The sequence below is a fragment of the Phascolarctos cinereus genome, unplaced genomic scaffold, assembly GCF_003287225.1.
Source record: "Phascolarctos cinereus isolate Bilbo 61053 unplaced genomic scaffold, phaCin_HiC Scaffold_5;HRSCAF=322, whole genome shotgun sequence".
Classification (NCBI taxonomy): Eukaryota; Metazoa; Chordata; class Mammalia; order Diprotodontia; family Phascolarctidae; genus Phascolarctos; species Phascolarctos cinereus.
This window is the reverse complement of record NW_027555958.1, coordinates 404,152,172-404,374,279: the sequence shown is the minus strand read 5'-3', so window position 1 is coordinate 404,374,279 and position 222,108 is coordinate 404,152,172. Positions and strand designations below refer to the sequence as shown.

The 222,108-nt window shown below is 40.5% G+C and overlaps 1 protein-coding gene across 3 annotated transcripts; it reads right to left on the bottom strand.

The window, feature by feature from the left end:
- Positions 1–5,469: 5,469 nt before the first annotated feature.
- On the bottom strand, positions 5,470–205,197 carry NMNAT2 (nicotinamide nucleotide adenylyltransferase 2). Of its 3 annotated transcripts, none has more exons than XM_020984374.2 (11): positions 204,987–205,197; positions 55,849–55,937; positions 54,516–54,583; positions 51,413–51,491; positions 41,627–41,753; positions 39,347–39,427; positions 38,160–38,204; positions 33,374–33,450; positions 9,802–9,903; positions 9,440–9,507; positions 5,470–6,654 (listed from the first exon to the last, which is right to left on the bottom strand). In XM_020984374.2, exons 1-11 carry the CDS (start codon positions 205,069–205,071, stop codon positions 6,552–6,554), a joined length of 924 nt encoding a protein of 307 aa, XP_020840033.1. In that variant the 5' UTR covers positions 205,072–205,197; the 3' UTR covers positions 5,470–6,551. The 3 variants fall into 3 exon arrangements, with proteins under 3 accessions (XP_020840033.1, XP_078012583.1, XP_020840034.1); XM_078156457.1 differs by lacking the exon at positions 204,987–205,197 and adding an exon at positions 204,309–204,426; XM_020984375.2 differs by lacking the exon at positions 204,987–205,197 and adding an exon at positions 133,848–134,566.
- Positions 205,198–222,108: the final 16,911 nt, after the last annotated feature.

Here is a 222,108-nt window from a genome sequence, read left to right as displayed (position 1 = left end):
ATGATACTTTTGACCATTGTACTTCATCTGGGGTGAAAGCAAATTTGGAAATCTCATTTTACAATAAATATTATAGAGCACTCTAAAGTTTACAAAGAACTTTATGTACTTTATCTCATTTGAGCCTAACAATAACCTTGTGAGGTAGGTATGACAAATGGAATTCCCATTCTATAGTTGACGAAACTGAGGGTCAGAGAGGTTAAGTGATTTGTCCATGGCTATCCTGCTGGTAAGTGTCAGAGGAAGGAAGTGAACTCAGATTTTCCTGACTCCAAGTCCAACATTCTGAATTTGCTGTGCCAAACGACCTCTAATGTTTATTTTAGATTATATAAAAGGCACGTTCTTTTACGTTCACTTGGATTATTATGTAATGATCGGAGGCTTGGCACTGAGCCAGCACACCCAAAGTGTGGTTCCAGATTTGTTCCCTTTTTGGTTCTAATACATCTCTGTGAGATGTGGAATATCTTGTAGTTGTTGTTTGTCCTTCATTCTTGAAGAGGACCATTAATATCTAGTTGATATTCCATTGTAGGTCATCTTTTTTTATTTATAAACTTTCTAGTGAGAGAGGAAGAAATAGAAAAGTCAACAACTCACGACTTTTCTTGAACAGACATGCTACTTAAATCCCAGGATGTGGTTTCTTTTCATTTCTCTTAGAAGATGGGAAGAAAGGATAAAAAGAAGTCGAATGAGACAATCTAGTCTCATGTTTGCACAAGTGTCAAATAGCATGAATGTGCTTCCTATGCCTTTTGCTAATTCTTGATAAAGTACTGGAAATGGTATGGCATTCTCTGTGACTCTGTTTTCTCACCTGTAAAGCAGAGAATATTTCTCTAAAGGTTAGGCTCATGCTTTCCTCCTAGTTAGCAGGTGGTTATATAGCTTCTCAATAAGCAACTCAACTCTTCAAGCTAGTTATAAAAGTAGAAATGACTACATACCATAGTTAATATCCACCAATTGGCTAAGATTCTATCAAGAATCAGCAAATTAGTAGATTGTCTCAAAGATGATTTAACACTCTTTCCTCATTAGATGCTCAAAAATCAACATTTAACTTTGGGAACAAAAGAGTAAATAGTATGATTTATAGATTTGAAGGCTTATCAAACTCAATTTTGACGTGCCAATAGCCCCTACTGAAGATGGAGGCTATTGGCTAAATAAACAAACCATTAGTTTGAGAACAGGAGCATCACAAAAATCAATGACTCGCTATATTATTCATCATTGATGGACATTACCTATCATGGACACACTAATATAACACATGTTAAAATGAGCTAATCATGATGTTAATTAAAGTGGCCTACTTACAAATCAAAACAGTAACATAAGAATGGTTGTTCTGAACCTAATTGAATAATGCTAACACTGGTCAAGTGGCCGAGGTCGTTGGCATCTGGCTAGAAGAACTGCCAACTTCTGATCCAAAATCTGGCCTTTAGTTAGCCTATATATGATATAAAGTCAAAATATGAATTAACATCCACAGTGGAGAAGATTAATTACTAAACAGAATCATTTTGCTTATTTCTGTCCCAAAAGTATTAAAACAAAATATAAAGCCTTGATTGTGGTGGTTATTGTATTTTAGTAAAGCTTAAAAGTTTTTGATTATCCTAAGTCTTACATCTCACACAATGGAGGCAAGCTTAGCCAGCACTCTCCTACTTGGATAGCTTTAATCACATATCTCATCACAGATAATGAGCATTGTAAATGGAAATGTAAACAGATCCAACTCATACATTTGCCAGTTATCTCTCCCTCATGTGGACTTTCCTCCTCAGCACGTTGCCAGGCATATGTGTTTGTTGATTGATGGGTGTTAACAGTGGGCAAAGCACTATAAACACTGCCCATGATAGACATGTGTTATATACTTGTATGTAGACGAATACAAATGTGTATGTGCAAGCAACTGGATTGGGCCAGGAAAATTGCTTTAGGCATATTTTATATCTGTTAGTCCCTATAAAGTAAAAACTCAAGGAAAAACAACCACTTCTTTTCCTCAGTGGTCTCAAACTTAGACAGTGAATGTTTAAGTTTATTGTTCTAATCTACAGCTACTGCCTAAAACTTTGTTTCCCTATACACAGATTTCTTTTGATATAATATTCCTTTAAATAAAATGCAAAGAGGGCCCTTCAAGCAGCCCAATGCAGTCTCCTAAGGCATCGTCTAAATTGTGGTCCAACTCCTTGACTTGAGCAGAAGTGAAACAAGAAACCAATAGCATCATCTTGTTTATTATAGAATTGAAACATTTTGCTGATAAAACTTTAGTCCGTGACCATCTTTAGCAACAATATTTTACTCAAAATATTTCACTGTGAAATGATCTCGCAACTTGAATGCCGTTTTTTTTTTAAATGAATTGGTTTCAGGAAAACAAATCTTACTGTTAACATGGCAGCTTCAGTGATCAACATGTAAATTGAAGAGATCCCTTCCCTCCCTGTACCAAAACTAGAGACTTTTAAAACTTAACTACATTGTGGGCTCTGTGATTGAGGCTGAAGAATGAGGAAGGACTGAACCACAGCTCATTTCTAACCAACCAGAAAATATTCATAGGCCCCTCTAAACTTATGCTAAAAGAAACTACGTGGTGGAGTTTTACTATGCAGCTATATGAAGATGTCAATAAGATGAGTCATGGTGTATTCATAATCATTACCACAATGCTATGGTCCTAAGGCATGCTATCCTAAATTAGATGAACTACAAAGCTGATCATTATTCCCATACTTCCAAATACAGCCAAGTGGTCTACCCAATTATTTTCCTATTACTCTCTTATTAGAGAAAATCAAATACTGGGTTCTATTTTCTTAGTCTCATGAAAATGTGTGTGTGTTTGTGTGTGTGTGTGTGTGTGTGTGTGTGTGTGTACATGCACACGCACATGTGTATGTGCATGTGTGAAGGGTCAAGGGTTAAGTTCAGGTTGTTAGAATAAGTAGATTTTCCATTGTATTCTCCACCTTTTGCTGCCATTTAGGAATTGAGAAGTACAATTGATTCCCTATTTATTCCTACCAGGAATATCTCTGCTATTTCTTTGAAATAGCTCAAGGATGAGACCAGAGCACAATGGTGAATGGTTGAAAATGCACACAGCAGTATATGCTGCTTGTCTAGAAGAGATTAGCTTGGAATTATCAGGCACTGTACAAATAGAGAAATTCCTTTTCCATGTCCCTACTGGACTCCCATGAACAATGTGAGCAATGAGATCTCAGAGGTTACCTGAGGAGCACTGAGGTACCAATTAGCAGCACAAATTCCCTAAGGAGATCTCTTGTGAGGAGGGACGTGTGGTTTTGTCCTCATCCGCTCTATCAGCGACTTTCATTTTTTGGAGGAAAAGAAGAGAGAAGGTGACCTTATCTGATGGCCATTTCCTGCTTGTTGGCAAGATATGAGGCTGTAGACCCTCGTGACATTGCCATTTGAACTCCCACCTTTCTCATAAAGTCACCAGGTCCCATCGCAGAAGTCATGTTCCCCAGGCAAGCTGAGGAACGGAAGATTACTGGTAGCATGGACCAGGTTCATGCAGCCTGGTGGAGCTTCTCTTGACTGTCAGGCCTTACCAAGGACTCTGAAACCTCTCCTTAGCATTGACTGTGACTGGCTCCTATCAACAAAGTCCCATTGTGAGACAAGAGTAATGTTGTTATCATTCTTAGTGAATAAGGAGCTTGATATTGGGAACTAGGAAAGGGATAGGGAGGAGAAGGTTGTGGTTCTGGGCTAACAGGAGCTTCACATTTTTCTTTGATAAACTTCTTCTGGTGATGGCGAGTTCTTTTCAACTTGCTGTCTCCTCCTTCCACCCCACAGTCAGGTATGACTTGACCCTTTCTTTTCTAGAACTCCACTTGGTCTATTTCTTCCATCTCTAACATGCCTTCATGTTTCCTCCACACCAACCAGCCCAGAACCATCATAGCTCCTTCATGAGAGGAAAGAATAGCAAATGGGGTTTGGGCTCTGCCTGAGACCTGCAGCATAGTACAGCAGAAAAAACACTATCTATAAAGTCATGTTGAACCTAGGTTCAAATTCCACTGCTCATACTTCTTTCTCTCATGATGCTGGGCAAATTACTTAAATTTCCTGGGCCTCAGTTTCCTCATCTGAAAGATGAAGAAATTTGGCTATATGGCCATTGAGGTCCTTTCTGGCTCTATACCTATAATCCTAGAAGCTGAAAAGATAGAAAAGGTACCTATTCCAACATGGAACTGCCCCATATAGCCCATAGCTAAGCCTTAAGTGGTTTTGTTCCCAGTGATGGGCCCTCACCATCTTCCCTTAGTCTATTCATAATCAAGAGATCCTTGCTGGTTAGACTCTCCACATTCCCCCGGTATCCAGCCTCATTTCTATGGTGGCTCTACGTTATTTCTGGATGCAGTATCTTGCCACATCTGTTTCTACTCTCTCTTCTGAGTATTTACTGACTGTTGTCTTTCTCTTTTCCCAAACTAGAACTTAATCAGGGTTAACTTGCACTAGATAATCTTTAAGGTTCTTTCTGCCTTCACAATTCTGCCATATGCCCCAATGTACTTATGGGATAGAGGATGAAACTTTCTCACTTTCTGTAGCTTTTCGTCTTTGTCCAACTGAGTTTGTGGCCCCTACTCCCAACCCCATGTTCCGTAAGAAAACCGGCCTGAAATCTTCTTAATTATAGTCACGAATGTGAAAGTTTGTACCCAAGAAGACATATTCATGGGCAGACTAATTGTTCTTGGATTTCACTCTCTCCCAGACTCACAAGAGCCATCACTGCCATGGAATTTTGATAAAAGCTCCATTGTTCTAAGACTCTTCTTCAAAGTCAATCAGAATTGCCCAAGATAGGAAATCAAGTGAGAGGCATGGACAGTCACTGGGAACCACCCATCCTGGCTCCCTAGGCAGACTACATGACTTTGGAAGCCAGCACTGGGTCCCTGGAGCCCCTTCAAGGGTGAACAGTAGAAAGGAAACGGAAGAGGCAACTTGAATCCATGCATCTAAATAGGTTTCCTGAAGGCTCAGTGCTCCCATGGAGAGCCCTATTATGTGAATACACGTTCCTATTAAGGCATTTTTAATCAGATGACAAGTGACGTTTTTTAATTTCCCTAGAAGTCTTTATCCTAGTCTTACAGAAACACTGGGATACTGCTTCTACCCCACAAAAAAGTTTAACCCTGGATATCCCAACCAGGGTAAGTTAGTACATTGGGATCACTGTGATCAGGATTCTTTGCTGTTTTTTTTTTTCAAGATCATGAGATGATATGAATGGGTTATGATCCTGCATTAGTGAAGGGGGTGCCCACATTACTGAGCTTACAGATTCATTATCTGAGTATCTTACACAAAAAGGGATGGATTATAGGATTAGCAGACGTGGGCCATAGAAAAACCATATTCTCAAGGATATCCAAGGCTGGATGACCACTTAGCTCATTTATTTTAGAAATTGCTGCTTTATTAGGATTTCACCTGGCGTAAGTTGTCCAGGTGTATGCCTAAGTTTGGTGTAGAAGGGCTTAGTACAATAAGTGAAGGAGGTGGGTAGTCTACAAACACTTTTTAACTGACAGTCCCCACCCTTCCCACTAGTTCTAGTTCAATTATAAGCCAAATGCTTTATGGTTGGGCCTTCCAAAATGTGTAAGGACTGGCTTTGTCTAAACTAGAGGTTAAGCCATTATTCAGTTTTGGAGCAGGAAAATCATCTCCTAAAACCAAAACCTGAAGAAATAGGTTCAAAATCCTGGGGAAAACTCATACCCAGACTTAACGATTGTAGAAATTTTCTGTCTCCTGGGATTTCAAAACCCAAGTGGTTCACTCTTGGCCAAAAAAAGAGTGTTCCACCTCATTGCTTGAGGTTCATATTTGGGGGTGTCCTTCAAGGGCTGGGTTCTCCCAATAATGAGAGCCAAGGCTGAATGCAGTAACACATCAAAACAGAAAGAATGCTAAAGGAATGCATGTGGAGATTAACTAAAAAGAACCATAGACACCCATTTCATCCAAGGTCTATGAGAAGTGGGAAAAAAAAAAGGCCAGCCCTTTGTGACAAAGGGCATGCTAGGAGGGCGAGTGCCAGAGCCACCACCCTAGAGCATGCTGGGAAGGTGGGCACCAGAGCCGCCTCCCTAGAGCATGCTGGGAAACGGACATCAATATACCTCTATGGGCTGCACTTTCCCCTCCCCAACCCAGGGAAACAAGTAGAAAGGCTGTCCAAAGACAACTGTAGCAAGGGGTTCCATGTACCAAGTACCATGGTTCTTGGGACAGCCCTATCCTGTGGGGTATTACAATCAGCAAGTGAAGATGTGGGAGACAGTGAGAGAAAGACAAAAAGGGAGGAGAGAGAAATAGATGGAGAGACAGACAGACCAGGAGAAGAGTGATGGAGAAGAGAAGCAGAGTAAAGCACAAGGACTGAATTGCTGCAGAGTGACAGGGTTGAGGGGCACAAAAGGGGGTGGGGGCAAGAACAATGGTGCCTATCCAGAGGCGTTGATATACAGCTGGCTCTTGAGGATGTAGTCAATGACGGGCTGGGTTAGATAATCCACAACGTGTCCATCCCCATGCTGCAGGGCCAGTCTGTGGGAAATAAGAAAACAGACTGAGTCAGAACCTCTTAAAGTAGTCTGGGTGATGGAGGTGGGGAGAGTGGAGAAGGATGGGGAGAAGGTAAGGTCACAGGGGGAGAGAAGACAAAGAGCCCAGGAGGGTCAGCATAGCAGCTGGCCTCCAGCTGGCCTCCCAAACAGTTGGGCAGAGTAACCGGTTGTCTGAGTCATAAGATTTCAGCTCTGCCTCCAAACAGCTCTTTCACCCAAGTGCAACCAGGGCTTAAAATTGAAATTCCAGCTTTAGAAACTCATTCCTTTGTGTTCCTCTCCCTGTCTGATCTTTTTTGGAAAGGAAATACTCCTGGGAGAAGCAACAAATTAAACTAATTCACTATGAATTATTAAATCTTATTAGATCTCTTTTCTTCCGACTTGAGTGATAGAGTAGCAATAAGAACACTGAGTTCCTATGGAGGGCAGGGAGAGTACTGAGGGAGAAGCCCATAGAAAGGAGCTGAGGGAACTGGAGGGCAAATGTCACACTTCACATTATTTTACAATTTTGTTTAGCTGACACTAGTTGGTTTCACTTTGAATTTCCCCACCTGATGGTCTGTAGGGATTAAGGACCCAAATGGGAATCAGAGAATCATTGAATTCTAGAGCTGGAAGAGATTTCAACTACTCCAATTCATTCTCACATTTTTTCTCTCTGTCTCTGTCTGTCTCTTCCTCTCTCTGCCTCCCTCCTTCTCTCTCTCTGTCTTTCTGTTTCTCTTTCCCCCTATTCCTCCCTCTCTGTCTCTGTCTTCTTTTCTCTCTTCCCCTCTCCTTTCCCTCTGTGTCCTCTCTCTCTCTCTTTCTCCTCTCTTTCCCTCTCCTCTCTCTTCTCTCACTCTCTGCCTTTTCTCTCCCCTCCTACCTCTCTTCTCTTCTTTCCTCTCCCTTTCTCTGTCTCTGTCTCTCTCCTCTCTGTCTTCACCCTCCTCTTCTCCCTCTCTCTCAATGACTTGGGAATCTAAGATATAGCAAATTCTCACTGCAGGTCGTCATTTACACCCCCAGTGTGAGTGCTCTGCAGTGCAAATCAGAGAAGTGTCAGGCTAACCAGTTCAGGTACATGGGCACTAGAAAGACTTACTGGAGCTTATCATCACAGACCCTCTCCTACAGCAACCTTCTCATGCTTCAACTGGTCCTCACGTCCTCCCCCATAGCAACAAATCAATACAGACTCTACCAAGTGACTTGCCTCCGTGTGTACATACACAAACTGGACAGACTGTCCTGAGACTGACCTGAGTGACTAGGACCCCAGGAATGCACACAACTCATACAAATGGAAAAGCAGGAAGGGAACCCTAGACAACCCTGGGTCAAGAAGGCTCCCATGATCCCAGCTTGAAGTAAATATAACACCTCTCAGACGTACTTCAAAGCCCATGGCAGCATGCCAGAATGAGTGGCCTGGACACTCCACACATCATTGGTAAAGGTTTGCATCTTCAGCTGGTTTTTTTTTTCCACTGGTTGATGATTAGTTTGCATGGGAGAGAAATGGTCAATGGGTTTTTGCCCTTCCTGCATTTGTTGGGGCGATGGTCAGAGTTTGGTTTTACTTTGCAGTACAGAAATCATTTGGAGCCATTTTAAGAAAAAAATCATGGATTTCCCTCCTGTGTTTAAGGCTTGCTCGTCACAACAATTTTGTGAAGTAGTTAGTGCAAGCATGAACATCCTTGTACTGATGAGGAAATGAGCTTTGAGCAGTTCAGAGATATTATTGTTCAGTCATTTAAGTGATGCCTGACTCTTTGTGACCCCAGTTTTTGGGTTTTCTTGGCAAAGATACTAGAGTGGTTTGCCACTTCCTTCTCTAGCTCATTGTATAGATGAGAAAACTCAGGCAATCAGGGTTAAGTGACTTGCCCAGAATCACACAGCAAAGAAGTATCTGAAGCCAGATTTGAACTCGTGAAGATGAGTCTTCCTGACTCCAGACCAGGCTTTCTATGACCATACAACTACTCAATGCCTGAGGCAGAATTGGTACCCACATTTCTGGGCCCCAAGTCCATCATTCTATCCATTATGAAACACTGTCTCCTGATAGAATGCAGGGTCAGGTGGAGGCAAGGGTCCTATCAGAGAATCAACCCTAAATGGTTCAGGATTCCAGGGGTTCTTTCAGAGTTCTGCCTGAGGAAGAGCCTATGCTTTACTGTGGCAGGCAGGGGAAGGAGAGAGGAAACACTGGTGTTAATCTAAACCACCAGGCCTCCATGATCTGAATGGATGTAGCATGAGCTAGTACTGTTAACACTGGCACTTCTTTATGCTGGAAACTAGATCAAAGCTAGCAAGGCTTTTGAGAGGTCATGCGGTCTATTCCTTACCTTCTGAGCAGAGTCTGTTGAAATTACCCCAAGTCTACTAATGGATAATTTGTTTGGGAAGCATAAACTATGAGGTCAAATGAATGATGACAAGATAGGAGGTTGGACATAAGGATTCTACCTGCCTGAGACAGGCCATCCTTTCCTGTCTTAGATGAGGGGCATGCAGAGTGAGCTAAGGCCACCTAGCTGCGGAGAGGTTTCTTCAGTCACTGGGATTGGAGCTATAGGGTACCTTAAAGGTCATTTAGTTCAATCTAGTTATTTTACAGATGAAGAAACTGAGGCCCAGAGAGATGATCAGGTGACTTGTTCAAGGTCACACAGGTATTAAGTAGCAGAGCCAGAATTTGAACCCAGATCCTTCTAGACTCCAAATTCAGCAATCTCATCATTGTACCAAACAGTCATACTTACCTGCTCTTAGTGGAACTGACAATGGACATGGGGTGGTTGATGTCATCCTTCACCACCAGGATGTTGTTCTAGGAATAGAGCAGAGAAAGTGGGTTGCTGACCACTTGGCCCAGGTACCTTCAGCTTCCCTACCCTTCCTGAGCTCCAGGATACTGGGGATTTTTTTTTTGTTTTTTGTTTTTGTTTGTTTTTTTAGGCAATTGGGGTTAAGTGACTTGCCCAGGGTCACACAGCCAGATTTGAACTCAGGTCTTCCTGATTTCAGGACTGGTGCTCTATCTACTGCGTCATCTAGCTGTCCCACTCCAGGAAATTGGGGAGATGAACATTTGCATTGGTCTGTCCCCACTGAGAAGACTCACCTTGTACTTGCGGAGTATTGAGGAATGGTTCATGATTTGGTCTGTATCTGCAGCATCCCGAGGTACCACCACAATTCCAAAGTCACCAACAATCACCTCCATCTGAAGCAATACAAGGAAGGAGGAAGGGAGGGAAGGAAGAAAAGAAGGAGAAAATGAAGGAAGGAAGAAGGAAATGAAGGAAAGAAGAAGGAAATGAAGGAAGGAAGGAGGAAATGAAGGAAAGAAGAAATGGAAGGAAGAGAAGGAGGGAAGGAAGAAAGAAAGAAAGGAGGAGGGGAAGGAAGAAAATTTTTTCTATTTTTATTTTTTAATTCATTTTTATTTTATTTTCAGTTCTAAATTCTTTCCTGTTCCCTCCTCTCTCTCATTAAGAATGCAAGAAAGACAAAACCCATTACAAATATGTGTAGTTAGGCCAAACAAATTTCCTCATTAGCCATGTCCAAATAAATAAATAAAAATAAGCAAGCAAATAAATAAAGAGCCAGATGAAAAAATGCTTTAATCTGTATCCTAAGTCTATTAGCTCTCTCTCAGATGGACAGCATGAAACAAGCATTCAAGAAGTGCCTACTATGTGCCAGGCACTGTGCTTCACAAAAGTTATTTTCCTCATTTTATAGTTAAGGAAAACGAGCGCTCTGGAGAGGAACAATGCCTCATCATTCCCATGCCATCCCCAGGAGGGGTAATACTCTCATTGGACCACAGGAGCATAAAGTTAGCACTAGAAAGGACTTTAACGGCCATCTAGTAGTCCAACTCATTCATTTTAGAGCAAAGGAAGCTGATGATTATGGAAGTTGTGACTAGCTCAGGGGCACATAGGAAAGGAGTGGCAGAGCCAGGATGTGAACCCAGCTTTTGGAGTAAAAGCAGTGACTTGCTTGAACTCTCCCCCAAATCCTTCCAAATACCTGTAAAAAATGGCTCTAAACAAATTCTAGGGCAGCAGAACCCACAAAAAAACAGAGTGAAACAAATTTCCAGCCCAAGACAACCTGGATGGTTGATAGGAAAGGTTTATTGCACCAGGCTGGGAGAGGAGCGCAGTTCAGCATGGGCTGCACAAACAAAGATAGGGCCTCAGTGAACCTGGAGCAGGCCTCAAGGTACTGAATCAAGGGGAGCAGTAGTGGTTTCTAGATTTCGCAACCCACAAACACCAAAGACAACTTAGAAGGTCAGTAGGAAAGGTCTGTGACCACGGTGAGAGAGGAGCCCAGTCCTGCCCCAGACCTAGCATGGTCCCAGGGTGGTGGCTGCTTCTGGAGCTCTGGGCCCACAGATGGAGGGGGGATCGAGTGGCTGATCAGAGAGGGATTGCAGGGATCTCTTTGCTGGTGCTGAGGCAGGATTCTCTTACTTTGCCTGTGCTTGGATCTGGGTGGTAGTTCTAGGTGGCGGTCCTGGGGTGAGGAGGAATGCTGGAGTGGTGGAGCTTATGGGTAGTGGTAAAGAGGAAATGCTCCTCACAATTCCAAGGTAGAAAAGAGTGCTTGTGGTCACTCATAGACCAGAGCACAGGCCAGGAAAGGAGTAAACACCTTGCTCCTTATCATACCATCTTGGAAGAACTGAAAATTTACAGGTCCCTAGAAGTATTTCTGAAAACAGCTGCACAAAATCCCTGAAGCCTGGGGCAGTACATTCTCCACACTGGAAGCAGACCTCCTACCTTAACAGAGAGTTTAAAAGTCAAATAATTGGATGGGATCATGAGCAAACAGTGCAAAAAAAGTCAGACCATAGAATCTTGCTTTGGTGACAAAGAAGATCAAACATACAACCAGAAGAAGACAACAAAGTCAAAACTCCTACATCCAAAGCCTCCAAGAAAAATAGAAATCAATCCCAGGCCATGGAAGAGCTCAAAGAGGATTTTGAGAAGCAAGTAAGAGAAGTAGAGGAAAAACTGGGAAGAGAAATGAGAGTAATGAAAGAAAATCATGAACCCATCTCTTTTGACTGCAAGGATGATGAAGAACCTTGAGATCATCCCACACATAAGACTGGTGGAAGCATCTGGGGATGTTTAGCCAAAAGAAGAGAAGATTTCTCTATGTAAATAGCTGTCTTCTCACCCAGGCTGAGATCAGGGCACTGGTCCTAAGAAGACTAATCTAACTAATTTGAGTCTTCCATAAAATGGAGTAATAGGGTTGAGCAGAGTATGAGCAAGGGATCACTCACATCCCAAGATCTCTGACTCCCACGACTAAGGAGGCAATGTGAGACAGAAGGAAAAAAAACCCCAGGCTCTAGAGTTAGAAGATGTAGGTTTATATTTTGGCCCTGTTTGACCTTGGACTTAAACTCCATGTGCCTCAGTTTCCTCATCTGTAAAATGAGTAAAAAGGAAGATGAAGAAGAGGACTAGGTAATCCCTGAGTTCTCTTATATCTCTAGGTCTCTGGTTTTTTGATTCTCCTGGACAGGTCCACGAGGAGCACAGACACTCATTTGAAAGTCAGCTGTAGTAGGGAAACAGAGCCAAGTTCCCTCAACAAGTAGAGATCACTACTTATATGCACAGGGGGTTGAAAGGCTATCTACCCTGGGTTGGGGATCCTCACAACAACCCTAGGAGGTGCGTGCTATTAGTATCCTTATTTTACAGTTGAGGAAACTGAGGCAAACAGAGGGTTAAGTGACTTGCCCAGGGTCACACAGCTACTGAGTGTCTGAGGCTGAACTCAGGTCTTCCTGACTCCAAGCCCAGAACTCTGTTCCTTGCGTCATCTAGCTTCCTACTTAGTGCCAGGACACGTATCAGACAAAAATGAATCATTTCCTGTCCTCAAGGAACTTGCATGCTACTGGAGGGGACAAAACATGTACAAAGAGACAAAGCAGATTCAATGTATTGCAAGCTAATTTTAAGAGGGAGACACCCCCAAGGAGTGGGGGTTGGGAGCAGGTAAGGCTTCATGTAGGAGGAAGTTAGGGACTTTCACTGGTGGGTGGTATTCCAGATGTGTAAGGGGGTGCTAGTAATATGGAGATCATATCCATGCATCATCTACTCCAGCAATTGGCTAGTCCCCTCTGCAAATGGCGTCCCCTTATCTGCAAAGGAAACTCAAAGGTCACACAAAGGAGACAACAGAAGGGAAAGAGGATCAGTCTCTAAAATGAGTGATTTTAAAATCATTCATAAAATAGATAGATAGATAGACATAGATAGATAGATAGATAGATAGATAGATAGATAGATAGATAGATAGAAAGAAAGATAAAATGAGGGGCTGGTACAAAGGGGCCAAAAGAGACTTTGCAGGACCTCAACCATGACTGTTGAGGGAGCTCTCTCCATGAAGGACCTCCAGAGACCTACTGCTAAGCCCTTCAATGGCCCTACATGCTCTGTGTGATTGTCTGCCCACACATGACCATGTGCATAGGTGGGAATATGTGAGTGGGTGAAGGAAGGCTGTTGTTGGGGATCTCTATAAACCTTTACCTTTCATCTCATAGCTTTAGCAACCAAAGTGGGTAAGGAAAGTGCCACCTAGCTGTCCCAATTGTATCTCAATACCTTTTCTCGATGTATAGACTTTTAAAAAGGCTTTTATTGATGTGTGACAGGCACTATGCTAAGCTCTTTGATGGATGAAATTGAACTGGAAAAGTCTGAGGATAAAGAAGACATACTTTGGTTATAAAGCATACTGCCAGCAGCGGTCATAGTAGGATCTGCGCGAAGCTGAGCTGTTTTTTTGGAACCATAAGGAGTAATTTTGGAGTGGGGAGTGAATGTAGGGGATTGTAGAGAGGACTGGGGACACATCTACCTCTTCTCATTGTTCTGAATTTCAAATGAAGAATAAATAAATGCCAATGAACTTGAGAATGTGGAAAACATACATAAGTATATAATATGTGTCTACATAATGTAGTACACACACACACACACACACACACACACAAAACTCCATGAATGTCTTCAGTAGGGATCTTCAGGGGGAAACTCCTCTATTGTTTATCAATTGCTGTCCAGTTATTTCATTTGTGTCTGACTCTTCATGATCCCGTTTAGGATTTTCTTGACAAAAATACTGGACTGGTTTGTCATTTTCCTCTCCAGCTCATTGACAGATGAGGAAACAGAGGCAAATGGAGTTAAGTGATTTGCCCAGGATTATGTAGCTAGTAAGTGTCTGAGAGCTAGATCTGAACTCAGGGAAATGAATTTTTCTGATTCCAGGACTGTCGCTCTATTCATTGTGCCACCTAGCTGTCCCAATTACATAGCAATATTTTTTCTTGACTTACAGACTTTTTAAAAAATAGTACTTTATTGATATTTTAAATTTTTGGATCACCTGGATTGCCCCCTAGATACCTTCTCCTCCCATTCCCAGAGAGCCATCTCTTATAAAAAGGAAGACTAGAAAAAAAAATTCCATAAAGCTGATCAACACATCAAATAAATAAATAAATGAAATGAACAGACCCTGACCTTTGCAAAGGTGCAGGGGAGGTTCAACTCATAGTCTTATCTAGCTGCTTCAGGCAACTCATAAAACCATAAACAAAGTTCGTGCAAGTGAGTTTACACATACAGACAATGTGGTAAAATGGACAGAGTGCTGAGCTTGGAATAAATTCTTCCTCTGACACTTTCTAGATATGTGATTCTGGGCAAGTCAGTTGCCAACTGTGTGCCTCCAGCTTGCTCCTTAGGACTTATCTACCAAGTCATAGGGGAGTTGCAATCTGCTTTACGGATGGAGTTTCCCACTGCAGACAACATCCCAGGTCTTTCTTGAACTGGAGTGTTGTTTGTTTTTCAGTTGTTTCAGTCATGTCCGACTCTTCGTGATCCCATTTGGGGTTTTCTGGGCAAAGATACTGGAGTAGTTTGCCATCTCCTTCTCTAGCTCATTTTACAGAGGAGGAAACTGAAGAAAACAAGGTTAAGTGATTTGCCCAGGGTCACCCAGCTAGTAAGTGTCTGAGGCCAGATTTGAAGTCAGGGAGCTGAATCTTCCTGACACCAGACCCAGCACTCTGTGCACTATGGTGCCACCGAGCTGCACTGATTGGAGGGTAGGTGAACACATTTACTTGTACAATGCATTCTTACATCCAAGCCATTTGAGGAGAAACCCTTATACAGCCTCAGTATTGAGACCTTTTGAGATAGAGAGAGACTTACTGTGCAGGATTAGCCCGTGACTTCATTACAAGTCTATATAGATGATGGATTGATGGAACTAATTATGACTGTAATTGCTTGTCCCTCAGTTTTGAAGAAGACCAATGACAGGCATCACAAGGATGATGTCTTGACTTGCAGTGAGTGAGATTTAAGTGAGGCAGAGCTGCACAAAGTCAATGATGCCTCACCCTCTCTTCTAGAGTCATCCAAATCCAGTGGGTTGATGGGGCTTATTAGGGCACTATTTAAAATTCAAGCTCCTTGGTGGAAACAAAGAATAGAACCAAATGTCAGTCCAGACTCAAAGGGAGGACTGCCCGGTGATGGGATGATTTTAATTGTTGCTTCCCATTGAGACTAATGATTCAAGGGACTTACTAACAACATATGTTGGAGCTTTCCTTGGCTCAGCAGCAGATGAAGATGGTACAGTGGGTAAGAGTCCTGGAAGGAAGGCTGTTGTTGGGGATCTCTGTCAACCGTTACCCTTCATCTCATAGCTCTAGCAACCAAAATGGGGACGGGAAGTGCCACCTAGCTCTCCCAATTGTATCTCAATACCTTTTCTGAAGTAGTCAGGAAGATTTGATTTCAAATCCTTCCTTAAACACTAACTTTGTGACCCTGGGCAAGTCACTTAACTGCTCAGCCTCAGCTTCTTCATCTATAAAATGAGGATAATCATGGGACCTTAGGGGTTACTAGTCCAATACTCTCATTTTACAGATGAGGAAACTGAGGTTTAGAGACGCTGTGACTTTCTCAAGGCCATAAAATAATGATAATGATAATAATAATAATAGCAAAATGTATAAAGTGCTTTAAGATTTTAAAGCATTTAACATGTTATCTGCTTCATTCATAGGAACTGAGCTGGGATTCTAACCCATGTCCTTGGACCCCAAATCCAGTGTTCTTTTCACTGCATGGTGCTACCTCCCATACAGTGACCTATGACTGGGATGTAAGGTGATCTCTGTGCTACTGAGGCAAGGTCCGCACTATGCAAGGCATGAGTTAGACCTACAGAGGAAGCCTGGTCTGACCCCAACACACCAGTGAGGTCTCTGAAGCCTACAGGTTGGGAGGTCCCAGCACACTTAACTAAATCAAGCTCATGCCTCCATTTGTGGATTAACTTGAACAATCAGTCCACAGGTATTTGTTGCAGACCCACAAGGTGCATAGTTCCATGGGAGGGATTCATGTTGAGAGCATTAGAGGCTCCAGCACCTGGATACAGAGCACAGCTGGGCAAGGTTTATCCCAAAGATGACCTCATCCTTAGCTAGAGGGTAAAGTGCACATAATAATAGCTAGCATTTATATAGCTCTTTAAGGTTTGCAAAATGCTTCACCAGCATGCTCCTCCCTGGGCTAATCTCTGGGAGAGAACTGTTGGAGTCTCTGCACCTGAGAGCTCAGTTATTTCTGTTTCTGAGCCTGTGGCCAATCACCTGCAAGGCTGGTTCAACCCACTGAGGAAAAACTTGGTTCTTGTACAAGAATAGGCATTAGCTGGGCCATTCCATATGAAGACTGCACTAAGGCCATGGAGTTACCCAAAACTAGGCACCCTTGAGTTTACCAAGACCAATCCATGCATTCCTCTTTTCCTCAGCTATCTCCTCTTCCCCTGTACTCCTCAAACAGAGCCTTACGATTTCCTGTGTGACTGGTTGCCATTGACTGTTACTAATCTAGATGTTTGTTCTTTGCAAGGGTGAGGACTGGGAAACAGGCAAAGACTTCTTAGTGCTCTCCCCATCCCCTTTTTGCATCCTTCTTTCCTGTCCTGGTGCCCCAGTCCCTGCTCAGTTACCTAGCTTACTTCTTATTCCTACAGGACTTTGCCCTCAACTGTTTATTTAGATGCAATTCCTAGCTCCACTACCATGGCAAATCGCTTCATTCGGCCCAACCTCATTTTCCTCACCTCTAAAATGAGTTAGCATATGTAAAAACACTTTACAAGCCTTAAAGAGCCAGATAAGTGCTATCTAGCTATTATTTTCATAAAATGGGGCTGCTAACATATTGCTTATTTCACAGTATTGTTGTAAGAGAAGCTCATTGTAAGCTGTAATGTGCCATAAAATGGCAGCTATTATTATCGGTATTATCTATTAGGGATGGGGGTTATTTGCAAAGCAATAAACCTCTCCCGGTGGAAGTAGGGGAGTATTTGAGGGGCACGAGTTCTTATCATTGGCCCTTCACATCATGCCTGCATTTATGTATTTATCCTGCCTGCTCTCTAGCTCGGGAGTAAGGGATAACAAGTTGGGGTGGGAGGGTGGGAAAAGGCAGATAATAATAACAAACACATATACGTAGAGAGAGGGGGTGGAAGGGAAGGGGAGAAAGGGAGGGGAAGGTGGAGAAAGGGGGAATGGGGCAAAGGAAGAGGTAGGGAGAAGAAAAGGAGAAGGAGGAGAGAAAGGCAAAGAGATAGAAATTCAAAGAGATAGAGGGAGGAAGGGAAGGAGGGGGAAGAGAGAAACTTCAAGTTTGCAAAGTGCTTTCTATTCATTATCTCATTTGATTATCACAACCACTCTCCTAAGTGAGCACCACAGATGTGATTATGATGATTTTACACATAGGGAGACTGATGGTCAGAGAGCTATGACTTCCCCAGAGTCAGAGAACTAATAAGTACTGTCAGGAGCAGGACTCAGAACCAGGTTCCTTTGTTACTCCAGGTCTTCCCACTTTCCACTACTGCCACCCAGCCTTGCTGTAGCACGGGAGAAACTCTTGCCCATCCTGAAAGACGGGAGGACATCCCTTCTGTACCTAAGTGAATGGGGGCAGTCATGGAGGTAATGGTGGTTAGTGGTGCTTTGGTTGGACTGCAAACTGAAGGGAGCTTCAATCTTCCTCTCTCCACCCACCTGATGCTGACTCAATGACTGTGGAGGTGCACACCTGGAGTGAATCAGGCCTCCCTTCCCTCCCTCCCCACTCAGTGAGAGGCCTCTGTAGAAGAAACAGGCCATAGGCCCTGCTCAAGAGTGGAGGCAGACATTTTAAGAAGGCCCAATGAAATCATAAGACTGGTACTTATCTCCAGTGTCTGGTATGGTATCTGGCGTGTTTTAGTAAGTGCTTAATAAATGCTTATTCAATCGAGCATGGTAGAGAAGAAAGAATGCTAATTCTGAAGTCAAAGGACATGCCACTTCGTAGGGGTCTGAGCTAGGGAAAGTCACTTAACTTTGTGGAGGTCAGTTTCCTCATCTGTAAAATGATGGGGTTAGACTAGAAGGGATGAGGAACCTACAGCCTTGAGGCCACTTGTGAATCCTGGATTCAGTCAGAAGGCCTCACTTGAGGACATAGAGGGCCTAGATGCTGCCTGAGGTCCACAGGTTCTCTACATTTATGCTCTTATTCTATTCTCTCCTTAACTCAATTCACAGCAACCAGAGGCCTCCACAGAGTGCTGGCTGGGTATGCAAACATACCCTGGGGAAGCATCAACTTTGGTCCTTCCTCTGAAAGTAGATTTCACTGGACTGGTTTGACAATGAGTAGCTAGTCTCATTTGGATCCTAGCACCCCACCCTCTATCTTACTGTTGCCTACTCTTCTAGGAACCCTTCCCTACACTCCCCCCAAAAAGAATCCTTCCTATGAATCATCCATCATATGTTCTACTTTCGTCACTTTCCCAGGGGCAAGGGAAAAGCCAATAATGATGTTTGCCCCAGGAGGGGCCATCCGGGCACGTTGTTGTTGTTGTTTGTCCTTCATTCTTGAAGACTACCATGCCATTAGGAAGGTGATACCATGACTTACAAGTGAATTGGATTTAAGTGAAGGAGGGCTGTGCAAAGTCACCAGCCTCATTTTTTCCTCCTGAGCCATCTGGGTCCAGTGGTGAGATGTAGATCAGGACAACTGGAGATGACCCTCCCTGCAGTGGGAAACCATGGCCTTTTTAAGCTAAGGTCTTTAAACAGGTCTCAATTTGACTGAAGCAACACCCATTCAGTGATTAAGGCTAGGTAAAAAATGAGGCAAAGAATGGCCTCTTTTACCTAATTAAAAATAAAAAAATCAATCTGGGAGGGGAAGACCCTCAGGGTTTCTGGCCCAAACAGAAACAATTGCCATTTACAGTCACTCTGAGCCATCAGGACCCAAACGATAATCAAATGAGGCTTGGACTGGGACTTATTGTTGGCCAATCAATGAGAGCCAGAGTGATTTTGGTTTAAGAAAGAAATCTGTAGTTTGTAAACCCCAAGATACCTTGCAAGGTTTCAGCAATGAAAATGTATATTCTTTTGTTCAGGCACCTTTGGGAGCTACTTGATGCACACCTATGTTTACAACTTAGCATCTTTTTTCTCCCCTTGTCTGAAGTGGAGGTGGGGAATGTGGGGGGAGGGGAGGGTGGCTCTCACACACCTGTGGTGGGAATGAGAGAGAAGAACCAGATCTACGGTATAATCCAGGAAGGAAGAAGCAATCCTACCATCCACTAAGTGGCACAGGAGATAGAGTGCCAGGCCTGGAGTTAGGAATTGAGTTCAAATCTGACCGTAGATACTTACTAGCTTACTAGCTGTGTGACTCTGGGCAAATCATTTAACCTATTTCCTAATCTATAAAATGGTGATAATAATAGCAACTACCTTCCAGGGTTGTTGTGAGGACCTAGAGATATAATAATTGTAAAGCACTTAGCATATAGTAAGTGCTATATAAATGTGTTATCTATTGTCATATTCTTATTTTTTATTATTATCATCCCTTTGGGGAGGCAGATAGGTTTCATCTTGGTGGAATTTGAGGAAGCTTCATATCCCATAGTGATGCACTCTTAGCTTCCTTGACTTACATACAACCACACCCAACACTGTCTGCCTGGAGTCAGACTTTTATGGTTCTTATTAGGTTGTCCATTCCTACAAAGCCCCATTGCCACTGGCATGAGGAAGGAGAGAGAGAGAGAGAGAGAGAGAGAGAGAGAGAGTATGCGTGTTTGTGCTCAATCTCTTAAAACACCAAATAATGGCAGATGCTGTTAAGATGGCAGCAACTAGACTGTAAAATCCCTGAGAGCAGGGATTCTTTTTTTCCTCTCTACTTCCCGTGGCTAAAGTTTGTGTTGATGATTATTCTGTTGTGTTTCAATAGAGAAGCATATAGCTTTAGGTGAATAGTGAGGAATTAAGGGCTATTCCTGTCAGCCCATGAAGGCCACGTGATGAAATAAAAAAAAACACAACAACAACCCACAACTAAAACACCAAAACAGCAGAAGACCTCTGGAACTCCAAGGACTTTCAGAATGGCACATCCATGTCTACACAGTATCCCTCCTCCCTTCCCCCTCCCCCCCTCCCCCCACCAGCCAGCCAAACCATCTCTCTGAGTCACCTAGAAGGAAAAGAGTACAACAAGAGCAGAGGCAGCTGGGAACAAAATCTCCCCACCTCTTGACCTCTGCATTTGTCTGCATGCACATAAATGAATGGTCTTTTGAGTGAAGAATCCCAAAGGAAATCCTTTCCATTCCCATCAATAGCTGGAGCCCGGGGAAGAACAGGGGGATTCCAGGTTCATGTCACAAGCCTGATTTTTTTTTAAAACCCTGCTCTTTCACATGAGGAATGGAGTTCCCAGGCAGCTGGAAGCTGAGCCTCCCTCCCAGGAACTAGTAAGTTCACATGAGACCTTATCAGCTCAGCAGGCTTATCCTGGGGGTGGAAGTGTCCAGCAGGTTTCCTGGCCTGAGTTAAATTGTCTGCTACAAACCGCAAGCCTAAATAGCTGAATCTTTGCCTTTACTCATTCTGTCCTGGGGTCCTGGAATTTTTGTTGGAGTGGATGGTGCCTCTGGGCTCTTTCTGTGTTTATTTCCTTTGGGTCGTTTCTTGTTCTGACTTAGCTAAAGATGCAACAATAACAGGAGCAGCAGTAATAATAATAATAGATATGCATATAATGCTGTAGATTTCAAAGCACTTTTCATGCATTATCTTATCTGAACCTCCTAACAACTCAGTACAGATGTTATTGAGTCTATTTTATTGATGAGCAGCCTGAAGACTAGAGAGGTTAAGTGAATGGCCCAGGGCCCCCAAATGGTAAGAGTCATAGGAGTTCTATCTACTATGGCCCATTGCCTCTAGATGTTATCTTCTCTTAATGGGGTAGCCCTTAGCCTGTCATGGGTTGAGAGATTTAGTGTAAAGTCAAGTCAGAGAGGCAGGATGCAATCAGCTTATAAAGAGCTTTAGGTGACTGTTACTTAGGCCAGAACATTGGGTGTAATTGAATAAGATGAAATAGAATAGGAAAAATGCAAAATATGACACTTGGATTCAAAAATATCAACTAGGGGAGGAATGGTAAATAGCAGTTTGTCTGAAAAAGATCTAGGGGGAACATAGCAGCCAAGAAAGTTAATGCAAAGTTAGTCTGGATGGAGATGCAAGGCTTCCAGGAATAAGACAGCAACAGTCCCACTGTGCTCTGCCTTGGGAAGACTAAGATAATAGTTGTAAAGCACTTAGCACAGTGCCTGGCACATAGTAGGCACTTAGTAAATGCTTGCTTGCTCCCTCCTTCCTGTCCCTGCACCCGGAATGTTGTGATCCACTCTGGCCACCAATGTTTAGGAAGCATTATTATTATGCCAAACATCGTCCAAAGCAGAGAATCCAGGGTGGTGAAAGGGCCTTGGATTCTTGGCAAATTCAAGGAGAAACTAAGATAAGAATGTTTAGCCTAGAGGAAGAGAAGATTCAGTGATATCTCTCTTCAAGTACTTGGAACAGGGATTAGATTTATACTTCTTGCCGCACCCCCCCCCCAAAAAAGGGCAGAACTAGGAGAATGATTGAAATTTAAGCTTAATGTAAGGAAAATTTTCTTAGCCCTTAGAACTGCCCAAGAGTACAGCCACCTTAGGAGGTAAGGTCTTCCTTCTCTTTGGAGGTCTTCCCACAAGGGCTGGATGACCACTTGTCCAGTTTGCTATGAAGAAGATGTGGGTTGGACTAGAGGACCTCTAAGATTCCACCCAACTCGGTGATTCTGGGGATCACATGTTACTCTGTCACAGGATTCATGATCACTACAGTCTTATAAGAAATTGGGGTTTTGTCCCACACCCTGTTGAATTGGGCTGGGACTTAATTCAGTGACAAAGCTTTGGGACTTCACCATTCTGTTTGGTCAGGGAGCCCCGTCTTCTGTAATCCCTGGTTAATGTCTGCCAGGCCTTGATTTTATGCTAGACATCAAATAGCAAAGAACAAACCCCATGACCAGGATGTTCTGCCCTCACCTCCAATCTCTAGCTTCCTTGACTTCCTTTAAGACTCAGCCCAAGTCTCATCTTCTGCAGGAGGCTGTTCCCAGTCCACCCAAGCTACTAGTGCCTCTGCCTCTAAGATTACCTTCTGTCTACCCTATGCATACTCCATCTTACCTAGTTCTTTACATGTGTTCTCCCCCATTAGAATGGCTGATCCTTGAGAGCAGAAATTGCTTTTGCCTTTCTATCTCCAGTGCTTTCACAGTGACTTACACACAATTGGTGGTTAATAAGTGCTTGTTAATTGACTGATTGACAAAGAAATGGGGCTGACATATTAAGTGATTCTAGAATGAGGTCATTTGTTGATTTGGGGTAAGGGAGGTCAGGGAAGGAGGGAGAAATAGAAAACCTATTGTCCAGTCCCAGACTGTCCCTTGATTGTAACTTTGGATGTGCTGGACAACTCATTTCCTTTCTCTGGGCCTCAGTTCCATCATTTTTTTTTTCTGGAGTCATTTGGGGTTAAGTGAGTTGCCCAGGGTCACACAGCTAGCAAGTGTCTGAGACAGAATTAAACTCAGGTCCTCCTGATTCCAGGGCCACCTAGCTGCCCCAGTTCCATCACTTGTAAAAATGTATTTAATGAGCTTTGACGTTCCTTCCCATTCTACATTAATCTCTGATCTAAGACTTAAATTGTTTTACTTCTCCGGCCTTCATTTTCCCCATCTGGGGTAAAAATTCCACCTACTAGATAATCATGCACAAAATTACTGGTTAAAAACCATTACATAAACACATGGTATATTGCATCGTCTCCTCAGAGGCACGTTGCTGTTGTGACCCCATTTGGGTGTTTCTTGGTTGAGGTACTGGAGTGGTTTGACGTTTCCTTCTCCAGCCCATTTTACAGATGAGGAGACTGATGTTCAGGATCACACAGCCGGTAAGCGTCTGAGGATAGATTTGAACTCAAGTCTTCCTGCCTCCAGGCCTTGAGCTCTACTCACTCCCAGAGGTGCATAAAAGAAGCGAATTTAGACAGACACAGCCACAGAATCCTATCTATCTCCGACTCCTATGAAAGAGGCTCTTCCCAATTTCAGATGCGTGCCAGACTATGCCTGACTTTCCTCTCCTTTTCTATGTGAAATTCTAAGATGGAGTGGGTTCTTGCCTTGCGAGGTTCCTATCATTTCTACTTCTATATCCAGTTCTTCCTTTTTGGTACGAATCAGGTTCAGAGGAGTAACTCCCCTCATTCTTTTCTCTATCTTTTTTTTATTGAAAGTTGGAATTTATTGTTCTTTGATTTTTAAAAAAACTTTATTTTTAATTTATGGAACAAAACAAGCACTTCCATCATGTAATACAATAAAAAAAAAACTTATTGTCCATGAAACTGCAAATCTACTATGTACAACTTGCTATTCCTTTCAAATATACAACAAAATTATCATGTACATTTCTCTTTTTTCCCTCTATCTTTTCAAGGTTGAAACTCCAAGGCAATAAATTGTTGACAGCTCTGTTTTTTGGCCAAGAAAGAGGTCCAGCAGGTGTCCAGCTAATTGGTGTTCCCCTTCACTATTTTGCCTCTAGGCAAGGCACGTGAACTGCTTCCCAAACTTCTATCTACTCTTTCTGAGTTCTGTATTATATTTTGATGACATGCTTTCCTAATCCCCTGCTTGTTGGATCTCCTCCCATGAGTCTGTTTATTTATCTATCTGTCTGTCTATCTATCTATCTATCTATCTATCTATCATCTATCTATCTATCTATCCAGAATACCTATCTAGATTATCTATATATCCAGATTATCTATCCATCTATGTGTTAATAATTATATAGCTACTTTCAAAAGAACCAGATCTGTGATTTAATCAGGGTAGGGAATCCCTGGTGAGGAGCTACCTCTACCAGTACAGACTGGCACCTGTCTTGAAACTTAGGGTCTTAGAGAGATGCCTAGAACAGAGGTGTCAAACTTAATCAGAAAGGAGGCCACTTAACCATACCATGCATATTGATTTAGAAAACCACATATTAACATTATCTATGTTCTATTGTGTGTCCATTTATTTAGTGAAATATTTCCTAACTGCATTTTAATCTGCTGTACCTGAGAGTGTGCAGCAAGGGCCCCGGGTTTGACACCTCTGGCCTAGAGTACTGAGGTTAAGCAAGTCACATAGTCAATATGTGACAGAGTCAGAATTTGAACCCAGACCGTCCTGACTCTAAGGCCCACTCTCTAAACATTCCACCATGTTGCCTCCCTCCTCCCTCGTTGAACCAGATGGCTTCTGAGGTCCCCCTTCCAGCTCTAGGACTATAAAGCTATAATTATGTTGTGTAAGGTAGGAGCCTTTCAGGGAACCTGAGGCCAGAGCCACAGAGGTTCAGTGGACTGTTTGTTGCTGGGCTGAAGCAAGACCTGGTATTTTTATTATTGAGAAGACTCTGTCTTGTCTTGTTTTCAGTCTGGGTTCAGGGCAGGCCACCCCACTCTCCACTTTACCCATTCATTACAGAAGGGTGGAGAGGCTGCTGCTTCTCCCCAGACCTGTTTGGACTAGTAGCTTCTCTCCTAACTGTTTCAGAGGACCTCGGAGAGGATGTGGGAGGCCTGCAGGAGACAGAACCTTGGAGAGTTTCCAAGAAGCAACTCTTCCTCTGGTTCTAATCACCTAGAGTTTGTGAGTTTTCTGATATCTAGGGCAAGGGTTTAGATTTGCATGCCTTCTCTTTGGGGCAATGGGTGATAATGGCCAGTCCTCTCTAATGATCTCATTACATTTCTGCTGCCTTTCCTTTTTCCCAGCATAGGCCCTGTCTTAATTTGATAAGCTCACCAGAAGGCAGCTGTGAAAATGGGAGAAACCCTCATTTAGGGTAGAGGGTAAAGTAGATGCTTTGAATTAGAAACTTCTAGGAGGCCTCAAATAACTAGATAATCTCAAAGGCAACCGGGTGGCTCAGTGGATAGAGCTCTGGGCCTGGAGTCAGAAAGTTGTTGTTTAGTCATTTTTCCGTCATGTCCAACTCTTCATGACACCATTTGGGGTCTTCTTGGCAAGGATGCTGGAATAGTTTTTCATTTCCTTCTCCAGTTCATTTTACAAATGAGGAAACTGAGGTAAATGGGGTTAAATGACTTGCCCAAGGTCATACAGCTGGTAAGTATTTGAATTCAGATCTTTCTGACCCCAGTACAATCAGGAGGCACAATAAATAAAGTGCCAGACCTAGAGTCAGGAAGACTCATCACCCTGAGTTCAAATCTGGCCTCAAACACTTCCTTGCTGTGTGATCCTGGGCAAGTCACTTAACCTCTATCTTCTTCCATTTCATCAACTGTAAAATGGAGATAATACCACCAACTCCCAGTGTTGTTGTAACAGACCAAATGGGATAATATTTGTAAGGCATTTAGCATAGTGCCTGGTACATACTAAGTATAAATAAATGTGTATTTCTTTCCTTCTTAGGTATGCTCTCTATGAAGTGTGTCCAAAGTGATGAACACATATTTGTTAGACACCTGATATATGTAATCTCCACTCTGGTCTCACGGTGGTCCTTCATTTCAGTGTGGAGGTGACCCTACGCTCTTGAAGTGTATTCCAGTGGAGAACAGTCTCCACCAGATTTTTACCATGCACATTATTCTCAAATTTATATATCCCCCCTAAACTTTCTGCTAAACTCCAGTCCTCCACATCATCAACTATTTTCTAGATATTTCTTCCTAGATTTCCTCCAGTTATCTCAAACTCAACATGTCCAAAATGGAATTATCTTCTTCCCTGTTCCTGCCATTTCTCCAAACTTCTCTATTTTTGTTGGGACCAAGACTATCCTTCCTGTCATCCAGATTGATGATAATTGGAATCATATTCGAGTCTTTGCTCGCTTTCATCCCTCAGTTACTAAGCCTTACCAATTCTACTTCTACAACATCCCTCAAATCCATCCTTCTCTACACTCCCATCGCCACCAGCCTCCTTCAGACCCTTAGTACCCCTTTTGTGGACTGCTATAATTGCCTCCTAATTGGTTTCCCTGTTTCCAGTCTCTCCCCCTCCTCAGTCTCTCCTCCACAAAGCTACCAAAATCATCTGCCTAAGTGACCATGTCCTTTGAAACCCTCACAGGTTCCCCATTGCCTCTATGATAAAATACAAATTCTTTGCCCAACAGTTAAGGCAACGCTTTGGCTCTTACCTACCTTTCCAGCCTTATTTTGTACAATTCCCATTCACAAACTCTACATTCTCATCAAACCATGGTATGGACCCTTTCTTAAACATGGTACTCCAGTTTCTGCCTATGTGCACTCAAGCAAGCCTTGGTTTGAGTGCTCCGTGCCCTCTTCCTCTCCACCTCCCAGAATCCTCATCTTCTTAATCCTAGCTAACATTTATGTAGCATTTTAAGGTCTGCAAATCACTTTACATACTGCATGTCCCAAAAGTCTTAGTTCAGTTCTGAGCTATTAAAGCTTACGTATTAGACCAACACCCCATATGTTATCTCATTTGATCAATTTTAGGGCCATTCCTTCCCTGGTCCTTGTCTCCAGAACTCTGTCCCCCAATTTCTTCCCCGTGCTCTTTCCCTTGGGCATTCTGATTTTATAGCTGTGGCATGTCCCCGATAGAGTATACGCATCTGAGAATAGGCCAATGTTTGTCTTTGTATTCCCTGTACCTAGCACAGTGCTTTGGATGTAGAAGGTGCTTAATAAATGAGCCAGTCATGTGGCATGGCAGATAGACAGCTGCCTGTGAAGGCTTGGGTTCAAGTTCTTCCTCTGATATATACTGGCTCTAATTAAGCCACTTGGCTTCTCAGTGCCTCATGCAAAACTTTCCAAGACTGAGCTGCAGAGAAGCTACCAAACTGCGCGTGTTGAGAGAAATTCTTCACCTGGGAGTTCCCTATACTGATGAAATCACAGCGCCAGTCCCAGGCCCTGTTCTTACTAAATGTTCACAGAAATAAGTTTCATTGAACATTATAGAACCTCTCAAATGAGATCCATAGCCATGCAAAAGAATTCAGCTTTGCTCTCCACACAAGGAAAACCAGGCAGAATGACATTTGTCCAGAAAGCGATTTACGTTTGATTGGACATCCCATAGCGCTAGTCCATCAGTCCTGGACAGAAACACGAGAGGGACAATGAACTTGGCCAAGAACTGTTTTCAAGGAGGAGTTGGAGGGAGGCAGGGTTGCATTTAGGAAAGTATGTAGGTCTCTCACTGACCTCAATATTCTGCCTGAAAAAAAAAGTCCATTTAAAAAAATATAATCTTCTGCTGATGGCACATGGCTATAAATCATGGAAAGTCAGCATTCAAAGAATTAAAACTGTAAGTCAGCCAAGAAAAATGGAGAGATGTAAGGAGGATATAAATAGGCTGCCACATATTACTGATGAAGAATTATGTGCCAGAAGAGTCACAGGAGGTACCCTCCAAGAGATGAAATTGGAAGAGCAGGTGAACTGCTCCAGTAGGGACAGCAAGACATAACAGTTTCAGTCAGTCAACTACCATTTCAAGGGCTTACAATAAGGGAGGCACAGAGCTAAGCAGTGAGGAAACAAAGAAAGGCAAAAACGTCCCCCTCCCTCAAGAAGCTCTCATTCTAATGGTTATGACAATATGTAAACAACCAGGTACATACAAGATATCAACAAAGCAGACAAAAGTAGTCTCAGTGGGGAAAGCATTCAAAAGGGAGATCCCTACCTCCCCCTCCCAAAGTAGGTTGAGTGGACTATCTGTGGGATATTCTGTTAACAGAACAGAGAGACCACCCCATGCACATACAAAAGGGGTATGAAAACCCCCTAGAATTTTAGGGCTCAGATTCTGAAACTGTGTCCTATTTATCAAGCTGTATGATTTGTACAATTCCTATTTTAAAAATACTTTTAATTGGGCTCAAGAAGACTGTTATTAGGGCAGCTAGGTGACTCAGTGGATAGAGTGCTGATCCTGAAGTCACAAAGACTCATCTTCCTGAGTTCAAATCTGGCCTCGGACACTTAGTAGCTGTGTGACCCTAGGCAAGTTACTTAACCCTGTTTGCCTCAGTTTCCTCATCTGTAAAACGGGTTGGAGAAGGAAATGGCAAACCACTCCAATATCTTTGCCAAGAAAACCCCAAATGGGGTCATGAAGAGTCAGACATGACTGAAACAACTGAACAACAACAAAGGACTGTTATCTTCTTGGCAGGACATGGACATGATGATTTAGGATGATAAATAGGATGATAAGCATAGCTGTGCTGTAATCTATAACAAGAACTGTCCAATGAATGAACTGGTCACCATTTATTAAGTGCCAGGCACTGTGCTAGGTACTTGGCATACAAAGACAAGAATGAAACATTCCTTGCCCTTGAGTAGTTTACATTCTATAGGTGGCAAACAAGATGCACATATATAAGTAAACGTGTGCATACATATACATACATGTACACACAGTACTTGCAAGGTGCTTTATGGTAGGGGATGCTAGCTGCTGAGGCAATCAGATAAAACCTTATGTAGACTATAGCACTTGATCTGATCTCTGAGGGAAGCTAGGCATTTAAGGAGGGAGAGAGAGAACAGTTTTGGGGGGACGGTGGATGCTGGATTTACTTTGTACCCATGTAGAAGAAGATCACAGGTCCACCAAATTATTGAAGAGCAATGTGGAAGGCATTTACTAGATACTGGCAATATGAAAACAAAGCCAAAACATTTCCTGCTCTTAAGAAGTCTATATCCCTTTGGGGTTGGGAGTCCAGTATAAACACAGATAAGCATAACTCTGGGGAGTTAGGAGAGGTCACCTAAAGAGCTTGAATTAATATCTGAAGGATTTATCTGCTCAAGGTAGGGGGAGGGGTGGGGTTGTGGGGTGCTCCAACTATATGAAGGACTGAAGAAAAGACAGTCTCACTTCTTCAGCTGCTGGTTTTCCCCAAAGATTAAGAGGAGTTTAGGGCCTGGTGAATAAACTTTTACTGACTGATGTGGAAGATACAGAAGATGGTTGAGATAAAGAGTGAGCCAACTGAAAACTTTTTTTTCACTAAAAATTGTATGAATCAGACAAAAGTTGGTAAATTAAAAAAAAGTTTCAGAATCTGAGCCTTGAAATTCTGTTTTTTCACACCTATTGTTGTTCCATTATTTCAGTTGTATCAGACTCTTTGTGGCCCCATTTAGGGTTTTCTTGGCAAAGATACTTGAGTGGTTTCTTCACCTCATTTTACAGGTAAAAGAACTGAGGTAAACAGGGTGAAGTGGCTTGCCCAGGGTCACACAGCTAGTAAGTGTCTGAGGCCAAATTTGAGTTCAGGAAGATGAATTCCTAACTCCAGGCCCAGCATTCTATCCACTGAGCCACTTAGCTGCCCACAGGGGCTCTCAATTCTGTTAAAAGAAGGTTGCTGAGGTGTGCAAAATATTGGCATAATTTAAAAAGCTTGGCCAAAATAACTGATTAGAATGATTACTAGCAGCCTTTTCAGTATGTTGACCAGTAACTTTCGGTTGAATTCGACACTCATCTATGGCTTCGAATGTAATTTTCAAGGGAGAGGAAACTCCCTCCCAAGGCAGTCTTTTCCACTTTAAGACAGCTTTCCAAAGCTGTATAAATATCAGTTATTATTTTTATTATTCCCCCCATAGATACCCCAGAGCAAGGAGGCTGGGATGACAGCTGCAGCCTCCTCCAATCACTCTTGGCAAACATTACTTTTTACCTTCGAAGGATCCTTTAAAGCTGGAGGAAGGAGGGACAGTTAATTAAAACACTAAACCCAGAACTAAAGGGGGTGGGGGAGTTAAGTGTTTTTCTTTTAATAAAAACATTGTTTAGGGGGGTCGGGGTGGAGAGGGGTGTGGTGGAGAACCCAAACAGGGTAATTTCTTCAGGGCTGGGCTTCCTCACCTCCACCTAACAAGGACAAATCCCTGACTTGAAATGTTTAGAACTAGACATTAAAAGTTCCTTGTCCTTAATCTTCCTCTCAAATCATAGCCTTCTCTTCTCAATTCCACCCACAGTCCCCTCTTACTCCCAGGAATTCCTTGAGCACTAATTGTATTGGCACAAGCTGCATAATATTATATTATTAGTTCAGCACTCTTTGTTTGTCTAGACTGTGAGCTCCCTGAGGGTAAAGATTATGTCTTCTACTTCTTTGTATCGATTCAATTAGCCCAGCCAACATGTAAGCATCGATGTGTGCAAGGTACTCAGGCAAATGCTGGGCATGGTCCCATATTCCAATGGATTTGGGAGCTTATTTTCTCCAGTGATGTGGGTTCCATGTTTGTCCATCCTGTGTGACTCTAGTCTCGTCAAAGTGCTGGGAGCCTTCCTCATGTTCTATTGACATCACAAGGATACCAACAGAGGAGTCAGGGCTATCCGTCAGTTAGTTATTTATCCCTGACTCTCACTATATGACTAGATAATTAAAAAAAAATTCAATCCTGTATTGCTTTAATTCGAGAGGTAGAACTAATTGATAAAGAATTGGCCTCCATGGCAAGAAGATCTGGATTCATGACCTTCTTCAGACATATACCGGCTGTGTAACCCTGGGAAAGTCTTAATCTCTAAGACTTTAAATATAAGAATGGGTGTTGATCTGTTCTGGCCAAGAGAGTTTCCTTATCAGGAGCTCTCTATGCCATATCCGGTCTAAAAAATGAAAATGCCTTTGATGACATCAGTTCAACTCTTTCTCCTTCCAGTGTCATTTTTCATCTTGGTATGTATGCCTTTGATGACATCAGTTCAATTATTTCTCCTTCCAGTGTCATTTTTCATCTTGGTATGTATGCCCAGTTCAATGAACTGGACCCAAGGGTTCCCAGCCCCAATATATAAAACTAGGGATAAAAAGATGTTAAAAGATACTACTTGCCCTCAAGGAATTTACAATCAAAATCTCTTACAGTAGTGGTTATGGGGATGGTACCTGGCCCCCTAAAAGCCCTTGAAACTTTCCCACACAACCCAGACCCTGAACCCAGATCTCTGGAGTTTGCCTGAGGCACCTGGTCTTTCCTAGTCATCAATCCTTTTAACTGCCCTTTCACTGTGGCCCTCATTGTCTGTACCTGGCCAATCCCAGGCGACTTTCCACTCTTAGATCACATCCAGATCTTCCCACAATCTTTCTGTATAAAAGTGCCCATCTCGCCCCCCCCATTAAATTGCTCAGATTCTTAAAATCTGGCCCTCCTGTATGCATGTCATAAACAGCACAGATTTTTAAAATCCTGCCCACTTCTATAGGCGACACAATAGACCTTGTCTCTGACTGAAAGAAGGCTTGGGTGGTCAAATTCTTTTGAGGCAGACCCGTGCCCTTTGTCTTTGAATTTTGAGCTTCCCAGCACCCCTAGCCCACAACAGTGGCATCAAACTCAAGTAGAGCTCTCTTTCCTCTTGGCCGCTATGGCGGCTGCATGGGTAAGTGCCTTGGTCTTCGTACTGCTAGAAAGCTCCGAAGCACAGGAGAGACCGAAAGTGGCATGACAAACGATATAAGAAAGCTCATTTGGGCACTGCCTTGAAGGCCAACCCATTTGGAAGAGCATCTCACACAAAAGGGATTGTCTTGGAAAAAGCTGGTGTGGAAGCCAAGCAGCCCAGTTCTTACATCAGGAGGTGTGTGAGTCCAGCTGATTAAGAACAGCAAAAAAATCACTGCCTTTGTTCCCAATGATGGCTGCTTGGACTTTATTGAGGAAAATGATGAAGTTTTGGCTGCTGGATTTGGTCAAAAAGGTCATGCTGTGGGTGATATTCCTGGAGTCCGATTCAAGGTTGTAAAAGTTGCAAATGTTTCTCTTCTGGCCTTGTACAAAGGCAAGAAAGACCAGGATCATAAAAATTGTATGATGGCTTTGTCACAGTAAAAAATGTTCAGGTTAAAAAAAAAACCTCAAATAGAAATGGACTACTAAATGGGCAATTAAATCATCCATAAGGATTCCATCTATAAGGATCAGGCTGTGTATTGACTTGTAAAATTACGTTGGGCCATGCTTGACTCCTCTGTCTTACGGCATCTACTGCTTAGTACACACTGGATAAGTATAACAAAGACTTGCAGAATGAACATCTGAATACATTAGTACAGTCAGGCTGGGTCTGGCAAAAACATTTTCTGGTGGGGGAGGGGAGCTTAACCTTCTTACTTATTTAAAGTAGGCAGAGTTGACCCCAGTGGAGACAGGAACAAGCACTTATTAAGCACCTATAGGGTGCCAGGCAATGTGCCAAGCACTTTACAAATATTATCTCATTTACAAATATGATCTCATTTGAATCTCCCAAAGTCCAAAGCAGAAAAATCCCACTTGGAATAAGAAAGATTGGAGTTCAAATCCATCTCAGAGACTTACTAGCTGTGTGATCCTGAGCAAGTCATAACCTCTGTCTGCCTGAGTTTCCTCATCTGTAAAATGGGGATAATAATAGTACTTCCCTCCCAGGACTGTTGTGAAGAACAAATAATATAATATGTGTACAATGCTTTGCAAGCCTTAAAGCATTACATAAAAGCTAACTATTATCATTACTAAAGAACAGAAGAGGGGAGTAGAGAAGAAAGTTGTGTCCTGGTGTGGGGGCTTTGGACCTCTCTGGTTTGCATGGGGTTGTTTTTGTTCTGGAAGCTTCAAATGAGAAGTTTCAAAGGCAGATCATGACTTTCCCAGGACCTCTACGGTAGTGTGAGTGAGGAGGAAGAAGAAGAGGAGGATCACAGGATTGTAGATTTAGAGCTGTCAGGGACCTCCAAGGTCACCACAACCAACCCCCTCACTTGTCAGATGAGGAAACTGAGAAGGAGGAGGATGCGTACAAATTAAACAGGAGAGGAAGCTGGGGCGGTGATTTTTCTCTTCCGTGTGAACGGTGGGTCCAAGGTCCTGGGAACATGGTGTCAAAGGAAAGGTCAGGGAAGGTGAGAGCAGCCCAAGTGAAGCACAGAGGGAGGAGGGGAAGGGGAGCGAAAGAGGAAGAGCCCCCCCCTCCGCCTGTAGACCTCTACCCCCCCAGCTGGGGCGGCAGCCTCTTACTCACATCAGCCTCATTCCAGAGCCCAGGGATGCAGAAGGATTCCAGCAGGTCACTGCCACACAGCAGCAAGATGCGGAGTTCTGCGGAGAGGAAACAAGAGTTTGGAAAGGGAACAGAGAGCCCAAGAAACACAGGAATCCTTTCAACTCGGGGGCGACTTCATCTGAGGATCATTCAATCCCCTTTTCTCCCCCACCCCCAAAGGCCGGCCCCTCTGGCTAGCCCTGGAACTCTGGAGTCAAGGGAACCTTTGTAGAGATGGCCCCAGATGAGTGGAAGCACCCCAGAGTAAAATAATGATACAAACAACACAAATCCATTCAACCCTTGGTTTTCAAGGCATTCCATTTACACTTTCTCCTTTAATCCTAGGACTGGAGGATTATAGCTTTAGAGCTGGGAAGGACTGCAAAGGCCACCTAGTCTAACTTCCTCCTTTTACAGATGAGGAAACTGAGGCTTCAGGAAGGTGATATTATTTGTCCAATATCACATAGGTAGTCAGGAATCAGATCTGGGATTTTAACAAAAATCTGACTAACTCCAGAGCCAACATTCTTCAACCTCTGCAGTATGGCAGAAGTTGTTACTCTTCCCATTTTCTAGATAGAGAAAATGAGTTTGAGGGCAGTTTAATAAGTGATTTGCCCAGAGTCACACAGTTAGTGAATGTCTGGGGTCAAATTTGAACTCAGGTCTTCTTGATTCCAGGCCCAATGCTCTATCCTCTGTGCCACCTATCTGCCTCTTAAAAAATTAATTGTAAAAAAAATAAAAATTTATTTAGACTAGATTGTTTCTAAAATCCCTTGGAGACCTAAAATTCCTAGAAGCTAAAATTCCATCCTCAGAGCTCTCAACCTGCCTCGAGGTTGGAACCTGGGTTAAGAGAATTGACCTGGTGCTTAGAGGTCAAGTCTAATCCTGTATTTTGCAGATGAGGTAAATAAAGCCCAGGTAAAGTGACTTCCCCAAGGTTACATAGGTATTAAGTGGTAGAATTGAGACTAGACCTTGCGACAGACTGGGCTACCCACTGCAACATGTTAACTGCCTTGTCTGGTCCCCCATTTTGGAATTCAACTGGGAACGTCTAATGATGGAGACATCATGGAGGTTTCCGGAGATGTCTGAAGTTGCTCATTTCAAACTGTCTGAGTAAGAGGAAGCACCAGCAAAAGTCTTTCCCCTAGACAGCTGCCATGGCCTTAAGCCAAGGGAAGAGAATCCGAGTTTGACGTCTCAGGTGGGGCCCAGTTGGCTTCTTTCTACAGTCCCCATAATGCTTTTTTTGTCCCATTCAGACATGCAGGGTTAACTACCTGCAGAGCTCTTCAGGGGGTCTGATTCTAAAAGCTAAATCTGGAAGCCTCCCCAGGGAAATCACTCTCCCTGGCTTCCTCTCTACCCATGAATATTATTCTCTCTCCTGTACCAAGCCAGTGACTCACTCTCTCACCCTGGCATAATGTGAGAGATTTTAAAGGAGGACCGAAAATAAAAGTGAGAGCTTCCAGCCTCTTCTCAATGCTAAAACAGTGTTGTGTTGGCTTTTTCAGGGAAAATGAGAGCTTAGCAGAGCACCGGCTATCTGTGCACAATACCTCTTGTGGTCACTGGAGGGCAACAGTGGTTCCACCCAATAGAATAATGATTGTGAAGCCTTCCAGCTAGAGACAAAGGTGAGCAATCCTCTGGAGAGGTACAATGAAACTGGGGCCACAAATGCTAATTGAGAGAAGATTATAAACCCATGCAGTATGGAAAAAAAGGCAAATACTGGGACGGAAGCATCAACATAGTGACTTTAAGGAAGCAAGGCTCCTTTTTCTATCTTCTTACTGGACAGTCTGAAGACAGAAGGGTGAGACCGGGCAGGACCGGCGTAGAGATCTGGGTTCTAGTTCCAGCTCTACCAAGGGTCGCTATGTGACTTTGGGAAATCACTTTCCCTGTTAGGGTCATTGTTTCTTCTTTTGAAGTAAAATGAAAGGGTTGTTGGCACTAAATGATTCCTCAGGGCTCTTTTAGGTCTAAAATCCAGGGTTCTGTGTAGTGCTAGGTTGCTGTGGTTTGTCCTTCATTCTGGAAGAGGACCATGACATGAGGAAGGTGATGCCTGGACTTAAAAATGAGTTGGACTTAAGTGAGGGAGGGTTGTGCAAGGTCACCAGCTTCAGTTTCTCCTTTGGAGCCGTCTGAGTACAGTGGCAAGATATAGATCAGGACGACTGGAGATGGCCCTGCTCTATATAGTGCACTCTCTTCCTTGACACTCCTCTCCCCAAAATGCTCAGTCCTTGGACTGACAATTCCAGTTTCCCCTTTCACGAATGAATGAATGAATGAATGAGCAATTAATACACACTTTCTATGTAAGAGATAAGGGGTTAACCTTAAAGTAAGAAATACCTGGGTCTGGGTAGATAGCTTTTGTTAACTGTATTTCTCTCCTAGGCATATGTCTCCTGACTGAATCTTAACTAAAGGAGAGGGCTGAGTAGTAAATTAAAAGATGGCACGCTGCAGGAAAGCAAGGAATGATAGATTTCACTGCACAGCTTCACCACTAACACACCTTGGTCAAGTCACCTAGTTTTTCTAGTGCTGCAGCTGTCCAGCCTGGAGGGCAGTAGGACTGCTCTCTTGTGCAATCTACTTGCAAACTTGCCTTTAGTGCAAGGAAGAACAAGGCCTTCTCTGTACAGAGCTCTGAATTCTGGGGGCAAATGCTGGGAAGGGACCATTTCTTCAGTAAGGGGCTCTGATGAGCAGGAAATTGGCAAAGAGCTCTTTCTATCTTATCCTCTTGTCTTCCATCCACTCTTATACCTTCTGAGTGTCCCAAAGGACCATGGGGGGTGGGAGGCTGTGGTTAGAGAGCCAAGAATGTAAGCAGCTCATCTATTAGACACTCTGCTCCTAGAGGGCAGGTACTAGCTACTACTCTTGTGTTTGCATCCCTAGTGTCTAGCACAGTGCCTGGGATACAGATGGCACTTGACAAATGCTCGTTGATTGACTGATTGAAGAAGAGGAAAGAATGAGCAAGTGAGCCCTCATTTATTGTGTCCAACTCAGGTTGGAGAAAGAAAATATCCATTACTGCAAAAGCAGGAACCGGATTGCTTCTGAGACCTGGAATGGCCTCTTTAAAATGGATCCGATGCCTGATTCCAACCCAGCACAGAATCACAGAAAGTTCGAGCTAGAAGGGGCCTTAGAGATACAATCCAACCCTCTCATTCCACAGATGGTCAAACTGAGGCACAGGGAGTACGAAGTGTTTTGTCCAAGGCCACAAAGCATGCTTCCTCTCCAATGTGAACCTGTTTTACAAAAGCAAATGGTGCTTGGGGTTGGGGATAGGGAGTAGGAGGTGGGGCTCTGATCACTACTAGAAGAGACTGTTTATATGTGTGTATGAGGGGAGCAGGGGGCATTTGGTGCATCCTTTCAGTTGAAAAGTGAGGACGTGGGATGGCTTTTCAGTTCCCATGTATTTAACAGACAAATTTATCCAAAGGTGGGAGGATAGTTCCAGGTCCCCCATCATCCTCACTTCAAATATTGCTTACTCTTGATGTAGCATGTGGAGGATATGTTTTCCTAGGCTCATTTGCATGCTTTCCAAAGACCCTGGAGGTAGGAAAGTTCATTTTGTACTCACACTGAAACCTGACTTATACCTGTTCTTATACCTGAGGGAGAGACACTGAAGTGAAAATTGTCTATTAATATGGGTACTTCAATGGGCAGCTAGGTGGCACAGTGGATAGAGCACCGGCCCTGAAGTCAGGAGGACCTGAGTTCAAATCCGGCCTCAGACCAAACAATTGACACTTATTAGCTGTGTGACCCTGGGCAAGTCACTTAACCCCAATTGCCTAAAAAAAAAAAAATGAGGACTTCAGCACATCTTGGAATCTGGTCTAACTCCAGGACTCTGGGGTGTGTTTGGGCAGATAACTTGGGAATGTGACCTTGGGAAAGAAAGGTGTCCATTGGCTCTGGAGAAAAAAATGACTTTTCTGAATTTGTTGTTGCTGCAAACACAGCTCTGCCCCATCTCCCTCTGTGTTTTTGTTGTTCAGTGATGTCCAACTCATTGTGACCCCATCAACCATAGCACACCAAGTCTATGGGGCTTTCTTGGCAAAGATACTGAAATGGTTTGCTATCTCCTTCTCCAGTGGCTTAAGGCAAACAGGGTTAAGTGACTTGTCCAGGGTCGCACAGCTAGTAAGTGTCTGAGGCCAAATTTGAACTCAGGTTTCCCTGACTCCAGATCCAGCACTCTATCCATCGAGCCATCTAGCTGCCTCAAAATCAAAACCAAAATCAAAACTAAAAAGGAAACGGGAGATGTGCGCCGTGCTGGAATTCACTCCCTTCCCATCTCTACCTGCTGGCTTCCCCCGCTTCCTTTAAGTCCCAGATAAAACCCCACCTTTCGTAGGAAGCCTCTCCCAGCCCCTCTCAATCTTAGCACCTTCCCTCTTTTGATCATTTCCACTTTATCTGTACCATAGCTTGGGTGCATGTTATCTCCCTCGTCAGATTATGATTAAGGACGATCTTTTACCTTTCTTTGTATCCTCAGCACTGAGCACAGTGCCTGGCACATAGTAGGCTCTTACTAAATGTTCAGTGACAGACTCACTGGCTGAAGAAACAACTGACTTCTGGGATTAAATGTTGGCCATTGGGCGTCCCCACTCAGCCCTATGTTTGAGCTGGTTCTAGGTTCAACCTCCCGAAACCCTCCTTCCTTCCCCATCTTACTCACCGATCTCTTCATACCGCATCACTGTGCCAAGGTTGGCATTCTCATCTGGGGAAAGAAAGGAGAACAGAAGGAAGCTCCAGGGAGTGGCTCATCTTCAGGTCTGTCTGTGGCACCTGATATGCCTGTCTGAATAATCATAGGGGGCTTCGGAGAGACTCTGACTTTAGAGACTGATCAAGGCTTAGAATAACTGAGTACCTCAGACCTAGCACATTCCAAACTACTGAACCTGATGCCAGGCAAACAGAGAATTTTTAGATGACATCTCAAAAGGGTTTCTTTTCCCTTTCCCCCACCTACCTACAGGAGTAACGCCCATGGCATGGAGGGGACAACCCACAAAGAGTAATAAGGAGGCATCATTTTCTTCTTAGGATAGCTAAAGAGATGGTAGGCAGATGACAGCTCTGGGGGTATTCGGGCTAAGGCTTGCCTTTCCACCTGCTTCTGGCAGGAGACCATAAGGACACTTAGAAAGCCTTAGACATCCCTTTGTCTTCCTCAGGTAAATTCACCCTTGTACACACACACACACACACACACACACACACACACACACCTTGTCACCTGCCATCGTCCTTAACTATCGAATTCTATTTAACCCCAACCCAAGAGGTCTAAGGTTGGAAATCTGAGAAAGAATAGAGAATGCTCCCAAAAAGCCAAAGGCATTAGTGCCCCAAGAGGGAAAATTTGATTTATTCTGTCCACTGTGAGACTTGCTCTGCCCACTGAGTTAAATGTTGGGTTCCCAGAAAACAAGACTCACACCTGTCTTGGCTCTCTCCACCTGTTCTCAGTCCTTGGTTAACCAAAGTTCTCCCAGTAAGCCCATAGTCTAGTAACTAGACTGTAGAATTAGACCCTAGTTCTATTGGTTCTGTAAGGGGAAAGCAAGCCCTTTTCTTTCAGCCCAACAGTGGCAACATTTGATCTTAGATGGCTGTCTCAGCATCAAAAACTGCAATACTGTCTTGGTATCAAGAGTTTTGAGAGGCAGAATTCCTGTGCCTTTATGGGGAGGCTTTCAGATGCATGTAGGATCTATGGAGAGAAAACAGGTGGCCTTCAAATGATGGGGACTAGAAGGAGAGAAAAGGAACAGCATGGGAGGAGAGGAAAAGACCATCGGGGGAAAAGGACAACACAGAAAAGGAGGTGGGAAGAAAAGGTTCTTTGCCACTTACCCACAAAAGTGAAACGCTCCACTGGTGGACGGACACAACAAATTCGGCTCAGGCTTTCTCCTACCTTCCCCAAGATCTTTGCTGTGGAAGAAAGAAAGATAGAGACTTACTCAATGGAAACATCTAAGATTGGATTACGGGAGAAAGAAAGAGAGAGAAAAGAGAAATATGACAAGTTCCCTTCCTTCCACTCCATTAGCACAGTGGATAAAGCACTGGACCTAGAGTCAGGAAGATCTGAATTTAAATCAGATCTCACACACTTACTAGCTGTATGACCCTGGGTAAATCGCTTTACTCTGTTTGCCTCAGTCTCCTCGTCTATAAAATAAGATAATTATATCACCCTGTCTCACAGACCTATTGTTAGGATCAAATGAGATATTTGTAAAGAGCATAGTAGGTGCCATATAAATGCTTATTCTCTTCCCAGATACAGGGATGTGGAACTCAGAAGCACAGTTGTACGCATTATTTCTCAAGCATTGCACACCATCTAATACAGTGGTATCTAACTCACCTTATGGCTAAGGACATGTTCATCTCATCTTCTGCCAAGCCCTAAATACTCCTTCCACAAAAACTTTATCAACCAAGGTGACCGTACACCCTGGTTTGATTGAAACACTCCTATATAAATCCAATATAAATCTTGACAACTTGTATTGGATTTACAAGTATACTTTTAGAACGTTCCTGACCCCAGGTAAGGATAGGCAGCTTGGCTTAGTAGACAAAACAGTGGCTTAGGAGTCAGGAAAATTGGTTCCACTCCAAGTTCTCCCACTAAATAATTACTAGAGTGACCTTGGTCAATTATTCACCTCTCTGGCTCTCAAGTTTCCTTGAGTAAATGAAGAGATTGAACAAGATATATTCTTCATGACTGTGAAGGTTCTAGGATTGTCTAATCAAGGACAAACTAGATCATAGTTATACTTATAAATGACCGTATCTAAACTAAGCTATCAATAATATATTTCATAAGGTAATTTGTTGGTTTTTTGGGTTTGATATCCAAAAGCCTTGAATCCATTTCAGGGAGCTATCCTGCAAAAGTCACCCTCCAAGCCCTGGGGATTCCAGAGACAACAACAGGTCCATCCTTCTCTCTTCTCCTCCCCAACCAGGACTGAGATTTCCAAGAGCCTCTTCCTCAAAAGCAGAATTTGGGGCCTCTGGCTTGGAGCGATGCATAAAGGAGAGGGCCTGAGTCTTCCTATCTTCTACCCCATCACCCTGGTATTTATTCAGTATTAGCTGGTTGAAAATATGGTCACCAGGGGGCAGCTAGGTGGCAAAGTAGATAGAGCTATGGCCTTGGAGTCAGGAAGACCTAAGTTCAAATCCGACCTCAGATATTAGTTGTGTGACCCTGGGCAAGTCACTTAACCCTGATTGCCTCACCAAAAAAAAAAAAGAAAAGAAAAGAAAAGAAAGAAAAGGAAAGAAAAGAAAAGAAAAGAAAGAAAAGAAAAAAAAAAGAAAAGAAAAAAAAAAAAGAAAAGAAAAGAAAAGAAAAGAAAAGAAAAGAAAAGAAAAGAAAAGAAAAGAAAAGAAAAGAAAAGAAAAGAAAAGAAAATATGGTCACCATATCCTGGAGACTCTAGAGAAGGTCCAGTAGGCAAATGCTTTCTTTCACTGTGAATCAGTAAACTCTGAACAAGACTTGAAACCCCCATCAGAAAACTCAAGGGACGGTCCACATAATCCCAAATAAATGCTCATGTTTACCCACCCCCACACAAATCTTTCCCAACCACTTTTTGATTAAAACATACTCTTAAACAAATGAGACTCTCTTTCACAGGGTCTTTAAATGAAGTTCCCATAAGTGAAGAAAACCGTGGTCAGGATTCATGTTTTGGACAAGGATTGAGTTAGATAGTCTTCCACCTCTTTATTCTATGAGTCTCCAATTCTGAGATTCACCAGCATGGTAATCACTGTCAACAGTGTGAAGCAAGGGGAACATGGTTGGAGAGACCTAGAGAAACCTTTTTATTTTAAAGATATCTAAGCTCACAGTATCTAGTTACCAGAAGAGAATCCGCTCTAATATCTAACTTATAGAAATACCTGCAAATGATGATTTGAATGATCCAGCACCAACAGTGTTGGTGCTCCGAAGAGAAATCATTCCCTCTTCTATTCCAGATGCAGATAAGCTTTTCCGCTTTTCCTCCATTCTCTGTCCTTTCCAAATTTGAGATCATTTTCTTGGTGTACTTTTTAATTTCAACATTCTTTCAAGGCCTCCCCCTCTGAGACAGGACATACCTGCAGTGGGCTTAGTGGGCACGTTGTTGTTCTGATAAATGGGCTGGGATGTTTCATGTTGTGGCTGTCCAATCACTGGGGTCATGGAAGGTGTGTTGACATTGGAAAGGATGCAGCCGGTCACTCTCTAGAAAACAGGAAAAAAAACCTCAGAGTCAAAAACATCACTAAAGAATTTGTTAATGAAAGAGAAGGCATGGTACAGTGGAAGTGAGAGCACTAGCTATGGATTCAGAGAACCTGAGTTCAAATTTCACTGATATCACTTACTACCTATGCAGTCTTAGATAAGTCACAATCTACTTGGGCCTCAATGTCTTATCTGTAAAATCTGGGGGTTGGAATAAATAGCTTTTAAGGTCCCTTTCAGCTTTAAATCTATGATCTTATAATCTATGAAGGAAACTTCTCATTTATCCATGATATGTATGTATATATATTTATGTGTGGATACATACATATGCATATGCATATGTATATATATTTATGTGTGGATACATACATATGCATATGCATACATACATACATACATATATATGTTTTGTGAACCAGCTGTGACCCCTCTCCCCCAAGCCAGTTTCCAAACTACTACAACTAATGTTTCATCTTTATATAGTGCTTTACAACCATTTAACAAGCATGTATTAAGTACTAAGGGCTGGGTACTACGCTATGGCTTGGGGACAAAAAGAAAAAGCAAAAACATTCCCTGCCCTCAAGGAGCTTACATTCTAAATGGGAGACAACACATGCATAAATTGGTATGTTTAACATATAGGCCAAGTAGATACTAGGCAACCTTAGAAGGAATGTCGCTAACAACTGGGTGGACCAAGGAAGGCTTCCTGAAGAAGGTGACATTTGAACTGAGTGTTGAAGGACAACCAGGTGGAGGTTGGACAACCTCTAAGAGGTGGAGGTGGGGGAAGAAGGCATTCCAAGTATGGTGAAGAAATAGGACAAAGGGATTGAAATGCTTGATGAGACAGTTTATAAGGATCATAAAGTGCTTTTTTAAAAAAGATAACACCATAACATAGGTAGTACATGAATTATTATATTTTATAGATGTGGTAACCAGGCTTCAAAGAAATGAAAGGATTTGCCTGAGGTTGCCAACCTAGTAAATGATAAAACTTGAACCCAGGACCTCTCATTAAAAGTCTAGTGCTGCTTTTATTACACTGTATTGCCTCTCAAGTCAGATAGGAGTTAGAACCTGGCGCAGAGGATGGCAATAATTTGCCCGAGCACACTCATGGATGTATGTGGGTGTGTATTCCAAAGCCAAATGCAAATAATTTTTACATTATTGACTGTTTTATATTATGGCATCTGGGTGGCATAGTGAATAGAGTGCTAGGGCTGAAGTCAGGAAGACTCAAGTTCAAACCTGACCTCAGACACTTATTAGCTGTGATATCTAGGGCAAGTCACTAATCTCTGTTTGCCTCAGTTTCCTCATCTGAAAGTGGAGATAATAATAACACCTACCTCCCATGGTTGTTGTGAGGATCAAATGAGATAATAATTGTAAAGTGTGTAGTGCAATGCTTAGCACATAGCAGGCTCTACAGAAATGCCAGCTATACTACTACTACTACTAATAATTTATTATGTATAAGTTCATATTATATTATAATTTTTATTATAATAACCTTTATTATATTTATAATTACATGTTAATTATATAGTAACAATTACTATTATCTGTGCTGTTTCTCAATTTCAGTAAATATTTATTAAACATCAACTAGGTACAAGGCACTATGGATATAAAAGCAAAAAATGGAGAGACCCCATTGTCAAAGAGCTTCCATTTAGTTGAGAGGGTGCAACATGCACATAGATAAATAAAATAGAAAGTAATTTGAAGAGGGACAGAGAGCAGTAGCTCTCTCTAGGGATATGAGGGGAAGACTTCATGAGTCGATGGCTCCTGAAGTAAGCTTTGAAGGCCTCTGAGAGGCAGAGTTGAAGAGGAAGTGTGTTCTAGGCACAAGGACGAATTGGGGTGGTGAGGCAGAAGAATGTCAAGTTCAAGGATTAGTTAGTGATTCCATTTGGCTGAAACTTGTCCTTCTCCAAGAGGACCAATGACTTCAGGAAGATGATGTCTTGACTTGCAAGTGAATTGGATTTAAGTGAGGCAGGGCTGTGCAGAGTCACCAACCTCACTCTCTCCTCTGGAGCCATCTGGGTCCAGTCAGGATGACTGTATGTGCCACTGGAGGCAGTGGGCAACCTTGCTCTTTTTAAGTTAAAATCTTTCCTAGGTCTCGCTTTGTCTGAGGCAATGCCCATTCAGTGATTAAAGTCCTTTTTTACCTAGTTAAAAAAAAACTAACCTGGGAAGGGAAGACCCTCAGGGTTTCTGGCTAAAACAGAAACAATTGTTATTTACACTCACTCAGAGCCTTCTGGGCCCAAACAATATCCCCGGTGAGGCTTGGACTGGGATCTATTGCTGACCATTCAGTGAGATCCAGAGTGATGAGGATTTAAGGCAGGGTCAAACAGCTCCAATTGAATCCCAATGGGCTTTATCAAAGCCTGGGATTCCAACGCTGTATTTCAAGAAATCATAAATGAAACTATGTGGAGAAAAAGAGTGAATTATCCCAGTTTTTTTAATGATAGAATAAATAAGTATGGAAGAGAAAAAAAGAAATCCAGCCCATAAACCGTAAGATATCTTGTGAGGGGCTGAAACTTGGTGTGTGTCACAAAGAGTTATGTTAAGTAAAGCTAGAAAGACAGACTGGTGTGAGATTATGGAAAGCTGAGAAGCTTTTTTGTTTTGTTTTGTATTTATTCTAGAGACACTAGGGAGCCACTGGGGCTTATTGAGCAAGGGAGTGACATGGTGAGATATGTCTTGGGAAGATTATTTTGGCAGTGGTATGATGGAGAAACTGGAGACAGGTATGTTTGTTGAGATGTTGTTTCAACGTCTTATTACTTCTGTTATAGTAGCTGGAGAGCTGGCCTCAAAGTCATGAGAACCTTTGTTCAAATTCTCTCTCTAACAGTCTAGGCAAGTCATTTAAGCATTTAGTGTTCTAGGAAACACTAGTCTAAACCTGTACATTGCAGAGGAGGTGTGGTCCTGCAGCAGTAGAGGGAGCTTCATCATCTAGTAGCCCCCTATACCCAAGAAATCACCTATCTGGTCTCTCCCTAGCTTATAACCCATCCAGGTGAGGGATTATTATATGTATGAAGATATGAGCTATGGTGGTGAATCTATGAGTAGAGAGAAGGGGATGTATGGGAGAGATGCTGTGCAGGTAGAATTACCAAGACATAGCAACTAATTCGATATGAAGGGTAGGGGATATGGAAGCTTCAAAGATGGTGGTACCCAGAAATAAGGAAGTCTGAAAGAAATTAAGATTTCAGAAGGAAGGTGATTAGTTCTACTTTGGACATGCCAAATTTAAATTGCCTTTGGAACTGAGCAAAGTCAATATAAAGAAGATAAGCAGGGAAACTATCAACTGGGGGGACAAACTTTGCATCAAATATCTCTGATAGGGGACTGATATGCAAGATACATAGGGAGCTAACATAAATATACAGGATCAAGAGCCCTTCCTCCAATGGATAAGAGAGCATAGGATAAGAGCAAATAAATCTCAAAAGAACTACAAACTATTAACACCACATATAATACTGTTTCACATCACCAATAATAAGAGATACAAATCAAAACAACTCTCAGACTAGCAGCAAATTGACAAAGATGACAAAAGATGGAGATAGAGATGCCACTGGGGCGGAGGTAGAGATTTCTAACAGGCAGTAAAGATGTGACTAGAATTCAGGAGAGAGATTAATGTTTGAAAGATTTGGGTGTCATCTGCATAGAGATGATAATTGCACCCATAGGAACAGATGAGATCACCAGTGAATAGAGTGTAGGATAGAAGAGAAGTTAAGACAGATCCTGGGGGATGACCCACAATTTGGGGGTAGGATGGGAATTGGATGATAACCCAACAAAGGAGAACTAAGAAAGAGCAGTAAGACAGGTAGAAACATGGCTTTCTAGAAGTCCAGACAACTGAGAGTTGATAACACTATCTTTTTTTGCTGACCTGGAACAAATTATCATTTATCTTCTGAATGCAAGAGTAATTATTGATGAGATGGAAACTGCAGGACAACTTCATTCTCTTTATCCCACTTCCTTGAAGGCTTTTATCATGAGGGTACTAGCATGGTACAGTAAAGTCCTTCTCTAGGGGAAGGCCAGATCCTTTTTGTCTGGATGTCCAGGTTCTACCACCAGAAGATCCTAAGCAGCCCAGGGACTGGGAGTGACCTTCAGGGGGCATATCCTCCACATGCATCCCTGAAAGCAGGATAGCTGTTGAATCCTCCTGAACAGATGAAAAAGTGACCATTTGTCCAGTGGCTTCCGGCTGTTAGCTACCATTGGTGTGATCTTTGGGCCAGGGGTGTGATTCAACTCCAAACAGATCATGGAAGCATAGATTTAAAATTGGGAGGGACTTCAGGTCCTACATTTTACAGAAACTGAGGAAACTGAAGCCCAGAGAAGCAAAGGCCCAAGGTCACAAAGAATGTACTTGAGATCTTGAGAGAGGTTTTGTGGTTCCAGATTTTCTTCAGGAAGAGTTCTCTGAAGGGAGAAAGAGACTCTGGGAAGAAGTCAATATGTAGAAATCAGCATCTCAAACATGTCGCTATGCCCAGTTTACTACCCTAGAGATTTCAGGGAATTTCCCCTTGGAGTGAGATCTGGGACTCTCTCAGCTGAGTTGAAATATCTCATTCCTAGTGGGAAAGGGAGCTCATTTACTCTGTGTAATTGTCTGGTCTATTCTCATCAGTGTACTTTCTCTGATTTCTAGATACTATGAGCTTGGATAAGTGGGATCATTTACTCTTCATTACAGGTGGTCTTTGTGGAGCGGATATTTGGTGGGAAATGAGTCAAGCCTTTGATATATAACTTGGGCCACTCTTTCCCTGCTAAGGGAAAGCAATCAGGAGCACAGCTTGAACCTAAAAATTATTTTCCCTAGACTAACTATATTTAGAGGGGGACAGATATATATAATTCTGATCTGCTACTCTTTCTTTGAAGAGAGAATCAAGTCAGCCTCTGGTGCCAATCTCCTGCTCACTCTCCTGGCATGAATCAAAGTCTCCCTAGAGATATATCATATTCATGTCTCTGTGAAGAACATCTCAACAGATCCACGTGGATGCACATAACCTACCTACATGGTCAACATACATATACATACCCCTACAGGGTAGTAATTTTCCAGGTGAGAGGAGGAAGCAGCAGGGTCATACCACCCCTGATATTCTCCCTAATGACCTAAAACTATGGGAATTTATCTGCAGAAGTCACCTGACCCTGGGAATAAGTGTCTTTTTTTTTCTTTTTAAAAAAATAATCAGTCTAATATTTAGGGAAATTTGTCTTTTTCTCTAGCTCACTCCTTCCTGTTGCAATATTAGTCCCTTCTAGCTTCTTCTTCCCAGGGAAGATCAATCAGGCACTGTCTTGGACAGTAGGTGGAAAAAGAAATAGTTTCCAGCTCTCTATCCCTGATCTCACCACCCAGGTCTACCCCCATTCTTGTCAAGCTCTTTATACAGATTCCATTTTTCACCAGTCCTGCAGGTGTGAAGCTACAGAGCCCAGCCCCCTGGGCTCCTCTCCAAATGCAGGTGTGAACTATTAAGATCAGTTGTTATCTATCTCTCAGGTGGAACCCTGTGGTGAGCCAGGAGCTCTGGCTACATGCTATTAGCTGCGGAGAATAAGGAGATGTGAGGAGACAGCTCACTGTTCTCCTGTCTAGGCAGGGGGTTGTCAGTGACCTACATTCTCCCGCCTACCTGTCACTGCTGCAGCTGAGGCATTTGGACATTTCCTTAAGACTCCAGCAGGGATTAATTCAGCCTGGACTGATACACCTGAAGTGGGGGTGGGGTGGGAGGAAGAAATGGTGTTGGGGGAACCCATGAAGGAGGGCTGTTTGGTTTATGCTCAAATGAGCATCTTTGAGATTTTCAACAGCTTTGCTGTTTGGTCATTTTTTAGGGGTGTCTGACTCTTTGTGACTCCACTTGGTGTTTTCTTGGCAGAGATACTGGAGCGGTTTGTCATCTCCTTTTTTAGCTCATTTGACAGATGAGGAAACTGAGGCAAACAAAGTTAAGTGACTTGCCCAGAGTCACACAGCTAGTAAGTGTCAGATGTGAACTCCAAGCACAGTGCTCTATCCACTGTGCCACCTAGCTGTGCTACAACAACAGTCTACCTGAAACGAGGCTATGTGGAGTGTGGGCAGGTCAGAAAGGGAGTCCTACTCACAGTCTGTTGCAGCTGTTGTTGTTGTAGGTGTTATTATTATCTCCATTTTACAATTGAGGAAACTGAGGCAAACAGAAGTTAAGTGACCTGCTCAAGGTCACACTGGAGTGAGTGATCTCAGAATCTGGATTTGAACTCAGGTCTTCCAGATTCTAGGACCAGTGTTCTATCCACTGCCACCAGCTGATTTTATCACTGACTCCTTCCAATAGCCCAGTCCAGCCCAAAACAGATACCAAGCTAATCTGCAAAGATGCAAAAACTGAGTTGAAATCTGGCCTCTGATACTTATTAGCTCTAGTGTGACCCTGGGCAAGTCACTTAACTTCTGTTTGCCTCAGTTTCCTCAACTGTAAAACGGGAATAATAATAGCATCTACCTTCCAGGATTGTTGTGAGGATCAAACAAGATATGTGTAAAAGTACTTAGCATGGTACCTGGCACATAGTAGGCCCTATATAAATGCTTATTCCTCCTTCCCACCCCAACCATTGCAGGGTCCAATGGTGTCTCCCAGCAAACCAGGTTTCTGCCAGGTAGCTCTAGTTCTCACTGTTGCCATGGATCCTTGCCTCCTCCCTTCCTTCCTGGTCAATCCCCTCCCTCCCTGAGTTTGCCTTGTTGAACCAGAAAGCCCACTTCAGGCTGGTCATATATATGGACAATCTATAGTTAAGAGTTCTTAACCTGGGGGTCCATGAACTTTTTAATTTATTTTTTAATAGTTTGATAGCTGTTTCAAAATAATTTATTTCTTTTGTAATCTTACGTATTTTAATTTACACATTTAAAAACATTCTGAGAAGGGGTCCTTCCTGATCTGAGCTCCCCTGCCCTCCACTCCTCATGGCTCTCTGCCTAACAGCACCGAGCATACTCTATGCTCCCTCAATGAAGTTAACAAATATTTATTGATCGGTTGATTTTCCCTTGCCCTGTCCTCTGTCCCATCTTTGGGCCTGGGTGTGCCTCCACTCCAAATAGATCATGGGAGCATAGTGTTAGAGTTGGAAAAAACTTGAGAGGTCATTTTGTTGGACTCTCTCTTTTTACAGAGGAGGAAACTGAGGCATAGAGAGGAAAAGGTAATAACTCAAATATAATAAAAGGCAGGGACTGGAGCTGAACCCAGGTCCTCTGGCTCCAAATGAAGCATTCTTCCTTTGCCTCTTTGACCCTGTGGCAAATTTAGAAATATCCAAGAGTGTTGTAGAATAATAAAAGCCAAATAATCCAACCATTGAGATGGGGGGAGGGAGAGCTTGATTAGTACAGTTCCCTGATTTATGGCCTATGGCAGCTAGAGGCCAAAATGAGAGGCTGGCAGAGAAGACGGTGTGTGTGTGTGTGTGTGTGTGTGTGTGTGTGTGTGCTGGAACATAGCTAGCTCAGGGAAGGCGTCCTTCCCAACACAGTTATGATTGTACAGAACTGTGGAATTTTAGAATTGAAAGAGCTCTCACTAGATCATAGATTTAGAGCAAGAGGGGACCTTAGAGGGCATTTAATCCAAGTCCCTCATTTTATGGATGAGGCAGAGATACTAGGTGACTTGCCTGAGGCCATAGGAGATAATAAGTGACAGGGGCAGGATTTGAACCCAGATCACTCTAGAGACTATGTTCTTTCCACCATAACATACTGCCTTTCAGAAGTCTTCTAGTCTGACTAAGGAGATCAAGGAAGGCTTCACAAGGAAATGAGTCTTGAAGGATTCTGAGTAGAAGTGAGGAGAGAGCATTTCAGGTAATAGGGGTATCTGGTAGATATGCACGAAGGGAAGATCATAGAATTTTAAGTTCAGGGAATAATTGGATGCTTCATTTTGGCCAGGACACAGAGGCTGTGACTGGAAGGAAGGTGAAAGAAGGCTAGAAAGGTAGCTTGGAACCAAATCACATCGGGCTGAGGAGTCTGTATTTCACCATAATGGCGATAGGGAGCCACGAAAGGTTCTGCGGAGAGGCCTCTCCCCGCAGCTCCTTCTCTGTCTGCCTTTTCTTCCTGTTCTCCAAACACCAGACGTGGCAACAAGTCAGAAGTGGAGGGCAGCTTCTGATTAAAGGTATGAGTGTGACGAAAGATGCTGAGTAGTCTGGATAAGCCAAATCACGTCTCTCTGGGCATGAGGTCTAGGACAGAAACATTATCTGAGCTTACCACAGCCAATTCCTTTCAAAGGGGAAAGAACCCTCAGTGAACCACTAAGATGGGGCAGAATACAGGAATAGAGCTGCTGTTCTCCTCTGTCTTCACTAAAGAAAATTGCTGTTGAATCATCCAACATTCTCAGGCTGTCTGTGACCTGTGAACTGTGACTCCTACTGCATGAATCAAAACTCCCATTATAGGGTTAGGTAATGTTGAGGTAAAGTGACTGGTTGTCCCTGAATAGGCAAGACAGTCCTGGATTTTGCTTGCCTGCTCTCCCTGGCAAGTCACATTCCAAAAAAATAGCCTGTATTAACACAATTTATGCTCATTGGACTCCGTTTTTCTTTTCCCTTCTGACTTTCCCAAATTTTCTCTCTCTTCCCCCTCCCATCCCTAATAGGGTCCTGCAAGTATGGTACCCATCTGACCCCAGATCAGAGCTGCATTGCAGCTGGAAAGGAAGGGTCTTACTCAAAGTCTCTGCAGAAACCAAGGCCCAGAAGGTGGTATACCTTCAGGTCCCAGTCCTAGCCTCCTTTCTTTCTCTGGTCCTCAGCTCTCCCCATATCCCAATGCATGGGATTTGCTTTGAAAAACTGAACAAAATAAAAAAAGATTTGTTTTCATGCCTGGTGCTAAAATTAAATCACTTCATGACAGTGGCATCCTCCAGCCCCCTCCCCTCACCAGCTCAGGGGTCAGAGGACTTGGTTTCAAACTCAACCTCTGGCTGCATAGTGGCACATGCCTGTAATCTCTGCTCCTGGGGAGGCTGAGGTGGATAGATCCCTTGAGTTAAAAGAATTCTGAGCCAAAGCTGGGCTCAAGCTGATCAAATCTATGCAATGAATTCAGCACTAATATGGTGAGTACCCCTACCCCTACCCAAGGTGGGCTGCCCCGCCATCTAAGGAGGGGCCAACCAGTCCAGGTTGGAAAAATGGAGCAGGTAAAAGTTTCTATGCCAATCAGTATTGGGATTGGTCCACAAATGGCGGTTGCACTTCCAACAATGGCAAGTTAGGGAGACACAATCTTAAAAAAAATATGTACAACCCCTTCCTCTGATGCTTACTGCCCCTATCACTTTGGGCAGGTCACTTAAACTCCCTGGGTCTCAATTTCCTCAGAAGAAAAATGAGGAGAATTAGAATAGATGGCCTCTGAGGACCCTTCCTGCTCCAGATGGCGGCTTCTATCATCCTATAGTCTCATCTTACCTGCTGAGACCTTATAATGCTGTGGAAGCCTGACCACTGCTCTCGCTCACCTTCATCAGGTCCCGGTGGTGTTCTAGCACACTGCAGGTTGTCTGCCACGTGTCCTGATAGCACTCCCAGGGGTCCACCCTGCAAGAAATCAGAAGGAGACTTTCTTTCATTTCCACCCCCAAAGCTTCTCAGCATTTTCCTGGTATCTACTTATAGTCCTTAAAGCCAGCATTTCCATAATGACTGTATTATATATATTCTATGTTATTATATATTCTATATTAGCAACTGACTTAGAGAGAGGAATGGTGAGATAGATAGCCGATAGAAGGGGGAAGGAGAGAGATGGGGAGAGAGAAGGGAAGGGGAGAGAGAGAGAGAGAGAGAGAGAGAGAGAGTGAGAGAGAGAAGGGGAAGAGATAAAAAGAGAGAAGGAAAGATAGAGACAGAGTAGGGGAGAGAAAGGGAGGGGGAGAGAGGGGAAAAGGAAGACTGAGGGAGGAGAGACAGAGACAGAGAAACAGAAGAGAGAGGAAGAGATAGACAGTAGGGGAGAAAAAGAAGGATGGGAAAAGAGGAGGGAGAGAGAGAGAGAGAGAGAGAGAGAGAGAGAAGAGAGAGAGAGAGAGAGAGAGAGAGGGAGAGAGTAACAAGAGGGCTTGTAAGAAGGGAAAATATATTAGGATGAAATTCCTAGGAGTTTCATCATTCATATGAAAGCAGATTAGCCAGGCTGGGTTTGTTTTGTTTTATTTTGCTTTGGCTTTGGGTTCTGTTGTTGTTGTTTTTCCAGTGGGCTCCCTCATTGCAATTCTCACCAAAGGAAGTTGTCCCTAGAGGAAAGCACCTGACATCTGTCTTTCTGTACCTTTCTAAGGACGTTGGCTTCTTGCCCTAGGCATGAGCCTTTAGGCTACAGCTTTTCGGCCCTCTCCCCATAGACACTGATGAGTCTGGGACCCAGAGGGAGCTGAGGCCTTCAGAAGGACCGCAGAGCTCCCCAGCATTTCCCCTTGCTCTGCTTGCCAGGTTGTGAAGTGAGAGGGATCATCCAGGTGACCTGGCCTGACAAGGCACTCTGACTTAATTGCAAACCTAATGAGCTGCTAAATTGGGATGTTTCTCAAACCTTTCCTTAGTGGCTGAGGATTTTACCCCTCCCCACCTGAGGTTTGCAGAGATGCAATCTCGCTAATTAAAAACGCTTAGAGAGGTTGCACATACCAAAGGTCCCCCTTCACACATACCCAAGGGGGCACACACACACACACACACACACACACACACACACACACACACACACACACACACCTGCCAGCTCTTCTAGGCATATGCACAGAGATGTGGACATGTGCAGACATCAAAGCCACAGCAAGGCAGACTCCCCCACTGAGCCGCCTCCCGACAGATTCCCTACTGGAGCCGGAGACTGGACTCCATTTCCCTGGCAAGTTGGGGCTGGACATCTGTCTCTATGGCTCTGATCCACCCTATTGATCTCAGTGCCTCCAAATCTATCAGAAGCAGGCAACTATTTCACAAGCCTGAGTCTAGTTCTTTTTGTTTGTTTTTTTCCCCCTACTAAACTACAAACCATTAATGTGCCTTTTCCCCATTGGGTGGGGCTCCTGGGCAGAGTACTAGGAGTTAGTACGGCGGATTTCTCTCTGTGGCTCACTCATGGATGTTTTTCTTGACAGACATTGATTGAGTCAAGGCTTCTCTGAGGCTGCATCCTCATCTGCATCCTGTCTGTCTGACCTGGATCTTAGGAGCTTAAATAAGAAAGTCTGAAAGCACCTGAGTTTTTCAGATGAAAAGGGTTCTTATGGGAGGAGAAGTAAGGGAGTAAGGAAGGCCTGCACTCAAATTCTACTCCAGAAAAAGACTAGCTGTGTGACCCTGGGCCAGTCAGTTAACCTCTCTGTGGTCCCAGGCAATTCATTAAGACTCCAAGTTACAGGAGTTGCCAGTCTCTGTCAGTGGAAGGGTTTTCCACCCTGGAATCTGGTTCTCCATACTGACAAAATCACAGGTCTAAACCCCAAGAAGTAAAATAAAAAGACAAGGTATTGATCTATATTAGTGAAAAAAGTTCTTCCCACGGAGTACTGATGAAATAACAGGTCAGCTCCAGAGATAGAAAAGACAGACAGACAGACAGATACATATGTAAATACCAAAACATACATACATACATACCCACCAATACATATCACATATGTATGCAGATATCTATATATAATGTATGTATGTATATGCGTACATATACATAAATACATATACACACACCTATGTGATCATTATTTTTTGTCTTTTTCTTTTCTCTTCCCCAGTCTCATCCCAATGGACTCCCTCTTCTTACTTTCTTCTCATTGAGTTCAATTTCCCTTCACTCTCCCTTTCTTTCCGAGAAACTTATAGGTACAACTTATTTTTACTTTCATTGGGAGCAGAACTGTGAAATAAATAGCCTACCATTGTGAGAAGGCCTGTCTTCTCATGCAAATTATAACTATGGAAACTTTTTTTGGTGCACAATTAGCATAATTAGTGGAAGCTTTCTGTAATTATATACTGCCAGCTTAACAGATAATAGTGTCTCTCCTCTTAGCCAGAGATCTATGCATTGTGATTGTCTGATGAAGGAGAAGGGGGTAAGGTCAATTTCTCCCCAAACCTTGTGCCTCCAGTCCGGAAAGGCCAGTTCTCAACCCCTGGGGGTCCATAACCAATTCTTCAGAAAAATACCACACCACAATCCCCAACGATGAATGGGAGCCAACCCTGGCCCAGAGAGACCTCCCTGAAGATCACCTGGTATCCCTGATCCAGAGCCCTAGGGTGGCCTTGACAATTCTATAAAGAAGTCAGCTTAGGGTCTTGGAGTCACAATTTGCAGGGAATACCTGACAACCTTAAATAATTTTCAGGGACCCAGACCATGGGGAAATGACAGGTTATATGGGTACTGAGGAGACAGCCAATGTTTGGAATCAATGGATTTGATTACTTTTCTCCTTTGAGGTCCCTGAACAGCCTAAATGGAAGAATTCAGTGTCTATCTCTGTCTTGTCTTCTCTCTCTTTCTCCCTCTCTGACTTCTTTTGCTACCTGCCACATTCCATCCCTGCTGAAGGACATCAGTCAGACCCACCCTACCTGATCCAATCAGAAGACTGGACAGCCAGCTGGCACATGATCAGACGATGTCGGCTAGACACCAGGCCCTGGGAAAGGAACAAAGCAATCATTAAAAAGCTGCCCTATTAATCAATCAACCAAATGCTTCACTTAGCCACAGTGCTAAATGCTACGAATACAAAGAAGAGGTTAAAAAAAAAAGTCCCTGTTCTCAAGGGGCTTACATTCTGATGGGGAAGAAGCATGTACTTAAGTTGGTACCTGCAAGATACATAGAGAATAGGAAGGTAACCTGAGAGGGGAAGGCATTAGCATCTACCAGAGACTTGGAAAAGGCATCCTGCAGAGAGGGGCATCTGAGCTGAGTCTTGAAGGAAGCCAGGTATTCAAGGTAAGGAAAGAGCATTCTGGGCATAGGGGACATGTCCTACCCTTGTGCTATTTCCTCCAGAGCTCTCCTACTCGCCTTTCCCAAAATATAAGGCCTCACAGATTATTATATTTGCTCCCAAATCATGTCAATCAAGAGGACAATCTTCCTGGACTAAGGATTTTGTTGAACTTCCACTATCAGCAACATCCATTCATTTGTACACCCTCATCGAGCCTAGAATAGGAGTGAAATTAGAAAAAAGCAAAGAAAATCCAGAAGATTACCTATCCCTTGGACAAAAGCCCCAGAATTCCACCCCTTTAGTCAATATTTATTCAGCAAATATACTCTGTACCCAACACAAAGATGATGTCCTACCAACAAACACTGCTTTGTCCCCCAGTTCAATCTGGGCCATTGTCTGCCTCTGCATCAGACCGATCAGATGGTGACAATGGAATTGGAAGGGAGAAGGGAACCAGAGAGGAGGAGCATCACGAGAGCTCAAAGGACTCTCAGTTTTACTCCTTAAAAAAAAACACCCTGAAATTTTTCTTGGGACATACAGCAGGGAAGAACAGAAATATGCCTCCTAAAGTGGGTTTTAGGAAAGCAGGGGCCCAACCCCCAGAGCTTTCACATCTGCAGAGAGGAAGCTAACCCTTATACTGCTGGCTCTCCCCCAAAACTGTTGTGTTTGCCTCAGGTTTGGAAGCCACCCCAACTTCTGCTCACCAGGTGCACTGGGCCCTCATCTAATTAGGACTGACTCAGTTTGGCACCGTGAAGCCGACACCTCATCTCCAAGAGGGGTTGGCATCTGCTTTCTCCCAGCTGGCCCCATTACCCTTTCAATCAGGTTCTACTGCAGTTCAGAGATGAGGACTGTTTTTACTCTTCACAAAACCTTAATTATTGTGCCAGCTTTTTCTGTTAGAGGCAGAGCAAGAGAAACAGGCCAAAGGAGATAGAACTCACCTGTTTTCCATAGGAGTCATGGACAGGAGAAACAATTCCACCAATCACAATAAACCTTCCAGTCTTGTGCAAATAATCCCTGGCTCTTTCTAAAGAAGAGAAAAGGTGATTGCAATGGAAAGAAATACTTTTGGCTCCTAGAGTCCAAGAATCATTATATTTTCCTCTTTTAAAACATAATATTCCAATATGTTGAATACAATTTTTACGATTTCAGCACTTATCACAGTGCCTGGCACATAGAAGGTGCTTAATAAATGTTTATTGATTATTATTAGTTATTGATGATTCAAAAAGGTTAGAGATCAGGGTTTCTAGTCCCCCAAGCAAAGGAATTTGGAACCAACAGTGATTAAAGGTATCTTTAAGGTATTCTATTAGGGGAATGCGCAGCTAAGTGGCACAGCAGATAGAGCACCAGACCTGGAGTCAAGAAGACCTGAGTTCAAATCTGGTCTCAGACACTTACTAGCTGTGTGATCCTGGGTAAGTCACTTAAGCCTATTTGCCTCAGTTTTCTCATCTGTAAAATAAACTGGAGAAGGAAATGGAAAACCACTCCAGTATCTCTGCCAAGAAAATCCCAAATGGGGTCATGATGATTTGGATATGACTGAACAACAAAATTATGGGAACATGTTGCAGCTCAGAGGAAATTTAATAGAGGTATCTATTTAAAAATTGTTAGTCTGTGCTATTGAAAGTTATCTTGTTATTGCTTAAAATCTTGTTTAACAGAGTGACCAAAAAACCCCATCTTAAGCATGAAAGAGACATTGATTGCTCAACATGGAATTACATAGATGAGAAAACTCACCAAAAACAAATTTTAAAGGGCTTTCTATGTAATTCTATGTAACTGTGTAATAGTTAATAGTCAAAAAGGAAAACCACTATTTTTGCAGTTTGGTAAATAAAATTAAAAAGAATCTTGCAATATCCCAAAGGAAATCTAGTTTACTCTTCCACTTTCCCTTCAACTCCATACCAATTCATCATCTATCTGCAATGCCTATCCATATACTGGTAGATGGAGTCTATTGTTATCCAAGGTCTGACACTCTATCCACAGCTCTACCTAGGTGAATTATTAAATTCAGAATTTTAAAAAATAAAATAAAAAACAAAAAGGAAATAAAGGACACTTCTCAGGTTCACTTCAGGCTCCAAATGGTAAAAGTTGAAGTACTTCCTAGAAATATGACAAACTTAGATGAAATATTTTGTCCCAGAGCTCTGACAGCCAATGAGGGCATACTTCCTCCTTGAATATTATGCTTCCATGTTTTCTATCTGTCAACCATCTTCCCTTTGTGTCCAAAGGCATGAGACAGATCCCCAAAGCCACAATCCCCTTTTCCCCACCAGCTTGAGGGGTTGGGACGTCTAGAGGGTGGGCTGCTCCTGCCCAGTGCTGATGCTTCCAAAATGCCAGTCCTATTGTCTCCTTTCTGTCAATAGAGAGAATTCCCCCAAATGAATTTGCTCCAGGCACAGTTTTGACTGGTTTAGGGCTCTGGTCCTTCCCAAGCCTTTTATGACAAGGACCCTTTGTGACATGGGGAAACTTCACAGACCTCAAAGAATAATAGAAATTCAGAAACGGATCTAATAGATCATCAAATCCACCTTGCACCTGAACAGGAATCTCTTCCACAATCTCCTCACAGAGTGGCTATTCAGTCTTTTCTCCATAACCTTTAGTGATGGGGAACTCACTCCCTCTAGAGGTCTACAAATACTTCAGAATTATATCAAAGCATATCCAGAAAGTTTCCCCTTTCCTTGCAACAGATCTATTTCTTCCCCAAGGAGAAAAGCTAAAAGAGGAAGATAGTAAATTTCCAATTTCCTAAAAGAGGAAGATGCAGATTCTATTTCTTGACCTCTATGAACAAAACATGGTTTCCCAAGGACAAGGTCCAGTGTGCCAGAATCACAGAATACATGGAAAAGAATAAGATGAGAATTGGCTGAAAAGTTAGGCAAACTCCAAAAAATACATACAAATAAACACTACACATATGTTAACATAAAGTAGAGGTCTTAATATGGCTTTGGTCTTTAAGGAGATAGTAAGGCAGAGTGAAAGTGACACAGAGTAGTAGTAAAAATTTTAGAAAAAATGCTGGAAGAGGTATAACAAATACCAAAAAAGATCCTGACAGACTAGAAAATTGGGCTGAATCAAATAATACCAAATATTGTTGTTGTTTTGTTATGTCCAATTTCTTGTGACCCCAAGGACTATGGAGTTTTCTTGGCAAAGATACTGGAGTGGTTTGCTGTTTCCTTCTCTAGCAGATTAAGGCAAATAGGGTTAAATGACTTTCCCAAGGTCACACAGCTGAGTGTTTGAAGATGGATATGAATTCAGGTCTTCCTGACTTCAGACCTAGTGCTCTATCCAGAACCATCTAGCTGCCTCAAACATGAAATATAATGGGGATAAACATAGAAATCAGTTTCATAAGTGAAAGAAGGGAGAGGAATAGCTAGATAGCAGTTGATCTGAAAAAAGATTTGGAAGTTTCACTGGACTCAATGAGTCAATAGTGTGACAGGGCAGTGGGAAAAACTAATTTAATCTTGGGATGTATCAAAAGATGGAGGTGATAGCCTTACTGTATTCTGCCCTAGTCAGACCACATCTGGAGTATTGTGTTCAGGGCCATGTACCATATGTTCCAAAGGGCATTGAGAGGCTGGAAGCATCCAGAAATGAGAAACCAGGATGGTGAAAGCCCTTGGGCTGATACCACATGAGAATCAGTTGAAGGAAGTGGTTATGTCTAGACTAGAGAAGAGAAGATATAAGTAGGGCATCAAAGCTATATGCAAGGATTTGAAGGCATATCACATGACAGAAATTCCATTTGGCCCCAGAAAGCAGAACTAAAAACAGTAGGTAGAAGATGCAAAGGGGCAAATTTAACCTTTTGTTTTTCAGGAGTTTATCCCTAAGTGGATGGACTGCCTTGGGAGGTAGTGTGCTATCCCTTACTGGGGATCTTTAGGCAGTGGATGAACTTGTGGTCTATGATGTAGAACAGACTCTTCTATAGCATGAAGACCAGACGACCACTAAAGTCTCTTCTGATTCTGAAATTCTGTGATTCTGGGTATCAGAATCAGCCTGGCTGAACAAATTGTGACATGTTAATGCAATAGAATATTGTTGCTCTGGAAGAAAAGATAAATAGGAGGAATTCAGAGAAACAGAGGAAGACTCATATGCAGAACAAAATAACCAGAATTATATATAATTAACAATATTATATTATAATATTTATATATAACATATTATGTATATATTGTATATTATTAACAATATCATATAATAATAACATTAACAATAATAATGTAAATGAAAACAGCACTAAACTGTAGCCAACTCAGATCAAATGGAATGACCTTTCTCGGTCTGGAAGAATAGATGATGAAATGCATTTTTCTTTGTTCTTTCTGAGAGATTTCAGATTACAAGTGTGGAATGTTGTATATGATGGCAGGCAATTGTTTTGTTGGATAGCTTAGTTTAATTATTTTTCTTTGCTGCCAGGGAAGGTTCAGTGGTGACAAGAGGGGTGTGGGGGGGGGGTCAGGGATGGAGGTGGGGGAATCCCAGAGAAATGACTTAGAAAGCATGAATAACTTTTTAAATAGCACAATGCTTGACCAAAAGTAGAAAAGGCTGTGTCTTTTATTGTTTATTTGCTTCATTTCCTCTTAAAAGAAATTCTGAATGCACAAAACATAAAGATAGGGGAGAAATTACTTTTTTATATATATTATACAAAGTGGGGTCAATGGTTTGTTTGCCAGCTAAGAAGGATCTTGGAATTATTCCTCCCTACTGTCACAACTGACTGAGTTCCTGTTTTTTGTTTTGTGATCTTTGTTTGGGAGTAGCCCCTGCAGGGTGTGGGGTATCCCTAAAGTAGGGGCTTCCCAGGACATTTCCATAAGTCTTTTTGAAAGTTATGGAATGGCAGAGGTTGCCTCTGGTTCTGCATGGGAGTGGGGAGTAGCATTGATTAAAATTAAACAGAATGCTGGCTTCCAAGTCTGTGTCTTCTTCATGCTTGTCAATTCTAGAGTGGGGAAGAAGCCAACTTCATTCTTTTTTTTAATGTTCAAGTCTGAGTCACTTCCTGGGTGGTCGAACTACTTTATTCTTCTCGTCTAAATGAAGAGGACCCCAAGGCCTTCAGCTGAGCTGCACTGATTTGCCCAAGCTCTTCTCCAGGCAGAAATTCAAACTCACAGTTTAGGAAGGACTGTGGATCCAAGGAAATGTAGCTTCCTGTCAAACTGTGCTAGGATATGATCAGTACAGCCTGCCTAAGGATGAGAGAACACCAAGGGGCTGTCCATTTATAAAAATGAGTAAGACAGACATGTCCTGTCTGCCTCCTGGCAACACGGTGAGCTTGGCTGCCACTTGGAATCAACTCTTTCCTTCTAGAGAGTTATTGGAGGCAGCACTGTAGCTGACACATAAGAACTAACTCAATTTTTTCTTTTCAGTGGGAATTAAGAATGACCCCTTCCGAGTCCATTCACTGCTGGAGTTCAATTCTCTCTTTGATTTTCATTATTTGTGGAAAATGGTCAGGTTTAGATCTGCAAACATTCTAAGTTACAGGGAAATTAAGCCCCAGAAAATTAAAGGAAACAGCACAGTAGCCAAAGAGACTAAATGAGTCTGGGCAAGGTTAGCTCAGCCAATGGGGGTTAGAGTGGAGAAATCCCTATGGTTTTCTTGCCAGGCTGAGCACTCATTTATTCATTCACTCGTTTTACAACAAATTTTATTGTAGCTACCATGTCCAAAGTTCTCTGCTAGACATTATGGGGAATAATGATAATAGGGAGAGGAACAAAATCCATGATTTCTATGATACGTAGGGAATTCTGGAATGAGGAAACTCCTTCTATCAATGCCAATTGGTACCTTCTCCAAGACTCAAATGCTTTAAGAGTTGACTGAAGTACTGAGAAGTGACCTACCCAGAGTCACAAGGCCTCACATAAGATGTCTCAAAGGGAGGATTTGAACCCTGACTCTGAAGGCAGCTCAGGATCCATTGTACCACTGCCACTTCTCCATGATGCTAATCATGGCTCCCATTTCTATAGTACCTCAAGGTCTCCAAAGCACTTTGCACCCAACATTTACCCTTAAACTTGGCCTACTATCTTAGAAGAGTATGTTGTTGATTCCTGATCTGTTCTACAGTGCCTCATAATTACCAACACTAACTGTCACCAAGCATACTTTGGAGTCCATGAACACACTTTATTTTCCTAAATTATTCAAACAGGAAATAACGAGGAGGAGGAAGTGGGAAGATCACTGAGCAAGACATAACTATGATATAAAAACAAAAGGGATTTTTTTTTTTGTGAGGCAGTTGGGGTTAAGTGACTTGCCCAGAGTCACATAGCTAAAAAGTGTTATGTGTCTAATTCACTTGCAAGGCCAGATTTGAACTCAGGTCCTCCTGATTCCAGGGCCAGTGCTCTATACACTGTGCCACCTAGCTACCCAACAAAAGGAATTTTTAAAACTTAAAAGAATAAAAACAAAGATGGGGAAAGGAAAAAACAGCTCAACACTTGCAACATTTCTTCTCCAGATAAAAAAATTCACAGCTCTTGCAAATCCCACATACCATATAAATTTTTACAAACACATTCCCACACAGTACATAATGTAACATGTACAATATTTATGTAAAGTAAATTCACATATTCTTCATCACTTGATGGTGATCCTCCCCAGGATGCTACCCCGTCCCAGAAGCTGCCTACCTTCCACATAGGTGACATCCATTATCAAAGGTGTATCATATGCTATCTTATTCACTGGCCAAATAGCCAGGCACTTCTGCAGTAACTTTCTCCCACCTCTGAATGTTCTGTCTCTTATCATTTATGGCAGAGAAGCTGTTTTTTAAACACATTCACTAGTAGCCTAAGTTTTGTGCCTGTGGCTGCCTGAGGGCTATTGGAGTCAGGAGGTAGGGATGTGTAGACTGAGGAAGTGAAGACTTAGGGAAGATGGCTTTCTTCAGATAGTTGTAGGGCTGTCATATAGAACAGGGATTAGATTTACTCTGAGTGGACCAAGAACGCAGACACAGGTAGGATCTGTAGATTTTAAAAGCACTGGACCTGCTGCTTGCTAGTTGAGTGATATGCAAATCATTTCCATTTTCTGGGGAACCATTTCCTTTTTTTGTCAAATGAAAAGGGTTGGATTAATCATCTCTAAAGGTTCCTTCTGGCCAAAAATCAGCGCTCAAATCTGACCTTCTGCAAGAAGTCTTTTCTGGTCCCGCTTCTAATCCACTCCTGGAGCCTTCCCTTTGAGATTATCTTTCATCCAAGGGCCATCTCCAGTCGTCCTGATCTATGTCTTGCCACTGGACCCAGATGGCTCCAGAGGAGAAAGTGAGGCTGGTGACTTTACACAGCCCTCCCTCACTTAAATCTAATTCACTTGCAAGTCATGGCATCAACTTCCTGATGTTATGGTCCTTTTCAAGAATGAAAGACGAACAGCAAGCAAGCAATCTTTCATCTACTTTGAAAGTATCTTGATTGTAAAAATTTTTGCATGAAATCTCCCCAATTAGAATGTAAGCTCCTTGAGGGCAGGGGTCATGCTTTGGTCTTTCTTTGTACCCCTAGAACTCAACACAGTACCTGGCACAGGGTAAACATTTAATAAATACTTGTTGACCATCTCGTGATGGCCAGACTAGACCAGGTGTAGTGGGTGTAGTGAGCTCAGCACAAATCTAGCTCTTTAGACAATGGACTGGTTAACTCATCCTTATGGATGCAAGACTGTCTTCATTGATATTATCTTTGCTTCCCATCAGTCATGCACATGAGTTGACATGAGGACAGCCAGTTTGTACCTTCCTTCACATGGCCCTCTTCCTGGCATAGGGCTGACTTAAATTCGGGTTTACTTTGTGAGAGTTTGCAAAATAGTCTCTTGAGGGTGAGAGTGAGGGATAGATAGGGCATGACTGCAGAACTGGCCTTCTGAGTCAGAAGACTGTCAGAACACTGACTGGCTTGGGTAGGGATTATGTGAAACCTCCCATTTACTATGCCCGTGTTCTAACCAGCTGAGCTATCCCAGCCTCGAGACCACATCCCACCCAACTCTCTGTACTTTCAGTGCATCCACTCGCTATAACATCACCCTCTTTATGTTAGATTTTCTGAATTTCCCAGAAAGAGAAAGAAATGCCTCCTGGATTTCCTCCCAATTGTCCCCCTGCTGCTGTTAGTAACACCAAACAGATAATTAGGGAGAAAACAGAGTGGCACATTAATTTTCTCATTACTGCAGATCACATGGGCCATCACCTGTCCCTAGCTTGAGAGAATTTGGCTCTCTTTGTCTTAGCAGCTGGGGGATGATTTATGACCTTCAGTTGCACAACTGTCACTTTTGACAGACCTCTCAGAGGATGGGAAGTGAGGAAAATCAATCAGAGTAGCTCTCTCCAGGAAAAAATGTCACCCCCTCCCCTCCAAACCTTTCCCAATGGGCCTTAGCCCTCCACAGAGCTCATCCATTGTGACAAGAAGATTTGCTATTTGGAGTTCCAGAATACTGAAATGGGAAAGAAAGAAAGAAAGAAAGAAAGAAAGAAAGAAAGAAAGAAAGAAAGAAAGAAAGAAAGAAAGAAAGAAAGAAAGAAAGAAAGAAAGAAAGAAAGAAGAAAGAAAGAAAGAAAGAAAGAAAAAAAGAAAGAAAGAAAGAAGAAAGAAAGAAAGAAAGAAAGAAAGAAAGAAAGAAAAGAAAGAAAGAAAGAAAAAGAAAGAAAGAAAGAAAGAAAGAAAGAAAGAAAGAAAGAAAGAAAGAAAGAATGTGTTTTTCCTCATAGACTTGTTAAATATTTGAGTTGATCATTTTAGAAGCCAACAAACTGTAACCAAGTTTGAATAAGTAGGTGGGTTTGTGGATGGATGGTTGGGTGCAGAATGGGGTAGAGGAAGGGACAGAATGATAAGAAAATCTTCTGTAGCTTCCTTGCATCACAGAATGTGTGCCAGTCTCTGGTGGTGGCTTTATCTCGATTTTAAATGCCTTATTTAGAAGCTCATTATTAAAAAAAAAAAAAAAACTAACCTCCTTTTGAGCTAAAGTTCATCACAACATATCTACCCCCAAAGAGATTAAAGACAGAGAAGCTCCCACTTTTACCAAAATCTTTATAGCACCATTTTTTCTGGCAGCAAAAACCAGGAAGCAAAGTGAATATCCATTGGTTGGGAATGGCCAAAAATCTATGATACATGAATGTAAATAGAAACAACAAATGTGAGGAATTCAGAGAAACATGGGAAGACCTGAACGAATTGATATGGAACAGAGAGAATGAAATCCACAATGCCTACAACGATGTAAATGAAAAGAAGCTGTTAAGTCAACAAACATTTATTCAGTGCTTACTACATGCTCCAGCATTTATAATGATCGGTCTTGGTCCTAGAGAACAAACGATGAAATACGATTCTCTCTCTTTAATAGAGGTATGGCCTATGAGTGCAGAATGTTCCATATGCTGTCAGAAAAGGTTACTCTATGATTGTTTGCTTAATTGTCTTTCTTTGTTATAAGGAAGGCTCACTGAGTTTTTGGTGGGGAGGGAATCAGAAATCAGGAAATGGCTGTCTTGTAAACAAAAGGCATCAATAAAGCTTATTTAAACAAAATTCACCACGTCAGAGATTTCTTCCTAAGAGAGGAATTGAGATTTCTTAATATGATACATATGGGAAATGGGTAATATCCCCATGTGTGCGTATGAGTAAATGCCTACAGGAATATGAGAAACCCAATTTTTGTTTACAGAAATGGAGCAGTAATCCAATGGCCATAACGCTAGCTTTGTTTCTGGTGGATATTTTCCTTTTAAAGGCTGTCACAGACAAGTCTGCTTGCACTAGTTCTTCGTTCTCTAGACATTTTTTTTTCTCTTCTGAGAATCCATGGAAATATCGTAATGGAACCCCACAGGGTCCCCCAGAGTAAGATGGTTCCATTATGTTTCCCTAGATAATCTGAGTGCAAGCAGGGAGCAGGGAATTAGATTGCCAAAAGAATTCCAATCTGACTCATTTCAGGCTTCGATATAAATATTGGAAAGGTGATTTAAAAAACAATCTTATTTCCACCTCACTAACCTTTCTTTAAGGACTCATAACTAAATAACAACAAACTTTTCAAGGGCATTGTAGAAACTGTGGACATATCGCTGTAGGTTGCAAAAATTTAGTACCTATCAAATATCCAGAAAGACATGATTGTAGGACCAAATAATAAACCAGGAGCTTGCTATCTTTCATAAACTAAGAAGCAATGAATCCCCATTCCAGACCTCAATATCTCCTTGGGAATTCACTATTTAAGCTATCATAAAACTAGAGCATTATCACAGATAAAATTATTATCCATGATCACTCCACAAAAGAATACTGTCCTATAAAATGTATGAATATTTTAATAGATGTTATTACGCAGAATACTCATATCCTCCAAACCACATGGGAAGAAAAACTTTCAAAACATAGAGACCTACTGGAAGAAACAATACCACGTGGGAATAGGAAGAAGTACATATCATCCCTGTCACACTGTTGTCCCCCAAGATGCTTTCAGCGAGTCTAGAGAAAATGGGCCTGCATTCCAATATTTTATTCAGTCACAAAAATCAATCATTGTGTCTGCCTGCGCAGTAGTTTACATAACACTAAGCATAGAAGAAGAAGATAGTGTCTTGAACCCAGACCATTTCTATCTGAAGTGCGTAAAACAGAAAGATGAGAATAATGACATGATGATGATAATGATATCTATTAATACTCCAACATTCACAAAGTACTTTGTATACATATTATCTCATCAAATAGGTACTACAGGTATTATTATCCCCAAACTGCAGATGAGGAAACTGAGGCTTAGAAAGCTTAAATGATTTTCCCATTACCACATAGCTAATAAGTGGCAGGGGGTAGGATTGGAACCCAGGACTTCTTGACTCCAAGTTCTGTTTCCATTCCTCTGCACTGTATTGTCTTTCTGAAACTAAACCAGCAACACACAACACCCTTAGAAAATAACATAGTAGACACTGTTCAGGTTAAGGCACTTATCCTGTTCTAGGCAAGCACACAACCTTTCGGAGGGGGGAGGGAGGCTGATGATTTAGATGGGGAAGAGATCTACAGTTTGCCAAGCAAAGTGGGAGTATCCAGAGGAAGAAATTCAATTTTGTTAGCACTTTATGGTCACCCATCGTCATTCTTCAAGCCTTAATTATCCTACCCTCCCTGGAAAAGAGCCAGCCATACTCACATGATTCTTGCCCATCTCTTTGTGGGTGAGCCCATTTCTAGAGACTAAGATTCTACAGTAATAATTCATTCTCAAGCTCCCTGTCTCTTCAACAAGAGGCTGGTGAGAAGTTCTGATTAACTTTAGGAAAGTCAAGATGAAGAAGGACAGATAGGTGACTGCCAACCTGTTTTAAAACTACAGCTGAGTTGCAGAGGGTGTATATGATGAATGGGAAAGCGCTTCAAATGCAGGAGATGTCATCTTTGTCCCCTGCTTTCCGGTGTTGATGGAGCTAGAGATTGAACACATTTGTGATGTGGTAAATAGAGCTGTTTCAAGTAATTTCATTTATCTTCAGGAATCCACCAGAGTGTATGGTGACATATCTAGGCTATGAACACCTGTCTGTCTTATTGTGAAGCCTTCTTTTACTGAATTGACGTAATGTAATAATCAGAGAGGTCATCAGTATCTCACGGATGCCTTTGAGGACCCAGGCACAAAACACTCAGAGATTACACATGTACATTTATACCGGAGCTGTAAATAGGGTGGAGACACAGGGCTTTGCCCCAAAGTGGAAAAATTAGAGGAGACCAGCAACACCTTCCCATAGCTTGATTCTTCCCCTACTCACCTAACTCATGGTGGTCTTATTCAGGGAATATTTCCTTTTGCTTTAGCAGTGAAGAAATCTCTGACTGCCCTGGGGTAGGCTCCCTTTTTGGGGGGTCTCTATTCCCACCCCACCCTGCAAACAGCAAATAAGTATAGTGGTTTATAGGCTGACTGGCCCTCCTTTCCATCTTGTTATTAAGAACAAAATTTTCTGATTATGGCTCCAGTGTTCACATATAGTCTACTTTCTTTTAACTATTTTAACAGAGGGAGATAATACAAAGATGAGACAATGTTGGAAAGATGGTATTGGGAAAAGTCAGTCTGGAGGAGGGCATGTGAGTTTGTTGAAAACATTCCTAGACGTTGTACACAATAACAGCCACGTTGTGCAATGACTAATATTGATAAACTTAACCCTTCCCAGAAATACAAGGATCCAAGACATCTCCAAAGGCCTCGTGATAAAAAATGCTATCTGCATCCAAAGAAAGAACTATGGAGTTTGAATGCAGATCGAAGCATACTATTTACTATTTTTTTTCTTCTGTTGAATTTTGTTTCCTCTTTCTGGTGGTTCCTCTTATTGGTTCTAATTCATACTTACAACATCACTAATGTGAAAATACATTTAATAGGAATGTATATGTATAGCCTATATCAGATTGTGCACCATCTTGGGGAGGGTGGTGGGGAAGGGTAGAAAAATTTTAAACTCAAAAGCATATGGAAGTGATTGTTAATAAATCCAAATGAATTAATTTGAAAAAAATAAAACATTTGTAGGAGTAACTAGAAAATAATAAATCACATCTATGAAGCTGAATCAAAGACTTGATAAGGGAAACCCCAATTCAAGCTTGATGAAATGGAAGAATGTAAGGGACAGGTAACATAGACAAAGAGATGTAAGAGCTCACCTCTTTCAGATTTTGGCTTTGAAGTTCACGTGTAAGGGGCAGGATAGACCAAGACAAGGAGCCAGCCCCAGTTCTCTTTTTTTCATCTACTCACAGACCAGGGGCAAATGGGAGAGACAGAGAGCTTAAAATCTGAGTAGCCAATCTTGCTGAGAATTGAACTGTAGAATTAGTTGAAAAAAGAACCCATCTTTTAGGGATGTGCTTCTTCGAAAGTACATAAAGTGGAAGAACGGATTTATCTCTCTCCTCTCTCTCCCCCATCAGCAATACGGTTTTGTAGCAGAAGCACATGGTGTTATCCCATGGAGCCACGTCCAGCTGCACAGTCCAGCTGGCAAGAGAAGTCAAGAGACCAGTGCCTGTCCCTGGTCCTAAGACATAGCTTCTGGTACTTTCCCCAAAGCACATAGCAGTACCCCGAGGTGTGTGTGTTGTGGGGGGGATTTTAAAGGGTCTATGTGGCCTTGGATAAGTCTCTTTACTTTATTTCCCTGTTCTGTAAAGTAGGACTGATAATACTTGCCTATAGGTCAGGGGTCTTACCCTAGGTCTGTAAATTTAAAAAAATATATTTATCATTATATTTCAATATAATTGGTTTCCTTTGCAATCCTATGCATTTTATTTCATAAGGATATCTAGCATTTATATGGTGCTTCAAGATTTGCAAAGGACTTTACAAATGTTACCTTATTCCTCACAACAACCCTGGAAGGTAGGTGCTCTTATTATCCCAATTTACAGATGAGGAAACTGAGACTGGCCGAAAGTAATTGACTTGTCTAGGGTCACATAGCTAGTAAGCATCTGAAGCTGGATTTATACTCAAGGCTCCAGGGCCAGTTCTCTATCTACTCTGCCTCCTAGCTGCTTCTGAAAGGCATTTAAAAACATTGTTCTGAGCAGGGGCCATTAGCTTCACTGGACTGCCAAAGGGAGATTCATAACAGACAAAAAACATACAAATGCTCATTGACTGATGGCCGAGGGCAGGAGTGGGTAACCTTTGGCCTCAAGGCTACATGTGACTCTCTAGGTCCTCAAGTGCAGCCCTTTGACTGAATCCAAACTTCTGCTCCTGGACTAGGGGATTTTAAAATCAAATAAAGAGAAGAAAAATTGCTCTGAAAAAGAAAACAATACTATTTGAAAATATGGTATTTCAATAAAATATGGTTACAAAAGATAATCAGAGAATTTTAGAAGAATCACAGAGGTCAAGTTCAACCGCAACTCAAATCCTGATTCCCATCAACAGCCTCCCTAAGGGGACAGCCGGCTAGACAGCCAACGATTACATTCACTTTTTTAGCCCCTATGTCACATTTTCTTTTTATGTTAATTATGCTGTTTTTATGGTACAGGGAATTGTATATTACATAACAGAATTAATCCACTCAATCTTCAATAATTTCTTCTATTTGTTTATTACAGTACATTTTGTATATATTCTGACAATATTTATATATGCACATATTGTCTGCACCTTTAGTATGTAAGTTCCTTGAGGGAAAGGACTGTTTTTACCTTTGTCTTTGCATCCCCAGCACTTAGCATAGTGCCTGGCCCATAGCATGCTCTTAATAAATGCTTTTTGATTAATCGATGGTAACATTTTTGATGACTTATCAGGTTTTAAAAACTGGAAAACCAAGTTCATTTTCCTCAATTTTTTAAAAGTGCCCTTTGAACCTGGAAAGACTTACATGAACTGATGCAGAGTGAAATGAGCAGAACCAGAAGAACATTGTACACAGTAACAGTCACATTGTGGGATGACTGACTTTGATAGACTTGCCTCTTCACAGCAATGCAGGAATCTAAGGCAGCTCCAAAAGACTCAGGATGAAAATCGCAATCCACATCCAGAGAAAGAACTATGGGGTCCAAATGCAGATGGAAGCATACTATCTGCTCTCCTTTTCCTTTGTTGTTTTGTTTTATTGCTTCATTCTCATTCTCAGGGTTCCTCCCATTAGCTCTAATTGTTCTTTACAGCATGACTAACGGTAAAATATGCTTAATATGAATGTATAAGTAGAGCCTATATCAGATTGCACACCGTTGGGAGTGGGGAGGAGAAGGGAGTGGGAGGGAGAGAAAATTAAAAACTCTAAATCTTATGGACTAAACTAAAAATAAATAAATTTATTATCAAGAAAAAAAACCAAAAAAGTGCCCTTTGACATTCTTGACAATTTACTTTTCTTTGTAAATTTTGCAATCTTTAAATCCAATTTTTATAAAGAAACCAGATAACATTTTTATTGATACTGCATTAAACCTATAAATTTAATTTGGGAATTGTCTTTTTTATTATCTTGATCTCACCCATTCATAAACTTGAATGTCCTTCAAGTTAGTTAGCTTTCTCATGTCTGTCATGGCATTTTTATAGATGTCTTTAAAAGGGGCGTGTGTCTAGGCAAATTCATTCCTAAATATTTAATTTCTTTGTGAATAGGTATTTCTTTAAATGTAGTATTTTCTTGGCATGCATTGATAAATTATTAGCATGTCAGTGATTGTTGTGGATCTATGTTGTATCTATATGCTAGCTGAGCTCTTTATCTCAATTTTTGGTTAAGCTGAAATTTTTAGGTATACTATCATTTCATCTTCAAATGTGGTATTTTGATTTTTCCATTTCCCGCTTTAATCTCGCAAATACAGGAATTCTCAATCTGGAGTCTATGAACTTTAAAAAAAAAAGAAATTTAGGTAACTATTTCAATATAATTGTCTCTCTTTGTAATTCTATATATTTTATTTTATGCATCTAAAAACATCATTCTGAGAAGGCAATTTACCAAATTGCCAAAGGGGTCCATAACAGGAAAAAAAAAGCTTAAAAGCCTCTACTCTAATATAGAATATAAGAGCCTTTGCTCTAATATGATAAAGGCAGCTAGTGTACTGGGCCTCGAGTCAGGAAGACTTGAATTCAAGTTTGACCTCAGACACCAGCTATGTAACCCAGAAAGTCACTTGAATCTCTCTTTGCCTCAGTTTTCTCAATTGTAAAATGAAGACAACAATAGTACCTACCTGTCAGGATTGTTGTGAGGATCAAATGAGCTAATAATTATACAGCATTTTGTAAATTTTAAAGCACTATATAAATATTAGCTATAGTTATAATTAATATCTTTTTCTATAAATTACTAACATTTCTAACATTATGAAAATAAACAAGGGCATCTTTGTTTCAAAGAAGCCTGAGTAGATACTTTTATCATGTTGTGGAAAAACTAATTTATTTCTTTCCTCTTTGCCCATATTTTAAAAATTGTAGATGAATTTTGGATTGTATCAAAAGACTTTCCCACACCTATTAATGTGATCATATGAAGTTTTTAAAAATCCTACCATAACATATTATTTTCGTGGCTTTTCTAATATTGAACCAGACCAAGACAATTGTTACAGATCCTTCTTGGTCATGACAGACAATTTAAAAAACATATTGCTGTATTCTATTAGCTAGTATTTGGCTTAGTAGTTTTATATCCATCTTGATCAGGGAAATCAACTTATAGTTTTATTTTCTAGTGTTATCTTTGTAAAATTTCAAAATCAGTACCAAATTTTATCTTCGTTAAAAGTATAGGATAGTCCTCTGCTTTTTCTTGGAATTATATATGTAACACGAGCATTATTTATCCTCTGAAAACTTGACAAAATTTAGTTATTAACCAGTCTGGGCCAGTGTTTTTAGAAGGCTAATTTATAGAATTGCTTTATTTTCTACTCTAAGATCAGTCTATTTACATTACCATTATCTTCTTGTGCAAATATTTGATATTTATATTTTTGTGAATAACCATTAATTTTATTTAAGTACTCTAATTAGCATATAATTATAAATGTTTCCTGATGATATCCTTAATTTCTTTGTGATTATAGCTCTATATTTTCATTTCTAATTTTGGTGATTTGTGTTGTCTCTTTTTTCTTTTGTCCTTTGTTAATGGTTTATAAGGTTTATTGGTCTTTCTCAAAAATCAGTTGTAGGCTTTATTTATTAATTTAATTTATTTTAAAGTTTTCAACTCTATATAATTTGCTCAACTTTATTAGCTTTCTTTTTTTAAACTTCGGTTTGGTTTTTCCTTTGTTTCCTCAGCAGTATCTTTAGCTGCAAATTAATTGAAGTAGTTTCTATTTTTCTCTTATTGCTGTCAGCACTAATTTGTTTGCTCTAAGAATGGTTTTGGCTTCAGCCTATAGATTGTGATATGTTCTATTGGTATTATTGTTAACTTTTTAACATTCTTGTGGGTTTTTGCTTTCTTTTTTAAGTCAATTATTTTATACACACACACACACACACACACATGTTTTTTTTAAAGCTTCCATGTGGGTGTGATCAGGCTTCAACACATTACAAACGAGAAATTACTCAGAAATGTCATAAAGAATATCCTCAAAGAAATGTAAGACTGGGGGAAAAACAGATGGGCTGATCCTATTCCAAGAAAAGGCGATAACTGGCCAACCTGACTATCCCATTAGGTTTGATGCAACATTAGGGAAATTTAAGAAAGGCACTCAGCATATTGGGTGGAAACCCTGTTGCAAAATTGTGGAAGGCCATGAAAGGGAATAGTAAAGGATTAATAAGCTTGAATGGGTTGAATTCAGCAACATTGGAGGAAATACCCACATCAATGACATCATGGATCCATTGGAGCAGCCTAATATCTTTTATTTGTGTTATTTATTTCAAATTTATTGCATCATGATCTAAAAATATACTAGGTTTAAAACCTGCCTTTTTGATATTAAGAACAGCTTCTTTGATAGCATTGATGCACTCAGTTTTGTGGATTGTTCCACTTCTGCTTGGTTAGAATGCACATTTCTTCTTTCTTCCACTTTGTTCTCTTCATGTAGTTGCCATTTCTAGCTTATTAAATAAGCGATTCAGATTTGGAATTTCTTTACTGTTGATCTTTTTACTGGTTGTCATACTCTAAAAACAAAGTATTGAGGTCCTCTTCTATTATTTTTGTAATATTGTTAATATTTCTCAATACTGTTAAACTGTTGAATTATTTGGTGCATATAAATTAAAAAATTTAAGTATTTGTTATGTATTGTTTCTTCAGTGGTCACATAATACCCTTGCCTGCATCTTTTGATGTTTTCTGCTTTGAATTCAACTTTATTTTGATATTCCTATTGCTTTGAAATTATAGTCGTATGACATTTTAAAACAGCCCCTTAATTTTAACATTCAGATTCTTTTGTGTTGAGTTTCCCATAACCAACATTTGATGGATTTTTAAATCCATTCTGCTTTTTTTTATTTTAATAGGGGAGTTCAGACAATTCATAATTACAGTTATAAATGTAAAACTTAGTTTGTCTTTGGGTATTTTTTCTTCCTATTTTTATTCTTAATAGTGATAGCTGACATTTATGTCCGGCTTTATATACATTATTACATTTGGTTCTCACACAAACTCTGTGAGGTGAAGATATCAGTATTATCACCCTCGGTTTATGTATGTGGAAACTAAAGCTCAGTGGTCACACTGTTGGTAAGTATCAAAAGTAGGATTTCTTGAAAAACCATCTGAGGACTTCATTTGAGGAGGCTGGGCCAACCTCTCTGGATGGCAATAGCAGCCCTGGTTAGGCAGTACAGGTGACAGTAGGAGCAAGTGTACTAGGAATTAGTAGTGAATGAAGAGAAATGAACCTAATAGGTATGGCACAGTCTCCTCTATCAGAGGCAGCTAGGGGATGCAGTGAGTCTGGAGTCAGGAAGATCTGAGCTCAAATCTGGCTCTCACACACTTAATAGTCATGTTTGCCGTGTTCGAATCAAAATCATCTTCTAAATCCACTGTCCAATACTATTTTTAGTATGATCCTTATTCTACTATAACTGATCTATATTGGTAGAAGGAATTTCCTCACTGGGAATTCTCTATACCAATTAAATTACAAGTCCAGATCAAAAATATATATGCATAAAAATATATACACTCATACATGCATATATGTGTGTATATAAACTTTGTATATTTGTTAATCATACTATATGTTTGTGTCTCAAATTTATATTTGTATCTCAAATTTGTTTTCATTCAATTACAAACTTTTATATCCCTTAATGCATGACCTTAGCTATAGAGAGTAGCAGACTTAAAGTAAGAATATGTTTGGAGTTTCTGCCTGACTGGGATATTTTCCTATATAGGTTTTTATTGATAAATTCTCTGAGGTCTTGCTGACTTTTTAATGATTATCTTTTGCCTTTGAATGATTATCCTTCGAGATAACGTGCTCTAATGTGCAATTTGAAAAATTCTTACACCTAACTTTGGGCCTTTAAAACTTGCCTATTTTTTCCTCCATATTATTGCTAATGAATATGAGTTATTTTGATAGACACTTCCTTTTCTCTTTTAAAACTGTAAGGATCTCCATTTGTCTTGATAATTTTAAAATGTAATAATAATATATCTAAGAGACTTATATTTCAATTTTTCTGTGTCCTCTGACTTCTTTCACACTTGGCCACTTGGGAAAATTTTCTCTTATTAACTATTCACATGAAGTATAAGTTCCCCTCTTCTCCTCAGGAATCCCAATTATTATGTTTTGAACATCTTGGTCTATGTTCCAAATTTATTACTTTGTACTATAACTCCATTAATTGCTTTAAAAAATTATCACTACCTTTTATTTTCACATTGTCCTTATTTCCCAATACTTTGCTAAAACTGCTATCTAGTTAGTTTATTTGCCCACTATTTAGGATTTTAAAAGTAAATCATTATCTCATTAGCAAATAAGAATGGTTTTCTCTTTACTTGGCCTATCTTTATGCCTTTAAATTCTCTTTCTCTTCTTATTGACATTGCTAGAATTCCTGGAACTATATCACATAATAGCAGGGAACATGGCTTTACTTTACTCCTCTATTTACTGGGAAAGCATCTAATTCGTCCCTGTCGCTTACGATGCTTGCTTTTGACTGTTTATTGCTTTTTAAGATACATTACTCTGGGTATGCTCTTCCACTTTGCTTCCATTATCCATTCATCTTTATTTACCTCCATTTATTTTGCCTTTTGCTACTCCTCTGATGATTTTAGATTTTCTGTGTAGTTTTGTATTTTTTCTAATTATTACTTTATCTCATCCCCTACTTTTTTTCTTGCTAAAGAAGATTCTTGTTTTAATTTTTAAATATATGTATTATCCAGTTTGTTTTATCCTTTGGCATTTCTTCCCTCACTGCCAGAAGTGCTTCAGTATACATTTCTATAAAAACTTTATTCCCTCAATCTTCTATTTTATATAATTTACTGGTTGTGTTAGCCTTTGCTTTGTCTTTGTTCATTAGCTGATAGATTCTTTTCTTGTCCTAGTTTATGGGATTTCTTCATTATTTCTCTTTGTTCTATTTCCTTTCCCCAAATCTGTTCAGGTATAGTAGTATTTCAAGGAGTGGTTGAGGCAGGGCCAGCTGGTAGGGCCTCTGGGTGGCAAGAATCTACAGTTATCAAAATCAAAACTTAAAAAAAAAACCTTGCCATCTGCCTCGTGGGATAAAAATACCAGCCTAACCATTCAAATTCTGGCATTTGGCAAACATACTGAGGTTTCCTAGTTGGGAGTAGGGCCTTAGCAATAGGGATTTCAAGGTGTCAGTGGCTGGGAGTGGGGCCTAAGCTTTAGGAACTAGGAGAGGAACTCAGGGGAATGTCATGGCGAGCATGGCAAGGTCCTTCTGTCTGGGAGCTTGGCTTCAGCTTCATGGATCTCTTGGGAAGTAGTCTGTTCTCAATGGCAGAGGCAATGGGGGACAGGGAACTTCACTGGAGAAGAGGGCTTGGGGCAACCTCTCTGGATGGCAATAACAGCCCTGGTTAGGCAGTAGAAGTGACAGTAGGAACAAGTATACTAGGAATTAGTAGTGAATGAAGAGAAATGAACCTAATAGGTATGGCGGAGTCTCCTCTATCAGAGGCAGCTAGGGGATGCAGTGGGTCTGGAGTTAGGAAGATCTGAGCTCAGATCTGGCCCTCAGACATTTACTAGTCATGTGGCCTTGGACAAGTCATTAAACCGCTGTCTGCCTCAGTTTCTTCAACTGTAAAATGGGGGTGATAATAGTAGTACCTCCCTCCCAAGGTTGAGATAATATTTGTGAAGCATCTGGCATATAGTAGACGTTTAATAAATGTTTGTCTCCTCCCTTTCTCCCAACCCTCTTCTGTTGTTCCTCTGAGAATTTATGATTTCGTTTATTTTCACTTTGCCCAGCCTTTTGGTTTTTGGAGGGTATTACTGAGGGGATCTCATTAAGCTGGTTCCTTGGCTTCTATTTATTGTAACATCTTACTGAAAGTCTTCATCTTTGTTTTTAACTGATGCTACCATGTCTTGCCTCTGACAGTTACTAGCTGTGTGACCATGGGCAAGTCAATCAACCTCTTTGAGGCTCACGCAAATCTCTAAAAGTGTAAGTTATAGATGGGTAGTCATCTATTGGTGAAGGTAGCTCCCACACCTTGGTAGGTAGAAAGTGCTTAAAAATAAAAAGTCTTTTCTTTCATTTGTTCACTCTTGCAAAATTAATATGCCCCTAAAGGAACAGATTCACCTTCGTCACATTCCTAAAACAACAGTCTGGATGTTCCGTGAACTGTCAACATTCACCCCAGGTAGGCTCAAAGCACTGTACATAGGATATCAAAGAAATGGACAGAGGGTTTGGGGGCCTTCCCCACCCTAAAGGAGGAGAAAAGTGAAAAGGCAGCTCAAATTAGGTAAGAATGAAAGGCTCTAATTAAGGCCTTCAGTGCTTACCAAGTGAGTTCCCAAGCATTCATAACTTACTACCTTTCCTCTAAGCTGCAGGGGCTTAACCACAGCCTCTGAGACTTCTGTGACCTCTTAGTCAGCTTCCTTTACTACCCTCAAGTCTTAAGCTGCCCTTGAAATCTTCTTACAAGCTGCAGCTGGTGCAGAATATGACCCAGTCCATCTGCTTAAAGGCTTGCACCTGCAGCAGCCAGCCCAGGCCTTCCCTCCGGACCCTAACAGGAGTCTGCCTTCAGCATTATGCTTTTAGTAGACCCTTCATCTCAATTAAGCCCATACCTTTTTTCAAATGCTCCCAAATAACCTGCCTTGGGGCCATTTTGGTCATTCGGTCTCCCTTGCTGACTTTCTAAGAAGACTAGTACGTGATTAGATTTAATAAAACCTCAGAAAGTACAATAGTCTCTTTCTGATTTTTCTCTGCTAATTGTTAAATTTTCTTTTAATTTTACTAATGCCACCTGCTTTTATATCACATTCATTTCTGATTCTCTTCCCCTCTCCCCCCCCCACCCCAGGTTTCCCTTCTAACAAAGATTATAAAAGAAAAAAATTTAGTAAAACCATAGGTACATCACCAGAGTCTCACTGAATATGCAATAGTCCACATCATTTTACAGATGATAAAAGAGAGCTGAATGAGGTTAAGATATTTGCTCAAAGATGTAAGAAATCTATGTCACATGGAAGATTCTACATCACAAGCCTTCTGGTTCAAGAGACAATATGCTTTCCACTGTGCCAGGCTCGGGCATTATAACTAGATAACAGGGAGTTTCATTGTATTCTTTTTGTTGACATCATTGTAGTCGCTATGTATAGTCTTCTGTTTTTCACCCTTTTTTAGGGGGGGAGGCAATCAGGGTTAAGTGACTTGCCCAGGGTCACACTGCTAGTAAGTGTCTGAGGCTAGATTTGAACTTAGGAAAATAAGTCTTCCTATCTTCAGGTCTGGCATTCCATCCACTTCACCACCTAGCTGTCTTGGTTATGTCAGTGAATTAAACTGTACATCATGCCTCCCAACTTGAGTGTTCAGGCATCGAGAAGACCCACACTGGTTGGGGGAGTGCTGCCCACCAAGCCTTCTGGAAGACTCTTGCTCTCACTCTTCCCCTGTGCAGGCCCCTTCTGATCAAGGGTCACATATGACATTCCCCCCACCTGCCGCTTCACATTTTTCCCTTTTAACTCCCAAATCAGAACCTGATTCAGGGCCCACCTATTCCTATTTAGAGACATCTACTTCCCACGACATAATGCTACCACTTGTGGGGAAAAATCCAATTAAAGTTCATTGAAGAGAAATAGGAAGGTGGAGCCAGCCATAAATGCTGACACATGTTACTAATTGTTTCAGACCCTTGGTTAAACTTGGTTTTATTCAGGGGTTTGTTGGAACCAGCTCTGACTTGAGAGCCTGTAAGAGGTCAAATGCCTCGCATTTCCAGTGTGAGCATTTATATCTCAGAAACAGGCAATTGCTTACAGACTCTTCCTGATCATATCTGATCATATCTCAGACAATAGCTGTGTGACCCTGGACAAGTCACTTCACCCTGTTTGCCTCAGTTTCCTCATACGTAAAATGAGCTGGAGAAGGAAATGGCAAACCACTCTAGTATCTCTGCCAAGAAAACCCCAAATGCGGTCACAAAGAGTCAGACACGACTTGAATATGGCCGAACAACAACAGAATAGAGGGGAGGATGGAACGCTAAGAATTGGGCAAATCAGGAGAGGCCTCTTAAAGGAGATGTCACCTGAGCAGAGACTTGAAGGGCAGAGAGTGCTCCAGCACACCTGTGTAAAGGGATGAAGACTGGGTAAGGACCACCACCGCTGGGGAGCCAGTAGGCATTGGGCTTGGGCACAAAGTATGTTAGTGGAAGCAGTGTATGATCAGCCTGGGAAGCTAGGCTGGAGCCAGACTAGGGAGGGCTTTAAATGCCAAACAGGTATTTGTATTTCATCCTAGATGTAGCAGGGACCCAGTAACGGCCCTTAAGTAAGGATGTGTGCTTTAGGAAGCACAGCTATGCAGAGGATGCAATGGAGAAGGGAGAGACTGAACGCAGGGAGATCGATGGAGAGGCCACAGCAGTATTTCAGGGGAGGAGTAATAGGGTTCTGAGCTAGAATGTGTAAGCAGAGAGAAGGGGACAGATGCAAGAGATTGGGGAGAGAGAGAATTAACATGATTTGGCAGCTAATTAGATATGGGTGCTGGGTGAAGTTGAAAGGTTGAAGATAATTGACTCCTAGGTTGTCAACTGGGTGACTGAAAGAATAGAAGTAGGGGAATTTAGAAGGAAGGGTGCTTCGAGGGGGAGAGGGATGAGAATAAGCATTTATATAGCATCTACTATATGCCAGGCACTGTGCTAAGCACTTTTCACAAATAGTTCTTGTTTAATCCTAACAACAATTCTGTAAGGTAGGTGCTATTATTATTTCTATTGTACAGTTGTGTAAACTGAGGCAAAAGACTGGTTTTTGGTTTTGCTTTTTTTTTTGAAGGAAATAGTTGTGACAAAACATGTTGAGTTCAGCGTGTCCATGCAGCATTCAGGAGAAGATATCCAACATACAGTTAGACATGTGGGACTAGAACTCAGGACAGGGATGAAGTCTGGATATATAGATTTGAGAGTTATTGGCATAATCTATCAGTCAATAAGCATTTATTAAGTACCTACTTATGCCAGGCACTGTGCTAATCACTAGGGAGACAAAGAAAGGCCAGTGACAGTCCTTGATCTTGAGAAGCTGGAAATCTAATGGGGGAAACAACATGCAAACAGATAAGATATATACAGGATCAATTGGAGATTCCAGGCAGAAGGCCCTAGAAGCTGGGATTTTAACTGGGACTTGAAGGATTCTGTAGAAGCTGATGAATAAATGTTTATATACCTACCATCCAAAGGACCATTGGCTTTCTCAGCAATACCCTACCATAGCAATCACTGTTGTAAGTTGTGTCGATGTGAAACCCGGTGGGCTTGACATATAGCATAAGCAAAGGGCATGTCCATTTTCGGTCCATTTATGGTCAAATCATTTTGTCAGTAAATGTTTATTGAACATCCACCGTGTGCTCAGCATTCTACTATTCTACAGTACCATCCTTATGTTCAATATTCAAACATTCTCCAATTCTGATTCCCAGTTTAAAATGTGACTTTTTCACATGTATAAATATGGCCATTTTAAACCCTCAATTTTATATTTCCTGGTTTCTCTAAGTTTAAGTCTGTAATATCCTTTGGGGATTTTATAATTTCATTAATTTATTCATTCTTTCAACAAATATCTACTGAGCACAACGTCCTATAATATAGCAAAGGATGGGGATGGCTGCAGATGATATAAAGATTAATAAGACATAGTCTCCACCCTCAAGGAGCTTACAATCTAGTTTATTTTGATAGACACAAGATGCCTCCCTTGACCTTTCCAGTCTTCTTATACCTTATAAATTCTGCCCCTTACCCACCTCTCCATAATCTGTGATCCATGCACTAGCTTCCTTTCTGTTCCTTGAACAAGATGCTCTTATCTCCTGACTCCATGCATTTTCACGGGCTGTCGCCGGTGCCTGAAATTCACTTCTTGCACATCTCTGCCTTCTGACTTCTCTGGCTTTCTTCAAATCCTAGCTATAATCCCATCTTTGACAAAAGGTCTTTCCCAACTTCCCATACCTTCCCTCTGGGACTACCCTCAATTAATCCTATATAAAATACATAGCTTTTTCTTTTCTTTTCTTTTCAAGTTGTCTCTTCCATTAGACTCTCAGCTCCTTGAGATCAGGGACTGTCTTTTGCCTTTCTTTGTATCCCCAGTGCCTGGCAAACAGTAGGTGTTTAATAAATGTTTATTAACGGACTGGTAATAGATTTTTTAAAAAAAAGCATCAACAGTTCACATTGATTTTGCCCAATTACCATCCCAGGCAATGCTATTCTCTACTTATAATTTGGGCCCACATCTTGGTTCATTGGAGTTTCAGAAGGATGAAATAAAGCCAGATTTTTCAGCAGAGTCTCAGTAATAGTGTCTAGAACTACCACTGAAACCCCATGAGCAGATAGTTATTTCTTAATTTGAGGGTTAGCTTTAGGGAATTTCCCCCAAGTACTTCTCCTGGGTCCTGAAGAGCCACCTTCCTTTGAGCAGAGTAAGGGGAAAACAGAGGGCGAAAAGGGGAGTGCATGTGTAGGAAAAATTGTTCCTATTTAATCGAAATAAAACAGATTACAGTCACACTGACCAAATGATATTCTAGTTACCAAGTGAATTAAGCAATCAGGTGGAATTCTAAGTACCCAAGAGCTTCAGCCCTTGATTCAGAAAGAAAGCATTTGTGTTTTCAACAGCCACCTGGAGTGGGCTGGAGAAGAGGGATCAGTCTGTGTTTTTGTGCTTTTGGTCAGTGTATGTTGCCCCCTCAAGGCGGTCTGTTTATTGCAAGGATTTTGTAATGCTACCCGCCCCAGTCACCAGAAGCTGGGGAGGATTGTGACATCAGAGGCCCATAATCCCCTGACCCAATGGCCTCTGTGTGCCCACATGCTCCAGTTCCCAGGGACATTCCTCCCCAGAATCTGGAATTCATTTCAAGAGAGGTCACAGGCAGGCATGTGAACAATGAGGCAACTTTGTAGTTGGGGCAGGGAGGGCCTGTCTGAACTGGTGTCTTCCTTACTCCCACTATAACTCTGGAGTCACTGATCATTTTAGAGCTGGGAGAAGAGAGGAGTAGGGGTCTGCAAGGACTTCCAGAAGGAGAATGGAGACTGAGTCCTCACTTTCCCACTGGGTCTTGGGGCTGAAAGAAAACCATCCTCTCCCACACACTCTCCTCCTCGGCTGTTTTTCCTTTCCTATCCATAGAGATCATCTGTCAAGCCAAACTTTGCTTCTAATTTACCTTCACAGTCACAGGCAGACTTGTTTCCCAATCCTAATACCACTCTGGTCCACAGAGCTGCTAGTCCCTGAGCTAGGGGGATCACTGACCCCAAATATACTCTGCTGTTTCAATTTAGAAATAGGAAGCCTGAGCCAATGGACTTTTACTTGAGTATAGAGCTGACCGTAGGGAAAACTGGACAGTGACTACTCATGTTTATAAGACTTTTTACCATTCAAAAAATGCTTTCTTCAAAAAACCCAAGTGAGGGGGCAGCTAGGTGGCACAGTGGATAAAGCACTGGCCCTGAAGTCAGGAGGACCCGAGCTCAAATGCAGCCTCAGACCAAATACTTGATGCTTACTAGCTATGTGACCCTGGGCAAGTCACTTAACCCCAATTGCTTAAAAAACAAAAAAACAAAACCCAAGTGAGATGGCGAGTGTATTATCATCCCCATTTTACAGATGAGCAAACTGAGGGTTGGAGGGATTAAGTCACTTGCTTGCTAGTTGTGTAGCAACTGTAACACACTGCCTCCTGAGGCCATGCTTTGCTACAACATGGACCATTTCTACTATTGGTTCTTCCCTTCCTGTTTTTCAGAACCACCTCACCTTGATGGGTCAGGATATTCTAACCATCCACAACTTCCCTCTTTGACGTCAAAACCCAACCCTGCCTCCCTTTACAGTATCTCATGAAGAGGACCTGGATTCAAATCCCACCTAACCTCCATGGACCTCAGTCTCCTCATCTGTAAAGTAAAAGTGTTGAATTAAGTGACCTCTGAGTTCTCTCCGTGCTCTGGGTCTAGTGGTCCTGTCTATGATCTTATGATATACCGTCTTCCCCTAGTCAAATATTACCTAGTCAGTGTCCCATGCCTTTTGAATGCTGATCACTAAGCTATTTGTTTATTAGATATCTGAAGAGGAGGGCTGGCTGGTGCCAGCACTTGTTAAACTTGCAGCATAAGCATTTATGCCTCAGAAATTGGAAAAAGCTATGAATCAAGGCTTGATTTATTGTTTTGCTGACTTCTAGATTTAATGGAGAAAATGTTAACGATGCTAGTTATTAAATTATTATAATAATTAGATTATGAGCTTCTTAATGGCAGAAATTGTCTTTTTGTCTCCTTTTATGTCCCTAGCACATAGCACAGTGCTGGCACATGGCAGGCACTTAATCAATGTTGGTTAATTGATCGACTGTAGATTAAATTTAAAAGTATATCTTGATAGGGCTGCTAGGTAGCACAGTGGATACAGAACCACCCCTAGAGTCAGGAGGACCTGAATTCAAATCTGGCCTCAGACACCTACTAGCTCTGTGACCCTGGGCAAGTCACTTAACCCCAATTGCCTCAAAAAAAAATTTATCTTGGGTACATTTGTTCCTTCAGAGAGAGCCAGTTATTAAGTATTTGCTAGCACACCCCTGGATATCAGGTAATACTCATCCAAATTCGTGTATGTTATTACTCCTTCTACGTCACAAATTTGTACTGTAATAAAGGACTTCGATGCCTTAATTTAAAAGGGTGACTCGAAAATGGAAATTTCTAGAGCTGTTTGGCAGAGTTTGGACAAGGAATTTGTGTGTCCTGGGCAAAGTTTGATAACTGAGTCCTTCTGCTTTTAAAAATTATGTCCCTCGAGGCAGCTAAAGCAGCGGTAGAGTACCAGCTCTGGCTTCAGGAGGAACTGAGTTCAAATTCAGCCTCAGACACATAACACTTACCAGCTGTGTGACGCTGGGTAAGTCACTTAACCCCATTGCCTAGCCAAAAAAAAAAATTGTGTCTCCTGTGGGTTATTGCATAATGGAAGCTTTAAGCCTTCACCATAGCACATCAAGTCACTTCCTGATCACCCATCATGATGAAGAACTCCCAATGTAAGAAACCCTTCACCAGTGCAGACTGCTGGAGAGCTGCATAGTACTTAGTAGACATAAGTCCCAGGAGATACCTAAGACACAAAAAGTAGGCTCGTGATAGTTGCTAATTGTTTTTTAAATCATAGGATTTAGAGCTGAGAGGGACCTTGGAGATCATCGAGTCCAACCAATCTCTTGTTTAACAGATTAGGAAACTGAGGCCCAAAGAGGTTTGAATTTTTTTTCTCCTGAAGACACACAGATAGGAAGCACCAAACCAGGATCTGAACTCAGACCCTCTGACATCAAATCCATTGATCTTGACAGCATACCCCACTCCTGGCCTTTGAGGTTTGCAGACAATGGCTTTGTCTCAGCCCTGCCTAGTCAAGGTGAAAGCCTTGGCAGCAGCTAAGAAACAAGCTATCTTTGCAGCCTGGTATCTGATCTGTAAGATTCCAGGAGGGCCAGTAACAGTGAAGATCATAGGGTTTTGTAGTTGGAAGGACCTTAGGGATCATCCAATATAATCATCTTCCTGACAGATGAAGAAACTGAGGTCCAGAGAGAAGAATGACTTTCCCAAGGTCAGTGGGAAGAGTTCCTCATAAAAAAGGGGGAATTAAATTGCTTTAGATCTTTAGAAACCAGGCCAGCTCTGGGAGAGTCATCCCTGACAAGTTCTGGTAGGTGGAAGCCAGAGACATCAACTCCCACTCTCTGAGAAAGGAAATCCCCTACAGTGGCGGGGGAGGCAGTCAGAATCCATCAGGCCATGATGCAGAGCCTTGGGAAAGCATCTCTGTGAGTTGGGAAGGAAGAGTCAGAGGAGAGGATTAAAAACACTATTGCCCAACAGTTTCCTTCCCTCTCTTCTCTCCCCAACCCCCTATCCTCAGAAACTAATAAACTATCCCTCCCTCAGGGTGAACCTGAGGCCACTGCCTTCATCTGCTGAAACTTGTAGGAACACAGCCTTCACAAGTTCTGAGATGTTCTTTGCTTCTTCCCGGAGTTCACCTTTGCCGCATCTTCTAAAACCTGATTGAGATAGAACTGGACTATCATGAACTGCCTTGAGGAGAGACCTCGTGATCAGGGCTGCGATCTGAGCAAGGGCCTGCCCTGTACCTAGAAGCTGATACCTGGGGAAGGCCAAGGAATCTTCCACATGCTCAAAAATATGTTCTAGTTACACCCATACATGTGTGAATAGACCCAGATTCCCACATACACAATCTTGGATTTGCATAATGGACAAGGCCAAAGGCCTGTGAATCAGGAGGTTCTTTAGGATCTAGCCCTGGTTCAGCCACCTTGGTCACCTTATCTTTGCTGTGCCTCAGTGTCCTCATTTGTAAAAATATGAATAATAATACATGCACTACATTTCTCCAGGGCTGTTGTGTCAGGGAGGGAGTAGGAGAGGGAAGGAGGGTTAGAATTTGGAACTCGAAATCTAAAAAAAAACCAACTAAATGTTAAAAAATTGTTTTAACATGTGATTTAATTGGGGGATATGTATATACTCAAATGAGATTGCAAGAGCACCAAGTTAGGATTAGGAATCCCACTTCAAGTCTCAGCTCTCCTACTGACTAGCTCTGTGACCTTAAGCAAGTCTCATCATCTTCCTCGGTCTCAGTTATTTCATCTGTAAAATGAGTAAGTCGGACTAGTTGATTTCTAAGTTCTCTCTAAGACAGTCTGCAATTTGTAGGTCCCAGAACTTCCCGAGGCATAAATAAAATGACTAATGTCCATTCTCTTTGATCCAGAGATTCCATTACTAGGCATGTGCCAGGGAGGTCATTGATTTAAAAAAAAAAGTCTCCATATACACCAACATATACACCAGCACTTTTTGTGGTAGCAAAGAACTGGAAACAAAGTAGGTGGCCATCGATTCGGGAACAGCTAAACAGATTGTGGTATGTGGAAACATGACAATTATAATGAATAGCAATCATTAGCATTTATATAGAGCTATAAGGTTGACAAGGTGCTTTTCAAATATTATCCCATTTGATTCTCACAACAACTCTGGGAGATATTATCCTCATTTTACAGATGAGGAAACTGAGGCAAGTAGAGATTAAGTGGGTTGCCTAGGATCACATGGCAGGTCAATTTTCTGAGTCTAGATTTGAACTCAGATCCTGAATGCAGAGAAGCCTGGAAATACTGTATAAACTGATACAAACTGAAATAAGCAGAGCCAAGAAAACCATACGACTATAACAATGTAAAAGAATAACCACAAAACAATCGTTAAGTGTTGCAAAATTTCAGTGCAAACATGCCTTCAAGGAAGGGATGTATGAAAACATATTCCCCAACTCCTTTGCAGAGGTGGATGTGGTCCATGGATGTGGAATGTTGCATATATTTCCAGATTTTTTTCTATGTATTGATAGGTTTTGCTGATTTTCCCCTCTCTTTTTTCTTTAAGAAATATTCTTTATTCCACAGAAAGGCTCTCTGGGAGGGAAAGGGAGAGAGGAAAGAAGGAGAAAACTGGGAGAAGTTTAGGTGATGGAGAAAAAATTGATTTAAAGAAAGAGAAGAAAAAAGAGTCAGGATTCTTCCTCTCTCCCCAGCCTGAGATAATAAGGACATAGAGTGAAGTAGGGCTATACAACGCCTTCTTACACTGCCCATTCAATTGGTGGCCCATTCCTCTTCCCAGCATTCCTTTGGAACCCTCTACTCCTTTGATCTCACATAGCCCTTTGCTTAGACCTCACTTGTACACGTATAAGGTATTATTTGCATGGTGGTTCAACACCTACTATCTGTATAACCACAGAGAGTCAGTCAGCCTAAGGCCTCATTTTTTTTTTTACATTTTGTCAGAATTTCAAGGCACAGAGTCAGAGCCTCATATTCAGTTTGTCTAAATATGGGGTATGTTGATATTATAGACAAAGGATAAAAAGGATGCATGTGCTCTGAATGCTCACCAACACCTGAGGTCTTGATATCAGAACTACTTCCCAGAGATGTGAGCTCATGCTAGAGTCTAGGTAATCAATTGTGCCCAGAACTCTTGTGGGCGAGAGTGGCTCAGGGCCTGTGGGGTTTTATACTGAGGAAGACAAAGGGTGCTAGGCCTTTTACAAACACACCATTGATCTAGAGAAAGCAGAGCTCAGCCACTGAATATATTGGTCATGAGTAGGCCAGGAAAGGATAAGTGTGGGGAATGGGAGAATTGCTTTGCTGTCAGGGGCTACACTTAATGGGCTCATCAGTCATTCTAACTATTTCTATCTCCATGTCTCCTCTCTTTCCTCTGAGGGAAGGGGTCCAGTCCGACCAGACTCCAGGACTTTCATTACCTACCTCTTAGGGTAGATGTGATGAGAGTACTTTGTAAACCTTAGATGCTATATAAATATCTGCTCTAATTATTAATTAGTTATCAACCAAACTCAAGGCAGAGACAACATATTAGCAGAGGCAGTGTGGTAGAACGGACAGAGCTGGACTAGGAATTAGAAAAATATGGATTTGAAGCCTGCCTCAGATACTTATTGGCTGAGTTACCCTGGGCAAGTCATTTCACCTCTATGAGCCTCAGTTACCCCATCTGTAGAATAAGAATAATCACTGCCTCACAGGGTTGTTGTAAGATTGGAATATATAAGCACCGGCCCTGAAGTCAGGAGGACCTGAGTTCAAATCTGGCCTCAGACCAAACACTTGACACTAGCTGTGTGACCCTGGGCAAGTCACTTAACCCCAAATGCCTAAAAAAAAAGATTAGAATGTATAATATGTTTTAAGTGTCTCTAAAGCTTTATAAATGTTAGCTTTTAGTATCTAATCTTTGCATCTCCCCTAGTGCCATACCATGCCCATAGGCACTCAATAAATATTTATTCACTAAGTGACATCTACCAACCCCCAGATTAGGCTGTTTCAGGCTCTGGAACTGAGGGTGTACCTTTGATGTATACCTTACCTCTTCCCATGCTATTCATTCCAAAAAAGGCAATAGAGCAAAGAGTAAACACTGGTCATATCTTTCTCTGCTATCCAAGACTTGAGAGAGGAAAGGAAAGTGTCACATAGAAGGCCTTCTTCCCCCTACCTTCCTCCTCCCCAGCACATTTAAAGCTGGCTAGGACTCGAGGTAGATACTGTAACACGGTGCGTTTAAGAGTAACAACTCCACTCTGGAGTCTACATGGATACCAGGATCCATGTAGTGATATGGATCACTTCAAATCCCAGTCTGGCATCAAGCAGTGACTGGCACCTGAATCAGCCCTGTCAAGAACTTTTAGGATGTTTTGGTTTGTTTGTTTTACGTATACTTTAACTACTCGGCCATTAGCAAGGCATTACTGTCACCTTTCCTGCCAACCCCCAAATATCTGCATATTGACAGTAAACTGAGTTTGTCTAGTGGTAGTCACACCCCCTTGTTTGAGAGCACACCCAGGTGGGAGCTAAAGCCACCCATCAGAGAAAATGCAAATGCATAGGCACAAAGTGAACAGAAGTTGAGTCCATTAACCAACAGATTCCTCTCTCTTGCCGGGGAAGTAACCTTCAAAATGACTAGTAAGCGCTTTGGGCTTTGACTCCTTCCTGCTTGGCTGCATTGTGATGAGAAAAGAAAGACAAGGCTATGAGGGGGGAGTTTTCTGGCCCTCCCCAATCCAAGGCTGACGTGAGCCCTGGTGAATATAGAACTTGTTCTTTTACTTTGGGTTGAGGAGATGAAAGATGTCAGCAACCTTGGGAGATTTGAGAGGTCAAGAGAATGTGCTACCCAAGATTTGGGAGTAGGATCCATGCTGGTATTTATAAGCAGCCAGTCCAACATTGACACCTCTCCCTCTTCCCACTAGGAATCACCAAGAAACAACCTTCAGGGCCTGATACCATAACAATGTTGAGTTACAGTTTGAATTTGGTGAGACTGATGCTATGAAGAAATTATGTTATGTCTGAGTAAACTGCCCCAGAGACTAAGTGGTATAAGAGAAAATGCGCCCAGTAGATGTTTAGGGGAAAATGTTTGTACTTTTCTTCTTGCTGTATGTTCAAAGTAAGTGTTCATCTGTAAAGCCAATTATTGTTAATTGGTTAAATGGAACTAGAGTATCAATCATTGGCAGCTAATATTGGGGTGAACACACCAGAATGGGGGCTCAATTGGATAGCATTAAAGCCTTGGTTCTTGAAGTGTGGTCTGAAGATACTTGAGACATTTTTAGGTGGTCCAAAAGGTCAAAAGTATTTTCATAAGCTATTATTTGCCTATTAAAATATGCCTCCTTTTCCAACTACATATCTGTGTCAACCCTGATTATCTTCACATACTTCCACTAAAACAACATATTGCAACAAATCAAATACAGAAGCTGATAGGGAAATCCACCTGTCTTTTATAATTAATGAGATTTTTAAAAATATGTAAAACAATACCACTTCACTATTTTTTTTTGTTTTGGAAAATATATACTTATTTTCACAAAACATTTATGTTACTATATAATATTTTTATTTTAATGGATTAGTAAATACTTTAAAATTCTATTACTTTTAATTTCTAATGTAGTAAATATCAGTAGATATAACCCACATAGACAAAAGCTCTTTGGGATCTTCAATAACTTTTAAGAGTGTAAAGGGTCAAAAGAAGTTTGAGAACTGCTACATTAGAGGAAAACTCCAACCCCTCAGGGGTACTCCTAGAACTATTTTTTTTAATCTTTTTTTTTTTTTGGTGAGGCAATCAGGGTTAAATGACTTGCCCAGAGTCATACAACTAGTGAGTATTATGTGTCTGAGGCCAGATTTGAACTCAGGTCCACTTGCCTCCAGGGCCAGTGCTCTATCTGCTGTACCACCTACCTGCCACTTTTCCCAGAACTATTAGCAGGAGAGTAGCCAACTTCACTGTGAGAATGTGAGGTCAGAATAATCACATATAGGAGCTCACCCAGGATAAAACTGGGCCCTTCACAAATATGAGATTGTAGAGGTTTGGGGGTGCTGCGATCCCAGAATGCCAAAGCAGAATTGCCTGGAATGAATTCACACACTCAAGCCATCTCTTAGCCAAGTGGCCAAAAGTTTATTGTAACGCTTTAGCAAAAGTAGGCAAAGGTCCTTAGGGAACCTACAAGCTAGTGAGAATGGTGCTGGGGCTTATATGGAAAAGGGACAAGGGAAAGGATGCCAAGAATTCTCATTAGGTAATCTAGGGGTCCGAGTGTCTTTGGGAGCTATGGATGGGAAAACGTAGGGAGTTTTGCAGAATCACTTTATTGATACCAGACATTGAGGGAGTTATCAGATGCATAGACCTTGGAGATCTGGCTTGAGGGAGAGTCCTTAGGCCAGTCAGGGACAAAAAATCCTGGGCCAGGCACCCCTGTGTCTGTTCTGATCAGAGAAGTACTCTGCAACAAGGGAAAATTTTCTCACAAGACAAAGGCCTACTGAGATATTGGGAGGCTTCCATAGACATGATCTTAGGGCTTTTGGGGGTCTAAGTCCTACCAACTATCATTCCCCCTCAAACAAATGGGACCCAAAATCTTTTGGGACAAGGGGCAAAGGTCTCAGTTTCTGAAACTGCTTTCTATTGGCAAGGGGCATAGAACTGTCCCTGCCTTGTAGGAGTCCCATTCAAGGTACCAGACTTCAGAACCTTGCCCACCCTAGGTCCAGTGGGTTGGAGGCCTTTGATTCGGCCAATAAACTGCCTCTTGACTAAAAGATGGCTCAAGTGTGTGAATTCATTCCAGGCAACTCTGCCTTGGCATTCTTGGGGTCCCAGTACCCCCAAACCTCTTAAAGATCTCCTGGATAGATTCTCCATGTAGGGTTTTCATTATTGCAATCCAATAGAGAAAAAATGGCAATTTTCTTCTCCTTTTATTTTTGGTTGAAATTATGGTCATTTTCTCCCCAGGGTGTGTGTTTCCCTTACAAATCATTTTCATTTGAAATTATTTTTGCAAACTATTACATTTATAGATTTCTTTGAATATTTAAGTGTGATTATTTGCCTTTTTATCATATCATGTACAATAACTGATATTAAGGCAAATATGAGAAGTATGGATTTTGTATCACTAAAATGCTGGTACCTAGCTGAGAAATGTTCCTTTTTTTATTTTTAAAGACCTAGGCTACTTATATTATTGTGAGATATTTATGTCTTATAAGTCCATAAGGTAAGTTTGCTTACTAAGAAGACTCAAGAAATTAACCCTTAGATGTTTAATCCTTTTTTCTTGCTAGCTTCACCCTTATTTAGAGTTTATTTGACCTTGTTTGCTATTTTCTCTGAGTCTACTTGTACTGCTATTGGATAAGTTTGGAATTCAAGTAAGAGTGCCCTTGAAGGGACAGGGATCCATCTGGAGAAATTTCAGATTCTCTTTGTAATAAGGACTCAGAGGAAATTTGCCAAGATCTCTAAGGGGATGCCTATGGTATGGGGATCCCTAGAGAAATTTTGGTGTGGCCTCTGTAGAAAGAGACACTTGGAAACTTTGTCCAGACCCTGTTGGATGACCTTATGGTGTGAGGTAATCATGGAGGAGTTTTTCACCTGGGAGAGTTTGGTTTCTTACTTACCCAGGAAGAGATAAATTCCAGGTGACCAAAGGTCCTCAATTACTTAGGGGAGAGCTCCACAAAGTCTAGGAAGCTCTCTTGGGACCAAGTTTTCTTCTGACATAGAAAACCAATTTTATTTTATTTTATTTATTAGTTTTAAGACTTTTTTTGAGATATATTGGACTTTACAACAGGAATGCTCAAAATAATATATGAACTAGGGACTTCTTCCCCTGCAATATCATTTGCGCTTATTGCTCACTTATGTGAGTTAGTGTATCTTCTTCAGAACCTACTCATCCAATTTAAGAGTCAACATGGTATACTAGATTTGGAACCAAGTGACCTTAATTCAAATTCTGGCTCTTTCAGATATATAAATATATAGATATATGTATGTACGTATGTACGTATACCACTTGGGGCAAGTCATTTAACCTTTCAACCTTAGTTTCTTCATCTATATGTGATATGGGCTTAAAGCCTGGAAAGATTTTACCAGCTATATATACTTAATAAAGGCAACAATGTGGCCAAGAAAGAGGGGATAATGACCTTGCTACCTAGGCTTAGCATTTATTTCTGGGTAATGCCTTTTTCCTTTCTTATTCATTTGCATGAAGAATTTTTGGAGCCCTGTACCCAGAGAGCACATAGTAGTTTTCTGGCAAAGTCCTCTCTAAACTGATGTTGACTGAAAGCAGAGTAGCAATTGAAAATCAAGTAAAAATCTAGAAGGAATTTCTAGTCCTGAGTCAGAGGTAGGTCTCTGATGGAGATTCAGGATTAGAAATCGTGACTTCCAGAGTAAGCAATAAATATGGGTTACAAGTAGAGTTAAGATTATATGCTCTAGTTTGCTGAGGCAAACCGTGTTCCAAAGAACTTGATATCTGTGGTGAAGAATCTTCTGGAAAGGAAATGTCCATTCCAGCCAAAGCTTGAAGAAAACAGATAAACCCCTTCTAAGGGGAGGAAAACCTCTAGAGGCTCTCTCCTAGTCCAGTGCATAGGTGTATTAAGGTTTTGCTTTTCTAAGAGAGACATGCCAAAAAATTCACTGGGCTTTAGGGATAAAAGAACAAAGACAGAAGTCTACTTCTCTTTTTGTGAAAAATAGATGAGATCTTGGCTGAGGACTCCAGCTGAAGCCAGAGGCAAAGAGGAGCTTCATAACTTCACGCCCCGGGGGAGTCGTGTCTGACAGTGACCACCAGTAAGACTGACAAAGCAACGTCAAGCAACAGCCAGGTGAGAACATGACAGACTAACATAAACATTTATTAATTACCTACGAAGGGTAAAGAACTTTCTATTAAGGAATTTACATTCTATAAACTAAGTTGAGAGAGAAGAGGAGGGTGGGGGAGGAAAAGAGAGGGAGAGAGAGAGAGGGAGAGAGAGAGAAAGAGAGAGAGAGAAGAGAGAAGAAGGAGGGAGGGAGAACAACTGAAAATATTGGTTTCACACAAGATATGGCACTGAAATTGTGTCTTGAAGGAAGTTAAGGATTCCTGGAAACAAAGGTGAGAGACTTTATTCCAGGGATAAAGGACAGTGAGAGCCAATATACAAAGGTACAGAGGTAGGAAGAGAAAGAAAAGGAACAAGCATTTATTAACACCTACTATGTGCCATGTATTTTGCTAAGCACTTCAAAAATATTGTTTAATCTGATTATAAGATCAAACATTGGTTTGGGAGGAAAAAAGCTAGTAGGTCAGTTTGCCTGGAGTGTTGAATTTATGAAGAGAAGTAATATAGAATGTCTCTGGAAAGCTAAGTTGGAGCTAAAAGTGGAGGACTTTAAATGCAAGGCTGAGAAGTTTATATTTTATCATAGAGATAACAGGGAAGCACTGAAGGTTTATGAGGAGGGAAAGTGATAGGGTCAGACCTGAGTCTTAGGAATATCAATTTGGCAACTGTGCAGAAGACAGATTATCAAGGGAGAAAGAAAAGCAGAGAGCCCAACTAGGAGGCTATTTCCATAGTCCAGGTCAGAGATGATGGGCATGGGAATGGAGAGAAGAGACATATATGATAGATGGGTGTGGAGTCAACAAAACTTGGCAATTGCTTTGATACAGGGGGATGGAGGGAGTGAGGGATAAGAGAGAGGGTGAAGAGGCCAACCATTGTTAAGTCATTATACTTAATATTTCTATTGTTGGCCATGTGGCCAATGCTTTTGCTTTTTGAGATTCATCTTGCTTTTAATACCTCAACATATTTAAACAGGGTATGCTATAAAGTCCTGTGTTGGCATGATTTGCTCTCTCTTTTACTTGTTTCTAGACTATGAGGTCCCAAGGTGAATGCATAATGAGGGCATGAATGCAGGAGAGGAAGGAACAGTAGCCTTGCCAGCCTTAGCATCTTCCCACTCCCTGGTTGCTCCCCTCCTAATGTTTCCCCAGGTGGAGAACTAAAAGGATATGTGACAGCTGTAGGAAGTGAAAACACAAGAAGGGGCTTATTTCTTGGGAAGGTACTGATCAACATAGCCCCAGAGAGCAGCAGGAGAAAAGCAAGCTGATTAGAGCTGACTTGAAGTCAGGAGCCTCTCTCCCAACATTCCCATCATTACTTGGGTGCTCAAAAGAGTTTGTGAAGTGTGGGAGGTGGTGCTCAGAGTAGGGAGGAAGGAACAGAGTGGCCATGAATTTAAGATGCCTTTGACATGGCCCTGCACAAAGGAATCCTAGGCTTAGAATGGTAGAGTAACAAGGTGCCTTAGAGATAAAGTTAACAAGGACTGTGCAACTATTTCTAAGAAGTAGCTATTTTTCACTACCCCCAGAGTCAGGAGCTCACTTTGAGAGGCAGGGTAATATAACAAAAGAGATCCAAAGACCTGAGTTCAAAGCTCTGTTCTGCCATTTACTAGACAGCTGAGTCAAGTAGTAGATAGAGTAGTAGACCTAGAGTCAGGAAGACTTGAATTCAAATCTAGCCTCAGATATTTACTGTCTGTGTGATGGTGGGTAAATCATTTAACCACTATCTGCCTCAGTTCCTGGTTTATACAATGGAGATAATAATAGCATTTACCTCCAAGGGCTGTTGCAAGGGTAAAATAATATTTGTAAAACATTTAACACATCTTAAAACACCATATAGATGCTAGCTGTTATTATTATCCCTTCTAGCTATGTGACCCTGGACAAGTCATTTGTTCTTGTTCCACTTGCCTCCTGGGGGCCATCCACTTGTCCTGGTCTACATCTTGCCACTGGACCCAGAGGGCTCTGGAGGAGAAAGTGAGGCTAGGGGGCAGCTAGGTAGCGCAGTGGATAGAGCACCGGCCCTGAAGTCAGAAGGACCTAAGTTCAAATCTGGCCTCAGACCAAACACTTGACACTTACTAGCTGTGTGACCCTGGGCAAGTCACTTAACCCTAATTGCCTAAAAAAAAATAGAGGTCCACTGAATATTGAAATCATACTATAGTGAAAATCAGGAAAGAACCTCATCAGGTACCTTTCATATCTCTAGCTAAGGGTAGAATTCTTAACCAAACAAGAGCTAGAATCAACCACAAAAAGTAAAAAAAAATAAAAAATTGGGGAAAGCTGGGTGGTGCAGTGAATAGAGCTCTGGCCTTAGAGTCAGGAAGACCTGAGTTCAAATCCAGCCTCAGACACTTAACACTTATTAGCTGTGTAACCCTAGGCAAGTCACTTAACCCCTATAGCCTCACCAAAAAAAGCAAAAAGAAAAAAAAAAAGAAAGTGAGGCTGGTGACTTTGCACCGCCCTCCCTCACCTAAATCCAATTCATTCGCAAATCATGGCATCACCCTTCTGATGTCATGGTCCTCTTTGAGAATGAAGGACAAACGACAACCTACGTCCTAAAGGTTGTCATGTGGAATGGTCCTTGTAACTGTAAGATACTAGATAAAACAAATGGTTAATGTGGTTATTGTTACCTAGTGTGGGAATTAGGGAAGGAGGCAAGAAGGAGGCTGATGGTGAAGCTCCTAGGAAGGAATTCTGGCAGGGTAGGGGACGTTGTGCTGGCTTGTGGAGCAGGAGAGAGGATGCCACTGCTGAGAGCAGTCTTCTTCTATAATATGCCAGACAAGTATCTGGCTCGCCTCTGCTCAAAGACCTCCAATGAAGGGGAAGCCCTAGATAGCCCATTCTACTTTCAGATGACTCCAATTGTTCATTCCTCCCTCCCCCCAACATTAAACCTTCATTGGCCACTTTGCAACTTCTGCTCATTACTTCTGGGTTTTATACTTCTAGAATTAGAGTTTGGGTTTCCATACCATCACAGAGTCTCAGCACTAGAAGGGACCCTAAAAGCTGAATAATCTAGCCCTTACTTGAGTCAAAATCCCTCTATGATATCTCTACCAAGTCTTCCTACAATCTCCCCTGGACTGTGAGAATCATCCTGGACTGCTAGACAAAGAGCTCACCACCTCCTAAGGCAGCCCATTCCTTGCTCCCTCTTCTCTCCTCCATTGTAAGCAAAGCACTGTCAACTAACAAATGCAGACTAGCATCCTTGAGCACTTGGGGCAGACACCTGTTCTCATCCTTTACCAAGATGAAAAACGGGGAAAAAAAAAGGCACCTTGTAAGCTCTTCTTCAGGCTGCTTTAATGCTGAGATGATTGAATAAATGGGCTCTGAAAATCTCCAAGGAAGTCTTCCAAAAAAATTATATATAGGCTGGAGCCTCAAAATAAAATCATATTTCATCTCCTATTATCCCCTCCGAGGAGTTTACTCATACCCAACTTGTCTGCCAGATAATTGGGCCCACTGTTGTCATTTAAAAAAAAATAAAATGGAATTGAATTTTGAATTGCCCTGGGTCTGAAAAGCACTAAAAAATTAAACTAAAATTAAATCATATGTTGTGTCCTCCATCACTTCTGTAGTCGAGATCATTTTGACAGTCATTGTTTTTTTGCAGCATCAATTAGTGCCTCACTTGGTACCTAGGACCACTTAGTCATGACTGGTTTCCATTTCACACAGGCTCCTAGGATGCAATCATAGGATCTTAGAGCTAGAAAAGACCCGAGAACTCACCTAGCCCAAACTTTTCAACTTATGGAGAAGGAAACTGAGGCCCAGAGATTTGGGCTGAGTTAAGAACAGGCCCAACGACCCGACTCTCAGTCCACTGTGCCATATTGGTCTCTTGGACAGGCCCCTTCTCTCCTACCTCCATGCCTTTGTAATGGCTTTTCCCCATGCTTGGAATATATTTCCTCCTTACCTCTTTCCTTTAGAATATAAGCTCAGCTAAGGAATCAAGGCTTAGCTTGAGCAGCTCCTTCCATAGGGGGCCTTTCTTGGACACCCTAGTTAGTTTTCTCTCTCCCTCAAATTATCCTGCATTTCACTTATCTGAGTAAATGTTGCTTCCTCTCCTTCCCTAGTAAAATGTAAGGTCTCTAAGGACAGGGATTTTCTGCTTTTATATTTGTATCACCAACCCAGGAGAACGTCTTGGACTTTTTTTTTCTTTTGTTCTATATCTATGACTTCATTGGTTCCAGGAACTCTCCCCTGAGGAATATCTTCTACCAAATGAAAATCTGAGCCTGCTCTGAAATTTCCAGTCTCAGAAGGTTGCCTGGAGCCTGAATAGATTAAGTGACCTACTCCAGGTCACATGACCAGTATGTGTCAGAGGGAGGACTTGAACCCAGGTCCTCACTCTGAGGCCTGGCTCTCTGTTCATTATTCTAGGCTACCTTGGCCTTGCAAAAAAGTGTTGTTGAGTTGTTTTCAGTTGTGTCTGACTCTCCATTTGGAGTTTTCTTGGCAAAGATACTGGAGTGGTTTGCCATTCCCTTCTCCAGGTAATTTGATGGATGAGGAAACTGAGGCAAACAGGATTAAGTGACTTGTCTGATGTCACACAGCTAGTAAATATCTGAGGCTGGATTTCAACTCAGGTTCTCCTGACTCCAGGGTGGAGTTCTATCCACTGTGCCACCTAGCTGCCCATTTGTAAGAAGTAGGTGTATAATGAATGTGATTTGGAGTGAATCCCAGTTAGCCTTCTTTACTCTCTGGCCTTTCAACCTCTCCCGAGATGTCTCTGCCTGCCTGTAGCTTTATAGAAGGAACCTTGTCTAACTGCATAGAGGTCAGGGTGATCGAACATCCTTCCTGTGGCAAAAATCAGATTTGTCCAGAGTTGCCATCATACTGGGGCATTTCCCACTTTGGAGCTAGCCAAGGTTCCTCTCCCCGACTCACATCCCCAGTTACTTAAAAGGTGGCCTGACCAACACTGAAGCAACAGCACGGAGATTTGATGGAATATTTCCAGAGCAACAGGAGCTTCTTTGAATATTGGAACTCCTGCCAGGAACCTAATATGAATCAATGGAGAGAAGAAGAAGGAAGAGTAGCATGCATGTGGTGTCCTCACGCACCCCTGTGCTCCCCATCATTGCCTGGCTACGTTGTCAATCAGCATCAGAGTAGCTAGTGACGGCATAGTCACCAGTGGCTACATGAACATAGCTCATAGCTCAGCCACTCCGTCTGCCAGTGATATTGGTGGAAAGGGTGAGTGGGAGTGTTTCTCTCCTAACTACATTTTTATATGTCCTATAACTATTTCTGGGCTTCCATTAGGACCAAATTCCTGTAGGTGGGCCTGCCTGTCGAACACCACAGTTTTTTTCTGTATAGACCCATTAGTGGGTTTCCTGATGTGACAGAGACATTTAAAAAGCATTTGGGCAGCTCTCTGGGGAAGGACACCCAAGGAACTGGAACTAAAAATAATCCTTTCAGTATTCATTTTCTCTTATTTCACTGTGCATTTCACTGTTGATTTTCTTCCTTTCTTTTCATCTTACTCCCACCCTGCACTTTCCTCTGGGCTTCCAAGAGACTGGCATTGAACAGTTGGGTTTTGTTTTGTTGTGACGTCAACTCAGACATCTTTTCTGCCAAGGCCTCGTGGTTGGTCCTTCAACAGTGTCAGCTCCTTTTGGGACAGTGAGGGCAAGCAGTCACTCCTACAGATAGGAAGCTAGGAGGCCAGCCCACTGAGGCCAGACAACATAAGCAACAGGTCCTATCTAGGGGCAGTGGTGGGTGTGGAGGTGCTCAGAGTGAAAGACCATGCAGTGTTCAGCCTGAGAGTCTGGTTACGAAACAGCACTGGACCTTATGAGTTCCTGGAAAGAATGAATCACTAGATCACATAGACCTCTCCAAGGAAACACCATGTCCTGGCCCTACCACAAGAACCAGGGATGAGCTTTGCTCCTTTTGGCTGAGGCCTGAAGCTGAGATACTCATCAGACTCTGGAGTCCCAAGCACAAGTTTCAGAAAGGGCCCTTTTGTGTTTTTTGTTCAGTTGTGCCTGATTCTTCATGATCCCAATTGGGATTTTCTTGGCAAAGATAGTAGAGTGGTTTGCCATTGCCTTCTCCGGTTCATTTGACAGATGAGGAAACTGAGGCAAACAGAGTTAAGTAATTTTCCCGGGGTCACACAGCTAGTCAGTTTCTGTGGCCAGATTTGAGCTGAGGAAGATGAGTCTTTCTGACTCCAGGCCTGGCGCTGTATGCACAGCACTACCTACCTGCCCCATCCTTTATTAATTTCAAATATTAACACATCTCCCACAAGAGAGGCCAGGAGCGCTGGATTTGGAGTCAGAGGACTTGAGTTCAAATCCTGGCTTTGCCACTTGCTAGTTGTGTGACTTTAAACAAGTCATTCAATTTTTCCAGGCCTCTGTTGCTTCATCTGTAAAATGAGTGAATTGAACTAGACAGCCTCTAAGGTCCCTTCCAGCTCTGAATCAGTGATTCTATGATCATAGAATCATAGAAAATGAGAGCAGTGAGGGTCCTGGGCAGCCATTTAGTCCAAGCCATGAACAAAGGAATTACTATTATAATATACCCAGCATGTGCCCACCCAGGTTCTGCTTGAAGATATTCATGAAAAGAGAAGCCACCATCTTTCAGGGCAGCACATTCCACTTTGGAACACCTCTAACCCTTAGGAACTTTTTTCCCATCAAGCCTAAAATGGTGTCTTTCATCCATTTGTCCTGGTTCTGCCCTCTGGCACCAGACAGAACAAATATAGTCCTTTCTCCACGAGGCAGCCCTTCAAAAGCTTGAGCACAGCTATCATGTCCCCTCAAGTCTTCTCTTCTCCAGACCAAACATCCCCAGTTTCCGATGTTCACATGTCACGAACTTAAGGCCCTTCACCATCCTGGTTGCCCTCTTCTGCACACCCTTTAACTTGTCAAGTCCTTCTTAAACCATGGTGCTCAGAACAGGCACAATACTCCTGATAAAGACTGACAAGGGTAGAGTATAGTGGGATGATAATCTCCCTGTTCCTGGAAGCATTGTCAATCCTGATATAGCCCAAGATTGTGTTAGTGTTTTTTTGGCTGCCACATCACACTGCTGACTCATTGAGTTTTCAGTTCACCAAATACCTCAAATCTTTGTTCAGAACACCTGCCATTCTTGCCACACTTCTCCTATCTCACAATTGTGGAGCTGATTTTTTTTTTTGGTACCCAAGTGCAAGACTAGGGTTGTTCCAAATCCTCTCCCAACCCCACCTCTTTGGATTCCTGCAACAGGGATTGTACCTGTTGCAAATTCCTTGAAATGACTAGGCACTTTTCTGAATGTGAAAGAGATCATTCCCAGCCATTGACCAGCACCCAGGCAGGCTGGGGCAAGCCTAATGTCAACTGAGATCTTTCTAGTGGGCACTGTCTCTATTATCTATTACTCCAGCAATACTTCAACCAGCATTTTTTTCCCATATCCTCCAGGGCAGAGGTTCATAACTTTTTGTGTCATGGACTCATTCAAAATCTGGTGAAGCCTATAGACTCCTCAGAATAATGTTTTTAAATAATTGAAAGAAAAAATAATTTCAATTAGAGGTTAGTGAAAGTAAAGATGTAATTTGTTTTCCCATCCAACTTTACAGACCTCCTGATATGTATCCATGGACTCCTTGGAAGATTGTGAACCCCATGGTAAAAACTCGTGCTCTAGGACAACTGGGATTATATTCTGCTACCCTAATTCCAATCCACCAGAACAACTTTTACCCTAGACCAGCAATGATATAATTTCAGAGTTTCTTTTGTAAATCCTGATCACTTATTCAGATGAATTAATCCACATAACTGAATACTTCAATCTAATCAAAATGAAAAGTCACCAGAAGGCTATTAAGAAACGGTTGGAGTGGTGAGAATTTGCAGATATTAAGGCAGTTCACGAAGCTTTGGGGAAGGCAACCTTGGACTCTTAATTCATACCATGCAGGCATCTGCCTGTTTGGCTGACAAAGGCTTTTAAAAAAAAACAAAACACTTTCTATTAAGTCATCACTTTCCTTTGCAAACTCAGAGCAGTATAAAATCAGAGCATAGTCGACCACCATCTTATCCAAGGAGCTGTCTTTTGGGAAGAACTGAATTCTTCTCTTCTCTCCCTTCTTCCCTTCATTAACAGTCACAAGGTTGGTAGAAATATAGTCCCAAAGGCAGTTGTCATCCTGGAATTGAGGGATAGCCCAGTTAACTTAAAGGCATCTTGAGAATTCTTGATGAATACCACGGAGTCTTTGAATTGAAGTGGACCTCAGAGACTGCCTAGTTCAATTTGCTTACTTTAGAGAGGAAGAAACTTAGGCCTTGGATTGGATTTGGCTTGGGTCTTACAGCTAGTACGTGCCAAAGCCCAGACTTGAACTGGGACTTCCAGGTGTCCTCATCAGGGCTCTTTCCATTAGACAATTTCTCACTCAAGATAATGACGTCAAGAGACCAAAGATTTTTGATGAGAAAGAGGGCAGAGGCCTAGTAATCTTTAGCATCTTTTATAAGGCCGTAGATTTAGAAATGAAAAGGATCTCAGAGACCGTAGAATCCAACCCCTTCATTTCACAGCTGAAGAAATAAAGGGCCAGACAGATTTAGTGATTTGCCCAGCAAATATCTGAGGCAGGATTTGAAACCAGATCTTCCTGAATTCAAGTCCATCTCTCTATTTTCCACACCTGCTACATCTCAATATAGAGGTCCAGCCATGTTGTCATAATAGTTGGGAAAAGAGGGGCCCATGGCTCAGGATTAAGGCTGCTACCAGAGCCTGAGGCTCATGCCCTACCAAGGAGAAGCAAATGAGACTTCCTCTTTTTCCCTTCCCTACATACAGATCCCTCAGTCTGCAAGGTGAAAAGGGTATATAAGGTTTGTAGTCATCAGCTACAATCTAGTTTTTAACCATAATTCTGCTACCTATTATTTTCAGCAATTCAGTTAACCTCTCTGGTTCTCTGTTTCTTCATCTGTAAAATGGGGGCAGAGAGGAGGCAAGGAGAAGTTGACTAGATGACCTCTAAGGTCCTTTCTGTCTTGACTTTCTTTCCCCTTCCAGACTGAACCTAGTTAATTTTAACTAGATTTCTCCTATTGTACAAATGTTAATGGGCCGAATGGATGAATTGTGTGATCGTCTAAATGCAAATCAATGATCCCACGCTCTTACCTGAAACCCCTGGTGCATACATCTGGGAGCAGCCATGGACCCTCACACCCCCACTGGGCCTGACCCTGGTTGAATTTCAGAATCTCTAGTGACTGTATGTTCTGAGGATTTCAGGAGGCTCTGGGGCAGCCCACGAGAGGCACAAGAGATGTTAATGGTCAATGTGTGAAGAAAAAGAGGTCTCCTAGAGGGGGGAGACAGTTTATTGCTGACAAGCCTGATACAAAACCAAAAAAAAATCCGCTCAACCAAAACACACACATACATTTTATTTTGTGCTTTACATCGAAGATTCTTGACCTGAAGTTTGTGGATAGATTTCAGGGGAACTGTAAACTTGGATGGGAAAAAAATTACATTTTTTAATTTTCACTAAGCTCTGACTGAAATTTAGCATTTCCTTCAATTACTCAATTTTCAAAAAATTTAAAAGCACCATTACTCTGAGAGGTGGTCCATCCATGATAGACCAGTAAACTTCCAGAGAGAACCAGGACACCCCAAAAGGTTAAAAATTCTTGCTTTAAGAGTTCATCTTTGACAGCAAGGGTTGGTAGAGGTGAAGACTGTGGACTGACAGTTTCCCTCCTCCTGACATCTCTCCAAGTCTCTAGAGTCAAGAATGCAGGGGAAGGGTCATCCCTCCTTCCAGGGTCCTCGAGCTTTAAGCCCATGGCTCAATAATCCCTTCAACTCACCCAGGTCTTCATTCAGCCTAACAGTTTGACCCAAGACTTCCCTCTTCTCACTTTCCATCTCTCCCCTGAGGTTCATTCAGGGCACAGCCCTGACTCTGAGACCGAAGCCAAAAATCCAAAGTCTCAGCTAGGATCCTCCCTGGAACATTTTCCAGCCCCAGTCTCTCATGCATCTTCTCGCCCCATTGCTGATGCTGGGTCCAACAGAACATGCTGAATTGGGGTGGGAGGAAGGGAGAGGATGGGGTGTGTCTCTGTCTGAGAAGAGAAAGATAGTTCCAAGGAGGACAGATATCCATTGCAGCTGTGGTCATGAAAAATGTATCAGAGAAAAGAAGAGGGGTCACTATGGAGTTGTACCAAAGCCTGGCTTCTAATTCATGGGGGGCAAGGGAAGGCAGGGACCAGAAGCGATGGGACAAGAGAAAGAAGGAGAAAGGCTGAAAAAGAATGGAGACAGCTCAGGAATCAGAGCAGGATGAAGGCAAAGGAGATAGAGATGGTTGAGGAGGCAGAGTGACCCACAGAGGCTCACTGGGAGGTTGGATCTCTGAGGGGTGGGTCAAAGGGAAAGAAGAAGGCTGGAATGTAAGCAGAAAGCCCAAAGGACTCTCTTTTCGGACCCTCCCTTCCTTTCTGGAGGGTGCTCTGGTCTGTTCTGTTTGGGGGATGACTCAGATGTCCCCAGTGCATCAGGCTCATGATTTAACCTTCCCAAGAGGCAGGATCCACAATCCGGCTTTAATGACATCTTCCTTTCCCCTGTAACTGTATCTATTCCACCAGGTCATTATGTTCCTTTGATTCCTGCCCTACCCCTCCCACCCAAACTAAGCTTCTGGCTCTTTTATCTCTGGAGGATCATGAGATCATAAATTTAGAGCTGGCCTTACAAGCTCTCTATTCCAGCTCTCATTCTACAGCTGAGTAAATTGAGGCCCAGAGAGGTTAAGACTTCCCCAAGATCATTCAAAACTAAAAGTGGCAGAGATGAGACTTCAACCCAGGTCCTTTGATTCTAAACCCGCCATCTTTTTTTTAAGGGTCCAGTTGAACTTGGATCCTCAAACACAGTAGGTTCTCCCTCACCTCCCCAAGCCCAGCCTATGTCTCTCTCCTCTAGGCAAAAATACCTTTTAAAGAGTTCACAACAGAAGAGAGGCCCCTTCTCTGTTGTATTGTTTATTTTTCAATTAACAAAGAATCAGCAGACTGACAATTTCTAAAGGATACCCAAAACTGTTATACTTAGGAATGTTTCCTGCCCTATCTCATGGCATTGATTTTTTTATTGGCCAGGATAAATACAGTTTTATCTTGTCTAGCTGTCTCTTTTACCTTACTATAACCCAGGATGCACTGCGGGGTTAAATGAGAAAGGCCGTGATATTAATCATGAAAAATTTGCGTGTTAAAAAACACTCAATGCTGGAAAAATGGAAGAAAGCCCTCACTCATGTAGATAGCAAAGTCAGGGAGAAGCAGAGGTCAAGTACAAAGGAAAACAAGAGAGGCTTAAAATGAGACTAAGGATCTCTACAAAAGTGGCTGAGACAAGATGGGAACGCTCTCTCTACAGGGCCACCCAGCAGCCACCTCACCCTGGGTAGACTGTGCCTGTGTGACCTGTGGAGATGAGCCTGAGCCTGAACCCAAATGCACATAACAGCAGTAGACCACCTGTGTTGAAAGAGGTGCGTCTACAAGGGTGTCTAGCCACCTCCCCGCCCGCAGGAGCTAACCTGAAACGATTCAGACAATCCCAGAGAAAACATCCCAGAGAATCCATCCAATTCTCAAGGACCACCACTGAAGCAGATTTCCTTTTGATGCCTAACCCATTCCCGAGGTTGGGAATCTTCACTGTTGGAGAACTCTTAGCACTACGCTACATCTCCCCGCCTCACCACAGGCCTGTTCCCTCTTGTTCTGTCTGTAGCAGATACGGAAAGTAGGCTACCCCAGACCCCCAATGAAACACTCTACTTGAAACATGCAATTATCCTAAGTCATCCCTCAGCCAAATAGATGCACCGTGGGTGGGACTGTATACATGTTTATGGATGTGAGAGTCTGTGTGCCCTTAGTGGAGGGGCTAGGGCAGAGAGAAAGACAGACAGAGACAGGAAAGGGAAAGGAGGAAGGATAGAAGGAGAGGAAGAGAGGGGGAAGGAAAGAGAGAGAAGGGGAGGCAAAATGGGGGAGGGAGAGAGGATGGGGAAATGGGAGGAAGAGAGAGGGGAGGAAAGATGGGGGAGGAAGAGAGGGAGAGGAGGAAAGGAGAAGTATGAGGAGGGGGATGGAGAGAGAGGGGGAAAGGAGAGGAAAGGGAAGGAAGATACAGACAGAGAGACAGAGACAGAGACAGGGATAGAGAGAGCCTGAACTGAGAGAGAATGACTGAGAAATTGAAAGAAAACCAAGAGAAAGCATTGTAGCTAGCCCTAAATCAGCCATCCAGGCAGCACTGACTCAGGATGAAAGAGGGGTCCCACCAGTTCTCAGGGGTGCCAGCCAGTTCACAGCAATATGCCCTGGGGATTCCTAGGCAGACAGTATTCCAAAAGGACAGTGGGAAAAGGCCTCTCCTACCCTTGGTATTCTGGTTCTGCCCCTAACCACAAAAGGACGAGGCTGGTGGTGGGATGCCTAGCAGGGGTGAAGCTCTTGGCTTTCCCATGAGGCATTTCGAGGGCAGCTTGGCACTCGGGGCTTCTCTTGACTGTTTTGATAAATGTGCCACTGCTCACTTATTAATGCTGCCATTATCCTTGCTGTTTCCGGCCATAGATTCCTTGCATAACAGCCCTGCACATTCTGGGGCTTTGCAATATAGTTTTATTGTTCTTCTCGAGTGGTAAGGGGAGGGAGGTGGGTGTGGGAAGGGAGGAGTGAGGGATGGAAGCATCTAGGAGGGTGGAGTCAGGGGTGAGAGATATTTGCTTGCTCTTTTTCAAACTGGGGGAAGGGGAAACAGGGATTGATTCCTTTCAAGTAAGCTACCCAGCAAGCTCAGTGCTTCTCCACCTGGACACATGGACTCTGAGGGAAACAGTTGTCACTTACTAGGTCTTTGAAAATGGTCTGTCTATAATCTTATGATCCTCTTTTTCCCCTTTCAACACAGGTCCCTCAGGCTGTATTCTTTTTTGAGTGTGTGATTTGTTCTCCCCTTCAAGACTGCCCTAAGCTTTCATTTCCACTAGATTTCACCTGTATACAAACGTTGGAGGGCTTAGGGACACGTAAGCCTGCTTTACCTGAGCTCCAGCCTCCTGCTGGTGGTTCTGGGCTCCATATCTCCCCAAGGGTGAGGGGTTTCAGAGTCACTTAGGAGAGCAGTACACTCTGAAGATTTCATCAAGCTTGAGTCAGCTGGTCACAAGATACAGGAAATAGTGAAGTCCAATACATGGAGAGAAAGAGGAGCCCCAGAGCAGATGAATGGAAGGATCATGGGATCCTAGAACCCACCTTGGAAACCATATAGTTGAATCCCTTCAGTTTACAGATGAGGACAGCTAGGCTTCACGCAAAGAGCACGTATGTGTTTGTGTGTGGGGGGGTAAGACAGTTTCTCTACTTTAAAGTTTATAGTCTTTTTTGCACCAGCTGAAGCAAAAATTCTACTCCAACAAAATTAACTACAAAGGACCTACAAAGGAAGATGCTATCTGCATCCAGAGAAAGAAGCTATAAATAGAAGTATTTATAGAATGCTTTTACACATATACTTGGGTATATGTGTATATTATACATATAAAATATGTATGTCTAGTGGTAGCCATCTCTAAGGAAAGGAGAGAGGGAAGAAAAAAAGAAAATTACACGGTAACTTCATTACATATTTAAAAGGAATAGCAAGTTGTACATAATAGATTTGCAGTTTCATTTGCAACCATCTTTTTAAAAATTCTATGTAATAGGAATGCTTGTTTTATTTCATAAAATAAATAATTTCTTTTAAAAAGGTTTATAGTATAATAGTAAGTAGCAGGATTGTATAAGGAAGGCAGAGGATTTTGTGGAACTGGATTATGGGTCTGGCATGGCGTCCTTGCCATTCACTCCTGTGAATTTCCATCCTTCACCACCAGCTGTCTATTAGACATCTTCTAGACAGCACACAGGCATCTCAGACCCAACATATCCAAAATAGAACTCATTATTTTTCCCCTCAAAATCTGCCCTTCTTCCAAACGTCCCTATTTCTGAGGAGGGCTTCCTTCCAGTCATGACCTTGGAATCATCTGTCAACTCCTCCCTCTCCCTCACCCCACCCTACCTATCAAATCAGCTGCCAAGTATTACCATTTCCAGCTCCTTGTCTGGCAGACTCCCTGACATCTGTCTCCTTCTCTCTACTCACCAGCCATCAACATGATTCAGGCTCTTCTCACCTCTCGCCCAGACTATTGCACAGCCTCCTCATTGGCCTCTGCTTCAAGTTTCTTCTCCAATTCACCCTCCACTCAAGCCACCAACTTAATGTTATTGAAACAAAGATTCGACCATGTACTCTCCTGATCAAGAAACACCAGTGACTCCTAATTAACCTCTAGGATCAAATACAAATTACTCTGGTTGTCATTTAAAGCCTTTTGCAATCTGGCTCCAACCTACCTTTCCAGCCTTTTTACATTACCTTGCTTCATGCACACTATGATCCAGTCAGAGTAGTCTGCTAGATCTTCTTACACATGACATTACTTCCCACCTCTATGGATAGGTCATCCCCCATGCCCGAATACAATACCTATTCACCTGTTGTTCAGTTATTTCAGTTGTGTCTTGACTCTTCATGACCTCATTTTGAAGTTTTCTTGGCAAAGATACTGGGAGTGGTTTGCCATTTCCTTCTCCAGCTCATTTTACAGATGAGGAAACTGAGGCAAACAGGGTTAAGTCACTTAATAGCTAGTAAGTGTCTGAGGTCAGATTTGAACTCAGGAAGTTAAGTCTTCCTGGCTTTAGACCTGGCATTTTATCCACTTCATCACCTAGCTGCTCACACATGAAGATTATCTATGTTCTATTGTGTTTTTATTTAGTTTATTAAATATTTCCCAATTATATTTTAATCTAGTTCAGGCAGCATTCAGAAGTGCTGGGGCAAGTCAGCTTTCAGGTGGAACATTTGTCACCTCTCCTATAGTACAGTTCTTTCATTTCACAGAGGAGGAAAATGAAGCCTAGAAAGGAAACAAGAACAAAGTAGTTTCAAACTATGGAATGACAAAAGCATGGATGGAGGATGACTGGGTTTCATGTGAGTCCTGATCAACCAAGTCACTTTCCTTTTTGTTAATTTCATCACCCATCCCTCAACTCCCAAATCTCTGCTTATGCTTTGGCTCTCACCAAGAATATCCTTCCCATCTTCCTGCCCAAATCCCATTGGATTTTGGATTGGATTGGATTGGATTCCCATCTCCCATCCTCAATGAAGCCTTTCCAAATCCCTCCAGCCCACTTCTGAGAACTCCTAACTCCTTACAGACTGTACCAAACGTCCTAATGTTTAGTCATATACTGTCTTGCAACATTTTCTAATTGCTTTACATATTTGTATCTTGTCACTCCAATAATAAAGTAATACCTGATTTTTATACAGTACTGTAAGTGCAGTTTTACCTACATTATGTTATTTAAACCTCACAACAACCCTTTGAAGTAGGTTTTACTGGTATTATTATCCTCATTTACTAGGTGAAGAAACTGAGTCTCAGAGGGCTTAAGTGATTTGCCTGTGCTCATTCAATTACGCAGAGTCAGAGGTAGGGCTTAAACCCTGGTCTCTCTTGATTCCAAATCCAGCAATCTATCCACTACCACCAACAAAATTATAAACTCCTCAAAAGCAGGGTTGTCATATATGTATATATGGAACAGCACCTTAAACAATACTTAAAGGTGCATACAGGCAGCTAGGTGGCACAGTGGATATGATGCCAATGCTGGAGTCAAAAGCATCTGAGTTCAAATCCAGCCTTGGACACTTAATAGGGACACTAAATGTGTTGACCCTGGGCAAGTCACTTGACCCTGTTTGCCTCAGTTCCTTGATCTGCAAAATGAGCTGGAGAAGGAAACGGCAAATCACTCCAGCATTTTTGCCAAGAAAACTCCAAATGAGCCACAGAGAGTCTGAAAGATCTCAACAGCAACAGCACTTACATCAAGTTGATAATTCTTACAGAATTGCCTCTTTCTGCTGACCCCATTCTTACTGAATAAAATTTATTACATAAGCTACAGCTGGAATCAATCAACATTTATTAAGTCCATAAAAACCAATAAACATTTATTAAGTACCCACCATGTACCAGGCACTGTGCTAGGTGCCATGGGGTAAAAATGCAAAAATTAGATAGAGATTACTTTCAAGGGGCTTCCATTCTACCATAGATAAGAAAACTGTGCCTCAGAGGGTTAAATGACTTGCCCAATGCCCAATGGCAAAGACGGGATTTAACTTGAAATCAAGTGTTCTTTCTTCTAGACCCTTCTGACGTAAAGGCTGGGATTTGGTATTAATAAGCTTTGATGGATCACACATGGTACATTAGGAGGAGTTTTACACCTCTGTGAGTGGTGGATAAGTAGGGCTCAAGAGCTGTTGCCAACCCAAAAATGTTAAGGTAGTTAGGACAGAAGATGAAATTTCTCCATTAGGTAGAGTCAGCTAATGGAATGTGCAATGGATGCTGAAGAGCTCTATCAATGTAAGGACCAATCACAATTCCAAAGGACTCTTGATGAATCATGCTACCCACATCCCAACAGAGTAGCAATGTTCTCAGGGTGCAGATTGAGAAGGGTTTTTTTTTGGACATGGAAAGCAGGAATTTTGCATGATTATATATATTTGGGAATTTTTCCCAATAAGAGGATAAAGAGGGGAAAATAGATTTTTTTGTTCATTAAAAAAGTTCAATTTAATTTTTAAAAACCCCCCGATGTGCTTAAAATCAGAAGACCTGGGTTCAAGGTCCAATTCTGACATTCAGATGCTATGTGACTGATCAAGTTACTCCCTTTCTCAAATGAGATAATATTTGTAAAGTGCTTAGCCTAGTGCCTGGCACGTAGTAGGCACTTAGTAAATTCTTTTTCCCTTCCATTTTCTCCTTTCTCTGAGCCTCAATTTCTTGTCTGAAAAATGGAAAGAATTTTGCACTACCAGCTTCATCAGATTGGGATGAAAAATAGACTCTGTAAACATGAGCTGTTATTATAATGTACGGAATAGTCAGACTCAATTGGTTTTCAGCAAGAATCCCCTATTCAGAAGCTGAGAATTGAGTCAAAGTCTGGGTTAGAGGTGATAATCTAGCAGCTAAGAAAATAGCGGCTTTAAAGAGGAGCGGGAAAGTACATAAATGCCCTAAATTTGCGAGATTTTATGTATGATCCCACATATTGGGTAAAATGCATGGGAGCTGCTGTAGGTGTCCGCATCTGTGCTGCGCCCCCTGGTGGTAGTGTTAGGGGCTGCTCCCTCAACGTCTGGGAACCTTTGCACTAAACCTGTTGACATCATATCTCGGGGTTAATGCTAGGTTGGGAGCCAGACAGCTGATGTGCTGGTTTGCATCTTTGCTCCATTCCTTTGCTGGTGGACAGGATTGCCTCCTGACTGGGGCTTTGTAGGAACATTTGGGAAGAAAGCAAATGCAGTGTTGTATAAAGAGGCATATCTGAGTGCTACCTTGTCCTGGGTATCCTGGAGAATGACAGAGAACAGTGACTCTCTGCCTGGGAAGAACTCACAGCCTAAAGTCTTCGTCCTTTTGCTCTTGGGGAAATTACAACACACCCTGAAATCACCACTTCAGCTTGAAAGGTGACTTCCTCTCCTATAATAAACTTTGTTCCCTGGTAACAGACTTCACAAAATTTAGAGGATCAGTTCAGGTGACTCTCATTTGTGGTTTTTTCTTTGTTTGACCAGCTCCAAAGATGTAGCATAATTAGAAGAGTAGATGTAATTAGATCTCATCAGAACTCAATAAATAGGTATCCAGCCATCTCCAGCCATCTCCAGCCTAAGTTCCTTTGCCCAGACTGTGTCCCCAGACCTAGGAAGCTCTCTCTTCTCAGCTTCACCTTAAGGAGTTCCTAGCTCTCTTCTCTTCCGAGAAGAGCTTAGAAGAGAACCCTTAGTTGTTTGGTTCTTTTTTCCATCTCTTCTAAAATCCCTTTATATGTCTTTGGGATTGTGTGCCATCTCTCAAGGCAAAGACAGTTTCATTATGTCTCATCACTCAGCTTAGTCAATCCTAGTATATAGTAGGCATTTAATAAATGCTTGTTGAACTGAATTGTTGACATCAGGAAAGAGGAAGATAAGCATTTTAATAAGCATTATGTCCAGTGCTGCATTTTAAAAGGAATGTTGACAAGTTAGTGGGGTGGATAGAGGTTGACCAGGTTAGTGAAGGAACTTAAAACCATAGCCTGTGAGGAATGCATAAAGAAACTAAGTGATGCTTATTTTGAGTAAGAAAATACAGCTCCTGGACTTTGAGTCAGAGAAAATGCATTGAAGTGTGACTCTGCTACTTAGTAGCTGTGCAGGTTTATACAAATTATTTAAGCTCTCTGTGCCTCAGTTTCCCACTCTGCAAAATGAAAGGGTTTGAAAGGAAGGAAACAAGTATTTATCAAGTGCCTACTGTGTGCACTTAACACTACTATGCATTTATCAAGTGCCTACTATGTACATTGTGCTAAGAGCTTTATAAATATTATTCCGTTTGATTCTTGCAACAACCTTGAGAGGTAAGTGCTATTATTATTCCCATTTTACAGTTGAGGAAACTAAGGCAGGGAGAGGTTAAGTGACTTGCCCAGAGTCACACAACTAGTAAATATCAAAGAATGGATTTGAACTCAGGCCTTCATAAGTCCAGGTCCAGCATGCTATCCACTAGTTAGACTAAGTGATCCTAGCTCAAACTAGATGATCCTTAAAGTTCCTCCTAATTCTTACTCTGGGATCCTTGCCATGAGAACTGTCTACAAGTATCTGCAGGGCTTGCATGTGAAAGAGAGATTAACTTTATCTGTGTAGCATGTCAGGACTTACACAGGGGAGTTCTAAGAATATAGATATAGATATTAGTAGAAGTTGGACCAGTGGCAAAGAGGCAGATTTCCACTGAACACGAAGAACTTGTGTGTGCTTTGAACTGTCCAAAGCAAAAATGGGATGCCTTATCAGGCAACCAATCAACCAGCTTTGAATATGCACCTGCTAGATGCCAGGTACTATGGATATAAAGACAAAATGAAGTACCCTCTGCCCTCAGTGAGCTTACATTCTACCATGAGAGACAATATGTGCACTTATAATAAGTGTATGTAAAATTATTAATACAAGGTAATGTGATTGTGAGGATGCACTAGGAGCCCTATGGAGGAGGTATCATTTGAACTAAGCTTTGAAGGGAGCTAAGATTCTGAGAAGCATAAGAGAGGAAAGCGTGCATTCCAATCATGGGGACAGCTTGTGCAAAGATGGATGGTCATATGTGAAAAACAGCAAGGCCAGGCTGGCTGGACCGAAGTGTATGTAAAGGAGAGCAATATATAGTAAGGCTGGAAAAGTAGGGTGAAGCTGGGCTGTGAAGGGCTTTAAATGCCAACCAGAGGCATTTGTGTTTGATCCTAGAGGCAATTGGATTATTGACTTTTATTGCTTTATTTATTGATCAAGAGGGTGACATGGTCAGATTTGTGCTTCAGCAATATCATTTTGGCCTCTGTGTGGAGGGGAGATTGGACCAGGGAGGGATCTAAGGCAGGAAAACCAAGTGGAAGTAGCTAGGTGACTCAGTGGATAGAGTGCTGGGCCTGGAGTCAGGAAAATGTGACTTTACATCTGCTCTCAGACACTTACTAGTTGGCAAGTCACCTAATCTCTGTCTGCCTCAGTTTCCTCACCTGTAAAATGGGGGTCATAATAATATCTACTTCTCAGGGTTGTGAGGATCAAATGAAATAGATGATACATGTAAAGCACTTAGCAGAGTGCCTGGCATATAGGAGGTACTTAATAAATGCTTGTTCCTTCTCCTATTAGAATAGTTCAGAGGAATTGTTTAGAGAGGAATAGTTCAGACGAGAGGTGATGAGGACATGAACTAGAGTGGTAGCTAAATAACCAGAAAGAAGGGGACATATAAGAACTATGTCACAAGCTAGTGAGTTTCCCATCACCAAAAGTATGCAAACAGAGCTCTGCTGCATACCTGCTTGTCAGAAGTGCAGCATAGGAATTCCTTTGTTGAGTGGGAAATTGGTCTGGCTTTTAACTCTAGAGTTTGTTCTGGCTGGAAGTCTCTTTTCTTCCTCAGCACACACAGCTAGTAGAATGGGGGACCACCATTTGAAAATTGCCATCAATTTTCTGTTTATTGAAATTATATTTCTAGGTGTAGTAGAGCAAAAATGTACCCAAGCTATGTCTCTGCTGACAGTGAGTACTCATTTCTGCCTTTGCTTTTAAATTGTTAATAGCTTAGGAACCACGCACAATAAATGCTCACAATTCACTTGCACTAATACTGTGATGGAAAACCATTTTAGCATCTTGGCATGGGGAATGGGGAGGGGGAGGGAGGACATTTTCTGAAGGTTTGAATTATCAAGCACAATGATTTAAGAGATACTGGTGATGCCAGCACGGTTACAGAGACCTGTGCTGTCCTCACATATTTATCTGCCTGAAGAGTGTAGGTGTGTGGGTGTTTTGAGTGCATTGTAAAAAGATGTTTTTAGATTTGTCAGAGGGGCCCAAAGAATAAACACGTAATTCCCTTATTACTGATTTCAGCAAACAGGTTGACCCTCTTGCAGAAAACCAAGTATAAAAAAACCTATCAAAATGGAAATGCTATTGCAAGATGCAGAAGCAATCTGGAAAAAGCATAATCCTGAATGGAGGTATTCTACTCCAAAACTGCCAGTACCGCCTCTGAAGACATGATGGAGTCCTTCAGGTGTGTGTGTGTGTGTGTGTGTGTGTGTGTGTGTGTGTGTGTGTGTGTGTGTATGTGTGTGTGTGTGTGTGTAACCTGAACCAGAATGAAGCCCTAGTCTAAGGTTAGACTCTCTCAGAGGGCCAGTCAGCATAACAGCCTATGGAACAACCAAGATTTTTGACCCCAAAGTGGAGAGGGAGCAACAGTGACCTCCCAATGGGGACATGGAATTATGATTAAGGGAAGTTTCACATGTAATCTCATTTGATCTTCACAATAACCCTGGAAGGTAGGTACTGTTATCATGCCCTTTTTATAGATAAGGAAATTGAGGCTGCTGGGTCAAGGGACTTGCCTAGCTAGTTAGTATCTGAGGCACAATTCAAATTCTGACCTTCCTGACACCCAAGCCTAGCCCTCTGTCTGCCTTACCACTTAGTTAATTACCTCAGTAACTAGTTTACAAGGAAAACTTCCTAAATATGAGAGCTGTCCATGACTGGAATGGACTGCTTCAAGAAATAAGGGGTTCTTTTTCACAGATGTCTTCAGGAAAAGACTGGACAACCACTTCTGATGTCTACTCTTGAGAAGATTACTGTATAAGTATGTCTTGAACTAGATGGTCTCTGAAGGCCCTCTCAGCTCTTAAGATTTTGTGAAATGCCGTGCCCCTAAAAAGGGTAATACAGTAATCAGTCAATAAGCAGGTATTAAGCACTGACTACATGTCAGACACTATGGTACTAAGGAAGGGGGATATACAAAGAAAGACAAAAAAAAAGTAAATAAAAATGAAGAAACCACCATCCCTGCTCTCAAGAAACCCACATTCTAATGGAGAAGACAGCTTGTAAACAACTGTGTACACAAGATATGAACAGAGAGCATGGAAAGTAATCTCAGAGGTTTCATCATTTCCATCCCATATGTAAGAATAGGTTTATTTCTACTAATTTTAGTCATATAGAAAAGAATGTGAATCCTGCACATCTGAGGGTAAGACTTTTGAGGGCAGAGACCATTTTGTTTTCTTTGTGTTCTAGCATTTAGCATTGTGTCTATACCACAGTAAGAGCTGATTGAGGAAGCAATAAAGGGTAATCTCAGGCTAGGTTAAAGGCACAGAAGAGGAGGCTGGAGATACGGAAGGCAAAGTGTACCTTGTTTTCTGGTATTGCCGAATTCTTGCTCCCATGATGCCAAGCCCACCATCAGGGACTAAAGCAAATCTCTAAGGGCTACTCTTTCAAACCCCATCCCTTAAAAAATGCCAAAATTACATTATTCTTCAGGCCACAAGGCAAGAAAGTGATTGCCCTCTGGGATAGTCTGATCCCACTTTGGTTTATGAGGTCATTTGTTTTAGCTTAAACTAAGCTAGGCAAAGGGACGAGTGCCCAAGACTCCACCTCTGGGGGTCTTTGGTTCAGTCAATTCTAATGTAGAGATTGTTTGATGTTAAAAAGCACCTGCTTGGCTAAATCTGCCTTCTCTTCCCCTGTAGATTTTGAAGGCAGGGACACTATCTCTTAAATTTTTAAAAAATGTTTTATTGATGTTTTCTTTTAACTTTGATGTCATTTCCCAGTGACTCCTACCCATGCAACAGAATCTTTTCTGGTAACAAAGAAGTACAATTAAGCAAAACAAATCAAGATATTGGCCATGACTGATGACAAACACCTTATTCCATGCCTGTAGTCCACTACCTGTCAGCCAAGAGGCAAAAGGCATGCTTTGCCATCACTACATCAATCGAGTTCTTCAGTCTTTCAGAATTCTTTTCTTTTACTTGGGGCGGGCAGCAAATTACAGTGAACGGAGTACAAATATTAGAATTAAAGAATCTGTAGTCTGCCTCTGATGCTTACCATCTGTGAGACTATAGGTCACAACCTCCCAGGGCTCCAGCTCAGCTTCCTCAGTTGTAAAATGAAGCAACTGGAATAGATGGCTTCTGAGGTCCTTTCCAGCCCTAGACTTATGATCTTATGACAGTATGTGGTGATTGTGTAAATTATTCTACTGGTTCTGCATCAGTTTCTCCTACCTTCTTCCCGCTTCTGCTACAACCCTCAAGCAGCTAACAAGATACCATGACTACAAATAAAATAGACGTTAAAGTGAGAGGCTCAGTCTTTGTCTTTCTGAGCGGCCAATGAATAAGCTACTGAGCTGATGTTTGTCTACCTTGCAGAGATGGCGATAGCATTCATCAATATCTAGAACAAGGTAAGATTCACAAGTGAAAGGTGATGCTAAGGCAAAGCACTTTTAGCAATTAAGCTGCTGAAAGTAAAAGCATTCAAAAGAGGAGCTATGCTTTCAGGAAGCAGAGAATTATCAGCAGACTGGGTGAGGTTAAATTACAGAGTAGAACAGACCAGTCCTTGCTACCATTATACCCCAAAGAGATCAAAGAAAGAGGGGGAAAGGCCCATATGTGCATAAACATTTACAACAGCTCTTTTTTTTAAAGTAATGGTTAAGAAATGAAAATTAAGGAGTGCCCATCTATTAGGGAATGATTGAACAAATGATGGTATGTGAATAAAACACTATTATGCTATAGGATACGATGAAAAGGATGGTTTCTGAGAAACCTGGTAAGACTTGTATGAACTGATAAAGAAAGTGAGCAGAACCAAGAAAACCATTTACATAATAGCAACATTGTAAATGATGGAGATGGGATCCAAACCCCCAAAAGGGAAAAACCATGTCTTTCGGATATGGACCCCCAAAAGGAAAAACCCTAGACTTTCCCACCTGGTCAAATTTCTGGCTTTCACCTGAGGCTAAAATCCTATCAACTGGCCTTTCATTGTGGCTATGCCCAATCTCCCAATTCCCCCTGGCCACTCCCACCCTTAATCCTATCTAGACTCCTTTCCCCCTTGGCCAAGTGGTCCAGGTGTCTGGCATTCTGTTACCTCACAGTCACCCTAACTTACTGGCTACTCCCATCCATATCCTCCTTAGACCCCTCCTCCAGTTACCCCAAACTACTTGGCTACTCCTAGATCCCTCCCACAGTCTTTCTGTATATAAGGTCCATCTTGTCTCCATTGAGGTGCTCATATTCTTAAAATCTAGGCATGGGCTCAGATTCTTAAGATCTGGCCGGCTTGCATTAGCGATATAAATGCTTAGATTCTTTAAGAGTCTGGTCAATATGGCAGATGTTCTAATAAACCTTGTCTTTGGCTGAAAGAAGGCATGGATCGAATTCATTTGGGCAGGACCTGCGTGTCATGATTTTGAGTTCCTAGCACGCCTAAGACTCTAACCCTCAACATAAAGAGAAGCAATTTTGAGTACTTCAGAACTCTGATCAATGCAGTGACCACCTGTTTCCAGAGGTTCAAAGATGAAACACACTAATAGGGGATGGACTTGAGATGCAGAGTAAGGAACACATTTTTAGATATGGCCAATGTAGGAATTTGTTTTGTTTGACTATGAATATTTACTACAGAGGCATTGTTTTCTTTTTAATGGAGTGAGGGTGAGAAGGAGAAAAAATAAATGCTGGTTAGTTGAAAATTTTAATTAGATTGCTTTTTTTTTTTAAGAGAAGGCCTGGTCATATTCACTCTCTCATCCTGAAATCCTAGCCTGGAGTCCCTGAAAACCCCTCCAAATCCTAACAGTTGTGCTAGCAAGTCTCTGTTGTGGGGGTTGCATTTCAGTAGCAACCTCAGCAACACAAGTTGGTTCTTCTGGCAGATATACCCACATAAAGCCAGAAATGAACGTTGGAGGTGATTGGGAATATCTCTGCAGTTAGAGATGGCCCCAGCCTCTGCCGGGCAGGAAGGTTTTCTCAAACACCTGCTTGGCCCAAATCTTCTAACTGCAAGAGAACTCTCCGTTCAAACATGTTGAAAGGTATTTACTCAACCCAGGCCAAGAGCCAGTCTGTGCAATGATAAACTGGGCCATGGAAACACTGCCTGAGGAGAAGAGGCTTAGTACTCCTTATATAGCAAATGATCTAGTGCCCAGGGAACCAGAACAATTATGCCCAACAGATCTCCTTCCTGATCCCAATCAGACCACACCCCACTTTATAAGCAGGGGAGGGTTGCTCAGCACTTGATGAGATCAGATGTTGGGCTGGGAACCAGGAGACTAGAATTGCTGTCAATTCTTCCAACTTCACTGACAATTCTGGAAAAGTCACTTCCCCAGAATGTGCCTCAGCCTTTCTGTCCATAAAATAAAGACCAGTGGACTCTAAGTTTCTTGAGAGTAGGGCCTGGCACTTAGGAAGCACTCAATCTATGCTTATTGAAGAACTGAGATTGAATACATTCACACTGAAATAGAATCCTATCTCCTGAGGATGCTCTCCGTGTTCTTGGGCTTGAGACACTTCCATTTATAGGCACTGGTTTTATTTTCATGGGGAACACTTAGAGAAAATGTTCAGAACCACACTAAGAGGCTGTAACATTTAAATACTTGATTTCCCCTCACCCCTACAAAGTACTCTTTGCCTGGATATACTGTGACCAAATCAGGTAATTATTTAAAAGTTGTATTTCTTTACTATGATACTCAGTCCCACCCCTCCACCCAGAAAAGAATTTAAATTAGCCAGTATCCCTGTTTCAAATTCATTAGAGGGCAGCTAGGTGGCACAGTGGATAGAATACTGGCCCTGGAGTCAGGAGGACCTGAGTTCAAATCCAGCCTCAGACACAACACTTACTAGCTATGTGACCCTGGGCAGGTCACTTAACCCCAACTGCCTCACCTAAAAAAATTTAGAAACAAAAACAAAAAAACAAGCAAATTCACTGGGTCCCTCTAATGGAGTTCAGGGAAGCTGGGAGCAGATAGATCACATACAAATGTTTGCTTTGGCAACCTAATTCATTCCCAACGACTTTATTTATCGATATCTCTCAACTCAACTAGCGTGTATTAGTCACTTACTATGTGATAGGAGCCATGCTAAGCACAGGGAATACAAATTCAAGTAGAAAGAAAAACAGTCCCTGACCTCAAGGAGCTTACATTCTAATGGGGAAGAGATATACAAAAGGAAGATGGAGGTGGGGGTTACAGAAAATGAAAACTGCTGGCCTGGAAGCCTTCCTTAAAATGAAGGTTCTAGGAGGAGCCATCTAATCAGAGGGAGAGGCTGCAAGGGCAGAGAGTGTTTCCAGTATGAGAATTGCAGGGATGGAAGGAGCTTCTTGATGAAGAGTTTTCTAGGATGTTTTCTTCCCTCTTTGAGGCAAACTGGAAACTGCCACCCCAAAACCTTTTGACTTCGTAGGCCAGAAAAGAGGTATCTTTTGTTGTTGTGAAGAGAGCCTAGGAAAGTCTTTTGACCTGGCATGAATTGGAATGGGTAGGTGGGGGTCTGGGAAAACAGAACTCAAGGAACTCAGTGGTGGTGACTCTGACCTGCCCCAGCCTGAATTCTGGTGTCTGAAACTTTGACAAGCCTTAGGAGCTAAGAAAAAAAGTGTCATTGATCCTTTTGTCAAAACACCCGAGTCACATTTGGGGTGTGACTTCCTCTTCTGGGCATTATTGTTCCTAGATGACAGAAACTCATCCTTCTTCCATGTGAGACTGCATCACAGAAGGCCTTTGAGGGACTAGATTGCCTCTTATCCATGATGGCTCTGGGTCCAGGTCCTTTCCCTTCTTGTATATTTCAAACTGATTTAGCAGTTCTTAACTCACGGGGCTATGAACTTGGTTTTTAAACACATATGTATGTTTTTATCTGTATTTCAATATAATTGGTTTGCCTTGTAATACTATGTGCTTCATTTTACACATTTAAAAGCATTATTTTGAGAAGGGGTCCATAGGTCTTACCAGACTGCCAAAAGGGCCCATGGCTTCCCAAAAGGTTAAGAACACCTACTGTAGTGGGAGCCCATCTTCTGAGGGAAACACTAAGTCCATAAAAAGGCTTAAGGTTTAGGAAGAGACCCTCTCTGGTCATTTGACTAGTAATTAATAAAGCTAAGTTTGCTTTACTTCTTACAAGAATACCAGCATACACAAGCCATGAATTTTGAGTTTCTTCCAGTAGGGGCATGAACAGCTTTTCACCAACCTTGTCCACGCTCTCTAATCCCTGTGATTGAGGATTTGGGAAGACAAACTGCCCAGGTTAAGGAGTGGGGTCAGTGACAGTAGACTAGAGTTAAGTTGTAGCTGCCCAACACATGGGGCCCAGATCCGTGACCTCGTAGTCATTAGTGTCATATATTCACCCAGTGAGCTAACTTTTCTGGTTCTTCAGCTGGTAGCACTTCCCCCACCTAAAAATTACCTTGTATTTACTTTGTACCTACTTTTGTATAAATTGTATAAAACCTGTGAGGATATGTGGGAAAGAAAGGAAAGGAAAGGAACAGAAAAGGAAAAGACAAAGGAAAGGGAAAGGAAAGAAAAGAAAAGAAAAAGAGGAAGAAATAAAGAGGAGGGAGGAAGAAAGAAAAGAAGGAAGGAATGAAAGAAAGAGGGAGGGAAGGAAGGGAAGAAAGAAAAGGAGGAAAGGAGGGAAGGAAGAAGGGAAAGGGGGAGGGAGGGAGAAAGAGCATTTAGTAAGTGTTTACTGTGTTGGGCACGGTGCTTGGGGTCAGAGGGCCTGAGTTCAAATCCCAGCTCTGCCACTTAGTAGTTAACATGACTTCAGTTATGTCACTTAATTTCTCTGGGCCTCAGTTTCCCCATCTGTAAAATGAGGGGTTTGGACTAGATGATCTCTAAGGTCCCTTCCATATCAAGTTCTATGATCCTTTGTTTTGCTCAATAAAAGTTGAGCTCCTTGAAAGCATGGACCTTTGTTTCCCCAGTACAGTGCCCAGCACATAATGGCAGATACTTAATCCTTGTTAGTCAACTGACTGAACCAGCAGTAATGGATTAGGTAAAAGCAAAAATGCCTTAATAGAAAACTGGGAGAGCCCTTTGAAGGCAGGCAGCCTGGAACCTAAAGGAAGCCCCCAAATATAGCAGAAAGCCACAGAAAGCAGCATTGTTCAGTGGAAAGAACTCTGTATTTAGAGTCAGAGCATTTACTTTCAAGCTCTTTTTATATAACTTTCAGCAAGTCTCTTAACCTCTTGGGGCCTCAGTTTCCTCATCTATAAAATGAAGAGGATGTGGTGTCATGCTGTAATAGCTAGAATTAGACTTGGAGTCAGGAATACCTGAGTTCAAATCTTGCCTTAGACAACTTACTGGCTGATAGTGATGATAGGGCAACCTCTCTGTGTCTTCCTTTCAGCCCAGAGCAGGCTTCTCCGGGAATAGGCTGTCTGCTACCAGTTGTACCTCTATGATCCTATGAGTAAATGATGTCTAAAGCCCTTCTCAAGTCAAAATACTGTTGAATGGGATGTCCCAGTGAAGACTTCTCAGTGTGATTAAGGTAATGAGTTCAGAAGGTAGTGTGAGAAATGAACTCTCAGAAGTGAAGGCTCCTCAAAGGCTCAAGTAATTCTTGTTTATTACTTTCAAAATCCTCCCCCACTCAGATCCTGTTTTTAAGCACTTAACAGAAAGCATAAGCCCTGCCTCACCCCCAACCTGAGCTTCCAGCCTCTTTCCTTGTCTTTGAATTTCAAGCTTAGAATGTAAGCCCACCCCCAGGTAAGGGGGTAAGGGATAGTGGTGTGGTGGGTGGAAACTTGTTTGCGTGGAGGGTGGAGGCTTGTGTGGTGGGCGGAGATTTGCTTTCATAAGGCGGCCCCTGTTACTCCGTCTGTCTCTCTCTCCACGGTATCGAAGGAGCAGACAGCCATCTCGCGAGATTGTAATAAAGGTAACTTTTACTTTCCACGATGAGGTCTCTGAGTTTAATTTGGGTTGGGGTCGCTGTCCCACACACTGTGATCCTAAGAAAGGCTCTTATGAGCGCATTGGACCTTAGAAGTCCCGGGACTGGAGCTATGGCCCTGGGGTGAAGCGGAACAGAAGTACGGGCTTCTTTACAGAAGTCATCTTGACTTCCTTTCAACTAAAAAGTGCTAAGTAGACCTGCAGAACTGTATTAGCAGGTCATAAAGGAAAAGACATCCTGGAGAAGAGAACAGGGCATCATCCTGGGAGTAAGTAAGCCTGGGTTCTCATCCAGACTCTAACCCTGTTAGACTCTTACTTTGAACATGGACTGTGGTGTTGTGGAAAGACTACTGGGTCTGGAATCAGATGACGGGGTTTTGAATTCCTTCATTTACTCGGTGTGTGACCTTAGGCAAGTCATCTCGCCAACTGAACCTCAGAGTCTGGTCAAAGTTTCTTTCCAGCTCTAATCTTTATGGTTCTATGTGATCTCCTCTTCCAGCCTCTCTTTTCTCACCTGGAAAATGACATCCAACGTCAACATCCGGTGATTCTAACTAATTGTTAGATCTCAATTTCTTAGCTATGTGTGCAGAAGATTAAAAAAAAAAAAAGAAAGAACAGGAAAAACACAGCAACAAACGAAAGTCAGACATGCCTGAGGGATGTCCCAAAGGATTTGAAAGGCTTTTAATGATTTTTGTCTTGGTAAATCTGGAAAGCTTTCTCAAGTCATTTGTCCTACTCAGCGTTCAGATTGTAGCCAAGAGGCTTAGGCATCTATAATGCAGTAATAATGCCTTTCTATTGGAGGGAAATCATTTCTCCAAATGTATTAAAGTATTAATTCTCTAATCCTCCCAACACCTCAGTGAAGAGGACCAACATCAAGGCTGGTTATTATGCATTATTCTAGAGGTGCTGATTTTCCTTAAGCCACCCCAGGAGGGGTCTGGCTAAGACAGCAATCTCCCTCCATAGTCAGACCTCCCTTTGGAGAAGGAAAAAATGCTAGTAAGCTCAGGTTCTCATTGCCAAAGACTATGTGCACTACTTGTAGACAAAGACAGTTCATCAGAGATCTGTTCAAACCGGAGAGACAAGAGCTAGTATATAAATGGAATAATAGCCCTGTGGACTCATTTTATTTACAGTTTGAAGATAATGTAGCGGGCAAGTCCTCCTGTTCCCCTCCCAATCCCAACCCACGCCTTCTTTAGGAGGTAACCTCACCTCACCTCACCTCGCCTCACCATGGTAGGTTTCCCTGAGAAATAAGTTCTTCTTCAGAATTGTTCTGTATCCTCATTCGTTCATCTTGCCTTCCCATTTCACATACCTTGTATGTCTGTTCCATTAGATTTTGAGCGCCTTGGAAGCAGGGACTGTTTTTGCCTTGGCACACAGTAAGCACTTAATAAATATTTGTTGACTGATGGATCTTCCCCAGCACAAATTCATAGACTTCCTCCTTTTCTAGGCTAACCCATTACCCTGTGCTTTTCCCATTCCTTCCAGAAAGGAGTAGGCTTTTTGTTACTCCCTTGGGACCTCTATCTATCACAGAGGTTCGAACTTGAGGTATCAAAAAGTTGTCAAGGGGGTATGTGGAATATTTTATAAATAACTTTATTATCTTGCTGAAATATTCCAAAAGAAATAGCATTAATGAAAATTTGGGTGTTGGAGAGATAAAATTAAAGAGGTAGGGAACAGTTCTGGGTCACAGTTCCAGGGCAGAGAGGAGTGCTGGTGGTCAGTGACAAGGGAGGAAGGACCCTGGTTACAGTTCCAAGGCTTGTGGCTACAGGGGATCAGGGGCCCTTACTAGGTAAAGACCAGACTGAAGATCAGGAGAGCAGTGACCACACCTGTTCCAGGATCACACCACCTTGGAAAAACCAAAAACTTGCATACCCCCAGAACTAGCTCCGAAAACAGCAGCATGAATAAGCTTCAAGCTTGGGATGGTGCCTCCCAGGTAAGCAGAGCCCAACTTTAACATAAAGTTCAAAGTCAAGAAATAGGCTGGAAAGAAATGAGCAAACAACAACACCACCACCAAAAGAATTTGACCATAAAAATCTACCACAGTTGCAGGGAAGAGCAAAACATAAACTCAGAAGAAGATGACAACGTGAAAACAGCTACAAGCAAACCCTCAAAGAAAAACATTAATTGGATCCAAGCCAAACAAGAATTCCTGGAAGAGTTCAAAAAAGAGATGAGACTGGTAAAAGAAAAATTGGGAAAAGAACCGAGAATGATGCAAGAAAATTATGTAAAAAGAATCAACAGCTTGGTAAAAGAGTCACAAAATATACTGAAGAAAATGATAACTTTAAAAAAAGAGAGAGAGAATTGGACAAATAGTAAAAAGAGGCGCAAAAATTCACTGAAGAAAAGAACTCCTTAAAAAAGACAATTAGCCAAATTGGGGGGGGTGGAGGTTCAAAATCTCACTGAAGAAAATAATTCCTTAAAAATTAGAATTGGGCAAGTGGAAACTGGAAAATAGATCAAAGAGAAGTAATTAAGAATTATTGGAATATCTGAAAGCCACGATCAAAGGAAGAGCCTAGACATCATATTTTAAGAAATCACCAAGGAAAACTGCCCTGATATCTAAGGTCCAGAATGTAAAATGGAAGATTAAAGAAACCACCAATCATCTCCTGAAAGAGATCCCAAAATGAAAACTCCCTAGTCAAATACCAGAGTTCCCAGGGCAAAAAGAAAATATTACAAATAGCCAGAAAGAAACAATTCAAATATTGTGGAGCCACAGACAGGTTCACACAAGATTTAGAGGCTTCTGCATTAAAGAAGCAGAGGGCTTGGAATATGACCTTCCAGAAGGCCAAAGAGCTAGGATTACAATCAAGAATTACCTATCCAGCAAAACTGAGTGTAATCATTCAAGGGGGAAAACGGAGATTTAATGAAATAGAGAGCTTCCAACCATTCCTGATGAAAAGACCAGAGCTGAATAGAAAATGTGACACTCAAACAAAAGACTCAAGAGAAGCATAGAAAGGTAAAAAGGAAGGAGAAATCATAGGGGACTCAATAAAATTAAAATGTTTATCTTCCTATATAGGAAGATGATAATTGTAACTCCTAAGAACTTTATCATTATTAGGGCAATCAAAAGGAGTTTACAGAAGTAGAGCATGTGTATGAGTTGATTGTGTTGGAATGATCTCCCCAAAAAAATGAAGGACTGAGAAAGAGGGTTACACTGGGAGAAGGGGGAAGGGAGTGGTAGAATAAACAAATTTTTCTCACATAAAAGAGTTGCACAAGGAAGAACTTTTATAATAGAGTGGAGGGATTGCAGGCAATGCTTGAACCTCACTCTCATCAGAATTGGTTCAAAGAGGGAAGAATATGTAAACACACTCAACTGTGTGTAGAAATGTAACTTACCCCCATTGTCTAACCAAAAAAAAAGAAAGAAAAGGAAAGAAAAGAAAAGAAAAGAAAAGAAAAGAAAAGAAAAGAAAAGAAAAGAAAAGAAAAGAAAAGAAAAGAAAGGAAAAGAAAAGAAAAGAAAGAAAAGAAAAAAGAAATGTCACTTATTGGAGAGGATTTTGGGAAGATGGTGGAGTAGGACAGAAAATTTCAAGCTCTCAAGATTTTCCTCCACAAAAGAGATAAAATAGGGCCTCTGGGCAAACACAGAGCTGTGAAAACAAATAAGAGTAGGGGCAGAAGAGAGGTCCTCTTGCTACAATTGGAGAAGATCTGAAGAAAAATCCTGGATGAGATTTCCTCTCTGCAAAGAGTAAACACCTACAGGCTAGGGTCCACTTTAACAACAAGCTATAAGCCCTGGGTTAGCTGGTTTGGGAGGCTGCCTCTGCCCCAGCCAAAGGAATTTTTACCCCCAGGATCATGAGAGGAGTTGGGCATCCGACTTGAGGAAGATCAAGGAAACCTCTGCTGACAAGGATCACCAGACCCAGCTGTGCTGTGGAGATTCAGTGGGGGCCGGAAGGAACCAGAATACTACTGGTGAGTACAGAAGCAGTGGAGTGGGGACACCTCTGCTGTGGGCACTTACAGGCAGCTGAAGGTCTTGGTTTGAGTTCAAGGTCAGAAGGGAGAATTGAAGAGGATTAGAGGCAACATCCCCCATACCCCAGGACTGGAGGTGATTATAAAAACTAAATTATTACCACAACAACAAAATGCACAGGCAAAGGAGAAAGAATCCAACCATAAAGAGCTACTGTGGGAATAGTTAAGATTGGGGTTCATCTGCAAGCAAGGATACTGAAGCAAAGAAACCTCTTATACCCCAAAGAGTAATGTCAAATGGTCACCTGCCCAAAAAGAATTCACTGAAGAACTTAAAAAAGACTTTAAAAATCAAATGAGAGAGATTGAGGAAAAACTAAAAAAAAAATAAGAATAATATAAGAAAAACAAGAAGATTATTAAAAAGAAAATCAGGGCAGATAGGTGGCACAATGGATACAGCACAGGCTTTGGAATCAGGAGGACCTGAGTTCAGATCTGACCTCAGACACTTGACACTTACTTAGCTGTGTGACCCTGGATGCACCACTTAACCCCAACTGCCTCACCAAAACCAAACCAAACCAAAACAACAACAAAAAACAACAACAACAACAAAAGAAAGTCAACCAATTAGAAAATGAGATCCAGAATCTTAAGGAAGAAAATGACTCCTTGAAAATCAGAATTGGGCAAGAGGAAGCCAGTGAAGTTATAAGGGATGAAAAATTTAACGATAGATAGATAGATAGATAGATAGATAGATAGATAGATAGATAGATAGATATAGATAGATAGATAAAGAATGAAAAAATAGAAGAGAAAGTGAAACATTTCATAAGAAAAACAATGGATCTAGAGAACAGACCAAAAGGAGAAAATGTGAGAATAATTGGACTACCTGAAAGTTCTGATCAAAAAAAGAATCTTGATACAATAATACAAGAAGTAATTATAGAAAATTGTCCTGAAGCATTTGAAGAAGAGGGGAAAATAGAAATAGAAAAGACACACACAGAGTTAAAATAAAGGGCTAGAAAAGAATCTAATATGCTTTAGCTGAAGTTAAAAAAGGCAGAGGTAGCAATCACTTCAGACAAAGCAAAGACAAAAATAGACCTTATAATTAAAAGAGATAGTCAGGGAAACTTCATTTTCCTAAAAGGTACCATAGAAAATGAAGTAATACAAAAAAATTTACAGCAAGTTTATCTGATAAAGGCCTCATTTCTCAAATGTATACTGAGTATAGAACTGAGTCAAATTTATAAAAATAAAAGCCATTCCCCAATTGATAAATGGTCAAAGGATATAAATAGGCAATTTTCAGAAGAAAACAAAGGTATCTATAATCACATGAAAAAATGCTCTAAATCATTATGGATTAGAGAAATGCAAATTAAAACAACTCTGAGGTACCATCCCACACCTATCAGAAATGACAAATGCTGGAGGGGATGAGGGGAAAGTAGGCACACTAATGAACTGCTGGGAGTTGGGAAATGGTCCAACCATTCTGGAACTATGCCCAAAGGGCTATAAAACTGCATACCATTTCCCTCAGCAGTACCTCTACAAAGAGATTAAAGAAAAAGGAAAAGGACTTATATGTACAAAACTATTTATAGCAGTTCTTTTTATGATAGCCAAGAATTAGAAATTGAGGGGATGCTTATCAGTTGGGGAATGGCTGAACAAGTTGTGGTATACGATTGTGATGGAGTACTATTGTGTTATAGAAAATGATTCGGGGGGTGGTTTCAGAAAAAATGTGGCAAGATTTATATGAACTGATGCCAAGTGAAGTGAGAAGAACAGGGAGCTCATTGTGCAGAGTAACAGCAATGTTATAATGATAAACAACTTTCAAAGACATAGTTATTCTGATCAATACAATGATCCAAGACAAGTCCAAAGGACTCATGATGAAAAAGTTCTATCTCCAGAGAGAGAGCCGATGAACTCAGACTGCAAATTGGAATATGATTTTCTCATTTTCTTTATTTTTCTTGCTTTTAAAAAAATATGGCTAATATAGAAAAATATATTTTGCATGATTTCACATGTATAATTGATATCACATTACTAGACTTCTCAGTAGGTGGAAGAGGGAGGGAGAGAGTTCGGAACTCAAAATTTAAAAAGAAAAGAATGTTTAAAATAAATAAAAATTTAAAAACAAATAAAAAGGAGGGGAAAAACCCGTTTCCCTCTAGACCTGATTGCAGGGACTTGAGAGGATGGTATGCCCACAGTAAGAAAATGGAAAAAAACCTCAATTAATGGAGACAATCAGACTTGGAATTGAGGACTGACTAGAGGAGGAAACTTCAAGCTAGCATATTGGCCTAGATGGGGTGCTGCTTTCCCCAGAAACAATGGAAGACAACAAGTAAATAAGTAAATGCTAAATTATGTGCTGCTGTGTCAGTGCTGGGGAGGAGGGGCAGGTAGAGAACGGTAGCAAGGGGTCCTCAAGCCAAGATAAAGGGCATTTCAGGGGAAGTCTGTGCAAAGAAGCCCCATTCTACCTTAAAAATAAAACAAAAACACATTCATTTGACTCTGCTGCCCTTTCCAACTCCAACGATTTATCTCTCTCTTGGGAAACGAATTGTTCTTAAGCCAAGTTTTCTGTATAGCTAAGAATATACTCCTTTAAGCTCAGAATCATTTTTTAAAAAGTAAGCCTTTGGGAATGGAAAGGGCAGACTATAAGGACTTACAGCTCTCTGTAAGAATAACATGGGCTAGTTTGTGAGGTGAGCTCCATCACAGGAGGTGTGTGAGCAGAGACTGATGGCCACTTATAGGGGATGCCATGTTAGGGAACATTGTGATGACTCAGTCCAAGGTACCTTTCAGCTCTAAGTTGTGGCCCTAATGCCTACTAGATCAAGTCCTGGCACCCAAAGGCCTTAATTATGTGCTTAGCACTATATCAGGCACTGAGAGACTGCTATGTTTGAAGAAGTACCTACTACCCTCAAGTAGCTTACAATCCAGTTGTGGAGGCAAGCCTAACACCATGAACCATTACTGAACAATAAAGGACAAGAAATAATGAAATGTTAAATGTGTGGCAGAGACAGTATCAGTAGAGAGGAGGGTAAGGGTGGAGGGTAATAGAGGAATTTAGTTGAGAGTTCCAGAGAAGTCAGGCAAAATTTCATAAGGGAGGTAATATTTGAACTGGACTTTTAAGGATGAGTAGAATTTGGATAGGTAGAAAAGAAAGGTAGGTGTTCTGGGTGATGGAAAAAACATGAGCCATTCATTCCCACACTGAAATAGGAATGCATGAAGAGTGCAGAAGGCATAGTGTGTTTATGACACGGGGAGAAGGCTGACGTGACTAAGGCAGAGGGCTCATGTGGGCTGGTAGTGGGAAATAAAGTTGAATAAGTAAGGTGGGGTCAGATTAGTTGTAATAAGTGATGCAAAGGTTTGCAAAGCACTTCATATACATTATCTGATCTGAGCCTCACAATAATCCTATGAGATGGGGATTCCATGCATAGCTTTAATTGAGACTCAGAGAAATCAAGGAACTTGCCCATGGTTAAGCCCATATCAAATAGGACTGAATCCAAGTCTCCCTGACTTCAAATCTAGTGTTCCATCCACTACTGCCACATGTCCTCTCTTTCGGGTTGACTTTATAGGAGACTGAAAATTTAAAGATTTAAAAGGAGTTTAAATATAAAGGACTGAATTGAGAGGGAGGAAGGGGGAGAGGGAGACACAGAGGTTATCTAGGAGGCCTCTACATTAGGACAAACCCTCACAAAGTGATAAGGGTCTGGGCTAAGGTAGTGGCAATAGGGATGATAAAGAAGGGGCTGATACAAGAGATATTTCCAAGTCCAAGACCACCTAGAGTGAAGAACTGATTGGGTAGAGGGGAATTAAGGCAAGGAATGTATCAAAGATGGTTGTGAAAGCAGAGGCCTGTGCAACTGGTACTTTCAGATGTCATCGGGAGATAGGACTGGTTTGGTGGAGTACATGATGAGCTATGTTCTGGGTCCTGTTGATTTTGAGGTAATGATGAAACATCCAGGTAGAAATGTCTAATAATAGACAATTAGACAAGTGCTACTTGAAGTCATGAGAATGGCTGAGTCCTCCAAAGGAGAGAATGAAGAGCAGGGGTCCAAAGATAGAGACTGAGGAAATGCCAAATTCCAATAATTTTCTTCTGTATGCATTATTAAAAAGAGTTTGAAACCATCTCTGTGTCAAAAATAAGGATTCTGAATGAGGATGTAACACAATTAGGTTACAGTTTTGTGAAATGGAAGTGATAGCAATGTGATTACCATGAAAATTCCAATAGAATATACACTCCTTGAGAGCAGGTACTGCTTTTCATTGTTCCCATGTATCCCTGGCCCCTCTCATAATGACCTTGAATGTGGTAGGTGCTTAATTAATGTTTGTTGTATCAGATTGGGTAAAACATAGCCTTGGAAGTCAGGAACCATGAGTTTTACTCTCATTTTGGACACTGACTTGTAATATGACCTCAGACAAGTCACTTCACCCTCTAATGCCTCAGTTTCCTCATCTGTAAAATGAGAGGCTTAGACTAAGGATTTCATAGGTCCCTTCTCAATTTGACAGCACTTGACCCCAATTTCTCTTTCTAATCTTACCTCCCATTACTCTCAAAAAAAAAATCCAACATTTTGTTTCATTGAACCAGTCTCCTACTTGTCTGCTCTACCCATCATGTCCATTCCTACCTCCTTGACTTTGCACTTAGTGTTTTCCTTTCTTGGAATGTTCTCTCCCTATTTTATTTCACAGAGTTGTAGTGAGAAAAGCACTTGATAAAACTTAAAGTCAGATACAGACATCAGCTAATGTAGGATCACAGACATAGATCTGGAAAGGACCTTAAACTTCATTTAGCTCAGCAACCTCATTTTGCAGATGAGGGAACTGAGGCCCAGAAAGGTCAAATGTCTCATCAAAAGTCACACAGGATAATGAAACCATGACTTAAAACCAAAACCTTTGATTCCAAATCTAATACCTTTTTCATTGTACTAAGCTGTGGTAAAAGCAATATCTTAACCCCTTCCCCCAGGTAAGTCAGGCTAGTTTTTCCTTAAAAGGTATTGAAAACATTCTCAACACTTGATTGGCTCAGGAGAATAAAAGCTCAGACTGTTGATATGCCTTCCTTGTCTCCTGAATGCAAAGTGGTCCAAAGAGTTCCAGGGTGCTCTGATGTGTGCCTAGGGGATCATGATGGGCAACTCTGTGGGGAGATTCATTTAGCTAAATCAACTCAAAGTGTTCTTGTTGAATATCTTTCTCCTTCTATGGTTAAATCTCCTTTTGTTAACTGTTGAATGACCTATGAGTATCTCCTTTTTTTCCAATAGCAAACATATTCATTTTGTTTTAATACCAAAACCTGGGCCGAGTCAGGCCCAGCCCAGAACATATGCTCTCTCCCATCTGGAAACCCAAATCTTCCTCATCCTTCAAAACCAATTTCAAGTCTCACCTCCTCTATGGAGCCTTCCCTAACAAATTGATAATGATCTCTTCCTCTATAAACACCTTTCATAGTTCAAGTCTATACTGTACAATCTAGCACTTGACTATATATGAAATTGCCTTATATTACTCTATTGTTGTTCAATGTACATACATACCATCTCTCCAAATAGATTTCCAGTTGCTCAAGAGCAGAAAACCATATCTTTTCCTTCTATGTGTTCCCCTAGAGCCTGGAACAGTGGTAGGCCACTTAGCATCTGGTAATTTGATTTGACTTGGCAAAGTTTTGCTTGGAGCCTGGAGTTTCTACTTTTTAATCCACAAAATGGAAATTATATTTGCATTTGCTATCTCTTTAGGATTTTTGTGAGGAAAGAACTTTGTAAACCTCGAAGTGCTCTAGAAATGTGACCAGTGTCTTGGGGTGAATGAGGTGTTCAGGGAGGACTAGAACCTCTGGTGTGTGGGCTTGCTGAACCCTTCTCAGAGGCTGTTTTTGCTTTTCTCTGTAAACCCACACTTGCACAGTGCCTGGAACATAGTAAGCGCTTAATAAATGCTTCTTGACTTGACTGTAAGAAAAACCTGAACATAATGAATAAAGAAATTACATTAACTGATGCATAGTGAAGGAAGTAAAACCAAGAAAACAATATGTAACAATGGAACCATAAAGAACCACCACCGCAAAACAATAAAAATGGAATTTTCCAAAATTATTAAGAACAAGCTTTGCCCCAAAGAGAAGCCACTGTCCCTTCTCCTTTACAGAGGTGACAATTCACAGAGGTGGAACACAATATCTAGCATCAGTTTTGTTAATGGCCCCATTGGTTTCAATGGATATTCTTCTTTTCTTACTTGTTGAAAAAAAAATCATCCCAAATGGCTCTCTGGGAAGAGGTAGGAGGAAGAATACAAGGAGAAATGTAAATGATATAAAACAAGAGATATCAATAAAAATCTACTTTTGAAAAAAATCTGGGTTCAAATTCCAGCAAGTAACAGCTTCTCTGAACCTCAGTTTTGTCACACGCAAATATGAAGATAATACCACTCACCTTATGGAACCATTATGGGCTCCATTGAGCTAATGTGGGCAAAGTACTTTGAAAATACGGTATCAATGCCAGTTCTTCTCACTTTATTGAATTTTTGACATGAACTGTTTCAGTCTTTACTCTTTCATCTACTTAGACCAGAGCAAAGTCTCATATTTCAGGTCAGGAATGGGCATCTTGATCTCAGGCTAGAGCTTTGTGAAAAGGAAATAACGCAAACACTGAATCAAATGTGGGCTCCCTGTATCCAATCTTCCCACAGAATAGTCTTTGTGTATTATTCAATCCAGCCCCAGGTGGGTAAGGTTGTTCCCTGAAGGAGGTCCCTGTGATAGTCAGTACATATTTATTAAGGTCCTACTATATACAAGGCACTTGCTGGGGGATAATGCTGGGGATACAAAGAAAGGTAAAAGATACTCTCTGCTCTCAAGGAACTCACAATCTAATGGGAGGTGGGGAACAACATGCAAACAACTATATACAAATAAGCTATATTCAAGACAAATTGGAAATAATCCACAGAAGGGGATTAAGGGGTATTGAGAAAAGTTTCCTGTAGAAGGTAGAATATTACCTAGGACTTGAAGGAAGGCAGGAGATGGTGAAAAGGAGGGAGAGAGTTCTAGGCATGGAGGACAGAACATAACAATGCTCAGAGTCAGAAGAGTTTCGTACAAGGAACAGCAAGGAAGCCAGCGTCACTGGATCACAGAATGTGTGCGGGAATGTGGGGGTTGGGGAATAAGGGGAAAGAAAGCTAGGAAGATGGGGAGTTGGGCGGAGATTATGAAGGGCTTTGAAAGCAAAACAAAGAATTTTATATTTGATCCCAGAGGTGACAGAGCCACTGGAGTTGATTTGGTGAGAAGGTGACTTGGTCAGACCTGTGCTTTAGGAAGAATACTTTGACAGTTGAGTGGAGAATAAACTAGAATAGAGAGAGACCTGAGGCAGGAAGACCCAGCAGCAGGTTGCAACAATAGTCTAAGTGGGAGGTGATGAAGACCTGCGCCAAGGTGGTAGCAGCGTCAGAGGAGAGAAGTGGATGTGTGTGTGTGTGTGTGTGTGTGCGATCTATCTGTACGTATGTATGATATATTACAAAGGTAAAATCTACAGACCTTGACAACAAATTGAAAAGAGAGGAGAAGAAAGAATTAGGAGTTGAAGGTGACACCTAGATTGCAAACCCGGGTGATTGGGAGTTTGGTGGTGCCCTCAACAGTAATAGGAAAGTTAGGAGGGACACAAGTCCTGATTGGCTGAGAGACCTCTGAACCAGCAACATTGCATAAGCATGGAGAGACTGAGAAAAGAGAAAAGTAGAACTCAGGAGATCGGGTCAAGGGAGACAGCATGAATTTTTGCATGGCTGATGGGAGGCTCCAGAGCCACTAACATATAGGGAAAGCCAGCCCTTGCCCCATGTATCTCTTGACGTTCAGCACCTGCAACCTTAGAGACTATTAAGAGCAAACTACCCTGGTAAAATCATTCTCTCTTTTGTTGAGCTGAGATTGTATCTCACCTATGAAGAACTCATTTACTCTTGTCTATCCTATTTTCCATCTTAAAATATATAACTTCTTAGATTTTAAAATATTTTCAGGCTTGGAGGCCCTTTGGATCTTTTTGCATTTTCACCATCCAAATATTTTTTTGCTGGCTCCAGAGATGAAAGCTGTTCCTTGCTGAGATAGTATGTAATAAGTGTATTGGGCTAGTTTGCAAAGTGCTTTGCAAACCCTAAAGTACAATAAAAATGCTAGCTATTTTCTTACTCTTATTCTAGTCACATGGACTATACCACACAATGTCAAACATAATGTCACAGCAAGGTCACACATGGTATCTCACATACCACCATATATTGTCTTAGAGTATTCTCTCCCTCTCTCTCTCTCTCTCTCTCTCTCTCTCTCTCTCTCTCTCTTTTCTGTTCCCTCCCCTCTACTCCACCCCTGCCCCACACCCTTAGGATTAAGATTATTTATTGGCAATGTGATATACAGGTTCATGTTTTGGGTAGGGCTTGGATTGGATGACCACTGAAATCATAGATTTAGAGCCAAAGGGGACCTCAGAAGTCACAAAATACCAGAATTGGAAGACATCTTAGAAGTCATCTAATCCAACCCCCTCCTTTTACAGGTAAGGAAAGAGAGGCCCAGAGAGGTTCAATGACTTACCCAAGGCTCTGTGAGCAGCTATTAGAAGAGTCAGCATTTGAATCCAGAGCTCTTTCCATCACACCTTGCTGGCCTCTTTATCTGTGCTTTTTGGCTTCTAAATTACACTCTTAGCCCAAGATGAAATACATCTAAAACTTTACTCATCTTACCCACTTGGAAGAAAAAGTCAACTAACTGCACAGTCTAATAATTTTATACAGAATTCTACACTCTTTACCAATAGTAATGAGAGGATGAATGGGGTAGTGGATAGAAAGTTAGTCTTGAAAGCCAGGAGAACCCGGGTTCAAATATCACCTCAGACTTTTATTGTATAACACTGGACAAATCACTTAACCTTTCAGTATTTTAGGCTACTCTCTTAAGACTGTAAGGTCTTATAGCAAAGGTCTAATTTACCTGCACTGGTAGGAGTTTTCTCATCTAGGAATATATAGTCACAATTCCAGCCCTTATCTTTATCCTTGTACATAATAATGATAAATTCTTAGGTAGTGAAGAGACCAGAGCCAAATAAGTAACTTCTGCTACCTAGAATTGCTCCCATATGGAGCCACTTCCAGAGATTACATGATTTCCCCAAAGGAATGAGAGTTCTGCTGTTCTTAAACTTAATCATACATTTGAAACCGTGCCACAGACGGTGGTCTTCTTATATTACTGATCAGCAGTGTTCGGTCGTGAGTGCCCCATATGCCTGCTTGCTGTCTGCTGGGTGCCTGGGAGAAGTAAGTAAGGGAAAGCCAAATCCAGCTCCCATCTAAGAGCTCAGCCCTTTTGTCTGCCTACAGAGGGACCGGTCAGGCAACCTTAAATGGTCATACCAACAGGGAAGAGGAAGGGCATGTCTCTGTCAGCCTGGATGCTGAAGGCAAAAAACAAAGAAAAAGACTTTTAAACTGCTTTCGTTGCATGCCCCCGCTGAGATTTTTAAATGCCTTCTCTGGTGTATTTGATGCCTGCACATTATTGCCTGTTTAACTTACCCAGTGAGGCTCTGGGGCAAACAAGGGCTGTGTCTTTGCATGTTTTCACAGAGTGCTGTTGGCACTGAAGCAGCAGCAAAAAAATAACAATGCAATCCAAAGAAGGCTGGGAAACCAGGGCCAGTCTGGGAAGCAAGACTTGTCCATATATGGGGAGTTAAGGGCAGAGATTAGATGCATCTTTTATATCTGAATTTAAAGGGGGCTAGATATTAGAAAGAGAAAGAATATGTTTGACTTGGACTTTCTGCAAAAGAACTTTATCAGCTGGATGTGTAAGAGACAGCCAAGACAACAGGAAGGTATATTTCCTAGGGGAAGTCATAGCAATCATACTGCTCCTGCGGAGCTTCACCCACAGGGCGTATCCCAAAGAAGCTGCCACTGCCAAAATGCTGGTCTGTAAAGTCTGTGCTTTGCATGGAGTAGCAGAAGAATTACTGAGTCTGGAAGTAGAGGACCTGGGGTGGACACTTGTCTCTGCACCCTGCTACTAAGTCATGTCTCATCTGTGGAACTCAATTTCCTCATCTGCAAAATGAAGCGCTCACTCTAGTTGCTGCATTTTCAAGTTAAAAGAAACCCTGGGATTCCTCTAATCCTCTGCCTACTTGAAAGAGAATCTTTTCTTCAATAAACCTGATAAGGGCTTATCTAGTCTTTGCTTGAAGGCCTCCAAGGAGGGAGAGTCCAGGCATAGGAAATAGTATAAGTGTGTGGAGGCTGGATTGGTGAGTGGGTTTAAGCATGAGCATATCCCTAAAAGGCAGTGAGTAGCAGTACATAAAGAGGAAGGGAATACAGTAAGAGAAGGCTCAGATAGGGTCAAGGGCAGGTGACAAATGGGATCTACCACTGCCTCCTGGGACAGCACCCCATTCTACCTTGTGTTAGCACTCATTATTAGGAAGTTTTTCCCTTATAGCAAACCTAAATCTGTCTCTTGGCACCTTCTCCCGTAGATGCTGGTTCTGCCCTCTGGGGCCAAGGAGAACAAGTCTGATCCTTTTTTCTGTGGGACAGGTCCTTTTTTTTTTAGCTCTAAATCAGATGATTGACTGAGTTAACTGCAAAGCTAGGTATGTCAGGTTTTTCACAGGATTCAATGTCACTAGAGGAGCAAGGAAGACATAATGTTTCAGTTCTATGGGTAGTAAAAGGGTTCATGACTGAACCTTTGTTAGAGAGGAGCACAGAAGAGAAAACAGGCAGTTTTGATTACATGAAATTAAGAAAGCTTTTGCACAAACAAAAACAATGCAACCAAAATTAGAAGGGAGAATGCTCATGAAACCATGAATTGGTCTAGCCATTTTGGAAAGTAATCTGGAAATATGGCACAAAAGTTACTAAACTGAATGTAGCCTTTGACCCCCAAAATACCACTACTACACTCCCAAGAAATCAAAGAAAGAGCTAAAGGACCAACAGATACAAAAATATTTATAGTAGTTCTTTTCATAGTGGCAAAGAACAAGAAACTAAAGAGGTAACTACCAACTGGAGGGTGGTTGAACAAATTACAGTATATGAATACAATGAAATTCAATTGTGCTATAAGAAATTATGAAATTTTTGAAAATGGTATGCTAGACACTGTGCTAAACACTTTTCAAATGTTATCTCATTTAATCCTCACAACAATCCTGGGAGATAGCTGTTAATATTCTTCTTCTTTTACAGATGAAGGGACTGAGGTAGACAGAGGTTATGTGACTTGCTGAAAGTCGCACAGTAAATGTCTGAGATCAGATTTGAACCCAGGTCTTTCTGACTTCAAGTCCAGGGCCCTATCCAAGATGATGAAAGGGGTGGTTTCATAGACACTTGAGAACAACACACTCACATCCTTACCTCTCCCAGCCCACCCCTCCAGAACACACACACCTCAACACACGAACAATTTACTAGTATTTAGAGGACCAGGGAATTTTCATGAAGATTCCCCATTTTCTCTCTCTGCTATTTTAGATCTCTGGTAGATGTCCTCCTTCATTCTCTGCGCAAGGTCAGTTTGGATTTGGAAGCTGAGAAAAATCAGCCAGAATATTATTGAGCTGTAGCCTTGCTTCCTGTAGGCTGAGGCAATGAATAGGAGAGGAGCACCATCTTTGAAGAAGTCATTTCAGAAAACTAAAACTGAGCCTTCAAGGTTGACATTCAGGTCAAACTCAACGATGGACTCACCAGGCTCCGTCTGTCAGTCTTCCATTCAGTCATTAGGTCATTAGGCCATGCCGCAGCTGAGATCTAGAGTGGGAGGGGGCACTCCCAAATGGACTACCTTACAGCCAAAATTAGGCCACTTAAAAAAATAGGATCAGGTAGGTTCCTGACAACTTGAAGAAGGAGTAAACCAAACTTTTTTCATTTTTGGAGAATGAGAGGAAGAAGCAATAATGATCTGGCACCCTTGGGATTTTCCCCATTTGTTCTGTGTAGGTTACCAACGCTGCTACAGCTCTCCAGTTTATTCTTGTGATTAATTGGTGATACGATGGATGGTGATAATATATGATATCTCTGTAGCATTTTAAAGTTTACAAAAAGCACTTTATGGACCCCAACAACTTTGTGAAGTAAATACTACATGTATTGTTATCCAACAGATGAGGAAACTGAGGCAGAGAGTTCATTGATTTGCTTATAGTGATAGAATAATAGAGCTTACAGCACATGTAGTCTAATCACTTCATTTGACAGATGAGTAAGGCCCAGAGATTAAGTAATTTACCCAAAAGTCACCCAGATCCTAAGTGTCAAAGGCAAAATTCAAACTTGTCTTCCTGACTCCAGGTTCATTGTTCTATCCTATATCCCACTGTTAGTACCAATGCAGCCACACCAGGGGGACTATTGAACTCTCTTGCTCCCTGTTGCAAAAGAAAGAAAAACAATTGCTTTGTAACAAATATGCATAATCAAGCAATACAAACCTCCACATAAGTCTAAAAAAATTAGTATTTCAATCTGCACCCTGGGGCCATCACCCTTCTGTCAAGAGAAGGAGGTACCATGTTTCATCATGAACCCTCTGGAATCATGATTGGTTATTGTGTTGACTAGAGTTACTAAGTCTTTCAAAGTTGTTTGTCTTTACAATGTTGTTGTTGTTGTTGTATAAATTATTCTCCTGGTTTTACTCATTTCACTTTGCATCAGTTCATATAAATCTTCCCAAGTTTTTTTGAAATAATTTTTACAATACAATAGTATTTCATTACATTCATATACCATAACTTGTTCAGCCATTCTCCCCATATAGCTTTATCTGTGGAAATTCTACTCACAGTTTAAAGCCTAGCCCAAATGCTGCATCTTTTAAACGCTATTTTCTGATACCCACACCAATAACAGTCAATAGCAATCATTCCCTCCCAACCTCTCACTGAATATGGATAGCACCTTTCATCATGTATCATTTAGCATTATGTTCATTTTTGTCATATCATCCAATTAGATGGTAAAATCCATGAGAGGAGGGGCAATGTCTTATTTGTTACCCACTCCCAACAGAGTTGTATGTATAGTGGATGCTTAATAGATGTGGACTTTTTTTTTAAAAGCTGAACTTCCCTGCAGGTAGGAAACACAACTATAAGAGGCAACGTAGATGTTTTGCTAACTCTTTCAGTCAAAAACTTTCTAATCAGATCAACCCATCAGCTTCTTTCCCCTTAGGCTCAGGGAATAGAATCTCCTCTGTAAATTCCCAGTCTTTTCAGACTGTTATCCTTGTGGGTTTCTCACTTTGTTCTCTATCCCCTGAATGGTTCCACACTATTTCTGGTCATTGAAGTGTCCTTTTCTTAATAGAATTCCAAGCTATCTCAAAAGTATAAAATACTAAAAGAGAGCTCACCATCCTTCCAATGTAAAGAAATACCTCTCCCCACCAGGAGGTTGACAAAAACTCTACCATTTGACCCAAAGTCATTGCCCCAAAGAGTGTTTCTCCTGATGTCATCAATCTAACCTGAATTCTGAAAATCCCTCAGTCCATCTTTCTGCCAGGACAGGGTGCCATCAAACCTTCCATTGAAATAGAAAATCAGGATCAAAAAGCTTACTAAGGGACTAATAAAATCCAATAAAATTCAAACTATGAGAAGCAGAAATGCCTCCCATTATATAAAGATAGAGACCAACTACTTGGGAAAGTTTTAGCAGGGATTCTGGTTCAGGTGTACATTGGATTAGATGGCTTCTGAAGTCCCTTCAGAGTGTGAGTTTCTATGAGCATATAATCCAAACTGACCCCATCACCTGTCTCTCATGGCCCCTGGGTAGAAGTCTCCTCCTCCTTTAGCACAATTATGCTGACAGATTTTAGGTTTATGGGGAGCTTCTCCTGCTCCTCTCTGAAGATTTCTTTCTTGTCAAAGCAGTCCTGGGCAAAATTACTGAGTAGATGAGTAGACCAAATTTATCTTGGCCCATAAAAAATTATTAAAGGGATAATTTCAGTGAAATCTGGGAGGACTTTTATAAGCCAGTCAGTCAGTAACTAGGGCCTGGATAGATGCTCCCCTGAGTGGAGGGGGATGGTCATTCCAGATTCCAGTTTGGGTGTAGGATGAGTGACTCAAGGGGTGGAGATGAAAGGAAAACTGTGGGGCTTTTAAAGGATGAGAGTATAGAAGGCTAAGATTAAAAATTTAGATGAGTTCTTTGAGATTGGAAACAAAAAGCAAAAATGAGTGAGGCTATTTGAAGGGACACAGGCTGGATGCAGGCCGAGAGATCAGAACAGAGAAGAAACTAATTCAGGAAATTTCTATGGGCGTAATCCAGAAGGATCCAATTGAGTGGAGATTTAGGTGGCCAGGAAGAGAAGTAGTTTCCACCTATAGCAAAGGGCTGTATGACCATTTGTCAGATATGTTGTGGAGGGGATTTTTTTTAAGGGAAAGGTTGGACTAGATGGGCTCTGGATCCTTTTCAGCCCTAATTCTGTGGCTCTAGAACATATGCAGGGTCCAGACAGAAAAGGAACATGTTTCTCTCATGACCAATGAGTCATAAGAGAAATTATTGTCCCTTGAACTTGGGGATTTAGGAGAATGTGAAAATAAAAGGAGTGCCAGAATCAAAAGACACAAGAGTAGAAAGAACGAACCAGAAAATTTGGGAAGTGAAACAAGAAAGAAAATGAGTAATGCTTTAAGTTGAGTCAAGATAATTAATGAGAGAAATATAACTGCATGGTCTGTCATGGGACGAAGCGGGGAAAGGAGAAACTCTAGCTTTCACATCGTGTGTCATGTATCCACCCCTATAATGTGGTATCTTGTGATGTTCTCCTGGAGGCGGGGGGAGACATTACTGTTCCTTTTGTTGTTCAGTTGTTTTTCAGTTGTGTCCAACTCTTCATGACCCCCTTTGGGGTTTTTTGGCAAAGATACTGAAGTGGTTTGCCATTTCTTTCTCCAGAACATTTGAGAGATGAGGAAACTGAGGCAAATGGGGTTAAGTGACTTGCCCAGGGTCACACAACTAGTAAGTGTCAGAGGCCATATTTGAACTCATGAAGATGACTCTTCTTGACTCCAAGCCTGACACTCTATCCACTGAACCACCTAGCCCCTTACTGCTCCTTAGACTGTGGCTAAGGCTAATAATACACTGGTATGAACAGAGGAAAAATGAGAATCACCAACCAAGAGGCTTTTGGCTAAAAGTGAATCTGAGATTGCAGCTCCAACCTGGAAAGAACAACCACAAAGGGGAGAGGGGGGAAGAGACTATTCTAGAAAGACAGGCACCGTTTTCCTTTTGATCTAAATAGGATCTGGACAGTCTTGAAGTCCAGGGTGATAATGAGCCACATTGGTTGGAGAAAATGTTAACTAAATTTTGTATGGTTTAGGAAGATTGGATTGTGACGCCTGATTGCTAAGTAACATTTTTTTTGTGGTAAGGCATGTGGGGTTAAGTGACTTGCCCAGGGTCACACAGCTAGTAAGTGTCAGGTCCTCCTGACTCCAAGACTGGAGCTCTATCCACTGTGCCACCTAGCTGCCCCAGAGTAGCATTTTTAAATGGCTTTGCGATTACCTGAATTTTTTTTTTGTGATGTTTTTGTCTTATAGACAAATGACTCAGGTTAAATGACAAGTATAGTTAAGAATAATCAAATTCATTGTTAGTGGGGCTGTGGGAAAACAGGTATACTTTGCTGGTAGAGCTATCAGCTGATACACTTTTGGAAGGCAATTTGTATAATATGAGCTAAAAAACTGTTTGTGCCTTTTGACTCAATGATGCCACTACAAGAGCAAAGTCCAAACTATTTAATTGACAGTTAAAAAAAAAAAGACATGTCCCTAGGAGCATTATTCATAGTGACAAAACATTCATTAAAGATTGTGCTATTATATGTAACATGGAAACAACTCACATATTCCCCAATGAATGGTTAAACAAATTATATTGGTGTGGCAACACAATATTACTGTGCCATAAGAAATAGCAAGAAATACAAAGAAATGCAGAAAGACTTATAGGAAGTGATGCAGAGAAAAGAAAGCAGAGAAACAAGGCAATTTACACTAACGGCGACTTTTCACTCACTCTCCCTCGAGCCTGGAATGTTCCCCCTCCTGACCACTAACTCTTACTTTCTTTGGCTTCTTTCAAGACAAAGTTCAAATCCCACCCTCTGCAGGAGGCCTTTACCAGTCCCCCAACTCTGAGTGACTTTCCCCCCTAAGATTACCCCTCTTCTTACTTTGAGGGAAGAAAATGGTGCAGTGAATAAACACTGGGGCTGGAGTCAAGGAGGCCTAAGTTTAAATCCAGCCTCAGACACTTACTGGCTGTGTGATCTTGGGCAAATTCTTTAACCTCCATTTGCCTTAGTTTCCTCGTCTATAAAATAGGGATGATAATAATGGCACCTACCAATAATTGTAAAGCACTTAGCACAGTGCCTGGCACGTAGTAGGTACTATATAAATGTTAGCTATTATTATTGTTTTGTATGTAACACGTAAGTACCTAATTATTTACACGTTATCTCCCTCATTAGAATTGAGAGCTGGGGCTGTTTTTTGCTTTTCTATCCCCAGTGCTTAGCATGGTGCCTAACACATAATAAGGACCTAATACATGTTTTTTGATTGATTGACATAAGTAAGCTGGAAAACAAAAAGAAAAATTTTAGAAAGTACAAAATAAAAGAATAATTCTGATATTTATTAAGATAACATAAACTTTAAAAAAAAGTTCAGTTTCACATACAATCACTTCTGTTGTTTGTTTGGGTCTGTTTAAGTTAATTTTGCTTTGTTTTGTTTTTCTAGAAAACAAACAAATGCCCTGAAAAGACTCTTTGGTCTGGAATGTGTGGTAGAGGGCAGAGAAAGTAAAGGGGACAGCAGGTGCCTGTAGGGTTAACATGAAGGAAGCCTGGGCCAAGGTCTAAAGTTTAAGTTTAAGGTTTAAGTTGCCTGGAAAGCTGCCATTTTATTTTGAAGGCCTACAGTCTAGGGTGGCATGCCTCATGTTATTCATTGTGGGTGTAGTTTAGACTTCCATAACATGTCTTTGCATTGTAGTAACACCAAAAATGAAAACGTTTTTTAAAAGCGGGTACAGCCTGAGATGGCGGCTTCCATGTCTTGTACTAGATGGGATGAGAAAGGATACCTGAGGAGAAAAGCTAAGCAAAGGCCCAACCCCATGCCATCTCTCACCCCTGAAGGAAAGTCCTTGGAGAGAAAAATCTTCCAGTTACCCAGAAAGTAACTACAGAAAACTGCTTAGGGGAGAAACACCCAAATGTGCTAGGAAGGAGCTTGCCAGAGAGCCTTCTATGAAGGCTCTGTTTCTTTTTCATCGTCATGACAAATCTCTTCTCCCAGTGTTCACATGGTCTCTCCTTCAAACAGTGCCTCTTGTCCTGTCCTCAGTCACTAGACATTAAAAAAAATACATGTATTTCTCACTTTACTTTAGGCCTCTGCTCTCTGTTAAGGTGATCATGGGTTAATATACAGATCTTCAGTTTAACCTATTTGCTTTTTAACTCCTGACTTCTTGAGTCCAGGTCTTAACTAAAAAGAGTTCCCAAAGGTGTAGCAGGCCTTTATAGGGACTGTCAAAACACCAGATTTACTGTCAGAGGACTTGTTTAAATCTAAGCTCTCTTACTACCTGTGTGACTTTAGGCAAATTGCTTAATGTCTCTGAGCCTGTTTCTTCCTCTATAAAATAAGAAAGTTGCATCAGATATTTAAGGTCCCTCTGAGCCCTAAATTCTATGATCCTATGTATATTCATCATATGGGTGAGTCCTCTGCCTGTATGTGTACATGGCCCATTAGAAGATCATCCAATCGATGGATTAATTATGAGTGCCATGATGATGAGTATGCCACTAGCTCAGAAAGAAACAGTCTGGATTATAATTCAAGGGACAGGGGAAGGGATCTTCTGTTTTGAGACATAGCACCTGCCTGCTTATAATACAATGGAAATGTTGGCTATCTGGCAGCAGAAATTTGGATTCACTGACCTTAAGAACCCCTATGTAAACAGCCACCAAATCTTATTATTATTCTCCTGAAATAGATACTAAGTTCAATCTTTTGCACTGTTAAATTAAATCATCAGTGATTTATTAAGGTCCTACAATGTGCAAGATACTGCCCTAGATGTTATATACTTAGCTAAGTGTTTTACATTTTCTTTGCTCTCCCCCTATTACAAGCCTAATTATCATCCAAGCCTAGTGCAATAATCTCCTACCTGATTTTATACCTTGCTTTAGTCCATCATTCAAACTTTTCTCTGATTAATTTTATTAGATTACCACATTTATCATCTTATTCCCTTCCTTAACATAAAATAGATCCCTATTGTTAAGGCTCACCAAGGCTCAGATTCTTCTTTACATTCAAGTTAATTACAATCAACTTTTACTTGGTCTTCAAGAACCTTTGGAATGGAAGTTCTTAACCTTTTTTGAGTCATGGACCCCACTGGCTTTTTGGTGAAACCTTTGAACCTCTTCTCAGAATACTGTTTTTAAATGCATAAGATAAAATACATAGGATTACTGAGGAAAGCAATTATATTGAAATAGAGTCATCAAAATACTTTTTTTAAAAAGGCTCATGCACCCCAGGTTAAAAACCTAACTCTAGATTATGTACTTATCCAACCTTATTTTTCCAAATGAACCCTCTGCTCTAGAAGATGAATGTCCTGCTATTGAACTATGCCTACCACTACAGCCAAACTAATTACTACCTCTGTCCAGGATGTTTTCCTAGACTGAAATACTCTGTCATGTTTTTCTTAACCTGTTTAAATTCTACCTATCCTTCATGGCTTGATTTAAGTCATTCATTTAGAAAACCATACCGTGTAAGAGCTAGAAAGAACCTTAGAAATCATTGTCTGTACCTTTTTTTTTTTTGCCATTTTTTACATGTGTGTTGAAGTCAATTAAATATGATATCACAGAGAGAATTCAAGATCCTTGAAATCACAAATTTCCAAATTCAAATCAACTGATCTCATATTCAACTGTGCATCAAACTCATTGTCCATCTGCATTGCCTGTCCAAGCTATAGAGGATAGAAAGAAAAAAAGAAGGAAGGAAATAAAAAATGAAGGAAAAAAGGAAAGACTAATATAGCTGCTTGGTATAGAGGTAATATTTATTTTTCATCAACTTTATTTTTTCTTTTTTCTTTTTGCAAGGTGATTGGGGTTAAGTGACTTGCCCAGAGTCACATAGTTAATATGTGTTATGTGTCTGAGGCTGGATTTGAACTCAGGTCTTCCTGACTCCAGAGCTGGTGCTCTATCCACTACACCACCTAGTTGCCCCTTTTCATCCACTTCATTTTTCATGTTTGAATGGTTAAACTGACCTCTCTAGAATAACAGATTTTACTGAAGGTGCTTTATAGTGTTTAGGTTCTGTATACAATTAATACCATGTCCTTTGCAAATAAGAATATTTGTAGGATCTTGCTATGGATAGGGAATTTTTCTTCTATTTGGATTTGGCATAGGACATCCTTTATAACAGGTAAGGATTCCTCCTTGTTTGACACCTTGTTTAATATTAATACTCTGTACATACTTTGACAAAGTTTCTTCTATGGTTGCATCTGTCATAGAATCTTACATTACTTTAACAATTGTGTGAGACACCTCTTTCAAGAAGAGCTTTTAAAGTGGCATCTTATTCTACTAAATGCTTTTTCCTGGTAATCATCAATAGACACAGCGGGAATTTCTATTCTCTACACTACTCTGTAATTTGTGTAACTAAAAAGATGTGGTTTGCTATAGAAAATCATCTACAAAAGCCTGAGTATTTCCTTTTCATGCTATTATCAAGGATAGCTGCAACACAGGTCAATAGTGGCTGAGATCTTCACAGCTATCTTTTCTTTTCCTTTATCTTCTTTTCTTTTGATAAGAACCACCTACGATCCATTCTTTTGGAATCCTTGCTTCTTTGCGACCTTGAAAATTTATCCCCAGGTGCCTTTAAAATATTACTACATATCTACACTGATGTTTGTGTGTGTGTGTATAGACAGATATAGATATAGATATAGATATAGATACAGATATAGATATAGACATAGATATAGATATAGACATAGATATAGATATAGACATAGATATAGATATAGATATAGACATAGATAGATAGAGATAGAGATAGAGATAGAGATAGAGATAGAGATAGAGATAGAGATAGACATAGATATAGACATAGACATAGACATAGGTATAGACATAGGTATAGACATAGACATAGACATAGACATAGACATAGATATAGATATAGATATAGATATAGACATAGATAGATATAGATATAGACATAGATAGATAGAGATAGAGATAGAGATAGAGATAGAGATAGAGATAGAGATAGAGATAGACATAGATAGATATAGATATAGATATAGATATAGATATAGATATAGATATAGATATAGATATAGATATAGATATAGATATAGATATAGATATAGACATAGACATAGACATAGACATAGACATAGATAGATATATATAGATATAGATATAGATATAGATATAGATATAGATATAGATATAGATATAGATATAGATATAGATATAGACATAGATAGATATAGATATATATATAGATATAGGTATAGATATAGATATAGATATAGACATAGACATAGATATAGACATAGACATAGACATAGACATAGACATAGACATAGACATAGACATAGACATAGATATAGATATAGATATAGACATAGATAGATATAGATATAGACATAGATAGATATAGATATAGATAGAGATAGAGATAGAGATAGAGATAGAGATAGAGATAGAGATAGAGATAGAGATAGAGATAGAGATAGAGATAGAGATAGACATAGATAGATATAGATAGATATAGATATAGATATAGATATAGATATAGATATAGATATAGATATAGATATAGATATAGATATAGATATAGATATAGATATAGATATAGATATAGATATAGATATAGATATAGATATAGATATATACACACATGTACACATATGTGTGCATATATGCATGTGGTGTATACTGTATATGTGTATGCATATGTATATACACACACCAAATTTTACATATAGAGTCAGGTCTAGAAGGTTTTCTTGACTTCATCTTGTGGAATCTCAGGCCTGGGAGCTAGGTTCTCAAATATATCTAGGCCAATCTCATTATTTTGCAGTCATAGGAGAGCGAGAGCTGAAAGATGTCATTCGATCTAACCTCTTTATTTTGTAGATGAGGAAATAGAAGCCCAGAGCCAAAGTGATTTGCCCAGTATCATAGGGCTACAATAATTGGCAGAGATGGGAATCCACCCCAGGTCTTCTGAAGGGCTCTGTTCTCCCTACAGAACTAGAGTTCCAAGCAAGAACTAGAATGGTCTGAATCAACCTAAAATGTACCATTCTCTGCTTTGTCAAGATCTGGCTTATGGGTGAAGGTTGGAAAATGGTGGTGAAAGGCAGAGGGAAAGAAGGGAGAATATTGGAGAGGTCCAGAATTGAGATGGTCAAGAAGCTGGTTTGCAAATAGGGGAAAATATACGAAGATTTTGATACATTTTACAAAAGACTTTCTTCACAAGAATCCTGTGAGGGAGTATAAGGATTGTTGTCTCCATTTCAGAGACAAAAGCAATAGTACTCTGAAAGCTGAAGTCACTCACCAGGGTCACATGCCTGGTAAGTGGGAGAACCAGGATACACTGGACCTCTGGACTTCTGATTCTAAGTCCGTTCTAAGTCTTTCCACTAAGTCACACTGCCTCTCATTATGCCATTCAGCCTCTTAGTGGCAATTCTGAAACCCTGATTCTAGCATCAAAAATTACTAGTTTTGCCTGTGAGAGAAAGTCCTATACAGCAGGCTTGTTTCTTTTGCTTATGGCATTTAAGAGTTCTTATTCTCTTTGTCACCACTTCCCTCCAAAGCACAGTTAAGATTTAGAGTGCAATATTAAGATTTCAGTGGTCTCAGATGCAGAATTTTTGGAACACACACACACACACACACACACACACACACACACACACACGTACCAGAAGCCTAGGAGCTAGAATCCATGCCAAGATTTGCCAAAAGCTTACTGGTGAGAAGTGAAGTCCCAGGCAACCGGCTTGAGCCCGCATAGAACTAAGGCAGCCAAGAGGGAGCTACAGCAATTTATCACTGATTATGCCAAATTTGGCAATGAACTTGGTGGAGTGCTATCCATGTAGAAATTGCTTTATGTTTGAGCCTGCTCTCCCCTGGAGGCATGGGGAGGCTCTAGGGAAGGGTGTGCTGCTACATGTTGGGGGTAAATACGTTGTAACTTTGTTCTTGCTTTATCTAGGTAGTAAATGAAGCTAATGGGTGTTAATTGGTTAAATGAAACTGAGGCATTAAACACTGGTAATTAACATTGAGGAGAACACACCAGAATAAGGGCTCAAGCCTATAGCTTTTACCCCAACCTCCTCAGGGATACTCCTAGGACCTTGAGGAGGAGATATGACCTTGCTTGGAGACCTTACATCTGTTTGAGAATGTTAGTTGGGATGAGGATCTCCCGAGCTTTATACGGGCTACAAATATATTCATACACAAATACACAAACACACCCTCTCTCTCCCTCTCTCTGTTTGTCATTTTCTCTGGCTCTCTCTTTCTCAACTAGTAGACTATTTAAACAGTGAAGGTATGCCACTTCACGTATTCTTGGGTTCTTACAAAGGCATAATGACTACTCATTCCATGCTACTCCATCCTTCTTTAAATCCTTTCTTCTTGCCAGCATTTTCCCTCAGAGGCCAGCAAAATACTTCCCAAGATTCAGCTGATTTTGCTTTCCCCAAATCCCTGGGGCAGAGAGAAATTTAAATCCATTTCACGGTTGAGTCAACCAAGCAACAAAACCAAAAAAAGAAAAGAAGCATTCTATAATTCAAACTGAAAATAAAGAGATTAATGAGACAAGGACAGTTACAACCCATAGCATCTCAAAATGAAGTGAGAATTGAAGTCTGTTTTTTGGAGAAGAATATCAGTTTATTTCCTCCTCTTAACCCCTTTCTTTCCTCAACAACCCAGGACTTAGCTTTTGCATCCACAAGCTGCCCACTCTATCCCAGAGGAAGGGCTTGGTTGCGGACTCCTGTAAATATCACTCCTTTTGGGATTACTGAGCAGAGAAACCTGAGAGGAGTTCTGTCAGGGTTGAGGTCTAGAAATATCTGCCTTGCCATTTATCAAGATCATGTTACAGCAAATTTGCCCATAATGGAAACCAAACTGAAGAAGCCAGTGGACTTAAATCTGTAAAAGTGTCATCAAGCTACTGATCCATGGGACCAACTCGTTTGGTTTTCACTAGAAATTAGGGATAATGGCAACGCTGGCTTTGGTAGACCTTAGTTCCCTCCTCATGCTCACACATTGCCATCATTTCAATTCTAATATCTAGAAGCTAGCCCAGGAGAATGTCATACCATGTATGAGAAGACCCCTAAGGGGACTGAGTAATAGTGATGCCTTCTCAGTAGAACATTCAAAGGCAACTACAAAATCATACAAAGACTCAGGAGGTGACTTAGTGCATTTCTTTCTTGTTGAAAGCACAATAATCCAATAGGGCAGCATCTATGTCTTCTTTACTTTTTATATAACAACAAACTCATGTTTAGAACACTACAAGTCCTAAACAAATGACTGTCTTTCTCAGACTTCCTCTTTGGAGTACTGAGGCACTCCATATAGTCAGCATACAAGAATGACCAACTTCAATATTCCGTCCCCATTTGGGAAGGCAACTAAGAAACCAAGAGAAATAGGGCTTTCCCCAAATTCTCTGAGATGGGATTAACCACAGGAACACAATGGCCCCTGGCCATTTCCTGCCCCTGGTGTCTTCCCTCTTTTTCTGTGTGTATACTGCATGCCAGGAAAGGATGTGGTTTGAAATGACCTTCCCTTTCTTTCCTCTGGCAGACTTTCCAACCAAGCCTGTATTCTATACAGACTACCCAGAATCTCAAAAGTTGGAAGAGACTTCAAAGGCAATTTGTTAAATCAGTACCTGAACACAGATTGCCGGGACAAGTGGTCATCTAGCCTTGGCCTGAAGAACTCTAAAGAAGGAGAACCCGTTATCTCCACAATCAACCAATTAAGTTTTTGCACTGTGCTAAGTGGTCCCTTCCCCTCTTCAAGACCTTTAATTGTGAGGGATTATTATCTTTTTTTTTTAATCTCTGTGTCCTCCTTTCTGTAGCTTTCATCCATTGCTCCTGGTTCTACTCTCAGGATCCAAACGGAACGTTATCCCTATCTCATGTGATAGTTCCTGGTTATGCTATGAAAAAGAAATAGCTGTGCTTTTAACAGCTGAGGTGGAGATCCTAGCCAGACCATTCATTCATTCATTCAATAAATAATTATTAAGCAACATTATGCACAAAGTGAGACATAAAGCATGGTGAATAAAGGACCAGCCTTAAAGTCAAGAAGACTTGGGTTCAAGTCAAGTCTCTGACACATATTAGCTGTGTGACCCTAGCCAAGTCACCTAACCTCAACCAAATGCCTCAGCCAAAAACTACTAAGCCTGCATGTTTCAGAAGAATGTCTGATCTACAGTGAGAGAGATGGTTTCTATGATGGATGTTCCCTACACCAACAAGTCTGGATTTTCCCCCAGCCCTCAAATGGTCTAAGCACTGCTCTTGGTGCTAGAAAAAGTACAGAGATAAATAGGACATGGTCCTTGTCATCTAGAATCTTACAAGCTCATTATTAATCATCTGAATTTTACAGACAAGAAAACTGAAGTTCAGAGAAGTCAATTGATTTGCCTAAGGTTATACAGAGCTGTGTAAGACCATATAGCTAAAACTAGTATCTGTTCTCTGACTCCCTGACTCTCCATCTGGTACCCCAGATTGAATACAGTCTGCTTTCCATAGCATGGAGTTCTTCGAACTGGTCAATGAGAATTCTTTTATAAAGTACCCCACTCCCAAAAGACCTCAGTTTATAAGGGTGACCCAAACTCTTTGATATCCTTTCTAGCAAATACAGACTGTCCTCATGATATTCGGAACAGAGAGAGAGAGAGACAGAGAGAATTTTAAAAGAATGATTTCTTCCAAGTCCATCAATTTTGCACTACTCTCTGCATTTTTGAATAACAAGACATCAAGGCTGGGCCTGAGGTGGGGGGTGAAATTGGGTAACATGACATCCAGATTTGAACTTTCCATGATGGCAACAGAAGGCTCTTGCTTATTAATAGTCTGGTAATGCACCAGATGACTTGCCATCTTTCACTAATGAGTGGATAGATTGTTTAATTTACTAATGGCCAACCCTGCAGTTATACTTTCCTGCCTCCAAGCCTTAGTCTGAGTTGGTCCATCTGCCTAAAAACAGTTTTCTTATTCTTGCCCACCAGGAGAGACACTTTTTTCCATCAAATCATAACTCAAAATTAGCTTTCTTCAAAAACTCTTCCCACCATGGCAATGGATGGGTGCTGGACTTGGAATCAGGAAGACCTGGATTCAAATCCCCCTCTCAGAAGGTATGATCCTGGACAAGTCATAACCTCCCTTAACCTCAGTTTCTCATTTGTAAAATTAGGGGGTTTGGACTAGATAGCCTCTATGTCCCTTCCAGTTCTAAATCTATGATCCTGTGATGATCCTTCAACCCTCCAATATCATCACTTACTAATTCGACATCTCTTTATCACATTTCAATTTATTTTTGTAATGATTATTGCAAAATGATTTTTACAATGGAGGCAAGTAGGTATGAATTACAGTACTTAGTGTCCCTGAATTCTCCTCTAGGCTGCACCTTCAAGTTCATAAGGTGTGTCACTAACCTGCTCAAAAACCTTTAAGTAAGTTCCTTACTGCCCCTAGGATAATCAATCAGCAAGTGCTTATTAGCACCTACTACATGCCAGAAATTACTGTGAGACAATCCTTGCCCCCAAGGAGCTTACAAATAAAATACAAACTAGCTTTTCAGACTAGCATTTAAGATCATCCACAGTCTAACTTCATCTTCCTTTCTGGACTTATATTATTTCCCTTCATATACTCTGCATAGACTTTAAAGTTTCTTCCCTAACTTAGCAATCCTATCTCCCACTTCTGTACCTTTACACTGGGCATCAATTTCCTATGCCTGGAATGTTTTTCCTCCTCATTCAAGGTTCCCCCCCAATCCTTTTCTTCCTTTAAGGCTCCACTCAGATGCTAATTCCTCCCTGAATCCTTCCCAGATCTATCAAATTATTAGTGCATGCTACATCTTCAAATTGTCTTAATAATAAGTTAATAATAACTGGCATTCATATAGTGCTTTAAGGTTTACAAAACACTTCACAAATATTTTCTCACTTGATCCTCACAACAACCCTGGGAGGAAGGTACTATTATCATCCCCACTTTTACTATTGAGGAAACTGAGGCAAACAGAAGTTAAGTGACTTGTCTAGAATCACACAGCTAGTAAGCTAACTGAGCCTGGATTTAAACCTTGTATTTTGCTCTGTACATGTTGTATCTGATCAGGAAGAAAGTAAACTCCTTGAGGTAGAGACAACATTATTTCTGTTTTTATATTTTCGGTGCCTGGTACATCATAGATTTCTAATAAATATTTCTTTGTCAAAAGTTCCTACTAGTTCTACTGCATACAGCGGAGTCAAAGGACCTTGGTTTAAATCATTCTCATGTCATTTACTACTCATGTGACTTTAGGCAAGTCATTTAACCTCTCTAGGCTTCAGTTTCCTCATCTGTAAAATGAGAGGGTTGTGCTAGGTGATCCCTGAGGTTATTTCCAGGCCTAAATCTATGACCCTATGCTCCAGTCCCTTTCTACTCACTCACCTTTTGGGACACGAGAGGGAGGAAATCTGATTTTTGTTCTAAAGTTCTATCTAGAGTAAAGAAACCAGCAGCGAGGAAATGGAAGAGTTCTTTTTAATGGGTTGTTGTGGTTGTTTTTCTAAATGGAGAAAAATAGGCAGAAATGGGAAGGGGATGTTATTGTTAATTGTTTTTATTGCTGTTGTTCTTATCTTAATTGAGTAGACTTAGGGAAGAGATCTCAGCTGCCAGTTGGGGGGGGGAAGATTTATTCTCTTCTCCCACCTCCCTAAAGAAATGGGGAGGAATCCAAATCAAGAATAGCAGGATTGATTTGTCATTATTATTTTAAGTGTGAAGAGAGGGGGAAAATATGAGCAGTGGAAATAGAGATCTCTGTTTGCCTTGGGCTGATCCTTTACTGAAAGAAATCACCATTATTCAAAGCACCAGCTCCTTTCCAAGACTTAGACCCACACACCTCTCTCCCTTTGTTTGAACCCCAAAAGTGAAATCACATTTTCCATCTGGTCCTCAGAGTGAACCTGGAATCTCAGGGATTCTAGCCTTGATGTTATTAGTTGTTCTTTGATCCCTGCAATGGGTATTGAACTTAAACCTTACCTGACCCATTCCAACAAGACTTGGTGATCCTTTCTCCCCAGTTAATCACCCTCTAATCCCTCCCCAACCCTGTAAGGGCTAGGATAAGTCACCAAGCCCTTCTTAAATTTACCAACTAGCTACTGATCATAGACTATCTATCAAGAGTGGATATGATAGGGTATGGGCCCAAGCAGAGACCTTTGCCCCTTACCCCAAAAAAGAATTTGGGTCCCATTTGTCTTCAGGCCCTAGGGCTTGGACTCTCCTTGAACTCTCCCACTTGGTCAAGGAAGTCTCTAACATTTGCCTGAGGCTACAATTCTATCAACTGGCCTTTCACTATGGCCTATATCCAATCTCCCAATTCTCTGTTACCCTAAACCTAGCCCAGCCCTCCATTGTCTACTACCTCCCAATGGCCCCCAGCTACTTCCCACCCTAGATCCTTTCTAGACCCCTCCTCCAGTCACCCCAAACTACTTGGTCGTTCCTAGATCCCTCCCACAGTCTTTCTGTATATAAGACCCATCTTGGTGGCCATTAAGGTGCTGAGATTTACTCTAGCCCGATTGTCAATATGAGTGTCACAAATTTTTAAATTCCTTAAGAGTCTGGCCAATATGGTGGACCTTGTCTTTGGCTGAAAGAAGGCTTGGGTCAAATTCATTCAGGCAGGACCCACGTGTTGCTATTTTGGGGTCCTAGAATCCCTAAACCTCAACATATGGTTCCCTGAACCTCAACATAAACACTCTCCTCCAATAAGTTTTCCATGTTGGTAAGATGGAACTCTTAATCAATCAACAGACATTTATTAAGTGCCTGTTATATACAGGCACTGTGCTATAGGCTGGGGATGTTGTTGTTGTTCATCTTTCATTTTCGAAGAAGCCCAGTGACACCATAGGATGGTGATTGCTTAGCACAGTGCCTGCCATGTAGTTGGTGCTGTATGATTGCTTATACCCTCCCCTTCCTCTTTCTCCCTTATATCATAGAGAATATTCCTAAAGTCCAAAGAGTCCTGAAGATGCCCATCCTCGTGGATAATATTGTCCTCATTACATTCATCCCTGAAGTCCTAGAGAGCTTCCTCATTTAGAAAAGATAAAGTAGCTAGCAATCCACACAGGAGAAAGTGGACAAAAAATGGCTTTTACTCACACTGTGCCATAAGATTGGGTAGAAAACACTTTCTTGCCCATTGTTATTTTCTGTGACAGCTACAGAAGGACAAGTTGGACCTAGAATTGAATACAATTTGAAAAGAGAGCTGGATTGCATTTGAGAAGGTATGTAGTGCTTTTAACGATCTCAAATGCAAAACTCCATCTTTTAAACATGCATGTTTAATGTTAGATGCTACAGCTGAGAATCATGGGATACCATTATCTCAGAAGATTCAAAATCACAGGTGACCTAAAGGACATTGGAAAAATGGATGCGAGGCGTAAGAGGGCTTATTATTGCACATTTCTAATGATGACTGTATAATATATACTTTTATAACATATGATAATTATAATAAAATATAATATATGAGAAGAGGCATAAAATATATATTCAAAGATATCATGACTTATGAATGAAGACAGCATTTCCTTTCCAATTTAGCTCCTGATTTTCTGATTTTAAAACAGCCTCTGCTGCTGTTTCATCCTGGAAATTCCCTCAGTGCTTCAGGCCACCTCACCTTAGATCAGCCTATACCACTCCAATGATCTGCTCATCCTGGAATATTCCTCCACAGAACCCACTCCCTTCTCCCATTAGAAGATTCCTCTTGGAGACTCCATTTTGTGGAGGGGCCCAGCACAGTCTGCTTTCATTCCCCTCCAGAACCTTTTCTTGACTTTTTGGACTTCAAAATCATGCCTCTGAGTAGGGTATTTTCATATCCACCCCACCTCAACCCTCCTCAGCTCCCTTTTGTATATTGTCTTCCCCTATTAGAATGTAAGTTCCTGGAGGGCAGGAATTGACTTTCTTTTTGTTTTTATCTGAATCGACAGCACTTAGCAAAGTGCCTGACACATATTAAGCGCTTAAAAAATGTTTCCTTCCTTCCCTCTCTCCCTGCCTTCTTTTCAGGAGAAGGAGAAGAAGGCAGTGCTACTCATCTAACATGAGTGAGAGAAAATTGTTGCACAGCCTGAATATTGCCCTGGTATCTGTGAAATACTAAAAAGACAAAAGAAAGCTGCCAGCACCATGGACAGATCCCCTATGGTAGGAAAGAGACAAGAATTGCTTGGGATGAGGTGTGCATAGAGCTGTACCGGTGGAGGTACTGCCCAGATGGATGGGTCGTGCTGAAGAGTAGTGTAGACCATAAATCCTAATGGTGCAGAGGATAGAACACTAATCTTGGAGACAGGAATTCAAATCCACTTAACAGGACTTAACTTGGAGACAGTAGTTCAAACCCCACTTAACCACTGTGTCAGTTTCTTCATCTGTAAAACAGGGATAATAACAGCACCTATCTCACAGGGTTGTTGTTAAGATCAAATAAATACTTTGTAAACCTTAAAATACTATATAAATACTTGCTATTAGCTATAATTAATTATGAGAAAGAGATCACTTATGAATAAGAGTAAAAGAGTAAGGACTTTACCTAAGCCTAAATGATTAATACAATTCAGCTAGATGGAGAAGAGTGAGGCAGAATATTTTAGGAAAGGCTTGTTTGAACCTAGGAAGGAACTATATCTTTTTAGCTGACAGAACTTGGTTAACCTATATTATACAAGGGAACCTTGTCCCTAGAGGCTAGTATTATTATTATTTTTTTTTTTAGGCAATTGGGGTTAAGTGACTTGCCCGAGGTCACACAGCTAGTAAGTGTTAAGTGTTTGAGGCCCCATTTGAACTCAGGTCCTCCTGACTTCAGGGCTGGTGCTCTATCCACTGCGCCACCTAGCTGCCCTCTAGAGCCTAGTATTATTGAGGGCAGTATGCTATAGTGGACAGGAATCAGGTCTCAGTATAGGGAGACCTGAGTTAGCTTCAACTCTGACATTTACTAACAGGATGACACTGGGTAAGTTGCTTTTAATTGTTAAGTGCCTCAGTTTCTTCACGTGTAAAAAGAAGGTAATAACATTCATACTACCTTTTTTATATGGCCACTGTAGGGAAAGTGCCTTGTACATTGCAAAACGCTAATAGAAATATGGGCTATTTATTTATAAAGGGAAGTTCACTGGATTAGTGTGTCTTTTCTCTCCCCATTAGATCAAAAGCTCCTTGAAGTCAGGGGACCTTCCTATTCTATTAGGTATTTAATATCTAGGTATTTAATCTCACATATCACTCTGTTCTCTGCAAACAGGGACTTTCATCAGTATAGGGAACGTTAAGGTAAGGAAACTCTCTTTACGAATGCCAATAAGCATCTTCTCTGCACTCATGCTTTTGTAAAGTTTCCTAGAGGAAAAGCAAACTGTGTATTACAGATTCACAATTTCATGTACAATCTTCTTTTCCCCCCCTTCTATTCTACAGTGTAGGTAGAAGTACTCACTTTATTCAACATAGTAAACAAATAATTTTAGATTCTGAGAGCTCAGGTGATTTGTCAAGGGTCACAGAGTCAGTACGGGTCAGAAGTGGGACTTGAACCCAAGTCTTCATGGCCCGTTCTTCATCCATTATACCATACTGACTCTGTTCCTTGTTCATACTCCAAAAATAGTTTTAACGAGACCAATCCAAACCATGTGACTACCTTTTCATTTCCCTTGTACACTACAGCTATGCCATTAATTGGATATTTCAACCTAAGAATCCTTTTGTTCTAACTCAATTACCAAATCCAGCCTTACAGGAAGCCTGAGGTTCACCAAGATAGCTTCTGCATAATGGAGAGAATGAGCTGTGTTCCATCTCCCAGTAGAGCCCTTTCTGAGGCAAAAGAGCTTCTATTAAAATGTGTTGCTGCTGTTTGTCCTTCATTCTTGAAGAGGACCATGACATCAGGGAAGTGATGCCATGACATGCAAGTGAATTGGATTTAAGTGAGGGAGGGCTGTGCAAAGTCACCAGTCTCACTTTCTTCTCCGGAGTCATCTGGGTGCAGTGGCCAGATATGAATCAGGACAATTGGAGATGGCCCAGGATGCAATGGGAAGTGACCTATCTTCCTACTAGGTCTAACCAATCAGGGAAAGTAGCTGGTTCTAAAGGTTTGCCAGAAGATAATAAGGGTGACTCACCATCATATAGTCCTTTAAGATGTACATAGCATTTTCCTTATAACAGCCCTATGAAGTAGCTAGTAAAAGTATTGTTATCCCCATTTTATTGATGACAAAACTGAGGTGGGGAAAAGGAAAGTGACTTGCTTTTAGCCATGTCGCTAGTAAATGTCTGAGCTGGGATTTATACCAAAACCTTCTGACTTGGGTTCAATACTATAATGTGCTTTTTCCTTGCTGCTTCATTGAGCCGAATGGATGCTGGGGTGAGTTGAGAAACAGCTTCCCATTCTTTGGGAAGTGCATATGATTTCAAATTTTAGCTAGTTAGCTTTTCCAGAAGGAATGGGAGCAAAAGATGATTTATTTGAAGCTGGAAAGGATTTTAGAGCTCATATAATCCATTTCCCCATTTTACAGGTGAGGAAACAGAGGCCTAGAGAGATTAAGTGGGCTTTCCCAGAATGGCACAAATCACAAGCGGCAGAGCCAGGATTCAAACCCATAATCCACTACCCCATACTGAATGAAGAGCATGTCAGGTTCCTTCCCTCTTAATAGAGTTTACAGAGAGAGAGAAAGAAAGGGGAAGAAGGGAAGAGAGAGAGAGAGACAGAGAGAGAGACAGAGACAAAGAGAGATAAAGAGAGACAGAGAGAGAGAGGGTGGGGGGGAATTCAGAAATCTCCCTTCCAGGAGGTTTTTAATAAGCTAGATTTGTCCTGGATGATTTTTAGGAGTCATCTTATCTGAAGAAAGGACATGAGTCAGAAGGTTCCAGACCTAGATTCTATTTTTTTAAGTTGTATTGATGTGCTTTGTTTTTTATATTACAAACATTTACCTATTTACTCCCTCCCCTAGTAAAAGATCTCTTGTAACAAAGTAAAACAATTAAGGAAAACTAATAATACAGTGACCTCATCCAAAAATGCTTGCCACATTCCACATCTGTATCAACTCCCCCCCCACATACACCTCTGTACTTTGAATTAGTTTAATTAAAAGCAATCTATTTTTCCTCATTCCCATCCCTAACTGTACTGAAAAAAAAGAAAAAAGAAGAGTAAGTGCCTTGTAAAAGATATGCATAGCCAAGCAAAACAAATTTCCTCATTGGCTGTATATATATGTATATATACATATATATGTATATGTATATATATATGTGTGTGTATATATATGTATATATATATATATACACACACAAGTATACATATTTACATATACATATATACGTGTATATATGCGCACTATATTATATATATATATATATATATGTATACATATACACACACACACACACACGCATATATATATGTATATAGTTCTCAGTCCACACCCTAAGTTTCTTACCTCTCTGTCAGGATGCAGATAATATGTTTCATCATCAATCCTTCGGAATCATGAATAATCATTGTGCTATACATACATAGCTCTCATGGCCTTCAAAGGTGTTTGTCTTTACAGTGTTGTTGTTATTGCATAAATTGTTCTGGTTTTTATGAGATTTTCTCAGGACTGGAGTGGCAAGAGAAGTTGAAGAAAAACTAGAATGGTTCTTCTCTGTGGGAAAAAATACTCTGATCACTATTTCCCCTGCCAGTTTACTGCTTTGGGTGGGGAGGGAATGTGGAGAGGAAGAACAAGGAGAAGAAAAAGGATAAAAATGACAAATGTAAGGTTAGAGTTTTTTGGACCCAGTCAAAATGGAAAAAATGGGAAACAAAGTCACTAACATGTCAAGTGTAGTACTGCTGTTCCTAATCCATCTAAGTATTTGTAGCCAGCTTACAGAAAGACAGAAAGAAGCTCACAGTTGGAAGTGACCTAAGAGGGTCGACTAGTCTAACCGGTATCTGAACAGAAATCCCCTCTCAACATATTGCCAAGTACCCATCCAACCTCCCTCAGAAGACCTCCATTAGAAGCCAAAGTCTCTGGCCCATTAGATTTCCAAACCTGCAAATTTATCAGAGGCAGGCAGTAGTCAAAGTCCAACCCTTCCCCACCCCCAATTAGGAAGCAATCTCCTTCTTGTTTGTTTGTTTGTTTTTGACTAGGCAACGGGGTTACGTGACTTGCCCAGGGTCACACAGCTAGTAAGTGTTATGTGTCTGAGGCCAGATTTGAACGCAAGTACTCCTCACTTCAAGGCCATTGCTCTATCCACTGTGCCACCTAGCTGTTCCTGCAATCTCATTCTTTATGTTTGTTTAAACTGAATTTTTGAATAGAATGGAATTGCATTTTCTCTCTACTTGATTGGCACCCTTGGCTAATCTTGCCAAATATGCAAACACACACAGACCACCAAAGTTGATGATCTTTAAGGCTGCATACAAATCTAAATCCTATTAACCCAAACCCTCTTCTTGGAATCCAATTCCATGAGTGAAAAGGAGCAGTGGGGGGAAGGGGAGGGGGGTGGGAAGGGAGTAGGAAAGTTCTTGGGTAAGAAAAACTCTACTAAAACCTCCAAAGCTCACATGCCCAGGGAAGAGAAAATCAGAAGTGTGGGAACTAGAATTTGAATAGAGGCAAATTTAGGCTTCCTACGAAAAAGAAAAAAAAAACCTTCCTAATAATTCGAGCTGTCCATAAGGGGAATGTGATGCCTTGGGAGGTAGTGGATTCCATGTGGTGCATTGGGGAGAATAGCATGGAACACTGGAAGGTATGCTCAATTTGGCATCAGAGGACCTGGATTTGAATCCTGCCTCAGCTATTCACTACCAGTGTTATTCTTGGCAAGTCACTTCAACTCTCTGGCTCCCGGTTCCCTATGTGTAAAATAAGGGGGTGGGGTAAAATAGATGAGCTCTAACGTCTCTTCTAAATCAATTATCTGGTCATCTCTCATCTTTCATTGGAAGGCTTCAAACAAGGCTGGATCACTGCTTGTGTGGTATAGTGTAAAGCAGATGTACTTCACCTTTTTTTTTGTCATGGTTCCCTTTGACAGTCCAGTGAAGCCCATGGACCCCTTCTCAGAATGTTTTTGAATACATTAAATAAAAAATATTGGATGACAAAGGAAAACAATTCTATTGAAATAGGTATAAATTTTCTGATCCAAGTTCCAACACCTCCTGAAGTCTGTCCACAGACCCCAGGTGAAGAACCCCTAGTAGAGAATTCTTTTTCATGTTTAGATTGGAATAGATGAACTCTGAAATTGTGATTCTGTGGGTATGTGTTTCTATTTTCCCCATCCCTCCCCCCCAAAAAAAATAAGATAATTTCTAGATATTATCAGGAAGGTGTTAAATAAGATAAGCTTATACAGTTACATGTCTAAGATGACTGGCAAAGTCTGAACCCTCAGTTGAGTTGGCTTTGGTAGATGTGTGAGGAGAGAAGGCCAAGTTAATAAGATTTGGTGTGCCTATGGCATACCCAGAATGCTCTTGGAGATGAGCATTGGTGCACTGAGGGGGAAGGGGAGGACCTGGTTGATGAGATATGAGGTAACTGTGGCCTCTACTTCATCAGGGTTGGTGGCTCTGGGAGAGGGAGAGGACCAGAGGAAAGATGTAATTCTTTCCAAATGACTACTCTTCTATGGAGAAGAAGTAATCTGTGAACAGTCCAGATGTGGGTAAGTATTCTTAAAATATTCTTGGGGATGCTCCCCAACCCAGGGCAGCCATGAAGAGAGTGGGGGCAAATAAAAAATAGATTTTAGTCAACAAAGAACCTCCCAGAAAGAAAAAAAACAAAGATATAAAGAAAGTTTCCCCTCACCTCATAAGTAGGGGAACCTCAGAGAAGCCAAGAAGTTTAGTATTCTTCTCCCTACCCCCTTTTTTTTTAAGACTAAAGACATTTTCATGACTTATAGCAGTGGGGAAGATAAGATTACAATGGCAGTCAACTTCCCTGCTTCAGTAGGGGACAGGGAAAAGCTTTCTCTCTTTCAATGGCCTTGCACATTGAGGCCCACCAAGACACATCTCTACCTGGATCTTATCAGGCACCACAAGTATCTTCTGTTGCAGCAAACAAGGGGAAGAGTGTGAAGGAGATCTAATACAGCACTGGATGGGGGAGGAGACAGTGTCTCCCATGGAACTGAGCAGATGGACATCAGTTAGTGAAAGTAAAGGAAAAGGGTAGGAGAGAAAGAGTAGGAGGAAAAAAGAGAGGATTAATAACAGGAGGAAAAGAGAAGAGGAAGAATAGGAAGAAGAAAAAATGAGGAAGATAAAAATAAGAGAGGGTGAAGAAGAAAAAGAGGGAGGAGAAGAAAAAGAAAAAGAAGAGGGATAGAGGAAGAAGAGAGGAGGAAGGAGAGGAGAAGAAAGAAGAAAGAAGGGAGAGAAGAAAATAGAGAGGAGAGGGTGAAAAAGAATGAGTTAGAGAATGGGGAGAAAGAAAAGAAGGAAGTGGAGGAGATAAAAAAGGAGAACAAGAAAAGGGGGGAGAGAGGGAAAAGGACTGGGAGGAAAGGAAAAGAGAGGAAGAGAAAAGAGTGAGAGAGGAAGAAAGGAGAGAAATAGATGAAGAAAGAGAAAGAAAAAGAGAAGGAAATGAGGAGAGGGAGCTAAGGAAAGAATATGAGAAAAAAGGAAGAGAGAGTGAAAAGGGAAGGAAGAAAAGAAGCACAAGGAGCTTTTGTAGATGGATCTTTGCAGGCAGAAGGTGGCATGTCCAAAAGCTCAAAAAGGAAAGAAAAGCACAAAAGTCAGACAGGATGAGATCATGGTAAGGCAGCAAATTAGGGAAAGCAACAGACAGAACAAGCCGCTGCCCTTCAACTACAGGAACTAGAGCTTCTAATTCAGAGGCATATTTGACTTCCTAGATTTCCCTAAGACTTCATGGGATGAATATGTCTCTGGATGGGTATACTTTATTTTTTAAAAGCCAGGATAGGTCAAGGGGAAGGGATGGTGTCAATACTGTATATCTTAAGAATGAAAATTCATATGAGAAAACTAAAGAGCCACAGAGGGAACACATAACAGAGAATATTTGAATGAATGCCAATGGAGGGAGAAACAGAAGTAATTTTATCATTGGAATATACGCCAAGCCACCTGGACAAAAAGAACTAGATGAGAAATTTGGGAAATAGATCACAAACCTGGCACTGAGGCAAAATATAGCAATGGGGGATTTCAACTATCCAGACATCTGCTAGAGCATTCTCCCTGCCAAAAGCAGATAATAACTTCTTGACTTTTCTTAATAATAATTTCATCCTTCCAAAGGTGGAACCAAAAGAGGGAAATTCTATTCTGAATCTGATTCTCACTAATAGGAACTGATTTCTGGGGTAAAAATGGGCAGAGGATGGGAAACTAGGGGGAAGGGATCACTCACTCCTAGAGTTTGTGATAGAAGAGAGGATATCTAGCCATAGTTTGAAATGCAACATAAAGCTAGGGAAAGTAGACATCAAAGGGTTCAAAAGAAAGATAAAGTGGGAGCCAGTGGATTAAATTGCTATGGGGGAATAGGTCAAAAAAGGATGGAAAATACTGAAAAATGAAAATCTGAAGACACAAAGGGAAAAAATTCCAATGAGGAGGAAAAATGACATCTGGCCAATAAAACTGACATGGATGAACAGGAAATTCACCGACTAACAGGCAAGCAAGGCCAATGAAAAGAAGATGAATATAAGAGCATAGAACAATCCTGTAAAACCATGTCAGGATTGCTAATGCTCAGAATGAGTTGAAGCTGGAAAGGGAAGCTAAGGACAACCAAAAGGATTTGGCAGGCTATGTTGAGGGAAAAGAAGACAATTGCTTGGTGTGGTTGAAATGAAGGTAACTGACATAAATGAGAGAAGGCTGAGGTGCTCATTCATATTTTGCTTCTGTTTTTTCTGCCAAAGTGAATTATCTTAATACTGGAGATGACAGAACAAAAAATGACCAAGAGGTAAGGAAATAGTAAATGAAAACCTAACTCCCCTGCAGAATTGAAATTTCCTTACTCAAATGAATTACATCCTTGGATACCAAAAGAACTAGTGGATATAATAAACACTCTTAGTGATCACTGAAAACAGTGATCATGGATAATGGGAAAGTTGCTACAAGACCAGAGACAGATAGATGTGCCAGTGTTGAAAAAGGGGAAGAGAGTCTGCAAGCTCTAGACCAGTGAGCTTTGACTTTGATTCCTAAGGAAATTATGGAATAGGTAATTAAAGAGATGACTGGCCAACATCTAGAAAAGGAAGCAGTGATTGCAAAGAGCCAACACAGCTTCCTCAAGAACGAGTCATGCCAGCCTAACCTCATTTCCTTTCTCAGCAGGATGACTAAACTAGAGAATGAAGGGAATGCTATAAATATAGTTTACCTAGATTTTATCAGGGCTTTTGACAAAGTATCTCCTACTATTCTTGTGAAGAAATATGGATAACTGAGTGTCCTTCCAAAGTACATGGGTCTGCCCTCTTATTTTCCCTTCTCATTCAGAAAGGAGTAGAGTTGAAATCCTCCCAGACTCAGCCTACTGAGCTAACTCATAGAGGCAGTTTTCTCTTCTAGTTTCTGCCTAGCTCCCCTCCCTTTGGGTAAAAGGGTTGGAGTTTAGTCTCCAGGACCTATACTCCCATTGTTCTAATGACTCATTCTGCTGAGGGAAACCTAAATGAGTCCTAATTTCAACTTACAAGGTTCTCCTCAGGAAAGTAATAAGATCGTTCAAAACATAGCTCCTAGAGAAGTCTTTTAGTCTCTCATGGAGGGTCATAGTACATGCAATTTATGAAATACAAAACCCCTCAGGGCCACCCCTCCAAACACACTCATCTCCAATAATAACATGCCACAGACAAGAGGAGCAAATGAATTTATTTTAAAAAAAGAAAGAAAGAAAAGAAAAGAATCAGGCTTGCAAAATATCACCAGCAGTGGTAGATTAAAAAAAAAGACATTGTTGGGTCTTTTTCAGCTCTGCCTAAAATGATAATGGAAGGAAAGAGGGGAGGAGAAAAAAGATGCTTTCCAATCACTGTGATTCTCAGCTGACAGGAGTGAGATCACTGCCAATCAGGTCTTTTCAGTCCCACCTGCCTGCCATGATCAAAGACGTTAGCCACCCTAGGGTGTATGGAGTTGTTTTTCACCCCATTAAACAGTCTCTGTCATTTGGAAGAGAAATTAGACTTGTTCTGTTGGCCCTAGAGGGTAGAACCAGGAGCAGTGAATAGAAATTGCACGCACACACACACAATTTATGCTTAATGCCAAGAAAAACTTCCTAACAATTAGAGCTGCCTGAAAGTGGAATGAGTTACCTTGAGGGGGAGGTGGTGGGTTTCTCCTCCTCAGAGGTCTTCAAGCAGAGGCTGGATGACAATTTGGCAGGTATGTTACAGTGGGTTTTCCTTTGGGTTAAGGATTAGACTAGATGCCAACTTTTAAATTCTGTGATTCTGTCATAACATGAATTTAAAAAGTACAATCTCAGTGGAGCCATCTTTGCTAAATGGTACAGGTAGGGACTTTTTCTAACCATTAGGAGTCATAAATTAATTATAACAATAAATTTCAAATCCTATTGGAGTACAGTATTACAGCCCAAGTATCTCCCTGAATGCTTCTGGGAAATGGCCAAAAATTGTTTTAGTTTTAGTCATTTGGGTTTCTTTTCTTTTCTTTTTAAAGTTAGGGCTGGATGATCTTCAAGGAGATTTGGGAGGGCAGCAGCTGCCTCCGTCTAATCTGAAAGTCTGACACTGGCAAATGACCCTGAGGTACTGTGGGCCTTAGAAGGATATCATTTCAAGGATAAAACCCAACACACTGTAAACTCTTTGTTGACATCAGAAAGAACTTAGCCATGAAGCCATCTGAGCAGCTCAGCCTGAGAACCTATCCTTAGTGAACACCAGATGTGAACCTTACAAGACTGCTTTAGGACTCCCCATTCTTCCTGGGACCCAATGGTCCAAGTTTCTCTCACTTTTCCAAGGTCTACATGTTCATATTTGTCCCTGATTGTTCTAGTCTGGGATCAAAATAAAATAAAAAAATCAGAGGCCCCTTCAGGGCTAGTATTTCTCAGTGAGAAGCTCAGATCCCTGGTATTATATCCATATATCTGAGATTAAGAAGCGAGCCTTTACCTCTGGCCCTAATGCCACCCCTCCCCCACCCCATGAGCTGGCTCCAGCACAGCTCATACCAGTTTCCCATTGCTAAATGTTCAATGTGAGCATTTGGGAATCTGCAAATGCTACAAATCAGGCTTGATTCATTGTTTTGTTGAGTGTCTACATTTAAGAACGTGATGGAGAAAAAATTAATAGTACAGATAAAACATAAAAGTGTATCATAGATACTTTTTTTTCCCAGAGAGCCAGTTGTTAAACATTTACTGGCAAACTCCTGTTTAAATCAGTGTTTATCAACCCAAATGATATTGTAGATAAGTAAACTACCTTAAATTCCCTACTTCATATAGCTCTGTTCTTTTAGTCTTTAGTGTGGCTAGGTGGCACCATAGTGCACAGAGCGCCAGGCCTGGAGTCAGGAAGACTCTTCTTCCTGAGTTCAAATCCAACCTCAAACAGTTACTAGCCATATGACCTTGGGCAAGTCACTTTACTCTGTTTGTCTCAGTTTCCTCATCTGTAAAATGTGCTGGAGAAGGAAATGACAAACTTCTTCAGTATCTCTGCCAAGAAAACCCCAAATGGGGTTACAAAGAGTTGGACCTGACTGAAAAACAACTGCAATTCCAAGGAGCACTGTTAGGGAAAAGGAAAGAGTCAGGGTATGAAAGGAACTAAAACACTAGAAGAAGAAAATACCAGTTGTTTAAGTTTATAGGTTTTAATAAGTAGGGTTCTAATACATGCAATGATTACAATACTGTAAATGAAAAGAACTCTAATATGAAGCACTAGGTAATTCTCATGGCATGTGTTGGTCTTGGGGAAGAAATGAGAATATGTTAACATCAGTGTTCATTTCAGGAGATAAACAGGGGGCTATGGGAATGAAATGTAGTATATACCATCAGACATAGCCATTGCATGGGTTGATTTCCTTTAACTTTTTTTTTCTTTGTTATGGGGGAGTATATTTAGAAATGATGGTGATTTTTTTTAATGTATCAATAAAAGTAATTATTTTTAAAAGAAAATACATAACTGGAAGGATCTTAAGATCATATATTAGAGCTGGAAAGGACATCAGGAGCCATCTATCCATACCTTCTCATTTTACATATGAGGAAACTGAGCTCTAAGGAGATTAAGTGACTCACCCAAGATCTCACAGGCAGAACTCAGAATTGAATCTAGATTCTGTGCCTCCAAATACAGTGTTCTCTTTCCACTGAACCATAAACTATATTTCCCCATCCTCAGGGTATTTTTTTAAGTCTTTAAATCAAGATAGACAGACAAATAGAGGGGTAGGTGGATGGATACATAGATAATGATGTAGACATGGTTTCTCCCACTCAAGTGTATATATATATATATGATTCTTTAAAGATACAACAGAGATAATCTCAATAAACAATCCCCTAGTTATTTATATTAAGTGAGAGATATATCTGCTTTCCAAAAGTGTTCATTCTTGTTATAGTGGAGAGCCAGTGTAGAATCCAAATTGAAAATGGATGCCCTATGGTTCAGGGGTTCTTAAGCTGGGATCTGTGAACATTTATGTGTGTGTGTGTGTATATGTGTGTGTGTATATGTATATATATGTATGTATGTATACATACACACACACACACATATATATATATATATACATATATATATATATATATATTCACATACACAGGATACCTCGATTAATTATGCTTCAATTTATTGCACTTTGTAGATATTGTAGGGTTTAGGTTTTTTTTACAGGCAACCTTGTGTCAAAGCAAGTCAGAGCAATTTTCCCAACAGTATGTGCTCATATCATGTCTCTGTGTCACATTTTGGTAATTCTCACAATATTTCAAACTTTTTCATTATTATTGTATCTTTTATGGTAATCTGTGATCAATGATCTCTGATGCTGCTATCGTAATTGTTTTGGGGCACCGCAAACCTTTCCCATATAAGATGGGGAACTTAATAGATAAATGTTATATGGGTTCTGACTGCTCTACCAATTGGCCATTGCCCCATGTCTCTCCCTCTCCATGGGCCTCCCTATTCCCTGAGACACAACAATATTGGAATTAGGCCATTGAATAAATCTACAGTGGCCTCTAAGTGTTCAAGTGAAAGGAAGAAGCAATCAATGTAGCAAACTTCATTGCTGTCTTATTTTAAGAAATTGCCACAGCTACCTCAGCCTTAGGCAATCACCACCCCTATCAGTTAGCAGCCATAAACATGGAGACTAAACCCTCCACCAGCAAAAAATTGCAACTCACTGCAGGCTCAGATGATGGTTAGCATTTTTTAGCAATAAAATATCTTTTAAATTAAGGTATATACATTGGTCCTTTTAAGACAATACTATTGCACACTAAATAGACTACAGTATGGTGTAAACACAACTTTCATATGCACTAGGAAACCAAAATACTCATGTGACTTTCCTTATTGAGGTATTCACTTTATTGCAGTGGTCTGGGACCAAACCAGAAATATCTTCAAGGTATGCCTGTACAGATAAATACACACAAATACATATATACACACACACACAAACTATATTCCAGTATAATTTGTAATCTTGTGTATTTTATTTTATTCACTTAAAATCATTATTCTGAGGAGTTGGTAGGCTGCCAAAGGGATCAATGACACAAAAAAGGTTAAGAACCCATGTTCTAAATGTACATCATCAAGCCCCAGAATACCATAAGGTCTCCTAAATGGAACCTATAATCAGACAGATGAAGAATGCCTATTGTCTAAGCTATTTTTTGCAAATAGTCAATCAGTGTACATTTGCATATATGTGTGTACATATATGTTTATGTGTATATACATATATACACATGTACATGTATGTGTAAATATGCAAATATATATGGAAAACATTACAAACGGACAAAGAACTGGGCCCAAAATTGAACAGGAAGCAGAGAATAGACCCAATCATCTTTGAGAGACTTCAAAATTATTGATTGCCCCAACCTGAAATGAAACACTGGTCTATCTTTTGAATATCAGTCTTTCCCCCCATGCTATCATATAGCCATGAGGCATGGAATGTAATCTCTAAAGAATCAAGGTTGAAGGTCGCCCAAAGAGCAATGAAAAGATGTATTCTGGACAAAAGTTATATCTCCCCCATTAGCTTATGAGCTCCTTGAAAGTAGGGCCTGCATCCCTGACTCTCTTAGGATAGTTCCTGGCACATGGTGGGTGCTTAATAAATGCATATTGACTCAACTTGACCATGTAAATGCACACACAGTTTGAAAAGAAAATGGAAGTAATGGAATTATAGGAACATAAGATAGAATGAGGCCTGCAGAGGATGTCTTGTTCAGGCAGACTTCACCTGCACTAATCTCAGAGAGATGACCACTTGTCCTATTCTTAAAATGCTTTCTGGCAAAGAGAATGCTTTGATCCTCTTCCTATTCTCAGCTCCTCACACAGGGAAAAGCCTCTCTCCCTCCTCCCTCTTTCTATATAATCACCTGCTTAAACTAGGACAGAATCATTTGTCCCAGAAGGGGCTGTGTGAGTCACATCTAAGCTGTGGGAAACAGTGTTACTGTGATTCCAAAATAACTCAAGAAAGAAACAATTCAACAAATGCTGGGATGCTGACAGCTTTCTTCAGGCTTCAATTTGCATTAATTTTGTTTCCAAAGTATTTGACTTGTTTTCATTTTCAATCTGTTGTCTTACCCCCGCAAGGAGAATCGATGTGTTTATTCTGGAGCTCCGTGCTTTCATTGTTTACTGTTGCAGAGCCAACTTGATCTGGAGTGTTATGGAAGGGGCAAGAGGTATTCTTAGATCTACCTTTCTGGATTGCTTTGGATGATAAAAAAGGAAAGAAGAAGGACTGACATCCCCCAGAACTCTGAGGGGGACAAAGATTCCTTTTGTGGCTTGTGAAGAATTCTGAAGTTACCATCAGTCTCTGAGACTGGTACAGTTGTGAGATCTTGGACTCCTCTTCCCTTGGAGTATGCTTCAGCATTCCCAATGGGAGCCTTAGCACCATTTATGTTTAGTTGAAATGCTGACACAAGCATTAGAGCATTTTTCAAACTGGGATTATCACAGGGTTATAGATTTGATGATCCTAGGACTGGAAAGAACCTTCAGAGAACCACAGAATCTGTTTTATAAAGGTTTCAAAGATCACCTGGTCCTGCTCATACCTGAAGAATTCCCTTTAGAAACATCCCCAACAAATAGTAATCCAAGTTCCACTTGTAGAACCTAGAATTATAAAGTACCTACTACCTCTGGAGGTAGTCTATTTCATTTTTAGATAGCTCTGTTACCAGATTTTTCCTTATATCACATATCTCTTCACTTTCCACCCATTGATTCCAGTTTTAACTCATAGGGTAAATCAGAACAAATCAAATCCTTCTTACAAATGAACAGCCCTTCAGTCACCACCCCCAACCTTCTTTCCAACAAGTCTTCTCTTCCCCACTTGAAACATTCTGGCGACCCTCTTCTATAGATGCTCCATCTTATCAATGACCTTCTTAAATGAGATACCCAGAACTAAACACAGTACGCCATTTGTGTCCAACCAGGATAGAGTACAGTGGAACTTTCCTTGCTCTGCACATGTGTTCTCTTTTAATACAGCCTTTTTTAAAAAGTTATGTCATGGGGCAGCTAGGTGGTACAGTGGATAGAGCACTGGCTTTGGAGTCAGGAGGACCTAAGTTCAAAACCAGCCTCAGACACCTAACACTTACTAGTTGTGTGACTCTGGGCAAGTCACTTAACCCCAATTGCCTCACAACAACAACAACAACAACTAAAATCAGCAAAGAAACAGTATATATCAGAATTAAAAGTCTAGCTAATAAAACTTTTAAAAAAAAGTTATATCATACTGTTAGCTGTGTTGAGCTTGCAGTCTGATAAACCTCACTCTCTAGACCTAGCTCTGCCATTCCCATCCTGTACTTATGAAGCTGATTTACTTAATTTATGTACATAACTTCACTTGATCCCTACTAAATTTCATCTTGTTAGACATGGCCCATTAGGAAATAACATTTGATCTGGGCCTTGAGGGATAAGTATCATTTCAAAAGGTGGAAAGAAGTATGTGTATGGGGATGAAAAGAGGAGACTAATGTCAGGGAGGGCAATTCAGGATAGGGATTGGCATGCATAAAAGCATGGAGATGTGAAATTGTGGGATATGTTTGGAAAATGATAATTAGTACAATTTGCCTAGAGCATAGAATATGTAAAGGAGAACAATATGAAATAGAACTCTGATAAGGGCTTGATGATATCCACTATATTTGTGGAATTGCTAAAAATATGTAAGAACAAGAACCATTTACCAAATGCTAAGCAGTCCAAGGATATAAGTGAGCAGTTTTCAAAAAAAAAAAAGGAAGGAAGGAAGAAACAGAAGCAATCAACAGCTCTATGAAATAATTTAAATCAATAGTAAGAGTAATACTAGTAAAACAGCTTCGGGGTTTTACCTCATATTCATGCATATTGGATGAACTATTGGACTTGGATTCAGGAAGACCTAGGTTCAAATCCCATCTCTGAGACTAGCTGTGTGACCCTGGTCCAGTCATAGCCTCTCTGAGTTTTGTTTCTTTATCTATAAAATGAAAGGTTTTGCAAGATGTGGCCTAAGGATATGAATAAACATTTCTAAAAAAAAATTGCAAATTATTTAAAACTGTCTGTAAAGAATGCTGCTCCAAAACACTAAAAATAATGATTTCTCTTGTAAGAGACACATAAATCAAAACAACTCTGAAGTTTCACCTCACACCTGGCAAATTGGCAAAGATGACAAAAGATGGGTATAGTCAATGTTGAGGTGGGCCATGGAAAGACAGGAACAACCATTCTGGAAAGCAATCTGTAATCATATGAATAAAGTGACAAAAATATTTTTACCTGTTGAACCAGAAGCTCTCAAGAAGACATTTGTATTTAAAGAACTTTGCAAATTCCCCAAAAGATAATCCTATGAGATAAGACTGCAAAGCTGGTTTGGATGAGAAATGTAGAAAGCTTAAAATGCCAAGCTAAGGAATTTAGACTTTTTTCAGTAGGCAATGGAGAACCATTTAAGTTTTTTTCAGCAACAGGAGTGATGTGATTAGAGCTGTATTTTAGGTAAATCACTCTAGGGCTGATGCCCCAAAGGAGTTGGAGATGCAGAGTGAAGAGAGTTGAAAGATACTAGTTAGCTATTAGTGAAAGACATAATGATCATTTAATCAATTAATGAGTAAACATTTATTAAGCACCTACTATGTGCCAGGCACTGTTCTAAGTGCTAAACTAGTATTTAAGCCAGAATAGTATGGTGATGGATAGGGAATGGAAAGGTAGGAATGGACAGATAGGTATCACAGAGGTAGAATTGATAGGTCTGAACAAGGGCCTGAGAAGTATCCCCCTAGCTGCTAATACCTCCTTAATCACATTACCTTGAACAGACTTTGTATATGCTTTTATGTGTTCTTGGTATTTCTTTTGGTAGAAATGTAAGCTCCTTCAGGTACTAGTTTCATTTTTCTCTTCCAAGCACCTAGGACAGCGCCTGGTACACTGTAGGCATTTCTTGATTGAATTCTGGGTTCTGAGCCCAGGCAGCTAAGAGAATGAAGGCATTTATTAATCACAGAAGTACAGAAATGAGAAGTGGGAGCAGTTTTCCATTTCTTACTTGTTAGCACAGAATCTCAGAGTTGGAAGGGACTGCAACCAGTACCTGAATAAGAAACTTTTCTCTAAAATCTCAACCTCTGGTTATCCAGTCTCTGCTTGAAGTCTTCCAGTAATAGAAAGCTTACTACCTCACCTCCTTAGGTAGCCCATTCCACCTTTAGATAGCTCTGGTTATTAGTACATTTTTCTTAGGTGGAGCCAGTGAGCACCAGATTATTAGATTCTTAGAGGTCCTAGACAATTATGCATCAATTAATTACGTGTTCCTCACACCCCTATGCTATAAGCAGGTAGGAGAATATTCTTATCCTATAAATGGAAAAATTTGAGTTATGAAAGAGTAAACACCAAGATTTCCCAATGATTCAGTGTCTAGGTCATACTAGAACCCAAGCATCCAGACTCTTTTGTTAGTCCTGAATTTTATATATGTGTGTGTATGTATATGTATGTATATGTGTGTGTGTATATGTATAAACATATGTACATATACACATACATTTATTTCCAGGTAGGTCCCCTAAATGCTTAATTGATTGATTAATTCTAAAGGTAGAAATTATTTGCCAAGTCTAAATTAGACTAACTGGATTATCATTTAACCATTTTATTTTTTTCAATCAGAAGGGACACTGAATGTACATTATATGCAATAAATCTTTTAGGGACAAATGTTTAAATAAAGCATTCAGATACATGTAGCAGTAGATAACAAGAGGAGAAAGCCCTCTCAGAGAAATCTAAATTCAGGAAACAAAGAAAATTGATTCAGGTAATGTACAAATTAATCCAGTCCAATCTGAAACTATATCTAAAGGTGACATTTTCTCTTTGAGTCATTTTTTTGAGTCATTTAATATCTTAAACCTTCCCAGAACTTCCCACACCTAGACTCATTGGGATGGATGCATTTGAGAAAGCACTTCCCTCAAAACAAAAATCTAATAATCCACCACATTTGACAAAAGAACCCTCAGAAGAAACTGGAGCAACTGATATTTTGTCATATGGAATGACTCCAAAGGTTAATCAAATGAATGAAAGTCTTTTAATAAAAAAATAAAATCATGTCCATTATTATTCATGTCTTATCTGGCTACAAGTAAGTAAATTTATCTTGGATAGCAAGAAACTTTTCAAAGCTAGCAGGAACCATATAGATCATCAATTCATAGGCTCATAGATGTAGAGCTAAAAGGGATATTAGAGGTCATCTAGTCCAACCCCTTATTTTACAGATAAGGAAACTAAGTGATTTGCTCAAGTTCATACAAGAACTGATTCAAACTCAAGTCCTCTGACTCTCAATCCAACACTCTTTCCACTGCCCATGCTGCTTTTGCTTCTCTTCCTCTCTTATTTGGTGGGGACGGAGTGGGGAAATGGAAAAGCGAGAATGGAGGGAAGGGGACAAGCATTTATTAAGTGCCTACTATATGCCAGGCACTGTGATAAGCACTTTACAAATATTATCTCATTTGACCCTCCCTATAATTCTGGGAGGAAGGTAATTTTATTAGCCATCTTTTTTTTTCCAGTTGAGGAAACTCAGACTGACAGCGGTTAAGTGACTTGCCAGTCACACAGCTAGTAAGAGTCTAAGGCCGGATTTGAATCCTGGTCTTCCTGACTACATGGCCAGAGCTGTATTCACTGCACCACCTAGCAACCTAATAGGCAACCATATCTCTGACTTCTTTGGTACTGGGAGCTCCCAGGGAGGACACTGCCTCTATCGAAGTGCATCAGCATCTGCTTTCTGATGTATAGAGTTGCCAGCTCTAACACTCTAACACTCCGTTTTGCAAATGAAATAACTGAGCCCCAAAGAAATGAAGGGACTTACCCAAGATTTAACAGTAAGTTGTAGAGTTGGGACTATAACCCAGTTCTTCTTTCTAGTCAGTTTCCTCTAGGTACCAAATAGTTCCCAGGTACTTTGAAAGTTTCATTCATTTCATCTTTATCCTCAAGTTATTCTCTACCTAGGTATACTTAGGAAGAATTCCAAAGGCTGAATAATGACCCCTGAATTACCCAGATTGTTTTGGGGCAAGGAGAAAAAAAGGAGGGAGGTTGGAGCAGAATCTGGTACCAGCACTGTCTATTTCGGCAATCAAAGCAGGCTTAATTCCCCACTTAGCTTGCTTGTAGACCAATGTAATAGAGTTATTAGCTTCCTGTGGGATCCCTCCTGGGCAGTGAAATATTCAACCAGGTCACCCTCATCAGTGGTGAGAATAATTTTTTCTCTAGCCTTTGAAATTGGAAAGACTCTTCTAGCTACTTTGCTGTTCTAATTTAGGCTAATCCTAGTTGAGTAATAAGAAAATATGAAATATTCCGAAACTGATTACAATAGGTTAATCTTTGCCTGTGGATATGTGGGCACATATCCACTGATTTCCAGAGAAATTGAGTGCTCTGAACCAAAGACAAGCTTCATCCTAAGTAGCTCTAATAGGCTAATAGTGTAGATTAATTAAGGAAATAAGGTGATCACAAAGCTTCTCTGTCTCAGTCCTCTTTTAAGCAATTCCTTCCAAGTTCTATCACAAGTGTACTTGGAAATAGGAGGTAGGCTTCAACATCCTTATTTTATAGGTGGAAAAAACGAGGCACAGAGACTCACAGGATAGAGGCAACATCACATGTAGCACCTAGAATGAAGACCTGCTGTTTTAATCTTTCCCAACTCAACTAGGCTCATGAAATATCTACTATTAATTTAATTAGGTTGGAGACTGGCAGCTGATGGTTCAAAATCACTCTCTGACACACACACACAGGATTTATTTCCTAGTGCTACCAGCCACCAATCAGACTCAATAGGGAAGTTCTTTTTTATCTCTATTGTACTGCATGAGCTTGTGAAGAAATGAATGAATGAATGAATGAAAAAGCATTTTTTAAATGCCAGACACTGTGCTACCTTTGAGTCACTCCACTCTCCAGAAGAATATAAGCTCGTTGAGGGAGGTTCATTTTTGTATTTGCATACCTAGCACCTTGCATATTGCCTAGCACTGATAGATACTTAATAAAATTTTGTTAAATTGAATCAAATCTAATTCTATATAAAAATTCAGACAAGAAGTTGTAAAAATGTTCCCAAAAGGAACAGCCCCAGCTTTATTATTTTTCTAAAACTTTAACAGATATCAGTTTAAGACATCTGTTTTAGACAGGCTCAGCTCATTCTTTATAATTTATCTAGAGCTACAAGTTTACAAGTTCTTTCCTTACCACAATCTGTGAGACAGGTTTTATTCTCATTTTATAGATTATATGAGAGGAAAGGAGAGAGAAGGAAAGACACACAGAGAGAGAAGAGAGAGACAAGGAGACAGACAGACAGAGAGAGAGAAAGGGAGAGAGACAGAGAGACAGAGAGAGAGACAGTCAGAGAGAAAAAAAAGAGTAAGGAGAAAGGGAGAATAAGAGAGACAGAGAGCCATCATGGAGAGTGAGAGAAAGAAAGAGGGAGAGAAAGAGGTGTTGAGAGAGAAAAAAAAGAGGAAAGAGGGGGAGAGACACAGAGAGAGATAATGAGAGAAAGACAGAGACAGAGAAACATGTTTTGGCACTGGGCTGAGAACTGGGAGACCTAGATTCTGATGGTGACTCTACCACTAACTAGTGAGTTAACCTCAGGCAAAATGGTGTCTGTAAAATCAGGAAAATAATGTTTGTACTGTTGTGCGACTCAAGTGAGATTATTACTATGGAAAAGTGCTTTGTGACTATAAAATGCCACATAAATCTAAGTTATTATTAAGAGAGGTGGTGTGGATTAATGCAAAGACAAAGTCAGCAGAGATCTGAATTGAAAGCCTGCTTCTTATATTTGTTATCTGCCTTAACTTCTCTGAACCTAATTGTCTTCATCTATAATATGGAGACAAAAATGCCTGTACCTCACGCTGTTGTTATGAGGATCAAATGGGATAATGAATATAAAGCTCTTTTTCAACTTTTAAGGTGAGATATATATGTGTGTGAGTTATCTACAACACATAAATTGTCCATCACTAATCCCAACTCTCTAAAATGTCCATAAGAAAATAATTTTACACCACAATGCAAAGCTCTTATTTCTTTCTCTCCACCTCAGAATAAGAAATAGAAAGTTTTTTCCCTGAATCTATAAGCCGGCATGCCATCCAAGTTTCCTCAGACCAGAGACAAACCCATTCCTGTCCCCATTCGTCCAAACTCCCTGTGCTTCTCAGTATTTATCTCTTCTCTGCCTTCTCTTACATAAGTCCAGGTACTTTCTCACCTTGGGTCTACTTTTTTTCTTTGTATTTAAAAAAACATTTTATTGACACTTTTTTTTTTACATCTATCACTTCTCAGTGACTCTTCTCCTACGCCATATACAATAGAACCTCTCCTAATGAAGAGGGATAGAGAAGTAAAGCAAATCATTCTGCACCTGGAGTCTATCACCTCTCTCAAGAAAGGTGCCTTCAATTTACTCTGAAGAGCTAATTCAGGCCAGTCCCAAGGTCCTGAGCTGGCTGATGCTCTTTCCCTCTGAGTTTTCTCTTCCACTGCTGGTACTCTTCCTCTATGCTGTTTTCCAGTAGTTTCTACTCATCCTTCAAAGCCCAGCCCAAATCTAACTTTTCCATGAAGCCTTCCTCAAATGTTCAATTCACTCTGTAATTTCTCACCCCTTCTGATCTCCTTAATGTCTCTCATTTTGGTCCTTATTCAAATTTGATATTGTTATGGCCTCATGCTATATGTTTCATGGGTTGCCAAGAAATAAAAGTTGAACAACTTAGTACGTTAGTACCGCTGAGATACTAAAAGATACTCAAAAGAAAAAAAAACTTGGATTGGTTATTCAGTTGCTTCTTGACAGAAGTAATGAAGGGCATGATTGAATAGAGAGGGGATCAAGAAGACATTTTGGAAAAGAGGAACCCACAAAAACTTTCAGGAGCTCTGAGCCTGACTCAGTTGAACCTGGGAAGCAGGGGAGAGACTGTTGGTTTGGAGCCAGAAGCCTTAGGTTCAAATCCCAGCTTTGTTACTTATTACCGATGTGACTGGGCAAGTCACAACTTCAGGGGCTCTGTTTCTTCATCTATGATATGAGGAGTTTGGATTAGATGATGTCTAAGGTCCCTTCTAGCTCTAAATCTATGAAGATCTTCAACAATTTGGGAGCTGGTGGAGAAACATGATCTATGGAAGATTTATAGAAAAACATGGACAAGCATTGCACGAGATAAGACTTGGAGAGGTTGCCAGCTATCAATGGAGACAGTATCCACATTGATGGAGATATTGAACTACCAAGTTTTGGTTGTCAATCATGTATCCCCAGTGAGACTATAAGGACCCTGTGGGTAGGTATTTCGTCTTCTTTTTTGGTCTCTGATAATTATATAGGGCAGCACTGACACAAGAAGTATTTGTTTAGATTTGAATTAGAGACTGCCTGATTGATCACCTAGGGAGAGGTATTCCTCTTCAATGTCTGAATATCTGTTAAGTACATTATCTTTATCCCTTGCTTTCTACAATCCTTGATCGGAGATGCTCTAGGCATATAGTAAATTGGCTTGCCAGGCCTTCGGGGCTATTTCAGTTTAATGGAAGCTCTCTAAGCCCCCAACACTTTAATCCCAAGTGCTTACCAATTTCTGTGGTAGCTTTGTAAAGTTCGGGGGCGGGGGGAGGAGAAGAAATCAACCGGCAACTTCGTAGCACAATGGGTAAAGCACTGGATTTGGATTCAGAAAGACCTGAATTCAAATGTGACCTTAGACATTTATTAACTGTATGACCCTGGGCAAGTCACTTAGAACTTCTGCCTGAAGCAGTTTCCTCATCTGTAAAATAGGGATGAGATAATATTTGGTAAGCGCTTTGCAAACCTTAAAAGTGCTATATAAATGCTAGCTATTATTATTGCAAAAAGGGCACAGTTTGTAGACAATGACAAAAAGCTAGCCCAGAATAGCAGCTCTTTCCCTCACTGCCACAAGATAATTGACCAGAAGACACCACTTGGCCTCCCTGGCACAGCTCCCAGTTTTGTTTTGTTTTTTTCCAACAGCTGCATATTGTGACTCTTCCAAAGGGAAATTAACAAGAGCGTTCTATCTCAATCATCAAGCATTGCCAAGGGGTCTAAACCCACAGAAACCTAATTTTCAGATCTGAGCTATTTTTGGACTTAAGCCCTAGAAAGGCTTGCTGTTTTCCTAAGATGGAAAGATGTGTTTGCTCTAAAATTACTGTCTAGAAATCTGATTTAGGGCCTTCTTCCAGTCCCCTGACTTGATGTCTGCCTTTTGTCCAGAGGGCATAGGAAGAGAAGGCTTTCTGCCAGTCATTTGTATTAACATTGGCACTTAAGTCACCTCTGATTACAATTAGGAAAAAAGTAAATTGTTCCAGACTTAAGCCTACCTTCCAGAGACTTTTCTCAGTTCATTAACAATCTCCACACATTCACAAGAAGTCTCTGAGGCCTCAAGGAAGAGCCTGATACCAAGTCTGGAGAGCATTTACCCCAAACCCCTTGCCTTTCAGCCATTCTTTAAAAACAAATAAAAGCAAAAATAAAACCTGATGAGCGCAACCACCTTGTCTAAGCATCTCAGCAGAGGATGATATGGATCAGACAGCTGGGAAATCCAGAAAATAAACGCAGGAAAAAAAAAAGTCGGAAAATAGGTAATCAGCCCCCTACTTAAATATATACAATGGTTCCTTATTGCCCCTAGGATAAAGTATAAAATTCTCAGCCTGTCATTTAAAGTCCTCCACAATCTGGCTCCCACCAAACTTTCCAATTTTATTTCAAATGAGTCTTCTTGGCTGTCTCTGTTCCACTCAAACTAGTCTACTAGCTATCCCCAGTATAAAGGGGGAGGATCAGGCAGTTTTTGATCAAATTAGGTAGTTTTCCTTATGAAGATGATAAGAGAGTATACAAAAGTTTCCTAAATAACATGATAACATTATAAGGTATTGGACATTAAGTGAAAGCAACTGCTGTGACACAGGGAACTTTACCTGGCAGGCTAAGGATGTCACACCTCTCCAAGCCGGCCCCTCTCTGAAGACAGTTAAATCTTAGAAGGCACCCTTAAGAAAGCCTTGAGCTTTTTAGAAGACCTTATTCTCTCCTACTCCATTAGCAATAGCACCCTGCAGTGGAAACACAGGGCTATGGGAGGCACATGCATGTTGAGAGAAGAATTAGAGGCCATTGCTTCCTGAATCCAAACTTTCTATGTCGAGAGTTGAGAAGAGAGTTTGGGATCTAGAGGTGGGACCCTGCTGCTCGGGAGATAATAAGTCTCAGAGTCAGGACTACAGAAGACACTATCTAGGGAGTTTCTACTTATTTGTGAAAGAGCTTGGCAGTACCCTAGCCAAGGGCTTCAGCAAAGCCACAAACTGGAGACGACAGAGACCACAGGACAACAGATTGTGCATCCGCCCTCTTCCATCGATAGTGTGCATGTTCGTGAAGGATTATTTCTTGAGATTATGAGAATGTTCTATTGTAAATCTTCCACCTAGACTATGCTATTTCAGTAAAAGAATTTGCATTAAAATAATTGTATCTTATGGCTATTGAAAAGTAAACACATTAATGAAGGCTAATGAGCTACAGTTATTGGAGGATAGTTCTACAAATTGTCTTGAACCTGTATTTTGTTTTTACTTAATTGTATAGATGAATCCTACCAATAGACTGCAAGCCCCTTGTGGACAGAAACTGAATTGTTTTTCATCTCTTCATCTCCAACACATAGGACAATGTCTTACACATTGGGTTTTTTTGCCTTCAGACCAATGATTTCATTGACAGTAAGGAAACTCCCTCTATAAATTCAGATGACAACTGTTCAGGAATTTGCAGTTTTAAATAAAAGATGCACGGGGCACTGAGAAAAGTCTCTTGCCCAGAGTCAAACAGCCTGGCCAGTGTAGGAGCCCAGATTTGAATCCAAGTGCTGAATGGCTCTCTATTCAGAAAATAAATGTTTTTGGAATTGAATCGGTGAACCTTAGGAAAAGTCAATCCTGTCCAGCATTTAAATCCAATGGAATCTCAGGTCTATCTTTAGATCTCTGATTTCTAATCCATTAGATTATTCATAGGATTTAGAGCTGGGACTTTTGAGGTCATTGTAGTCCAATGGCCTCATTTTACGGATGAGGAAACAGAAGCCCAGAAAGGGTAAATGATTTGCCTATATTCACATAAGTAGTAAATGGCAGAGCTAGGATTTGAACTCAGGTCTTTTGATTCTAAATCCAAAATCATTCACTCTTCCATTTATCAGAGATCCCATTAAATTTCTTCTGTGCTTTCATCCCATGTTACCCAGCTTTTAATGCTCAATAGTTGTTGACCATTGGGATCATAAGGGTTCTTAAGATCATTTAAAACAGTGGTCTTCAAAATGGGAAGCAGGACTCACTTAAGAACCATGGCATGACCCCAAGAGTATGTGATCAACAGAATCAAGCGATGGCGATATAGGGTGTATCCATAGCCAGTCATGGGCCTTGTCTCTAATCAACCACACCAGCCTTTACGTATTTCAGCATAACATTCCCCCATTCCACTTCTTCCCATTGTGCAAGCTCCCAGCTTCCCCACTTCCAAAATAGATGCTGGATCCTCAGGGCAGTTACAGTCTAATCCTGACTTGGGCAACACAAGTACCATTAGGAAATTCACTTCATCCTCCCCACCACTCCCACCAGGATATCTGTTCTTTTCTTCCCCCTGATAGCAGTGTTAGATAAAAAAAAAAAAATGAAAGCCATGGATCTAGTTGAATCTTCTTACTTTACAGACAGGGAAAATGAGGCCCAGTAGGCTTAGGCGATTTGCCCAGGATCAGACAGGAAGTTAGAGACTAGAACCCAGATCTCCATATTCTCAGTCTTTTATTCTTTCCACTCCAAGGTGATGTTCCCCAGAGGCTACTACTAGGTTACTCACTGTTTCTTGCCCTCTGGGTCAGTTTGAGATGGGCCAAGGAAAGACAGCTGAGAAAGGAGCCCTTGTCTGCCTAGATAAGGAATCCAGTGCTTTTTTTCCCTTGTTAAAGCTTGTGACCTAACCCCAAATCCAAGCCTCACAATAGAATGATTCTTTAAAGACAAAGTCATCCTTTATCCCCACTACCCTCCCCATCCCACCCCCAGCCTTTTTATGGCAGCAGAAACATATTGTTTCTGAAGTCTTTAAAGAGAATGGTTTTTTTTTAATCACTGCAAACTGAAATAACAAACCAATTTGCAAGTAAAAGAAGGTGGTGGTGGGGGAAGGGGAATAGAAACTACCTCATTGGAAAGGAGGAGGCGTTACATTTAACCTAGAGCCCTTAAATCCGGAAACGGAACTTTATGTCTTTAGGGCTGAGGCTATAGAACTGGACTGCACAGAGAAAAGCATTATCTAGTTCACTTCAACCTCTTCCCATCCCCCACCCCCAATCTCCCAGGTGATCTGAAAAGACCGAAAATCCATGCTTAATCCACTGTGCAGAGACCATCACCAAAGCCAAATCTTCCTTAAGGATTTCTATTTTTTCAAATGTGTCATTAGATAAATCAACTAATGAATATCTAAAGCCATAAGATTCTTTCTGGGGTCAGCCAGACTAGGTATGCCTTAAATTTCAGAATGTGTTTAGCTGTGGTTTCCTATGGAGTTTGTTGGAAATGAAAGAGCTTACTTTTAAAAGTCCAAGGAAAGATTGTCAAGGACCTGCAGGGAAATTCTTTTCCAGGTGATAAAATCAGGCCACACAGATACCAAGCTTCAGAGTTCTGGCACTATCAGTTAAATCTGACATTTGCTGCTTTGAAATTGCACTTCAGGAAGTGAGGAGAGAAAAAGGCTATGCAGATGGGGGTGGGGAGAAGAGCTGAATTTTCTATGTGAGTGGAAGAAAGACCCATTGTGTCCAACAGGAGAGCCACAGTGGGGAGAGAGACTTAGGCGCCCTGCAAGGGCATTGGGAGTGTGGCAAGGGGAACTGAATCAGGAATATATAAATCACATAATTTTCAAACCAAGGCAAATGAGAAGATGATTTTTTAAAAAACTAACTAGCTGTTTACAGAGGTAAGGTAAGTTGAAAAATAGCAAAAGATACTTGTGCCTATTCAAAAAAGCTAGATATTGGGATGGCCACACTATTTGATTCTATGTGAGATAGTTTCAAGAAGAAGGGCCATAACTGGCATCTATTATTCATTTATTTATTCATTCATTCAGTTCATGGTAAGACGATGCACGTATCCACAGCTTAATGGATAAAGGTTGTTGGCCTTAAGGTCAGCACGATTTCCCAAAGGATTGGGCATGGATGTGGAGGAAGACTGGAAAGAAGAAAGGAAACAAGCATTTATGAAGTGCCTACTATGTGCCACGTGCTTTACAAATATTATCTCATTTGATCCTCACAACAGCTCAAGAGGCAGCTACTATTAACCCCATTTTACAATTGGGGACACAGACTGGATCTGAACTCAAGTCTTCCTGATTCCAGACCCAGGACTCTATCTACTGTGTCATCTGGCTGCCTCTGAATTAAAGAGTATTCTAAAGTAATAGCTGACATTTCTCTAGGGCTTTACTATTCACCATGCACTTCCACAGATATCTCAATTTTAGCTTTACTACAACCCCAGGAGGCAGATATTACAGGGGTTGGGGGTTTTTTTCCATTTTACCAATGAGGAAATGAGAGCCGCAGGGAGATGAAGTAATTTAGTAAAGGTCTTAATGACTAAGTAGCTGCACCTAGTCCTCAAACTTAGTTTTTCTAACTCTAAATAAGATGCTCTTTCCATTATATCACAGTCCCAGAGAAGAACAGCAAGAAAAGAGGTTTACTAGCTCACAGACCACTGTCCTGTTCTTAATGGCAAGACATGTAAAGTAAATTTATTCTCACTGTAGTTGACAGTATCCAACACATTTTGTGTTCATCAGTGTCTAGGGCCATGTTGAAGGTATAACCATTGAGGCAAGACCTATAGGTTAAAGAGGTTGGGGCAGAGTGAGGGGTTGGAAGCAGAACAAATGGCGATGAGAATGTGGGCAACAGTTGATTTGGAGTCCTTACCTTACAGCATTTAACAAGAATGTCAGTCCTGGTCTTCTGCACATGATCTGAAGGTGAAACCATCAATTGGCAGGGTCTGAGCATTCTCTGATGTAGTTGGAAGCCTCCTCAAGTTAAGTGAGAAAAAGCCCTCACTAGGAGGTCCCAAGAAAGAAGGCTTTGGAAGCATCATATGATAAATCAAAGTCAGCAACTGTACATGTAGGTACCAATCTGAGAAGCTAGGAGCAGAGACTGGTGTTTGGATTAGAAGCCATTTCCAGACTCAAAAACAATAATGGAGTGGGGGCAAGAAGGGGATGGTGGTACAAATGGAGATAAATGAAAATTTATCTTCTGGAAAAGATTTCCCATGGTTTTCTGTACTTTGCTTTCTTCAAATGTGCCAGGCCACACAAAGCTGGCTCCCTCCTCAAGTTCCTGCTAAATTTGCTGTAGCACCAGCTACTCTCTAGCAATAGCCAGGAGTGGCAACATACACCACAGTAAACTGACCAAAGGATTTGGTAGCTTAGGAATGTCATTCTTCCACTTAGTTCCTAAATAAAGTGTTGCTTTCTGACCTTGGAAGATGTTCTTCATAAGATCACACATATTCTGAGGAATTCAGAAAAGTTTAGGAAGGCTTATATGAAGTTATAGGGACTGAAGCAAGTAGAACCAGGAAAATAACATACACAGTGATTATTACAATGGAAATGGAAAGTATAAAAGCAGAGCTAAAACTGAAAGCTGTGTTATTATAACAACTGAGCTTGGCTCCAGAGAAGAATTAAGAAAATGCATTTCTCCCTACTTTGTAAGTATAAGGGACTATGAGTGTGGGATATTGCATTTGCTGTCATATTTGGCTGATATATTAGTTAATTTTGCTGAATGATTTTTCTCCACTTTTCTTTTTTTAATCTTTGTTTTAAAAAAAAAGGCAGAATGCAGGGCTGGTTCAATATAAGGAAAAATATCAGCATAATTGACCATATCAACCACCAAAACTAACAGAAACCACATGATTTTCTCAATAGATGCAGAAAAAGCTTTTGACAAAATACAACACTCATTCCTATTAAAAACACTAGAGAGCATAGGAATAAATGGAGTCTTCCTTAAAATAAGTAGCTTCTACCTAAAACCTCCAGTAAACATCATATGTAATGGGAATAAGCTAGAAGCATTTCCAATAAGATTGAGGGTGAAACAAGGATACCCATTATCATCACTGTTGTTCAGTATGGTGCTAGAAACGTTAGCTTTAGCAATAAGAGAAGAAAAAAGAAATTGAAGGTATTAGAATCGGAAAAGAAGAAACAGAGCTATCACTCTTTGCAGATGATATGATGATATACTTAGAAAATCCTAGAGAATCAAGTAAAAAACTACTTGAAATAATAAATAACTTCAGCAATGTTGCAGGTTATAAAATAAACCCACATAAATCATTGGCATTCCTATGTATTACCAACAAAGCCCAACAGCAAGAGATAGAAAAAGAAATTCCATTTAAAGTTGCTGTAGACATTATAAAATATTTAGGAGTCTACCTACCGAAACAAACCCAGGAACTATATGAACACAATTACAAAACACTTTTCACACAAATAAAGTCAGATCTAAATAATTGGAAAAACATCAGTTGCTCATGGGAAGGACCAGCTAATAAACTACCAAAAAATTATTTTATAGAGCTAGAAAAAATAATAAGATTCATTTGGAAGAGCAAAAGGTCCAGAATATCAATGGAACTAATGAAAAGAAATACTAGGCAAGATGGCCTGGTTGTTCCAGATCTTAAATTGTACTATAAAACAGCAATCATCAAAACTACTTGGTACTGACTAAGAAATAGAGTGGTGGGTCAGTGGAATAGGTTAGGTATGCAACACACACTACTCAATGACTATAGCAAACTACTTTTTGGTAAACCTAAAGATCCCAGCTTCTGAGATAAAAAATCACTATTTGACAAAAACTGCTGGGAAAACTGGAAAAGAATATGGCAGAAACTAGGCATAGACCAAAATCTCACACCATATACCAAAATAAAGTCACAATTTAGAATTTCCCCAAAGAGCTTCTTTTATGTGAATTATTTTCATCAATGTTTACTATATTAGAAATAAAAATATTTTAGTATCAATATGAAAAGTTTTAACCTCCAAGACCCCCTGAAAGGCTCTCAAGTTCCTCAGAACCCACACTTTGAGAATCACTGTCCTAGAATAACCCTATTTAAGACACAACTACTTTGTGTTATAATTGTTTATATATTTATTATCTTATCTCTCCAACTAAAGCATAAACTCCATTAAGGCAGGATCATGTCTTACTGATTCTCATATCCCCTGCACATGGTAGGAACTTAGTATTTCTTAAAACTAATGAAGGAATATTTTAACTCCCTATTATTTCATCTCTCCAGGCCTCAGTTTGCTTATTTGTAAAATGGAATGGTGGGGGTAGGGTTAGTACAGACAACCTCTTGGGTTCCTTCTAGTTCTAAATTTCTGATGTTAGATTATAACCTCCTTTCAACAAAGTCCATTCAACAAACATTAAATGTTTACTCATGTAGAGTACTATGCTAGGTACTTGTGGGGCAGGGAATGAATAAAACAATAGGATATATGTTATTTTTCATCATTTTATCTACAGTGCCCAAGGAACAGGAGTATGCTGAGCCATCTCCAGTGGGCTAGCCAGCACAGACTGTTAAATTTTCAACGTGAGCATTGACACCTCAGAAAACTGAACCTACTATAACATTTAAAAAGTTCAAGAGACATAATTTCTGGGTAATTGATCATCTTATTAATTTTGCTAGCAATAATTAATAAAAGGATGGGCATTTGGCCATCTCTCTTAGACCAAAGACAAATCATGGAATCCACTCAATGCTTGGAAGAGTGGGTGTTCCTCAGGCTGGAAATCAATTCTGATTGGTTAACAATTATTGAGAGAATGATTATTATAATGAGAGACAGACCTATTTTAATGAGGGTCTTGGGGTATAAGACACTGATCACACAGTCTTGGTCAGAGACTTATATATATATATATATATATATGTATATATATATATATATATATAATATATATGTATATATATATATATATATGTATGTATGTATGTATGTATGTATGTATGTATGTATGTATATCAAAGAGGGAATCCACTTCTACCCCAGACCTATCTGACTAAACACAATCAGCATGAATCTACCAATTCAGCTAGACTTAGAATTTCTTTACTACTCTCTTTGATTAGATCTTAGCCTTCCTGGTTGGGTAAGTCTTGCCCAAGATTTCCCACAGTGGTTGATTTCTGGATGGGGAAGTAGAAAACTTTTTAGTCCTAATTCAACAAGAGAAAGAAATAATCATTTCTCTCACTACAAATCAGGGCTAATATATTATTTTGTTGATTGTCTAGACTTAAGACGGTGATGAATAAAAAGCTAATAATGATTAAACTTAAAAGTATGTCCCATGCACACACCCCAATCCCAGCAAAGTACCATGCATGCAGAAGACACTTAATGAACATTTGTTAAATTGAATGAACTTACAATCAGAAAACAGGTACTAAAGGTCAAAGTAGGTAGTGGGTCAGAAACAAGGTGTGTGATAAGAAGGCAGTAAAGAGAGAAGCATCAGAGTGCAAAGAAAGCAATTGGTCAGGAACCAGAGAATATTCAGAGATAAAAAGTAAAAGAAAGGATTAGCAATTTAGATATTCAGGACAAGAAACTCAGCCTTCAGGAAACCTTGGAATTGAGTTCCTGTCTCTTAGGTATTTCCTGCTCCAGAGAGCCAATCCTTGGGCAGGTCCAGCCTAGGATCTTCAGGTGGAACCACATGAGTCCTATAGGTCATCTGGATGGAAGAGGATGAAAGTGACTGATTTAAGTGACAGAAAACAATTCAAAAACCTGTGACCTTCCTGTAGCAAAGGTAGTAAAGGGGTAGACAATAATGTAACAATGAAGTATAAGTAGGCATCGAGAACAAAGAGCAGTTTTTGTTTTATACATGTTTACATTTCGAAAGAATTGTATCTACATGCCCCAAGTGAAAAGAAGCCTCTTCAATGATGCAGTTTATTTTGGACAAACAACATAATTCAGGTTTTCAAATAGCCTGAGGAATCCAATTTGTATTCTTGAAAGAATCATAAATATTTGTCTTCATTTGAGGGTGGCTTTCCTTACAACTGAGCAACCAAATGAAAAACACTGCTCAACTCACCCATGAGAACCAATTAGACCATTTGGATACATTAGAATGTTCGATCTGGAAATGACCTCCTCACTTTCAGGTGAAGAAACTGAAGCCCAGAGATGGGAAATAACTTGTCCTAGGTCACACAGCATGTTATTGGTAGAACCACAACTTACACCATGCTGCCTAACTGAGCAAGAAATCCAACAGTTATCCGACCAAATCAGACATTCAGTTGGTCAAGACGGCAGAGCTAGTGCGTATAACCATTGTACCTAAGTAGATAAAACATACAGTTATCCCTTCCACATTATGACTTTCCCCATTGAAGTTTTGATATACTGTGGTTTGCCATAAGAAATTAAATGGGAATTTTGGGGGAGTTTTGCGGATGCCACAGATGACACACAAAAACAAACCGATGACACAGAAAAAGTTTAGAAATTCAAACATGCATAAAATACATGTATAGTATTGTATACTATCAACATATCTTATCTTTTAATACTGTAATAATTCAGACTTCTTCTCTGGTACAAAGAGAGGGCCAAAAAACTTTACACAGATTTTCCAGATCATGGGAGCACTGTTCCCCTAACCCCTGAGATGTGGAAGGGATAACTATATGGGTTAGTTAGAAACAAGAACAGTGATTATAACTGATAGCCAGTAATGCGCTAATAATGTCCAGTATTAATCTTATGGGTTGGTTAATGATCACTGTAAATTAAAGCACTTGGAAATGAGTAAAGAGAAAATGCACTTTCAGCTCCCCATTATGATTTTTAGCATGTATGTTCCAATTCTACAAACATTGAAGTGCCTACTATATACTGTTCCCTAGAAACAATATAAAAAATTATATAATGCAATCCCTGACCACTAGGAGTTTTCAATCTGGTAGTGGAGATGAGATATATACATAGCTATAATTCAAAATAGAACTGGGTAAATGTTTAACAGAGGCTATCTTAGTCTTCACTGACTTGGTGTCTACACAATTCAAAATGTTAGACCTTTGTCTATCGTCAAAAATTAGCTATGGGGGCAGCTAGGTGGCACAGTGGATAGAGCACTGGCCCTGAAGTCAGGAGGACCTGAGTTCAAATCCAGCCTCAGACAAAACACTTGACACTAACAGTGTGACCCTGGGCAAGTCACTTACCCCCAACTGCCTAAAAAAAAAATTAGCTATGACATATAGAGGCAGCAGTGTGGTTTAATGGAAAGAGATCTTTTTTGAAACTAGAGAACCTAGTCACTTACTATTTGTGTGATTATGGACAAATTACCACTCCTCTCTATGTCTCAGTTTCCCTCAAATAAGGGAATTAGATTAGATAAAATCCCTTCCAGCTATAAATCTTGAGATGAAGGTAGAGTACATTCACAGAACCTTCTGCTCCTTTTCTAATATACAGGACAGACCTTTCTTTGTATTTAAACCTTATATTTACTTTCTAGAGAGAAAGTCATACAGATTACTTCAGGCTTTTTTGTATTCATTTTTAAAGTAACATTTCATTTTTCTAATGGATTTCCAGCATATTGTGAAACCCCTTCAGAAGCATCCCTTGAAAGTTTTGTCTGTTGTCATTTCGGTCATGTCCCACTCTTTGTGACCCTGTTTGGGGTTTCATTGGCAAAGAAACCGGAGTGATTTGTCATTTCCCACTCATTTTACAGATGAGGAAACTGAGGTAAACTGAATTAAGTGACTTGCCCGGGTTCACACAGCTAGTAAGTGTCTGAGGCCATATTTGAACTCGAGTCTTCCTGACTCCAGGCCTGACATTCTATCCACTGCACTACCTCGCTGCACTAGGTTAGTGTCAATAATTCCATTTTTCAGATAAAGAAACAGACCCAGAGACATCCAGTGCATGCCCCAGCCACTGTCAACTCCATTCCTGAGTTCTGAGTTGTATTATTACCATGTCAGTGAACTAGAGAAGTAATGGAAAACCCTGAGAAAAAATTACCAGTTGCTCTTCATCAGCATTCTTTGTGGCATGTGAAAATCATATATTATCTATAAGCATCAATCCTCCAGGGGGTAGAACAAGTAAATAATTTTAAAGTGGTAGAAAACAAGATAGGTTCATTTTAAATGGAATAATCAGGGCTGTGATTTATGTGCACAGCATTTTATTGTCTTTTTTCTTAATTTAAATTTAAAATGGTTGCAGTTATTTGAATGAAAAAAACTAACTTGTGAGTTATTTTAAAGATTCGGTATTTCATGTGATATAACAAACACTGCTAAATATTTAACAGCACATAAATATTTCAAGTGAAACATGAATAGTTAGTGATGGAGTTTAATCTCAGTGATTGTGGGAATGAGCACTCCATCTCTCTGTGGGTTAGGAGATAAAGGTTTGGAAGAATGTTGGAGGGTAAAAGACTGGAGAAACCCAATTCACCCATACCTGAGAGATATGACTTGGGTGGGTGGAAGGGTTTAGATGTACTAATAATTTAAGAGTCATTGAGCACCACAGTTTTATTTCTAGAATGCAAATACACTCTATGTTAACATTTAGAGCCCTAGATGCTCCCAGGTAGCACTGGAGCAAAACTTGGCCAGCAAAGGGAGAAATTCCTGCCTGGGTCCTGACTTCTTGGGAAATATGACATGCAGAAAGGGAAGGAATACTAATTCATAGAATGATAGATTTAGAGGTAGAAAGGGCCTGGAGGTCAGCCATTTAACTGTACAAATAAAGAAATTGAGGTTTGGAAAGTTGTGACTTATTTAAGTTTTTCACAGAAAATAAGAATCAGGCCTTAGAATTAGAACCCAAGTCCCCAGTTACCAAATCTTTTGCTCTTTCCATTACTCTACCCTACCTTATGTCTATAAAATCAATGAAGGATGGATAAGATGAACATGGACTTATTCACCAAATTCAGGACAGTCAAACAAAGGGGTGGTCCTTGAAACTTGAAAGAGCTATGTTCAGGACCAAAAAAGGGACTATTGTGCTGCATATCAAATAATAAGCTTAAGGAATTCATTACTTCCAACTTATAATACAGTATAATAAATAAAAATAACTGCCAAAAGTGTTGGTAACTATGCTGGTACAAGACCTCCAACTGACTGTTTTTGAAAATAAATTTTGTTGATATCTTCTATTTTTACATTACCTCAATTTCCTTTTATATCAAATAATTTTCTTTAAAAGAGGAAGAAGAGGGGGGGAAAGGATGAAAAAGAAGAGAAAATCAGCAAAACTGATTGATAGATAAAAAAAATCTGATGGTATATGGAATATTTCACACCCGTGGACCTCCCATCTTTGTAAAAGTGTTAGGTGCGTGGTTAGGGCAGAAGAGTATCTTCATATCTCTCTTCTTCAGGGCCAAACTTGTTCATTGTAATTCTGTGACATTTATTTTTTGTTGATTCATACTTCTTGTTCTTTCCATTTATACTGTTTCAGGGATTGTGTAGATTGTTTTCTTAGCTCTGCTTATTGCACTTTTTATTGTTTTTGTGAAAGTCTATGTTTCTTTGTATAGTCATCATTTCTTACAGCACATTATATTCATGTACCACAATTTATTTAGCCATTCCTCAATCGATGAGCATCCACTTTGTTTCTAGTTCTTTGATAACACACACACACACACACACACACACACACACACACACACACACAAACTGTTACTATAAACATCTTGATGTATACACGGTAGGGACTTTCTTTTATCAGTTATCTCCTTGGTGTACATGCCTAGCAGTGGAATCTCTAGGTCAAAGGATACAAACTTTTTAGCCACTTTATTTGAATAATTCCAAATTGCTATGCAAAATGGTTGTACTAATTCATAGCTCACAATACGTTATTATGCCCACTTTCTATAACCATTCCAACATTGACTATTCTCATCTTTTGTCATCTTTGTACCCCAATGGATGCCAACCACATGTGTGACTTTCCTTGTCTTGAAGGATAACCCTGCTGCTCATAAACCTTTTCTTAGAATTCCTGTCAAAGACAAGCTATTGAACCAGATGCAAATTATGTGTCTAAAAATATGGCCATCTTTATATTCATATGTTCTCCCAAACCTGGAATGCTCTCCCTTCATATTGTTATCTCTCAGAATCACCTTTCTTCCAGATTCAGCTAGATGCCACCTCCTCCATGAAATCTTCCTTGATGATATCCTGAGTTACTAGCACTCTTTCCTCTCTTTTCTTTTACTATATTTATCTGTTCAAATTGTATTACTCTTCCCTACCCTTCCCCCATAAAATGTAGGTTCCTTGAAGGCAGGAACTGTTTAGTTTTTGTTGTTGCAAACCCAATATAATATGATGTTTATTTAATTAAATTTAATTGAACTGGGGGAAGGTCAAAAATATTTAGGCAATACAACATAGCAAGAAGCACAAGAAGTTATGAGATCTAGTTCCCCCCACTCTACTATAAACTAGCTATGTAACTTTAAGGAAGTTGATTAACCTCTCTGAGCCCCAGTTTCATAATTTGTAAAATGCAGACAATAATTTTTGTGCTGTCTACCTCAAAGTGGTTATTGTGAGGATCAAATAAAATATTCAACATCAGTCAATATACTTTGCAAAATAAAAAAGTACTACACAGATGGAAAGTAGGATAATTATGGGTGAAATTTTGACTGGACTTAGCAAAAAAAAAGGTCACTTTCAAAAAATTCAAAGGAACACAAACACATGCATGCACACATTGCATAGGCCCACACACATAACATCCATTTTAGGATATTCCCAAATGTCCAGAGACTCTAGAGAATGGCCAGTGAGTTTCATGGAAACATGAAAACAGGCTTAAAATGTAATAAAAGGAAGTCTATTCTCATAATATTCCTTTTTGATGCTGGTTTCCTAAGTGAGTTTTTGATTCTTGGGGAATTCTGACTATGGTGTAGGAAACAGAGATCTGGGCAAGCAAGAAGAGGTGACTGAAGAAAGCAGTGGGGAGGATGGCTGTGATAAAGGAGGATAGAATTGCACTCCTTGCAGGCTGGTGAAAATAGTTATGGACTAGAAGTCTTTTTGAATCTATCTGTTAGGTTGCTCAGATGAATTTCAACCAACCTCTTGGCAATAACTGGAACCCCTCCGGCATTGGTGAAGCTGCTTCATCTCTTGCATTATATTTGCATATATCTATATACATGTCTTGTTGCTCTTATGAGAACTCCTTGAAGATAGAGACTATCATTCATCTTTTCATTCCTCAGTATCTACCACAATACTTTAGAAGCTACAGACTCTCAATACTGTAATGAATTAATCTTAGGCTTTCTATAATCTTAAAGGGAGAATGGAATAAGCATTTATAGAGCACCTACTGCATGCTAGGCACTGTGCTAAGTGTTTTGCAAATATTATCTCATTTGATCCTCACAACAATCCTACACGGTAAAGTGCTATTATTATGTCCATCTTACAGTTGAGGAAACTCAGGCAAACAGTGATTAAGAGAGTTGTCCAGGGTCAAAGAGCTAGGAAATGTCTGAGTCCTGATTCAAACTCAGGTCTTCCTGACTCTAAGACTAACTGTCTATTCATTGTGTCACCTAGCTGCCATTTAATGGACATTAAAGATATCCAAATAATAAAGCCAAATACTCTCTATAACAATACATGAACGTTGTATTGGCCAAGCTCAATTACAACAAAATCTATGAGATTTAGTGACTTCTTTTGTTGTACTAAATATTATTTGAAATTAGTGGGTCTTTGGAAATTTGTTTTCTATAATAATTTTCATAATTATGTTGTATTTATAATAGGATTTAATCTTCTTTCTTTTTCTTTATTATTTTTATTACCAATTCATGGTGAACTAAAATTCTTAAAAAAAAAAAAAAAGACTAAGGGGCAGCTAGGTGGCGCAGTGGATAGAGTACCAGCCCTGAAGTCAGGAGTACCTGAGTTCAAATCCAGCCTCAAACCAAACACTTGACACACTTACTAGCTGTGTGACCCTGGGCAAGTCTCTTAACCCCAATTGCCTAAAAAAAAGGTTTTTTAAAAAAAGACTAAAAGCATTGACTGAATGCATAGATTTAATGCCATTATCAAATATTTATTGTATTCCTACCAGATACAGGACACTGTACTCATGGCTGAAAGAGTTATAAAGGTTATAGTATTTAAACTGAAGTAGAGGTGTGTGAATGTGTGTGTACATGTGTGTGTATTTTAAGATCTCATCTCCCACCCCCATACACATATAAACTTCTCTTTTATTTGTGTAGACATCCATAGATTGCTCTTCCAGCCTCTGGCAGCACCAACCCATAAAGCAATATAAAACTTATTTCCCTTTTGTCCCTGGCATTTCCACTCCAATATCAGAGAATGTCACTGAAATGGAGAATCCTAGACTCAAGTGCTGACAGATATTGCTCTTCAGTTCATCTCCATAAGCCAAATTGTTGATTTTTCCTGTCTGGTTTTGTAGATTTGTATAGAAATAGCACACTAAGTTTAGTATACTTTTAAAAAAAAGATCTTCCTAATAAGCAGCAATTCAAACTTTTCCAGTGAATTCATAATCCTCTTGATTCTGATAGCTCCAAACACAGAGGCTCAAGCATTAAGGATGTGAACAACTAAAATGAAATGTGTGAAGGAGGAAGAAAAGGGAGGAAAGTTATTTAGACCTCTACACCATTGTCTTTGTTGTGATCTGCTATTTGATTCAGAAATGGTCTTAGAAAGGAAAGGATTTAGCTCTTAACAATAATCTCCTAGTTCTAACAACAACAACAATAACAACAAAAAAGCCCATAAAATCAATGGGGGAAGGGGGGATGTGAAAATGGAGGATGATACAAATCAGTCAGAATGGTTTCTATGAATAAAACAATTGGTACATTGACCAAGTTTTTCATTTTGTTTTCAGTCATTCTGGCATCCTAAAGAGAGATACCTTTGAGTTTGTAGCCTACACCAATTAACATGCATCATTTGTGCTATTTCCATCAGAGGAAATCTATCACAGCCAGAGGTTTGAGAACTCAACCTATCCATTAAAGTTTGCCGGCTGCTACCACAGTGAGGGGCAGCTACTGGAATTGCTTCTGGGACTGTGTCCGCAGCATCCTATTACCTAGATTCAAGATTTTCTTTTTAGCCAACTTTAGGGCCTCATCTATATTTTTACCAATAAAGATAAAACCTTCCTCCTTCTTTTATTGCCCAATTTCCATAAAGTCAATGGATTTCTATGACCTTCTTGGACACAGCTCAGAACAATTCAACTGGATCCTGCTGAGAGCTCTAATTGCAATAATTCCCTTTCAGATGTTCTAACCTTCAAGGGGCTTCTTAGTTTAGGTAAAGCATTCCCTTATCATCCTTTCTTTAGTTAGAAAACATAACCCTATTTTTTTGGAGGGGAGGAATAGAGGGGAATTGTGGATAGAGAATTAGAGAGCTTTTTAGCCACTAGAATCATGTGATGCAAATAAGGCAGAGCAAATCATGTCTGGATGGGTCAAATTGCTTCTGCATTCTATAATCCAATTAAGTTGTTCTACAGATATAGCCTTAACCTGCAATTATAAGTGCATTTTAAAAACTAACAACTAAATGCCAATCCTCTGGCAACCATATTTTAAAAACAAGAAACTGATACTGGAGATTACCAATCTATTCAAAGAAAATTAGAATTGAAAAACAAGTTAGATATCATCTAATTCTTGGGTTCTTAACTTGGGAGCCGTTAACTTATTTTTTAAAAATACGTCTAGAATTGCATTTCAGTAGAACTAATTTCTTTTGCAATCCCATGTATTTTATTTTATGCATTAAGTACATTATTCAGAGAAGGGCTACATCGGCTTCACTGAACTGCCAAAAGGGCCCATAACACAAAAAAAGTTTAAGAATCTCCAATCTAGTCCAACTCCTTCATTTTAGAGAAGTAGAACTGAGGCATGGCAAATTGAAAGGATTTGCCCAAGGTTACAAAGTGACAGAGCAGGGACTAGAAGAGCCTCAGTGACTTCCAGGTTACTATTCTTTCTGATACACCCTTCTGCATCCCCATATTTAGGGAATATATTACATACATGTTTTCATCTTAAATTCTAAGTCACAAAGGAAAATAAATTCAAAAGCTCCTCTTTCTCTTTCACAAAAGTCCTACTCATCTACCTCATCATGCCATGAAGGTGACACTCAGTTTTGATGGCTGTCAGCAGAGTATAAGTGCTCAAAGATTCTATTGTGTTAGAAAAGTTTTAAGAATAGTTGGGCCACAGGTAATTTCTGAGAACCCAATTTATTATATATAAAGGATCTCAGTCAAACTGGTTGGGCCACTAGGTAGTAAATCTTTAGCTACAGCAACTCATGAAACAAAAACACAAAATTACCCCCAGTCTCCCCATTCTGCCATGGTACCATAATAGTGGAAAAGAAAGCAGAGAGTGCTAAGAATCTCACAGACTTTAGACAATCTGTAAACATTAACAAAATCATTAGTAGTCAAAATGTTAGTCACTGGACAAAGATCTTGGAAGTCATATATGGAATTTAATCACATCAATTTTTGACATTCTAAGTATAAAAGAAACCAGAAGAGACAAGAAAGTTACAGCTAAATTGGAGGATAGCTCACAGATTCTCCAAGGAAAGGCAAATAAACAATATGGCAGTCTATTTTAGTATGTATCCAAAGGCAACAAGAAACAGCATCTTATGAGATACTTGGTTATCTCACCTTGTAATGCTCATAATGAGCATAGGCAAAAAGATAATTATGAAGATAATTGATACTTATGCACCAAAATCTGTTTCAGAGGAAGAGGAGGTAGAGCAATTCTGTATAAGACTTGGTAAGAGGTAAAGTAAATTTCCTTCCAGCTCTGTATCTATGAACCTATCATCATATGAAGACCTCAAAGTTAAATCAGTGTAAACTTTAATATACACTGTATGAAATAGCTTCACTCAGTGACTTTAATGAAAAGCTGGGTGTAGGGGAGGATTGCAGAAACTATGTTGGAAAATATAATTCAGGATCAAGAAACAAAAGAGGCTAATCTAAGACATTTCCAGAGGCCTCAGGATGGATAATGCTGTTCACATTCAAAGAAAGAACTATGGAAGTCGAATCGCTATCACTTATTTTTACCTTCTGTTGAGTTTTGTTTCCTCTTTCTGATGGTTCCTTGTATTGGTTTTAATTTTCACTTACAACTTCACTAATGTGAAAATATCTTTAATGGGTATGTAAATGTAAAGCCTATATCAGATTGTGCACCGTCTTGGGGGGGGGAGGAAAAGGGAGAAAAATTTTCAACTCAAAAGCATATGGAAAAAATAAAAAATTTAAATTAAAAAAAAAGAAAAAAAAGAGGCTAAAGGGTTATAGACTACACCATAACCTCACACTTCTTCAAGAAGAGAGTCAGGCAGCATAGGACATAACTTCATAACATTACACGTAAAGAAAGAAATTAGCACAGAAAATTATTGGGCATAGATATGAGTTATTTCCAGATCTGCTAATCAATACTAGGTTTTAAAAGTAAAGATGATAAGAATATATGATCTACAATAAAAGCAGTTCTAACCTGACCTATTTTTAAAAGCTAATGATACCCCTCCCAAAAAAAAGGATAGATGAACAAATATTTACATATATTGTCACCATTTACTGTTATAAATCACCAGAATGAAGAGTACAAAAAGAGCCTAGAAATCACTTCAGGTAGGCAAGTATTAAAGTATTAAAACATTGGATTTTGAATCAGAGAACCTGAATTTGAATCCTGGCATTGATACATCAATGAGACCTTAGGCCAGTCATTCAACTTCTCTTCATTTCACATCAGCTGCACTCTTTGGATGTCACTCTATCATCATCATACCTCTCCATGCCTCTCTTCAGGAAAAGCTCATCACCAGGAAACTAATCATCACAGAGATTCCATCAGCTTTGTTACTTACAAGTCACCAGTGCCCTCAGCTGCCTTTGCCCCTCTGACTGGTGGCCTAGAGAATGAGGGGGAAAAACTTCTCCCGAAGTCACCGTTTACAGAGTGCTAAGAAGACCAGTTAGCTTTTCATTTCCCGCAGGCTATACTCCTTCATTTTGACTCCATCATCATCATGCCCAATACCTTCTTTCTCCGTCCCCTACCACTTTTGGCTTCCTTTTATGTGTTGTCTTCCTCTGTTGAATTTTAAGCTCCTTGAGGGCAGCTCAAAGAGCCTTCATTAAGTTTCAAGCTCATTTTTTCTTATTTGTATCCTCAGTGCTTAACACAGTGCCTGGAACATAATAGCCACTTAATAAATGTTCATTGCATTATATCATGTTGCATTGTGTTGGGTCTCAGTATCTTCATCCATAAAATGAAAGAGGTTAAACTTGATGATTCCTAAGATTCCTTTCATTTCTAGTTCTATGATCACATGATCCTTGACAAATAAAGAATTATAGCAAAGTCAATACTAGTTTAAAATACAAATTCATCTGTGAAATTTTATAGAAGGGACTGGTGGAAATTATGAGCAAGATTGCCTAATATAAATTTAAAAAGCAATGGAAGGGAAAATGAGTTTGCATAAAGCTTGTCATGAGACTCAAGCCAGTTCATCCCAAGAACATTTAAGAAGGATTGCAAGATATAATGAAAAAGAGGACCTGGTTCAAATCCTGACACTGCTTCTTACTGGCCCATGTAAACTTAGGCAAGTCACTTAAATTCTCTGGGCCTAATTTTCATCACCTATAAAGTAAGATAATTGAACAAGATCTCTAATATCCTTTCTAGAGACACTAAATGTATGGTCCTGCATCAATGGATAAAGAGATCTGTCAATGTTTCTTCAGCATTCTCAATTTTCCCCCATCAGTGATAATAGAGATACTTTAGAATTTAGAATTGATCCCAGATGTGCTGAATGAGGAAGTAGAAATAGCATTAAAGAAAACAAAAAAAACTGGGTCAGAACAGAAAACACACAAGAGGTCCATGTTTGAGGCAACACAGTCCTGAGGGCACTGAGGAATTAGCCCTCATTCTCAAGACCGGTCATACCAAATGTTTGGAAGAAATTATTAATGGTATTATACCCCCCCAAAAAAAAACCATCAAAAGGATATCAGTAATTGATCACTAACCCATTTTCTTATCTCTACAAAATTTTTAGAATGATCTATACCAGTAGTATCAAGCTCAAATAGAAATGGCAGCCACTAAACCTGAGGTAAGGATCTTTGTAGGCCATATATAGACTTTAAAAACCACATATTAACATTATCTATGTTCTATTGTACTTTTATTTATTTTGTTAAATAATCCCCCAAATAATTTTACCTGTGTGTTTGACACCTCTGATCTACACACATATCAAGGACACCTTTGATGAAGAAAGGTATTAGAAAGCATCAAGCAATCTTTTGCAAATTATGTTTCTACATTATGCAAAACCTGTCTATCTATCTATATACAGAACTAACTGGAACAATAGAAAATACAGGATTCCACTGTGCTTATTGTTTATTCACTCTAAAAAATATTTGATTTGATAGAATAAAATATAGCCTTCAAGGTGCTTCTTGTGCCTCATATAGGAGGCACATACAGGAGTCTTTCATAGACATAACAGAGATTACTTTTTTAATAAACCTCTGATTATTAATATCAAGTGAGGCATAAAGCAGAAAGACATATGCTTTATACAAGTGAAAAAACCGGTCATGAAAGATGTGCAACACAGAATCCAAATGGAAGAGGGATTATCTATAGATAGTGAGGCCTCCCAAATGTTATTATTTGCAAGATCATATTATGTTGATGGCATCTAGCTCAGATACATGGCAGAGCCTACTCCGTGAGGCTTACAACCACTCAAGAGTCAGGTATAACAATCCAAACAAGAAAAACTTAGTAGTTTTAAATGTCTATTGTTAAGATTATGATATGCAGTAGGATAGTCAGTCCATGAAGCTGATCCATTAGTACTTATATCTCAAGCAGACATTGAAAATTAATAATATATTAGGCTCAAGATTGAATAAAAGGAAGAGATCAGGCTAGAAAGCATTTGGTTAATTGTCAAAGATTTTCCCTAAAACAAAAATCTGTCTTTTTTGTAGCAATATTCTTCTGGCATACTGGTACTCACATAATTTTGAGACCAAGTAGATAACCCCAGTATGTTGGGCATGGAAGATGAATGGGAATACATGGACAAAGTCACACAGGATAAAAAGGAGTGAATACATTGTGACCTATATTCAGGGAGAGAATACCCACATTGATGAGTTTCCAGATCCTTTAAAGAAGTGATGTCAAACTCAAATAGAAATGGATCTCTGCAAAGTGCATATTGACTTAGAAAACGAAAAATTAATGTTATATTGTATTGTATTTTTATTTATTGTGTTACATATTTTCCAATTACATTTTAATGGGATTCAGGCTGCTAGTGAGTTTGGGGGGCTTCCAGTTTGATGCTTCTGTTTTAAAGTATTAAAGAATTTACCTTTGTTAATTGCAAAATAAACACATCCCAAGTAGAGAGGGTCTTCCCTCCTAAAGCTCTTCAATATTCAGAGGTAGAGGAGAGGTGAAAAGAGATTTCTTGGGTGAGTACACTGAGTTAGGAAATCTGGTCTCTAAGACTGCCTGCTACCTCTTTGTGACTTTGGATGAATGACATCATCTACATGTCTCATCTCAAAGGGTTGTTATTAGTAACAAATAAGGTAATAAATGCAAAAGTCTGTTGTTAGAGAATGTAAGAAGTTATTATACTTTGGGATTTCTTTTTCTCCTTAGAATATGGCATATTATAATTAACACATAAAACAGATGAGAAAGAGGTTTTCCTCCTGGGATTTATAGGTATACACAAACATATACATATAGATAGATAGCTATTCAAGCTTCTTTAATCACAAATTTTATTATTGCATGTGTGACAAGCAACTGGGACTGTGTTTTTTTCCAGTCTCCCAAAGTGTGTCTAGTTCCATTTGTTGTTTTCCACAAGAAACAGTATATATTTTTGTCTGTTGAAAATAACTAATTCAACTTTTTTCCCTCAAAATTAAAAATTTTTTGAAATTGTTGGAGTGGAGGAGGAGAAAGAATGTGAAGTCAGTAATTTGGTCATCACAAAATCATCCAAAATATTTTGGCCTTGACCAAATCCTTTACCTCCACCATTTTTTCCCACAGTCAAACCCAATTAACCATTCCTTCTTTTTGTCCTCCCCAACTCCTATTCTCCCCACTCATCCCATTCCAAAAGACTCTCCTAGGCTTGTAACTTCATTCAGTGTTTGGAACTAAATGACAGGTACAACAGTCCAAATACAAAATGAATGTTGACTCATGTCAATATATTATTTTTACTAAGAATGTTGATTATACCAATATAATACTTTTACTAACCAGCAAGTACTTCAATTTAACTGCCACCAGGCTCCCTAAGTTATAAAGTTGATTTGACTCTAAGTTAATATAAGAGAAATCATGAAATTCAACATTCTCGGTGTATTGAAGATTCCTTCCATAAACACATACAGTTGTGACTGAAATATTCTTGGCTGCTATTATCTGTATATGGATATCAAATAATGGGATATTTTTTTTCACTTTTTGAATGAGTAGCTCCATGTAGCTAAAGCTCCCATGGCACTAATTCCCAACTCTGCTCCTTTGTCAAATCAAACAAACAACAACAAAAAAAAACTACAAACAGATACAAAAATACTAATATTTTTTCTTAACATTGAAGGAACAACTTATAAAGATCCTTCCACATCCCTTGAGAAACATAAAGAATGATTTAAGTGCTAACAGAAACAGAAAGTAACATAACCTTAGATAGTCTCTATTTCTGAATACCACTTCTTTTTTTATTCCCTACAAGAAGAGTAGCTGGAAATAAAAACAAGAGAAATGCTATGAAAACCATTTCATTTCAAAGTCACTAATTTGTTCAATAAATGTTTATTAAGTTCCTACTATGTACTAAGCACTAAATCCTTGGGGGGTGGGGTAGGCTTTGTTTCGTTTAGTTATAAGCTTCATGCAACTTTGTTGGAGAAGTATCTTAGTACACTTATTGTTTTTGTGATTTTGTAAAGCAAAATTTTAAATGCATTTTAAGTGATAAAATAGAACATAAAGAGCTTCATAAAGCAAACACTACTTTCCCCAGGAATGGGAAATTATCTTAAGCAAGTTCATAATTAAGAATCTTATTTAATTGATGTGCAACATCATTTTGTTCTTTTCAGGGTAAACCCAAATGAAGCAGAGAACAGGCAGAGTGACTGTGGAATCATGTGTTTTCAAGGTCAGTCAATAATTACACTGCCACTGGGTTTAGCAAAATAGATCTCTATCCTACTCTTAAATATCTCCCTCAGATCCCACAACCTTCTTTATATTTATTTAAAATACATATTTTTCTTCACCTATATATTTGTCATGTTTTCTTTACTACGTTGTACTTGCCTTAATATCACTGGAGTTACTGTCTTATCTTTTTCATGTATCTCTTCATAGCACCTAAAAGAGTGACCTGAAGTGCACCAAATATTACTGACATATTCCATTGACAAACTAGTCCAGCACTGTTCATTCAAATTTCCCTTCACAAGGTCTTTGTACCTAACTAGTTCCACCTACACTACAATTCCTCTTTTTTGCCCTTTCTGGAGGTGAACAGCTGCTCAGCATCCCCTATGTAAAAGTCCTTCATTTCTGCAACCTGATATTTTGGCCAGTATGCTGCAGCCCCATGACAGAATCCTTGGTTTTTTACCTTGGATTTGGCATGTAGTCATCTAGGGAAGGAGTCAGAGCAAGCCATCCAGGGTGCTCTCTGTCCCTGAAAGGAGAAATCTTCTGTCTTACAAAAGATAAATTCTAAAAGGAATCACATCCTACTTGGCCAATAGAATAGAATGAAGTTCATCAATATAGAATGGTTGAAGGAAATGAGCAAAGTCAGGGAAGAGAGATGAAGAATGTACCAGGAAAAAATGAAAGAAGGAAAGTTCACTAAAATCCACTTGGAAGACCTGATATACACACATTTATGAACATATGCTATAAATTCATGTGTGTACAAATACATATATGTATATATATATATATATAATTTCTTTATTACTTCAATACATATGCAATCTCATCAACATGGGTATTCTCTTCAACAGTATGTCTTTTGTGTTTCATATCTATGTTCTCTCACAGAGCGCTCTCTCTCTCTCTCTCTGTCTCTCTCCACACACACACAACACACACACACACAAACACACACAAATATATATAGATAGATAATTTAGTATAAGGACTCTGAGGACTCATAAAATGGCCATCTGTAAAGAGATCTCACAGCAATTATATAATCTAAGTATAGTACCATTTAAAAAATATTATAATCCATGTTTACAGACTGTACTGGGACATTGTCCAGGACCAGATCAACCTATAGGACTGAGGTACTTGGTGCATCTCAAAGACAGCCTTAGTGTGTCTTTTTTGTTTTCGGGTCATGGGTAACATTATACCCCTTGATCAACTTTTGCTGTAGTAGTTGAGGACAAAGGGTACAGAGTCATTGTAAAGTGTGGTACTTATGAAATATTTTCTGGGTTTATAGTGTAAACTCATAGAGGGTTAAATAATTCTTCCTTTCCTAGTTACAGTGTCAGCACAGACATTTTGACCCTACCCAACACTTAAATGAGGCAAAAATCGCCTTCCTGTAAATATACTTTAATCCATTGATCTATTTGTCATGTTCTCTAAACAAAAACAAAACAAAAACCCACAAGCTTGTCAAATGCAACTGTTGAAGAATAACAAATATTATCCACAATTTGGACCTAAATAAAGGCATTTTCTTGACAAGAAGTGACAGGACACAAGGAAATAAGGACAAATAATTCTTTCCTATTCTCTTCCCTTTTACCTCTCCACTTGCACTGTTTGCTAATACATAACTCCTCATACTTTCACCAAAGCCTGTTGCTGAAGTCTTTTGCTTCTCAGGTGTTTTTACAATTGCTTCCTAATAAAGCACTTAAAATGAGAGAATCTATAAGGAACTGAAGCTTGAATAGTGTACCCAGCAAAGAATGTCTTTTCCTGGTCTCCGAGCTACTGAAACTGGCTTTGAATTTTTTTCATTGATCCTTTCCTGATCCATTCTGCCCAGCTCCCTTCACTGTTTTAAATGAATACTGTTGGTCTGAATCAGCCCTTTGCTTTTTCCACAAAGCAGTTATATTTTCATATTCCAGGTCTTTGCTGATGTCATATGGATCTTTGTAAAAAAAAAAAAACCTTAAAGACGCACACATACACACTCAAGTGTGTTCTAACATTAAACTGCTCCCCACCCGATCTCTGTGGTGAACACGTGTGTGTGAGCCTGGACCCGATATTGCGTCTCTTCCACCGTTTCAGCACCCAAGCCTCTGGATAGCGACTATCCTCCAAACCAGCCCAGGTCAGCGGCCTCAAACCCTCATCTCCCACGCTTCTGTTCTTTTAAAACCCTTTCCCTAAGGCTCCTACGTTCCCGAAAGAACAGCGTTCACTCACTACTCCTGTCCCTGACTTCTTCCCAATGCTGGATCACTACCACACCTCCTTAGGGCCTAAAATCACATATATTTCCGTGGTCCTCTCAAGTTCTATAGGAGCCCAGAGAAATAGCCTTCTGTCTACTGGTAGTGAATCGAGACCCCCTACCGGCACAGATCTCCTTCCCACTAACACCAGACCCCAAACAAACAACCATGGAGCATCTCTCTCTCTCTCTCTCTCTCTCTCTCTCTCTCTCTCTCTCTCTCTCTCTCTTTCCCTCTCTCTCTCTCTCTTTCTCTCTCTCTCCCCCCATCCACACCCCCAACCTTTTAAGTAAAAATAAATAACATTAAAAAAAACCTCCAAACCAGCCCTTAGAGCCCCATTTCACTGACGCAACTATCGCCATTGATCCCATTAACACCGGCTCCTGAGGAGCTGTCCACTACGGCCAACCTCTACCCCTCCCATTCCAATGCAGCTGGTACCATAATCCAAATCCGGATCAGTGAAGGACTCACCATCTCCCACCTCCCGCCTCCAAGAATCCCAAGCAAATCAGTTGTTTTTTAGATATCCCAGTCATCCTCTTCCATCAGTTTGGTTCCCACCTTTTACCGACCCCTAAATCAATCGATGTCCCTATCTCGATAACCTGAGCAGCTATGATGTGTGTGCGTGTGTGTTCTCTGTGTGTGTCCGCTCGTCCCTGGTGCAAATACATTATTTAACTCCTTCACTCTCTCCGTATATCCTAAACAAACATCCTCCCCATGCCACCGCACCCCTCCACACACACCCTTTTCTTCCCTTCGTCCCACGCCTACGCCATCCTGGGCCCCCGGAACCAAGTAGTCAAACCAACTTGCAATAGATCCATTCCACCTGAATTTGCGAGTCCAGAACTAACCATCTTTCCCCCAGCCTCACTTCTCCCATCCCCCGCCACCCACTCGTTTACACTGAGCTCAGACCAAGCAGATGCTGTTCAAGCCTGTGAAAGGCGTCCTTCGTATCCATTCATGTGGCCTGCAATAAATAAAGTGGCTTTCTCCCGAGAAGCAGGGCAGCCAGTGGCGCCCACCCTAATGGAATACACGCCAGCAAATTCAATCGCATTGGAAAACACAGGTGTGGGGAGGAGAGGAAAGCGTTCGGGGGGGGGGGGGGGTTGGGGGGGGGTGGACAGAAAGACTTACCGAACATCTGAATGTGTCCCTTGGTGATGGGATTGAAGCTGCCACAAGCCAAAAGGATAACGTGGGTCTTGGTGGTTTCGGTCATGATGTTATGGGGTCTCTAGCACTGGCTTTTGTGTCTCGGTGTGTCTGCAGAGGGAGAAAGGAAGGCGAGGCTCAGTCTGTGGATGCTGTGGACTCCAAGGAGCTGCTCCAGACGCAAACCGCGTCATCCTCCTCCTCCCCTTAACGCTTACCGCACCGGGAGGATCAGAAGTGGAACTGATATTCTCTTTCTCTCCCCTACTTTTCCCCTTCCTGCCCCTTTTCTCTCTCGTGTTTTTTTTTTCTTTAATGATTCTTCTACTAGACATGAAGTAGGGCAAGAATCCTGTGGACACCAGTGTAACGATGTGGACTTTATTTCCTGCCTGCATCTATTTGATTTTATTCCCAACCCCCAAATTGTTCTTCATGTCCCTGCTTTCTCTGCCAATCATAATACAGAAAAAAAAGATTTTAATTCAAGAATCTTTCTTCTTTCTCTATTGTACTTCAAATGTTATTGTATCATTGTTCATATGACAGATAACTCTTTCTTGGTTCTGCTCTTTTCCTTCTCCCTGATGATTCTAAACTATTATACACCACCCATATCAATTTCTTGCCTCTTTTCCTGTCCACAATGGTGAGTTCCTCTTTAAGACTCTACCGCTTAAACCTCTGAAGCTGTACCAATGACCTAGTGGTTGCTAGGGGATTGGAGGGCTGGGGAAAGGTGGGGATGGGACAAGATTTCTTCCCCAACAATATGCTGTTCCTTATTGTGGCTTGAAGCTATTCTATCACCCAGAGCAATGTTGCCAAGGCTGAATTAATAATAACCCACATTTCCATAGGACTTTAGAATTGTTGTTTTTTTAAAAGCCTTTCCTCAAAACAACCCTGTGATGTGTTATTATCAAGTCCCTTTTACAGGTGAGATAAGTCTAAATAACTTGTTCAAGGAAATTTAAAAGTGCTTGGGCCAGGACTTGAATTTGGATTTTCTGACCCCATGGTCAGTGCTCTTTCCAGCACACTGGGACCTGCTCCATCACCAGAAGCCAAAGTTATTCCAGAGAGAGAGAGAGAGAAGAGAGAGAGAGAGAGAGAGACTGATTCTTCACAATGAGAACCAAAATGAAAACATTTTCATTTCCTGGGCTACAAAATTTCTTAGACAAAAAGTCTATGAGTGACATAACAGCACGTATCTTGCAGGGTTCTTTGAGGATCAAATGATGTAATATTTGTAAACCACTTAGCACAATGCCTGGTACACAGTAGGAGCTGTATAAATGTTTTTTTCCCATTCCTTTCCATTTAGCCCAGTTCAAATGTCAAACCAACACCCATAGGGATAGCTGTCTAAGGCCGCTAGGTGGCACAATGGCTAGAACATTTAAATCCATCCTTAGACAATTACTTGCTGTAGAATCCTGGGTCACAAACTCTGCCTCAGTTTCCTCAACTATAAAATGGAAGTAAAAATAGCACCTGCCCCTAAAGGTTGCTGTGAAGATAAGAGATAGTATCTGTAAAGTGCTTAGCACAGTGCATGGCACAGAGTAGGTTATTAATAAATGCTAACTTCCTTCTGTCCTCCTTGAGCAAATTGATCAAATAAACATATGCAATACATATACAAGATAATATAAGAATTGGAGTAGGTGATTAAAAGGTTTCAGGTCCTAACTTGAGTTTACATAAAGAGAGCCTGTGTTGGTAGATTTCTTTAGCAGCAGATTACTAGAGTGGTCTTGCCTTGTCTAGCCATTCTATTAAAAAAAGAAGAGGAGAAGGAGCATGGTACAAAGCAGATAAGATATAATCTTTAAAATGATTAGACATTCATGTGACTTTGCACACTGTCTTAATTTTTAAAATATAGTACCTTTCACTTAGCAATTGCTCAACAAATGACTGATTGAAAATGTCTCAGGCTATACAGCTTTCCATGAGTCCCTAGTCAGTATGGGAAGAAAAAAAGACATCAAATGGCCATGAGCATTGGCAGTGAGGTGACTCACTGGATAGAGCGCAAGGCCTGCAGTCAGGAAGACTCATATTCATGAGTTCAAATCTGGCCTAAGACACTTACTAGTTGTGTGACCCTGGACAAGTCACTTGACCGTATTTGACTCAGTTTCCTCACCTGTCAAATAAGCTGGGGAAGGAAATGGCAAACCACTCCAATATCTTTGCCAAGAAAACCCAAAACGAAGTCATGAAGAATCTGACACAACTGAACAACAACAATATACAGTTTTTCACGGGTCCCTAGCCAGTGTGGGAAGAAAAAATACATCCAATGGCAATGAGCATTGGCAAACTTTTGCAGGACTTCTTCTTCTTGAATAATGACTCCCTTTTTATCTTCCAAAGCCACAATATTTTCAGCCCAGTAGGTCCTCCCTTTAAATTATTGATTTAGTAAATGTTTGTTGAATTGAAAGGGAAATTAATTGAATGAATTAAAATTTATTAGAATTCTGATGTGCCCACCATCATCTGTCATCTTGTTGAAGACCTGTTTGAAGAGCTGGCAAAGGAGGCAAAAAAAAAGGAGCATTCTCTCTGTGAAGGAGGACCAGGAGACAGGAGGGTCACAAAACCTCAGTGATGAGGGTATATCCAGCAGGAGAGAGATTGACCACTGCTAACTTTGTAGAAAGCCAAATGATGAAGACAGAAGCAAGATTACAGAGAAAGTCAGAGCATTCATTAAATACAAAACTAGATACGGTGGTAGGGGGAAGGGAGGAAGAGGCAAGAAGAAGATAAATAAATATGAATGAAGTCCCTCACTATCAACTGTCATGGAGTTAGGGTTCAAGGTTTATAGTCTGATATCTTGAAGAAAAGAATATTTTGGGAGACTGTGATAATCTTCCAGAGGTTTTTAGAGGGTTGTAATGTCCCAGAAGAGTTAGACCCATTCTATTTGACCCCAGGGGAAAGGACTATTGTAGGTGGAATGGGAGCAGATATGAGCAGTTAGGAAGAGGCCAATTTAAGCTTGGTATAAGGAAACAATTCCTGATAATTTTTCTTCAGTCATATTCTACTCTTTGTGACCCTGTGGACCATAGCACACCAAAACTGTCCATGAGGTTTTCTTATCAAAGAGACTGGAGTGGTTTGCCATTTCCTTCTCCAGTGTATTAAGGCAAACAGAGGTTAAGTGACTTGCCCAGTCTTTCTTCCTTCCTTCCTTCTTTCCTTCCTTCCTTCCTTCCTTCCTTCCTTCCTTCCTTCCTTCCTTCCTTCCTCCCTTCCTTCCTCCCTTCCTTTTTTCCCTCCTTCCTTCTTTCCCTTTCTTCCTTTCCTCCCTTCCTCTTTCCTTCCTTTCTTCTTTCCTTTCCTGCAGGTCCTCTGCCCAAAGGAATGTAAATTTTGATTGCTGAAACCTAGCAAGATATCTTGGGATTTACTGGCTAGATTTCTTTCTTAAGGACATAAACCCAAATCACTCTTGCTCTCATCAATTGGTCAACAATAGGTCCCAGGCCAAGATCCACTTGGTCATTATTTGGGCCCTGCTTGGCTCAGAGTGAATGTAAATAGCAACTGTTTCCATGTTGGCCAGAAATCCTGAGGGTCTTCCTCTCCCACATTGTTTTTTTTTTTGGTTTGTTTTTTGTTTTTGTTTTTGTTTTTTACTAAATAAAAGAGGCCAATCTTGGCCTCCTTTCTCACCTAGCTTTAATTGCTGAATGGGCATTGCCTCAGTCAAATTGAGACCTATTAAAGACCTTAGCTTAAAAAAGCCAAGGTCTCCCACTGCATCCAGGGCCATCTCCAGTCATCCTGATCTATATCTGGCCACTGAACCCAATGGCTCCGGAGGAGAAAGTGAGGCTGGTGACTTTGCACAGCCTTCCTCACTTAAATCCAATTCACTTGCATGTCATGGCACCACCTTCCTGACGTCATAGTCCTCTAGGAGGATGAAGGACAAACAACAACAGCATCCTATCAAGACCATGCAAGCACCTTCAGGCTCACTATCATGTTCTTGTTTACTTATGATCCTTTTAGGTGTTCATTTATTTCTATTGACCAATTTATTCAGGATGTTTCCAGTCAACTACTGCCCAGGTCCTCTGCAAAATAGATGTTGCAGGTTGATGACTTTGGGCAGTGAATTAATGGTTTCCATGTATTCAAGAGAAAAGAAGTAGTAAGAGTTTCATATAAGCTATAGGTCTTTGAACAAGAGCATAGCTTCAGCCTTATGTTAAGATTATTTCATTAGCTACAGAAATGTAAATTATCTACCCTTTTATAATCTCTCTCTATCTAAATACACACAAACACACACATAGATTTGTTGTCATTATTGAGTTGTGTCTGACACTTCATGACCCAATTTAGGGTTTTCTTGGCAAAAATAGTGGAATATTTTGCCATTTCCTTCTCCAGCTCATTTTACTGATGAGCAAGCTGAGGCAAACAGGGTGAAATGACTTGTCCAGGGTCACACAGCTAGTAAGTGTCTGAGGCCTGATTTGAACTCATGTCTTCCTGATTTCAAGCTCAGTGCTCTATCACTATCACACCACCTAACTGCCTATTTATGCATATAAATATATATGATATATGTGTGTATATACATACATATGAACAGCAAAATATATACATATATAACATATTCTCCCCTGATGCCTATTTTAACCCAAGTAATCTAATTTAGTACAAGAACTCAAAGTCCAGGTTGCTTGATGACTGTTTTTTGTTGAAAAGAAGCTAATGAGAGAAAAAAAAGTATTCACTTGGAAATCAAAGGACTTGTGTTCAAATTCCAGCTCTGCTACTTACCCCCTGTATACCATTGGATCAACTTCTTAATCTCTCTGGGCATCAAGAGTCCTCATCTGTAAATGGGGAAATCATATTAGATGATCTCTTAGGTCTCTTCCTATTGTCTAAAAGTTCATTTCCACCACAAAGTAAATGTTGCAGTCTCCATCAGCCCCCATTTCCTTTTCCTGATGCATTCCAAACACTTGCCTACTCTTTCCTGTCATGGAAAGAGCATTGGACCTGACATCCAGAGGCTCAAGTGTCAATCTTGGCCCTCTCCCTTATTTAGTGGTGTGACTAAGCAAGTAACAACATTTCTGAGCCTCAGTTTCCACAGCTCTAAAATAGTGCTCTGATGATACCTGCATTACTTCCTTTACAAGGTTGCTGTGAGGACAGTACTTTGCAACATTTAAAGAGATAAATGTCGGGTATTATAAATGGAGCTCAGAGTATCAGGAAATGGATCTATACTGAGTCTGATTTAAAGGGACAGTGTTTATGAGGCACATGGTTCAATGGAAAGAGGGCTGGGCTTAAAATCAAAGTCTCATATCTGCCCTCTACAATCTGAGTGACCTTGGGAAAGTCATTTTGTCTCTGTGATCTCAGTCTCCTTATCTGTAAAGTAAGGGAACTGAACCTCTAAGGCAGGAGTTCTTAGCTTTGTTTTGTATCACAAACCCCTCTGTTAGTCTGGTGAAATCCATAGACAGATCCCTTCTCCGAACAATATTTTTGAATACTTAAATAAAATACATAGAATTACAAAGAAAACCAATTGATATGAAACACAGTTATCACAACAAGTTCATGGACCCCAGATTATGAATCCCTCCTCTAAGGTCTCTTCCAAGGTTAAGTCTATGACCATATGATTTTTACAAGCAGCTAAGCAGATAGGTAGCACAGGGGTTACAGTGCTGGCCTGGAGTCAGGAAAATCTGAATTTAAATCTTGCCTCAGATATTTACTAGCTGTGTGATATTGGATGAGTCACAGCCTCCATTTCCTTATCTGTAAAAAGGGGATAATAATAACATTCACCGCACAGGGCTGTTGTGAGAAACAAATGAGAAAATGAAAAGTGTTTTGCAGCCCTTAGATTGTCATAGAAATGCTAGCTATTGTTATTATTTACTGTCTATACATGTTTACTTTGTCCTTATCAATTATCCATTTCATCCCAAATGGGCAATCAAGATGGGCATTCCTATCTGATGAAATCAGAATACAAGGTGATGCTCAAAAGGCCCATGTATGATCCCCTGGCTTAGTCAGATGTTGAATATTTATTTTATTTTATGTTGATATTAACAGCATTCTGTGAAAACAGATGTTGCTTTGCAAAAAAAAAAAAAGCCTTGAGATTTTCCGGAGTTCTCTGTAGATTACAATCGTTTCTTTTTTGCTTTCTCCACATCTCTTCACACATTCAAGAATAAATCTAAAATTATTGGCAACCTACCTCCAACTATCCCCTTTGGAATACATAATACTTTGAGAAAAAAATCCAGATCCTCCAAGTTCCAAGTCTCATAATCTAACTCAGACTTGTAATTTTTCCATTCAAATTGTAAAGGAGATTTTTTTTCTCTTTAAAATATTGGTTCTCAATGGGAATGATGGCAATCCTTTTGGATGTCAAAGTGAAAGATATAATGCACACCACAGATAATTTTAGCAAGAAGTAAGTTTCTGGGAGCAGCTAGGTGGTGCAGTGGATATAGCTCTGGCCTTGGAGTCAGGAGGACCTGAGTTCAAATCCAGACCCAGACATATAACACTCACTAGCTGTGTGACCCTGGGCAAGTCACTTAACCCCATTGCCTAACCAAAAAAAAATAATAACAATAATAATAATTACTCCAAAGAACTTCAACTACTTAACAGACATTCCCTAATTCAGCTAAGGTTTCCTTCAGAGATTAAGGGTAGCATGCATTGCCATTTTGAAACTGAGGACTTCATTAACACTTCTAATAAAATGAACAAGGTAAAGTTTGGAAAAATTTGGTTCAACAAACATTTATTAAAGGCCTACAGTGTAAAGAACACAATAGAGTATTAGCCATTTTATCCTATAATTATTTTTTAACAAGGAGAGTGGAGGGAGGAGGTTGAAACTATTGGCTGAAATGAGATTTGGAGATGATCCACGGATTTCATTTTCTGTGCTAGCTCCCATCCTAATCTCCTTCCAGCCTCTGCTCCTTCACTCACACCACTAATATAGGACAGACAACAATTTGCTATAAATTAATTTTTTAGGAGAGAGAGAGCATTTTAATATAGGCCATCAGAATTGTAATACAAATATTTTTTGTACCTTACAAAACCTATAAAAGCTCTTTAATACCTTGCACTTCAAGTAAGTTAGTTTCATCCTATAATTCCAATAGCTTAATTTTTCAGATTTATAGTCATGGAATATAAGAGCCTCCTTGCTTCTTTCCTCTGCCCTTACTAGCAACAATTAACTTGGATTCAAAGCAGAGAGAAGCAGCATGAGAAATGTTTCCATCAAAGGACCTGCTGGCTTCATTCTCAACAGAAAAACATTCAGTCCTTTGCAGGAATGAAGGCTGCTTTGGGTGAATAGCTCTGGTGAGGATTTTATAAGAAGCTGTTAAAAAATAAAAAAAGGGGGGAAAGGATGGAAAAGGAGTTTAAAGCCCAGCTTATACCTAAGATGTAAACCGTGTCCCTTCTAGAGTACAGTAAGAGTAACTGACTTAGGAGAGATAACAGTTGAGTCTACCAGCAGCAGATGGGAAGGAGGGAGGGACTTGTATCTTAAGACTAGCTGTAGATGAACCCAAAATTTCAGGCTGAAGTTTTCAGGAAATTACTGGAAATAGAATTGTCCTGATCATTAGTGCTCATTAGAAAAGAACTAACCTTTTTCTTGGTACCCAAGAGCCAGCCTTATTAAGTGCTTCTGAGGGAGGACAGAATATCTCAAAAAAGAAAGACTATTGGACTTGTCTTTAGTTCTTCCTGATTGTTTAGATTCACTCCCTTGCTCAAAGATCTTCAGGGACTTCCTGTTGCTTCTATGATAGTATAAATGTCTCACTTAGCTTAGCAACTAAAGTCTACACAATGTGACTCTAGCGTACCTTTTCAGGCTGACTGCACATTACACCCCTCCATGCATTACATATGTCAACCAAAACAGTCCACTACAGGTAGAAACAGTCTCAACATTCCATCTCCTCTCTTCCTGCCCATCCCAAGCAATAATCCATGCGTCACTGTTGCCTCGTAGAATTCTTAACTTCTGGGGCAGTCAGGTGGTGCAGTGGATAGAGCTCCGGCCTTGGAGTCAGGAGGACCTAAGTTCAAATGCAGCCTCAGACACTTGTCACTTACTAGCTGGGTGACCCCAGGCAAGTTCCTTAACCCCACTGCCTCACCCAAAAAAAAAGTAAATTCTTAACTTCCTTTGAGGACCAGCTCCAGAATGACCTCTTCTATGAAGCCCATAGAAATGTATTTGTTTTGTGGAAGCTTTAAGCTAAGTGACTTGCCCAGGGTCATACAGTAAGTATCAGAGGTTAGATTTGAACTCAGGTCCTCCTGACTCTAAGGCCAATGCTCTATCCACTGTGCTACCTAGCTGCCTTGTCCATAGATATTTAAGTTAAAGTCCCAGCTTCTCTAGCTCCAAATCTAACACTCTTTCCACAGCACCCCACTGCTTTCCCCCATTACAATGATAAGGTTTTCCCTGGATGAACAGAAGTTGAGGAAAATACTCTGAAGGAAAACTTCAGTCACTACTCTCATAAAGGTTCTCTGCATTATAAATTGTCTGACATTGAGACAATGCTCAGTTCTCCAGTCAACCTTCTTACCCCACATTCCTTACATTCTTAAGGTTTCTCACTACTATTAATTCTCTGATGGGAGGGAAGGAAGGGAATAAGCATTTATTAAATACCTATTATGTGCCAGGCACTGTGCTAAGCACTTAATTATTATTTCATTAGATCCTTACAACAACCCTGTGAGATAGGTGCTATTATTATGCCCATTATATGGCTGAAGAAACTGGGGCAATCAGGGCTTAACTACTTACTTGCCAAGACTCTCTCAGCAAGTAAATGTCTGAGGTTGGATTTGAACTCAGGTCTTCTGACTTTAGGCCCAGCACTCTGATGTTGAGAATGTCAAGATATTAGGAGACACCCTGTTTTCCAGAGCTGCGGCCCAGCAAGCAAGCTGTGTCCTGAATTTGTTATAACGACAATCCTTTGTGCTCACCCTCTGGATGACCTCACCCTCTGGCAAAATCTCATGTAATTATTGCCTTGCTTTGACCAGTTCCAGGTGGTCTCTGAACTTGGACAAGCACTGGACAAGCATCCATGTTCTGGTCATGAAGCCCTGCTATGAATCAAACTTGTCTCATTGTTGCTGTCACCCCTCATTGTCAGGGCTACACCTCACTGCATAGCCATTGGTGTGAGTATTGAGATCTCCCCACACTGCCTCCAGTGCCCCCACTAGGGTGGGGGCCTGGCACATGTGTCCTTGTTTACAAGCTGTTTCCCTCACTTTGAAATTAAACTTCTGTTTGATTCCTGACTCTTCTGTTTCTAATCTGCTTTGTTCAGCTCCAGCCAACCACGGGTTAGAGACTGGTTCAGTCTGGTTGATATTTAAATTTTCATTGGTGTCAGAAGTGGGATTGGACATGGAACTGGGCCACTGGACTCTCCGTTGACAGTGGGAACTGACTAGGTGCCAAGGAGATGTATTTCTCTGGAGTCCAACCCCACCCCACCTCATCTGGTGAGTGCTTTGCCTTTGTCCCTGTTCCAATCCTCTGAGCTTCCACATTGGTCAAGCTCGCCATTGTTTGTGAGGAAAACTCCAGGGCCCCTCTAGTGACCCAGTTCATCTTAGATCACTCTGGTAAGGATATTCTTTCTTAAACTTCATACTTCTGTTAATTGGCCTCTCTGTGTACCTCTGCTATTTTTTTTTAACTACACATCTCTGTAAAATCTTAACTAAATGCCTCAGTAATCATTTGCCTCTGTAGGGACCATAACTGTGCACTTTGTGAAAATTATCTATGTCTGTTTGTATCTTTCTTGTCATTTTATCTGTGTGTCTTTGTAAAATGTAAAATGTCTATGTCATGTTTATGTTGTGAGTTAGATTCTGTTAATTTGACAGATTTAAAATGCAGGCAGCCCGAAAAACTTCTAAGGGCTGTAGCCAGAGAGTTTAGAACACTGGGAAAGATTAACAAACTTTCATAGTTGAAGCAATTGTCCCAGTAAGCAGGACTAACTCCCACTTCAGGCTTTCCAAGGGAGACTGGGTTATAAGAAAAGAGAAAAAATTTTAAATCTGCAAGACACTTTTTCTCTGTCATTTCAGCTTTGCCTGTGTTGGAATTATAGAAAGAAAGTCAGATAATCAAAGTTTATGGAAATACTAAAAATATCTTGGCAGATTAAGGAATTTGAAGATTTGTCATTTTAAGATTGCAGGGGAGAGGTCTTGGGACCTTGTGACTCACTCCCTTCTGAAATATCTTAATAAGTTTTGTGATACCACTCTATAGAATTTTTTTCCTTTTTTTAAGGCAGTTGGGGTTAAGTGACTTGCCCAGGGTCACACAGCTAGTAAGTGTCAAGTGTTTGGTCTGAGACCAGATTTGAACTCAGGTACTCCTGACTTCAGGGCTGGTGCTCTATCCACTGCACCACCTAGCTGCCCCTCTATAGAATTTTTTTAAGGAAAAACAAGGTTTAGATTTTATAAAAAGTTTTAAAAGTAAATGGCAAGAATAACAGCTTCATTGTTCTAGGGCAGTGAAGACAGACACCTAGTTTTAAAGAAAGAAAAACAATAGGTAAACTGTTTGTACCTTACAGAAACCTCTTGTTAAACCTTCCTTGATGTTTCCAATCACGAAAAGAGAAAAGATTGTTTAAAGCAAAGATCTCTTGTAACTCTGCCAGGTCAGATACCCTCTCCCCCTCCCTGTTAGCCCCTGTCATCTCAAATCAGATTCCCAAATACAAGTGTTTAAAAAAAATGCTAGGAAAATGTAGGGAAATGACTTGTGTTCTTGTTGCAGAAATTTATTAGCTGTGTAATCTTAAGCAAGTTATCTTTTATCTGTTTGTCCCAGTTTCCTTATATGTAAAGAGAAAAATAATAATGGTACCCACCTCCCAGGGTTGTTGTGAAGATCAGAATAATATAATGATTGTAAAGTGCTTACCACAGTGACTGACATATGCTAAGCACTACATTATTATTTCTTTAATTGAATGTAATTGTTCCGTATCTGATAACTCTAAAGTGGTTTTAAATTGCCAAAAGTAATAAGATTAATGATTTTTATATGTGATAATTTGGAAATGCAATTGATGTCTTTTGAAGTTTTGTTTCATGTTTTAAATACATGATATTGTTTGTGTTATTATTGTATTTCTAAATTCTCTTATATTATGAAATTTGAGAGATGATTATAATAGAAATGCTATTAGACAAAAAAACTCTTTTCAATCTGGATGCTGTTACACATAAATTGGGCTTTTAAAGGGATGTGATAAAAATAGATGTTTGAAAACCGATAAAGATTTAATGATGTATATGTTGTTATAAAGCAAACAACAATAATAATAATAATTCTACTATAATAGTGAATTTTCATTTGAAATCTTGGCTATTATGGAAGTGTATATGGTGATTTAAAGATGTAGCTTCAACATATTAATGATGAGTCAACTATCAGGCATGTGTTGTATGTATGAAGCCCCAGAATATGGGCAGTTTTAATTTATAAGTAAAAGATTAATGAAATTTTAACTCTTAGAGAAACTTCAGGAAAGAAATTCAAGCCCTAAGTTGTGGTTAGTGAAATTTTGCTATTTAAGGTAAAAATTCCTGGGACTGTAATTTACTATTATTTTGAGCTTTGATTACTGGGATAGTTGTCTGAATTGTCATGAAGCCAATAGTAGAAAATGGCATGTGCTACAGACTGGGAATTGCTAAAGGTGGATGTCTGTGCCTTGGAAAAGTTTTGGAGATGCCTTTGACGTGGCCTCAGTAGGAGCCTCCTGACTCTATTTCCCCATTGTGCTATTTTCTTTCTGAAAAGGGAAATTGCCCCACCTGATTAATCCTGAGCTTTGCTTTTAACACCCTGTGGCTACATGATTGGCTGTCAGATATGATTCATGCCTGGAATCAAGCAGAGCTAAGGGAGTTTTCCCCTCCTTTACAATATATGACATTGTTATAACTATATCCCTCTTTATCCTTTTGTAATAAATTTCTATAATCAAGAAGTTTTGTAAGTACAATACTAAATCTATTAAATAATAGATTCATACTGGAACATCTCTGAGTTACTATAACAGGATGCAAGTACAAACATCTTACAATTTTAATCTATATTTATGGTCAAATTATAATATAAGGATTATATCCTCCAAAGGGAGAAATGATTAAACAAAGTAATAAGACAAAGATGTAATGTGAAAGTTTTCTAATTAAATGGAACAGTAAATTTTGAGAAAAGCAAAGGATTAGACTGTTTTCCCTAAGAACTACACATAGATGTATATGATTGGCTTCCAAAATTTATCTATCATGGAAATTCAGGTTTTGAGCATGTTTTGGTAACAAGTTCTCAAAATTGGATTTTATGTATAAATTGTGTAGATAATGATAAAGAAAGTGAAATTATTTTCCCATTATTAAAATCTATGTGATAATTTTAAAAGGCAGAAGAGTTCATTTTGCAGTTGGACCCTCATGAATTTTTAAAAGATTCTTATATCAGGTACAGGATTTAGGCAAGGATAGAGCCAGCAAATGGTAGAGAAATGGAAATTCTCTGAAGTTACAAAATTGGAAAACCAAATTAAAGTGATTGTACTAAATTATATTAAGTAAGAATTATCTAGGAACCTCTACATTTAGAACCAGAGAATCAGAACTCCTTTTAGAGCTGTCCTGACAATAAGCATATTGTCCAAGAAAAGATATCTAGGGACCAGATGACTACGTGAGACATCTGGGAATCAAAATGTGCTGGTTAAATGCATATTGAGAATGGGTCACTAGAATACAAGTAGACTTGATTTTAGTAATGTTTAAGCTTTTTTGGTTACCTTGGTGACATGCAAATCTCCCTTCTCAAAACTAGTCCACTCTGAGCCCTCTTAGTGGCTTGATCTGTACCTGACTTGATGTAATTATGCGATTAGGGGAATTGTGAAAAAAAACTTTATTGCATTATTTGAACTTAGCCCTGCATGGCTAAGAAACTGGACCATCTCTATGTGCTGTTTAGAGACTTTTAACCAAGGACCTATTTTATGCTAACCAGAAACTCAGATCCAAAGAGTGATGCAAGAAATTTTCTCACAATTGTACATCTCAAACAACCCATATGTCTTATCTGAAAACCAGCAATCAGTCATTACTTATAAGGGCCCCTACCAGGTCCTTCTGACTATTCCCACAGCTGCCAAACTTATGTGGACTCCTGCTCCTGAGTGAACAACAGAATCCTCCAGGGACCTCAAAGTTCATCTAGTATGGACCCAGAAGCAGCCAACATCCAGATGATACAGCTATCCCAAGATTCTGGATGAGGACTGAGTATACTATTCCAATTTTTTCTCCTCTTCCCTTCTGTTGAGTGTCCAACCACCAAGGCTCTGATTCAAGTGTGTGTTGGCATTTTCTCTCTCTATTCTTGGCTCCCCTCTCTTTTCTGCTTGCAAGCAAACAATGACTAGCATTGATACTTGGAACATATTTCCCTAAAAGGTCCCCTCAAGGAACTGACCTCCTGGGATAAAAATGCTTGCCCTGGCCCAACTGGCCTGTTGTGGCATCTTGGCTTATACCTTCCTCTCCTTTATTGGCCAGAAGGGAGAAATATCACGCTATTTGGAGACGCCCTGTTTTTCAGAACTAAGGCCCAGCCAGCAAGCTGTGCCCTGAGACTGGCATAACAACAATCCTTTGCACTCAAACTCTGGATGATCCAACCCTCTGAAAAAAGTCATATAATTATTGTATTGCTTTGACCAGCACCAGGTGGTCTCTGAGCTTGGACAAACTTGGACAAGTACCCATGTTCCAGTCATGAAGACTTGCTGTGAATCAAACTTGTCTCATTGTTCTTGTCACCCCTCACTGTCAGGGCTACAGCTCACTGCATAGCCATTGGTATAAGTATTGAGATCTCCCCACATTGCCTTGGGTTCCTGACTAGGGGTGGAGCCTTGGCCCACGTGTCCTTGCTTGCAAGCTGTTTCCCTCACTTTGTTTTTTTGGGTTGGTTTTTTTTTTTTTGCTTTATTTTCTTGTATTTTTTTTAATATAATATAAATTTATTTATTTTTTAGTTTTCAACATTTACTTGCACAAGATTTTGAGTTCCAAATTTTCACCCCATCTCACCCCTCCCCCCACCCCAAGATGGTATGCATTCTGAATACCCCTTCCCCTAGTCTGCCTTCTCTTCTATCTCTCCCCCCCGCTTCTCTTATCCCCTTCCCCTTCTATTTTCCTGTAGGGCAGGATTGATTTCTGTACCCCACTTCCTGTATTTCTTATTTCCCAATTGTATGCAAAAATATTTTTTTAAACATGTGTTTCCCTCACTTTGAAAGTAATTTTGATTCCTAACTCCTCCGTCTCTAGCCTGCTCCATTTGTTCCAGTCATCCACAGATTACAGGCTGGTTTGGTCCAGGATTGACAAGTACTTTGTGTATTGCAGCAAAAGACTATCTCATAATTATTATATTCCTAAGGGTTTTCTGCAATATTAATTGTTTTAATGTTCAGTATACTTTCTCTATTTCTTTTCTTCTTTTCCCCCTTTCCCTTTCCTTTCTTCCTCCTTTCCTTTCTTCTTTATTCCCTTCCTTTCTCCCTTCCTGCTCTCCTCCTTCTCTTCCTCTTTCCCTCCTTCCTTCTGTCTATACTTCCTTCCCTCCCTCCTTCTTTCTTCCCTTCCTCCCTCCCTCCTTTCTTCCTTCTTTTCCTTCTTTCCTTCCTTCTTCCCTTCCTCCTTCCCTCATTCCTGCCTTCCTTCTTCACTCCTCTCTCTTCATTCATCCTTCTTTCCTTTCTTCTTTCCTTTCTTCACCTCTCTTTCTTACACAGAAATTTTCCCTTATTAAAAAAGAAATTGTGATGTGAATTGTCAGAAAGATCGATGTACATGTTGAAATATAAAATAAAGGTGGAGAGGGAAAGATGATTAAGACAGGGAAGATTTCACCATTTTGCCTAAAGCTGATCCTGTATTTTATCTTAAGTATCTAAGGTCCTAACCCAAGGGTAGAGAAGGTTTAAAATTCAGTCCAGAAGAAATCCTTAAAGACATTTTAAAAGCCTTTGACCCAAAAGTTAGTGCTCTTTCCCCTTACCTCTACCCCAGCATTAACTCTTAAACCATGGGCATAACTACACCTATACTGGTTATATCCTCTGTGATTCAAAATAGCACTGACGCTTCACCATTTATAGTAACAGCAACAACAATAACACATTCTTTTAGCTCTTTAACATTGACAAAATGCTTTCCTCACAACAAGCCTGTGAGATAGGTGATGTAAGTATTATTATCCTCATTGTGCATTTTAATATCTAGTTGTACTGGTTTGCCTGCAGACAAGAGCTGCTTTATGCAAATGATTGTTTTTCAAATGTAAATTTTTAATGGAAAATAGGCTGATTGACAGGAAACAAGATAAAAGATGAAAGGCTTGAGGAGCCAGCTGTGCATTCTTTGAATGGAAAGAGGGAGTGGTGGAAAGTGAGAAAGAAAGACATCTGATTAAAAAAAAGGAAGGGAAACCTAGAATTTGTGTGTGTGTGTGTGTGTGTGTGTGTGTGTGTGTGGTCTTGGGCAGGATGGGGAGGGGGTTTGGAACAGAAGAAAGAAGAGATTTGGCACAAAGTAGAGAATCTGGGATAGGAACTTCAGAGCCTTGGTTTGGGAAAGCTGAAGGGGTAGTTGGGAGAAATAGACAGAAAAACCTAGTGCAATAGATGCCAGATATGGGAAATAGAAGCAAACAGCCAGTTTGAGCCATCTGAAAGCTCTGAGGAAAGTAGTTTCAACTCAAATTCAGTATTTGCTCCCAAAAATCACCCTCACAAGTCTCTGCCTACATCAAAGGGCTGAAATATAAAGTTTAGTTGTCCTTGGAGCTAAGAAAAGAAACCAGCTTTCTGTTCTGGTCTCTAAGCACAGTGTATCTGCCATGTACTAGTTACTATTTTGAAATTTCTCACACTTAAGGAAATGTGGTATGTAAAAAATCCAAAAGACAATTTCTGGGTAATTAACAATCATTTTATTAATTATGGCTAGCAAATAATTAATAAAAGGATGGTCATTTGGCTTTCTCTGTAAACTAAAGACAAACCATGGAGGCCTCTCAATGCTTATATACCCTTGGAAGAGTGGGTGTTCCCGATAGGCAGACATCAACTCTGATTGGTTAATAATTAATAAAAGAATGAATATTGTAATGAGGGCTGGGGAAGTGATTTTGATTTTGTCATTCTTGGACAAAGAGACTATCACTACACTTGGACCACCCCTGACTTGGGCAATCTAGCCAAATGGATCCTACCTCCACCCAGTCAATGAACAATGAAGATGGTGGGGTAAGAATTCTAGCTAGATGAGATGATCTAGGTGGGGTAAATTTTTGGGTAAGGTCAAAAATGTTTTTGGAAGACTGGGCTTTGAATGAGAAAACAGAAAGCGAAATAAACCCTGGATTCCCCACCCCACCCCCAATTAATTGGTTATTAATATAAGAGAGAAATAATAATTTCTCTCAGAAAGTAGATCTTGTACTCTAAATACTTGCCTGATCCTGGGTTATTTTGAGGCTCATTAAGAAGGAGGGACTGGATGGTGGTTCCAAAGCCATAGTCCAACAAGGAAAATCCCATTTTAACTCTTGTCATCATCATAATAATTGACAGTTACATATCCTTTTAAAGTTGGCTAAACGCTTTACATAATGTTTCATTTGGGTTTTACAAGAACTCTGGAAAGTAAATGCTACAAATATTATAACTCCCATTTTACAGGTGAGGAAATTGAAGGAAACAGAGGTTAAGTGACTTGCTCAGGATTACAGAGCCAGTAAGTATCTGAGGTAGGATTCAACTTCAGATGAGTGCTCTGTTCATTGTACCACCTACCAAGGTCATTTAAATGATGGAATGTTGATGGTAAATCTAATTTGAGCCATTTATAGGAGAGTGCC

Excerpts from the sequence above, each read along its gene's own strand:
- NMNAT2 (XM_020984374.2), bottom strand. The coding sequence starts at position 205,071 with ATGACCGAAACCACCAAGACCCACGTTATCCTTTTGGCTTGTGGCAGC. Across the intron at positions 55,938-204,986 it reads GGGACACATTCAGATGTTCG|AAAGAGCCAGGGATTATTTG; the intron begins GTAAGTCTTTCT and ends TCTCTTCTTTAG. Across the intron at positions 9,508-9,801 it reads CAATACTCCGCAAGTACAAG|AACAACATCCTGGTGGTGAA; the intron begins GTGAGTCTTCTC and ends CTCTATTCCTAG.